The 287,576-nt window shown below is 42.7% G+C and overlaps 14 protein-coding genes, 1 non-coding gene and 1 pseudogene across 44 annotated transcripts in view; 11 read left to right on the top strand and 5 right to left on the bottom strand.

The window, feature by feature from the left end:
- Window positions 1-21,482, top strand: part of LOC115106941 (non-muscle caldesmon-like) — a 54,319-nt gene extending 32,837 nt beyond the window's left edge. For 3 of the 10 annotated variants that reach the window (XM_065008168.1, XM_065008166.1, XM_065008167.1), the window contains 14 exons: window positions 207-341; window positions 4,689-5,082; window positions 5,178-5,207; window positions 5,305-5,505; window positions 6,206-6,279; window positions 6,731-6,998; window positions 7,931-8,071; window positions 11,423-11,466; window positions 11,584-11,659; window positions 12,127-12,261; window positions 12,465-12,557; window positions 14,687-14,755; window positions 18,093-18,129; window positions 19,538-21,482. In XM_065008168.1, the coding sequence (XP_064864240.1) occupies window positions 207-341; window positions 4,689-5,082; window positions 5,178-5,207; window positions 5,305-5,505; window positions 6,206-6,279; window positions 6,731-6,998; window positions 7,931-8,071; window positions 11,423-11,466; window positions 11,584-11,659; window positions 12,127-12,261; window positions 12,465-12,557; window positions 14,687-14,755; window positions 18,093-18,129; window positions 19,538-19,557 (1,717 nt within the window). In that variant the 3' untranslated portion in view covers window positions 19,558-21,482. Of the gene's footprint in view, window positions 1-206; window positions 342-4,688; window positions 5,083-5,177; window positions 5,208-5,304; window positions 5,506-6,205; window positions 6,280-6,730; window positions 6,999-7,930; window positions 8,072-11,422; window positions 11,467-11,583; window positions 11,660-12,126; window positions 12,262-12,464; window positions 12,558-14,686; window positions 14,756-16,275; window positions 16,342-18,092; window positions 18,130-19,537 lie in introns of all 10 variants that reach the window. The other 7 variants (XR_010460722.1, XR_010460723.1, XM_065008169.1 and 4 more) reach the window with 7 other exon arrangements.
- LOC115106942 (troponin T, cardiac muscle-like) overlaps window positions 1-34,180 on the top strand; it is a 309,390-nt gene extending 275,210 nt beyond the window's left edge. The window contains exons 1-11 of one of the 3 annotated variants that reach the window (XM_029630189.2): window positions 27,357-27,389; window positions 28,976-28,993; window positions 29,458-29,476; window positions 29,590-29,653; window positions 29,807-29,923; window positions 30,457-30,534; window positions 30,641-30,754; window positions 30,885-30,997; window positions 31,241-31,331; window positions 32,067-32,107; window positions 33,966-34,180. In XM_029630189.2, coding sequence (XP_029486049.2) covers window positions 29,597-29,653; window positions 29,807-29,923; window positions 30,457-30,534; window positions 30,641-30,754; window positions 30,885-30,997; window positions 31,241-31,331; window positions 32,067-32,107; window positions 33,966-34,005 — 651 coding nt within the window. In that variant the 5' untranslated portion in view covers window positions 27,357-27,389; window positions 28,976-28,993; window positions 29,458-29,476; window positions 29,590-29,596 and the 3' untranslated portion in view covers window positions 34,006-34,180. Of the gene's footprint in view, window positions 1-27,356; window positions 27,390-28,975; window positions 28,994-29,457; window positions 29,477-29,589; window positions 29,654-29,806; window positions 29,924-30,456; window positions 30,535-30,640; window positions 30,755-30,884; window positions 30,998-31,240; window positions 31,332-32,066; window positions 32,108-32,404; window positions 32,443-33,965 lie in introns of those variants that run through there. The other 2 variants (XM_065008175.1, XM_065008174.1) reach the window with 2 other exon arrangements.
- A 5,822-nt stretch (window positions 34,181-40,002) lies between these two features.
- On the bottom strand, window positions 40,003-54,213 carry LOC115106940 (dynamin-1-like protein; annotated as a pseudogene).
- A 98-nt stretch (window positions 54,214-54,311) lies between these two features.
- LOC115106939 (dnaJ homolog subfamily B member 9-like) lies at window positions 54,312-57,354 on the bottom strand. Its single transcript, XM_029630178.2, has 3 exons — window positions 57,247-57,354; window positions 56,550-56,789; window positions 54,312-55,760 (listed from the first exon to the last, which is right to left on the bottom strand). The coding sequence occupies exons 2-3, from the start codon at window positions 56,764-56,766 to the stop codon at window positions 55,318-55,320; spliced, it is 660 nt and encodes a 219-aa protein (XP_029486038.1). The 5' UTR covers window positions 56,767-56,789; window positions 57,247-57,354; the 3' UTR covers window positions 54,312-55,317.
- A 131-nt stretch (window positions 57,355-57,485) lies between these two features.
- Window positions 57,486-72,635, top strand: LOC115106938 (sugar phosphate exchanger 3-like). 5 transcript variants are annotated; one of them, XM_029630176.2, is made up of 15 exons: window positions 57,486-57,594; window positions 57,731-57,862; window positions 58,287-58,401; window positions 59,080-59,194; window positions 59,581-59,673; window positions 59,932-60,015; window positions 60,198-60,343; window positions 63,620-63,716; window positions 64,007-64,091; window positions 68,445-68,656; window positions 69,059-69,200; window positions 69,583-69,684; window positions 69,952-70,151; window positions 70,265-70,330; window positions 70,480-72,635. In XM_029630176.2, exons 3-15 carry the CDS (start codon window positions 58,325-58,327, stop codon window positions 70,570-70,572), a joined length of 1,512 nt encoding a protein of 503 aa, XP_029486036.1. In that variant the 5' UTR covers window positions 57,486-57,594; window positions 57,731-57,862; window positions 58,287-58,324; the 3' UTR covers window positions 70,573-72,635. The 5 variants fall into 5 exon arrangements, with proteins under 5 accessions (XP_029486036.1, XP_029486032.1, XP_029486035.1 ...); XM_029630172.2 differs by having other exon boundaries at window positions 57,731-57,866; XM_029630175.2 differs by having other exon boundaries at window positions 57,731-57,866; window positions 58,221-58,401.
- An 11,853-nt stretch (window positions 72,636-84,488) lies between these two features.
- On the bottom strand, window positions 84,489-96,123 carry LOC115106937 (cyclin-dependent kinase inhibitor 1-like). Of its 3 annotated transcripts, none has more exons than XM_029630170.2 (3): window positions 96,021-96,123; window positions 87,628-88,130; window positions 84,489-86,983 (listed from the first exon to the last, which is right to left on the bottom strand). In XM_029630170.2, coding segments are annotated over exons 1-3 (564 nt in total). In that variant the 5' UTR covers window positions 96,023-96,123; the 3' UTR covers window positions 84,489-86,924. The 3 variants fall into 3 exon arrangements, with proteins under 3 accessions (XP_029486030.1, XP_029486029.1, XP_029486031.1); XM_029630169.2 differs by lacking the exon at window positions 96,021-96,123 and adding an exon at window positions 94,725-94,990; XM_029630171.2 differs by lacking the exon at window positions 96,021-96,123 and adding an exon at window positions 94,029-94,265.
- Window positions 96,124-109,944: 13,821 nt separating this feature from the next.
- Window positions 109,945-112,211, top strand: LOC115106248 (suppressor APC domain-containing protein 1-like). Its single transcript, XM_029628813.2, has 4 exons — window positions 109,945-110,263; window positions 111,160-111,342; window positions 111,577-111,741; window positions 111,926-112,211. The coding sequence occupies exons 1-4, from the start codon at window positions 110,162-110,164 to the stop codon at window positions 112,019-112,021; spliced, it is 546 nt and encodes a 181-aa protein (XP_029484673.1). The 5' UTR covers window positions 109,945-110,161; the 3' UTR covers window positions 112,022-112,211.
- A 4,468-nt stretch (window positions 112,212-116,679) lies between these two features.
- On the top strand, window positions 116,680-144,502 carry LOC115106935 (PR domain zinc finger protein 4-like). The gene is made up of 11 exons (XM_029630162.2): window positions 116,680-116,767; window positions 117,433-117,489; window positions 117,602-117,717; window positions 117,836-118,024; window positions 118,173-118,907; window positions 119,131-119,280; window positions 137,239-137,357; window positions 137,504-137,589; window positions 137,691-138,241; window positions 142,717-142,885; window positions 143,153-144,502. The coding sequence occupies exons 3-11, from the start codon at window positions 117,603-117,605 to the stop codon at window positions 143,490-143,492; spliced, it is 2,454 nt and encodes an 817-aa protein (XP_029486022.1). The 5' UTR covers window positions 116,680-116,767; window positions 117,433-117,489; window position 117,602; the 3' UTR covers window positions 143,493-144,502.
- Window positions 144,503-145,028: 526 nt separating this feature from the next.
- On the top strand, window positions 145,029-150,262 carry LOC115106936 (transmembrane protein 209). Its single transcript, XM_065008164.1, is given in 14 exon segments — window positions 145,029-145,363; window positions 145,482-145,540; window positions 145,682-145,813; window positions 145,969-146,195; window positions 146,413-146,620; window positions 147,061-147,236; window positions 147,357-147,428; window positions 147,533-147,629; window positions 147,722-147,847; window positions 148,053-148,150; window positions 148,246-148,360; window positions 148,447-148,544; window positions 148,671-148,744; window positions 149,156-150,262. Coding segments are annotated over 14 exon segments (1,677 nt in total). The 5' UTR covers window positions 145,029-145,223; the 3' UTR covers window positions 149,211-150,262.
- Window positions 150,263-151,281: 1,019 nt separating this feature from the next.
- Window positions 151,282-197,897, top strand: LOC115106934 (putative adenosylhomocysteinase 3). 7 transcript variants are annotated; one of them, XM_029630156.2, is made up of 17 exons: window positions 151,283-151,670; window positions 181,143-181,254; window positions 183,563-183,706; window positions 184,817-184,917; window positions 185,144-185,246; window positions 185,341-185,435; window positions 185,558-185,664; window positions 185,902-186,018; window positions 186,146-186,209; window positions 187,194-187,282; window positions 187,380-187,450; window positions 189,279-189,373; window positions 190,887-190,985; window positions 193,400-193,468; window positions 193,666-193,744; window positions 194,632-194,752; window positions 195,443-197,897. In XM_029630156.2, exons 1-17 carry the CDS (start codon window positions 151,350-151,352, stop codon window positions 195,447-195,449), a joined length of 1,794 nt encoding a protein of 597 aa, XP_029486016.1. In that variant the 5' UTR covers window positions 151,283-151,349; the 3' UTR covers window positions 195,450-197,897. The 7 variants fall into 7 exon arrangements, with proteins under 7 accessions (XP_029486017.1, XP_029486016.1, XP_029486018.1 ...); XM_065008159.1 differs by having other exon boundaries at window positions 151,284-151,670; window positions 181,146-181,254; XM_065008163.1 differs by lacking the exon at window positions 151,283-151,670 and adding an exon at window positions 165,056-165,321 and having other exon boundaries at window positions 181,146-181,254.
- Window positions 197,898-199,859: 1,962 nt separating this feature from the next.
- Window positions 199,860-239,176, top strand: LOC115106929 (striatin-interacting protein 1 homolog). Of its 3 annotated transcripts, none has more exons than XM_029630147.2 (22): window positions 199,860-199,968; window positions 203,118-203,187; window positions 204,321-204,395; window positions 209,393-209,527; window positions 214,201-214,321; window positions 223,570-223,638; window positions 224,801-224,907; window positions 226,027-226,154; window positions 226,412-226,600; window positions 226,998-227,048; window positions 227,871-228,103; window positions 228,853-228,918; window positions 229,048-229,111; window positions 229,561-229,632; window positions 230,059-230,133; window positions 230,302-230,399; window positions 230,600-230,726; window positions 232,352-232,452; window positions 232,637-232,703; window positions 232,893-232,997; window positions 233,159-233,363; window positions 235,988-239,176. In XM_029630147.2, exons 1-22 carry the CDS (start codon window positions 199,948-199,950, stop codon window positions 236,239-236,241), a joined length of 2,433 nt encoding a protein of 810 aa, XP_029486007.1. In that variant the 5' UTR covers window positions 199,860-199,947; the 3' UTR covers window positions 236,242-239,176. The 3 variants fall into 3 exon arrangements, with proteins under 3 accessions (XP_029486007.1, XP_029486008.1, XP_064864227.1); XM_065008155.1 differs by having other exon boundaries at window positions 199,879-200,064; XM_029630148.2 differs by lacking the exon at window positions 226,998-227,048.
- Window positions 221,747-221,820, top strand: trnaa-ugc (transfer RNA alanine (anticodon UGC)). Its single transcript has one exon. It is a non-coding gene; the product is annotated as a tRNA-Ala (tRNA).
- Window positions 239,177-239,520: 344 nt separating the features above from the next.
- On the top strand, window positions 239,521-241,526 carry LOC115106932 (small lysine-rich protein 1). Of its 4 annotated transcripts, none has more exons than XM_029630151.2 (3): window positions 239,527-239,666; window positions 239,860-239,936; window positions 240,103-241,526. In XM_029630151.2, exons 2-3 carry the CDS (start codon window positions 239,934-239,936, stop codon window positions 240,367-240,369), a joined length of 270 nt encoding a protein of 89 aa, XP_029486011.1. In that variant the 5' UTR covers window positions 239,527-239,666; window positions 239,860-239,933; the 3' UTR covers window positions 240,370-241,526. The 4 variants fall into 4 exon arrangements, with proteins under 4 accessions (XP_064864230.1, XP_064864229.1, XP_029486011.1 ...); XM_029630150.2 differs by having other exon boundaries at window positions 239,527-239,670; XM_065008158.1 differs by having other exon boundaries at window positions 239,521-239,666; window positions 239,860-241,526.
- On the bottom strand, window positions 241,228-244,030 carry LOC115106933 (short transmembrane mitochondrial protein 1-like). Its single transcript, XM_029630152.2, has 3 exons — window positions 243,900-244,030; window positions 243,694-243,747; window positions 241,228-241,817 (listed from the first exon to the last, which is right to left on the bottom strand). Exons 1-3 carry the CDS (start codon window positions 243,912-243,914, stop codon window positions 241,743-241,745), a joined length of 144 nt encoding a protein of 47 aa, XP_029486012.1. The 5' UTR covers window positions 243,915-244,030; the 3' UTR covers window positions 241,228-241,742.
- On the top strand, window positions 243,487-253,566 carry LOC115106930 (aldo-keto reductase family 1 member B1-like). 2 transcript variants are annotated; one of them, XM_065008156.1, is made up of 11 exons: window positions 243,487-243,564; window positions 248,617-248,747; window positions 249,234-249,401; window positions 249,724-249,840; window positions 249,923-250,000; window positions 250,094-250,216; window positions 250,335-250,441; window positions 250,716-250,797; window positions 251,470-251,553; window positions 252,778-252,860; window positions 252,957-253,566. In XM_065008156.1, the coding sequence occupies exons 2-11, from the start codon at window positions 248,676-248,678 to the stop codon at window positions 252,997-252,999; spliced, it is 957 nt and encodes a 318-aa protein (XP_064864228.1). In that variant the 5' UTR covers window positions 243,487-243,564; window positions 248,617-248,675; the 3' UTR covers window positions 253,000-253,566. The 2 variants fall into 2 exon arrangements, with proteins under 2 accessions (XP_064864228.1, XP_029486009.1); XM_029630149.2 differs by lacking the exon at window positions 243,487-243,564 and having other exon boundaries at window positions 248,512-248,747.
- LOC115106100 (aldo-keto reductase family 1 member B10-like) lies at window positions 253,563-258,395 on the bottom strand. Its single transcript, XM_029628667.2, has 6 exons — window positions 258,372-258,395; window positions 255,445-255,551; window positions 255,086-255,167; window positions 254,889-254,972; window positions 254,708-254,790; window positions 253,563-254,456 (listed from the first exon to the last, which is right to left on the bottom strand). The coding sequence occupies exons 1-6, from the start codon at window positions 258,393-258,395 to the stop codon at window positions 254,414-254,416; spliced, it is 423 nt and encodes a 140-aa protein (XP_029484527.2). The 3' UTR covers window positions 253,563-254,413.
- Window positions 258,396-287,576: the final 29,181 nt, after the last annotated feature.

Genomic DNA, 287,576 nt, shown 5'->3' with positions numbered 1-287,576 from the left:
AGTGAAACCTCAGCAGCAGTGGTCTGCGCTCAGTAGCGTAAAGCAGAACAGGGTAGGGTGAGAGTACAGTGAGTCAAGTAGATAAAAGACACCATGAGTCTTTATATTGTACTGTAAATACCCTGATCCCTGTCTAAGGAAAGAAGGGCTTACTCTCAGCATCACTGGGAGAAAAAAATGACTTACTCTCTCTCTCCCTCCATCAGGATGGCCTTCCAGGGTAGTAATGAGGATGAGGAGGAGGCTGCAAGGGAGCGTAGACGCAGGGCACGTCAGGAGAGGATGAGAGGGATGGGAGGCGAGGAGCCCAGTGACAGCGTGGTGATGACCAACAGCCACAGGTAAGACCTGAAGACGTGTGTTAGCTCCCAAACATAATGCCTAGGCTTTAGCTCAGGGGCTAACAGTATTGTGGTGGGCAGGAGATTGTGGTTTGAACCCAGTTTCCCCTTTAATAATGGATGTGTGTGTAACGAGGTTCTTATAGTAAAGTGAAACAAAAACTAGTTATCAAAAAACAATTTAGTGAACTGAAATAAAATAATTAACAAATATGTTTGAAAAACTATACTGAATAACTGAAACGATCATCTTCGACTTCAAAACTAATTAAATAGAATAACCATCACGAATTATGTTCAGTTTTAGTTTTTTGGCAAGATGGCTTTGCCAAGAGCAGCACAGCAGATATTTGGAAGGTTTGAGTGGTAAGGCTAAATCAACCTTACAGCAGACGAAAGGCGAGGAGTGAAGTCGGGGGAGATGCATCTGCGACAGCCGAAAGTCAGACACCAATGTGGTTTTCCAACAGCGAGGCGAAAAGGTTTTCTTTACAATGTCGAAATCAACATGTATCTAACCCCCATGTCACACACCAAACAGAAAATATCCCAATGTAATATTATGTTGTTACACTTTGTACAGTCAATGATGGAGAGAGAACCTCAAATATCACATTTATTTGTATATATCCACTGTACACATAAACCACGGACAATTGGTTCCTGTTTCAGTCATGTTCGCGCGGGTCAAACAAAAACACACTAATGATTGGTTGACAATACAGCCTCCCACAATGCAGACGATGGCTGCAGGATGAAGTCGGTGAGGAGCAACTGCAGAAACGTCATCACTGTTGGATCATTTTGTTGATGTATTTTAATATTTTTTTTGTATTTTATTATCCCCAGTTTTTTTTTTGATCTAGTCTCATCGCTGCAACTCCCCAACGGGCTCGGGAGAGGCGAAGGTGGAGTCATGCATCCACCGAAACATGACCCGCATTCCTTAACACCCACCAGCTTAACCCAGAAGCCAGCCGCACCAATGTGTCTGAGGAAACACCATTCAGGCACCCAGGCGGCCACAATGAGTCTTTAAAGCGCGATGAGCCAAGTGAAGTCCCACCGGCAAAACCCTCACGATGCTGGGCCAATTGTGCGCCGTCCTATGGGACTCCCGGCCAACGCCCGTTGTGGCACAGCCTGGGAAATGAACCTGGGTCTCTAGCACTGCATGGGATGTAGTGCCTTATGCCGCTGCGCCACTTCGGAGGCTCTAAGTTGGACCATTTTTATCCCCAGAATGCAACACGCTTTGACAAAAGTGATCTGCTGGAACGCGTCATTTGAGACGAGCACGATGCAAGACGATGCTCTCACACAGAGTATCTGCGAATGTGCACGGATGCGCTGCACACTGCTACAGCGTGGGAGCTACGGGACCACAACTGGTTCCTGGTTGTTGTTGTGGGAATTGATCCACTACTACTGTTTTCTTTGTGCATCTACAGTTGAAGTCAGAAGTTTTACACACACCTTAGTCAAATACATTTATACTCTGTTTCCAGACATTTAATCCCTGTAAAAATGTCCCTGTCTTAGGTCAGTTAGGATCACCACTTTATTTGAAGAATGTGAAATATAAGAATAATAGTAGGGAGAATGATTTACTTCAGCTTTTATACCTTTCATCACATTCCCAGTGGGTCAGAAGTTTACATACACTCAATTAGTATTTGGTAGCATTACCTTTTAAATTGTTTTACTTGGGTCAAGTGTTTCGGGTAGCCTTCCACAAGCTTCCCACAATAAATTGGGTGAATTTTGGCCCATTCCTCCTGACAGAGCTGGTGTCACTGAGTCAGGTTTGTAGGCCTCGTTTTCAGTTCTGCCCACACATTTTCTATCGGATTGAAGTCAGGGCTTTGTGATGTCCACTCTAATACCATAACTTTGTTGTCCTTAAGCCATTTTGCCAAAACTGGAAGTATGCTTGGGGTCATTGTCCATTTTTGGAAGACCCATTTGCGACCAAGCTTTAACTTCCTGACTGGTGTCTTGAGATGTGGATATATTGAAGCAACATCATTTTCCTACTGATGATGCCATCTATTTTGTGAAGTGTACCAGTCCCTTCTGCAGCTAAGCACCTCCACAACATGATGCTGCCCCCGTGCTTCACGGTTAGGATGGTGTTCTTTGGCTTGCTTTTTCCTTCAAACATAACGATTGTCATTATGGCCAAACAGTTCTATTTTTGTTTCATCAGACCAGAGGACATTTCTCCCAAAATTACGATCTTTGTCCCCATGTGCAGTTGCAAACTGTAGTCTGGCTCTTTTATATTGGGTTTGGAGCAGTGGCTTCTTCCTTTCTGAGCGGCTTTTCAGGTTATGTCGATATAGGACTCGTTTTACTGTGGATGTAGATACTTTTGTACCGGTTTCCTCCAGCATCTTCACAAGGTCCTTTGATGTTGTTCTGGGATTGATTTGCACTTTTCGCACCAAAGTACGTTCATCTCTAGGAGACCGAACGCGTCTCCTTCCTGAGCAGTATGACGGCTGCGTGGTCCCATGATGTTTATACTTGCGTACTATTGTTTGTACAGATGAACGTGGTACCTTCAGGTGTTTGGAAATTGCTCCCAAGGATGAACCAGACTTATGGAAGTCTACGGTTTTTTTCTGAGGTCTTGGCTGATTTCTTTTGATTTTGCCATGATGTCAAGCAAAGAGGCACTGAGTTTGAAGGTAGGCCTTTAAATACATCCTCCAATTGACTCAAAATATGTCAATTCGTCTAGCTTCTAAAGCCATGACATAATTTTCTGGAATTTTCCAAACTGTTTAAAGGCACAGTCAACTTGGTGTATGTAAACTTCTGACCCACTGGAATTGTGATACAGTGAAATAATCTGTCTGTAAACAATGGTTGGAAAAATTACTTGTGTCATGCACAAAGTAGATGTCCTAACCGACTTGCCAAATCTATAGTTTGTTAACAAGAAATTTGTGAAGTGGTTGACAAATCAGTTTTAATGACTCCAACCTAAGTATGTAAACTTCTAACTTCAACTAAGTCATACCTTTAGTCTACCTTTAAACCTAACCCATGACCTGACCCTTCACCTTATGCATAAGTGACATCCCAAAACACACACACTAAACACGTAAATGGCTCCCAGCCTCCCACAAATAGGCTTTCTTCTGTCCCTTAAACTGAAACAGAAAATAAATGATGTAAAAATGTTTTTAGCAAACTTGAACCAGATAAACATCTTAAATCTATTAGAAATAAAAACGAATAGGAAATAACAAAACTATAACAACCTTGGTGTGCAACCCTGATCTCATCCGCTGTTGGAATGCAGCTTCCTCCTCCCTGGAGGAAGTTTCCTGTCCAGGTTTCCTGTCAGCTGTCCTTTCCTATCCTCTTCTGTTTGTGTTTTTGTACAGTATACTCTCTCAATAGAATAGATGCACGGTGGGTTGCTGTCATACTGTCGGCTAGTAGCCTTTCTATAGCGTTGAATACGTCTTACAGTAGAGAAACCCAGACATCGTAGACTTCCATCATTTAGACAGAGGCCCTCTTCTTTTGTCTACCAATCAGTCATAAATAGCTCACCCTACTGTCCGCCCCCATACCATGTCCAGTCGAGGTCCGTGCAGCTGTCGACACTGGAAGTAGTGGGCTGCTCTGACATCCACCAGTACAGATGCACTGTTGTAGTGGAGAATGGTTTCTCTCTGTGAGGTCACAGCCATATCCTGTGGGTATTGAACAAGTCAGGGATTGTCTCGACCTGTGATCAGACGTAACCCGGCCCGTTGTTGGTTGTGTTGGGTTCTGTGCTAACATCTGCCAAACGGTGTTGTCAGCCTGTGTTCAACTCTGTGGGTATGTGTGAGGTGGTTGGAGGGTTGGATGCAGACCAACGTACTGTGTTGTATGGATATCCTGTCAGCTTGCTATGAGGCTCGGCAAAGGAGGTAGCTAGTCGCTAGGAGAAAAAAGCAGCCATGAACTTTCGTGTAGGTCTAAGTTACGCTGTTGGACCTAACATGTGGATAAAAGAACAACCTGCAGCTAGGAAGCCAGAAGACTCAGTGAGGTAAATTGATTAGACGTGTCAACTGGAAATGGAGCTGAAATGCTATTTCCCCTGTTGTTGATGTCCATATGAGCCTCTTAGAAATCCATATTGACTGTGTCGTGGTGCCCTGATCCTGGGGATTGTTCAGCAGAGAGTGGTAGTTTAACTTCAGAAGCAGTGACCACATAGCGAATTCAGTGGTTTACTGTTTTTGTCCCTCAGTGTGATATTGATTGAATGTGTAACTGACTGTGACATTCTCTCTCTCTCTCTTTTTTTTTCGCTCTCTCTTTTTATCGCTCTCTCAGTGTGACCGAGACTGTGTCGGTGTCCTCCTCCTCTGTGACCTCCTCGGGTGGAGGAGACGATGATGAGCAGGCCCTGCTGGAGCGCATGGCCAAACGAGAGGAGCGCAGGCAGAAAAGGATGATGGAAGCTCTGGAGCGAGAGAAGGATCAGAACCCCGGCAATGCCAGTAACCACGGCAGCGGGGAGAATAGTGTGGATGAGAGGTCCGTCGGCCGCAGGGGCCGTTACCAAGACAACGAAGAAGAGGTGGAAGAGCGGAACTGCCGAAAGAAGGAGGAGGAGGAGGAGGGGAAGGCTGCTCCGGAGGAGGAAGAGGCTGAGCAGGGAGAGGAAGAAGAAGAGGAGGAAGAGGTGGTGGAGGAGAAACCAAGACGATCCTATATGAGAGAACAGGTCAGTCTATTCTTATTTTATACTTTTCTGTCCATTTTCACTTCATTTTCCGTCAGCATGTTTTCATTCATAAAATGTACCTTATTTATCCATAGGAATCCATTGACGAGAAAACTAGAAACGAGGTATGACCATGGATATATTGATTGGAATGGTGGCTGGAGTTTGCTGATCGTTTATCTGATTTTGATAAAAACGTGACACTCCCATTCCTTCTCATAGGAAGATACAGGAGAACAAGCGGTGGTTTTAAATGAGGTTAAGGAATCAGTCAACTCAGAGGCAGAGGTTGAAGAAGAGGCTGAATTAAGTGATAAGGTAGAGGAACCAGATCAGTTAGAGGTAGAGGGCACGACAGTGACACCGAACAATGAGACTGAGGAAGACTGTGACATACCAACAATCCAAAACGGCTTGGATGTGGTAAGACCTTAACATAGAGGTGTGAAACAGGAGCATGAAAATCTCTGGATAACTCAAATGTCTCCGAAATAATAGTCTAGCTGATCCGAAATCTGATCAGAAATCATACTGTATCATAACTCTAAAGACAACTCCTCATGCCTTTGTCAATGGAGCAGAGTAGAGGTGTAGCCTAAATGAATGTTTCCCAGACATTGAAGTTCTCTAGACGCTAAATGTGGTCACAGTGTGGTTTTGCATCCACGGTGACAGAGCTGCACCTTATAAGGTGTGGTTGTGGTCACCAGTCGTGTGATTATCTTTAATATAGTTTAATGCCATGCCATCCACTGAGTGGTCACAATACGGTCACTGTGTATTCAGCTGCATGTTTGCCTCTGTGGGGAAGAGGTTGTGTGTGAAACCCGGGTTTTGCATCTGTTGTCATGTCGACTCACTTTCCGCAACCCCCGGTTTTGCTCTCGGGTGTTGTGTCCCAAATGACACCCTATTCCCTACATAGTGCACTACTCTGAAGACTTGGGCCAAAAGTAGTCCAGTGGAGGACAGGGTGTCATTTTGGACAAAGCCAGGGTCACAGAGTGGAGTCACTGGTCCTGGTTGGAATGGTGTGATGTCACATAGAAGCACACAACCACAGACACGAGCATTCCTTCATTCCCAGAGTTCAGTGTGCTCAGGGTGTGTTCTGTGCCTGCAGGTGAATGAAAAGCAGAATGGAGGTCTGCACGAGGAGACTCCTCCAAAACACAAAAAAACAGAAAGGACCCTGAGGTAGGAGCCAGAGACATACGTGCTCTAATGGTTTAATGCTACACGCAACACATGCACGCATGCGTACACACACGTACAAACACACATGCACTCTGTGGTCTTCGCTTTACATTGGTCATGATTCAAAATATGGGGGAGGAGAGAGGTGGGAGAGTCTTGCCCAAGGTGTCTGTAAGGTAATTGAAAGGCATATTTATCCCAGCGCACACAAACACACTGTTGCTTAGCATGGTTTGTTTCTAGAGCAGAGCTGCTGTGTTTGACATGGGTCATGTAATCCTAGCTCCCCAGGGGGAAGCACTGGAGTGAAACCTTAGACACACTGTTACCTTAGACAGCGCCAGGCTGAGTCTTAGTGTGTGTGTACGTGTTCATTTGTGTGCTTGTGCGTGTGGGCTGTCTTTCTACCTGTGTGACGACATTAACCTCTCCTCTTGTGCGTGACCCGCAGCCGCGGCAGCGTGCGCTCCCCGGAGGCGGGGGCGGAGGAGGAGCAGGACGACGCGGCGAACCTGGAGGCGGAGCGTAAGCTGGAGGAGCTGAAACGGCGCCGTGGCGATGCGGAGAGCGAGGAGTTCGAGAGGATGAGACGGAAGCAGCAGGAGGCTGAGCAGGAGCTGGAGGAGCTGAAGAAGAAGAGGGAGGAGAGGAGGAAGATCATAGAAGAGGAGGAGAGACAGAAGAAACAGGAGGAGGCCGAGAAGAAGGACAGAGAGGAGGTGGGGTTTGAAGTGGACAAGGGGAGTGTCTCTTTAGCAGTGATGTCACTCTCTCTCTCTCTCCCTCTCTGCCGCTCTCCTTCACTGTTCTGCTCTCTCTCTGTCTGTCTCCGTCTCTCCCTCCCCTCATCTCAAGACTGTTCCGTTGATGTAGTCATACCACCTGTTGAAGATAACAAGCTATATGTCATATTCCTGCCTGCTTCACCATGACATGATCTTATTATACTGCATCGTTATCGGCGCACCCCTATTTGAATCCCAATAATAATTCATTTATAGGCCATCATTCTTCTTCCCCTGCTATATGACCTCACCCTAACATATCTAAGCTATGATAGTCAGTCCATAATTTGCCTGTTCACACTTGCGCTTGACACTGCACCATTCACTGTCCAATTACCTAGTCTACTGTGCTGTACTGTCTTATCCCGACAGGTTTCTCTGGTTCCATCTCAAATGGCGCCGTATCCCTATAAAGTGGACTAATTTCGATCAGGGCTCTGCGGATACGGCTCTGGTCAAAAGTAGTTCACTTTATAGGGAATAGGATGCCGTTTCAGACACGTTCTTCTGTCATTTCCAGACAGGTCTCAGGTCTGTGCTTGGCTTTGACCAATGGGGTTGTCTCATGTTGTGGTGTATGAGAGACTGTTTGGTGTCAGGGCGGGAGAAGACTGGATATAGTTGGACATCAAATATAAATAGTGTTTGCACTGTACAGTACCAATAAGAAACAGACTGTATTACAGTAACGAACTGTAAAGAGGTATTTTCACTAGAGGAGTGGTGCTTTGATCTATAGACTAGGCCAAAGTTCAATTTAGAGGAAGATACCCGCGCTTAGTTATCGTTTGCGTGCGTACATTCCTGGTTGTGCGTGTGTGACCGTTTGAATAACTGAGCGTTCTGCTGTGTTCCGCATCTCCCAGGAGGAGAAGAGGAGGATGAAGGAGGAGATTGAGAGGAGGAGGGCGGAGGCGGCCGAGAAGAGACAGCAGATGGGGTTGGAGACTGTCGACGGAGAGGCCAAACCCTTCAAATGCTTCAGCCCCAGAGGATCCTCCCTCAAGGTCAGTCAACAACTTCTGACCTTTGACCTCTCAGTCACCTCCCTCTGTGTTGTCTGTCTATGACCATGTTCGAATACTGTCACATAGATTTAACCCTGTCATCAATCTAGCAAGTACACTGCAGGGATCCTTAAAGCTACTCAAGTTGTAACAGTTGGCTCCCATATAATAGCTTGTACTTCTTAGTCTTTTTGGTGGCATAATCTCTACCTTATCTTACTTCACCTCATTCTAGGTAACAGGACAGTTTTACTGGGAACATTACTACGTCATTGTTGTTGACAATAAGTGTCTCTGTTCTGTTGTCTTGCTACTGCGTACAAGGCATGGAAACTGGAAACGCCACCACTTATCACCATAAAGATAATATTTGTCATGGAGTAGTGTGTTTAATCAACTTATGTGAATAAACGCTCCAGTGTTGTGGAAATAAACTCCCATGCAGTGAATGTCCTTGGGGTTTTCACTATTCTGCCAATGGAGAAAATCTAATTACTACAAGTTTAGCAAATACCCATCTCACAGGCTGGACTCACTGAAACCTGCCCTGAAATAGTCTTACTTTGTGTTTTATTGTTTTTAAAAATAATTTTTGAGGTAATAATCTATTTCCATTTGTTGTCGTTTGTGGTCTGGTCTGTTGGTGAATGTTAACATCCTTCCATTCCTCTCCACAGCTTTACTTTGTCATCATGTTCACTGTAGGTACAGCTGATGGTAGAAGTTGCCCATAGGTTACAGATCTAGGATCAGATTACCCTTCCCCATATCTAAACCTGAACCATTAGGAGGGAGGAACGTAAAACCAGACCCTAGATCAGTGTCTATGGGCAACGTTGTTCTATTCATAGCTAATGTGTGTGTGATGCATTGTTGTGAGGTTATACTCATTCCAGTGTCTGTTAACATTATTGTTTTACAGTGGATTGAGTTGTGTACCTTTTTTTGTTTGATTCAGACTTACACACTCGTCATTTTAATAGTAGTTTGATTTATTTTAATTGATTCCTCCAGTGTGCTGTTCCTGTAGTTCAAGTCACCATACCGTAGTTGTGACAACATTTCCTGTAGTTCCAGTGTAACGAAGACACAGGAGGACATACTCCGATCCTCTTGTACTATTCCAGAGTAGTGACGTTAGGATGCAACGTTCCAGACGTATTCCGAAGTAGTGACGTTAGGATGCAACGTTCCAGACGTATTCCGGAGTAGTGATGCTAGGATGCAACGTTCCAGACGTATTCCAGAGTAGTGATGCTAGGATGCAACGTTCCAGAAGTATTCCAGAGTAGTGATGCTAGGATGCAACGTTCCAGACGTATTCCGGAGTAGTGACGTTAGGATGCAACGTTCCAGACGTATTCCGGAGTAGTGACGTTAGGATGTTCCAGACGACGTAGTGACGTTAGGATGCGACGTTCCAGACGTATTCCAGAGTAGTGATGCTAGGATGCAACATTCCAGAAGTATTCCAGAGTAGTGACGTTAGGATGCAACATTCCAGAAGTATTCCAGAGTAGTGACGTTAGAATGCAACGTTCCAGACGTATTCCAGAGTAGTGGCGTTAGGATGCAACGTTCCAGATGTATTCCAGAGTAGTGATGCTAGGATGCAACATTCCAGAAGTATTCCAGAGTAGTGACGTTAGGATGCAACATTCCAGAAGTATTCCAGAGTAGTGGCGTTAGGATGCAACGTTCCAGACGTATTCCAGAGTAGTGACGTTAGGATGCAACGTTCCAGACGTATTCCAGAGTAGTGACGTTAGGATGCAACGTTCCAGACGTATTCCAGAGTAGTGACGTTAGGATGCAACGTTCCAGGCGTATTCCAGAGTAGTGACGTTAGGATGCAACGTTCCAGAAGTATTCCAGAGTAGTGACGTTAGGATGCAACGTTCCAGAAGTATTCCAGAGTAGTGACGTTAGGATGCAACGTTCCAGAAGTATTCCAGAGTAGTGACGTTAGGATGCAACGTTCCAGAAGTATTCCAGAGTAGTGACGTTAGGATGCAACGTTCCAGAAGTATTCCAGAGTAGTGACGTTAGGATGCAACGTTCCAGAAGTATTCCAGAGTAGTGACGTTAGGATGCAACGTTCCAGAAGTACGTTCAGAAGTATTTCAGAGTAGTGACGTTAGGATGCAACGTTCCAGAAGTATTCCAGAGTAGTGACGTTAGGATGCAACGTTCCAGAAGTATTCCAGAGTAGTGACGTTAGGATGCAACGTTCCAGAAGTATTCCAGAGTAGTGACGTTAGGATGCAACGTTCCAGAAGTATTCCAGAGTAGTGACGTTAGGATGCAACGTTCCAGAAGTATTCCAGAGTAGTAATGCTAGGATGCAACGTTCCAGATGTATTCCAGAGTAGTGGCGTTAGGATGCAACGTTCCAGATGTATTCCAGAGTAGTGGCGTTAGAATGCAACGTTCCAGATGTATTCCAGAGTAGTGGCGTTAGGATGCAACGTTCCAGAAGTATTCCAGAGTAGTGGCGTTAGGATGCAACGTTCCAGAAGTATTCCAGAGTAGTGACGTTAGGATGCAACGTTCCAGAAGTATTCCAGAGTAGTGATGCTAGGATGCAACGTTCCAGGCGTATTCCAGAGTAGTGATGCTAGGATGCAAAGTTCCAGATGTATCGTCAACACAGAAGCTGCAAATCGTCAACACAGTTGGCTAGATAAAGAGGGCTGCGCCCTTCAAGAACGTCAGACTCGGAGGATGCAGGAAACCGATTAGTTTAATAGGATTAGTGTACCCGCACTGGAATGGGAGCTCTTTAAAATGTGCTGCTTCAGCCTGAGAATGGGGTATTTCCTGTCGAGAGGAGTATTGTAGCAACACCCACATTCGGTAGCAGAGCTGAGCTAGAGACCAAGCAGGGTCCTTTTTTATTTCATTTTTTAGAGGGAGCAGGGATGGATGGTTGTTTTTTTTTCTTTTCAGGAACGCTCCATCCCCCCCCTCTCAGCCCTGTTGTCGTATATCATAAACAGCAGTCGGAGCGAAGTTCCCACAGCGCAGGGTCTGAAAAAGGCCTATGCTGCTCTGCTCTATGCTTTTCCTGGCTGGGTGACAGTAGCTGTAGCTAGTGCTGTGGAGAACAGAACAGTCAGTCACATTGTGTCTCGCTGGGCTAGGAAAAGCCCAGTCTAAACAGGGATGTAATGGGTCTGGTAAAAAAAAAGAGAAAGGTAGAACAGGAGAAAGGAAGAGAAGGAGGGTGCTGCTGTGTTTGGATGGTGTGTGTGATTACTGTGTGTATTTGGGAGTTGTGTGTGTTTGTGTGTGTGTGTGTGGCTACTGCCTAATAAATGGTTGATGCATAATTCACTGATCTGTCTACAGATTGGTGAAAGGGCAGAGTTTCTGAACAAGTCGGCACAGAAAAGGTGAACAGTCATTTCCATTTATTGTTTGAATCACAACCGGTGCTTTCAGTGTGAAGTCTTACAGTTCAGTAATAAAATGACCCTTTAGCTAATTCTGTTGTTGTATGTTCTGAGCAGCACGGTGAAGACGTCTCACTCTCCTGTCGTCTCTAAGATTGACAACAGACTGGAGCAGTACACCTCTGTTGCGCAGGTCAGAGGTTACGCATCAACACAAATCACCTGACTAGACCTACTGTTACCAATGAGCCCTATGAGAACAATGTGAGAAACATGTTGGAAAGACATCTTGTGTTGACTGGGACTGTATAACTGTTACCATTGCTGATTATCATATCTAGCACATCGAGTCTATGTCAATACTGCTCTGAATCTAAAAGCTACAGTACATGCATTAGATAATGCTAATGATACTATACTACAATAGGCTTTATTTATAAGCCTACTCTGTATGGCTCCTTTCTCCAGCCCATTTTAAACATTTTAAACACGAGTACCAGATATGAAAATGCAAAATGAGACATTTCTCTTCTCTCCTTTGCCGACATGGATCATTCCCCACTCTGAATCCAGCACTAACACAGTTTCCCATTCCCTTTTCTCTCTCTCTCTCTCTCTCTCTCTCTCGCTCTCTCGCTCTGTGTATATGTATACACACAGAACAAGGATATGCGGTCCCCACGCTCCGGTGCCGTGGACCTGCCAATGGTGACAGATGGGATACGTAACATCAAGACCATGTGGGAGAAAGGCAACGTGTTCAACTCGCCCGGGGGCGGCGGGGGCACGTACAAGGTGGGGACCGGATTAACAACGGGGACTCTGGAACTCCGTTTGGGAGCGGTTTGGGAGGAAGTCAGGACCGGGGAGGGGAGGGGGCTGAGAGAGAGGAAGGGGCTCGTTTCACTGCCACTTCCTGTTCATCCCCGATGACGAGCTGCCCAGGGCGTTCTGCTGAAGTTGAACTTTGTCCGTGTCTGTTCCCCCTCTCCACACAGGAAGCAGCTGGGATGAAGATAGGTGTGGCGGGCCGCATCAACGACTGGCTGAATAAAACCCCCGAGAGCAAAACGCCGGGAGGAAGGCCCGCGGTAGGTTGTCTCCACGGCAACCACAGTGCTTTTGTCCTCTTTGCACTTCTTCATCTAATCCTTTATTGAGATGAACTACGTCTTTTTCAAGGGAGACAGCGAACAGACACTCATTATGAAACATACTATATGTGCGGCCCCCAACTCTGTGTTGCTCCTGCACTTCGGCTGTAGTATAAGCGAGTATTCATCAGACCAGACTCAATATTAGGAAGGTGTCCTTAATGTTTTATACAGCATTTACTAATAGTTTTGAGAAGCTCTGTTAGCTACCATGTATTTTTTTGTATATGTTTTAATAATTGCCTGCAAATAATGGTTGTAAGCAGTAGTCAGATGATGTGCCGTGTTGGGAGAAAATAGTCCAGCGTCACCCAGGGAATTTGAAATACAAATCATAGCAAAGTGGATGAGCTGTTGAGTTATAACCATGAAGTCATGAAGGGAAAAAAACACACAGCACTTAACAGCAGTCATTTATTTGTGTTGTAAAAGCACATATCACATATTGTCAGAGTACGTATTAGTTTTAATATGAAATGTGGCACGGTTCCTACCATGGATCACATGCAGGTTATCAGAAGGACTTAGAGATTGCTGGGCTGTGTGGATGCATTCCAACATACCAGTGATTCATCTCAAATGGCACCCTATTCCCTACGTAGTGCACTACTTTTGACCAGGGCCCATATTCAGCATTTATCCCATTATTTTACCCAAAAGACTCAGGCTTTTCAGTTTCTATCTACGCGGGCCCGGCACCCGTGTCTCACTGAGTCATGGCTATGGTGAACCTGCTTTAATTAAAAGCAACAGTCTTGAATGATGCAACGGTCGTTGATTCTGCTCGCCACAAGTCTTTAGGCGGCAGGTAGCCTCATGGTCAAGAGTGTTGGGCCACTCACCAAAATGTCACTGGTCTGAATCCCTGAGCTGACTAGGTGAAAAATCTGTTGATGTTCCCTTGAACAGGGAACTTGACCCTAATTGCTCCTGTAAGTCGCTCTGGATAAGAGTGTCTGCTAAATGACTCAAATGTAGTGTCACACTGATGATAACTCAAGACCTGACATTAACATAAAACACTGGCGCCCCGCTGGTGTGGGGGTAAGTCTCAATGGAAAAGCGCTTGTAGAGTACTCCATAATGCTCTGATCAAAAATAGTGCATGGAATAAGGGTGCCGTTTTGAATGCACTCCAGTCCCTTAATCACTGTGGTCCCACTCCTGGACTATATTTCAACTTCAGACGGTGCTTATTTTAAGACGTTCAGGCACCCAGACCTGTTTTCGAATAGGTGCACAGTGTGAGGGCAGCACTAGATATGAATGCAAACTGCCATAACCACTGTAGGAGTCATAGATCATGGTGACGTAGTGATACGCCATGTGGCCGCTAGAGGGCCGTTGCCATGGTGACGCGGCGTTGAGAAGAAGTAGTGCAGAAGGTCAGGGCGTTGTGAGTGGTGTGGTGTGGCTGGTTATACGGCCGGTAACATGATACCTGCTGCCGACCGCTATGAACCCCTGTAGTTTTGCACAAACGTTAAAAGTAACTGTCTCTTAAATCATTTCCGTAAAAGACTTGATTGATTGAATCGTGATCGCTCTCCGATATAGATTCTGATATGGGTGACTGACTTGCTCTCTGGGAACGTTTGCTCTGGTCTGCCTCTGCCTGCTGACAAATGATGTCTTGAAGTGACTGCAACACCTGTGTCTCCCTCTTGTGGTTAAACAGAGTAGAACACAATTGCATTTCTGAAATAAATATTTTACTGACTGTCGCTCTTTCTTGTCTTCTTTCCTTTAGAAGCTTCTTCCATTCTTCAATCTGACTGTTTCTCATTTCCTCTGCGAGATCAGCACCTCTCTGCCTGGTAGTCCTTCTCTCTGTCTTTTTTTCCTTCTTCTTCTTCCCTTTCTGCCTCCTCTCCTCTCATCCCTTTTCTCAGCACCTCAGGTATTGTAAAGTAATACAACCCAACTGTTGACGCATTTCTGTTTCCTCAACTCAAATACTGCAGCCATTGTTGGAATTGTGTGTCTTGAATATGAGATGACGAGGACTACAGACACTGATGCACTCCCCCTCTTCCTTTTTCCATCCCTCCCGTCTCTCTCTGCAGGATCTGAAGCCAGGAGATGTGACTAATAAGAGAAGTCTGTGGGAAAACAAGGGCTCCTCCCCAGCCAAGGTAACCTGGCCCACCTGAACTCTTCATAGTACACACACTCACACACAAACACTCTTAGAAAAAAAGTACTATCTAGAACCTTGAAGGGTTCTTCAGCTGTCCCAATAGGAGAACCCTTTGAAGAACCCGTTTTAATTTTAGGTAGAACCTATTTGGTTCCAGATAGAACCTTTTGGGGTTTTGGAAAGGTTTTTCCTATGGGGACAGCCGAAGAACCCTTTTGGAACACTTTTCTCTAAGAGTGTACACACACATACATAAACACACATGCATAAACACACATACCTGAGTTTAGACCATGGCTAATGCCATGAAGAAAGGACACTGAACAAAAATATTAACGCAACATTTAAAGTGTTGTTCCCATGTTTCATGAATTGAAATAAAACATCCCAGAAATGTTCCATAGCAACAAAAAGCGTATTTCTCTCAAATGTTATCTCACAAATTTGTTTACATCGCTGCTAGCGAGTGTTTCTAATTTGCCAAGATAATCCATCCACCTGACAGATGTGGCATATCAAGAAGCTGATTTAAACAGCATTATCATTCACACAGGTGCCCCTTGTGCTGGGGACAATAAAAGGCCACTCTAAAATGTGCAATTTTGTCACACAACACATTGCCACAGATGTCTCAAATTTTGAGGGAGCATACATTTGGCATGCTGACTGCAGGAATGCCCACCAGAGCTGTTACCAGAGAATTGAATGTTAATTTCTCTACCATCAGCCACCTTCGTCATTTTAGAGAATTTGGCAGTATGTCCAACTGGCCTCAACCGCAGACCACGTGTATGGCATTGTGTGGGTGAGCGGTTTGCTGATGTCAATGTTGCGAACAGAGTGCCCCATGGGGGTGGTGGGGTTTATGGTATGGGCAGGCTTAAGCTACGGATGACTAACACAATTGCATTTTATCGATGGCAATTTGAATGCACAGAAATACCGTGACGAGATCCTGAGGCCCTTTTAAAGTATCTGTGACTAACAGATGCATATCTGTATTCCCAGTCATGTGAAATCCATAGATTAGGGCATAATGAATTTATTTCAATTGACTGATTTCCTCATATGAAGTGTAACTCAGTGAAATCTTTTAAATTCCTGCTTGTTGCGTTTTATATTTTTGTTCAGTATAGTTACAGATATGCAAAACGTTTGCAAAAATTACTGGAATTTGTACCATCATACTTTCTCACACACCTGTGTCCCAAATGGCACCCAACTCCCTACACAGAGCACTTTTTATTTTATTTTTTTATTTTACTACAGCCCTATGGGTCTTGGTCTAAAGTAGTGCACTACATAGGGTGTAAGGTGCCAATTGGGACACACATACAGTATACTCCCCAGTACATTCACATGATGTCACACAACAACAGTACACCTAAAACTATACCTGGGGAGTGTTTTGAGGCCCTGTAGTATTCATCTGTTAGTTAATAATATCATATGATGTACATTTGCCAGCTAGGGGGATAACAACGGCTTGTTGCTTTGTCTTGTTTCTGTTTGAAGAGCTCTGAAGAAGAGCTCTCTTAGCTAGTTGACTTCACCGTTAACTAGTCTGGAAACCCTGGAGAGGTAAAGATGTTTTAAAGATGTCAACTTCGCTGCACTGATATTATCACTGGAATGACCTCAGTCTACTACGATGTCAGGTCTTCTTCTCTTTTATTGGTAAAAATCACACTCTGGCCTGGTCCCAGATCTGTTTGTAGCAATGACAATCGGAGCTGGCAAGTCAGCACAAACAGATCTGGAACCAGCTGCACTGTTAAGGGCCATGTGTTGTGCTATTGTTATTCTATAGGTAATTAGAGCCTCAAGTGCCTTTCACAAAACGTCTGTTCTATGTTTTTTTTCCAGCCTCTCATTTCTATGCCTCTCTTGACACAGCAGCAGCCATGCTTCCTGTATAGTCCTTTCTACTTTGCTCTATATTTCAATTCATGTTGTTGTAGAAGTACACTTCATTTTACACATAACTCTGGCCTTGCTAGCAGAACCATTACTTGCTACTGTATGTGTGGGTCCTTTTAACCACATTCTGAACAGGCAATTGTAAGGACAGCTATCTCCAACCTCTACTGTGACCCTCGTAATACAGGACCCCATGGCGCTCCAATGACCACAGTGTTGGCCACAACCCCACCATGTGGCCTCCTGTTATTTACGAGGATAAAATTTCACCGATAAAAGACACCAATAATGATATTTATTTATGGAATGGCTCTAAATTTGGCCCCTGGAGCGGAGAGGCTTGTGAAATAGGCCTTGCTCTGCAGTCTCCCGATAGCTGAACACACAGACAGAGTATAGCAACCTGCCAGCAGTGCAGTCCAATGCTGTGGCGAGCCACATAGAGCTGGAGGGCCACTAGACTGCTGGTTAGTGCTGACGTAAACCAGGCGTAGAGCTGGGGAAGGTAGGGGGCTGGCGGTTATGAGCTGTGTTATTAACTAACCACACATTGCGGTGATGTCAGGAGAGCTGTATGAGGGGATAGGGGACGTAGGGGCCTGATGGGCTTGGGATGAGTTCATGGAAGCGGGCGGGGTATCGGTGTTTGTGTCCAGAATGGCCCTGGTCAAAATTAGTGCACACTGTAGGGAATAGGATGATATTTGCGACACAGACAGGACAGTGTTACCACAGGGAACTGTGGGAGATGTCGTCCACGAACCACCATGACCAGGCTTTACTGGATAGACTTAGCGTGGTTGTGTGTTTTTTTGTAGATCTCTGGATAAGAGCGTCTGCTAAATGACTTAAATGTAAATGTAAATGTAGATGCAGGGTTTGGATGTGTTGGGCAGGATGTTCATGTTGTTTCCCAATTCCCCCGATTGGCTGGAATAATCTTCTTGGTTCGGGCAGGTAGCCTAGTGGTTAGGGCGTTGGACTAGTAACTGAAAGGTTGCAAGATCGAATCCCTGAGCTGACGAGGTAAAGACATCTGTTGTTCTGCCCCTGAACAAGTCAGTTAACCCACTGTTCCTAGGCTGTCATTGTAAATAAGAATTTGTCCTTAACTGACTTGCCTACTTAACTAAATAAATATATATATATATTTTTTTAAATGCACTCTGTCTCAAACCTCTGTCTCAAACTGAAGGCCCTAAAAATAATGGAAATCATTCTCAAATTAACATAAAACCTTCCTTATTAATGTAGAAGAGATCATTTTGGTCGAACCACAGCCTGCGATTGAAAGGTTCCAGTGCACACAGTATCTCTCAGGGTATGGCAGCATTGACTAAATGGACTGTTGAAGTGACTGCTACCTCGGATGACTTTCTCTCTGACTTTTCTCTCCATCTATCTTCTCTCAGGTGACTGGTAGAGGGGAGAATAAATCTGTTGCCAATGGTGAGTCCATTCTGTTACCATAACCAACATCGTTTTAAGCCTTATGCGGAGGTCAAAGTTGACTGACTGTGTGTGTATCTGTGCCCATCTTGTTTGGGCCTATGCATGTCTTTGTATCTACAATAGTCATAAGTCTGCTCTACTGACAATACACACCCAGAGTCAGTGAGGTTAAAGGGGACTGCTCCGTCTGAAAAAGGACAGGGAAAGGAGCCTGTTGTAAGTTACGACCATGTGGCCCGGCAGCACCCATAACTCCCTCCCTTCTTTCCCCAGCTCCCATAACTCCTTCCCTCCCTCCCTATTACACCATCGCCCCTGGGTCCTGGTGCCAGCTGTAAATCATCTCTGTTTGCTGTTTGTCTCTCTGGCATCTCTCTTGCTGTTTGTCTCTCTGGTTTCAGATGCCACTTTCGCATTGTGTTCTATTTCCAAAGTGGCCTGTCCACCACGACTCTTTTGTCCCAGTAGAGAGAACTGGCCTTCAGGGATGTCGGACGTGTCTGTGAAATGTGTCGTTTGTCCAAACCCCCCCCTCCCCCCCATCCTCAACCCCCTCCTTACCCCGACATGGATACTATTGTTGGGGTCGGACCTTCCAGGCTGTGAACAAATTAACAGCTGTCGGGTTGACACACTACTAGCTCGTGTGGTGGAAGATTATCACGCCATACACCTAATTTTGTCAGGGGCTAGCAGAGGAGAGGCAAACGTGATGTAACGAGCTCACTTCACCATTCAGGCAAGGTGTGGTTCCATATTTGGTGCATTCTGAAAATCTCGACCCCAGACAATCTGTGTCTCTCTCTACTTTGTAATGGTGAATGTGTAAAAGTAGAGCGAGACGCTTGAAATAGCTACACACGTCCAACGTTTCTCGACACACACACACCTTGTATTCACTCCCCCTCTTTGTTGTCGCTGAGAGAAGGGCAAATGGCAACATGGCAGGAGTCAGTTATATAAATATCAGTAGAGACGGGTAGGCAGGCAGGGACCTCAGAGGCCTCTGACACCACATCGAACAGCATGCAACAACCCCAGTCTCATGCAGAAAGGCCTGCTTGACTGTTTTTCCCCGAGGGCTCTAGTCATACTGCAAAGACTTAACACCAGATCAAGATTACTACCAAGACCGAGGTCTCTTTAGCTGGCTAAATTTGACTGACTGTGTGTGTAAAGGCATAATGGTTTTGTCCTTCGGCTAGACATCCTACACCTCTTTCTAATAGATACGGTAGTTAAATAAAGGTTCAATCATAAATACTTTTTTTTTTTTCATGTAAAAAGTATGTGTGGGTAGGTGGATGGATGTGTGGGTCTAACCCATCTGACATAGGTTAGAGGTTAGAGTATTCAACTCTTCGATTTTGACTGTAGCTCTGATAGACTTGTCTCTGTCCCTCAGCAGGTATGGGACACGAATGATACGAAGAGCTTCTTCTGAAGGCTGATGGGGACCAAGACAATCCAAGACTCTTCCTTTTTCTATGTCTGTTATACCAAAACAATATGACCACCACCCTGAGGGAACCCAAGGAATGGAGAGAAACAGGAGATTTTATTGAATAAGCACTGTACTGAAACGAATTAGCCACCATCTCCGTATCTACAGTGTAGTGCCTTTTGCACAACGAATTTGCTATGATTTTACTTTCTCAACAAACAAAATAATATGCTGTGAAATTTGGATGTTTTATGATATGGTGATTTGTTTTATATGTAATAAGCAGAAACTTGCAGAAGAAAAAAATAATAATTGAGATTTAGATGTATTTCCCATACGCTCTTCAGTACGTGTGTACTTTTGATATGGTAGAGAAATGGTTTTCATGAGGTTTCCAGTTCCACAATCATCCCCGTGTTCCAAAGAGAGAGATCTACCATCGATGCTCTGTCCATGTCGTCCATCTCACTTCTTTTTTTATTTATATTTAAAGCAAAGCTTCACACAATGGCTATTTTATTCATGTTCACCAGTTCAGGAGAGAGATTATAAGCACTCCGTAGATTTGGCTTATTTCACTTTATTTTGTCTTACCAATAGTGCAACAACGGTCTGAGTTAATATGTGTTAGCACAGAAGTACACGTCGGTATGAATATTATACTGTATCTTCTATTACAGCTTTATACTCAAGATTTGTTTCGCTTTTGTACTCTAAAATTAAATGACTACCAATCGACAAGAGGCAATGAAAGGCAGTGCAAGCAACTAAAGGAAAGTTGTATATTAAAGACGGCTATTATAACGTTTATTATCCTCGTTTCAATTTATTTATGTTTTTTTTTTTTTTTTTTTTACGTGTTTTTTGTCATTGGCTGTTTTTTGTGGCTTTTTTTGTACCTGCTGTTTTGAATCTCTAAATTCACTTTGTTAATCTTTCAAACAACCCATAATGCAGCAGGTGTACTTAAGAGTTACATTCTCATTTTAGGGACTCTCTGACCCACAACATTCCCACACCACTAAGCACACCGCCGGGCTTATTCACATGCATGCTCCAATGGCTTCTATCCAGGATGTTAAGGACCTCTGCATTGTCAGTGAGGTTGTCTGAATATAACAGGCCAGATACACATTTATACACGGTGCCTGTACCTTGAGACGGCGTCGGTTTTCAGCCGTATGCCGCCTTGCCATTTAAGCCCAAATCCCATGTACTAATTACTATAGGACTCTGGAAGAAGGGAAAGTGCACATTTAGATGTGGACAATGATCGAGGGTTGAATCAGTCAACAGAAGACACATTTTGACTCCAGACGACAATTGCGCTTGACGCTTGTTTTGAGTTTTCTTAAAGTTGCATTTGCGGTATGTAAGATCGTGTTTCCAGCACAAATCCTTTACATCCAAAATAGTCTCAAGGCCTTGTTGTTGCAGTCACCGAATAAACTGTACCTTCCACTTTGTCAACTCAGTTTGACTTATGCTGTTTCTTTCTTCTTCTTTTACCGTTTCATTATTGAGGTTTATGCGTTTCACGTTTCGCTCATTCATTTTTGCATGACATGCTTTGTTGATCTGGGTATTAAATAAAGGTTATCAGGGGCATTGAAAGATTGTTCTGTGTAAACCTTGACAATCACATTCCATGACTCCTTAGAACTACAAGCAATGGAGTCTGACCAAAATATATGACATTATTTTACATTGCTGTTATTTCATATTTTGGTAATTTAGCTTTTTATTTCAAACACCCTCATTTATTGTGTAGAGTTAACTATGCAAGGCACACTATCTGCAGTTTCAGATCAAACTTTGATGGTAGTGGGTAGTTTCCTACAGAATAAATGTTCTGAAATATTTGTACCGCTGACTCAACAACCGCAATAAAGAGATATAAATTGTTCCAATTTGTCTAGTTTATTTTCCTCTTTCTCTCTTAACACTGAACTCACAATATCATTGGCTGCTTAGACCATTCAACCTCTACCTATCTTGGAACTCGGAACCAAATGATTGTTAAAAGTCTGTGTGAGTATGACATTACATGACTATAGCTATTAGATCAGCCGCTGTCAAGTCGTTGTTCCTCCTTTAATGGTTGAGATATATACTAGGCTTTCTCTAGCTCCAGCAATAGACTTCACTGCCCTAGCCAATCAGAGATAAGAGGTGGTGACATTGGTGGCAGGGCTGTATTATGGGAGCCTTAAGAGTCTCATTGAACTTGTCTGTTTCTGGATCTCAACGAATAAGACCGGCCCAGCACTACTTTACCATCTCTCTTCCCCGTGGGGTTTGGAGGTAAGGCTATTAACTGTGACCCCTGACTTGACTGTGATGGTAACACTTTACAGGGATGCATGCATGCATGAATGCCTGCTCTGAGGCTGGACCTATGCCTCATAACCCTTGTCAATCCGGGCACTGGGGATGTGGAATAAATGTTCTCTGGGCAAGAGGGACCATATATTTATTTTTTTGCATTCACAAATGCTGAACTAATACATTTCAGGCACTGCCAGAGAGAAAAGTTTGGATTCTGTTTTTTTTTCCCCCCATTTGTTTGATTTGCTTCTCATGGCTCAGACTGGACAGAGACAGACTGTCAGTGGGCGCTAAGCTCGTCCTCTGTAGGGGGAACTGGGTGTTAGCATGCTTTGGGCTTTGACTTAATGCTGAAAGCGGCACCCGCAACATTCCTGCCACTGTCAGACCGTGTTATTCCAGCGATCGAGCCAGGATCCAATACTGACCACACACATTAAAGCAAAACACATTTAATTCCACAGAGAAACAAGTCTCGTCGCCTGTGAATTCTCAGTGGATTTCAGTTAATACGTTTTGAGACAGCTCTTTAAACAGATGGTCTATATTCTACTTCACACCTCTCTTAGCTAGAGTTCTCTGTTGTAACCATTTGGGGGTCGGACTGGGACACTTGTCCTCAACTGAATTGAAAGCCTGTGTTAAAGAGCTACACTGTAGGCTAGCTACTTCAGTCCAAATGTATGTTATGCATAGGAGTGTGTCCCAAATACACTTCACATGAACTGGCATGTAAGGTCAGACGGTGGGCACAGGAAGGGACAGAAAAGGGGTTAGGGAAGGAGGGAGGGAGGGATGGGTGAGGGGTAATGGTTTTCTAAACCAGGTCTCTAGGGTTGCTTCAGTTTTACCTTCATGGCAAATATGGTCAATGTTAAGATTGACTCCCATCTCCTCTGATAGTTTCATAATGGGATCATCTTGGGAATGTAGTGCATGTTGCTAAAAGCTGTGGAGTTGATGGCTGTTGTATGTAAAGCTCTAGATGGCTGGCCAACCCCTGTTGTCCAAAATAAGCTGGCCTTGACTGGCATGTTATTCATTGATTTACTGTGTGTGAGTACGAGCACGCAGGCACTCAATAAGCTCAGCCAACTTCATTGTCTGGAAGAGCACCTAACACCTGCTGATGATCTGTGCTTTATCATGGTTAAAAATAACCCCTCTGTATATCAACGGAGTGACACTAGTTTTATGATCTGACGATTGGTCTTTCAAACGGAAAGGTGTCATCTCAAATGATTCATCCACACAATAGCATTCTGACATTTGTTAGTTAAATATAGGACTATATAACCTCAGGAATCTGTTCCTGTCTGTAAAGGTAATGATAACCTTCAGGTTGTCCCTAAAATGCCCCGAATGTGGTATGACAAGGCCATCAGCTTGAAATAATAAGTTGGAGTTGAATTAAAGGGACAGTACATATCTGGTTGTAAAGAATTAAATAAAAAAAAGTTGAATTTACTGTTATCTGTTTGCCTTAAACTGGAAATCTATAAACAAAGTATTGGAAAGTAACAGTGCATTTTAGTGCCTGGTGCAAAAATGCTTAAATGTGGCCCTCAAAGTGTCCATTGCAGTCCCAGTCCCAGTGTAATGGTTAGTGTGTTATCCAGACATCAGGTTATCCTGCCCATAGAGAAGAGAGGAGAGGCCCTCCATGCCAAGAGGAAATGGCTGAGGATTAGTCTTGGAGCTGTTTAGAGCTGAGGGCCTCAGGGCAGCCAGTGCCAGTGGTGAAAGAACACCACATACACTACTGTTCAAAAGTTTGGGGTCACTTAGAAATGTCCTTGTTTTTGAAAGAAAAGCACATTTTTTGTCCATTAAAATAACATCAAATTGATCACAAATACAGTGTTGACATTGTTAATGTTGTAAATGACTATTGTAGCTGGAAACAGCTGATTTTTTATGGAATATCTAAATAGGTGTACAGAGGCCCATTATCAGTAACCATCACTCCTGTGTTCCAATGGCACATTGTGTTAGCTAATCCAAGTTTATCATTTTAAAAGGCTAATTGATCACTAGAAAACCCTTTTGCGATTATGTTAGCACAGCTGAAAACTGTCATTTACAACATGAATCATGTCTACACTGTAATGGACAAAAAATGTGCTTTTCATTCAAAAACAAGAACATTTCTAAGTGACCCCAAACTTTTGAACGGTAGCATACATGTACATAGACTCCACTCAAACACGTCAGATATTACTGTACTATGTATCTCTATTTGCCACGGATGAAAAATGTTACTAGGCCTGAGTGGGTTTAAAATGGTCCCTATTCCTTATCTAGTGCACTAGAGCCCTGGTTAAAAGTAGTGCACTATATCAGGAGTAGGGTGCCATTTTAGACACAGCTTTGTGTGGGGAGGAAAGATTCAAAGGGTTCGTTCTTTATCAAGTATTTCTGCAATCCATCCATGCATCCTGTCAGTTCACCAATCTATTCCTTCCCCCCCCTGCGCTTATTTGTGTGAAACAGAAAACCTCAGTACTCTTGTCTCTCATGTCCAGGTAATCCAATCTAAACATGGCAGATGAAGAAAATGAGTAAGTGTAGCCTATTTATCTTTGTCATCTCAGAAACTATAGAAACGACAGCCAGTGTATCTAGTGATGAAAATGTTATCCAAAACAATGTCTTCCAACAAAATGTCTCATGTTTTTTTGTTTGTTTGCTTTTCAGGGAGGAAGGTACAGTAAGACTTTTTGACTGAACAAAATATGCTTCAAGCCACTGTACACTGAGTGTACAAAACATTAGGAACACCTGCTCTTTCCATGACATAGATTGACCAGGTGAATCCAGGTGAAAACCTATGATCCTTAATTGATGTCCCCTATTAAATCCACTTCAATCAGTGTAGATGAAGGGACAGGTTAAAGAAGGATTTTTAAGCCTTGCGACAATTGTGTGTGCAATTCACAGGGTGAATGGGCCAGACAAGATATTTTGAAACTGGGTATGGTAATAGGGGCCAGGCGCACCGGTTTGAGAATGTCAAGAACTGCAACACTGCTGTTTTTTTTCACACTCAACAGTTTCCCGTGTGTATCAAAAATGGTCCACCACCCAAAGGACATCCAGCCAACAACTGTGGGAAGCATCCCTGTGGAACGCTTTCGACACCTTGTAGAGCCCATGCCCTGGCAAATTGAGGCTGTTCAGAGGGGAAAAGGGGTGGTCAATATTAGGAAGGTGTTCCTAATGTTTTGTACACTCAATTGCACATATAATGCTAAGATTGACTATATTAGCTATATTGCTGAGCTGACTTCACCTATGTCTGCGCAGTCGCAGAAACCCCCGCAGAGGAAGGTAAAAGCTTTGCATGGCTCCATGCGTTACTTGGACATTGTTTGATGGAGCACATGATAGATATACTGTAGCAAGTCTATTGTGCTTCTTGTGTCATTGTCAAAGCCTGTCATAGGCCATTCGTTACTGTTTACACTCAAATTCTCCGTGAATTTCAAAAAAGCATGCTTCGTGTACCTGATCAAAATACACGTTAGGTGAGATCTTTTTCACGTGAAATTTAAAATGCTATGTCTACGTTTTGTCTGTCAAGATAAACATGTGGAATTTGCATATAATTTGTATACTGATTTCCTACCCTTCTGTCTCTGTGGTGTATGCTTACATCGACATCCAATTCATGAGTATGAGACTTATACCCTTTTCATGCGTCCATCTCCATATTCCATCCAATAGCTAGACAGTGTTGTTCACTCCAGAATGATTCTCAATGTTCTGACAAAGGTTGCATGACATGTTTGTATGTACTGTATGGAAATCACGCTGATACTGAATCAGATTTAAACATTTGGATCCAATCTGATCCTTATGTATGAAAATGAGTTTCATACCAGTTTGATGGTGTAATAAACTGTTTGCCTTGATCTTATCGTAGAAGTGGCCCCGACGACAGATCTAGGATAAGATCACCCAACCCCAATTCTAAACCACAATCATTATTATCCTTAAACAATAGCTGACCCTAGGTCAGTGGTTAGGGCCAACTTCTGCCAACTCATTGCTTTATATAGAACCAATAATCAATCTTCTGTCCACTCATCAGTCGAGGTTGAAGTCCCAGCAGAGGAAGGTAAAGCTTCCCATGTGCTGTGAACTGCATGGAAACATATCTATATATTATCAAGATACACATATTGTACAGCTAGAGATTCCGTTTTCTTCAGGGTTGAAATCATCTATATTCCTAGGTCATACATACCAGTTTCATAAAATGCATTGTAAACATTTTGGCTCTAGTCACTGGTACCTTCATTTCAGATGGCATACAGTATTCCTATAGTTAGCGCTGCATTCATGATTTTGGCCTTATTAATAATGAACAAAACAATGCGCTTTATTCATATTTCTGCTGTCCTTACAATAGAGGCTGCTCCTGCAGAGGAAGGTCATGATCTTCAATGCTTCATATGTAGAGATTCTGCATGCTAATACACATGTAATATACCCCACATACAAGTTATATACTGTACCCAAATATGTTACATTTAGAAACATTTAGAAAAATATTTTGGTATGTGCACAGTGGTTTTGTAGTCAATCAAGTTGAAAGCAGTTGTCTAGCAGATATATATATAACATCTCTCCTCGTGGAGGAGCAAAATAATATTGGCTTCCTAATCAGAGCAAAGACTGTATTTCTCTCTGCCTTATTGTCTCTGCCTTAGCATAACAGTGGCTGACACTAAACAAACGTATGCTTTTAGCTATAACAGAACCTGCCCGAGAACCTGTAGAAGGTAAAGCTTTTCTTGGCTATTATTATTATTGGCTTACTACCAAAAAAGTTATCATCTTTATCAAAGGGATAGTTAAGTGATTTATCTGCAGTGACCCCAAACTTTTGAACGGTAGCATACATGTACATAGACTCCACTCAAACACGTCAGATATTACTGTACTATGTATCTCTATTTGCCACGGATGAAAAATGTTACTAGGCCTGAGTGGGTTTAAAATGGTCCCTATTCCTTATCTAGTGCACTAGAGCCCTGGTTAAAATATGTACAATTGCTGAACTATCCCGTTTTCAAGTCATTTGCTTCACTAATCAACGACATGACTTTTACCACAGAACCTGCCTCTGCAGTTGTAGGTAAACCGTGTCATGGCTTGATATGCTTCTTGTTTTTGCACATTATTATTATGATTGAATAATAATAATAATTGATCCCCTTGCTAATCCTTCCCAACCGTTACCATAGAGACCACACTAGACGTAGAACCAGGTGACGCTTTCTTGCTTTTCACATTAAATATCACTGCTGCACGTTAGGATGCGCCCTAGCTACGGCATCATGATTATACTTTTCATTTCCGTCTTGCCAGAGAGAAGTGTTTAGAGTAAGTCTGACTTGTTTGCTTCAAGCTTTATTCACATACTAATATTGTATCTTCACTATAGAACCAGAGCCAGAACCAGAGCCAGAAGTAGAAGGTAAAGGCCATTTTTGCTTTACCATGGTCTTTAGTTTCTAGTATATATGTATATTTGTGCTAATAGTACACATTCACTAATGCCAGTGAAGTAATCGAAGACACATGAGCAATCGGCATTATATTAATGTAGCATATAGTACATACGTATTTTCACAACACTGACTGAGTTATTTTTATTTGTATATATATTATAATATATATTATTGTTCTCGACCTCATATTTTTTACACTCAACTGATCCACTCCTCGTTCTCTTAACCTTACAAAAGAGCCCACTGCAGTAGAAGGTAATTTTGATATTTTACCTCGACATTACGAAGTTTTCCCCTGCATAGATTATACCTTCTATCTGCAGTAGGAACATAATATATTAACTAGGCACGACATCAGCATGCAGCTAATCTGTCCCACGGGTGCTGTCAAAGCCGCAACAAAATATTTTTGCACATTCATTTTCGTAATTATTTGCTTCATGCTTTATTGATTCATTCATGTGTCCTTGCGACAGTGCCCCTGTTGTAGTAGGTAAAGCTTCTTGGCTTCATCTTACAAATATGTACAGTACATCGTCTCATATTCTATTATTCGCTTCACGCCTTCCTATCATTGCTAATCAGTCTGATGATGCTTTTATCACAGAGCCCCCCCCGCAGTAGTAGAAGATAAACGCGTTTCTTGGCTTCAAATTCACTTAGTTTGAGCTGCATTTGATATCCCAGATGTATGCATGTTATAAACTGTATTATAAACTGAGCCCTGAACCCTGAATGCTCATTGGCTAACAGCCGTGGTATATCAGACCGTATACCACGGGTATGACTAAACGTGTATTTTTACTGCTCTAATTATGTTGGTAACCAGTTTATAATAGCAATAAGGCCCTTCGGGGGGTTGTGGTATATTGCCAATATACCACGGCTAAGGGCTGTGTCCAGGCACAGAACAGCCCTTAGCCGTGGTGTATTGGCCATATGCCACACCCCCTCTGGCCTTATTGCTTAAATAGCACACCTTTCACTGGTACCATTTGGGCCCTTTTAGCATACCCAGCGAACAAACGTATCATATGGATAACCCCCATTACTGATTCATATGTACTGATTCAATATCAATAGACCTTTACAGCATCTGTTTTTACAACGTCATATTCTCACACGTCACTGATCCACATTTCAGTCTTATCGACTACTAAACCAATCCTTCTCATGTCCCTCACATAGAAACGCCTGCAGGAGAAGGTGCCTGTTAATACGTTGTTGTCTTGTACAGAATGCATGAAGTGTAGACCTATAACTATAGACTGTGACGGTCTGCTGTGAATGTTCTTTTGTATTCCTTAGTATCTAATACTCTGTGTTTGATACCATTCCGCTGCCTGTCAGAACATTGAGCCATCACTATGTGATAATGCATTGGTTTTGGTTGCGTAATACACACTTTCATACAGTAGGTTTCACTAGATAAGGCCTATCACTGAAATACCCTGCCGTAATAATCCAATTTGTTACCATAAATGTGTGAATATTCTGTTGAAAGCTCTGTGTGTATTCATCCCTTTGTTTTCTGTATGTTTTTCACCAACAGTCGGTGGAGAGACTCAAGGTGAGCGCTGTCTAGTTCTTTGTAACTATAGTTCTAGATCGAGTCTTGTTCTATGTAACTAGTCCTAGGTCTAGTCTTGTTCTATGTAACTAGTCCTAGGTCTAGTCTGGTTCTATGTAACTAGTTCTAGGTGTAGTTGTCAAGTTCACTGTATGTGTTTTGTAGAGAATTTCAGAAAATCATGTGTCTCAGTCTAATAATATTGGATTGTTTTTGCTATAAAACAAGACCGTACATAAGTCACATGTAGATTTAATTTGAGAAGTTTTGAAAAACGTCTGTTGAAACATTTTCAAAGGTATTTATGTTTTAAAATACTTTTCAAACCTTTTTCTAAATTTGGTTAAGAGGCATTTCAAAACATTTCGATTTTACAAATCAGAGTTATATTGATTTTGATCACTTCTTATTTCTACTTTGAATCAAATATAATATAATATATCATATATCATTGTGACTTACAGATTCCAAAGCCAAACCAAAGTAAGTGTTTGATTCTATTTCGGCCAATAACTTTCTCTTGTGGTTTGCCGTGTCACTGAATCAAAGTAATTGAATGGAGAGTATTTGATGGAATCATCTCTAATGTTTTTCAGAAGTTTTATGCCAAATGTTGCCCCTCCAAAGCTACCAGAGGGAGATGGTAAAGTCGATTTTGATGTGAGTAATGTAATCCTACCAGCAAGATCATCTGAATATAGCAATAAGAGTGCCCAACTCACTAATCACACTGTGTGTGTGTGTGCGTGCGTGTGTGTGTGTGTGTGCGTGTGTGTGTGTGTGTGTGTGTGTGTGTGTGTGTGCGGTTTACAGGACCTGCATAGGAAGCGTCAAGAGAAGGACATGGCTGAGCTGACCTCTCTGATTGAGTCTCACTTTGTCCAGAGGAAGAAAGATGAAGATGAGCTCATCAGTCTCGTCAACAGGATCGTAAGTCCTCTTCTATGGCACAGCTGGAGCTCACACACACACACTGCTCACACACAGCTGGAGCTCACACACACACACTGCTGGAGCTCAGACACACACACTGCTCACACACAGCTGGAGCTCACACACACACACTGCTGGAGCTCACACACACACACTGCTGGAGCTCACACACACACACTGCTCTCACACAGCTGGAGCTCACACACACACACTGCTCACACACAGCTGGAGCTTACACACACACACTGCTCACACACTGCTGGAACACTACATGGGCGTGTTGGTGAACTGCACACGTAATGAGTGACTGACGTTCTGGCTGGCTTCCATAGCTTAAGCCCAGGCTCAGTGTGCCAACATAGTCTTGAGGTACACAGACGAATCAAGTTGGATACCTTATCTGTGTGTGTGTGTGTGTGTGTGTGTGTGTGTGTGTGTGTGTGTGTGTGTGTGTGTGTGTGTGTGTGTGTGTGTGTGTGTGTGTGTGTGTGTGTGTGTGTGTGTGTGTGTGTGTGTGTGTGTGTGTGCAGGAGAAGCGTCGTACCGAGAGGGCAGAGCAGCAGAGGATTCGTGCTGAGCAAGAGAAAGAGAGACAGGCCCGTCTAGCCGTGAGTCTCTCATTGTGTAATGTTTCCATTGTGATATCAAGGCCAACTGCGTCCCAAGTTGTTTTCTTCTCTTCTTTAACCTTCTGTTTTTCACTCCCCGACGCAGGAAGAGAAAGAGAGGAGAGAGCAAGATGAACAGCGTAGGAAGCACGATGATGACGCTAAGAAGAAGAAGGCCCTCACTACCATGACTCACACCTACGGTGGCATCCAACAGAAGGTCAGCGCTAGCTCCACACTCACTCGGTCTCTCTCATGATTACAACATTCGCATCAGATTTGCTGCCCCCTCGTGGTTATCTTGACACTTGCGTGCCCTCTCGCTGTGCTGCGGTGATGTCCATCCACAGCAAGAGGGCAAGAAGGGAGCCAAGAAGCAGACGGAGAGAGAAAAGAAGAAGAAGATTCTGGCTGACAGAAGGAAGGCTCTGATCATCGACCATCTCAACGAGGACAAACTCAAGTATGATGTATTTAATTACACCGAAATACTCACGGGTCTTTGGCTCCCAAATGGCACCCGGGCTCTGGTCAAAAGTTATGCACTTTTCAGGGACACACGTTGAAATCTCTATTTCATTGTTGAAATGATCTACTGTACATAAATACATATGGTTGCTTAGAAAGTCTCCTGTGAAAGAGAGACCAAAAGTAGAACCACATGCGCTGACTGAACGCTGGCTTCCCATTGGTTGTCGTCCTGCAGGGAGAAGGCCAATGAGCTGTGGCAGTGGATGATGGAGTTGGAGGCGGAGAAGTTTGACCTCGGCGAGAAACTGAAGAAGCAGAAATACGACGTAAGGGTTCTCACTCAGGTCCAAGCTATGGTGATAATACCCGTGGCTGTACTGTGCATTGTGATCCACAGGGTAAGAACAAGATCACTGGTCGTGCCCAATGACATGACAGCATAGTACGGTGATGATTGCAAGATTGTGATATTTGACCTCAAATGGGTCTGGGTCTTTTTCTTGTGTCCTGACCTCCATATAATCTCCTCTGAACTCCTTATCATCTTCTCTGTCATCCAATGACTGCATACCACAGGAGGCTGGTGAGGGGAGGACTGTTCATAATAAATAATGGGAGTGAAATGAGAATAAATGTACTTACTACAACAGTGATAGGGTTGTCTCACCTACCTTAAAATGAATGCACTGACTGTGTACGTCTCTCTGGATAAGAGGGTCTGCTAAATGACTCAAGTGTTACTGTGAAATGAATGGTATCAAACACATGGAAACCACGTGTTTGATACCATTCCATTTATTCCATTCCAGCCATTCCTATGTGCCGGTCCTCCCCAATGAAGGTGCCACCAGCCGCCTGTCCTCTATACCAAAGCATTACATGTGTCCCTTAACATTCTGTAAATGGAGTCCATTTCACTGAGAGTAACTTACACTCATGAAATACAAAGCAGTTGAAATATATACATGCGTAACAAGCCACATCCCCTATTCTGAAACTGGTGGTGTTAATCCTACTGCCTAAGAGGGGCGCAGCTGTCTAAAACTCTGACTTGCTTCCAGATGAATGTTCTCCAGACCCGAATCAATGAGCAGCAGAAGTTGTGAGTAATGGGCTGTGGGGGCGTCAACCTCACTGTTGTGTAGTCCGCTGTCAGTCGTTGTTGTCAGAGTGAGCGTTTTTTATTTTACACTCGGGGCTCAGGGAAGCTCAACCGGGCGACCGGGTCAGGTCAGGTGGTGGACCACAGGTGAACCACTGGTGAACCACACGCTCCTCAGACAGGTGGTGGTGCAGCCAGGCCGTGGCTCCAAACTGCAGGATCCCAGGTTTCCCTACAGGTGTCAGTCAGTGTGTTGTCTCAGTGCTTAGGCAGCCTCCACTGTGTGTCCCTTCACAGATCAATCAGCTTCTGGCCCGTGTCCAGGACCACCAGAGGTAAGTACCCAGAGCCACACTGGTCAGTTTCTCCTCTATTTAAAAGAGCTTGGGGGGCCTAAACCAACCAAGCAATTATATTGAATGCTACTCATTAAAAAATAAAAAATAAAATAAAAGCCCAGTGTTGGAGTACTATCAAGACATTCAGGGGTGTCTCAAAAGTCTGAAGTGGCTTCCTCTCTTTGTCTCCTCTCCTTAATCTGTATTGATCTGAAGACACAGGGTGTGTGAAAGCAACCTTTCCTGCTTTTATTCTCATCAGTGCAGACGAAGGAAAGGAGACAAGGTGAAGGAGCTACTTTAGACCATTGAGATACACCAATTGTCCCTCACCCATTCACTGTTCACTGTCTTAACCCCAAGGCCTTTTAAAGTCACATGATCCTGCTTGAACAGAACTAGCTGGGCGCATATGATTCAACCTGGGAGAAAACATTAGGATCGTAGTGCTGCATCCTAATTTGACCAGTCTTTTGAGTGGCTCCTTCCATTCCATCCATCCCTCTCCATTCATCTAGAATAGACCCCAGTAGTCTGGGAAGATCGTGATCCTAATCAACAGCCTACTATTGGCCCCAGAACATTGTGTCATCATCAAAACTGACAGTAGATTAGATTCTCTGTAGGCTAAGGAACTTAGTTAAGTTGTATGTATTGCAGTGCATACAATATGTACTGTAATGCCTCCAAAAAATGACCTCTGGAAAAAAATCTGTAAGTTAAAGTACAGAATCCAAGATGTCTGGATTGACTCCTGTCCACTATCTGAAGTCTCACTGTTTTCTGATGGTAAGTTGAATTTTACAGATAGATTGGCTGGCTATAGCTTTTTAACTCATATGTCAGACTTTAGGAATGATAGATCGATAGCCTATGATAAATTATACATTTAAATTGTGCATTATGGGTGAAATTCTAACTTCCAATTCAGTCAAATGTTCACTTAGTCATGCACTGATGTCAATGGGAAACTACAAGAAAATGAAAGCTAGGATTTGGCCCTAAGAGAACATCACGGTAAGACCGCTGAAGATAGGACACGATCGCCATGTCATTTATTAATTCATCCTCGTCCTTCACTAACCCCTGTTTGTGAAAGTTCTGTGTTCCCTTTCATCCTGTGACGCATGCCAACTCTCACAGAACTGTCTCTGTTTCCATTCCCATCTCCCCGCTTTCATGCATCAGTCTATCTACTTCTGACTCATTCTTTCAAAACTCAACTCTCTCTCTGCTCCTGTAATCATTATAGAAAATGTTGAGGATAGATATGCTGAAGATGTTGCGGGTAGAACCTTTGAATGGCCTCCATATACATGTCCTCAATATTTAAAATATTTTGTTGGTCATATGTATTCACCCACATTAGCATAATAATCACTTGTACTATTCTTTTTAGCTCTTAGTATAACTACATGTATTGTTCTTAAGTATATCAATATAATAGCGCCACCTACTGGTCAGATAGAAACAGTGACAGAGGTGTTTGACTGGTCTGTCGACTATGTGTGGTTTCACAGTGCCAAGGGCAGAGGCAAGGCCAAGGCGGTCAGGAGGTAATGAGACCTGGCAGGATGAAGTGTCCAGGACTGGGACGCCAGACGATGACGGAAGATTGTTTTGTTGTTCTTCTTGTTATCAGTGCGCATGCAAATTACTATGGAAATGTGCTGTTGTCACGGTCACTGTTTGCTGTGCATGAGGCTAGAAACAATAAAAAGATGTTTGCTTTTGATTGTGTCTGATTTAATTTCAAAGAAAAATAATGAAAAGTTTGAGGCCGAAACAAAATGTACAAGACTGGTGCTACCCATATGAAAATGCACGGAAGACTCCAGCATGTCGCTTTGGATTAATGTGTCTGCCAATTTGTATATATTATTATTATATAATGTACAATACTGTGGCTCCAGTAGCGCTGACGCTTTCGTCTCAATTCCCTGGGGGTCGTGAATTCAAATCTAGCTTCCTTCTCTCCCTCCACCTCCGGCTGATAACTTAACATAACATAAAGCGTTTCGATCATCTGGGAAAAGCGTTATATAAATCCAATCAATTGGTATTATTAGACTTGGCAACAAGTGATTGAAATACATACATTATCTGTTAACCAGACATATAATACCACAGTACAACATAACACATAATAGTGCCTGCACAGTGCAATCCCTTACAGAAAGAACACGACTTCACGTGTAGAAAATCACGATTTCACATAAGAAATTTCACTTGACAACGTGCTTTAGGGACATTTCACATGATGTTTCACATGTGAAATCGGGTTTTTGGAACACTGCACATGTGAAAACAGAAATAATACACAATGCTTTTATCATAGTGTTTTCTATTGACATATTTGACACACATGATTATATTGTGTGTGTTTATTTCTACAGTTATTAATAATTATTTACCTGGGATTTGAACGGCATTCGGATCGTCCTGTTACCCCCACCATGTCTGTGTCAAAAACTGATTTCACCTGTAATTCCTACACTGGACACTGAAAAATATATATAAAAAAATCTCAGATTTGTTCAAAAATACATTCAAAAGCTGTATTTATCATAGTGATTCAGGAGTCTCACTGAAATAGAATAGTATGCCCCATCAACATTAGATATTGGACTCTGGAGTGAATCCCGCTTCACCGTCTGGCGGTCTGTCGGACGGATCTGGGTTTGGCGGATGCCAGCAGCACGCTACCTGCCCCAAAGCATAGCGCGAACTGTAAAGTTTGACTGAAATACCTCAGTCAAATGACTGAAATACCTCAATTAAATCAATGATGTGAAAATACACAGATTAACTGAAAACTGAAATAGCAGTGCACCTGGCACTCTTTTGCTAAATGCATAGGTAATGAATGAGTAGGGGAATACTACAGACTTTGTGGCACAGCAGAAATATCATCACACCTCAAATCCTAGGTCATATTTTAGCTGAACAGCGAACCACTCACTTTAAAACCACCATACCTTTTCATTACTTTACTTATAAATTGTTTGGGATGGTTTGGGACCATCACGTGATGTCCTGACAACTGGTAAAACACATGCCTTGAGAACATCTCACAAACATCCTAATATGGTCCTCACCCTTTTAAAGGAAAAACCAAATGAATTTCACGAGATCGCATGTGATCATATGTGAAGTTAACGTGATAACATGGCAATATGTAAAGCAAAATGTGAAAACATGAAACGACAAATGACAACATGTAAGCACGTGTGAAAACATGATCTCATGTGATGTTCCAAAAATAAGTTTGCAAATGATTTCAAATGATTTCAAATGTGAAATTTCACTTGCACATGATTTCACATGTGAAGTGTTCCAAAAAACACATTTTCACATATGAAATGTCACACATGCTTTCACGTGATATTTCACCTATGAAATCATTTGGGATTTCCATAAGGGGAACACCAGAAACCTGAATTTCCTGCTACAACACCAGTTCTGTGGCCATGACAGAAATCGGCCACAGATTTATTGTCAAGAATACATTTTTGCACTGCTAAAAGTTGCACAGAATCAAGTCAATAATTGTGCGATTCATGGCCTAGCCAGTCTCCAGATCTCAACCCCATAGAAAATCTTTGGAGGGAGTTGAAAGTCTGTGTTGCCCAGCAACAGCCCCAAAACATCACTGCTCTAGAGGAGATCTGCATGGAGGAATGGGCCAAAATACCAGCAACAGTGTGTGAAAATCTTGTGAAGACTTACAGAAAACGTTTGACCTCTGTCATTGCCAACAAAGGGTATATAACAAAGTATTGAGATAAACTTTTGTTATTGACCAAATACTTATTTTCCACCATAATTTGCAAGTAAATAAATAAAAAATCCTACAATGTGATTTTCTGGATTTTTTTCCCTCATTTTGTCTGTCATAGTTGAAGTGTACCTATGATGAAAATTACAGGCCTCTCTCATCTTTTTAAGTGGGAGAACTTGCACAATTGGTGGCTGACTAAATACTTTATTTTTGCCCCACTGTATATCCACACACTCTCAAAAATAAGAGTACGGTTACGGTACAATGTTGTTCCCTGGTTTACAAAAAGGTCAAATGTACATGATACTGGTCGATACCTTTTAAGGTACATGTGCGGATAATCTAGTAAAATGGTTAAAACAATATTTACTCAGGGCCTCCTGAGTGGCGCAGTGGTCTAAAACACTGCATTGTTGCGCCGCTACAGATTCTGGTTCAAGTCCACGCTCTGTCGCAGCTGGCTGTGACTGGGAGACCCATGGGGCAGTGCACAATTGACCCAGTGTTGTCTGAGTTTGGTCGGCAGGGATGATCTCATCCCATTGAGCACTAGTTACTCCTGTGGTGGGCCAGGCACATGCTGACACAGTTGCCAAGTGTATGGTGTTTCCTCTGACACATTGGTGCGGCTGGCGTCCGGGTTAAGCGCCCAGAGGCTGGATTGTGTTTTGGAGGGCTCTCAACCTTTGCCTCTCCCGAGTCAGTACGGGAGTTGCAGCGATGGGACAATACTGTTGGATACCACAAATAAGGGGTACAAATAAAACACAAATATGATTTTGCCAATATATTCTATCATTACTGCGGTTTGAAATGTAGGTGGGGCAATGTGCTGGCGGGGGCTCATTATCATGTTGAGCAATTTGATGTATTTGTGCCAACCGTCAGTGGAAATGTTGTTCCAGTTTCAGTGATTTATCATTGTGTTGATGGTTGAGCCCCTCTTTTGACACTTTCAATTCTGCAGTCTCTGTAAGAACAGCTGACAGTCAAGAGCTGCACTGTTAAGGAGTTACTGTGCCTTTCCAGTAGCATAATAGCAGCTGGTTCATAGAAAGTTACATTGTCAATAACTTACTGGCAGCTAGCTACAGATGGGTTATTGTAAGATTCACAGTAACTTACTGTCGCTAATCTGTCACACTCACTGACCTGGTGGTCTGGTAGGAAAGTGGGTATTACAATGACATGGTGACTAGCTAAAAATGAAATATTGTATGTCTCTTTGGCATCACATGCACTCATGTTAGCTTTTAATAAGACTGGATAAGCGACAGTGTATAAACTCAGTGTTTATGAACAGAATACAACAGACCACATGAACTGGGACTACATTCCCTCTCATGGGAGACCAAAGAGAACTAGTTGAAAGCCATGTCTGCAATATTCTGCCACTGCTACAGTATGCTGCCAATCAGCAAGTGATTGTCATGTTGTCAACAGGAAGTCAGTGAAGACAGTGGGTTACTAGCATGTATTGCTAGTGAAAGCAAGTTGCCTGTAGGCTACTGACAACGTTTTGTGAATCTTACAATAACTTACTGACAAATGGTTTTCAGATAAGACATGAAAATTCAGAGCAATTTCTGGCAACAACATGCACACTAACCTCTTTGCAGTGCAGGTCATTACACGTTCTCTTACAAAGTTTGCAGGGCAGACAATGTTAGAGGTGCTCAACTTGACGTGGCATAACCATCAAACATTTAAACTTCTACTGATGGTTGCCACAAATACATATATACAGTGCCTTGCGAAAGTATTCGGCCCCCTTGAACTTTGCGACCTTTTGTCACATTTCAGGCTTCAAACATAAAGATATAAAACTGTATTTTTTTGTGAAGAATCAACAACAAGTGGGACACAATCATGAAGTGGAACGACATTTATTGGATATTTCAAACTTTTTTAACAAATCAAAAACTGAAAAATTTGGCGTGCAAAATTATTCAGCCCCCTTTTGCTGCGATTACAGCTGTAAGTCGCTTGGGGTATGTCTCTATCAGTTTTGCACATCGAGAGACTGACATTTTTTCCCATTCCTCCTTGCAAAACAGCTCGAGCTCAGTGAGGTTGGATGGAGAGCATTTGTGAACAGCAGTTTTCAGTTCTTTCCACAGATTCTCGATTGGATTCAGGTCTGGACTTTGACTTGGCCATTCTAACACCTGGATATGTTTATTTTTGAACCATTCCATTGTAGATTTTGCTTTATGTTTTGGATAATTGTCTTGTTGGAAGACAAATCTCCATCCCAGTCTCAGGTCTTTTGCAGACTCCATCAGGTTTTCTTCCAGAATGGTCCTGTATTTGGCTCCATCCATCTTCCCATCAATTTTAACCATCTTCCCAGTCCCTGCTGAAGAAAAGCAGGCCCAAACCATGATGCTGCCACCACCATGTTTGACAGTGGGGATGGTGTGTTCAGGGTGATGAGCTGTGTTGCTTTTACACCAAACATAACGTTTTGCATTGTTGCCAAAAAGTTCAATTTTGGTTTCATCTGACCAGAGCACCTTCTTCCACATGTTTGGTGTGTCTTCCAGGTGGCTTGTGGCAAACTTTAAACAACACTTTTTATGGATATCTTTAAGAAATGGCTTTCTTCTTGCCACTCTTCCATAAAGGCCAGATTTGTGCAATATACGACTGATTGTTGTCCTATGGACAGAGTCTCCCACCTCAGCTGTAGATCTCTGCAGTTCATCCAGAGTGATCATGGGCCTCTTGGCTGCATCTCTGATCAGTCTTCTCCTTGTATGAGCTGAAAGTTTAGAGGGACGGCCAGGTCTTGGTAGATTTGCAGTGGTCTGATACTCCTTCCATTTCAATATTATCGCTTGCACAGTGCTCCTTGAGATGTTTAAAGCTTGGGAAGTCTTTTTGTATCCAAATCCGGCTTTAAACTTCTTCACAACAGTATCTCGGACCTGCTTGGTGTGTTCCTTGTTCTTCATGATGCTCTCTGCGCTTTTAACGGACCTCTGAGACTATCACAGTGCAGGTGCATTTATACGGAGACTTGATTACACACAGGTGGATTGTATTTATCATCATTAGTCATTTAGGTCAACATTGGATCATTCAGAGATCCTCACTGAACTTCTGGAGAGAGTTTGCTGCACTGAAAGTAAAGGGGCTGAATAATTTTGCACGCCCAATTTTTCAGTTTTTGATTTGTTAAAAAAGTTTGAAATATCCAATAAATGTCGTTCCACTTCATGATTGTGTCCCACTTGTTGTTGATTCTTCACAAAAAAATACAGTTTTATATCTTTGTTTGAAGCCTGAAATGTGGCAAAAGGTCGCAAAGTTCAAGGGGGCCGAATACTTTCGCAAGGCACTGTATATATATATATATATTTGACCATGCAACCCAAATATGCAAGTGACCCCTACAATGAAATTCTCCCATCTATCAAAGCACAATGATTGTACCTTATATTCAACATTTTGGGTGGGAAAAATGTCCCATTATACCTGCAAGGTACCAAACTGTACCATGTGAGATCATATGTGTACCTGTGAAGTTCACACCAAATGTCTTTGAGCACTGCACGATTTACATTGATGTTATGTTGGTTGTGATAATTGGACAATTAATGACTTCATTCTGGGCAGAGTTTAGAAAAACTCCAGAAATGTGTTCTTGCCAATAAAATCGGTCACCATGGCTCTTTCAGGCTCATAGACATAGTAGTGAAGCAGGGCATTTCAGGTGTGGTCACGGTACAAAATTACACAATACATTGTTTTTACAGTAATTGAAATCAGAATACAGCAGCATACTGTCATTTTATTAGAAATAACACAAGTTGTTCGACAAATAGGCAAAGTGCAACACATTTTTCGTGCCAATATACACTGAGTTTTCAAAACATTAAGAACACCTGCTCTTTCCATGACATAGACTGACCAGGTGAAAGATATGATCCCTTATTGATGTCTCTTGTTAAATCCACTTCAACCAGTGTAGATGAAGAGAAGACAGGTTAACAAAGGAGACATGAGACATGGCTTGTGTATGAGTGCCCTTCAGAGGGTGAATGGGCAAGAGGAAATAGTTAAGTTCCTTTGAACAAGGTATGGTAGAAGGTGCCAGGCACACCGGTTTGAGTCAAGAACTGCAACCCTGCTGGGTTCCACACCTGTGTGTATCAAGAATGGTTCACCACCCAAAGGACATCCAGCCAACTTGACACAACTGTGGGGAGCATTGGAGTCAACATGGGCCAGCATCACTAAGTCCATGCCCTGACGAATTGAGACTGTTCTGAGGGCAAAGGGAGGGGCTGCAACTCAATATTAGGAAGGTGTTCCGAATGTTTGGTATACTCCCTGTATGCATAGTCAATCTCCCATAGGTCCACAGACCTGGTGGTGCAGCACAAACTTCAGTTAATTATCAACCAAGAAGTTGTGAGTTCAAATCCCAGGTGAGGTTGATTCCAAAGTAATCAGCATACTGCCCTTTAATGTTAACACTTTCACTTAGCAGTAAAAATCTCTGGAGCAAACCGGAGCCAAACTCAAACTCACAGAGAGGGAGAAGGCAGAGAGGACATTGTTAAGAGAGGGCATGAGGACTGGGGAGCAGACTGAGTAGGGCACAGCAGGAAGCACGGAGCATGCCCCACCTTGGCACCCTCCGCGTCCACAGAGGCAGGGGGCTCGGTAGGAATGGGAAGCTGGCCGACTGGACCATTAACTACTGACTAAAAGGAAGAGAAGAGAGGAGGAATGAGAAGGGACTTGTGAAGTCAGGAGAGGTAAAGAAGAAAAGACCAGGGACAATTGGTATTATATTGCGTTTAAAGAGAGCTGAAGAGATTGAGCTTGGGAGCCATTTTGTATGGAGTATTTTAGAAGAGATTCAGAGTATGGTGGTTAGTTAGTTACCTTATCCCTGGGGACTGCAGTGGGCAGCTCTCTCATTCGGTTTCTCCTTGACACAGACAGCACGGAAGAAGAGAGTTGCATCCCTTTTACAACACACAATGTCCTCTGTTGCTCAGTTGATTCCCGGTACCACCCATATGTAAAATGTAAACACGCATGACTAAGTCGCTTTGGCTTAAAGCGTCTGCTAAATGGCATACATCATCATGTTATTTTTACATCCCAACTACTATTCTACAGAATTCATGTCAACAGAAAAGGTTGTCACCTCTATGTTGTTGTTCATGACCCCACAGGCATCAGCAAAGTCATGGTGTTTGTTGTTGACGTAGGCCAGCTCAATGGCCACCAGATTATGCACCTAGAACAGGAGAGTTGTATGTGATGTGATACAATAACCTGATGCAGTTGGCATACAAATAATCCACGTGCAGATTACACCGATTGAACCTGAATTTACCATCTCATTGGTGATAGGCAGCCTTTTCCTGAGCAGAGAGGTGACCACTTCTACTATGGCATCATGGAGCTTTGGAAATCTCAACAACTCCTATGGAAAACACACAGGCATCAGGTGTGTGTGTGTGTGTGTGCACATAGACTTGTTTATCTATACTTGTGGGGACTAGAAGTCCCCACAAGAATAGTAAACAAACAAAATCTAGGGCCATTTTAAATGCTCTTCCTAGGGGGTTTAGGGTTAAGGTTAGAGAATTAGGGTTAGTTTTAGGGTTAGGAGCTAGGGCTAGGTTTAGTTATGGTTAGGTTTTTGGGTTAGTTCAGTGCTTCTCAATTATTTTCTGTTACGCCCCCCCTAGGAAGAAGTAAACATTTTGCGCCCCCCAACTCGCCGCCGCGATTGTAAATAGTATCATTTGTCTATATAATTGTTATAAGTACACCTCTGCATAACATTGTATCCTTATTAACATTAAAGAAAAGAAAAAAAGAAAAAAAGAAAGAAATATAGATCAACTTACAACAAAGAATAACTTTATTAACATTGTTTTTTAGTCTGTAACAGAAAAGACTTAAAGTGCATCAATTTGCCTGAAATTAAAAAAAAAAAATTCAATTCTTAATTTAAACTAATTATTTTTGGACCATTTGGTACTGAAAAATAAAATAAAATATAATCAATAAATAATAATAAATTCAAATTGATCAGCAACATTAACTCAGGAGCACAATATATGAAACACTTTGACCTATAAAACAAAAATGAATAAAACAATTTCTGCTGATTTTTTAAAATCAAAATGAGGAAGTCAGGATTAATGGCTGCAATGAGCACGTTTTCCAGAGCACAGCTTTTCGAAGCGAGGTTCGAAGCATGATACTGCAACTCTCAGCTCCTGCTCAATGTTTAGCTGGGACCTGTACTTGGTCTTCAGTGCAGCAACAGCAGAGAAGCCAGTCTCACAAAGATAAGATGTTGCAAAAGGAAGAAGAATGCCCCTGGTGCATTGAAAGGATCTCTCACCCAGTCATATTGGGAACTGTTTTCAGGGAAGTACTTTTTAAAGAATCCCATCAGTGATGAAATATGCTCCTTAATATATGGAATCACTGAGGTGGCATTATAGTCAGTAGTGTCAACAAATTCATGCAGGTTCTCGAATGAATCAGTATTTCCTTCATCAAGTCGCCTGCCCCACATTGCAAGCTTTCGAGTGAAAGAGCTGATCTTGTCTGTGACCTGAGGGAGGTGTTTATCTTTCCCTTGAAGCTGTAGATTTAGTTCATTTAGCTTTCCAAATATGTCACTCAGGTAGGCCAGTTTTGCCAGGAAGTTCTCATCACAAAAATGTTCTGTGAGGTCACACTTGTGCTCCTGCTCCGAAAACATTCTTATCTGCTCTCTGAGCTCAACAACTCGGGACAAGACTTTTCCTCGTGACAGCCACCTTGCTTCACTGTGAAACAGCACAGCTTGATGTTCAGCTCCCATCTCCTCACAGATAGCAGAGAAGACTCTTGTTTTTAGTGGTCTGGTCTTTATAAAATTGACTACACCTACAATGTCAGTCATAACCTGACTTAATTCAGAGGAGAGGTGCCTTGATGCCAGTGCTTCTCTGTGTATAACACAGTGTGTCCACTCAGCATTAGGTGAGGCCTTCTTGACGAGAGCCCGAAGTCCTTTTCTCATCCCTGCCATGGTCTGTGCACCATCACTGCAAACACCAATGCAGTTCTCCCACTTTAGCCCATTCTCAGTCAGGAAGCAGTCCAGCATTTTGAATAGCTCTTCAGCTGTGGCTCTGTCTCTGACATATTTATACAAAAAAGTAGATCCTCTCACAGGGAGTTTGAGTTTATCTACCAGCTGTTCTTTAAGGTCGTTAGCAATGTCATTTATACGTCTGGCGACAGCGTCATTGCACAGGGGGATAGTTTTTATTTTTGCAGCACTTGCGTCCTCCAGCATGACAGAGACCATGTCTAATGCTGCAGGCAGTATCAGCTCCTCTGCTATAGAGTGTTTTTTTTTTTGCACTGAGCAATTTGGTTCGCCACCTTATATGATGCTAACAGTGCTCGCTGGTTTACTGAAGTAGCATTCACAAAGCGGGACGATTGTTGGCAATATTGGGCACATTTTCGCTGAAAAAACTCAAGCGGCTTATCAGCGTGATTGGGGTGTAAATGTCTTTAAGTGAAGCCTTAATTTATTTGGCTTCATGCTGTCCGCTGCCAACATTTTTAGACACAGTAAACATACCGGTCTTTCCTCGTCTCCCCCCATAGTCACAGTGAAGCCAAGCGCTACATACGCTTCATCATATTTCCTCATCTCCCACCGTAGTCAAAGTGAAGCCAAGCGCTACATACGCTTCCTCATATCTCCCCGTCTCTCACCGTAGTCACAGTGAAGCCAAGCGCTACATACGCTTCCTCATATTTCCTCGTCTCCCACCGTAGTCACAGTGAAGCCAAGCGCTACATACGCTTCCTCATATCTCCCCGTCTCCCACCGTAGTCACAGTGAAGCCAAGCGCTACATACGCTTCATCATATCTCCCCGTCTCCCACCGTAGTCACAGTGAAGCCAAGCGCTACATACGCTTCCTCATATTTCCTCGTCTCCCACCGTAGTCACAGTGAAGCCAAGCGCTACATACGCTTCATCATATTTCCTCATCCCCCACCATAGTCAAAGTGAAGCCAAGCGCTACATACGCTTCCTCATATCTCCCCGTCTCCCACCGTAGTCACAGTGAAGCCAAACGCTACATACGCTTCCTCATATTTCCTCGTCTCCCACTGTAGTCACAGTGAAGCCAAGCGCTACATACGCTTCCTCATATCTCCCCGTCTCCCACCGTAGTCACAGTGAAGCCAAGCGCTACATATGCTTCATCATATCTCCTCGTCTCCCACCGTAGTCACAGTGAAGCCAAGCGCTACATACGTTTCATCATATCTCCTCGTCTCCCACCGTAGTCACAGTGAAGCCAAGCACTACATACGCTTCCTCATATCTCCCCGTCTCCCACCGTAGTCACAGTGATGCCAAGCTCTACATACGCTTCCTCATATCTCCTCGTCTCCCACCTTAGTCACAGTGAAGCCAAGCGCTACATACGCTTCCTCATATCTCCCCGTCTCCCACCGTAGTCACAGTGAAGCCAAGCGCTACATACGCTTCCTCATATCTCCCCGTCTCCCACCGTAGTCACAGTGAAGCCAAGCGCTACATACGCTTCCTCATATCTCCCCGTCTCCCACCGTAGTCACAGTGATGCCAAGCTCTACATACGCTTCATCATATCTCCTCGTCTCCCACCGTAGTCACAGTGAAGCCAAGCGCTACATACGTTTCATCATATCTCCTCGTCTCCCACCGTAGTCACAGTGAAGCCAAGCGCTACATACGCTTCCTCATATCTCCCCGTCTCCCACCGTAGTCACAGTGAAGCCAAGCGCTACATACGCTTCATCATATCTCCCCGTCTCCCACCGTAGTCACAGTGAAGCCAAGCGCTACATACGCTTCCTCATATCTCCCCGTCTCCCACCGTAGTCACAGTGAAGCCAAGCGCTACATACGCTTCATCATATTTCCCCGTCTCCCACCGTAGTCACAGTGAAGCCAAGCGCTACATACGCTTCCTCATATCTCCCCGTCTCCCACCGTAGTCACAGTGAAGCCAAGCGCTACATACGCTTCCTCATATCTCCCCGTCTCCCACCGTAGTCACAGTGAAGCCAAGCGCTACATACGCTTCATCATATCTCCCCGTCTCCCACCGTAGTCACAGTGAAGCCAAGCGCTACATACGCTTCCTCATATCTCCCCGTCTCCCACCGTAGTCACAGTGAAGCCAAGCGCTACATACGCTTCCTCATATCTCCCCGTCTCCCACCGTAGTCACAGTGAAGCCAAGCGCTACATACGCTTCCTCATATCTCCCCGTCTCCCACCGTAGTCACAGTGAAGCCAAGCGCTACATACGCTTCCTCATATCTCCCCGTCTCCCACCGTAGTCACAGTGAAGCCAAGCGCTACATACGCTTCATCATATCTCCCCGTCTCCCACCGTAGTCACAGTGAAGCCAAGCGCTACATACGCTTCCTCATATCTCCCCGTCTCCCACCGTAGTCACAGTGAAGCCAAGCGCTACATACGCTTCATCATATCTCCCCGTCTCCCACCGTAGTCACAGTGAAGCCAAGCGCTACATACGCTTCCTCATATCTCTCCGTCTCCCACCGTAGTCACAGTGAAGCCAAGCGCTACATACGCTTCATCATATCTCCTCTTCTCCCACCGTAGTCACAGTGAAGCCAAGCGCTACATACGCTTCCTCATATCTCCTCGTCTCCCACCGTAGTCACAGTGATGCCAAGCTCTACATACGCTTCCTCATATCTCCTCGTCTCCCACCGTAGTCACAGTGAAGCCAAGCGCTACATACGCTTCATCATATCTCCTCGTCTCCCACCGTAGTCACAGTGATGCCAAGCTCTACATACGCTTCCTCATATTTCCTTGTCTTAGCTTTCGGGAGACTTCCGTTTGTCTCATTATCTCCGTCTCTCTCCGCCTTTCTTTTCATCCCTGTTAAATATTTTTCCATGGTGTCTCTTAAGGGTTTGTTATCTGCACTTCCTATCTCCTGCTCTGTGCTGTGTGCTCTTGTTCGGTGCAAAAAAACCATACTCCCTGCGGCAAAAAAAAGCTTGTTCCCCGGGATCACACGCGCCCCCCCTGGCATCGCTCCGAGCCCCCCCAGGGGGGCGCGCCCCACTATTTGAGAAGAACTGGGTTAGTTATACATGACAGTGTGTTGGTGTGTGTGTCTACCTGTGTGCTGCAGTGTTGGATGATCCTCTGCATCTCCTCATGGACCAGCTCTACACAGCGCAGGCTGGGATCCTCCAGTCTCTTCACCTGCTTCTTCACCAGCAGCTCAAACGACACCTCGGGCACAAACAGAGACGGGCGAGGGCCCTAGAGAGAGACAGAAAGAGGGAGAGAGCGAGAGAGAGACAGAGACAGACATGTACCGTGTGTTGTTCAGACAAAGTAGCATTAAGAGAAAGACAGATGATTATATATCTGTTCCACGGGTTGAAGGTATGCCCACTCTTTAGTAAATACTGTTAGAAGGAGAGAAGAAGAAACTCTCAGTACTTTTACTCACAGTGGCGTTCCTGATGGCAGTCAGGATATCTATGGTGTCGAGTCCTCCTAGGGGATCCACTGACTCTAAAGTTTGCCCAAAAGTCTCGTGAAATATGTAACAGATTCTGGCACCACCGCATCTGCAAAACAAGAGGATAGATGAAGTTGACATGTTGTGACAAACATGATGTACTACTATGAATCAAAGGAATAGCGCCAACATTCAAATCTCAGGTAATACTACATGAAGTGCATCTCTGGGTTTTCACAGGCATTTTGCCCACACATTGGCACCCCCTTGTGGAATAGAGAGTGTACTACTACTCACAGCTCAGCCGTCTCAATGAACTTGGCCGTGCCCTCGATGGTGTGGCAGTACTCCACAGCGAACTTGGTGATGAGCTGCAGCAGGGTGGTATTCTGGTCCTCAACGGGCTGGCCGTAGCTGCTTAACAGAGACTGGTACTGGGCCGCCAGCACATTGATATGAGTCTTCAGCTCCGGTAGACAGTCTCTGATGTGGTGCATCAGTAACCTAGCAGGGACAGGAGAATTAGAATCATAGAACTTACAGAACATTGATTTGAATGGGACTTGAATGGGAATTCCAATCTAGTAGTTATTCTACTAGATTCTATAGTTATTCTATGGGCACAGTATCTGAGACCTTGAAGTTTCATTAGATACAGTAGGTAACTGTAATGGGAATATTTCTAATGAATAAAGTTCATGTTCAGTGAAGTGTGACACTTACCTTTCTGTAATACACATGATTTCCAGTGTTCTGTTCGTGACACTCGGGTTGAAGGTCACTAGACTCGATGCAGTGTGTTATGGATTAAACTATCTGCTGAGTGATTGACGCCAGACTGGAGGTACAAGAACACACAGATTATTGTAGTATGGTCTGTGAACACTGTGATTCTGTAGTAGCTGACAAAGTCACTGGCGTTTTGTTTTGACTTCCTACAAGCCTCTTGGCTGGTGTTTACAGAACAGTTGTCAGCTGATTAGGAGATACAGTGCATTGAGAAAGTATTCAGACCCCTGGACTTTTTCCACATTTTGTTATGTTACATACAGCCTTATTCTAAAATGTATTACATTGTTTTCTTCCACCATCAATCTACACACATTAACCCATAATGACAAAGCAAAAACAGGTTATATTTTTTTGCTAATTATATATTTTTTTTAAATAAAGAAATACCTTATTTACATAAGTATTCAGACCCTTTGCTATGAGACTCGAAATTTAGCTCAGGCTCATCCGGTTTCCATTGATCATCCTTGAGATGTTTCTACAACTTGATGGGAATCCACCTGTGGTAAATTCAATTGATTAGAAATTATTTGTAAAGGCACACACCTGTATATATAAAGGTCCCAAAGTTGACAGTGCATGTCAGAGCAAAAACAAAGAGGTCAAAGGAATTGTCCGTAGAGCTCAAAGACAGGATTGTGTTGAGGCACAGATCTGGGGGAAAGGTACCAAAAATGTCTGCAGCATTGAAGGCCCTCAAGAACACAGTGGCCTCCATCAATCTCCAATGGAAGAAGTTTGAAACCACCAAACTGAGCAATAAGGGGAGAAGTGCCTTGGTCAGGGAGGTGAACAAGAACCCGGTGGTCACTCTGACAAAGCTCCAGAGTTCCTCTGTGGAGATGGTTGTCCTTATGAAAAGGTTATCCCATCTCTGCTGCACTCCACCAATCAGGCCTTTATGGTAGAGTGGCCAGACAGAAGCCACTCCTCAGTAAAAGGCACGACAGCCTGCTTGGATTTTGCCAAAAGGCAACTAAAGACTAAGACCATGAGAAACAAGATTTTCTGGTCTGATGAAACCAAGATTGAACCCTCAAGTCTGGAGGAAGCCTGGCACCATCCCTACGGTGAAGCATGGTGGTGGAAGCATCATGCTGTGGGGATGTCTTTCAGCAGCAGGGACTGGGAGACTAGTCAGGATCGAGGGAAAGATGAACGGAGCAAAGTAGAGAGAGATCATTGATGAAAACCTGCGCCAGAGCACTCAGACTGGGGCAAAGCTTCACCTTCCAACAGGACAACGACCCTAAGCACACAGCCAAGACAACACAAGAGTGGCTTCGGGACATGTCTCTGAAGTATCCTTCACTGGCCCAGCCAGAGCCCGGACTTGAACCCGCTCAAACTCTGGAGAGACCTGAAAAGTTGGGCAGCGACACACCTCATCCAACCTGACAGAGCTTCAGAGGATCTGCAGAGAAAAATGGGAGAAACTTCACAAATACAGGTGTGCCAAGCTTGTAGCGTCTTACCCAAGAAGCCCCGGGGCTGTAATCTCTGCCAAAGGTACTTCAACAATGCAATATGAATATTTATGTAAATGTAATATTTAAAAAATATATAAATTAGCAACAATGTCTAAAACTGTTTTTGCTTTGTCATTATGGGGTATTGCTGTGGTGGGAAAAGTACTCAATTGTCATACTTGAGTAAAGATACCTTAATAGAGAATGATTCAAATAGGAGTGAAAGTCACCCAGTAAAATACTACTTGAGTACAAGTGTATTTGGTTTTAAATTTACGTAAGTATCAAAAGTAAATGGAATTGTTAAAATGTACTTAAGTATCAAAGGTAAAAGCATAAACCATTTCTAATTCCTTATATTAGGCAAAGCAGACAGCACCATTTTATTTTTATTGACAGATAGCCAGGGGCACACTCCAACACTCAGACATAATTTACAAACAAAGCATGTGTGTTTAGTGAGTCCGTCAAATCAGAGGCTGTAGAGATGACCAGGGATGTTCTCTTGATAAGTGCATAAATTGGAGTAAAAACGAGTACTTTTGGGTGTATGGAGTAAAAAGTACATTATTTTCCTTAGGAATGTAGTTAAGTAAAAGTTGGCAAAAATATAAAAATAAAGTACAGATACCACAAAAAAACGACTTAAGTAGTACTTTAAAGTATTTTTACTAAAATACTTTACACCACTTGGGTATTGTGTGTAGATTGATGAGGGGGAAAAAAACAATTTAATAAATTTTCAAATAACGCTGTAACGTAACAAAATGTGGAAAAAGTCAAGGGGTCTGAATATTTTCCAAACGCACCGTAAAGGCCTTCTCAGCAATGACCAGTTAGACATTTTCTGTGCTGGAGGGGTCTTCCTGCTGCAACTTGTGATAAATCAGGTTGAGTTTTGATTGACTTTACCTGTGACTGCCATTCTCTTTTGTTCACCTTGAAATTCCTATTACAGAACTCCATGCTAGTAGTTGCAATTCTATGGGCACAATATCCAAGATCTCAGAGTTTCATTAGATAAAGTAGATTGCACTTTGTGATTCATAGGTTGTTTGGCTGACCAGAGCTAAGAACCTTGACTGGCAAGTGTGGTTACAAGTCACTACTGTAGTTGCCACTACCATTGCTTATGTAATACCCAACTGCCCTATGGAGGGAACAATAACATTCTCACCTGTTCAGAGTCCTGGACAGATATTTGGTTCCATTTCGATTAGCAAGAGAGGGATACTTCTTCTGCAGGAAAGCATGTTCATCTCGGATGGCATCGCTCTCCGACTTCTTATTGTTGATGTCCAACTGACTCCTGTGTGAAACAGAGACGTGTCGGCTTCACAATAACACAAGACAGATTTCAGCTGATGTTCATTGTATGTAAGGTAGAGTATAACGCCACACCTGTTGACCACTCCGATGAGGCCCAGTTTGAACAGGGATGGCCCCGGCCCATTAGGACGTCCATAGCATCAGTACCAGCGTCCATCAAGTCCAGCTTGGTCACCACCGCCAGTGTCCTCCTGCCTGTACACGACAACAGACTACAGAAATGAGTCCAACACAACATACTGTACTGTACACACCATACACTTTTACCAGTCGCAGAGAGAGATAAGTGGCTGCCCAAACACTGTGGATGAAAATGAGCATTATAGCCCTTTTACATTGATGTCAAAACTCAAATGAGGGTCAAAGCAGAAAAACCCTGACATCCAAACTGTCACCATCAACTAAATAAGCGAGAAAAAAAACCTCCAACCCAGTACTGACCCCCCGAGGTCGACCTCGCGGGCCACTTTGAGGGACTCTGAGGTGGCCATGTCTGTGTTGGCAGCGGTCGCAGCCAGGATGATGGAGTTGGGATTGGAGATGTTGATGAAATTATAGTTGAAATGATTAATTATGTATACATTTATTTAAGAACCATTTATTTTAATACTATTATGTTATGGTATGAAATGTATGGGTTCTTGGTTAAGCTGTTACTGAAAATGTAAGTAAAACAAATTAATTGTCTGTACCTTGTGGGAAAGGGAGAAGGAGGGCATATCTTTTCAGACAGATAAGAATGTTTGTTTTATGTTCCATTAGTGGAGAAAAGTTTATCTTTTAGACAGATTGGAATGTTTGTTTTATGAGGGGAGTAGAAGACATCTCCAGACTTGAAGACACTGCGCTATTGTGTGGATCGGAGAGGGTGTGAGAAACTGATGATGTCATTTTATGTTGTCACTTTAAAATGTAAGGTTCTTTGTATTTTGCTTCAGTACTCTCTTGTAATAAACGCTGTTACCTGACTTTTAAGACTGGTCTAGATCTATTTCATGCATAATTAATGAATTTACAACTCATTAATGAAATAGAGAGAGTGCGAATTTGATTTTGGCTATAAAACATATAGGAATTTAGAATTCCTCTAACAGATGTGCTTCAGGATCAGCTCTCTGATCTGTACCTCTATGTCTTTAGGCTGGTCGCCCACTGTTACCTTGGTGATGCCGGGTAGATCCACCAGAGTGAGGTTCACCACATTAGGAGAGAAGATCTTCAGGTGAATAGGCTCATCACTGATCCCCTGTAGGAAATACAATGACAAACAATGACTAGCCTTGTTGAAATTGTTAGGGATGTATGATGTGAAGGAGATCAATTTGTAAAGTCCTAAATAATTACACTGTGATCGTCTTACCTCAGTACCTGAAATTCTTTCCGTTTCATTTTCGATTTCCCGCCTGATTTCACTGACGTCTGTGTAGATCTGAAAAGACCAGCTTTGTTAATGTATATTTTCTTCAATCAACAGCACAGAAAACAAAATATCATTAGTAGCAACACATATCAATGTTTGAGATAAGTCATACCTTGTTTTTGGTGTGTAAGAACTTGCCCCATTCATCTCCTTCCACACCTGTGGAATACAATAACACACGGTTTAGATATACATTTTCACCTGACCAAAATAAGGTAATGGAATATGGGAGATGTATCAATAATATAATGTATCATACATGCCATTTAGCAGAAATTATCCATAGCAACTTGCAGTCATGTGGTATACACATTTAACATATGGGTGGCCCCAGTGTGAATCGAAACCGACAACTCTTGGCTTTGCAAGTACAATGCTCTACCAACTGAGCCACACAGGATTACAGTCATATAATTAGAATATTATATTAATAAGATCACAACCATTTAAGGAATAACCCTAGATAGACTACTTGTTCAGGTGTGGACGGTCTGGTCTACAGGTCCCTAATAACTGTCAAGGGAGGAATGTATAGGAAAACACAAAACACCAACAGACAAGACCTTTACATAGCTGAGTGTTCTGTCCACATTGTGGGGTCGGCAGTCAAAGAGATAGAGAACGTTTCAGCTTCTATTTTCAAAAGTGTGTTCATTTCAAAAACAGCTCTCTCTGGGTTTAACATGACACAGTGGCAAGCGTGTGATCTTCACGACTTGCTGAAATAGGCTGGTACAATTGGTGTGAAGGGGTGCAAAACGCTGAGTCAGAAATAACAACATGAGTGGCAGGTCAGAAACAATGACACAAAGTGGTCTGAAAATACCCAAAGAGCAGAATGAGGAATCACACACACACACACACACACACACACACACACACAGACACACGGTTAGTGGTCAGTGTGGTCACATATTATGGCATTCCATCCCAGGTAGGCCTACATACCATTCTCATCTATCATTTTCCTACCATCTCCAGGATCCACGTGGACTAGCTGTGGCGGATCGGATCACTACACCTGTCCCACGGGGCAGCATGTCCTTGCCAAACAGGCTCTCCAACACAGAGCTCTTCCCACTGATCTGGAGACAGACATCACAGTATGTCACATCATGGAGTTGGGTTAACAGCTTTCAAATAAGGACAGATCTGAGAACAGCAGTGTTACCAAATAATATGACACATAAGGTTGTCCTACAGTTATAGACAGAGAGTTCTTCATAATTGCTGCTGACAAAAAGCAGGCTTTGCCCGGGTCAAATGGAACATGCCAGCTGTCCACCAACACATGCACACCAATAATAGCCACACAACTGGCTCATGCACAAACAGAGACAGAAAGAGGTTTATTTTTAACTGCACCACGCTCACTCAAGTTCAATAGCCCATTTTCAGCAATCCTGATGTTTTGCCGAACATAATGAAAACCTCGAACACAAAATAGCTGGATAGACAACAATGTATGTAGCTAGCTATCTTTCAGTGTCACGTGAAGAGACTAGCAGCATAGCCCTATTTTGACAGCTACGAAGGGGAAGGGTTTTACCTGGGTTCCAACGACTGCTATCTGCCGGCAGCTGTAATATGTCTGCTCCCACCGTATTGAAGACATCTTGAAGCTTGTTTATAACGGGGATTAGGGCCTCCATGTTCAAGCTAAATTGACACCTTTCTAGAGAGATAAACTAATGGAACTCATGTCTGAAGGAGACGACACTGGCGAGGGTTAAAAAAAAAACACGCCATGTTAAGAACTCTTTTTATTTTTTTAACGTGTTTTATATATATTGACTTTCAATGTATATATACATATATATACATGGTCCACCAGCTCTGTTAAAAGTCATTCAACGTCCCATAGAGACCATTGAAATAAGCCTTTCCCACCAGTCTGCGACTGCGCTGTGTTTATTGGGACTTGTAGTCTTCCAGATTCCAAACGCTCTCAAATGCTGCTTGAATTTTCCAAATAGGACTGCATTTCCCAAGATTAGGCCGCTGCTCAAAAACATATTATAATGTAGTTTTTCGATAGATGTGTATGAGTAAGATCACTTTACTGGTCAATTGCACACAAGCTCCAACGGAAATTTGACATCCTCTTTTAACCCGACCCCTCCAAAAGACACACTGGGCAGCCGGGGAGCTTTTGTGGGGGTTTAAGTGCCTTGCTCAAGGGCACAATGGCAGGCAAAAGCCTCTAGGATTTGATACCGTCAACAATCCAGTTATCAGCTCCCGTCAGACCCAGGACTGGCAACCCTCCGGTTGTATGCTCGCCTCTCAAACCGCTAGGCTAAAATAGTAGCCACATTATAGTTGCAGATGATAATATACATAGTGTTTTGTGAACCTATTCTGAGATTTACATTAATTGATTGAATGTCAGAGCATGAATAGAATACACACATTTAGAAGATACTACAGTAATCTAAATCCATGGACCAAGAGAATAGAACATGATAGGATAGAATGATAGGAATTGTAGAAATACATTTTAGTCTGCAGGGACCTTAGAGTAAATCCATTTTTATTTCTAAACAAGTACTAATCCTCATCCTTTCAATATTTTAAAATAGATCATCTTTAGGATTAACAAAGTGCAGACAGCAGTCAATAACTGAACATTGGTTTCACACAAAATGACAATCAGGCAGCAAAGTCGAGGTAAGAGACAACAGAACAGAGAACAAAGGTGCCGACTGCAAATATTGCACATAATAAAATGGCAGAAGAGGCACACTTTGCAGAAAAAAAAACAAGAGGTAACAGTTGATAATGGTGTATAACCATGTTAAATACATGTATATAGCTAGGTTCTCTTCAACTTCACGATGAGATTCAACTCATGTGCTCTATTCCTAACCGGGAAAGGTTTAAGATGGGCCTTGAAGTAAGTGACAGCAACTTAACACACTGGGGAGAATGAAGTAATAAGTCCACAATCAAATGCAACAGCTCTAAAAGTACAAGGCATAAGCAATATAAACGTGCTATAACACTGAATTTGTCATGATATTGGAAGAACTCTTTCTGAAAGAGAGAATTGCTTTGGTTTTGCATAGCAATTTTAATGCTCCAGGAGGAAAATAGAAAGGACAGGAAATAAAATGCTGCTTTTTTCTTCTTCAACTCAACACAATTGCTACTCTCAAACAAAGATGGAAGCCAATAGAGAACCTGAGAAATGGGAGAGCCGGTGCTTAGCACGATGTAAACAAAGTCAATTGAAATCCAAATGGAGGCATCGTAACATGCAATGCTATCCAGAAGTAAGAACCTAATACATAAGTCCAGTTTAATTATATCCAAAATGAGTGAAAGGTATTGCTTGAGAACAGTTTGTTTTATGGCCCATAGGCATCAACACATTTATAGCACACTTTTTTTCTTTCTTTCCAAAACCACCAAAAATCATGTTCCACAAAGTGATAAATGAACAGTAATTCCAAAATACCCACGATAGCTAAACTCATACCCAGTGAGTAGTGGAATATGTTTCTGGTGATAATAAATCAAGAACAGTCTGTATATGTGGTGACCATGTTCCCTCTGCGCTGTGTCACTGTCCTGCAGTGTTGTTTTGCTGAGGCCTGGAACCGGCTGTCCGCCCCGCCTGTGTGTCCATTAAACGAGAACATCTTCTCCATGTCCTCAAACACGTCATCAAAGTGTTCTCCACCAAAGGAACCCTGGAAGTGTCTCTTGTGCCTGTTCTGGGCCTCCTGGTGGGCCTGGAAGTGGCTGTTGAAGGCCCTCTTGTGCTGGGCATGATAGGAGTGCTGGTTATGACCGAACAGGTCAGAGTCTCTGAACAGGTCATCAAAGTTGAAGTTAAAGTTCTGGTGGAAGTGCTGTCCACTCCTCCCACCTCCTGTGCCTGGCTCACCAGGGGAGGGGCCATGTCCAAACTGGTCATACTCCAGTCTCCTCTTATCGTCTGATAACGTCTCGTACGCTGGCAAAGGAAAGGAAACATGAGTCTCTTGGTGTTTACAGACATCAGAAAAACAACAAATGCTTTAACATTTAAAAATGTCATAATTGACTATAATGGGAATATTAATAAGATCAATAAAGTTCATATTCAGTTTAGAGTGATTAACGCAATGTTAAGCATATTTACACGCTTTCCCTTTCTGTATCACACATGATTTCCAGTGTTCTGTTTGTGACACTCGGGTTGCTGGTCAACTAGACTCGATGCTGACTGTTATGGATTAACCTCACATCTGTTGATAGTGATTGACGCCAGACTGGAGGTACAAGGACTGAGGACACACGGATTATTATGGTATTGTCTGTGAACACTGTGGTTCTGTAGTAGCTGACAAAGTCACTGGCCTTTTTGACTCCCTACAAGCTTCTCGGCTGGTGTTAACAGTACATTTCGCGTTGCTGATTAGGCTATTGAGTCTTCTCGGTGAAGACCAGTTAGACAATCTCTGCTCCTGTTCGGGCTATTGTTATCCCTGCAAATTTGTCATTAAACCAGATACATTTTTTAAATTGATATTATCAACGACTGCTCTCCTTGTTCACCTGATAATGTCCATTACACTGACAAAATTAAAGATTGGAAAAACACCCATTACTTGTTGAAATGTTTACAAAAGTATTAATACAACTACAGGATGAATAATTAACACTCCGTCCAATACATTTGATGTGGACTTGACGTAACAAGCCCTAATGGAAAGGACTATGGAGTGCCCATCTACCTAACACAGAAGTTGACAGCACTCACCCTCAGCTATTTCCCTGAACTTTGCCTCTGCGCCAGGACTCTTGTTTCGGTCAGGATGGTACTTCATGGCTAGCTTATGGAAGGCCTTCTTGATCTGGCGCTCGGCGGCATCTTTTGGCACACCTAGGATGTCATAGTAGTCCCTCTGGGCCAGTATGAACTCAGTTATCATGAGAATGCATACTGCTAACATTAAGACTGACTGTGCTGTGGCCATATTGGTGGTTAGTTCTTGCCTCCCTGCCCAGGAAAGAGAGAGGTTTGACAGTTAGTTGACAGTTTGTTACTGACACAAGCAAATGACAATGTAAGGTTGACAAAAGTATAACCATGTAAGCATGTTTTAACCTGTACTGTAGAAAGGAAGCACGGCATGGTACATCTGTAAAACTTGCTGTGTGACATAAGCATTTTTGTTTCTAAAATAAAAAATACCTTTAGCTAGGGACATGATCTACAAATGTATTTATTCTAGTGAACAGATGGTTGAATCAGCCACAGAATGACCCAACCGTTTACATTGCATTTAAAGCAATTGGTAAGGCAGTTTGAGTCAGTGAAAGTGGATGGGGGTGAAAAAGAGTGTCAGAATCACAAGCACGTAGAGACTGTGAAAACTACTTGAAACACAGTTCTGAACTGTATGCTAATTCTAAACTCAAATAAGCGTCGAATTAAAATAAAAGAGAGGATTTACCTTGAGATGCACTAACAACAGCCTCCTGGCTCTCTATCAGACGACACTGGCACAGCTGATCCGTAGGTGACAAACTATAGCGGGTTGCATCCCCCGGAGCTGTTACTCCACGACTCGCAATACTATTGGTTATTTTCTTCACCTACTGACTCGAAACACCACGATTGGCTGAAACTAGGGGCATGTGGCCCTTATTTGCATGCATTCACTTCCGGTACGCTCCAGCCCTGTTGGTGGCAATAGGAAACGTGAAACCACAGATGAAGAAAACCGATTGCTACAGTGTAGCAGACTGGACTGTAGACAGGTGATTTCACACTAGCGTCGGTATTTATGTAAATAAAACAGGTAAGTCCTTATCCGTTTGACCTCGACGTTGATTGCATATTTGTATTTCCATACAGTGTTATCCAATGCCTAATGTATCTTTAGTGAAAGAGAAGTATCGAGCTAGTGTATTTCATATGCTTTTACATATCACCAGAGTGAGTCACTTCAGTGCTGCACTGCTAGCCAGCGACAGAAGCAGACAGAAAGAAGACAGCTCCCAAGGCTATTTATTGCTGTCCATAGCTAAATTCTTCCTATCTAGAACGAGTACACGTTTGCGGAAAAAGTAGGTAAGGAAATCTCAATATTTTTGGGGGGTTTTGCCTTTATTGACAGAATGTGATTCAGAGGGTGTTTACACCAGATACATCTTTCAGGCCAGGTTCCAAGGTTTGTTGGCTGTAGGACTAACAGTAAGGTCCCATGGTGAGAAGTAGGTTAATGATAACAAGCTTATGGTTATATTTATTTGGAAGAGGCTGACCAAGACCTTTGACTTGTTTGTGGCTTTATATCATTGGCCTTTTACCTACATTTGCTATGGTGAAAAATATCCACCTGGTCTCATAGGACTTTAAACCCCAGTTCTCTCTTTTCAGGCAAAGCTGTGTTTTTGACCTAGGCTGTAGTGTTGAATAAACTAGTGTGGTGCTGTTCCCTCTCTGAACCCCCTCCCTCTCCTGCCTGCCTCTCCTGCTGTTCCCTTGAAGACCTCCACCCCCTCCCATCCCTCCTGGTGACCCCTGTGATGTCGTCCCCGTGCTGTGGCTTCCTGGCGCAGTACACCCACCATCACCTGGTCGCCTTCCTCCTCACCTTCTTTAGGTAAACTCAACTCCTGAACTCCCACCAGCCTTGTAGGGATCTGCTATAAGACCCTCTGAATGTTCAGAGTTCTCATTCCAGTTCTCTTTGGCCCAAATGCTCTCTACACAAGCACTTATACCAGAGCATACATGCGCATTTGATACACAGGCTCACTTGTGCTCATATAGGCCGACATCCTCCTTAAGTAAATAGGGGCCCCAACGAGTGGTAATGCCTGGACTGGAGCTACAGTACTCACAGTCTTATAAAGCTCTCCACTGTAATTACACTGCTTCCTTTGCTTCCTGGTCAGACTGGTTGTTATCAGAGTAGGAGAAAGTGAACGTGTCAGACAGTTGAGCAGTAAGAATCAGATTCATGCTGAATCGGTTCTTCTCACATTCCCTATCCTGACCTCTGCACTCTGAGCCCTGACCTTTGACCCCTCTGGGCTGTGCCAAAGAAGTTGTGGTTTTGCTTTCCAGGCCCTGTCATCAGGAAGTGACGTATAGCCTAGAGTTCTTATTTACAGGTTATAGTCTTGAGGAATTTCTAGTAGTTGTAAACGGGCTGAGTACTGCACACCAGCTGCTTTAAACAGCTACACACAGCATTGGAAGACCCTGGGTGTTTCTGGTCCCCTGTTGTGCTAGGAATATAACAGGGCTTTATTAAGTCTCCCCTCCCTCTCTCCAGCTATGTCCTCCTGCATGCCTCGAGGAAGACCTTCAGTAATGTGAAAGTGAGCATCTCAGCCCAGTGGACTCCCTCTGTGCAGAATGCCAGCTCTCCTGCCTTCTCACCCGGGGAGGTACGTACTGGGGAGGATGTGGATTCTCCTCCTTGAATTATCTCTCCTTTTCGCCTCCCCTGAATGATGACCTCTGATATAATGACTTAAGTCCTGGATGTCTGCTGTTTTGCCTCAGTTTGCACCATTGGGTTTGGTCACGTACAATCCTCAATATTTACTTTGTGTGCAGTGGATGGGGAAGTGTTATCAGCTGTGGAGCTACTGACGAGTGCTCTGCACGTTACCATAATGTTGAAACAGACCATGAAGTACAGCTAATACTAATGGTTAAATAAATCCCTTTACTCAGTTACTCTGACAACGTTTTTGTGTTAAATGATCTAAAGTTGATTTATTGTGTTACTGTATGTATCTTTGATTGTCTATTCTGTATCTTCCTCCAGACCTTGGAGGAGAATAACCTGTTTGCAGACTCCGATGGAGCCACTCTGTTCCTGGGTGTCCTCGACACCATCTTCCTGTTTTCCTACGCCGTGGTGAGTGTCGGGGTCAGCTTGGGTCACGGGGGGGGATCCTACTGGTTGGTAGTCTAGCAACAGTGACTCAATGTAACCTAATCAGTCAGATCAGATTTACTTCTCTCTCTCCTGCCACATGCTAATATGCACATTAGACTAATGTATGCTAATTCATTAATGTCATCTTTCATTATCAACATGGAAACAAGCACACTGATGCGTAGTCAAAGCAGGAGGACAGGGTAAACATGCGTGTGTTGTTCAATATTCATGCAGGGCTTATATATGAGTGGAGTGATTGGAGATCGCATGAACCTCCGATATGTCCTCTCCTTTGGTCTGTGTGGTTCAGCCATAGTGGTAAGTGCTTTTATATTTCATATACATCTACACAGTTGTTACAATAGGTACTTAGTGAAAACCTAATTACTACAATAGTCATATACTGCAGATTCTGCATTTTGATCCCATTATATTTCACTGTGTTTATTTAGTGACGTAATCCAATATAACCTTCTGTTTTTCCCTCCTTCACTTCCCAGGAGTTTGTGTTTGGTACCCTGACTGAGTGGCTGCAGTTCTATAACATCTACCTGTACTGTGGCCTTTGGGTGCTGAACGGCCTACTGCAGTCTGCTGTCTGGCCCTGTGTGGTGGCAGTCATGGGGAACTGGTTCGGCAAGTCAGGGTGAGTATCATGTCCCTCTCTCTCCCATGACACTAGTATACTCCAACACTGATCATTAGGGCTGGGAATTTCCAGGGACCTTACGTTATGATAGCGATACAATATTTATTGCGATTCCCACAATTCTATATGTTTTGTGATTCGATATTGTGATTTTATTGCGATTCTGTGTTCCAAACGATATTGCTCACCGTATGTCTGAGAGAGCCATGAGAACTAGTTTTGGTCAGTCATGGAAATAAAAGGGCTGAAAACAAACGGTCACCCTAAAAATAAGATGGCGAACAAGCTACGAAGGGAAAATACTGGAGTTTGGGTGTCGGTACAGCAAACCTAGCGCCAAAATAATATTGCAATATCGTCAAAAAAGAATCTCCTCATCTGTAACTGTGTTTGTTTTCCCCATCACTACTGAGCAATGCAGATCACTCACAGATTGAGTAAAGGTCCTTGAATGTCCACAATCAGAAGTTGTCTTTACAAACAGTAGCCTTGGGTGATTGCTTTAACTGTGGGGTCGTTCCATATGATATCAATCGCTTTCTGACGGCACCCCTTTTGATTTGCCTGAAACCTGTCATACAGGTTTGCCCATGGTGAAATTGGTCAGAAAGTAACTTTTTTTTTTTTGGACCTGAATGCCAAAACATTCAGGAGATACAGTGGGGCAAAATAAAAAGTATTTAGTCAGCCACCAATTGTGCAAGTTCTCCCACTTAAAAAGATGAGAGAGGCCTGTAATTTTCATCATAGGTACACTTCAACTATGACAGACAAAATGAGGGGGGAAAATCCAGAAATTCACATTGTAGGATTTGTAATGAATTTATTGAATTTATTTGCAAATTATGGTGGAAAATAAGTATTTGGTCACCTACAAACAAGCAAGATTTCTGGCTCTCACAGACCTGTAACTTCTTCTTTAAGAGGCTCCTCTGTCCTCCACTCATTACCTGTATTAATGGCACCTGTTTGAACTTGTTATCAGTATAAAAGACACCTGTTCACAACCTCAAACAGTCACACTCCAAACTCCACTATGGCCAAGACCAAAGAGCTGTCAAAGGACACCAAAAACAAAATTGTAGACCTGCCCCAGGCTGGGAAGACTGAATTTGCAATAGGTAAGCAGCTTGGTTTGAAGAAATCAACTGTGGGAGCAATTATTAGGAAATGGAAGACATACAAGACCACTGATAATCTCCATCGATCTGGGGCTCCACGCAAGATCTCACCCCGTGGTGTCAAAATGATCACAAGAACGGTGAGCAGAAATCCCAGAACCACACGGGGAGACCTAGTGAATGACCTGCAGAGAGCTGGGACCAAAGTAACAAAGCCTACCATCAGTAACACACTATGCCGCCAGGGACTCAAATCCTGCAGTGCCAGACGTGTCCCCCTGCTTAAGCCAGTACATGTCCAGGCCCATCTGAAGTTTGCTAGAGAGCATTTGGATGATCCAGAAGAAGATTGGGAGAATGTCATATGGTCAGATGAAACCAAAATATAACTTTTTGGTAAAAACCCAACTCGTCGTGTTTGGAGGACAAAGAATGCTGAGTTTCATCCAAAGAACACCATACCTACTGTGAAGCATGGGGATGGAAACATCATGCTTTGGGGCTGTTTTTCTGCAAAAGGACCAGGACGACTGATCCGTGTAAAGGAAAGACTGAATGGGGCCATGTATCGTGAGATTTTGAGTGAAAACCTCCTTCCATCAGCAAGGGCATTGAAGATGAAATGTGGCTGGGCCTTTCAGCATGACAATGATCCCAAACACACCGCCAGGGCAATGAAGGAGTGGCTTCGTAAGAAGCATTTCAAGGTCCTGGAGAGGCCTAGCCATTCTCCAGATCTCAACCCCATAGAAAATCTTTGGAGGGAGTTGAAAGTCCGTGTTGCCCAGCAACAGCCCCAAAACATCACTGCTCTAGAGGAGATCTGCATGGAGGAATGGGCCAAAATACCAGCAACAGTGTGTGAAAACCTTGTGAAGACTTACAGAAAACGTTTGACCTCTGTCATTGCCAACAAAGGGTATATAACAAAGTATTGAGATACACTTTTGTTATTGACCAAATACTTATTTTCCACCATAATTTGCAAATAAATTCATTAAAAATCCTACAATGCGATTTTCTGGATTTTTTTCTCATTATGTCTGTCATAGTCGAAGTGTGCCTATGATGAAAATTACAGGCCTCTCTCATCTTTTTAAGTGGGAGAACTTGCACAATTGGTGGCTGACTAAATACTTTTTTTGCTCCACTGTAGTTTTTCAAAGTTGACCTATTTTGCATACTGTTACGTTCTCCAACAAGAAAACCAAAAATGTCACGCAAACAGAAGGGGGAACTAAGAGTCAATGACCAACAACCAAAATGAAACGGGTGGTTTTAGGAGAGGTTCTGAAAGACACGGGCGTGTCCACTGAAAGTTGACTAGCAACCACAACTGGAACCTAAAAGACGTCCACCATTGGCCCCCACTAAATTTGCCAAAGAAGCAAACAAAAGAAAAACAGGTTAAAGACAGGAAGCAAACCAAAAAGGTGTAGAAAAACAAAATCAGAAAGGATTTTTTTTGTCTAGAAATCAAAATCGGGTGTGCCAACTGAAGGTGTTAACCCTCTGTGTCTATCAAGACAACTGGAGCACAGGGCCAGCCACTCTTAAATAGCGCCTGGGCCAGGACAGGTTAACGCCTTCCCACTATAGAGATGGCAACCAGCATAGGTGTATCCAATACTGACTAACAAGGTGACACCAATCGGTGCGCCCTACATGCTAACAAGCTATACGTGCTAAAGTCCAACCTTAAAACATAAATTTAAAAAACAAAACTTGTAACAATTCCCCACCCTACCATGAGACATCCATGTCTTTAGCACAGATAAAGATAAACGGTTGAGTTTGATATCATTTAAAAGCTTACAAACAGGGTTTTTAGTCTATTCTATGATTTCATTTTTAAGTTTTTAATTTTAAGAAACTTTTTATGCATAAACGTTATTTATCTAAAAACAAGTGACCTCAGATTTGACTAATTTTCACAAATGTTGTAGTTTAGACCCTATTTTACATAATTTAAGACTTTATTTTACATCAAAAGGGGGTACCGTCAGAAAGTGATTGAAATCATACGGAACGACCCTGTGATGTTCTGTTGTATTCTAGAAGACAATGTTCTAATTGAGTATTGTGTTGAGCATGTCGTGTGTGTTGTGCGTGTTCTGGAGAGTAACCGCTGTATGTCTCCTCCCCCCTCCAGGCGAGGTTTTGTGTTTGGCCTGTGGAGTGCCTGTGCGTCTGTTGGGAACATCCTGGGCGCTTTCCTGGCATCCAGTGTTCTCAAGTACGGTTATGAGGTGAGTGCAGACACACACAAATATACCTATTATAGATCCGCTCTGGGACTCAACTTTTTTTTTTTAAATAAAGTCTAGATGAAAAACGGACATGCTTATGTAGCATAGACAATACCTGGTAGTGTCTAGTTAGTGAGTCTCTAGAAAATGTCACGACATTGTTGTCGAGAGAAAAGTGAAGTTATGTGGTGGTGTCTTTCTCTCAACCTCTTGCTACATAGTTAGCTACATAGCACGAACAGCACAATTCCCAATACAAGTCACCCCAGTGTTATGCTGTGTTTCTGCAGTATGCCTTCCTGGTCACTTCAGTGCTGCAGTTTGCTGGTGGGGTGGTGGTGTTCTTTGGTCTGCTCACCTCCCCTAAAGAAGTGGGTGAGTATTAGGTCCGCATATGTCCAGTTTCCCTCATTGGTCTGGCATTGTCTCCCTATCACTGTGTCATACTGTACATTCTTTCACTTCAAGTCTCAAGTTCTATTAGTCGTGTGTACAGGATACGCATGGTACACACCGTCCAATGAAATGCTTACTTGCTGGTTCTTTCTCGAAAATAATACAAGATAAGAGTACGAGCATAAAGTAAATGGCTCGGTAGAATAGAATAAACATTGAAGCAACTTCCTCCTTTCTGTGCCATCTAATTGTTTGTTTCAGTTCTCTTGACATTAATTGTTATTGTTCCTTGAGGAAGTTAAAAAAGTGTGTGTGTGTGTGTGTGTGTGTGTGTGTGTGTGTGTGTGTGAATATGATATAAAGCACATATAAACCAGAGGTCGACCGATTTATGATTTTTCAACATGATACCCATTATTGGAGGACCCCAAAAAAAGCCGATACCGATTTAAATGGCCAATTTAAATCATTTTTTAAAAGTATTTATTTGTAATAATGACAATTACAACAATACTGAATGAACACTTATTTTAACTTGATATAATACATCAATAAAAATCTATTTAGTCTCAAATAAATAATGAAACATGTTCAATTTGATTTAAATAATGCAAAAACAAAGTGTTGGAGAAGTAAAAGTGCAATATTTGTCATGTAAAAAAGCTAACGTTTGAGTTCCTTGCTCAGAACATGAGAACATATAAAAGCTGGTGGTTCCTTTTAACATGAGACTTCAATATACCAAGGTAAATCAAATCAAATCAAATCAAATTTATTTATATAGCCCTTCGTACATCAGCTGATATCTCAAAGTGCTGTACAGAAACCCAGCCTAAAACCCCAAACAGCAAACAATGCAGGTGTAAAAGCACGGTGGCTAGGAAAAACTCCCTAGAAAGGCCAAAACCTAGGAAGAAACCTAGAGAGGAACCAGGCTATGTGGGGTGGCCAGTCCTCTTCTGGCTGTGCCGGGTAGAGATTATAACAGAACATGACCAAGATGTTCAAATGTTCATAAATGACCAGCATGGTCGAATAATAATAAGGCAGAACAGTTGAAACTGGAGCAGCAGCACAGTCAGGTGGACTGGGGACAGCAAGGAGTCATCATGTCAGGTAGTCCTGGGGCACGGTCCTAGGGCTCAGGTCCTCCGAGAGAGAGAAAGAAAGAGAGAATTAGAGAGAGCATATGTGGGGTGGCCAGTCCTCTTCTGGCTGTGCCGGGTGGAGATTATAACAGAACGTGGCCAAGATGTTCAAATGTTCATAAATGACCAGCATGGTTGAATAATAGTAAGGCAGAACAGTTTAAACTGGAGCAGCAGCATGGCCAGGTGGACTGGGGACAAGGTAAGAGGGTAAGAGGTTTTAGGTTGTAGTTAATATGGTATTTAGTATTTATAGGACTAGTTCTCTCTCTACCATTTGTATTTCATATACCTTTGACTATTGGATGTTCTTATAGGCACTTTAGTATTGCCAGTGTAACAGTATAGCTTCCGTCCCTCTCCTCGTCCCTACCTGGGCTCGAACCAGGAACACATTGACAACAGCCACACTCGAAGCAGCGTTACCCATCGCTCCACAAAAGCCGCGGCCCTTGCAGAGCAAGGGGAATAACTACTCCAAGTCTCAGAGCGAGTGACATTTGAAATGCTATTAGCGCGCAACCCGCTAACTAGCTAGCCATTTCCCATCGGTCACACCAGCCATTAGGCTGATAGGCTTGAAGTCATAAACAGCGCTGTGCTTGCGAAGAGCTGCTGGCAAAACACACAAAAGTGCTGTTTGAATGAATGCTTACGAGCCTGCTGCTGCCTACCATCGCTCAGTCAGACTGCTCTATCAAATATCAAATCATAGACTTAATTATAACATAATAACACACAGAAATACGAGCCTTTGGTCATTAATATGGTCGAATCCGGAAACTATCATTTCGAAAACAAAACGTTTATTTTTTCAGTGAAATACGGAACCGTTCGGTATTTTATCTAACTGGAGGCATCCCTAAGTCTAAATATTCTTGTTACATTGTACAACCTTCAAAGTTATGTCATAATTACGTAGAATTCTGGCAAATTAGTCCACAATGAGCCAGGCTGCCCAAACTGTTGCATATACCCTGACTCTGCATGCAATGAGCTCAAGAGAAGTGACACAATTTCACCTGGTTAATATTGCTTGCTAACCTGGATTTATTTTAGCTAAATATGCAGGTTAAAAAATATAAAAATACTTCTGTGTATTGATTTTAAGAAAGGCATTGGTGTTTATGGTTAGGTACAGTCATGCAACGATTGTGCTTTTTCGCAAATGCGCTTTTGTTAAATCATCCCCCAGCGTTGCATCGATTATATGCAACGCAGGACACGCTAGATAAACTAGTAATATCATTAATCATGTGTAGTTAACTAGTGATTATGATTTATTGATTGATTGTTTTTTATAAGATCAGTTGAATGCTAGCTAGCAACTTACCTTGGCTTACTGCATTCGCATAACAGGGAGGCTCCTCGTGGAGTGCAATGAGAGGCAGGTGGTTAGAGCGTTGGACTAGTTAACCGTAAGGTTGCAAGATTGCATCCCAGAACTGACAGGGTGAAAATCTGTCGTTCTGCCCCTGAACAAGGCAGTTAACCCACCGTTCCTAGGCCGTCATTGAAAATAAGAATGTGTTCTTAACTGACTTGCCTCGTTAAATAAAGAAGAAATCGCCGTCCAAAAATACAGATTTCCGATTGTTATGAAAACTTGAAATCAGCCCTAATTAATCGGCCATTCCGATTAATCGGTCGACCTGTAATATAAACTCAGCAAAAAAAGAAACGTCCCCTTTTCAGGACCCTGTCTTTCAGAGATAATTCGTAAAAATCCAAATAACTTCACAGATCTTCATTGTAAAGGGTTTAAACACTGTTTCCCATGCTTGTTCAATGAACCCTAAACAATTAATGAAAATGCACCTGTGGAACGGTCGTTAAGACACTAACAGCTTACAGACGGTAGGCAATTAAGGTCACAGTTATGAAACCTTGGACACTAAAGAGGCCTTTCTACTGACTGAAAAATACTAAAAGAAAGATGCCCAGGGTCCCTGCTCATCTGCGTGAACACGCCTTAGGCATGCTGCAAGGAGGCATGAGGACTGCAGTTGTAGCCAAGGCAATAAATTGCAATGTCCGTACTGTGAGACGCCTAAAACAGCGCTACAGGGAGACAGGACGGACAGCTGATCGTCCTCGCCGTGGCAGACCACGTGTAACAACACATGCATAGGATCGGTACATCCGAACATCACGCCTGCTGGACAGGTACAGGATGGCAACAACAACTGTCCGAGTTACACCAGGAATGCATAATCCCTCCATCAGTGCTCAGACTGTTCGCAATAGGCTGAGAGAGGCTGGACTGACGGCTTGTAGGCCTGTTGTAAAGGCAGGTCCTCGCCAGACATCACCGGCAACAACGTCGCTTATGGGCACAAACCCACCAACGCTGGACCAGACAGGACTGGCAAAAAGTGCTTTTCACTGACGAGTCGCGGTTTTGTCTCACCAGGGGTGATGGTCGGATTCGTGTTTATCGTCGAAGGAATGAGCGTTACACCGAGGCCTGTATTCTGGAGCGGGATCGATTTGGGGGTGGAGGATCCGTCACGGTCTGGGGCGGTGTGTCACAGCATCATCGGACTGAGCTTGTTGTCATTGCAGGCAATCTCAACGCTGTGCGTTACAGGGAAGACATCCTCCTCCCTCATGTGGTACCCTTCCTGCAGGCTTATCCTGACATGACCCTCCAGCATGACAATGTTACCATCCATACTGCTCGTTCTGTGCGTGATTTCCTGCAAGACAGGAATGTCAGTGTTCTGCTATGGCCAGCGAAGAGCCCGTATCTCAATCCCATTGAGCACGTCTGGGACCTATTGGATCGGAGGGTGAGGGCTAGGGCCATTCCCCCCCAGAAATGTCCCGGAACTTGCAGGTGCCTTGGTGGAGGAGTGGGTTAACATCTCACAGCAAGAACTGGCAAACCTGGTGCAGTCCGTGAGGAGGAGATGCACTGCAGTACATAATGCAGCTGGTGGCCACACCAGATACTGACCCCCGCCCCCCCCCCCCCCCCTGTTCAGGGACACATTATTCAATTTCTGTCCGTCACATGCCTGTGGAACTTGTTCAGTTTATGTCTGTTGCTGAATCTTGTTATGTTCATACAAATATTTACACGTTACGTTTGCTGAAAATAAACGCATTTAGTTTTGCTGAGTTTAGCTACAATGTACTTTTGACTCTTTTGATGAAGAGTGGTGTTTCTCTGTCCCATCAGGTTTGTGTTTGGAGTCAGAAACAGGTCTGAGACCAGTGGAAAGAGACGCAGACAGCCACAGGCCTCTGATGAGTGATGAAGAGGATGAGGAGGGATCGGAGGAGGTGTGTGACGGAGGGTACTACACCATCCGGCAGGGGGATGAGGAGCCGCGGGAAACACCCAAAGCCATCGGATTCTGCCAGGCCTTCTGCCTTCCCGGAGTGCTGCCTGTGAGTGGGATATTACTAGAGCTCTCTTTGTGTCTCTGTCTCTTTCGCATGACCTCGCTAACTCTGGTCGGCGGTCACCCACTCTCTCTTTTGCACTCACCCTCCTATCGCCCTCTTTCATTCACCCCCCCCTGTCTATATCCTTATCTATTTCTATATCTATCATCTTATCATCCTCTCTGCCCCTCCCGGTTTATGAGTTTCCATTTTATCTCAATTCTTTGGCTGACAGTTTTTAGGAGGGGGTGAACACGTCGCTAGTTGCATTAGTATCTTTCTCTGAACAAATGGACCACTAAAGCAAGTATTGTATTATGGAGCATCTGACAATCTGATGATTTTAGTTCTGCCTTTCTGAGATGACTCATCCAGTAACTGGTGACTGTCATCCTCTCTCCCCAGTATTCCCTGGCGTACGCCTGTCTGAAGCTGGTCAACTACTCCTTCTTCTTCTGGTTGCCCTTCTACCTGAGCAGGAACTTTGGCTGGAAGGAGGCCCAGGCCGACAGGCTCTCTGTGTGGTACGACGTGGGAGGCATTATAGGTGAGTGTTCCGGCCCAGGCCTAGTTAACGCTGGCTGTATGGACTGGTTAATATGAATGACATTGGTGTTGTTGACTACGGTTTAGATGTGGTAACATCCTAGCTAGCTATGCGGAGTCATTTATCTATGCCGTCTAAAGGGGTCTACACAGTCTACGCCAACGGAGCCGACGGAGGTTCGTCTGCAACGCTCTCTACGTAGTTCCAGGTACAGTTGTGCGACTGGATTTTTGGAACGCGACGCAAACGGACCTCCGTCGGCTCCGTTTGCATCGACTGTGTAGACCCCTTTAGACGGTACAGGAAACTGTGTATTAATCTTCTGCGCTCCCTCTCTCCCTCTCTCTCTCTCTCTCTCTCTCTCTCTCTCTCTCTCGCCCAGGTGGTACGATCCAGGGCCTGATCTCAGACTTCATGGGGAAGAGAGCTCCAGTGTTAGCCGTCAGTCTGCTGCTGGCTATGGGAGCCCTGGTGGGTTACAGCCGTGAGTACTCCTCCTTCTTTCATCTGCCGTCCTCCTTTTTCTAGCCCAAAACATTTCACTATATTATTCAGGCCAACATTCCATTTTAATGTGATCTAATTTATTTAAGGGGGAAAAAAATGGAAATGGTTCATTATTGTGTTTTATGCCAATTCTAGACCACCAAAGGGGAGGCGGAAAAAGAAAAATAGAACCACATCCCTTGCTGTCTCATACACAATCCACAAAAAAAACGTGTGAATTAACCCCGTGTTGTCCCCCCCTCAGACTCCCCTCCGGACCAGGTGGTGAATGCAGCTCTCCTGGCCACCACAGGTTTCTTCATAGGAGGACCGTCCAACATGATCAGCTCAGCCATCTCTGCAGACCTGGGGCGACAGGAGGCCCTCAGGGGCAGTCAGGAGGCTCTGGCTACCGTCACCGGCATAGTGGACGGGACTGGGAGTATTGGAGCTGCAGCGGGACAGGTAACACACACTAGAGACCGAGAAAGTACACACATACATACACTACATGCATACACACAGAAATATGTGCTTTCCAGTGATTTAATGTTGAGTTTTTTTACCTTGTCTTCCAGTATTTGGTATCCGTGATCGAGAGCAAGCTGGGCTGGATGTTTGTCTTCTACTTCTTCATCGTCATGGTAAGATCATCATGTCTAACCCATAATGTGAGACAATGTTCACGTCTTCCAGAAATGAGTCACTCATTCTCCTCAGGAGCATCTTACATAAGGCACTGTGTTGTCCCTGTTGGTGACATATTTGGTCCTGTTATTTGATCGCCTCACAGACCGGCTGCAGCATAGTCTTCATCTTGCCGCTGATCGTGACTGAGATTCGGGCCATGTGGAGGGAGAGACGGGCACGGACACAAGAGCTGTGAAGCCTTCCTCACGGGGGGCCATGTTGTTTCCTACTCCTTCCCTATGGGGCCTACTGCCTGTCAGTCAGACTATGTCCACTGATCACTACTGTAGACGTATGTACAACATGTCTATGAATGTGTCCAGTCTATGTATATATTTGGTCAGAAACACGTTTTTTTCTTTTTTAAGATATTACTTCAGCACCTTTTACGAGTGGGGGCAGGGCCCTCTCAATGTTTGTGGTCTGAGATAGGAAGTCCCAAGCAGCTAACGATTATTCCAATTCCTTTACCAGTTTACTGGAGTGTATAATGATTACTTGTATAGAATGATTGAATCTGCTCATTTGCTTAGTAGAGATCAGATTTCAAAGACACACAAAACTCTCCATCACTCACTCATAGAATCTCACACACAAGTCCGCTCGGTGGATTTTCAGTGACCACGTTTACATGTGCAAGGTATTGTGGACAGTAGCTCGTATCCCGCAGAAGGTCTTATTCGGGTTAAGCTGTTTACATGCACTTTTGATATCCCTAAATTGATATGGGTTAAATATTAACTGAAATATGGCCTATAACATTTCACATGTAGCGTAATATAATATTAACTCTTGCAGAATTATGGATTTCTTGCAGTGAAATTACGCAACAAATGTTAATTTTGTCTCGGAAACAGGAGTGGAGGAAACAGGAGTGGAGAAATAGGAATTATTTCAGCATCTCTTGAGGAAATGCAAGTGCGTGTGTTCTCGTTGACACTGTTATGCAAGCAGACAGTATTTCAACCACATACAATATGCACCCAAGACAGACTAAAGTCTTATCATAAACCAATTTCATCGTTTTCTCAGCTTTTAATTTCACTAAAACCAGTCAAACTGATGACATTTTGGGCATTTTGCAAAGACCAAATCTTTTCACTGTTCTCCCCGGGTCCCTAAACGAAACAGACAACTTTACCGGTTTTAACTAGATTACTAATGCACTCATTCTGTCAATGTAAGACATTGTTCTGGTGAGCACTACTTTATTTAGTCTTCTGGGGCAACAAGTTATGACAGAAGAGAAGCTGCATGTATCTTAACTATAGTTGACAAACAAATGTCCAAATGTCCTTCCAATTGTAAACAGAAAGTTGTTACGCTACACGGTCCAGGATGGAGTATTGGCAAAATAAATTATTACGGTGGATGGAACTGAGCAGTTTGCCTACTTTTTGAAGTGATTTGTTTAACAATCAGATGAAAACATCACACAACACCCATTATACCTGAAACTGAGCCTACACAGACTGCGAAAAACAACAGTAAACGGGATAAGATGTTTGCATGCCACAGTATCCCATCTAAGATCAGCAAATCCAAGGCATTTTATCCGGGTTTCTCATAACCGGGTTACAAACTTTTTCGGGTTATTGTAAACGAGATATGATGTTTACGTGTGTCAACTCAAGAGAGTACTTGGGTACCCCGAATAATAACGGAATATTGGTGTGCATGTAAACGTGATCAGACTAAACGGTACGTTTGCCCCAAAAAGTTTTTAAGCGGCTTTTTTAAGTCTTAACGGTCAGTTAACAAACATTAACTGCACGCCTCTGAAATATTTTCCTTATCAAAATTATTTAAAGGTATACTGATTTTAGTTACTGTATGTACATAAATTAAAACGGTACAAGTAGTTATTCTGGTTGGATTGGTATCAGTTGCTAAATTACTGTAGTGGTTTTAACCAAGGCCACAAGTGCATTTCAGCTGGTCCAGGGCCTGCTAAACTTGATGACATGGAATGTGTATTTAATTTTATCATTGTAGAAATGTATGTTCTTAATCTGTGGTAAATGTTCATTTTTTTTCCGTATGTGCACTTTAAATTCATGTTTTAATGAGCCTGTTTTTTTTTTTTTCAAGAAAAGCAAATGGTCTTTTTCAAAACTGTTGACTCCTATCTTTTATTCTTCCCAAGGGAATTTACGATATATTTTGGGAAACCACCTCAATGAATTTGAATTTAAATGACCTAAACTGTATTCACACAACTTACTTTTTTGTATAAATCTCATAAAGCAATGAAACCAGCATTTAGAATCCTTGAATTAGCATACTTGGCAGGATGATTTATTTTCACCTATAAAATGGACACAAATGAAGAGGATCCGTTCAGAAGGATTTAGTAAATTACTAATGGGATAGATATCCTGTAGAGGTGTAGTGGATCAATTCTGCTCAATACTGTTGCAGATGTGTTACGTCACTTCAGAACCACCAGGAGGAGCCCTTAAGGCAGAAATAATACCAGGACAATGTGTAGAATTAGTAGGTCTAATATAATTAGTAGACTTAATATGTGTCGAATTAGTAGGTCTAATAATTAGTAGACTCTATATGTGTAAGACTAGTAGGTCTAATATAATTAGTATACTTAATATGTGTAGAATTAGTAGAATTAATGTGTAGAATTAGTAGGCTTAATAGAATTAGTAGAATTAATATGTGTAGAATTAGTAGGTCTAATATAATTAGTAGAATTAATATGTGTAGAATTAGTATGCCTAATATAATTAGTAGAATTAATGTGTAGAATTAGTAGGTCTAATATAATTAGTAGACTTAATATGTGTAGAATTAGTAGGCCTAATAGAATTAGTAGACTTAATATGTGTAGAATTAGTAGGCCTAATATAATTAGACTTAATATGTGTAGAATTAGTAGGCCTAAAAAGAATTAGGTCTAATAGAATTAGTAGACTTAATATGTGTAGAATTAGTAGGTCTAATAGAATTAGTAGACTTTATGTGTAGAATTAGTAGGCCTAATAGAATTAGTAGACTTAATATGTGTAGAATTAGTAGGTCTAATGGAATTAGTAGGCTTAATAGAATTAGTAGACGTAATATGTGTAGAATTAGTAGGTCTAATAGAATTAGTAGACTTAATATGTGTAGAATTAGTAGGTCTAATATGATTAGTAGACGTAATATGTGTAGAATTAGTAGGCCTAATACAATTAGTAGACTTAATATGTGTAGAATTAGTAGGTGTAATATAATTAGTAGACTTAATATGTGTAGAATTAGTAGGTCTAATGGAATTAGTAGACTTAATATGTGTAGAATTAGTAGGCCTAATATAATTAGTAGACTTAATATGTGTAGAATTAGTAGGCCTAATAGAATTAGTAGACTTAATGTGTAGAATTAGTAGGCCTAATATAATTAGACTTAATATGTGTAGAATTAGTAGGCCTAAAAAGAATTAGTAGGTCTAATAGAATTAGTAGACTTAATATGTGTAGAATTAGTAGGTCTAATAGAATTAGTAGACTTTATGTGTAGAATTAGTAGGCCTAATAGAATTAGTAGACTTAATATGTGTAGAATTAGTAGGTCTAATGGAATTAGTAGGCTTAATAGAATTAGTAGACTTAATATGTGTAGAATTAGTAGGTCTAATGGAATTAGTAGGCTTAATAGAATTAGTAGACGTAATATGTGTAGAATTAGTAGGTCTAATAGAATTAGTAGACTTAATATGTGTAGAATTAGTAGGTCTAATATAATTAGTAGACGTAATATGTGTAGAATTAGTAGGCCTAATATAATTAGTAGACTTAATATGTGTAGAATTAGTAGGTGTAATATAATTAGTAGACTTAATATGTGTAGAATTAGTAGGTCTAATGGAATTAGTAGACTTAATATGTGTAGAATTAGTAGGCCTAATATAATTAGTAGACTTAATATGTGTAGAATTAGTAGGCCTAATAGAATTAGTAGACTTAATGTGTAGAATTAGTAGGCCTAATATAATTAGACTTAATATGTGTAGAATTAGTAGGCCTAAAAAGAATTAGTAGGTCTAATAGAATTAGTAGACTTAATATGTGTAGAATTAGTAGGTCTAATAGAATTAGTGGACTTTATGTGTAGAATTAGTAGGTCTAATGGAATTAGTAGGCCTAATAGAATTAGTAGACTTAATATGTGTAGAATTAGTAGGTCTAATAGAATTAGTAGGCATAATATGTGTAGAATTAGTAGGTCTAATAGAATTAGTAGGCATAATATGTGTAGAATTAGTAGGTCTAATAGAATTAGTAGACTTAATATGTGTAGAATTAGTAGGCCTAATAGAATTAGTAGACTTAATATGTGTAGAATTAGTAGGTCTAATGGAATTAGTAGGCTTAATAGAATTAGTAGGCCTAATAGAATTAGTAGACTTAATGTGTAGAATTAGTAGGCCTAATATAATTAGACTTAATATGTGTAGAATTAGTAGGCCTAAAAAGAATTAGTAGGTCTAATAGAATTAGTAGACTTAATATGTGTAGAATTAGTAGGTCTAATGGAATTAGTAGACGTAATATGTGTAGAATTAGTAGGTCTAATAGAATTAGTAGACTTAATATGTGTAGAATTAGTAGGTGTAATATAATTAGTAGACTTAATATGTGTAGAATTAGTAGGTCTAATGGAATTAGTAGGTCTAATAGAATTAGTAGACTTAATATGTGTAGAATTAGTAGGCCTAATAGAATTAGTAGACTTTAATATGTGTAGAATTAGTAGGCCTTATAGAATTAGTAGACTTAATATGTGTAGAATTAGTATGCCTAATATAATTAGTAGAATTAATGTGTAGAATTAGTAGGCCTAATAGAATTAGTAGGCTTAATAGAATTAGTAGACTTAATATGTGTATAATTAGTAGGTCTAATGGAATTAGTAGACTTAATATGTGTAGAATTAGTAGGTCTAATAGAATTAGTAGACTTAATATGTGTAGAATTAGTAGGTCTAATAGAATTAGTAGGTCTAATAGAATTAGTAGACTTAATATGTGTAGAATTAGTAGGCCTAATAGAATTAGTAGACTTAATATGTGTAGAATTAGTAGGCTTAATATAATGAGTAGGTCTAATAGAATTAGTAGACTTAATATGTGTAGAATTAGTAGGTCTAATATAATTAGTAGGCCTAATATGTGTAGAATTAGTAGGTGTAATATAATTAGTAGACTTAATATGTGTAGAATTAGTAGGCCTAATATAATTAGTAGACTTAATATGTGTAGAATTAGTAGGCCTAATATAATTAGTAGACTTAATATGTGTAGAATTAGTAGGTGTAATATAATTAGTACACTTAATATGTGTAGAATTAGTAGGTGTGATATAATTAGTAGACTTAATATGTGTAGAATGAGTAGGTGTAATATAATTAGTAGACTTAATATGTGTAGAATTAGTAGGTCTAATAGAATTAGTAGGTCTAATAGAATTAGTAGACTTAATATGTGTAGAATTAGTAGGCTTAATAGAATTAGTAGGTCTAATATAATTAGTAGACTTATTATATGTAGAATTAGTAGGCCTAATATAATTAGTAGGCTTAATATGTGTAGAATTAGAAGGCCTAATATAATTAGTAGGCCTAATAGAATTAGTTGGCCTAATATGTGTTGAATTAGTAGGCCTATTATAATTAGTAGACTTAATATGTATAGAATTAGTAGGCCTAATAGAATTAGTAGACTTAATATGTGTAGAATTAGTAGGCCTAATATAATTAGTAGACTTATTAAATGTAGAATTAGTAGGCCTAATAGAATTAGTAGGCTTAATATGTGTAGAATTAGTAGGCCTAATAGAATTTGTAGGCCTAATAGAATTAGTTGGTCTAATATGTGTTGAATTAGTAGGCCTAATATAATTAGTAGGCCTAATATGTGTTGAATTAGTAGGCCTAATATGTGTAGAATTAGTAGGCCTAATATAATTAGTCGACTTAATATATGTAGAATTAGTAGACTTAATATGTGTAGAATTAATAGGTCTAATATACACTGCTCAAAAAAATAAAGGGAACACTAAAATAACACATCCTAGATCTGAACGAATGAAATAATCTTATTAAATACCTTTTTCTTTACATAGTTGAATGTGCTGACAACAAAATGACTGAAATTATCAATGGAAATCAAATGTATCAACCCATGGAGGTCTGGATTTGGAGTCACACACAAAATTAAAGTGGAAAACCACACTACAGGCTGATCCAACTTTGATGTAATGTCCTTAAAACAAGTCAAAATGAGGCTCAGTAGTGTTTGTGGCCTCCACGTGCCTGTATGACCTCCCTACAACGCCTGGGCATGCTCCTGATGAGGTGGCGGATGGTCTCCTGAGGGATCTCCTCCCAGACCAGGACTAAAGCATCCGCCAACTCCTGGACAGTCTGTGGTGCAACGTGGCGTTGGTGGATGGAGCGAGACATGATGTCCCAGATGTGCTCAATTGGATTCAGGTCTGGGAACAGGCGGGCCAGTCCATAGCATCAATGCCTTCCTCTTGCAGGAACGGCTGACACACTCCAGCCACATGAGGTCTAGCATTGTCTTGCATTAGGAGGATCCCAGGACTAACCACACCAGCATATGGTCTCACAAGGGGTCTGAGTATCTCATCTCGGTACCTAATGGCAGTCAGGCTGCCTCTGGCGAGCACATGGAGGGCTGTCCGGCCCCCCAAAGAAATGCCACCCCACACCATGACTGACCAACCGCCAAACAGGTCATGCTGGAGGATGTTGCAGGCAGCAGAACGTTCTCCACGGCGTCTCCAGACTGTCACGTCTGTCACATGTGCTCAGTGTGAACCTGCTTTCATCTGTGAAGTGCACGGCGCCAGTGGCGAATTTGCAAATCTTGGTGTTCTCTGGCAAATGCCAAACGTCCTGCACGGTGTTAGGCTGTAAGCACAACCCCCACCTGTGGACATCGGACCCTCATACCACCCTCATGGAGTCTGTTTCTGACCGTTTGAGCAGACACATGCACATTTGTGGCCTGCTGAAGGTCATTTTGCAGGGCTCTGGCAGTGCTCCTCCTTGCACAAAGGCGGAGGTAGCGGTCCTGCTGCTGGGTTCTTGCCCACCTACGGCCTCCTCCACGTCTCCTGATGTACTGGCCTGTCTCTTGGTAGCGCCTCCATGCTCTGGACACTACGCTGACAGACACAGCAAACCTTCTTGCCACATCTCGCATTGATGTGCCATCCTAGATGAGCTGCACTACCTGAGCCACTTGTGTGGGTTGTAGACTCCGTCTCATGCTACCACTAGAGTGAAAGCATTCAAAAGTGACCAAAACATCAGCCAGGAAGCATAGGAACTGAGAAGTGGTCTGTGGTCCCCACCTGCAGAACCACTCCTTTATTGGGGGTGTCTTGCTAAATGCCTATAATTTCCACCTGTTGTCTATTCCATTGGCACAACAGCATGTGAAATTTATTGTCAATCAGTGTTGCTTCCTAAGTGGACAGTTTGATTTCACAGAAGTGTGATTGACTTGGAGTTACATTGTGTTGTTTAAGTGTTCCCTTTATTTTTTTGAGCAGTGTAATTAGTAGACTTTATATGTGTAGAATTAGTAGGTCTAATATAATTAGTAGAATTAATATGTGTAGAATTAGTAAGCCTAATAGAATTAGTAGACTTAATATGTGTAGAATTAGTAGGTCTAATGGAATTAGTAGGCTTAATAGAATTAGTAGGCCTAATAGAATTAGTAGACTTAATGTGTAGAATTAGTAGGCCTAATATAATTAGACTTAATATGTGTAGAATTAGTAGGCCTAAAAAGAATTAGTAGGTCTAATAGAATTAGTAGACTTAATATGTGTAGAATTAGTAGGTCTAATGGAATTAGTAGACGTAATATGTGTAGAATTAGTAGGTCTAATAGAATTAGTAGACTTAATATGTGTAGAATTAGTAGGTGTAATATAATTAGTAGACTTAATATGTGTAGAATTAGTAGGTCTAATGGAATTAGTAGGTCTAATAGAATTAGTAGACTTAATATGTGTAGAATTAGTAGGCCTAATAGAATTAGTAGACTTAATATGTGTAGAATTAGTAGGCCTTATAGAATTAGTAGACTTAATATGTGTAGAATTAGTATGCCTAATATAATTAGTAGAATTAATGTGTAGAATTAGTAGGCCTAATAGAATTAGTAGGCTTAATAGAATTAGTAGACTTAATATGTGTATAATTAGTAGGTCTAATGGAATTAGTAGACTTAATATGTGTAGAATTAGTAGGTCTAATAGAATTAGTAGACTTAATATGTGTAGAATTAGTAGGTCTAATAGAATTAGTAGGTCTAATAGAATTAGTAGACTTAATATGTGTAGAATTAGTAGGCCTAATAGAATTAGTAGACTTAATATGTGTAGAATTAGTAGGCTTAATATAATGAGTAGGTCTAATAGAATTAGTAGACTTAATATGTGTAGAATTAGTAGGTCTAATATAATTAGTAGGCCTAATATGTGTAGAATTAGTAGGTGTAATATAATTAGTAGACTTAATATGTGTAGAATTAGTAGGCCTAATATAATTAGTAGACTTAATATGTGTAGAATTAGTAGGCCTAATATAATTAGTAGACTTAATGTGTAGAATTAGTAGGCCTAATATAATTAGACTTAATATGTGTAGAATTAGTAGGCCTAAAAAGAATTAGTAGGTCTAATAGAATTAGTAGACTTAATATAGAATTAGTAGGTCTAATGGAATTTAGTAGGTAGAATTAGTATATAATTAGTAGACTTAATATGTGTAGAATTAGTAGGTGTAATATAATTAGTAGACTTAATATGTGTAGAATTAGTAGGTCTAATGGAATTAGTAGGTCTAATAGAATTAGTAGACTTAATATGTGTAGAATTAGTAGGCCTAATAGAATTAGTAGACTTAATATGTGTAGAATTAGTAGGCCTTATAATTAGTAGACTTAATATATGTAGAATTAGTAGGCCTAATATAATTAGTAGAATTAATGTGTAGAATTAGTAGGCCTAATAGAATTAGTAGGCTTAATAGAATTAGTAGACTTAATATGTGTATAGGCCTATTATATGTGGAATTAGTAGGTCTAATGGAATTAGTAGACTTAATATGTGTAGAATTAGTAGGTCTAATAGAATTAGTAGACTTAATATGTGTAGAATTAGTAGGTCTAATAGAATTAGTAGGTCTAATAGAATTAGTAGACTTAATATGTGTAGAATTAGTAGGCCTAATAGAATTAGTAGACTTAATATGTGTAGAATTAGTAGGCTTAATATAATGAGTAGGTCTAATAGAATTAGTAGACTTAATATGTGTAGAATTAGTAGGTCTAATATAATTAGTAGGCCTAATATGTGTAGAATTAGTAGGTGTAATATAATTAGTAGACTTAATATGTGTAGAATTAGTAGGCCTAATATAATTAGTAGACTTAATATGTGTAGAATTAGTAGGCCTAATATAATTAGTAGACTTAATATGTGTAGAATTAGTAGGTGTAATATAATTAGTACACTTAATATGTGTAGAATTAGTAGGTGTGATATAATTAGTAGACTTAATATGTGTAGAATGAGTAGGTGTAATATAATTAGTAGACTTAATATGTGTAGAATTAGTAGGTCTAATAGAATTAGTAGGTCTAATAGAATTAGTAGACTTAATATGTGTAGAATTAGTAGGCTTAATAGAATTAGTAGGTCTAATATAATTAGTAGACTTATTATATGTAGAATTAGTAGGCCTAATATAATTAGTAGGCTTAATATGTGTAGAATTAGAAGGCCTAATATAATTAGTAGGCCTAATAGAATTAGTAGGCCTAATATAATTAGTAGACTTAATATGTGTAGAATTAGTAGGCCTAATATAATTAGTAGACTTAATATGTATAGAATTAGTAGGTGTAATATAATTAGTAGACTTAATAGAATTAGTAGACTTAATATGTGTAGAATTAGTAGGCCTAATATAATTAGTAGACTTATTAAATGTAGAATAGTAGTCTAAGTAGGCTTAATAGAATTAGTAGGTCTAATATAATTAGTAGACTTATTATATGTAGAATTAGTAGGCCTAATATATAATTAGTAGGCTTAATATGTGTAGAATTAGTAGGCCTAATAGAATTTGTAGGCCTAATAGAATTAGTTGGTCTAATATGTGTTGAATTAGTAGGCCTAATATAATTAGTAGGCCTAATATGTGTTGAATTAGTAGGCCTAATATGTAGTGAATTAGTAGGCCTAATAGAATTAGTAGGCCTAATATAATTAGTCGACTTAATATATGTAGAATTAGTAGACTTAATATGTGTAGAATTAATAGGTCTAATATACACTGCTCAAAAAAATAAAGGGAACACTAAAATAACACATCCTAGATCTGAACGAATGAAATAATCTTATTAAATACCTTTTTCTTTACATAGTTGAATGTGCTGACAACAAAATGACTGAAATTATCAATGGAAATCAAATGTATCAACCCATGGAGGTCTGGATTTGGAGTCACACACAAAATTAAAGTGGAAAACCACACTACAGGCTGATCCAACTTTGATGTAATGTCCTTAAAACAAGTCAAAATGAGGCTCAGTAGTGTTTGTGGCCTCCACGTGCCTGTATGACCTCCCTACAACGCCTGGGCATGCTCCTGATGAGGTGGCGGATGGTCTCCTGAGGGATCTCCTCCCAGACCAGGACTAAAGCATCCGCCAACTCCTGGACAGTCTGTGGTGCAACGTGGCGTTGGTGGATGGAGCGAGACATGATGTCCCAGATGTGCTCAATTGGATTCAGGTCTGGGGAACAGGCGGGCCAGTCCATAGCATCAATGCCTTCCTCTTGCAGGAACGGCTGACACACTCCAGCCACATGAGGTCTAGCATTGTCTTGCATTAGGAGGATCCCAGGACTAACCACACCAGCATATGGTCTCACAAGGGGTCTGAGTATCTCATCTCGGTACCTAATGGCAGTCAGGCTGCCTCTGGCGAGCACATGGAGGGCTGTCCGGCCCCCCAAAGAAATGCCACCCCACACCATGACTGACCAACCGCCAAACAGGTCATGCTGGAGGATGTTGCAGGCAGCAGAACGTTCTCCACGGCGTCTCCAGACTGTCACGTCTGTCACATGTGCTCAGTGTGAACCTGCTTTCATCTGTGAAGTGCACGGCGCCAGTGGCGAATTTGCAAATCTTGGTGTTCTCTGGCAAATGCCAAACGTCCTGCACGGTGTTAGGCTGTAAGCACAACCCCCACCTGTGGACATCGGACCCTCATACCACCCTCATGGAGTCTGTTTCTGACCGTTTGAGCAGACACATGCACATTTGTGGCCTGCTGAAGGTCATTTTGCAGGGCTCTGGCAGTGCTCCTCCTTGCACAAAGGCGGAGGTAGCGGTCCTGCTGCTGGGTTCTTGCCCACCTACGGCCTCCTCCACGTCTCCTGATGTACTGGCCTGTCTCTTGGTAGCGCCTCCATGCTCTGGACACTACGCTGACAGACACAGCAAACCTTCTTGCCACATCTCGCATTGATGTGCCATCCTAGATGAGCTGCACTACCTGAGCCACTTGTGTGGGTTGTAGACTCCGTCTCATGCTACCACTAGAGTGAAAGCATTCAAAAGTGACCAAAACATCAGCCAGGAAGCATAGGAACTGAGAAGTGGTCTGTGGTCCCCACCTGCAGAACCACTCCTTTATTGGGGGTGTCTTGCTAAATGCCTATAATTTCCACCTGTTGTCTATTCCATTGGCACAACAGCATGTGAAATTTATTGTCAATCAGTGTTGCTTCCTAAGTGGACAGTTTGATTTCACAGAAGTGTGATTGACTTGGAGTTACATTGTGTTGTTTAAGTGTTCCCTTTATTTTTTTGAGCAGTGTAATTAGTAGACTTTATATGTGTAGAATTAGTAGGTCTAATATAATTAGTAGAATTAATATGTGTAGAATTAGTAAGCCTAATAGAATTAGTAGACTTAATATGTGTAGAATTAGTAGGTCTAATGGAATTAGTAGGCTTAATATGAGTTGAATTAGTAGGCCTAATAGAATTAGTAGGCTTAATATGAGTTGAATTAGTAGGCCTGATAGAATTAGTAGGATTAATATGTGTAGAATTAGTAGGCCTAATATAATTAGTAGACCTAATATGTGTAGAATTAGTAGGCTTAATAGAATTAGTAACCTAATATAATTAGTAAACGTAATATGTGTCAAATTAGTAGGCTTAATATAATTAGTAGGCCTAATAGAATTAGTAGGCCTAATATGTGTAGAATTAGTAGGCCTAATAGAATTAGTAGGCTTAATAGAATTAGTAGGCCTAATATAATTAGTAGGCCTAATACACATGTATGTGTTGAATTAGTAGGCCTAATAGAATTAGTAGATTTAATAGAATTAGTAGGCCTAATATGTGTAGAATTAGTAGGCCTAATGGAATTAGTAGTCTTAATAGAATTAGTAGACTTAATAGAATTAGTAGGGCTAATATGTGTAGAATTAGTAGGCCTAATGGAATTAGTAGGCCTAATAGAATTAGTAGACTTAATATGTGTAGAATTAGTAGGCCTAATAGAATTAGTAGGCATAATATGTGTAGAATTAGTAGGCCTAATATGTGTTGAATTAGTAGGCCTGATATGTGTTGAATTAGTAGGCCTGATATGTGTTGAATTAGTAGGCCTGATATGTGTTGAATTAGTAGGCCTGATATGTGTAGAATTAGTAGGCCTGATATGTGTTGAATTAGTAGGCCTGATATGTGTAGAATTAGTAGGCCTGATATGTGTTGAATTAGTAGGCCTGATATGTGTTGAATTAGTAGGCCTGATATGTGTTCAATTAGTAGGCCTGATATGTGTAGAATTAGTAGGCCTGATATGTGTTGAATTAGTAGGCCTGATATGTGTAGAATTAGTAGGCCTGATATGTGTAGAATTAGTAGGCCTGATATGTGTTGAATTAGTAGGCCTGATATGTGTTGAATTAGTAGGCCTGATATGTGTTGAATTAGTAGGCCTGATATGTGTTGAATTAGTAGGCCTGATATGTGTAGAATTAGTAGGCCTGATATGTGTTGAATTAGTAGGCCTGATATGTGTTGAATTAGTAGGCCTGATATGTGTAGAATTAGTAGGCCTGATATGTGTTGAATTAGTAGGCCTGATATGTGTTGAATTAGTAGGCCTGATATGTGTTGAATTAGTAGGTCTACTAGATTTTCCAGCTGTTGACACTGAAGATCATATGAATGTATAAGGACGTAGCAGATTATGAATGAAGACCAGTCTAAGAAAACAATACTTTGTGTATATTTATATCATTTAATAATGATCGGAAACATACTGTAACAAATTAACATCAAAGTCAACAGTGCACCAAAAACCGGTCAATGAATCTTCCACAAATATGTCCACAATTTCAACATTTGTCGTTTTATTTTCAAACTATTACCAAATCAAAGTTAATATTCTGCTCCCATGTAATTACATTGTAGTACACTTTCAATACATTAGCCATTATCTTATCAAAAACATATACGAGGATATTATTCATTCATGCATATAAGGCATGCAATACTATGTTTTGATACACCTGCGATAGACAGGTGAATTCAATTTAGAGCAAAGTTTATTTTGCCACTGTGGGACACACTGGGCAGGGGGTGCAGGATGGAGCAGCCCAGTATCTGTATGCAGATCTATGATCATTAACTTATCACAGTTCGCTTGCAAAGGGAATTCTGGTGAAACCAGTACAGTCAGTAATATTAGGGCTGAGTATTGCCTTGTTTTAACACTGTTGTAATACCAAGAAAGCACCTAATATCTATTTATCATTTTGTGTCCGACCCAAACTATGATGAGCCCATAGTCGGTGTCCCAGTTCAGCAGTGACGGTTTAGTTTTTCTAAACACTTCCTCTTCCATGAGAGTAGCTCTATAAAATCAGAAATATCTTGTCAATGTTTTAGTGCAATACACATAATCCGTTAGTTTTACCAAAAGGGCATTTAGAATTATTTCCCTTCAAAAACAAGATACATCGTTAAAAATAAGTTAACAGACTTTTAAAGTTTTTATTTTGAACACATTGAAAGACAGGCGCATATAAACCAACGTACACACAGACTCAAGTCCGAACACACACACAAAAAACACCATCAAATATGATGAAATAAAAAATGGATAACCGATTCCATTGGTGAGGTGAAGTGTGTAAACAGAGATCACATCATTCTGTTGACATGACTCTCTACGTCGGCAAGTCAAGAGGGCGGTGGTATAAGAACCTCTTTGGATCCAGACCATTTTGATTCAGGGTCTCGGACATCATTCTGTTGCGGTCTATTAATAAAGTACTCTCTTCGTTCGCTGGACTTTATCCTGCTAACTGTTCCAAATGTCCCAACTGAAATTGGTAAAGGGCTTTTAAACTGGAAGAACTTGTCCCGATTGGTGAATTTGGTATAAAATACTTTTAAACTGGAAGAACTTTTGAGGCTGATTCCCTGACCTGTCAATGTTTTTAATTTACTGTTTTATACTCTTGTGAATTCAATGGTTTCTACTAGATTACTTGTAGATTTCACGTCTGTCATTTTTTTTGTAATGACTTGGTGCTGCCTATCTTGGCCAGGGTGCTCTTGGAAAAGGAGATTTGAATCTCAATGAGCCCTTCCTGGTTAAATAAAGGTTAAATCAAATAAATAAATAAAAATAACAAAGCTCAGGACTCCCAGAGGACTTGAGTTTCCTCCGTCCTGCTTTGAGCTGGAATGGGTCCTATCACTCTGACACACTTTTACCTGATGTGTAACTAAAGCCTATGGTCTGAACCCGCTATCCCACTGAACCAGCTATGAACAGCAATAACAAATCATCTCCTGTAGTTTCCAACAAATCATTTGGAATTATTTGACTTAAAAAAAAAAAAAATTGTATATCTTTTTTTCTATTATTTTTGTCAATCACTCAATGAGGTAGGTAATCCAGATTATGTCTATTTGTTCGAACATGACACATTTAGGGAAAGGCACTCCCTGTAGGACTGCTTTTTTCCCCCACTATTATTTACAGTATTGCGATGTGACTCTGGCTATGGAGAATGAACGGCATAACGTTTGGAATGCAATGCCAACGGACAGAATCTGTGATACTGTATATTAATCACAGGTATATCTGAGATGGATTTGGAGATGCTTAAGGCATGTGGATTTCTATGTCCCTTGACTCAAGCCAACGCTTACAGATGACTCACATATAATATGTTTTTTTTTTTGGTCAACTGCCTCAGTTGTCACAACTGTCTTGTATTCTAGCACAGGAATGGAAATGTGTTGCAGCTCAGCTCCTCGTAAAAAAAAAAATCATTTACTGACAGAACCTGGAATGTTCCGTATGCATTAAGGATTCATGTACTTTTGTGAACTGCAACACCATTTCACTTCAATTCCAAACAATGTCAAAGCTACATTCCTTCATACAGGAAAGAGTTCAAAACCTAGAGGCTGCCATTATACAAAGACAAGAGTAGAAAAGGCAACGTTGATAAAAGGATTCAGCCAACAAAGCAAACATACAAGGTATATTCAGTTTTGTTACCAAAAAGTTTCCAAGAATATGTTTTACTACCTTAAAAAGACAAAGGGAGCTAAATAAAATAAAAACGATTTATTTTATTCAGTTGTGCACTGAGATTTTTGCCAAATTGTACAGAGACGGTGGTGCCAACGGTGAAGTGTATGCTAGCCATAATAACAATATTTGAGAATGAACTTAAGCTAATTTAAGCTCGTTTCCTACTGACACCAAATATCACTCTGTAATAATACTCACACCAAAAGGCTTAGGAATAAAACAATTACCGTAATAATAGACATTTACTGAGAAGTACTACTGCTCAATAAGATGTATCATTATCATACCGATCGATGCCTGATAGCCTAAGTGCTGGAACTTCACAGTTGACCTTTGCACCCTAGGCTAATCATGGTCACGTTGCCAATTTGACCTGAGGTGACCCCGGGGCCTCTTACTCGCGTGGCTGATACTTTTTACAGCCGTGGTGAAACTGAAGACGACACGTGGAGTGAGGTCAGGAATAGTTGAACTACTCTTAGAGAGGTAGTTAGAGTGTGGGCCGAAGTGGTTGGGAGTTAAATACTACACCAAGGGTACTGTTGGAAGAAATCTCTTACAACAGAGCCGTTTAGGTTTTTTCCTGATGAGTGCATTTGAATTATTTCACAGTATAATCTAAAGCTTAGACAATAATACAAGCTTAGAAAATATAGATGAAATACAGCTATATAAATATATATACAAACATCCACCACTTCCTTTTCCACTTCCTTTAAGACATATTGTAGCTATGAGCTCTTCGGCCATCAGAGTCGCTACAGAACGCTGCAGAAATGATATATCCATCTTAATGAGGTGATTTCCAAACGGAGCATGCCCACTGAATTGCACTCTTTCCTGGGCTGTGTTTACTGCCGAGAGGACCGTTTGTGATGCATGGTCGTCCTCTTCTTCACGACAAAGAATTCTGTGGATGACCAGCAGAGAGAGAGAGAACAGGTGTTAGTTCCCAGTCCCAGTAATGTTCTATCAGGGAAATAATGTGTGCATCCCAAATGGCACCCTATAGTTCACTACTTTTAACCAGGGCCCAGAGGGTAAAAAGTAGGGCACTTGATATAGGGGATAGGGTGCAATTTGTGACACACACATCAAGGCTTATAACAGGGTTATATAAACTGTTTAGAGACATAGCACAGGTAACACAGTTTTGTTGCATGGCCTGTTCCTAACATAGTTCACATAGTGCTTTTGTCAGCACACGGAGGTATTCACAACTGTCACTCAATGGTTAATAACAGGTTAATAACAGGTTAATAACAGGTTCTTTTGACATTCAAAACAACCTGTAAACTTATATTATCTCTCTTTAAATGAAGACCTCTGGGCTTATGGTTGCTATAATAATAATAATACAAAATATACAACTGTATTTATTACTATTATTTATTTATTATCATCATAATTATAGTCACGTTAACCTCTGGACTCACTATTTGTGTCAGAAAATGTGTATACTACTAACTCTCTATTGCTTTTTTTCGTACGGCTTTTGTATGAAGCCCAATAGAAGGAAAAAGGAGGGAGGAAAGATTGTTCATTGACACGGACCTGTTATGGCGGCTTGTCTCCGTTTGACTGCTCCTACCCTCTGGCTGGCCGTCTTCTTCTCTGGCCTCTGGATCCTATAGCTCTCCCTGGTGGTCACCTCCAGGTACTCCTCACCACAGCTGGACAACGCTGGAGACGACGCCCGGGCCAACCTGACATTCTCTCTCCCCGCCCTCTGCCCGTCGATGCCAATCACCGGCTTCCTCAACACACAGCTGCGGTAGAACGCCGGCACATCCTGGAATTTCATCTCCTCCCACTCCACGCTGGCACCCTTGGCGGCCGGCTGGCCGGTGTTGAAGTCAAAGTCCCAGCGCTTGTTGGCCGACTCCACGCTCATACCAAGGTGCCTCTGGAAATCCTGTTGCAGCTGCTCGTGGTCCACAGGCCCAAACAGGTTCCTCCTCACCGGGCCCTGGGCCCTGCGCTTCAGCTCCTCTACACTCCGACAGACCAGCATGGCCCCGTCAGATGATAATGATGATGACGCCATCTTAATGTCCCTGAGAGAGAAAGGGAGATGGTTAGAGGTGAGGTGTCTGTTTTTTCTATGAGGTGTGACCCAGGTCACTATTGGTGTGGTCTAGGTTTAGGCTACGCACAAACACACACATACTCATACCAGCGTTTGACCTTTTGGGACATCATTGAGTTTAATGTTATCAAACACACATGCCCTACCTCCGTCACATTCAACTCTGGACCTTGAAGACAGTTCCACTGCATTTTTTTCATTGTTCCCCCTAATCAGGGATTGATTTAGACTTTGGACACCAAGTGTGTGCAATTAATCATCAGGTAGAACAGAAAACCAGCAGGCTCCGGACATTGTAGGGTAAGAGTTGAGTACCCCTGCTCTTGGTAATTAACCGTATGGTAAGAGACCCACACACCAAATAAATCTCCAACATCCACAGAATCAGAATAGAAGAACACATGAAGTAGGTAAAAATGAACCTGCTCTGGTCTCTGGCTGCCAGAGGTGAGAGGTCAGGAGGAAAGGTCACATGGTGCGGACCGGGAAACGTATGGAGAATGTTTCACCTCACGTGAGAATGTTTCATGTGCTCTTCTAGTAACCCCATGTAATTGCAGGGATACATTCTGAACTTCAGGAATGTTACACGTTGTTGTAGTTTACTATTCACAACCGTCTAAAATTAGTGTTATAAATTCCCACCTTTTTTTTGTGACATGCAAATATTCTATCCATCAAGGAAACCTGGCCCTGTATCCACAAAGCCTCTCAGAGTAGGAGTGCTGATCTAGGATCAGTTTTGTCTTTTAGATCATAGTGTAAACGATTATATGGACAGATCCTAGATCAGCACTCCTACTCAGACTCATTGTGGACTGATCAGCTTTTTTGTTCAAATGTTCAAAGTCACATAATTCCCCACAGCGATTATATTTCAAAACGTGACAGCAAGTAAAATAATATTCAGCCTACATTACGACTTCCAAAGTCTAGAAAATATTCATTCATATTCAATAGATCACATGTAACAGTCGGACTTCCTGAAATGAATACCTGTTCGGTTGGTCAGAGTTGCCTTGCTGAGTCTATCCTAGGTCCTATAATGACAAAGTCCCTCAAAAGTTCCCTTCACTGAAACATCTTAGATCTTTTTTTTTCATATTATTTTGCCTCCTTGAAATACAGTGTTACCCACCACACTGAAAAAGGTGCAACAGACAGGCAGTGGACCATTCCTGCGCCTTGGCTCATCCAAAAAAATCGTTACACGGCAAACTTTACAGCGTCTGGGATGCAACTATTAAAACGTCTGGCTTAAAATGCCAGCCCCCTCATACAAAGAAAAGGGCTTGAGTAAAAGAAACCATTATTCCACATTGCCACATTGAGAACAGTAGGTTTTATGGATCAGATGGACAGCCTTTTAGGACGTTCATCTATAAAGAAAACTCAAAGAAACAGCCAAATTGAAAATAAAACACACCAAAAAATAAATAATAAATGTTTGAATCAAATTTTGGGGTGTTATACTTTGAGAGATGCATTTTTTTATTTAACCTTTATTTAACTAGGCAAGTCAGTTAAGAACAAATTCTTATTTTCAATGACGGCCTAGGAACAGGGGCAGAACGACAGATTTGTACCTTGTCAGCTCGGGGGTTTGAACTTGCAACCTTCCGGTTACTAGTCCAACGCTCTAACCACTAGGCTACGCTGCCACTATGCTGGGTTGCTTGGATGACTCAACTGCTGGTTTGCAGGCATTCGGTCTATTAGTTGGGTTGTTTTATTTAATAGCTGATGGGTTATTGATGCCGGGTTGTTTTCTTTAATAACTGATGGGTTATTGATGCTGGGTTGTTTTCTTTAATAACTGATGGGTTATTGATGCCGGGTTGTTTTCTTTAATAACTGATGGGTTATTGATGCCGGGTTGTTTTCTTTAATAACTGATGTGTTATTGATGCTGGGTTGTTTTCTTTAATAACTGATGTGTTATTGATGCTGGGTTGTTTTCTTTAATAGCTGATGTGTTATTGATGCTGGGTTGTTTTCTTTAATAACTGATGTGTTATTGATGCTGGGTTGTTTTCTTTAATAACTGATGTGTTATTGATGCTGGGTTGTTTTCTTTAATAGCTGATGGGTTATTGATGCTGGGTTGTTTTCTCCCCCTCCTTTCCTAATGATGAGAGCTTGTGTTCAGTGTTTGGTTTGTTGCGTGTAGAATATCGTAGCCTATTCATTGACGATACGCCCTGCTTTACTGAAGTTGCAGCTCTTGATTGTCGATAGATAGGCCGAGTGCACAGTTCGGAATCTGTCTGCATGGTGGCCGACCTGCCTATATTGTGCCCATCCCTCTACCTCCGTCCTTCACTAGCTCACTATGAAAGACGCAAGTATTTGCATTCTCTGACGGTCTCCTCCATTCCAAAATTACCAAATCTTATGAGTCAAGTCTTGCACTCAGAAATATATTAATTTGGAGTCGACTCTCCACCCCTATGTCATCGTCGTTAAGAGTTGGGAAAATGGCAAGAGAAAGGCAGGCGACAGCAGTGAAGTCCTGTATGGCAACACTTAAATGAGAAGGAAATGCAAACTTTGAAGTGGAATTGAGGTACAGTAATGGAGGTACAGGTATAATCAGTGGTGACCTGTGTTTCAGGGCAGAGCCCCACCTTTTTTGAGACCCTTGTTTTTTGTTTAAAAACCAAATATATATATATATTAATATTTTGGGGGGAACTCTTGCCTGCTTTGCATGTTATTTTGGTATTAATACGTGTCACATATCAGTTTGCAAACAATGTACAAATATATATACAGTATATAATTGAGTTAATAAAGCCGCAGCTCCAAAATGCAGGTGTTTCAGCCTAGCTCAGTGCTTTCTGTGGTGGCGGGGCTGGCCAGCAGAAAATAGGAGCATTGCGCTGTGACTGGCTCAGTGTTCTGTCACTCATGGGAACCTTATGCAATTCCCAAGCTTAAGTCCTTAGAAAAGGTAGACATCAATATTTCAGCCCTTTGGGTCCTTCCATAGAGTTATATTATAAGTGCCCTTCCAAGAAGGCTCAAGGTCATTGGCCACAGAAATGAAATCAAAATCACGTTATATGTACAGTAGCTTTGATTGGACTGATCATGTCAACATCTTACTTTCACAATCTTAGCTAGCGGTCATCATCATGAATCAAGTCGACAATCTACTGGCAAATCCTTTTTAATCCTTGTCATTTGAAGATAAATAATGAAGAGAAACTATAGATAAAACGTACCGGTGCTCATCGACCATTGGATATAAACATTACACAACAATTTGGAGATCGCAAATTCAACAATGAGTGGTTTGTAAGGAATCAGTGACAGTGGCTAACTGCAAGCATTGCAACTGGGAAGTCTGGAATAAACAGTTCAAACTGGGAAAATGCATTTTGCACGGTCATTCAACTCGCAAATTGTAAATTCGTCATCTTTCTCTTTGATGACAAAATTTGCCCACAAAGGAAAGCAAATCACAACAACGAGAGTCCAAAAATGTCTTATGCTGCTTCATAAATGATGTAGGATGCCAGAGAGATATGTGTACTATAGAGAAGAAAGTAATACTAAGTGTATGTTGTGTAGTAAGCTGTTAGTAGCCCATGTGCCTCACCCTAATAATTTGGTCTATTTTCACCAACGCGGTATTGTAAACACATCATTCCTGGCCGGTGTTTGCTTGTTTACTAACTTTTTTTGTACAGCTTTGACAGTGCTACTGATAGTAGTGGTGACGCTTGGCTTGCACGTGCAAATTCAGCACACACAACATTCTACATATTTGTGTTATTTGATGTGTCAATTTAAAAGCTTATTTAATTCGTCATATAAATAGTGTTATATGACGTGTATCTTTTTTGACACACAAAGACCCAAACAGCGTTCAATGTTTACCTTAATAATTGTCTATTTTTTTCTTTCTTAAATCTCTTTTATTTTTTCCTCTTAATTTCGCCTACTTTTCTAACTTGGTGGTGCACATGTAGCCTATAACCTGTTTTTGAGAAATGTAAACATTGAATATTGTAAGAGCTTTTTTTGTCTGTTTATATGCCCCCTTTATTTATCCTACGGTTCTGACTTGTTGTACACTGTAAGAACAGCCCTTGTTCTGAATTCTGTCGCCGTACATTTCAAAAGTGCTGAACAAATAGTTATATTAACTACGTCCGTCTTAGATCGCTCATTAATGTCTTAATCGAAATTACGGATTGCATCTCATCCGCTTGTCGTCCCCTTATGCCATAGTTTGTACATCTCAATTGTCAGTAGAAATCACATTTGTTTAAGCAAGTCAGCCATCCCAAATCTTTTTTTCTGCCACCAAGATTTTCATGCTAAAATCACCACTGGGTGGAATGCTTAACCACCTGAAAAGGCAACCCCGTGAGACCCCAAATAGTTGTTTGCAGCAGCGCATCTGCATTGTGATTTCAAGTAGATTTTTATGAATTTGTCATAGTGTTTCAACGGAAAACTGATTTTAAAAAATGGAGGTTTAAACATTAAGAAAGTTTTACTATTTGTCACATCCCTAATGGTTAACACATTTTAAGGTTGAACACTGACACTTTTATAGCTTTAATGAGGCTTACACAACTGTATGAGTTCCTTAAGAGCCTATTGTTGGGATAGTTAGCACTTTGTTACAATATGGAAATAGTAATAGTAATGTTACTCATTTTATATTAAAATATGTCATGTGCAAAAATATTCTAGGAACATTTTATTTTGCACTGTACAAACTTAACATCATGAACAAGAATGACACTTAGTTACTTTTGGCCACGTCAGAGACGATCTGAAAGCCACATCCCTTATAGGAAACCCCTCCTGAAAAGAACATTGTAAAAAAAAGACCCGAGTTGCTGAAAGTAAATAAAAACATGATTGATGGTTAAATGAACCCATGTTGGGGTAAGCCCAACATGTTGGGTTATTCAAGTAAGAATTCAGCATGTGTTCTGTCCAATATTTACCTTGTGCTGAGTTACCAAATAACACAAATTGTGTTGTTTTTAACCCAGCATTTGTTTGAGTGTAAGAATCTTGAGGAAAACAGGAGCGAGAGCCAGGGAATTGATGGGGTTGAGCATGGCCTGTCAACTGTGTTAAAACAAATGTACATTATATTCGTTGCTCTTTAGCTATAGATATTGAATGACTTACATAAAGCTTAATCATAAAGATTATAGTAGGCTTTGTATGATATACGTTAGTCCTACTATGCCATAGATGCCCATACTCTACACTGCGTTCATGACGCAGTTTGAGAATATTCTTATTAGCCTGTTCAGTGAATAACAAATATTTTCAACGTGGTTTGAAAACAAGTTTTACGTTAAATCCTTTGATTGAAATAAGTATTCTTTCCAATAACATATTTTTTTATGAAAATAACAACATTATCCTAAACGAATAGAAACTCATCCCTTCAACAGCAACAGCTCAACTCTTGCGAGTGAAAGTTGTTCGCGTCGAAAAAGTGGGCGCGGTAACTAGATCATTTACAACTCTCTGGAATCCCCAGACCCACACAAACATTCTCAACCTCCGATAATAATTATGTCCAACTTCTCCAAATAGGCGATAAGATGAGAAAAAGTTTGAAACACATTTTAAGAGTACGGCACCCGAAATCATTGCCAGATGTCAAAATAGATTCAAATGAGCCTTATTGAAGATAGCACAGCAGAAGTATACATCACAGATGACGCAGTTACATTCGCATACTACATGAGATGTTGATCAATGAGATGCAACAGAGAAAATACACACGGACAATAACAACCCGAAACAGCACAGATTTGCCTCTGCAAAGTCTGAATAAGAATGCAAAACTTCTCAAATGCTGCCAATATGTGACTTCTCTTACCAGCAGTGTCCAATGATGCACTCAAATGTGAAATAATGTTGCGATTCCTGATGTTGTTGCTCAAAAATAAAATGAGGCGCCTCACCGAAGTATAGACTGATACTCTTCACTGTCCACGATGAACTAATAGAACTTTAAAAGCTCCCAATTATTGCGCTCCCTTGTCCCCTTATGTGACTTGTTTGTTCCAACAAGGCAATGGGATGTCCTACCGCCACAGAAGACTTAATCACGTGATAATCATCATAACAATCGGGGATTTGGAGCTTGGACCATGCCCAAGGAAAACACCTTGATGTAATCAGTCATTCCTAATGTCTTTAAATAAATGTCATCATATGACACAAAGGGTTGGTAAATGTGTGCACCCTGGCCTTGCATTCTTCAGTGCACTTCGAAAAAAAGTGCTATATCTAGAACCGAAAATGGTTATTCGACTGTCCCCATATGAAAACCCGTTTTGGTTCCAGGTAGAACTCTTTCCACACACAGAGGGTTCTACTTGGAACCCATAATAGTTATACCTGGATCCAAAAAGGGTTATCCTATGGGGACAGCCAAATAACCGTTACGGAACCCTTTTTTTCTAAGAGTGTAGGCTAATGCTAAATCTGGCATACAATAAAAATAACATTGGTATGGACTACTTTCTTGAAATCAAGAAACGTTTTATGAGTTTTTCAATAGATGTCTTACCTCGTTTTCATCAAAAGAAAGTTTTGAAGTTCCGTGAGTGGTAAGATTCGAACTGCGCGCAAAGACTTGCTGCACTGTGCCAGAGTTATACTCTCTAAGTAAAATATCTTGGCACGTAGGACCCATTTTCCCAGCTCTTTTGAATGTGACACATTCTTATGTTGGCATTGCGTCACGTTTTGCAAAGGCTGCGTTCAAAGACCATAAGTCACGTTGAATTTCAACGTGATCTAGTCAACCTTCTACTCCATTTTGTTTTTGTTTTTCTCCCGCAGTTTATATAACCTACGTTTCATTTAGGTACAGTCATCTCCCGCTCGAAAAGTTCTCAATGGGATTTACTAGGCACAAAATGTTTTTTTTTTGTTGCTTTGCGCTGTTTTTTTCAAGTTTGACCTATATTTGAGACAGTCAGATTACTATTTAGAACAGTAGGTTACAGATCAAGCATAAGGCCTATGTTAGTCTATTATGTTCGTCTAGTTAGTCTATTGGGCTATCTATTAGTATTAGTCATAATTAACATTAATTAATTATTCTAACTAACTTGAATTACAATGTTAGTGTAAATAAACTAATATTTAATGAAAATGTATTAAAACATGTACAAAGCTTTAATAATACACTATTATAGTAGGCCCACATATGGACAACAACAAGGCTGCGTTTACACAGGCAGCCAATTCTGATCTTTTTTTCACTAATTGGTCTTTTGACCAATCAAATTAGCTCTGAAAAAGAGCTGATGTGAAAAGACCTGATGTGATTGGTCAAAAGACCAATTAATGGGAAAAAATATCAGATTTTAACTGCCTGTGTAAACTGCAGCTGAAGTGTCATATTATTATTGATGATTTATGTCTTGTTATACATTTTAATTTATGTGTTTAGTATCCTGTTCTTACACTCTCACAGAGGGTTAAATTATGTCAATAAGATTAAACATATATTTAAAAAAAATGTTTGGTTAGGCTATACAAAGTTGTTAACCATTTCCAGTGAATAACTGAGTGGAAGATTAGTGATTAATATGATAATGACATTTGCATCTTTGTTCTAATTAATGCGCTATCTTCAGCCTATAAACATTTCAGAGGTGTTGGGTTAAATGCGGAAGACACATTTCAGTTGAATGCATTTAGTTGTACAACTGACTAGGTATCCCCCTTTCCCTTTCAACACATATCTCCTACATATGATACATAAGCCTACATAAAGTACATTTAATGAACTAACCTGGTTTATAGCCTGCATAATTAATAGATATAGCTAGTTGTCCTTGTATAGGCTACTTACATCTCAGTCCAATCCTTTTCTTTTTTATCCCATAAACGTTATGTTTGTGATTCAAGGCTTATCTGTCAATAAGAGTGACATGTAGTCTAAGCTACACAGTCCAGTTTTAAAGTAATGTATATGGTGTCACTATTAACCTCTTAAGGTAATTTCTCCTTCCTTGTTCCTTTATTACATACCAGTGGATGTCCTTCCTCATAGGTCCTTTCTCCTCTTTCAGTTCTTACATGGTTGTGGGGTGATGTCATAGGGACTGTTTGTTCAGGGGCCAACACCCAACACCACTCCTCAGTCTGTCCCAGGTTTCCAGAACAACGACTATTGCTATTTATACACATCAGCTGATGTAATGTATACGACATACAGTATCACTTTCCCACTGAATTGTATATTGGCATCCCAAACATGCCAACTAGAGGTCACTTTTGAACATTTGACTCGGAAGTTGATTTGATGCTTTGATGCCGACTTCTCTGGTGGTAGTATTATCATAACACAGCTGGCCGACCAGGCCGTCTACCCTCTTCACCTATCTCTCCATCTCTCCCCTCTCTCTCTCTCTCTCCCCCGAGACGAGTTTAAAACACAGGTAGTCATGATCTGTGGAGCTGGCAAGGATGTGTTTGAGATATGGTCTTTGGTTAGAGTGCACTTTGTTAGTTGCACATTATCAGATAAGGGTTAGGCAGGATTCTTCCAGAAGAGAATGACTGGGCGTCTCCATTTGAATCTAACTCAGTCATGGCGACTATTGTCTTATGACAGAGTAATGGGTTGACTCACTCAATGACTGTTCCCGCTCTTGAGAGTGTGCCCATGACAGTGCCCATGACTCTCTGAATTCAGCTGGTACCATTTTAGAACGAATCAGTCTGTGGGTTGGGCTCAATTGGAATTAAAGGCAGTCATTTCAGGAAGCAAACTGAAATTAAAAGGAAATGATTGAAAAAGGGAGCATCTATTTTGAATGGCTTATTAATTAACTGAAAAGGAGAAGTTATTCATGTCAAAAGTTTTAACATTTTAGGAATTCAAATTCAATTGGAATTGAGCCCAACCCTGGTGCATAGTGGTTTGTACACATTGTAATGTTTGGATTATCATCAGCAGACCATGAAGCTCCTCAGTGTTTGTGGGAAATGTGTTGTTTTCCCTCGACCCTGTCCTTATTTACTGAATGTCTATTGTTCTCCAGGCCAGTCTTTAATCCTCCTGCCTGTCTGCAATAGAATTTAACCTCAATGTTTGCTGATTCCTCTGTTCACATCACAGTATTGCTAAGGACAGCACATTAGCACATTGACCCATGATGTCTACAGAGTACAGTCCCTTTAGAAACACACACTTAGCACAACAGCCAATACCCTAACTGGCACAAAGTATATTGTATTATATGACTGAGTGGGCCCTATTATGTGTTGGATGATAACCATATCATCTAAAAATAGCTATCATTGGTTTGACATGGAAGATGTTTCAGAACAATCTCATAAATATGTATTGTTCTTGTAAAAACACAACAGAAATCAGTAATCACTTTTCTGCTATTACTACAAGAATGTCCCACGCTGAATCCTGTTGGTCAAACTCTGAATGTACCACAACTTTCTAAAAGGAAAAAAGGGGAGCAATCTTGTCAATGGGCTTCTGAGTGTGAGGAAGCTCTGAAATTAAATACTTGCCGGCTTATATGCCCCAAGGTAGTAAATGTGCACAGAGCGTAGGAGGCACTGCAGAGGACACAGTTCACAGTTTCATGTCTACAGGAAGTCTAGAGTAAGAGGAAGTGGAGAACCACAGAGAGAAACAGAGAGAAAGACCTCGGTTCACAGGTGTAGGGGGTTTCACATGCCCTTCTGACAGAATGAACCAAGGCTCACAGATACTACAGAAAGTATCAGTTTATACGCTCATGGAGACCATAAAGTATGTCCCACAAGCTAGTATCACAAGCACATGGGGTTTCATTAGTTGGTTGTCAACAATGCAGGGCACCCCATAATACTAAAATGGTTCATCACACTATTTTCAGGAAGTTCTCAAGATTCTCCTAGAAATGAGGACATTCACTGCCTTTGCTAGCTCTTGTGTGGTCCTGATAGTAATACCATATCATCAGACTTTGGCTACAGGGAAAGAAGGGAGGCAGGCTGTCAGATTCCAGTAGTGACATGCCTGCTTCTACCGTCAATTAATTGAAAATATAAGAGTACTAAAAGACTACTACCTCCCATTTCTGTCTCCCTAAGGCTCAATATCATACTCCCTCAAAATTCAGCCACATAGTATACAGTGGGGCAAAAAAGTATTTAGTCAACCACCAATTGTGCAAGTTCTCCCACTTAAAAAGATGAGAGAGGCCTGTAATTTTCATCATAGGTACACTTCAACTATGACAGACAAAATGAGGGAAAAAAATCCAGAAAATCACATTGAAGGATTTTTAATGAATTTATTTGCGAATTATGGTGGAAAATAAGTATTTGGTCAATAACAAAAGTTTATCTCAACACTTTGTTATATACCCTTTGTTGGCAATGACAGAGGTCAAACGTTTTCTGTAAGTCTTCACAAGGTTTTCACACACTGTTGCTGGTATTTTGGCCCATTCCTCCATGCAGATCTCCTCTAGAGCAGTGATGTTTTGGGGCTGTTGCTGGGCAACAATGACTTTCAACTCCCTCCAAAGATTTTCTATGGGGTTGAGATCTGGCGACTGACTAGGCCTCTCCAGGACCTTGAAATGCTTCTTATGAAGTCACTCCTTCATTGCCCTGGCGGTGTGTTTGGGATCATTGTCATGCTGAAAGACCCAGCCACATTTCATCTTCAATGCCCTTGCTGATGGAAGGAGGTTTTCACTCAAAATCTCATGATACATGGCCCCATTCATTCTTTCCTTTACACGGATCAGTCGTCCTGGTCCCTTTGCAGAAAAACAGCCCCAAAGCATGATGTTTCCACCCCCATGCTTCTCAGTAGGTATGGTGTTTTTTGGATGCAACTCAGCATTCTTTGTCCTCCAAACACGACGAGTTGATTTTTTACCAAAAATTTTGACCCCACGGGGTGAGATCTTGCGTGGAGCCCCAGATCGAGGGAGATTATCAGTGGTCTTGTATGTCTTCCATTTCCTAATAATTGCTCCCACAGTTGATTTCTTCAAACCAAGCTGCTTACCTATTGCAGATTCAGTCTTCCCAACCTGGTGCAGGTCTACAATTTTGTTTCTGGTGTCCTTTGACAGCTCTTTGGTCTTGGCCATAGTGGAGTTTGGAGTGTGTCTATTTGAGGTTGTGGACAGGTGTCTTTTATACTGATAACAAGTTCAAACAGGTGCCATTAATACAGGTAACGAGTGGAGGACAGAGGAGCCTCTTAAAGAAGAAGTTAAAGGTCTGTGAGAGCCAGAAATCTTGCTTGTTTGTAGGTGACCAAATACTTATTTTCCACCATAATTTGCAAATAAATTAATTAAAAATCCTACAATGTGATTTTCTGGATTTTTTTTCTCATTTTGTCTGTCATAGTTGAAGTGTACCTATGATGAAAATTACAGGCCTCTCTCATCTTTTTAAGTGGGAGAACTTGCACAATTGGTGGCTGACTAAATACTTTTTTGCCCCACTGTATATTGCAACCCAAGCTGTGCAGAGCAATAATGGTATGGCAATAACAAGCAGCAAACCATGATGGATCCCCCACACCTCCAATTTCCCACATGATTGAGTAAAGGAGGGAAAGGAGGTGTCAGTAGGGGATTAGTAGTCCTCCAGCTGTAGGAGTAGCAGGTGGGTGAGGAGGGGAGAGGGGGACTTGATTCAATTTCATGGGGGATGAGTGGTGAATGCAAAGCGGTGGTGGGGATTGGTGGGGGTGTAGGGGGTAGGTTGGCGAGGGAGAGAGTGCAGCAGCTGGATATTGTCAGGGGTGCACTGGGGGAGTAAACATTTCCGGGTGAACTGGTTTAAGATGAACTGTGCCTGGGGATGCCAGGCCTGGCGCTTGTTTTTGGGGGTTAGCAGGACTGTTTTGGGGGTTAGCAGGACTGTTTTTGGGGGCTAGACTCTTTTTGGGGGGACTAACAGAACTGTTTTGGGGAGCTAGCAGGACTGTTTTTGGGGGGTTAGCAGGACTGTTTTGGGGGTTACCAGGACTGTTTTTTTTTGGGGGCTAGCAGGACTGTTTTTTGGGGAGCTAGCAGGACTGTTTTATGGGGAGCTAGCAGGACTGTTTTTGGGGGGCTAGCAGGACTGTTTTATGGGGGGTTACCAGGACTGTTTTTTTGGGGGGGGGGCTAGCAGGACTGTTTTTTGGGGAGCTAGCAGAACTGTTTTATGGGGAGCTAGCAGGACTGTTTTATGGGGAGCTAGCAGGACTGTTTTTGGGGGGCTAGCAGGACTGTTTTATGGGGAGCTAGCAGGACTGTTTTATGGGGAGCTAGCAGGACTGTTTTATGGGGAGCTAGCAGGACGGGAGCTAGCAGGACTGTTTTATGGGGAGCTAGCAGGACTGTTTTATGGGGAGCTAGCAGGACTGTTTTTGGGGAGCTAGCAGGACTGTTTTTTGGGGAGCTAGCAGGACTGTTTTTGGGGAGCTAGCAGGACTGTTTTTGGGGGGCTAGCATGACTGTTTTATGGGGAGCTAGCAGGACTGTTTTATGGGGAGCTAGCAGGACTGTTTTATGGGGAGCTAGCAGGACTGTTTTTTGGGGAGCTAGCAGGACTGTTTTATGGGGAGCTAGCAGGACTGTTTTATGGGGAGCTAGCAGGACTGTTTTATGGGGAGCTAGCAGGACTGTTTTTTGGGGAGCTAGCAGGACTGTTTTATGGGGAGCTAGCAGAACTGTTTTATGGGGCCTTGGTCAGGGAGGTGACTAAAAACTTGATGGTCATTATAACATGGCTCCAGAGTTCCTCTGTGGAGATGGGAGAATCTTCCAGAAGGACAACCATACCTGCAGCACTCCACTAATCAGGCCTTTATGGTAGTGTCCAGATGGAAGCTACTCCTCAGGAAAAGGCACATGACAGCCTGCTTGGAGTTTGCCAAAAGGCATCTAAAGACTCTCAGACCATGAAAACAAGATTCTCTGGTCTGATGAAACCAAGATTGAACTCTTTGGCCTGAATGCCAAGCTTCACATCTGGAGGAAACCTGGCACCATACCTACAGTGAAGCATGGTGGTGGCAGCATCATGCTGTGGGGAAAACCCTTCCGGCGCCGACAGAGATGGCCGCCTCGCTTCGCGTTCCTAGGAAACTATGCAGTTTTTTGTTTTTTTACGTGTTATTTCTTACATTAGTACCCCAGGTCATCTTAGGTTTCATTACATACAGTCGAGAAGAACTACTGAATATAAGATCAGCGTCAACTCACCATCAGTACGACCAAGAATATGTTTTCCGCGACGCGGATCCTGTGTTCTGCCTTACAAACAGGACAACGGAATGGATCGCATGCAGCGACCCAAGAAAACGACTCCGAAAAAGAGGGAAACGTAGCGGTCTTCTGGTCAGACTCCGGACAAGGGCACATCGCGCACCACTCCCCAGCATTCTTCTTGCCAATGTCCAGTCTCTTGACAACAAGGTTGATGAAATCCGAGCAAGGGTAGCATTCCAGAGGGACATCAGAGACTGCAATGTTCTCTGCTTCACGGAAACATGGCTTACTGGGAAGACGCTATCCGATGCGGTGCAGCCAACGGGTTTCTCCACGCATCGCGCCGACAGAAACAAACATCTTTCTGGTAAGAAGAGCGGCGGGGGCGTATGCCTCATGACTAACAAGACATGGTGTGATGAAGGAAACATACAGGAACTCAAATCCTTCTGTTCACCTGATTTAGAATTCCTCACAATCAAATGTAGACCGCATTATCTTCCAAGAGAATTCTCTTCGATTATAATCACAGCCGTATATATCCCCCCCAAGCAGACACATCGATGGCTCTGAACGAACTTTATTTAACTCTTTGCAAACTGGAAACCATTTATCCGGAGGCTGCATTCATTGTAGCTGGGGATTTTAACAAAGCTAATCTGAAAACAAGACTCCCTAAATTTTATCAGCATATCGATTGCGCAACCAGGGGTGGTAAAACCTTGGATCATTGTTACTCTAACTTCCGCGACGCATATAAGGCCCTGCCCCGCCCCTTTCGGAAAAGCTGACCACGACTCCATTTTGTTGATCCCTGCCTACAGGCAGAAACTTAAACAAGAGGCTCCCACGCTGAGGTCTGTCCAACGCTGGTCAGACCAAGCTGACTCCACACTCCAAGACTGCTTCCATCACGTGGACTGGGACATGTTTCGATTGCGTCAGATGAAAATATTGACGAATACGCTGATTCGGTGTGCGAGTTCATTAGAACGTGCGTCGAAGATGTCGTTCCCATAGCAACGATAAAAACATTCCCAAACCAGAAACCGTGGATTGATGGCAGCATTCGCGTGAAACTGAAAGCGCGAACCACTGCTTTTAATCAGGGCAAGGTGTCTGGTAACATGTCCGAATATAAACAATGCAGCTATTCCCTCCGCAAGGCTATTAAACAAGCTAAGCGTCAGTACAGGGACAAAGTGGAATCTCAATTCAATGGCTCAGACACAAGAGGCATGTGGCAGGGTCTACAGTCAATCACGGACTACAAGAAGAAACCCAGCCCAGTCACGGACCAGGATGTCTTGCTCCCAGGCAGACTAAATAACTTTTTTGCCCGCTTTGAGGACAATACAGTGCCACTGACACGGCCTGCAACGAAAACATGCGGTCTCTCCTTCACTGCAGCCGAGGTGAGTAAGACATTTAAACGTGTTAACCCTCGCAAGGCTGCAGGCCCAGACGGCATCCCCAGCCGCGCCTCAGAGCATGCGCAGACCAGCTGGCCGGTGTGTTTACGGACATATTCAATCAATCCCTATACCAGTCTGCTGTTCCCACATGCTTCAAGAGGGCCACCATTGTTCCTGTTCCCAAGAAAGCTAAGGTAACTGAGCTAAACGACTACCGCCCGTAGCACTCACTTCCGTCATCATGAAGTGCTTTGAGAGACTAGTCAAGGACCATATCACCTCCACCCTACCTGACACCCTAGACCCACTCCAATTTGCTTACCGCCCAAATAGGTCCACAGACGATGCAATCTCAACCACACTGCACACTGCCCTAACCCACCTGGACAAGAGGAATACCTATGTGAGAATGCTGTTCATCGACTACAGCTCGGCATTCAACACCATAGTACCCTCCAAGCTCGTCATCAAGCTCGAGACCCTGGGTCTCGACCCCGCCCTGTGCAACTGGGTACTGGACTTCCTGACGGGCCGCCCCCAGGTGGTGAGGGTAGGCAACAACATCTCCTCCCCGCTGATCCTCAACACGGGGCCCCACAAGGGTGCGTTCTGAGCCCTCTCCTGTACTCCCTGTTCACCCACGACTGCGTGGCCACGCACGCTCCAACTCAATCATCAAGTTTGCGGACGACACAACAGTGGTAGGCTTGATTACCAACAACGACGAGACGGCCTACAGGGAGGAGGTGAGGGCCCTCGGAGTGTGGTGTCAGGAAAATAACCTCACACTCAACGTCAACAAAACTAAGGAGATGATTGTGGACTTCAGGAAACAGCAGAGGGAACACCCCTATCCACATCGATGGAACAGTAGTGGAGAGGGTAGCAAGTTTTAAGTTCCTCGGCATACACATCACAGACAAACTGAATTGGTCCACTCACACTGACAGCGTCGTGAAGAAGGCGCAGCAGCGCCTCTTCAACCTCAGGAGGCTGAAGAAATTCGGCTTGTCACCAAAAGCACTCACGAACTTCTACAGATGCACAATCGAGAGCATCCTGGCGGGCTGTATCACCGCCTGGTACGGCAACTGCTCCGCCTCAACCGTAAGGCTCTCCAGAGGGTAGTGAGGTCTGCACAACGCATCACCGGGGGCAAACTACCTGCCCTCCAGGACACCTACACCACCCGATGTTACAGGAAGGCCATAAAGATCATCAAGGACATCAACCACCCGAACCACTGCCTGTTCACCCCGCTATCATCCAGAAGGCGAGGTCAGTACAGGTGCATCAAAGCTGGGACTGAGAGACTGAAAACAGCTTCTATCTCAAGGCTATCAGACTGTTAAACAGCCACCATTGAGTGGCTGCTGCCAACACACTGTCATTGACACTGACCCAACTCCAGCCACTTTAATAATGGGAATTGATGGGAAATGATGTAAATATATCACTAGCCACTTTAAACAATGCTACCTTATATAATGTTACTTACCCTACATTATTCATCTCATATGCATACGTATATACTGTACTCTACATCATCGACTGCATCCTTATGTAATACATGTATCACTAGCCACTTTAACTATGCCACTTTGTTTACTTTGTCTACATACTCATCTCATATGTATATACTGTACTCGATACCATCTACTGTACGCTGCTCTGTACCATCACTCACTCATATATCCTTATGTACATATTCTTTATCCCCTTACACTGTGTATAAGACAGTAGTTTTAGAATTGTTAGTTAGATTACTTGTTGGTTATCACTGCATTGTCGGAACTAGAAGCACAAGCATTTCGCTACACTCGCATTAACATCTGCTAACCATGTGTATGTGACAAATAAAATTTGATTTGATTTGATTTGGGACGATTTTCAGCGGCAGGGACTGGGAGACTAGTCAGGATAGAGGGAAAGATGAACGGAGTAAAGTACACAGAGATCCTTGATGAAAACCTGCTCTGGTGCGCTCAGGACCTCAGACCTGGGGCGAAGTTTCACCTTCCAACAGGACAATGACCCTAAGCACACAGCCAAGACAATACAGGAGTGGCTTTGGGACAAGTCTCTGAATGTCCCAGCCAGAGCCCGGACATCTCTGGAGAGACCTGAAAATAGCTGTGCAGCGACGCACCCCATCCAACCTGATAGAGCTTGAGAGGATCTGTAGAGAAGAATGGGAAAAACCCAAATACAGGTGTGCCAAGCTTGTAGCGTCATACCCAAGAAGACTCGAGGCTGTAATCGCTGCCAAAGGTGTTTCAACAAAGTACTGAGTAAAGGGTCAGAAAACATATGTAAATGTTATATATACATATATATTTTTCATACATTTGTAAAAATGTATAAAAACTTGTTTTTGCTTTGTCATTATGAGATATTGTGTGTAGATTGATGAGGGGGAAAAATGATTGAATCCATTTTAGAATAAGGCTGTAATGTAACAAAATGTGGAACAAGTCAAGTTGTCTGAATACTTTCCGAATGCACTGTATACAGGTGTGTGTATGTGTACAGGTGTGTGTGTGTATACAGGTGTGTGTGTGTATACAGGTGTGTGTGTGTATACAGGTGTGTGTGTGTATACAGGTGTGTGTGTGTGTATAGAGGTGTGTGTGTGTATATACAGGGGTGTGTGTGTGTATAGAGGTGTGTGTGTGTGTATACAGGTGTGTGTGTATACAGGTGTGTGTGTATACAGGTGTGTGTATGTATACAGGTGTGTGTGTGTATACAGGTGTGTGTGTATGTCTGTATTGAGGGTACAGAGTCGTCTGTTATTTTCAGAGTGTGTCTGTGGTTTAAGGTGATGACATCCCTGCCCTTTGAAAGGTGTCTTTCCATAAAATATATTTGGGTCGTTGGGCCAAGGAGTTAACTGTGTCCTTTGTTTTCGTCCCAACGTATGTGCATGACGGAAAGTGACTCCAGCCCTCTCTCAATGACACCCTAAACCACACCAATAGCCCATGTTCTACTTTACCTATGCAATCCAACATACTGAAGGTAAAGTTTTGAGCTAAATTTGTACATTTCAGACCCATGCTTGTCTTGAATAGCATGTCTGTTCATTGTCTTTTGGAGGTAAGGTGAAATGCTGTTATGATTCCTGTGGTGTGTTTGTATCCTTATCTTCATCTGGTCCCCATCTGGTTTACATCTGGTCACAGTGTATAGGGCCCAGGACTGCGTGTGAATGCGTAAGCGTGTGAGCATACGTGAGTGAGGTTGTGCGTGCAACTAGCAAGGAGCCTCTCACCCTTCACATCGACAGTGTGGTGGAGAAGACAACCTCGGGAGGTTGAAGAAATTTGGCTTGGCCACCTAAAACCCTCCCGAACTATAACAGATGCACAATTGAGAGCATCCTGTCAGGCTGTATCACCCCCTATTACGGAAATGGCACCATCCGCAAGCACAGGGCTCTCCAGTAGGTGGTGCGGTCAGCCAAGCGCATTACCGGGGGCCACACTGCCTGCCCTCCAGGACATCTACAGCACCCGTGTCACAGGAAAGCCAAGAAGATCATCAAGGGCCTCATCCTCCTGAGCCACAGCCTGTTCACCTCGCTAACACCTAGAAGGCGGAGACAGTACGAGTGCATCAACGCTAGGACAGAGAGACTGATGAACAGGTTTTATCTCCAGGCCATCAGACTCTTAAACAGTCACCATTAGCCGGCCTCCGCCCAGTACCCTGCCCTGAACCTTAGTCACTGTTACTAGCCGGCTACCACACCTGGTACTCAATCCTGAACCCTAGAGACTGCTGCCCAATATACATAGTCATTGAACACTGGTCACTTTAATAATGTTTACATACTGTTTTACACACTTCATATGTATATACTGTATTCTAGTCAAGGCTGAACTATTGCTGTACACACCTCTTCTATTAATTTACTGTCCATACTGTCTATACACATCATTGTATATTATATATAAAGTTGCACCTCTGTGTGTGTGTATATATATATATATATGTATATATATATATATATATATATATATATATATATATATATATATATATATATATATATACACACACAGAGGTGCCACTTTGGTTTTAGAAGTGGGTGGGACATTATTATTTAAATTTTTTATTTTTATTATCCAGTCAGATCAACACTCCAAACAGCCTACCCGACTGCTCGGAGGCATCCGCATGGTCCTAAAGCACACCGTTGCCTTATTTTGTATCACATTCCAATGATAAAACTGGGAGGGGAACAAAAATGCAAAGCTGTCATCAAGGCAAAGAAACTAAAACACTTTTTTGGTTACTACATGATTCCATATGTGTTATTTCGTAGTTTTAATGTCTTCACTATTATTCTACAATGTAGAAAATAGTAAAAATAAGAAAAAACCCTTGAATGAGTAGGTGTGTCCAAACGTTTGACTGATACTGTATATGTACTGTATATTCCGGACTCTGACATTGCTCATTCTGATATTTCTTCATTTCTTTCTTTTTAGAGTGTTGGATTGTGTGTGTGTGTGTTGTCTTGTGTTGCTAGGTATTACTACACCGTTGTAGCTTTTCACTACACCTGCGATAACATCTGCAAATCTGTGTACGCTCAACTTTGATTTGATGTCTCTGGGGCAGACCAGAGTTATGTTGTTTATCTTGCTGGAGTCAATGCTTCTCTTTAGCCTGATATTTAAAAGATTTTAGCGCGTGGCCCAATGACGTGTCAGTTTATTCCTTGCTGCTTTGATCTAGACTGACTCTGGTTGATTTTAGTTTGAGGATTGTGTTATGTGAGTTGGAGATTAAAGACCCTGTCCTGGAGACCTCCAGAACAAGTCCTCCTGAGTTGACTTAGATCCTGTCATATAGATTTAGGAATCTCCCATGATGTAGCTGCAATACTTGGTGATTGAAGACAGTTGTGTTTTTTTTATCCTGGAAAATCTTGGCATTGAACCTACTGAACCAGACTGCACTGAATTGTACTCTTATACTGCCCCACGTGGTTGTAAAAGGGCACAACCTTGTTTAGAAAGTTAGAAAATGTCATCTGTGAATCAGCTGCTACCAGCAGTGAACAGGCACTACTGTTACAACAAGTAGCTTTGTCTCTATCTGCTGGATACAATGCTTCACTGCATTTTCCACCGACATCTGATGAGCGAATGGAAGGGAGAGGCCCATTGACTCTGTGTATGGTATAGGGAGAGGCCCATTGACTCTGTGTATGGTATAGGGAGAGGCCCATTGACTCTGTGTATGGTATAGGAAGTGGTCCATTGACTCTGTGTATGGTATAGGGAGAGGCCCATTGACTCTGTGTATGGTATAGGGCGTGGTCCATTGACTCTGTGTATGGTATAGGGAGAGGCCCATTGACTCTGTGTATGGTATAGGGAGAGGCCCATTGACTCTGTGTATGGTATAGGGAGAGGCCCATTGACTCTGTGTATGGTATAGGGAGAGGCCCATTGACTCTGTGTATGGTATAGGGAGAGGCCCATTGACTCTGTGTATGGTATAGGGAGAGGCCCATTGACTCTGTGTATGGTATAGGGAGAGGCCCATTGACTCTGTGTATGGTATAGGGAGAGGCCCATTGACTCTGTGTATGGTATAGGGAGTGTTCCATTGACTCGGCTTCAAAACAGCTTCTACCCCCAAGCCATTAGACTCCTGAACAGCTAATCAAATGGCTACCCTGACTACTTGCATTGCCCCCCTTCTACGCTGCTGCTACTCTCTGTTATTATCTAAGCATAGCCACTTTAATAACTCTACCTACATGTACATAATTACCTCAATTACCTTGACACCGGTGCCCCCGCACATTGACTCTGTACCGGTACCCCCTGTATACAGCCCCGCTATTGTTATTTACTGCTGCTCTTTAATTATTTGTTATTCTTATCTCTTGCTTTTTTAGCGATGTTCTTAAAACTGCATTGTTGGTTAAGGGCTTGTAAGTAAGCATTTCACTGTAAGGTGTTTTATTGTTGAATTCGGCACATGTGACAAATCAAATTTCAATTGAATTGAATTTACAGTAGGCTACATTGTCTTGACCCTTGAAAAAATTCAATGGGGCCAAACTGCTCTCTGTGCTATGTTCACATTTTGACCAGGGTTACATTTAGACAGCGTCACATTTTGACCAGGGTTACATTTTGCCATGGGCATCTGCAGCAAAACCCCAATGTAATCATTGATTTTCTTCTCTATGTCAGTGACAGAGTGTTGCGTGTCAATTTGCCATTTCAACCAGGCTTACCAGACTCTCAAAAACAAATTGACACATTAAAAACATAACCAGTTATACTAGTATAATAGTGTACACTCTTAGAAACAAACTGCTATCTAGAACATAAAAGGGTTCTTTGGCTGTCCGTTTAGGAGAACCCTTTGAAGAACCCTTGTTGGTTCCAGGTAGAACCCTTTAGGCTCCAAGTAGAACCATTTTGGGTTCCATTGGGTTCCATGTAGAACCCTTTCCACAGAGGGTTTCTTCATGAAACCCAAAATGGTTCTACATGGAACCAAAAAAGGTCATCCTATGGGGATAGCCAAAGAGACCTTTTGTCACCCTTTTTCTCTAGGAGCGTAGAGTCATGTAAGCCTGAGGCTTTTTGTCAGTCTCGTTTGACAGCAGGCAATGACCTAAGCGTACTGTACACACCTGTACCCTCCTTTATGGTACTTTGCATTGCGTGATCTCTATGCTCAGTTGAAGTCACATTCCATAACATGTTGGAACAGAACAAACCTGAAACTGTTTGCCTGAAACCAGGGATAACTCCTCCCAACATGGCTACACCCATTCAGTCTGCACTCCTCTGTTTCAATAGGGAATGTTTTTGATGTAGTGTGTAGAACAGGGGAACAGAGGCTGCTGTCTCCATGCCTGTGTCACCCCCCCAGTCAAAAAATACATCAGCCTCACTTTTCCAATTCCTGTTTTCTGTCGCTGCCATCTTCTTTTTCCATTGCCTTGTTCAGTCCCCTCTACTGGATCTGTCAATAAGCCAGTCATGACAATGACACATGGAATTTTTCATTACCTTTCCCCAGGGCACTGTGTAGTTCACTTCCCATGCCTCTTTCCACTCCTGTTCACACCCTCTCTCTCTCTCGGATTCTCTCCCTCTCTATTTGTTCCTGTCCTGTTCAGACGAAGCCTGCTGCGTTCCCTAGCTGGCTGTGCTGCTGTTAAGGGAGGAGTAGAGCTGTGTAGGATTGAGTAGGACAGTGTATGACCGCGTAGAACAGTCTAGGGCTGTGTGTAGGGCTCTGTTAGGGCAGTGTAGGGCACGAGGGCTGTGTTGGGCTGGCAGAGGCAGGGCTCTCCCATGGCCTGCCCGCAGTGCCCGGCGCCTGGGTCCTACACCTCGGTTATCATCCCTCTCCGGAGCAGCCTCTATAGCCTTGACGCCCTACGCTTCTACCTATGGGTGAGACCTGTGTGTGGGTTAGATCTGTGTGTGGGTTAGATCTGTGTGTGGGTTAGATCTGTGTGTGTGTGTGTGTGTGTGTGTGTGTGTGTGTGTGTGTGTGTGTGTGTGTGTGTGTGTGTGTGTGTGTGTGTGCGTGCGTGCGTGCGTGCGTGCGTGCGTGCGTGCGTGCGTGCGTGCGTGCGTGCGTGCGTGCGTGCGTGCGTGCGACAGACGTGCACAACGTGTCTCTGTCTGACTGACTTAGCAATTGTACGGAACAGTACATTCTGCATATTGCCAAAGTGAGTGTATCGAGACAGGAATGACGTTGTGTGCATTTCACATGGCCTTATTTTACATAAGATTATGTAGAGAACTGCAGTTGTGATTATAGATATTCAGTGTCTGTTCAACATGAAACGAGAGAGGGAGTTACAATGAGCTAATCACTTCCAATCGTTGTAAACACAAGCTATTGTATCGAGTTTGTATTGGGTGACAACAGCCATATTAGCCCCCAGCTTCCATCTGAAGCTCCATTTACACACAGAAGCCTACACAATTCCATTTAGCCATTGCTTAAAATTACTCTATTCACTCCTTGTTTCTATGAGGTAGTTCTAGTTTCATGGATACAGGTCCATGTTTTGTCTTCTACGGCAGAGCAGCATGACTCCACAGCAACAGCCACCCCGATGACAAATTCCCACATGTTTAGTCCAGCTCCTCACAGCTTCCTGGCAAAAGCCTAAAATAGTATTACAGTCGCACAGTAGTAGGCTACTCATCTATACTCTATTTCCATGTCCAACAGAACATACTTGTAGCCGCACCAACGTCCCTTTCCAACACAAATCTCCTAAATGGAAAATTGATTTTGAATGCTGCCTAAATTTCACTTCTTGTTGTCTCAGATAAAGAGGCTGAAGGACTTGGAAAGGGAGAAGGACTCCCTGTGGGCCGGGCTGCAGGTTCTGGAACAAGCCCGGCTCTGGTACCGACGCATACTGGAGGACAACAGAGCCAGGCAGGCTAACGTGTGCACCAGGGCTGGGGCTAGGGCAACGGAGTGGGGAGGAGAGGTGTGGGGAGGAGCGGTGAGTTACTACAGCGAGACGGAGACTGTTTTACACAGATAGACATAGATACAGAACTTGGCAAATTGTTCTCCATGTTGGCACCAACAGTAAAAATGAGTAGTCTAACTAGAATTTGATCTAGGAATTGTATGCCTTGGCAAGCTGAGCGATGTCTATGACTTTACAAGCGTGCAAACGTCGTTGACCCATCCTGTTGATCTTAAACATCTCACTTCTCAACACTCTGTACAGGGGGCGTCGTCGTGCCTCCTGAGGTCTCAGATCCAGAGGGTGAATGGATCTCTGGGTAGTCTGATGAGTATGCCCAACGTAATCAGCTGTCCCTCCTCTCCAAAGAGGAACGGGGTGGAGGTATCAGACAGTGAGCTATGGTGGCAGAACACGGTGCTGGTACAGGTGAGAGAGAACCCCTTCAGTATCTTTATCCTTGATCTCCAACCCTGGTCTTGGAGAGCTAACGGGTGTGCTGGCGTGTTTATTTCACAGCCTATAGCACTAAAGCATCCTCCTTCAGTTCTTTTGATTCATGTTGGTTGGTAGGTGGAGGAGGCCATTTTTCATATGTTTTTATTTTTGGCAGGAGGTGAGTGAGAAGAATGTTAAAATCTCCCTGTTGGAGCGGGAGAGAGACAGCCTTTTGCAAGAGCTGAGTCTGCGTCTGGGTGTAGAAGTGTAGTGGGCATCCTGACTGAGTTGTTTGTACACTGCTATCAAGCCCATTTCACTGCTATGGCACATGGACACACGCGTGACTAAGCACTGCCTCATAACTCTTCGACTAAAGTTCTTCAATGTCATATGATTTGTCTCTCACCACTGTAAATATGTTTGAAAAAGAATCATTCAATATACTGTATGTACAAAGACTATGAGTGTGTTATTGTCTCTTTGTCTTGTTCAGTCCTGTGGAATGGTTTGCTGAATAACCAGACTGACATGTAGGCTCATCACCTCAGGCTCGGGTCCTCACCTTCCAAACTGATATGCAAATGCCAAGTGGTCTTCGCCTAATTATGTAGGTCTGTCTATTGGACATGTACCACCTGTGAAACACAGAGCAAAACCAAATATCACCCAGAAGGGGGCAGTAGACCCTCAGCTATGCATATGCTGCAGTTCAAAATCTGCAATCAAAACATAAGCAGAGAGACAAACTATAGTATTTCAATGATTGTCCAGTTATATGATAAAATTAAAAAAAAAATAGATTGAAAAGGCCATCTGTATCTCCAAGAACACTGCAATTTGATACACCAACTGCAATCTGATACACCAGATTGGTCTCTGAGCAGTAGCCAGTAGCCAGTACCCAGCCAGCACCCTGTACCCTCCTCTCTGTCATCGTTCATCACAGTTCACATTTCCACCACAAGCCTGTGAGGTTTCTGTCGATACACGTTACCGCTCCTCCGCTGGTGGTCCCGCACTGATGTTGCCTCAGCTGATAAGACTTATCTAGCCTCTCTATCACTGACACATGTCTGGCTCACACACACACACACACACACACACACACACACACACACACACACACACACACACACACACACACACACACACACACACACACGCGCGCACGCACGCACGCACACTTAGGCAGCCATGCCCTGCAGTCCATCTATTTGCACAAACACTATCAGACTAAATATCATCCCCTTCTGGCTTTTATGGGCTATCATGAACAGGAGCTTTGGGAATGTTGCTTTGGGAATACTAGTGCAGTCTACTATATGGCAGCAGCCTTATTTATCTAACGTTTTAGTACTGGCTACTAGATGTGGACCAATAATCTTGTTGTGGGTGATCTTCATCAAATAGAGAGAATGGCGGTGTCATTGTCCCCCAGGGAGTGTTTATCCTGTACCGATACCGGCCCAGTGTCTCTGCTCATTTGTTTGGCCCAGAGAAGTAATGTTGCAGTTGTTTGTCTGTGTTTGGAATTATACATATCCCACCAAAGATTTATAGTTCTCCCGCGAAGAGAGCGAGAGAAGCATGGTACCGGGATGGACATACCCATGCACTGCACGTTTACCAAGGCACATATCATGTGCTGTCATTGGCCAAAGCTTTCAGATTATGACGACCGCCTGAAACTCCCATTTGAAAAGCACCTATTGGACTGAGAGAGGAGGCTTTGCTCAGTCAGCTTGGACAAGGAAAGTTGAATGCTGCTGAATTGTCACACCAACACATCAAATACAGTATGTTGCACAAAAGGTGTACATTTCTTTGGCCAAACGATACTGATAAAATCTGCTTTGCATTGGATTGTGTTCATAAATACAACCACATCCAAACCTTTTGTAACGACAAGAAAAAAAATGAATTGCACGTCTCTGAGCAACCAAGGAATGTGTTTGACTGTGATTAAAATCTCTGTGGGAAAAAGAAAACATCCGTTACGGAACGTGCTTTCGTATGAGTAGCTCCTGTTCCCTCTCGACAGGCTGCCAGTGAACCAGCAAGGCCCTGGGTACCAGCACTCTGCTAATTATTGGTTCTAATTCACACCGCAGAGCCAAACAACCTTTTATTGAGGATGTCACGCTTCTATGACACTGACAATCATTCTTCCTTGCCAGCATGGTTCATTGACTATCAACTCTGCTGGTCTCCCACTTAATCTACCCTGTACCTGTTGGGATTTGTTTTCTTATTCTGTGGTTTTCCTAGAGATGTATTGATTTTAATCTATGGCTTTCCTCTTAAGAAGAATTAGGATATACGTGCACCTACTTCCCTGCAGGTCTGTAGAGGTGTGAAATGTAAACAGATACATAGCTGGATGGCTTTCTCTCAGGTGCTGAGGGTTTTTAATGCATTCCACAGACTATTAGGATGGAGAACTTCCTACACACCCTCAGATGGCACCCTCAGATGGTCACTAGCTTTGAAGTTCTCAGGAAGTCCAAATATACTTCACAGGGGGTCAAAATTAATTGATATCATCTCCAAGATGTGTTTATCTCCAAGATGTATTACAGTAAAACAGTAGTGTTGTGTTTGCATCAACAAAGTCCTGTGTATTTTCTTTTCTTGGCTGCCTGGCAATATCAGATAATGGATGTGTTTGTTTGTGACAACTGGATAATGGTGTCCATTTTATTAACAAAATGATACTGAAAATACTGTACGTCCTATTGTAATACTTGTTGTAATATGGTGTCCCAAAAGGGCACCATACAAAGAAAACAAGTGTCACCTTTCATCACTGCCAAAGATTATGCTCAAAATTAATGAAAAAGTGTCAATCATCCACACATAATAAAGTGTGATAGATGTTTAACCTATTAGTCAGAGTGTAGAGTGTAAACAGACATGAGACACACACTTCCGATGGATACGTCACTCCAGGCTCTCCTGTCCTCAAGGCATTGATGTTCGGGCCTACTCTCCCCTGGACCGAGTTCAAATGCTGAAAGGATGGATGACTCAAATCCACTTGCTTTCAGTCCATCACATCAGTGTCAAATAGTTCAGGATTAAACTTGACTAATTCTCTCAACCAAAAAAAGTCCGGAGATGTTTCTTCTCTCCAATCATCTTTTCACTGAGACACTGACACAACGGAACGTGTCAAAAGGAATATAGACCCACACAATTGTATCTCTAGTGACCTGTTTTTCACCTGGGAGTGATGAGATGACACTGTATATGTTCAATGCATTGCAAACCACGTACTGTACCTATGCAAAATATATTTGGGTTAAGGTGCCTCACACTGGTTTACAAAGGCAAACAACAATACCCTCATCCCTGGGGCTGGCCTGGGATGCAGAAACAGTGCAACTTTGAACCTGATTTAGCATCTGATAGCAGGCTTTACAGAGTCCACGGTGTTCGTTGTAAAAATGCACTGTCTTGTGGCTTTTTGTCAAAATCAAGTGATCAACATGTTCAATGAAATGAATGATAGAGAGTACACAGCTCATGGATATACCTTTCACGTCATTTTTCTGGAACAAACCTCAACAAGGATGCAATAAAGTGAAAGGAAATACAATTTATTCGTTTTACACAGTTCTAGAAACTCAACTCTCCACTGTCGCTGTTCTTTGACTCGCCGTCGCTGTAGCATTCTGTCATCTTTGACACGGGCGCACGGGTGCGCATCTCTCCAGCTGACATTTCAACTATCCCACCACCACTGGACACGTTGACATCTAACAGACTCTGCAAGTGTTTAATGTAGTATATTGCAGCATGAAGTGTCTCCACTTTGCTGAGTCTTTTGTCCTCGAACTCTTGGGGAAGATGCTCCCGGAGCCGTGCGTAACCCTCGTTTACGCAGCGCACCCGCTGCCGTTCCCTTTCGTTCCTTTTCCGAATGAACGCTGGTTCGAATGAATAGTCATAGACACCGATGTGCCTGTGGAATGGGAAATACGAGAGACACCCTGCGAATCTCTGACCGTACACAGGATCCAGGTAGGTTGTTGTGTCCAGAGGAAAGGGCAGTCCACGCGTGCCCTTGTAATGCGTTATCTGGTGATTCATGGAGAGGCCGAGCGCTATGGGTCTGACATATGGCATGCGCTCAAATAATCCCTTCTTGTGGTCCGACATTTCTCTGCAAAGAAAAAAATAATTTAGGGTTGATTTATGCTGGTTATATAGGCTATTCATTATAACACAAAACTCTCAGGTTAGCCTATCATCATGGAAACTATGAAACTCATCCCACCCATGGTTTAATTAGAAATTATAAGCTATTTCTAACTTTCATGCATCTTCATTTTCCCAACACCCAAAGCCTTCGAAATTACAGTGTTAAATACATGGCACAGACTTGAACATTTCCATTAATTCCACAATTGAATTCATGACCTGAGTTTACCTCGTCACAGAGTCTTCATAATCATCTCTCATCGTGCGTTATCTCCTTTCCCCGTTTATGTTTGTCTATTGAAGTATGCAGGTGAAATTGTAACCTGTTAGAAAACAAGTTGTCACATCCCCATGCCCTCTGTCTGTGACAATCTCTAGTTTTTGTTGGTTATCATGCCAGGTGGGTGTGATCTTAAACTGGGCGGGGAGAAAGAGATATGTAACCCTTTCTCTCAAGACACAACTACAGCGTGCTATGTATATGAGTAGACATGTATTACTGAAAAATAATTGGGGATTTACTTTTGACACAAAAGGATAAGTGGGGCCAATGGGAGATATAACTGTCAAACAAAAGCCAAGTCTAATTTGCATATCGAATAACCATCCAAGTAATGTAATTTAAGTTACATTTACAAAGTTGTGGACCTGTGCAGCCTAAAAACCTTTTTGTTAGGGTCCGTGATAAAATAAAAAAACAGAGAGGCTTTGGCAAATGACCTCAGATCAGATGTTCATCCTGCAGCGCAGCTTCCTGCATGCGCATGCTCAGTGTGTCACGCTGTCATGGACCCGAAGAGGAAGCCTTTTGGTATTTTAGCTTTTGTTTTCATACAATTTTAACTTACTGTATGCTCCATTTTTATATATTGCATGAATATACAACATCGCAGCATTGTCTTTGAATCGTCAACGTGAGCTATACGCTCAAATGGGGATCGTAACTTTTTTTTAGGTCAAATTGTTAGTTGCTCTTGATTCTCGTTAACGCTATTCTTAGCATGCTAGCTAGATAGTCATCTAACTACATTACCAATGGTATTCATGTGTAGCGAAAAGGTGCAATATGCGGGAATCGTTCCGCCTTTACCTAATAGTTGGCCTAATTTAAGTTTGTGACAAAACAAACAATGGATCGTGTAGAGAATAATTTCCCCATGTAAATCGCTGTGAAATATATATGAATTAAACCAGAAATATTGTACTTTCTGCTGTTTGATTCGCTTTCAATGAGTGACAGATCTATAAGTCACATGTCTATGTGAAATTGGTCAGGTCCCCCAAAAAGTTACATATTGCTTACTTTGTTGATAGGGTCTCAGGGCAGTGGCTCTGATTTGGGACTGTAACATGTTCTATGAAAGAGATATCTTGTTATTAGCTAGCTAACTTATGCATTGTCATATTTTGCTACATGTTTTGGTGAATGTGACATGAAGCAAATTGATGATTGGTATCTGTGTCTATCCTCTCCAGCCAGCAGAATGCACACATTTCACACTATCTTGGATGAGCACACACTGCCGAAGTCAGGTATCCAACCACTGTGATAGACTTTCCACACACATTTTAATGTTTTTCTTTTGTCAGCCTCAAATGGGACAGCGTTTTCTAACACCTTAGACTTTTTTTGATTCCTCTCTAGAATGAATGACATGAACCTCAGCCCTGTTGGGATGGACCAGTTAAGTGTGCCTGCTGTGAGTGCCAGTCATCTGGGTCTACCCACCTCCCCAACACACAACCCCATCACTACACCAGGTAAAACACATTCACTTATCTGGTGAAACTACATTATATTAATTTGTTTACATATTTATGGCAATTATAGTTGTTGATACAATGGTCGATACATTAGTTTTGTCCCCCTTTACTTCAGGCATGTCTGTGGCTATACCCAGCCTGGGGCCCTCTCTTGGGTCTCTGCCCTCTGCTCTGTCGCTCATGCTGCCAATGGGTCCTCTTGGTGACCGAGGGGTCATGTGTGGCCTTCCAGAGAGGAACTACTCGTTACCCCCCCCCCCCTACCCACACCTGGAGAGTAGCTACTTCAGACACATACTGCCAGGTAGGGCTGAGCACTTCTCTTCACCACGGTCTGTTATCTCCATTGTATCTCTCATGGATATCTTAAGGATTCATGGCATTACACCATGACATGTTTGCTGGTCTATATGTACATGGATTGGATATGATTTCTCTTTCTCTCTATCAAGGTATTCTGTCTTACCTGGCAGACCGGCCTCCCCCTCAGTACATTCACCCCAGCAGTCTGAACATGGACGGGACTCTCTCTGTGTCCAGCCAGAACCCCTCAGGGCTGGACCCTTACAGTGGCCCTGGAGGCCCTCTGGAACAGGGCCTGGTGTCCCTGGACTCCCGTCAGGTCAGTGGCCAGGGAGACCTCCACCAGGGTGGGGGCCACGAGGTGCAGCTGGACTCCACAGGGCTGAACATGGAGTCCCGGGTCAGCAGCCCCATGTCCCCAGACCGGATGGGAGAGGACCTGGCCAACATGGAGGGGGTGGTGGGGGCTGAGAACCAACAGCAGCTGGGAGGGAGGGGCCAGAACCACGAGGGCCTGGGAAGAGTTGAGTCCTCTGGGGGCGTGATGCCCCTGCACGGGCCTGGCCTGGAGCTTCCTGTGGGGATGGAGCCAGAGCACCTAGGGGGCCGGGTGGGGAACTCAGGGGGAGGCGGTCTGGGGGAGTCTTTACACAGCTCAGGGGAGCTGAACTCTGGGGTGGTGAGTGTGGTGCTCACCCAGTCCCAGCTGGAGCCTGTGTCCCTCCATGGTCATTCGGGCATGGGCCTAGAGCCGGTGAACGTGTCCCCCATCACGGCAGAGGTGTCCATGGGGCCAGAGAACAGCCTGTTGCTGGTCAACTCCACCCTGCAGCTGGAGGACTCCACCTCCAACAAGGAGAATATGGTCACTGCCTTCACCATCTGTGAGTAAGAGGGAAGAATGGCAGACATTTTGGTTTTGTGTTTACTTGCGCTGAGTTATTGCTGGGCATGGTGGCTCATTTTTGGTCTGTAAGGAACATTTGAGCTTGGTAATGTATAAAGCTCTCTCAGCTTACTGTTCTGTTCTTGTCATCCATTGGAATTCTTTGAACTTCTGATCTGTATATCTTTCTTAACTTGTTGTTGTGTTGCGTTTGTGAACAGGGTGTACGCTGTGTGAGCGCTCGTATCCCTCCGACTGCCCAGAGCACGGCCCAGTCACCTTTATCCCTGACACGCCCATCCAGAGCAGAGCCCGACTGTCCCTGCCTCGTCCGCTCTGCCTCCGCATCTCTGTAGCTGATGAGCCTTTTGGTATGGAAACCGCTGTGGAAGATGCAAGTTCGCTTCTAATGTCCTGTTTCTCTCCATCTGTTTTCAGGTGTCCTTTCAATTGTATTGCTTATTCACTGAGTGTACAAGTCATTGAGAACACCTTCCTAATATCGAGTGATTAGAACAACCTCAATTCATCGGGGCATGGACTCTACAAGGTGTCAGGTGTTCCTCAGGGATGCTGGCCCTTGTTGACTCCAACGCTTCCCACAGTTGTTTCAAGTTGGCTTGATGTCCTTTGTGTGGTGGACCATTCTTCATACGTTAAACTGTTGAGCGTGAAAAACCCAGTAGCGTTGCCGTTGTAGACACAAACTGGTGCGCCTGGCACCGACTACCATACCCTGTTCAAAGGCAGACATCTTTTATATTGCCTATTCGCCCTCTGAGTGGCACACATACACAATCCATGTCTCAATTGTCTCAAGGCTTTAAAACTCCTTCGTTAACCTGTCTCACCCTCTTCATCTACACTGGTTGAAGTGGTTTTAACAAGTGGCATCAATACGGGATCATAGCTTTCACCTTGAGTCACCTGGCCAGTTTATGTCATGGAAAGAGCAGGTGTTCTTAATGTTTTGTACACTCAGTGTATATTGATTTGGACATTTCCATGTGAAAGGACCCGTAAGCACCAATGTGAAGTTCATAGAAGCATTTCAAATTGTGTGTCAAATGAAAGCCAAGAGTCAATATATATATTTTACATGAATGCATATATACATTTTTCAACCATGTTCCCTCCTAAAATGGTTGAATAAGCAAAGGCTTTGATTTCTGGTCAAACAGAGGGAAAGTAGGTCTTAGAAAACCTCTACCAGGAAAAAGTCCTAATAGGTATTAGAAATAGATAAAAACACAATAATGATGAAGACCCCTGCCAACTAATGTCAACACTTATATTTGGTTTTGGAGACTTTTCCCTGCCTTCTGTATGTTTAAAAAAACATTTTGTGGCTTGAAATTACGTTTCCAAAAACCTGTCTCTTTTGCGATATGTTCTCATTTCTCTCCCCAATGAGGAGGGATGACCATGAAAGAGGTAGACATATCAATTAGTTAGTGTTTTTACTGATGTTTTGTTTAGGAATGATTCATTGATTAAAACAGTGGTGTACAGTACAGGAATGTATAGTTCAGTAGTGTACAGTACAGGAATGTATAGTTCAGTAGTGTACAGTACAGGAAAGTATAGTTCAGTAGAGTACAGTACAGGAACGTATAGTTCAGTAGTTTACAGTACAGGAATGTATAGTTCAGTAGTTTACAGTACAGGAATGTATAGTTCAGTAGAGTACAGTACAGGAATGTATAGTTCAGTAGTTTACAGTACAGGAATGTATAGTTCAGTAGTTTACAGTACAGGAATGTATAGTTCAGTAGTTTACAGTACAGGAAAGTATAGTTCAGTAGTGTACAGTACAGGAATGTATAGTTCAGTAGAGTACAGTACAGGAATGTATAGTTCAGTAGTTTACAGTACAGGAAAGTATAGTTCAGTAGTGTACAGTACAGGAATGTATAGTTCAGTAGTGTACAGTACAGGAATGTATAGTTCAGTAGAGTACAGTACAGGAATGTATAGTTCAGTAGTGTACAGTACAGGAATGTATAGTTCAGTAGTGTACAGTACAGGAATGTATAGTTCAGTAGTGTACAGTACAGGAATGTATAGTTCAGTAGTGTACAGTACAGGAATGTATAGTTCAGTAGTGTACAGTACAGGAATGTATAGTTCAGTAGTGTACAGTACAGGAATGTATAGTTCAGTAGTGTACAGTACAGGAATGTATAGTTCAGTAGAGTACAGTACAGGAAAGTATAGTTCAGTAGAGTACAGTACAGGAATGTATAGTTCAGTAGTGTACAGTACAGGAAAGTATAGTTCAGTAGTGTACAGTACAGGAATGTATAGTTCAGTAGAGTACAGTACAGGAATGTATAGTTCAGTAGTTTACAGTACAGGAATGTATAGTTCAGTAGTGTACAGTACAGGAAAGTATAGTTCAGTAGAGTACAGTACAGGAATGTATAGTTCAGTAGAGTACAGTACAGGAAAGTATAGTTCAGTAGAGTACAGTACAGGAAAGTATAGTTCAGTAGTGTACAGTACAGGAATGTATAGTTCAGTAGTGTACAGTACAGGAAAGTATAGTTCAGTAGTTTACAGTACAGGAAAGTATAGTTCAGTAGAGTAGAGTACAGGAAAATATAGTTCAGTAGTGTACAGGAATGTATAGTTCAGTAGTGTACAGTACAGGAAAGTATAGTTCAGTAGTGTACAGGAATGTATAGTTCAGTAGTGTACAGTACAGGAATGTATAGTTCAGTAGAGTACAGTACAGGAATGTATAGTTCAGTAGTTTACAGTACAGGAATGTATAGTTCAGTAGTTTACAGTACAGGAATGTATAGTTCAGTAGTTTACAGTACAGGAAAGTATAGTTCAGTAGTGTACAGTACAGGAATGTATAGTTCAGTAGAGTACAGTACAGGAATGTATAGTTCAGTAGTGTACAGTACAGGAAAGTATAGTTCAGTAGTGTACAGTACAGGAATGTATAGTTCAGTAGTGTACAGTACAGGAAAGTATAGTTCAGTAGTGTACAGTACAGGAATGTATAGTTCAGTAGTGTACAGTACAGGAAAGTATAGTTCAGTAGTTTACAGTACAGGAAAGTATAGTTCAGTAGAGTAGAGTACAGGAAAATATAGTTCAGTAGAGTAGAGTACAGGAAAATATAGTTCAGTAGAGTAGAGTACAGGAAAATATAGTTCAGTAGTGTACAGGAATGTATAGTTCAGTAGTGTACAGTACAGGAATGTATAGTTCAGTAGTGTACAGTACAGGAATGTATAGTTCAGTAGAGTACAGTACAGGAAAGTATAGTTCAGTAGTGTACAGTACAGGAAAGTATAGTTCAGTAGTGTACAGTACAGGAATGTATAGTTCAGTAGTTTACAGTACAGGAATGTATAGTTCAGTAGTTTACAGTACAGGAAAGTATAGTTCAGTAGTTTACAGTACAGGAATGTATAGTTCAGTAGTTTACAGTACAGGAAAGTATAGTTCAGTAGTGTACAGTACAGGAATGTATAGTTCAGTAGAGTACAGTACAGGAATGTATAGTTCAGTAGTTTACAGTACAGGAATGTATAGTTCAGTAGTTTACAGTACAGGAATGTATAGTTCAGTAGTTTACAGTACAGGAAAGTATAGTTCAGTAGTGTACAGTACAGGAATGTATAGTTCAGTAGAGTACAGTACAGGAATGTATAGTTCAGTAGTTTACAGTACAGGAAAGTATAGTTCAGTAGTGTACAGTACAGGAATGTATAGTTCAGTAGAGTACAGTACAGGAATGTATAGTTCAGTAGTGTACAGTACAGGAATGTATAGTTCAGTAGTGTACAGTACAGGAATGTATAGTTCAGTAGTGTACAGTACAGGAATGTATAGTTCAGTAGTGTACAGTACAGGAATGTATAGTTCAGTAGTGTACAGTACAGGAATGTATAGTTCAGTAGTGTACAGTACAGGAATGTATAGTTCAGTAGTGTACAGTACAGGAATGTATAGTTCAGTAGAGTACAGTACAGGAAAGTATAGTTCAGTAGAGTACAGTACAGGAAAGTATAGTTCAGTAGTGTACAGGAATGTATAGTTCAGTAGTGTACAGTACAGGAAAGTATAGTTCAGTAGTGTACAGTACAGGAATGTATAGTTCAGTAGAGTACAGTACAGGAATGTATAGTTCAGTAGTTTACAGTACAGGAATGTATAGTTCAGTAGTGTACAGTACAGGAAAGTATAGTTCAGTAGAGTACAGTACAGGAATGTATAGTTCAGTAGAGTACAGTACAGGAAAGTATAGTTCAGTAGAGTACAGTACAAGAAAGTATAGTTCAGTAGTGTACAGTACAGGAATGTATAGTTCAGTAGTGTACAGTACAGGAAAGTATAGTTCAGTAGTTTACAGTACAGGAAAGTATAGTTCAGTAGAGTAGAGTACAGGAAAATATAGTTCAGTAGTGTACAGGAATGTATAGTTCAGTAGTGTACAGTACAGGAAAGTATAGTTCATTAGTGTACAGGAATGTATATTTCAGTAGTGTACAGGAATGTATAGTTCAGTAGTGTACAGGAATGTATAGTTCAGTAGTTTACAGGAAAGTATAGTTCAGTAGAGTACAGTACAGGAATGTATAGTTCAGTAGTGTACAGTACAGGAAAGTATAGTTCAGTAGTGTACAGTACAGGAATGTATAGTTCAGTAGTGTACAGTACAGGAATGTATAGTTCAGTAGTGTACAGTACAGGAATGTATAGTTCAGTAGTTTACAGTACAGGAATGTATAGTTCAGTAGAGTACAGTACAGGAATGTATAGTTCAGTAGTTTACAGTACAGGAATGTATAGTTCAGTAGTTTACAGTACAGGAAAGTATAGTTCAGTAGTTTACAGTACAGGAAAGTATAGTTCAGTAGTGTACAGTACAGGAATGTATAGTTCAGTAGTTTACAGTACAGGAATGTATAGTTCAGTAGTGTACAGTACAGGAAAGTATAGTTCAGTAGTGTACAGTACAGGAATGTATAGTTCAGTAGTGTACAGTACAGGAAAGTATAGTTCAGTAGTGTACAGTACAGGAATGTATAGTTCAGTAGTGTACAGTACAGGAAAGTATAGTTCAGTAGTTTACAGTACAGGAAAGTATAGTTCAGTAGAGTACAGGAAAATATAGTTCAGTAGAGTAGAGTACAGGAAAATATAGTTCAGTAGAGTAGAGTACAGGAAAATATAGTTCAGTAGTGTACAGGAATGTATAGTTCAGTAGTGTACAGTACAGGAAAGTATAGTTCAGTAGTGTACAGGAATGTATAGTTCAGTAGTGTACAGGAATGTATAGTTCAGTAGTGTACAGGAATGTATAGTTCAGTAGTGTACAGGAAAGTATAGTTCAGTAGTGTACAGGAATGTATAGTTCAGTAGTGTACAGTACAGGAATGTATAGTTCAGTAGTGTACAGTACAGGAAAGTATAGTTCAGTAGTTTACAGGAAAGTATAGTTCAGTAGAGTACAGTACAGGAAAGTATAGTTCAGTAGTGTACAGTACAGGAAAGTATAGTTCAGTAGTGTACAGTACAGGAAAGTATAGTTCAGTAGAGTACAGGAAAGTATAGTTCAGTAGTGTACAGTACAGGAATGTATAGTTCAGTAGTGTACAGTACAGGAATGTATAGTTCAGTAGTGTACAGTACAGGAATGTATAGTTCAGTAGAGTACAGTACAGGAAAGTATAGTTCAGTAGTGTACAGTACAGGAAAGTATAGTTCAGTAGAGTACAGGAAAGTATAGTTCAGTAGAGTACAGTACAGGAATGTATAGTTCAGTAGTTTACAGTACAGGAATGTATAGTTCAGTAGTGTACAGTACAGGAATGTATAGTTCAGTAGTGTACAGTACAGGAATGTATAGTTCAGTAGTTTACAGTACAGGAATGTATAGTTCAGTAGTGTACAGTACAGGAATGTATAGTTCAGTAGTGTACAGTACAGGAATGTATAGTTCAGTAGAGTACAGTACAGGAAAGTATAGTTCAGTAGTGTACAGTACAGGAAAGTATAGTTCAGTAGTGTACAGTACAGGAAAGTATAGTTCAGTAGAGTACAGGAAAGTATAGTTCAGTAGTGTACAGTACAGGAATGTATAGTTCAGTAGTTTACAGTACAGGAATGTATAGTTCAGTAGTGTACAGTACAGGAAAGTATAGTTCAGTAGTGTACAGTACAGGAATGTATAGTTCAGTAGTGTACAGTACAGGAAAGTATAGTTCAGTAGTGTACAGTACAGGAATGTATAGTTCAGTAGTGTACAGTACAGGAAAGTATAGTTCAGTAGTTTACAGTACAGGAAAGTATAGTTCAGTAGAGTAGAGTACAGGAAAATATAGTTCAGTAGTGTACAGGAATGTATAGTTCAGTAGTGTACAGTACAGGAAAGTATAGTTCAGTAGTGTACAGGAATGTATAGTTCAGTAGTGTACAGGAATGTATAGTTCAGTAGTGTACAGGAATGTATAGTTCAGTAGTGTACAGGAATGTATAGTTCAGTAGTGTACAGGAATGTATAGTTCAGTAGTGTACAGTACAGGAATGTATAGTTCAGTAGTGTACAGTACAGGAATGTATAGTTCAGTAGTGTACAGTACAGGAAAGTATAGTTCAGTAGTGTACAGTACAGGAAAGTATAGTTCAGTAGTGTACAGTACAGGAAAGTATAGTTCAGTAGAGTACAGTACAGGAATGTATAGTTCAGTAGAGTACAGTACAGGAAAGTATAGTTCAGTAGAGTACAGTACAGGAATGTATAGTTCAGTAGTGTACAGTACAGGAAAGTATAGTTCAGTAGAGTACAGTACAGGAAAGTATAGTTCAGTAGTGTACAGTACAGGAATGTATAGTTCAGTAGTGTACAGGAATGTATAGTTCAGTAGTTTACAGGAAAGTATAGTTCAGTAGTGTACAGTACAGGAATGTATAGTTCAGTAGTGTACAGTACAGGAATGTATAGTTCAGTAGTGTACAGTACAGGAAAGTATAGTTCAGTAGTTTACAGTACAGGAAAGTATAGTTCAGTAGAGTACAGTACAGGAAAGTATAGTTCAGTAGTGTACAGTACAGGAAAGTATAGTTCAGTAGTTTACAGTACAGGAAAGTATAGTTCAGTAGAGTACAGTACAGGAAAGTATAGTTCAGTAGTGTACACTACAGGAAAGTATAGTTCAGTAGAGTACAGTACAGGAAAGTATAGTTCAGTAGAGTACAGTACAGGAATGTATAGTTCAGTAGAGTACAGTACAGGAAAGTATAGTTCAGTAGAGTACAGTACAGGAATGTAGAGTACAGTACAGGAATGTATAGTTCAGTAGTGTACAGTACAGGAAAGTATAGTTCAGTAGAGTACAGTACAGGAAAGTATAGTTCAGTAGTGTACAGTACAGGAATGTATAGTTCAGTAGTGTACAGGAATGTATAGTTCAGTAGTTTACAGGAAAGTATAGTTCAGTAGTGTACAGTACAGGAATGTATAGTTCAGTAGTGTACAGTACAGGAATGTATAGTTCAGTAGTGTACAGTACATGAAAGTATAGTTCAGTAGTTTACAGTACAGGAAAGTATAGTTCAGTAGAGTACAGTACAGGAAAGTATAGTTCAGTAGTGTACAGTACAGGAAAGTATAGTTCAGTAGTTTACAGTACAGGAAAGTATAGTTCAGTAGAGTACAGTACAGGAAAGTATAGTTCAGTAGTGTACAGTACAGGAAAGTATAGTTCAGTAGAGTACAGTACAGGAAAGTATAGTTCAGTAGTGTACAGTACAGGAATGTATAGTTCAGTAGTGTACAGGAATGTATAGTTCAGTAGTTTACAGGAAAGTATAGTTCAGTAGAGTACAGTACAGGAATGTATAGTTCAGTAGTGTACAGGAATGTATAGTTCAGTAGAGTACAGTACAGGAATGTATAGTTCAGTAGTGTACAGTACATGAAAGTATAGTTCAGTAGTTTACAGTACAGGAATGTATAGTTCAGTAGAGTACAGTACAGGAAAGTATAGTTCAGTAGTGTACAGTACAGGAATGTATAGTTCAGTAGAGTACAGTACAGGAATGTATAGTTCAGTAGTGTACAGTACAGGAAAGTATAGTTCAGTAGTGTACAGGAAAGTATAGTTCAGTAGAGTACAGTACAGGAATGTATAGTTCAGTAGTGTACAGGAAAGTATAGTTCAGGAAAGTATAGTTCAGTAGTTTACAGGAAAGTATAGTTCAGTAGTGTACAGGAAAGTATAGTTCAGTAGAGTACAGGAAAGTATAGTTCAGTAGAGTACAGTACAGGAAAGTATAGTTCAGTAGAGTACAGGAAAGTATAGTTCAGTAGTTTACAGGAAAGTATAGTTCAGTAGGAAAGGAAAGTATAGTTCAGTACAGAAAGTATAGTTCAGTAGAGTACAGGAAAGTATAGTTCAGTAGTTTACAGTACAGGAAAGTATAGTTCAGTAGAGTACAGTACAGGAAAGTATAATTCAGTAGTTTACAGGAAAGTATAGTTCAGTAGTGTACAGTACAGGAAAGTATACAGTACAGGAAAGTATAGTTCAGTAGAGTACAGGAAAGTATAGTTCAGTAGTTACAGGAAAGTATAGTTCAGTAGAGTACAGTACAGGAATGTATAGTTCAGTAGTGTACAGGAATGTATAGTTCAGTAGTACAGTACAGGAATGTATAGTTCAGTACATGAAAGTATAGTTCAGTAGTTTACAGTACAGGAATGTATAGTTCAGTAGAGTACAGTACAGGAAAGTATAGTTCAGTAGTGTACAGTACAGGAATGTATAGTTCAGTAGAGTACAGTACAGGAATGTATAGTTCAGTAGTGTACAGTACAGGAAAGTATAGTTCAGTAGTGTACAGGAAAGTATAGTTCAGTAGAGTACAGTACAGGAATGTATAGTTCAGTAGTGTACAGGAAAGTATACAGGAGTATAGTTCATAGTTCAGGAAAGTATAGTTTAGAGTACAGGAAAGTATAGTTCAGTAGAGTACAGTACAGGAAAGTATAGTTCAGTAGAGTACAGGAAAGTATAGTTCAGTAGTTTACAGGAAAGTATAGTTCAGTAGTGTACAGTAAGGAAAGTATAGTACAGTATAGTGTACAGTACAGGAAAGTATAGTTCAGTAGTTTACAGTACAGGAAAGTATAGTTCAGTAGTACAGTACAGGAAAGTATAGTTCAGTAGTTTACAGGAAAGTATAGTTCAGTAGTGTACAGTACAGGAAAGTATAGTTCAGTAGAGTACAGGAAAGTATAGTTCAGTAGAGTACAGGAAAGTATAGTTCAGTAGTTTACAGGAAAGTATAGTTCAGTAGAGTACAGTACAGGAATGTATAGTTCAGTACAGGAAGTAGTTCAGTAGAGTACAGGAAAGTATAGTTCAGTAGTATAGTTCAGTAGTTTACAGGAAAGTATAGTTCAGTAGTACAGTACAGAATGAAAGTATAGTTCAGTAGTACAGTACAGGAAAGTATAGTTCAGTAGAATGTATAGTTCAGGAAAGTATAGTTCAGTACAGGAAAGTATAGTTCAGTAGTTTACAGGAAAGTATAGTTCACAGTACAGTACAGTGTACAGGAATGTATAGTTCAGTAGAGTACAGTACAGGAAAGTATAGTTCAGTAGTGTACAGGAAATAGTTCAGTATAGTACAGTACAGGAATGTATAGTTCAGTAGTGTACAGGAATGTATAGTTAGTAGAGTACAGTACAGGAAAGTATAGTTCAGTAGTTTACAGGAAAGTATAGTTCAGTAGTTTACAGTACAGGAAGTATAGTTCAGTAGAGTACAGTACAGGAATGTATAGTTCAGTAGAGTACAGTACAGGAAAGTATAGTTCAGTAGTGTACAGTACAGGAAAGTATAGTTCAGTAGTGTACAGTACAGGAAGTACAGGAATGTATAGTTCAGTAGAGTACAGTACAGGAATAGTATAGTTCAGTAGAAAGTATAGTTCAGTAGTGTACAGGAATGTATAGTTCAGTAGTACAGGAATGTACAGTACAGGAATGTATAGTTCAGTAGTGTACAGGAAGTTCAGTACAGAAAGTATAGTTCAGTACAGGAATGTATAGTTCAGTACAGAATGTATAGTTCAGTGTACAGGAATGTATAGTTCAGTAAAGTACAGTACAGGAAAGTATAGTTCAGTAGAGTACAGTACAGGAATGTATAGTTCAGTAGTTTACAGTACAGGAATGTATAGTTCAGTAGTGTACAGTACAGGAATGTATAGTTCAGTAGTGTACAGTACAGGAATGTATAGTTCAGTAGAGTACAGTACAGGAAAGTATAGTTCAGTAGTGTTCAGTAAAGGAAAGTATAGTTCAGTAGTGTACAGTACAGGAAAGTATAGTTCAGTAGAGTACAGGAAAGTATAGTTCAGTAGAGTACAGTACAGGAATGTATAGTTCAGTAGTTTACATTATGAAGCATAGTCAGTACAGTACAGGAATGTATAGTTCAGTAGTGTACAGTACAGGAATGTATAGTTCAGTAGTGTACAGTACAGGAATGTATAGTTCAGTAGTACAGTACAGGAATGTATACAGGAAAGTATAGTTCAGTAGTGTACAGTACAGGAATGTATAGTTCAGTAGTGTACAGTACAGGAAAGTATAGTTCAGTAGTGTACAGTACAGGAAAGTATAGTTCAGTAGAGTACAGTACAGGAAAGTATAGTTCAGTAGTTTAGTTCAGTAGAGTACAGGAAAGTATAGTTCAGTAGTTTACAGGAAAGTATAGTTCAGTGAAGTGTATAGTTCGTAGAGTACAGGAAAGTATAGTTCAGTAGAGTACAGGAAAGTATAGTTCAGTAGTTTACAGTACAGGAAAGTATAGTTCAGTAGAGTACAGTACAGGAAAGTATAATTCAGTAGTTTACAGGAAAGTATAGTTCAGTAGTGTACAGTACAGGAAAGTATAGTTCAGTAGAGTACAGGAAAGTATAGTTCAGTAGAGTACAGGAAAGTATAGTTCAGTAGTTTACAGGAAAGTATAGTTCAGTAGAGTACAGTACAGGAATGTATAGTTCAGTAGTGTACAGGAATGTATAGTTCAGTAGAGTACAGGAAAGTATAGTTCAGAGTACAGGAAAGTATAGTTCAGTAGTTTACAGGAAAGTATAGTTCAGTAGAGTACAGTACAGGAATGTATAAGTAGTGTACAGGAATGTATAGTTCAGTAGAGTACAGTACAGGAAAGTATAGTTCAGTAGTGTACAGGAATGTATAGTTCAGTAGTGTACAGGAATGTATAGTTCAGTAGAGTACAGTACAGGAATGTATAGTTCAGTAGTGTACAGGAATGTATAGTTCAGTAGAGTACAGTACAGGAAAGTATAGTTCAGTAGTTTACAGGAAAGTATAGTTCAGTAGTTTACAGTACAGGAATGTATAGTTCAGTAGAGTACAGTACAGGAATGTATAGTTCAGTAGAGTACAGTACAGGAATGTATAGTTCAGTAGTGTACAGTACAGGAAAGTATAGTTCAGTAGTGTACAGTACAGGAAAGTATAGTTCAGTAGTGTACAGTACAGGAATGTATAGTTCAGTAGAGTACAGTACAGGAAAGTATAGTTCAGTAGTGTACAGTACAGGAAAGTATAGTTCAGTAGTGTACAGGAATGTATAGTTCAGTAGAGTACAGTACAGGAATGTACAGTACAGGAATGTATAGTTCAGTAGTGTACAGGAATGTATAGTACAGTAGTGTACAGTACAGGAAAGTATAGTTCAGTAGTGTACAGGAATGTATAGTTCAGTAGTGTACAGGAATGTATAGTTCAGTAGTGTACAGGAATGTATAGTTCAGTAAAGTACAGTACAGGAAAGTATAGTTCAGTAGAGTACAGTACAGGAATGTATAGTTCAGTAGTTTACAGTACAGGAATGTATAGTTCAGTAGTGTACAGTACAGGAATGTATAGTTCAGTAGTGTACAGTACAGGAATGTATAGTTCAGTAGAGTACAGTACAGGAAAGTATAGTTCAGTAGTGTTCAGTAAAGGAAAGTATAGTTCAGTAGTGTACAGTACAGGAAAGTATAGTTCAGTAGAGTACAGGAAAGTATAGTTCAGTAGAGTACAGTACAGGAATGTATAGTTCAGTAGTTTACAGTACAGGAATGTATAGTTCAGTAGTGTACAGTACAGGAATGTATAGTTCAGTAGTGTACAGTACAGGAATGTATAGTTCAGTAGAGTACAGTACAGGAATGTATAGTTCAGTAGTGTACAGTACAGGAAAGTATAGTTCAGTAGTGTACAGTACAGGAATGTATAGTTCAGTAGTGTACAGTACAGGAAAGTATAGTTCAGTAGTGTACAGTACAGGAAAGTATAGTTCAGTAGAGTACAGTACAGGAAAGTATAGTTCAGTAGAGTACAGGAAAGTATAGTTCAGTAGTTTACAGGAAAGTATAGTTCAGTAGTGTACAGTACAGGAAAGTATAGTTCCGTAGAGTACAGGAAAGTATAGTTCAGTAGAGTACAGGAAAGTATAGTTCAGTAGTTTACAGTACAGGAAAGTATAGTTCAGTAGAGTACAGTACAGGAAAGTATAATTCAGTAGTTTACAGGAAAGTATAGTTCAGTAGTGTACAGTACAGGAAAGTATAGTTCAGTAGAGTACAGGAAAGTATAGTTCAGTAGAGTACAGGAAAGTATAGTTCAGTAGTTTACAGGAAAGTATAGTTCAGTAGAGTACAGTACAGGAATGTATAGTTCAGTAGTGTACAGGAATGTATAGTTCAGTAGAGTACAGGAAAGTATAGTTCAGTAGAGTACAGGAAAGTATAGTTCAGTAGTTTACAGGAAAGTATAGTTCAGTAGAGTACAGTACAGGAATGTATAGTTCAGTAGTGTACAGGAATGTATAGTTCAGTAGAGTACAGTACAGGAAAGTATAGTTCAGTAGTGTACAGGAATGTATAGTTCAGTAGTGTACAGGAATGTATAGTTCAGTAGAGTACAGTACAGGAATGTATAGTTCAGTAGTGTACAGGAATGTATAGTTCAGTAGAGTACAGTACAGGAAAGTATAGTTCAGTAGTTTACAGGAAAGTATAGTTCAGTAGTTTACAGTACAGGAATGTATAGTTCAGTAGAGTACAGTACAGGAATGTATAGTTCAGTAGAGTACAGTACAGGAATGTATAGTTCAGTAGTGTACAGTACAGGAAAGTATAGTTCAGTAGTGTACAGTACAGGAAAGTATAGTTCAGTAGTGTACAGTACAGGAATGTATAGTTCAGCAGAGTACAGTACATGAAAGTATAGTTCAGTAGTGTACAGTACAGGAAAGTATAGTTCAGTAGTGTACAGGAATGTATAGTTCAGTAGAGTACAGTACAGGAATGTACAGTACAGGAATGTATAGTTCAGTAGTGTACAGGAATGTATAGTACAGTAGTGTACAGTACAGGAAAGTATAGTTCAGTAGTGTACAGGAATGTATAGTTCAGTAGTGTACAGGAATGTATAGTTCAGTAGTGTACAGGAATGTATAGTTCAGTAGTGTACAGGAATGTATAGTTCAGTAAAGTACAGTACAGGAAAGTATAGTTCAGTAGAGTACAGTACAGGAATGTATAGTTCAGTAGTTTACAGTACAGGAATGTATAGTTCAGTAGTGTACAGTACAGGAATGTATAGTTCAGTAGTGTACAGTACAGGAATGTATAGTTCAGTAGAGTACAGTACAGGAAAGTATAGTTCAGTAGTGTTCAGTAAAGGAAAGTATAGTTCAGTAGTGTACAGTACAGGAAAGTATAGTTCAGTAGAGTACAGGAAAGTATAGTTCAGTAGAGTACAGTACAGGAATGTATAGTTCAGTAGTTTACAGTACAGGAATGTATAGTTCAGTAGTGTACAGTACAGGAATGTATAGTTCAGTAGTGTACAGTACAGGAATGTATAGTTCAGTAGAGTACAGTACAGGAATGTATAGTTCAGTAGTGTACAGTACAGGAAAGTATAGTTCAGTAGTGTACAGTACAGGAATGTATAGTTCAGTAGTGTACAGTACAGGAAAGTATAGTTCAGTAGTGTACAGTACAGGAAAGTATAGTTCAGTAGTGTACAGTACAGGAAAGTATAGTTCAGTAGTTTACAGTACAGGAAAGTATAGTTCAGTAGTTTACAGTACAGGAAAGTATAGTTCAGTAGAGTAGAGTACAGGAAAATATAGTTCAGTAGTGTACAGGAATGTATAGTTCAGTAGTGTACAGTACAGGAAAGTATAGTTCAGTAGAGTACAGTACAGGAAAGTATAGTTCAGTAGAGTACAGTACAGGAAAGTATAGTTCAGTAGTGTACAGTACAGGAAAGTATAGTTCAGTAGTGTACAGTACAGGAAAGTATAGTTCAGTAGTGTACAGTACAGGAAAGTATAGTTCAGTAGAGTACAGTACAGGAAAGTATAGTTCAGTAGAGTACAGTACAGGAATGTATAGTTCAGTAGAGTACAGTACAGGAAAGTATAGTTCAGTAGAGTACAGTACAGGAATGTATAGTTCAGTAGTGTACAGTACAGGAAAGTATAGTTCAGTAGAGTACAGTACAGGAAAGTATAGTTCAGTAGAGTACAGTACAGGAAAGTATAGTTCAGTAGTGTACAGTACAGGAATGTATAGTTCAGTAGTGTACAGGAATGTATAGTTCAGTAGTGTACAGGAATGTATAGTTCAGTAGTTTACAGGAAAGTATAGTTCAGTAGTGTACAGTACAGGAATGTATAGTTCAGTAGTGTACAGTACAGGAATGTATAGTTCAGTAGTGTACAGGAATGTATAGTTCAGTAGAGTACAGTACAGGAATGTATAGTTCAGTAGTGTACAGTACAGGAAAGTATAGTTCAGTAGTTTACAGTACAGGAATGTATAGTTCAGTAGAGTACAGTACAGGAAAGTATAGTTCAGTAGTGTACAGTACAGGAATGTATAGTTCAGTAGAGTACAGTACAGGAATGTATAGTTCAGTAGTGTACAGTACAGGAAAGTATAGTTCAGTAGTTTACAGGAAAGTATAGTTCAGTAGAGTACAGTACAGGAATGTATAGTTCAGTAGTGTACAGGAAAGTATAGTTCAGTAGAGTACAGGAAAGTATAGTTCAGTAGAGTACAGTACAGGAAAGTATAGTTCAGTAGAGTACAGGAAAGTATAGTTCAGTAGAGTACAGGAAAGTATAGTTCAGTAGTTTACAGGAAAGTATAGTTCAGTAGTGTACAGGAAAGTATAGTTCAGTAGAGTACAGGAAAGTATAGTTCAGTAGAGTACAGTACAGGAAAGTATAGTTCAGTAGAGTACAGTACAGGAAAGTATAGTTCAGTAGAGTACAGGAAAGTATAGTTCAGTAGAGTACAGGAAAGTATAGTTCAGTAGAGTACAGGAAAGTATAGTTCAGTAGTTTACAGTACAGGAAAGTAGAGTTCAGTAGAGTACAGTACAGGAAAGTATAGTTCAGTAGTGTACAGTACAGGAAAGTATAGTTCAGTAGAGTACAGGAAAGTATAGTTGAGTAGAGTACAGGAAAGTATAGTTCAGTAGTTTACAGTACAGGAAAGTATAGTTCAGTAGAGTACAGTACAGGAAAGTATAGTTCAGTAGTTTACAGGAAAGTATAGTTCAGTAGTGTACAGTACAGGAAAGTATAGTTCAGTAGAGTACAGGAAAGTATAGTTCAGTAGTTTACAGTAAAGTATAGTTCAGTAGAGTACAGTACAGGAATGTATAGTTCAGTAGTGTACAGGAATGTATAGTTCAGTAGTGTACAGTACAGGAAAGTATAGTTCAGTAGTGTACAGTACAGGAAAGTATAGTTCAGTAGAGTACAGTACAGGAAAGTATAGTTCAGTAGTGTACAGTACAGGAAAGTATAGTTCAGTAGTGTACAGTACAGGAAAGTATAGTTCAGTAGTGTACAGTACAGGAAAGTATAGTTCAGTAGTGTACAGTACAGGAAAGTATAGGAAAGTATAGTTCAGTAGAGTACAGTACAGGAAAGTATAGTTCAGTAGAGTACAGTACAGGAATGTATAGTTCAGTAGAGTACAGTACAGGAAAGTATAGTTCAGTAGAGTACAGTACAGGAAAGTATAGTTCAGTAGTGTACAGGAATGTATAGTTCAGTAGTGTACAGGAATGTATAGTTCAGTAGTTTACAGGAAAGTATAGTTCAGTAGTGTACAGTACAGGAATGTATAGTTCAGTAGTGTACAGTACAGGAATGTATAGTTCAGTAGTGTACAGGAATGTATAGTTCAGTAGAGTACAGTACAGGAATGTATAGTTCAGTAGTGTACAGTACAGGAAAGTATAGTTCAGTAGTTTACAGTACAGGAATGTATAGTTCAGTAGAGTACAGTACAGGAAAGTATAGTTCAGTAGTGTACAGTAGAGGAATGTATAGTTCAGTAGAGTACAGTACAGGAATGTATAGTTCAGTAGTGTACAGTACAGGAAAGTATAGTTCAGTAGTTTACAGGAAAGTATAGTTCAGTAGAGTACAGTACAGGAATGTATAGTTCAGTAGTGTACAGGAAAGTATAGTTCAGTAGAGTACAGGAAAGTATAGTTCAGTAGAGTACAGTACAGGAAAGTATAGTTCAGTAGAGTACAGGAAAGTATAGTTCAGTAGTTTACAGGAAAGTATAGTTCAGTAGTGTACAGGAAAGTATAGTTCAGTAGAGTACAGGAAAGTATAGTTCAGTAGAGTACAGTACAGGAAAGTATAGTTCAGTAGAGTACAGGAAAGTATAGTTCAGTAGAGTACAGGAAAGTATAGTTCAGTAGAGTACAGGAAAGTATAGTTCAGTAGAGTACAGGAAAGTATAGTTCAGTAATTTACAGTACAGGAAAGTATAGTTCAGTAGAGTACAGTACAGGAAAGTATAGTTCAGTAGTTTACAGGAAAGTATAGTTCAGTAGTGTACAGTACAGGAAAGTATAGTTCAGTAGAGTACAGGAAAGTATAGTTCAGTAGTTTACAGTACAGGAAAGTATAGTTCAGTAGAGTACAGTACAGGAAAGTATAGTTCAGTAGTTTACAGGAAAGTATAGTTCAGTAGTGTACAGTACAGGAAAGTATAGTTCAGTAGAGTACAGGAAAGTATAGTTCAGTAGAGTACAGGAAAGTATAGTTCAGTAGTTTACAGTAAAGTATAGTTCAGTAGAGTACAGTACAGGAATGTATAGTTCAGTAGAGTACAGGAAAGTATAGTTCAGTAGAGTACAGGAAAGTATAGTTCAGTAGTTTACAGGAAAGTATAGTTCAGTAGAGTACAGTACAGGAATGTATAGTTCAGTAGTGTACAGGAATGTATAGTTCAGTAGAGTACAGTACAGGAATGTATAGTTCAGTAGTGTACAGGAATGTATAGTTCAGTAGTGTACAGGAATGTATAGTTCAGTAGAGTACAGTACAGGAATGTATAGTTCAGTAGTGTACAGGAATGTATAGTTCAGTAGAGTACAGTACAGGAAAGTATAGTTCAGTAGTTTACAGGAAAGTATAGTTCAGTAGTTTACAGTACACGAATGTATAGTTCAGTAGAGTACAGTACAGGAATGTATAGTTCAGTAGAGTACAGTACAGGAAAGTATAGTTCAGTAGTGTACAGTACAGGAAAGTATAGTTCAGTAGTGTACAGTACAGGAAAGTATAGTTCAGTAGTGTACAGTACAGGAATGTATAGTTCAGTAGAGTACAGTACAGGAAAGTATAGTTCAGTAGTGTACAGTACAGGAAAGTATAGTTCAGTAGTGTACAGGAATGTATAGTTCAGTAGTGTACAGGAATGTATAGTACAGTACAGGAAAGTATAGTTCAGTAGTGTACATGAATGTATAGTTCAGTAGTGTACAGGAATGTATAGTTCAGTAGTGTACAGGAATGTATAGTTCAGTAGAGTACAGTACAGGAAAGTATAGTTCAGTAGAGTACAGTACAGGAATGTATAGTTCAGTAGTGTACAGGAATGTATAGTTCAGTAGTTTACAGTACAGGAAAGTATAGTTCAGTGAACACTAGATTTGAGTACACTAATGTACTGAACTTTACTATACTTTACTGAACTCTGTATTGAACTCTACTGTACTGTGCTCTACTCTACTCTGAGCTCGACTGTACTGTGCTCTACTCTACTCTGAGCTCGACTGTACTGTAATGTACTCTACTGTGTTTGCCACACATTTTAAGTGAAACATCTTGAGTCTCAGCATTACTCTATTCCGTTACTGTGGAATTCCCATCCAAAAACAACTTACAGCTTGTTTGCCCATCATTAATATCTCTATATGGGTGTGTGTGTGTGTCTCTAAGGAGTGTTTGCTCGGGACATCATACCTCCCAGGACCTGCTTTGGACCCATGGTGGGTCAGCACTGTAGCAACGTAGACCTGCAAGACTGGCCAGACAAGGACACCCCTCAGATATGGAAGGTCAGTGGCTTACAACATCCACATCTCCTCATTTAGATTTCAGATGACCTTATCGTAGAATTGCATGTGAGTCAATGAAATGCTATGTCAATTATTTGGATGAAGGGAGGCACCATTCTGACCAGTAGATGGCGGTGTTGTTTCAGATGTTCCACAACAACGTGCTGGAGTTCTGTATCGTGACCACAGATGAGAATGAATGCAACTGGATGATGTTTGTCCGCAAGGCAAGGTAATTATCACTTAGTGAAGCAATATCATGCATTTGGCTCAGTGTTATTGTTTTTGATCCAAAATGGCTGCCACTCAGATATGTGGTGTCTCTGTGAGCAGGACCAGAGAGGAGCAGAACCTGGTGGCCTACCCCGACAATGGGAAGCTGTTCTTCTGCACGTCCACTGAGATCCTCCCAGACCAGGAGCTGCTCTTCTACTACACCAGGGACTACTGCAGGCAGATGGGGGTCCCTCAGGTCCCAGAGGGCCAGGTGTGCCAGTGCGGCAAAGAGTGCCAGTCCTTCGCCGAGCTCAAGTCCCACCTGAGCAGCCACAACAACCACGGCCATTCCCACAGCCCCAGCCAGGACCACCACCAGGAGGGCAAGCTGCCCAGCGGTACCTCCATCTCCTCCTCATCCCCCTGGGCGTGCCACTCCCACAACAGCAGCCTCTCTCATAACACAAACAACTCTGGCTCCAACACACACAGACACTCGCTTGAGAGGAAGTACAAGTGCAGTATGTGCTCGCGGGCGTTCACCACGTCCACTAAGCTCAACGTGCACTTCATGGGACACGTGGGGATGAAGCCGCACAAGTGTGAATACTGCAGCAAGGCCTTCAGTGATCCGAGCAACCTGAGGATGCACCTCAAGATACACACAGGTAGGGGATGGGTGGCGTGGCCTACACTCACACGTGCACACATACACATTGACATGGGATCTCTCAACATAGCAGCGTAGCATTTTCTGTGTCAGTCTCGGGTGTTTTTAGATGAGTTACGATATTATTGAAAGCGTTTTAAAACACAAGATGGTTCTACTGTATACAATACCAGTCAAAAGTTTGGACACCTACTCATTCAAGTGTTTTTCTTTACTTTATCTATTTTCTACATTGTAGAATAATAGTGAAGACATCACAACTATGAAATAACATATATGGAATTATGTAGTAACCAAAGAAGTGTTAAACAAATCAAAATATATTTTCTATTTTCGATTCTTCAAAGTAGCCAGCCTTTGCCTTGATGACAGCTTTGCACACTCTTGGCATTCTCTCAACCAGCTTCACCTGGAATGCATTTCCAACAGTCTTGAAGGAGTTCCCACATATGCTGAGTACTTGTTGGCTGCTTTTCCTTCACTCTGAGATCCAACTCATCCCAAACCATCTGAATTGGGTTGAGGTCGGGTGATTGTGGAGGCTAGGTTATCTGATGCTGCACCATCACTCTCCTTGGTCAAATAGCCCTTACACAGCCTGGAGGTGTGTTGGGTAATTGTCCTGTTGAAAAATGATAGTGATAGTCCCACTAAGCGCAAACCAGATGGGATGGCGTATCGCTACAGAATGCTGTGGTAGCCATGCTGGTTAAGTGTGCCTTGAATTCTAAATAAATCACACAGTGTCACCGGCAAAGCACCCCCACACCATTACACCACCTCCTTCATGCTTCATGGTGGGAACCACACATGCCGAGCTCATCTGTTCACCTACTCTGCGTCTCACAAAGACACGGCGGTTGGAACCAAAAATCTCAAATTTGGACTCATCAGACCAAAGGACAGAATTCCCCCGGTTTAATGTTCATTGCTCTTGTTTCTTGGCCCAAGCAAGTCTTCTTATCAGTGTCCTTTTAATAAACTTTTCAGAAATTCGACCATGAGGCCTGATTCACTCAGTCCCCTCTAAACAGTTGTTGAGATGTGTCTGTTACTTGAACTTTGTGAAGCATTTATTTGAGCTGCAATTTATGAGGCTGGTAACTCTAATGACCTTATCCTCTGCAGGAGAGGTAACCCTGGGTCTTCCTTTCCTGTGGCGGTCCTCGTGAGAGCCAGTTTCAAAATAGCGCTTGATGGTTTTTGCGACTACACTTGAAGAAACTTTTTGAAATTTTCGTCATTGACTGACCTTCGTGTCTTAAAGTAATGGTGGAATGTCGTTTTTCTTTGCTTATTTGAGCTGTTCTTGCCATAATATGGACTTGGCCTTTTACCAAATAGGCCTATCTTCTGTATACCACCCTTACCTTGTCACAACACAACTGATTGACTCAAACGCATTAAGAAGGAAAGAAATTTCACAAATTAATTTTTAACAAGGCACACCTGTTAATCGAAATGCATTCCATACCTCATGAATCTACGGCTGGCCATGCTTTCCACCTGTCTACCCCTACCCAGGTCAACAGCCCTGCATCCCCCACAGCAATTTGCCATACTTCCCCCAATTCTCCTTCACCCAAATCCAGATAGCCGATGTTCTGAAAAGCTGCAAAATCTGGACCCCTACAAATCAGCCGGGCTAGACAATCTGGATTTGAGGGACAAACCTCTCTTTCTAAAATTATCCGCTGCAATTGTTACAACCCCTATTACTAGCCTGTTCAACCTCTTTCGTATCGTCTGAGATCCCCAAAGATTGGAAAGCAGCTGCGGTCATCCCCCTCTTCAAAGGGGGGGGACACTCTTGACCTAAACTACTACAGACCTATATCTATCCTACCCTGCCTTTCTCAGGTCTTCGAAAGCCAAGTCAACAAACAGATTACCGACCATTTTGAATCTCACCATACCTTCTCTGCTATGCAATCTGGTTTCAGAGCTGGTCATGGGTGCACCTCTGCAACGCTCAAGGTCCTAAAACGATATCTTAACCGCCATCGATAAGAAACATTACTGTGCAGCCGTATTCATTGATCTGGCCAAGGCTTTCGACTCTGTCAATCACCACATCCTCATCGACTCTCTTCTCTGTATACATCAATGATGTCGCTCTTGCTGCTGGTGAGTCTCTGATCCACCTCTACGCAGACGACACCATTCTGTATATTTCTGGCCCTTCTTTGGACACTGTGTTAACAACCCTCTAGGCAAGCTTCAATGCCATACAACTCTCCTTCCGTGGCCTCCAATTGCTCTTAAATACAAGTAAAACTAAATTGCATGCTCTTCAACCGATCGCTGCCTGCACCTGCCCGCCTGTCCAACATCACTACTCTGGACGGCTCTGACTTAGAATACGTGGACAACTACAAATACCTAGGTGTCTGGTTAAACTGTAAACTCTCCTTCCAGACCCACATCAAACATCTCCAATCCAAAGTTAAATCTAGAATTGGCTTCCTATTTCGCAACAAAGCATCCTTCACTCATGCTGCCAAACATACCCTTGTAAAACTAACCATCCTACCAATCCTAGACTTCGGCGATGTCATTTACAAAATAGCCTCCAATACCCTACTCAACAAATTGGATGCAGTCTATCACAGTGCAATCCGTTTTGTCACAAAAGCCCCATATACTACCCACCATTGCGACCTGTACGCTCTCGTTGGCTGGCCCTCGCTTCATACTCGTCGCCAAACCCACTAGCTCCATGTCATCTACAAGACCCTGCTAGGTAAAGTTAAAACCCCCTTATCTCAGCTCGCTGGTCACCATAGCATCACCCACCTGTAGCACGCGCTCCAGCAGGTATATCTCTCTGGTCACCCCCAAAACCAATTCTTTCTTTGGCCGCCTCTCCTTCCAGTTCTCTGCTGCCAATGACTGGAACGAACTACAAAAATCTCTGAAACTGGAAACACTTATCTCCCTCACTAGCTTTAAGCACCAATTGTCAGAGCAGCTCACAGATTACTGCACCTGTACATAGCCCACCTATAATTTAGCCCAAACAACTACCTCTTTCCCTACTGTATTTATTTTATTTATTTATTTTGCTCCTTTGCACCCCATTATTTTTATTTCTACTTTGCACATTCTTCCACTGCAAATCTACCATTCCAGTGTTTTACTTGCTATATTGTATTTACTTTGCCACGTTGGCCTTTTTTTGCCTTTACCTCCCTTATCTCACCTCATTTGCACACATCGTATATAAACTTGTTTATACTGTATTATTGACTGTATGTTTGTTTTACTCCATGTGTAACTCTGTGTTGTTGTATGTGTCGAACTGCTTTGCTTTATCTTAGCCAGGTCGCAATTGTAAATGAGAACTTGTACTCAACTTGCCTACCTGGTTAAATAAAGGTGAAATAAAATGTTGTCACCAAAGCCCCATATACTACCCACCACTGTGGCCTGTATGCTCTCGTTGGCTGACCCTCGCTTCATATTCGTCACCAAAGCCACTGGCCATCCAGGTCATCTGTAAGTCTTTGCAAGGTAAAGCCCTGCCTTATCTCAGCTCACTGGTCACCATAGCAGCACCCACCTGTAGCACGCGGTCCAGCGGGTATATTTCACTGGTCACCCCCAAAGCCAATTCCTCCTTTGACCGCCATTCCCTCCAGTTCTCTGCTGCCAATGACTGGAACGAATTGCAAAAATCACTGAAGCTGGAGACTCATTTCTCCCTCTCTAACTTTAAGCACCAGCTGTCAGAGCAGGTCACAGATCACTGCACCTGTACATAGCCCATCTGTAAATAGCCCATCCATCTACCTCATCCCATCCCCATACTGTTATTTATTTTTTGCTCCTTTGCACCCCAGTATCTCTACCTGCATATTAATCTGCTGCACGTCTATCACTCCAGTGTTTAATTGCTAAATTGCAATTATTTCGCCACTATGGCCTATTTATTGCCTTACCTCCCTTATCTTACCTCATTTGCACACACTGTTTATAGACTTTTCTATTGTGTTATTGACTGTATGTTTGTTTATTCTATGTGTGACTCTGTGTTGTTGTTTGTGTCGCACTTCTTTGCTTTATCTTGGCCAGGTCGCAGTTGTAAATGGGAACTTGTACTCAACTGCCTACCTGGTTAAATAAAGGTGAAGTAAAAAATCAAATCTAGTTGAGAGAATGCCAAGAGTGTGCAAAGCTGTCATCAAGGCAAAGCGTGGCTACTTTGTGGCTGCTTTTAAGAATCTCAAATATAAAATACATTTAGATTTGTTTTAACACTTTTTTTTGGTTACTACACGATTCCATATGTGCTATTTCATAGTTTTGATGTCTTCACTATTATTCTACAATGTAGAAAATAGTAAAAACAAAGAAATACCCTTGAATGAGTAGGTGTGTCCCAACTTGACTGGTACTGTATAAGGTGATTATATGGTCTACATATGCTTCTCGTATAGGTTTTACTCACTCTAACCTCAGGTGCTCCCACAGGTCAGAAGAACTACAGGTGCAATGTGTGTGAGAAGTCGTTCACTCAGAAGGCCCACATGGCGTCTCATATGGTGATTCACACGGGGGCCAAGAACTTCAAGTGTGACCTGTGTGACAGGATGTTCATCAGGAAGCAGGACCTCAAGCAGCACATGTTCACACATACACAGTAAGTTTAAACTTAAGCAAGCCATTGACATGAGTGGTATGGGAAAAGTATTGGTTCCAGTCAATAGCCTGTAACCAGGGCCTAAAGTTTCTGCCCGGGTCACATGGCCAGGGAAAACTCCTGGACATAAGACATATTGGTAAACACATTTTATGAAGTGTCTGGATTTCCATCAGTCTATTTTCCTCTGTTTTTATCACCATTTCCCCTTCTCTCCCTCTGTACTCTTTTCTCCACCCCTCTCCCATCATCATTCCCAATGCACAGAGAGCGTCAGATCCACTGCCCCAAGTGTGACAAACATTTCTTGAGGACCAACCACCTGAAGAAGCACATGAACTCCCATGAGGGCCGCCGGGACTACATCTGTGAGAAGTGTGAGAAGGGCTTCCTCACAAAATACCACCTCACCAGACACCTCAAGATCTGCAAAGGCCCCAAGACTGACCGTGGGGCCCAGGAAGAGGAGGGGGAGGAAGAGGATGATGATGAAGAAGATGATGATGAGGAAGGAGAGGAAGTCGAGAGACTGATAGATCCAGATAGCAGAGAAGACTGTGGGTTAGAGGGATATGATTCTGAGAAACCTTTGTCCTCACACAATTGACTGTGACCTCAATGTGCCATTACTAGAAATGCTAATTTATTTACTTATTTTTAACTGTTAGTTTGTTTTGCCAAAATCTCATTTGTTGTGTCAGGTTAAGGTTTATTTTCAAGTATCAGTTTAACATTGGGCACAATCAAACAAGGATCATCCAGATTTTGATGTAGAGGTATTGTATGTGCTTAGGCTTCATGTTTTATTTATTCAGGTACATTTCCCTTGCCTTAACAGCTAATCATCAATTGTTTTCCCGCTGCTCTATCATCGCTCCATACATACATCAGTATGAAACTGCCATCCTAGAAGTCGTTTGTGCCGACGTGACATTGGTCACTGGGGCCAATCAGAATGTGTGTGCATTCTTAAAGAGTCGGGGAGGAAAGCAAATTCAGACTCATCATAGAGAACAAACGTTAGCTGGTGTGCCATTTGGCCGGAGCGATGTGGCTGGGTAGCCAGGCAATAATCATCCTAGAGAAAGTTATGTTTTAACTCAAAAGCCATGGCCTTTTAACACACAATAGTTATGTTTTTTAACAGTGGTCATCTCTTTATGGAATAGATACTGAGTTTGAGTCTCTGGATGCTGACGGCTAGCTAGATGCTGGTTGAATGTTGAAGAGGTATTGTGATGTGTCGGCCACATCTTTTTGTATGTATGTACAAATATATGAATGATGTAAAACGTCTGAATTCCTTATCGATTGTGATAATGTAACGAAAAATGACATTCCACATCTCATCTGTAACAAGGTATTACCCGATCCACATCTCAGTGGCATGTTTTGAAAAGGGGCGGGTGTACAGAACGGAAGTAGTTAGACTGCTCTAGGACATTACACTTCCGGTTGAAATACAAAATTTGTGCAGCGCCGTTGGAGCTAACGGGGTATGAATGAAATGTACTTATATTTAGCTGTATTTACTCTATTCAATTACACTTATTGGTGGTATGAATGACTAAGTAAAAATAAGTTAAACAAGTTGGTAAAAACAAAAGTCATACTTTGCCAGTGATTCAGTGTTTTTATTAGCTAACTAACTGCTGACGTTCGCATGCTATGCTAGCCAGCCAACTGGTTGCCAGAAGATACTGACCATAACGTTATGCTTGTTTACACTGAGCTGCACTGGGGTCGGAAAGCATTCATGGTTACATTAAGACACCTTTGAGCCGGCGTGAGATATTTGTCGGAAAACGTACCTCGATGAAGGGATGGGATATGCCAGTGACACTGTACTCCAAATTGTACTATTACCCACAATGATACATTGAGAAGATTGAACCACTGCTCGTTTTATTGGCTTCATGCCAGCTAGCAGCAGCCGCAGCAATCGATCGAAGCCATTTTGGAATTGTAGTGTCAGGCAATTAGCTCCTTTTGATGTTCAACATGTGCCATTCCATAATGGCTACTGCCAACTAGCCTGAGGACGAAAATAGTATTTAAATCTTCTCGGTGGAGCAGTGTGGATAAAGGTCCAATTTGGTGAACAGTGGCATATCCTATCCCTGCATTAAGGTAAGTTTTCCGACCCATATCTTTTGCCGGCGCCACGGTGTCTTAATGAAACTAACCATGATTGCGTTCCGACCCCATTGCCGCTCAGTGCAAGAAAGTGTAAAGGTGGGGTCGGAATGTCGAGTGTCAGACACACTGGTTTATTTAGAAACTAGTTAACCCTTCTGTCTGAATTAAGCAGCCGACAGTGTGATAACACTATGTGGACATGTCTCCGATGAAACAGGAGAGCATGTCTACTCTCATCGACAGGACGATGAGGATGAGGAGGGAGGAGCAGGCGCGCCAGGTGGTCCTCGCCTGGGCAGTCCTCAATGTGTCGCTAGCTGGCATGATCTACACAGAGATGTAGGTTGTGTTTTCTTGTCAATGGCTGACTCGCATGATTAGTAGCCTGTTGCAGATGCCTAACTAGAAGCAAGTGGTGCCAATGCCTCTCACAGTAATATGTACATTGTCCTCTCAGGTCAGGGAAACTGCTGAGACTGTACTTTAGCATCTCTTACTGGCCTATCTGGTACATAGGTGAGTGCTCTGGTTGCTGTGGAAAGAAGTTAAACATTGTTTTGGGAGGGAATGCCCAGGTGTGGCACTGATGCACACTGGTTACAGATGAGCAATAACTTGTCATTCATATTATCTCTCCTTCCTTTTCCTTTCCCACAGAGCTGGCCTTCGCCTCAGTCTTCAGCCTCAACGCCCTGTTTGACTTCTGGAAGTACTTCAAGTACACCATGGCCCCCTCTACCATCGCTGTTACTCCTGAACAGCACCGCCTTCTTGGCCTCAGAAACTCAGGTGAGTCATTGGCTGCAGAGTGGTTAAGGTGACCGTGTTGTACGTGTTTTGATGTATATTCTATGAACCCCAAATGTAGTCTATCCCTCTTGTACGTTTGTCTTTTTAAACTGCCCAAATCAATGAATACTATGTTTGTCTTCATCTCTACTCAGGTATCCAGGCATCACCCCCGCTGAAGCAAGAAAAGCAGGAGGCTCAAGCCCCGGCTCAGTCGTCACCCCTCCAGGGTCAGAGTGTGCTCAGTTTCAGTCCCTCCAGGCCGGCCAGCACCAGCCCCAAGTTCTCCCCCAGCTGTGTTCCCGGATACAGCCCCCTATTGAGCAGCCCGTCCACCCCGGGCGGCGGGGGACACTTCTCCCCCTCCCTGGCCTTTGGGAAGGTCTGTCAGACTCTCAATGCTCTTTATTATCTAGCTATCAATCTGATGCATTTGTGTTGGGTGTCTGTCAATTAATCTGGTACTGTAACCAAGGCACTATTTAGCTACCATTATCCTTTCACGTTTCCTGTGTTGTGGCTATCACTTTTTGGTTTTCCTTGTCATGTCTGAAATCTACTGGCATGAATTCAGGGAGATGCTTTCCCATTTGTAACAGCTTTCTGTTGATTTCAGTTGAACTTCAGCCCCCTCATCCTACCCCAGCAGCATTGGCCCAGTGGATGGCACCAGCCTGAGGGCACGCTACCGCACCTCTCCCTCCGTGTTCAACTCCCCCGGGGGCAAGGAGGACTACATGGAGTCCCTGAAGACCCTGGACAGGTTCCTCCGCACCGAGGAGGAGAAGAGCCACCGCAGTCAGTTAGGTAAGAGTCTGACGATGTAGCTTAGGCCTGGCCTTATTACCATTTTCACTATGCAGTACTACTAGTGAAACTCTTCTAGATAAAAAAAATATATATATTAACTGACCATAGCTCGCTTGATGAAGAGCTGTCAATCCCAATGTGACTTTCTTGGTTAAATAAAGTTTTTTTTTTTTTTTTTTTTTTTTTTTTTTCACCTTTATTTAACCAGGTAGGCTAGTTGAGAACAAGTTCTCATTTGCAACTGCGACCTGGCCAAGATAAAGCATAGCAGTGTGAACAGACAACACAGAGTTACACATGGAGTAAACAATTAACAAGTCAATAACATAGTAGAAAAAAAAGGATAACAAATTATAATGAACTCCAACTGAGCTTTTGTCTCAACTGTGAAGAGCATTATTGTAATATCCTGTATGCATCCTTTGACTGTTTCTCAGGGAGCCCAGAGTCTGTGTCACCCTCCCACAGCCCGACGTTCTGGAACTATAGCCGCTCGGTGGGGGATTACGCCCAGAGTCTGCGGAAGTTCCAGTACCAGCCGGCCTGCCGTTCCCAGGCCCCCTCAGCCAGCAAGGACGAGACAGACCTGGGCTCCAAACAGGCTGCAGAGGAGGTTCGAGGGATCAATCAATCGATTCATCAATAAAATAACTATTCTTTATTATACCAGAGGGGAATTGGTTTTCCAAGCATGAATACACATTCTCCTGTAACCGTTCTTTTTGATCTGCAGGTTTGGGCCAGAATCACAACCAGTCGTCTCGTGGTGGACAGCATAGACAGCTGGACGGCCAAGCTCAGAAATGTAAGACAATATAACAAGCTTAGAAGTAACATTGAAGCTCTGGTAAAATCTGAAATGTAGTGTGAAAAAGTGGTTGATACGCGTGTAGTTTCTCTTTCTTTCAGTGGATAAATGACACCATTCTAGTGCCACTTGTGAAGGAGATGGACTCAGTAAATGGCCAGCTAAGGAGAATGGGCTGCTCTGAGCTCCAGATTGGAGGTATTTACTGCCCATATGCAATGGGGCAAAATGGGAAATGTAGTTTACGCCGACCCAGTTATACTTACCCAGTCTGTCGCCCTATTCAACAGAAGCCAGTATAGCCAGTCTAAAACAGGCTGCTGTTTTGAAGGCTTCGGTCATCCCCACCATGCCTGCTATTGTGCAGTACCTGGACATCACCCCTAATCAAGAGTATCTAGTGGAGAGGATCAAAGGTAGGCCTATGAGAGGTTACGTTTTGACTCCTTGCTTATTGACTGTGCTATATTCCTGTCATATACTATATGTGTCCACAACTGAGGGTCCAATACATTAGAGCCAAAGCAGCTAAGATTCTAGAGAGATTTGAGTCCAAGGTCAGAAGACTTGATGAAAGCAGATATTGACATATCATTGACACTGTTTGTTTCCCCTTGTCAGAGCTGGCCCATAGTGGCTGCATGAGTTCTTTCCGCTGGAACAGGGGCGGGGATCTCAAAGCCAGGAAGTGGGACACAGACCTTCCTTCAGACTGTGCTGTGAGTCTCATGCATCTCCCCTAGTCTCGACCAAAAAAAAGTAGTCATCTACTACATGGTTGAATTTCAAATACGTGTTGTGTTTTCTCTATTAGATCCTCATGCATGTGCTGTGCACATACCTGGACTCCCGCCTCCCGCCTCACCCCAAGTACCCCGATGGAAAGACCTTCACCTCGCAGCACTTCACCCAGACGCCAGACAAACCTGGTAAGGCCGAGCAGCACAACACACACAGAATGGACATGGTTCTTCTTCTATTCTTTACTGATACCCTGTTCTTGTTTCTTAAGTAGACGTGACGAATGAAAACCTCTTCTGCGTTCACCAAAGTAGTACCAATCCCCCGCACTACCAACTTATCTACCAGGGCCATGTCTACAGCCTGCCCAAGGTAAGAACCAAATCTCTGCCTCTTTTGTCCCGATGGCCTTTTTGGACATGGCTCAGTGAGTGAGATGTATCTGTTAAAAACCACATGTGCTCCATTCATTCGAGTCCCCTCTGATTGTGCTCCCAGGGAAGGAACAACCTGTTCCACACAGTTCTCATGTTCCTCTTCGTCATCAAAACCAAGGAGTCTGGGATGCTGGGGTGAGTACTCCCAATTATTCCACTGTATAACTAACATTGGGTGGCAGGTAGCCTAGTGATGAGTGTTGGACCAGTAACCGAAAAGTTGCTAGATCGAATCCCCGAGCTGACACGGTAGAAATCTGTCGTTCTGCCCCTGAACAAGGCAGTTAACCAACTGTTCCTAGGCCGTAATTGTAAATAATAATTTGTTCTTAACTGACTTGCCAAGTGAAATAAAATAAAAATCTGCATTTAAACTTCCCAGGCCAGGGTGCCATCACTGACTCCAGATGGGCACTGTAATCAGCTCTTTGTGATAATATGCCACTTTAATAAAGTAAAACTTGTCAAGACCACATTGGCAATCAATCTCTATGTAAAACATTTGTGTTTATTGCACATAAGTTGTACTCGTCTGTCTTTTTACAGGAGAGTAAATCTGGGCCTTTCAGGCGTGAACATCCTGTGGATATTTGGGGACTGATGCAATCTCTCCCTTCTTGAGCATTTCACAGCAGTGTCACAGAGGATGTTAGAGGGCAAATACTTCCTCAAATATTTTGTCACCTCAAGGTTTGTTTGTGAAACAATACATCGTAGCTTCTGATAACAACAATATTCTGTAGATGTTAGTTACCATAACTGTCCTCAGATCTAGGTTCATAAGGAAGCACTTATGAGAGTAACATTTTGTTGTACATTTGTTGAGTCATTTTTCTGAGAAACAGCAGACCACATTTTTCACTTGAAAGTAGCTATTGTCATTTGTGACATTTTTAAATCAAATTATTACAAAGACCATGACTTAGTTTGATATTATGTTGCATCAAAAACAACAGTACTGTATTTTAACCCGAGACATCCACAATTTACTTGCTTTATTTGAAATATTCTGTGAATGTATCAGGATAGTGTCCTTGTAAATAGTATACCATTGGGTTGAACCCTCCTGGCTTGAATGTATGTCAGTGAGTTTTTCTTTTTGTATGAATTGTTTGAGAGAGCTTGAATATTGCAGTTAGGATGCTTGAGTTCTTCCTTTTTTGATGAATGACAGGGTTTGGAGTGGTAGAAAGTTACCTGCGTACGAATGCATGGCTTTGTTTACCAGGGCTGCAGTTACTTGCATTGGCATGCATATTATATCTATTCTAACTAGACGTTTGTTCTATGGTTCAAATGCTTGATAGATACAAAGCCATGCACATGGTATGCCTTTTTAGAATGTCAATATTATGGAAGGTTCCAAGTAAATTGCTGTTATTTTTATTACCAAAGACTTTACTTGGAGAATTATGATGTATAGTGGTCAAAGAGGTGTCTTTTTATGATAGGTTGTGAGAATGTCATTTATTTTGATAAAAAAAGAAAAAAAAAGAAGCTAATTCAAAGATGGTAACAGGCTGCATGGACTTGTATGGGCTCATGGGGCAACTCCAATGCACTCCAACCCCCCTCATTCAATCAAATTTGAATTGTTTATACTGATGTGGTTTTCAATTGAGACATGGAAATAAACATAATTGAATGAGTTCATCTGTCTGTGGTTGAAAACATTTATGTTTCCATATATTTTTATTAGTTACTCTTTAGTCCTTACTTTGTTATCAATGTGACTAGATTTAGGTGCAGAGCTCTACATTACCAGAACCCACCCCATGGTGGCAGTATTTATTTGCTCCCAGAACCCATTTTCTCTAGATTGACCTCATGAAATGTCAAATCAAATTGTATATGTCTCATGTGCCGAACACACCAGGTGTTACCGTTGTAACCGTGAAACGCGTGCTTGTAAGCATTAACCAATAATGCAGTTAAGAAAATATTCACAAAATAAACTAAAGTTAAAGAATTATAAGCCACACATTAAATTAGCAATATGGCTATATACAGATGTGCAGAGGGGGTTGTCAAATGAAAGGATGTAAGCAACCATTTCCAAGTGTTCCACTAATGAAATATTAATATTTTTCAGATGGCATTGTACAATGCGATGCAGAACTTGAAAGGCTTCAATTTACAAACATTTGCATTGCGTTCATATCAGAATACAGCATCATTGTAAATAGTTAAAATAAAGGTTAAATACATTAAAATAATATTTTGTCACTGGTGCGTTTACTTTGTATTCTTGCTTAGAGGAATACACGTGAGACATCTTCAAATGTCTTTATGAATGATCATACTGTTTTTTTCCCCAGTCGTCAATGTGGTTTGGATACAAGACTTGAATCAAATGTAAAATGTCATCCCTCACATAAGTAACTGTTTAAGTACTGCACTGTATAGTTCCCGTTAAATACAAACGTAATCTACCATAATGCATTTGAAAATGTAATACTTACTGGGAGATGTAGTTCTGTAGTGTTTTCTGTCAAATTATTTGATAAGGCTCGGGGTTAAAGTCATTTTATGTAGCTAGTCTATTTCTTTTATTTTTTATTTTGATAGTATCATTAATAGTGCTTGTCTGGCATTGATCATTTTAATATTTCCACTAAATGTTTATTGAGAGTCTTGAAAACGACGAAGACCACAATGCCTTGCTTTTAATCAGTACTCCGCCGCTCACAATCCGTCGCCTTGTTATGTGTTGGGAAAAGGACTTCGCGAAATAGCAGCGATGTCAGTCCAGGTTTTGGCAACGAAAATGGCCGAGGTCGAATTAAAAGACGTCCCCTGCAAAGAATTTACACCCGAATCGCCTCTGACACCAAAGGCAGATGACAAAGGGATGGTTGAAAACGAACCAAAAGCTACTTCGGCTACTACCCCAACGATGGAGCCGATGGTAAAAACCGGGGACACGAGTCCTGGTTTTCTCACCCCGAACACTAAGATGCCGCAGGCGTCCGCGATGAAACGGACAGATCCCCAACAAAACGGTGGAGAAGCTTTCGTAAATCGCGACGGTACGGTGGCAGAGGCCCCAAGATTGAAAAAGGTGAGGGCGAACGTAAATGGGATGTTGGTATTTTATTGTGGTATTCTGCTCCAGGCAGATGCGAGGTTTGTGTTTTGTTTGCAATGCTAACTAGCTAGCCAGCAAGCTAGAAACCTGGCATTGTGTGACGATGGCTGTAGCTTTAAGCGAGTAATAAAAAGCACTTTTGCTGTTACCTGACTAGTCTTGTTCGCTAGTCAGACAAGTCGTTTTTTAAAATAAAATCGTATCAGCAAGCAACGGCAACATATTTTAAAGGATATTGTGTTCATGGGCGCAGCCACAGACCCTAGCAAATTGCTGTCTAAACTTACCCACTAACTATAATTTAACGTTAACGATGCGCTGTCGTGGCGCTGTGAGATGCCGATGTTGGAACAACTACGTGTAGCTAAACTAGCAATGAAGCTGTGAACAAAGTAGCTGGTCCAGATTGAACTTTTATGGCATCTGCATTCTACCTGGTGATGGTTTTGTTAACGGGTTTCAAGTCTCACTCACGCCATGTCACAATTTTGTCCTGACGACGTAATAATGTGATGTCCACACATGTTCATCAAAATGTTGGTTTTTGTAACCCTATTGTAGCTCATTGACATTTGACACACATTTACGACCATGACAATACAACTAAAATAGCATCAGTCAAATCGTGGTCATGGTAGTCAAATGCATTCAACCAAGACTGTTGGAAGAAGTGATTTTAAATGCTGTTGTGAGATGATCTGAATTTGCATGGGGTGCTCAGCTGTAGAGCACAGCAGTGGTGTGTGTGATCAGGAAGGAAGCAGCGTTCTGGTGGGTAGCTAGGCTACATCACTTTATCAATGACTTATTTTGCCACCGCTCCAGTTTAACCTCACCACAACAGTAGCAGACTCCTCTGACGGGTCTGTCACACCTTTGTCACCTATTTCTTGTCTCGTTCAGCCTGGCAATAGGATCACATAGACTACTTAAGGGAGTTTCCATCATTCAGGCTTACTCTGCTAGGCTCTCCTGTGGCTATACATCACCAGAAGATTTAGGCCTGTGTGTGTTCTGTATCAACACCTCTCCCTCAGGACGAGGTTGGCAAAGCTCTCAGCTCACTCGTCAATTAATCTTATCTCGTCAGCCTCATGGAAAGTTCTGATCTGAAGAGAATAATGGGGATCAAGGTTCAAGGAAAAGTAGAACTTCTCTGATAAGTAGTTCCTTGAAAAGACTGGTGTCGACTAGGCCTAAGAAGTCTCACCATAAATGGTTGTTTAGGATTTATGGCCTGTGCTCACTGTCATAAAGCTATTAATCAAAGGTGTTCAAATCAATCTTGTGTAAGGCAGTTCATGTGCAGGTGGCAATTAAATGATGTCCTCTCTTCAGGATATAAAGTAGGGTCATAACTGGGTATACAACATTACAGCATATGCATACTTTTGTGTCCATGTTTGTGCAGACCCTCCCTAAAGCATAGATTGGTTTATAGCAATGATGTACAGTCGTATGAAAAAGTTTGGGCACCCCTGACAATTTCCATGATTTCCATTTATAAATAATTGGGTGTTTGGATCAGCAATTTCATTTTGATCTATCAAATAACTGATGGACAATATTTCAGTAGTGAAATGAGGTTTATTGGATTAACAGAAAATGTGCAATATGCATCAAAACAAAATTAGATGGGTGCATAAATTTGGGCACCCCAATAGAAAAATCACATCAATATTTAGTAGAGCCTCCTTTTGCTAAAATAACATCCTCTAGACGCTTCCCATAGCCTCTAATTAGTGTCTGCATTCTGGATGAAGGTATTTTGGACCATTCCTCCTTACAAAACATCTCCAGTTAGGTTTCATGGTTGCCGAGCATCGACAGCCCACTTCAAATCATCCCACAGATTCTCAATGATATTCAGGTCTGGGGACTGGGATGGCCATTCCAGAATCATCCCACAGATTCTCAATGATATTCAGGTCTGGGGACTGAGATGGCCATTCCAGAATCATCCCACAGATTCTCAATGATATTCAGGTCTGGGGACTGGGATGGCCATTCCAGAATCATCCCACAGATTCTCAATGATATTCAGGTCTGGGGACTGGGATGGCCATTCCAGATCATTGTACGTGTTCCTCTGCATAAATGCCCGGGTAGATTTTGAGCAGTGTTTTGGGTCGTTGTCTTGTTGAAATCTCCAGCCCCGGCGTAACTTTGACTGATTCTTCAACATTATTCCCAAGAATCTGCTGATATTGAGTGGAATCCATGCGACCCTAAACTTTAACGAGATTCCCAGTACCGGCACTGGCCACACAGCACGATGGAACCCCCACCAAATTTTACTGTGGGTACAAGTGTTTTTCTTGGAACGCTGTGCTCTTTTGCCGCCATGTATAACGTCCCTTGTTATGACCAAATAACTCAATCTTTGTTTCATCAGTCCACAGCACCTTATTCCAAAATGAAGCTGGCTTGTCCAAATGTGCGTTTGCATACCTCAAGCGACTCTGTTTGTGACGTGTATGCAGAAAAGGCTTCTTCCGCATCACTCTCCCATACAGCTTCTCCTTGTGCAAAGTGCGCTGAATTGTCGAACGATGCACAGTGACACCATCTGCAGCAAGATGATGTTGTAGGTCTTTGGAGGTGGTCTGTGGGCTGTTTTTGACCGTTCTCACCATCCTTCGCCTTTGCCTCTCCGATATTTTACTTGGCCTGCCACTTCTGGCCTTAACAAGAACTGTGCCTGTGGTCTTCCATTTCCTCACTATGCTCCTCACAGTGGGCACTGACAGCTTAAATCTCTGCGATAGCTTTTTGTAGCCTTCCTCTGAACCAGAATGTTGAACAATCTTTGTTTTCAGGTCATTTGAGAGTTGTTTTGAGGCCCCCATGTTGCCACTCTTCAGGGGAGAGTCAAAGAGAACAACAACTTGCAACTGGCCTTAAATACCTTTTCTCATGATTGGATGCACTTTTCTATGAAGTTCAAGGCTTAATGAGCTCACCAAACCAATTGTGTGTTCCAATTCATCAGTGCTAAGTAGTCAAAGGTATTCAAATCAACAGAATGACAAACTTTTTCATACGACTGTAATTCCTTGTCCCCAAATAGGCAACAGATCTGACAAAACACCCTCCCACTATTCTGCCACCAACCCAGTGACTATGAACACAGGACTGGAAAATAGCAGTCACACAGCGAGCGAGAGAGGGAGGGAAAGTGGACTGGCTTATGACAGATGGTCCATCAGCCTTCTGTGTCCGATAAGAACAGCAGGACCAGGAACCCTACGAGCAGCAGGGAGAGGAGGCTGCTGCGGCATGGCATCTGGCTCGTTGTGGTGACCTGTCCTTAAAGGGACCACCGGCAATACCCTTTATGTGAATATTTAGTGCCATCCGCCATGGCACAGATTCCGTATTATGTTTTATACATGAAGTGAGCTACTTAGACTGCATCATGAACATCAAAATCATTTTCGGAAGGGGAAAACATATTTGTACCGGCCAATAAACTTGTTTTGTGTCCTCTCGCTTCACAATCATCTAAGTAGCCATGCATTGGAGCAGGAACGTGCATGCAAAGTTTTAGGCCTATTTATAGGCTGAATGCATGTGTGTGCTTTTATATATGGTTATATAGGCTGCGTCTGTTGAATCCCTCAGTGCAGAAAGGGCAGTGAGATGGAGAGCAGCAGTAGAGCTGATGGTATGTGGCATGGGCGGCTGGTTCTAATCCATGCCTTACCATGTCACCACATGGGGGATTAAGCAGCTTGCCTCCCACTCTAGGTGGGCAGATGTTAGCCTTTGGACCGGCTGAGTGATTCGCGTAACCCCCCCCCCCCCAACGGACTCTGCCAACCTATCATGATGTTCCTGGAAGGAGCAGGGAAATATACGCTGCCCCTGCCAGGAAGAATGGATTAGCAGCGGTAGGTTTCAGCTTTCGGCGCCATGTGTGGCTAAGACTGCTGCTAATGAACGTTCCCGTCCTCGCCGTCATGCACACACACAAGCAGTGCCCAGTTACAGGTGCTGACGACTGCCACGGGTAGGTGCTGACGACTGCCACGGGTAGGTGCTGACGACTGCCACGGATTACATGGTCAATCTCCCTGGTCACCCGCTGCCCTGCTCTCTGACCCAAGGAAAAGGTCCCCCAGCATCATAAGGTATTTTCATTCAAGTGGAGGTCCTAACAGGAGTCACGAGCTTACTGTGGGCTGGGCAAGACCTGTAGGTTAAATGGCTTGCAGACAGATCTGTATTGAAAATGGTTCTGTTCGAGTTCGTAAAGAAAACTCAATGCAAAGCGTCTGGGTTTATGGGCAGTTGGTACCTTGAATTGTGTTGGAACACCGTTAACAAGGCATGTCCAATGTCTTGGAGACATGTTCTGATCATTTTTTGGGGGGCTCAGGAACCTGATTACCTGACGTTCGGTATTGATTTAGGTCAAGCCCTTTGACCCTCTGAACCTGGAACATCCAAAGGGGCATGACCCTTACTCCGGGAGAGTTTGAGTGGAGAGGATTCTCTTTAGCCCTGTGGATTACGACCTGTAGCCTACTGCTTCTTGCTGTTCCAAAGTGTAGGAGAAGGAAACATAATACTGTCTCTACCTAATAAATAAATACACGGGGAAGTGTGTTTTCCCTGCTCTTTTTGCCCATCTATCCTCTGCTGTCAGGAAGATGAGTTTTGGGCATGGCTGCCGTGGCATGGCCCTGACAGTGCTGGTCATTGGCAGCCACCCCGGGGATCCTTCCTCATCTGAGACGGGCTCTATGACACCAGCGTCGCTTCCATCAGATTAACAGCCTGAGTGCTTTGTCCCTCCGAGAAGAGCCCAGCCTGCTCCAATGATGTCGCTAGGGATTCAGGAGGAGTAGCCAGAAGGAGGATTATCACAATGACCTTGAAAGGGCAGCAACCGACAGGGTAAACACTCCTGTGTCATAAAAATGCAGATATCTTGGCAGATGCTTTATTATGCTTACATAAAAGGCTAGCAGGCTCCAGTACTTCAATTGCTTTTTTGACATTGCCCAGTTATTTGACCACTATTCCCAAATGTAGCCTACAATAAAGGAGGACTCTGGGTCTATATACCATTTGTACTGTAGCCTATTTTAGCTGTAATATGGGAATGTCTGGCTCTTGTTTTTCTCCTTGCTCAAGGACTAGGAGATCCATTGATCCCTGTGTTCAATCAGCCACTGTGTTCTACTCTGGGTCCATGAAGACTTCATTCCCTAGCGTGACGCTGCTGAGATTATCACCTGAGAGCTGGGGCCTGTGATGGGGAGAATGTAGCAGCACAGAGTTTCTAAACCCAGAGGCGCAACATCACGAGACTTCTGGGAACGCTCGCGCAGCAAGAAGTCAATGAGAGATGTGTAAAATTCTTCCTTTTAGTAGTTCATTTTCTTAATCTAAAGGCACAACCTAGCCAAGGAGTTGAGCATGTTATTACTCCAACCTCGTTAAAGTGACACTGACATTTACATTTTCGTCAAAAACAACTTCAAATTTGATTTGTCACATGCTTTGTAAACAACCGGTTTAGAATAACAGTGGAATGCTTACTTACAGGCTCTTCCCAACAATGCAGAAAGAAAAATAATAAAACAAGGAATAAATGATCGATAAGTTGGGTGTATACACAGGGTACCAGTGCTGAGTCGCTGTGCAGGGGTACCAGTACTGAGTCGCTGTGCAGGGGTACCAGTACTGAGTCGCTGTGCAGGGGTACCAGTACTGAGTCGCTGTGCAGGGGTACCAGTACTGAGTCGCTGTGCAGGGGTACCAGTACTGAGTCGCTGTGCAGGGGTACCAGTACTGAGTCGCTGTGCAGGGGTACCAGTACTGAGTCGCTGTGCAGGGGTACCAGTACTGAGTCGCTGTGCAGGGGTACCAGTACGGAGTCCCTGTGCAGGGGTACAAGGTATTGGAGGTAAACATGTACAGTTGAAGTCAGAAGTTTACATACTCTTTAGGTTGGAGTCGTTAAAACTTGTATTTCAACCACTCCCCACATATCTTGTTAACAAACTATAGTTTTTGCAAGTCGGTTAGGACATCTACTTTCTGCATGACATAAGTAATTTTTCCAACAATTGTTTACAAAGAGATTATTTAACTTATAATTCACATTTCCAGTGGTTCAGAAGTTTACATACACTAAGTTGACTGTGCCTTTAAACAGCTCGGAAAATTCCAGAAAATGATGTCATGGCTTTAGAAGCTTCTGATAGGCTAATTGACATCATTTGAGTCAATTGGCGGTGTACCTGTGGATGTATTTCAAGGCCTACCTTCAAACTCCGTGCCTATTTGCTTGACATCATGGGAAAATCAAAAGAAATCAGCCAAGACCTCAGAAAATACATTTTAGACCTCCACTTGTCTGGTTCGTCCTTGGGAGCAATTTCCAAACGCCTGAAGGTACCACGTTCATCTGTACAAACAATAGTATGCAAGTATAAACACCATGGGACCACGCAGCCGTCATACCGCTCAGGAAGGAGACGCGCTCTGTCTCCTAGAGATGAATGTACTTTGGTGCGAAAAGTGCAAATCAATCCCAGAACAACTGCAAAGGACCTTTGTGAAGATGCTGGAGTAAACAGGTACAAAAGTATCTATATCCACAGTAAAACAAGTCCTATATCGCCCAGCAAGGAAGAAGCCACTGCTCCAAAAAAGCCAGACTACGGTTTGTAACTGCACATGGGGACAAAGATCGTACTTTTTGCAGAAATGTCCTCTTGTCTGATGAAATAAAAATAGAACTGTTTGGCCATAATGACCATCGTTATGTTTGGAGGAAAAAGGGGGAGGCTTGCAAGCCGAAGAACACCACCCCAACCATGAAGTACGGGGGTGGTAGCATCATGTTGTGGGGGTGCTTTGCTGCAGAAGAGACTGGTGCACTTCACAAAATAGATGGCATTGTGAGGAAGGAAAAGTATGTGGATATATTGAAGCAACATCTCAAGACATCAGTCAGGAAGTTAACTTCTTATGGTATAGGGGACGCTTGTGTCCCACTTGGCCAAAAACCAGGGAAAATGCAGCGCAGCAAATTCAAATAAATTGATATAAAAATCTAACTCATTAAATCACACATGTAAGATACTAAATTAAAGCTACGCTCGTTGTGAATCCAGACATGTCAGATTTTAAAAAGGCTTTTCGGCGAAAGCATAGGAAGCTATTATCTGATGATAGCACAACAGTAAACAGAGGGTAGCATATTTCAACCCTGCAGGCGCTACACAAAACGCAGAAATAAAATATAAAACATGCCTTACCTTTGACGAGCTTCTTTTGTTGGCACTCCAATATGTCCCATAAACATCACAATTGGTCCTTTTGTTCAATTAATTCCGTCCATACATATCCAACATGTCCATTTATTTGCCGCATTTGATCCAGAAAAAAAATGTTTCCAAATTGCGCAACGTCACTACAAAATATTTCAACAGTTGCCTGTAAACTTTGCCAAAACATTTCAAACTACTTTTGTAATACAACTTTAGGTATTTTTAAATGTTAATAGTCGATCAAATTGAAGACTGATCTATCTGTTCAATACAGGAAGACAACAAACCAAGCTACTTTTCAAGTCTTGCGCAACTCTCAACAGTGTTACGCAGTTCCTAAATGGCCGTACTTCTTCATTGCACAAATGAATAACCTCAAGCAAATTCCAAAGACTGGTGAAAACAAGTTCCTAAGAAATATCGTTTCCTAATGAGAACTCAGTGAACAGACAGAGACCTAAAAAAATAAAATAAATCTGAACGGTTAGTCCTCGGGGTTTTGCCTGCTACCTAAGTTCTGTTATACTCACAGACATGATTCAAACAGTTTTAGAAACTTCAGAGTGTTTTCTATCCAAATCTACTAATAACATGCATATCCTATTCTTGGCATGAGTAGCAGGAAGTTGAAGTTGGGCACGCTATTTATCCAAAAGTGAAAATGCTGCCGCCTATACCTTTCGAAGTTAAAGCTTGGTCGCAATTGGGTCTTTCAAATGGACAATGACCCCAAGCATACTTCTAAAGTTGTGACAAAATGGCTTAAGGACAACAAAGTCAAGGTATTGGAGTGGCCATCACAAAGCCCTGACCTCAATCCCTTAGAAAATTTGCCGGGAGAACTGAAAAAGCGTGTGCGAGCAAGGAGGCCTACAAACCTGACTCAGTTACACACATATTCTTATTAATTAATTTACACGTGTGTAAGGTAGTTGTTGTGAAATTGTTAGATTACTTGTTAGGTATTACTGCACGGTCGGAACTAGAAGCACATGCATTTTGCTACACTCACATCAACATTGCCATGACAATACTTACAAGCGTGATTGGGGATTTCTATTGGAGAAGCTGTTTCTGCCCGTCATACTGGACTGTCTTTGGTAGCACGACAGTGTGAAGTTTGAAGCTGACTCGCATGGCATGCCTCATGAGAGACTGCTTCTGTCTTTTTCACCTTTCTGTTAAGATGTTACTTCGCACGAAGGGGCCTTTCCTACTCGGGGGGCCTTTCCTACTCGGGGGCCCTTTCCTACTCGGGGGGGGGGCCTTTCCTACTCGGGGGCCCTTTCCTACTCGGGGGCCCTTTCCTACTCGGGGGGGCCTTTCCTATTTCCTACTCGGGGGGCCTTTCCTACTCGGGGGGCCTTTCCTACTCGGGGGGCCTCTCCTACTCGGGGGCCTCTCCTACTCGGGGGCCTCCATTTGACAGTAAAGTCATAAACTAGGATGGATTGGAGACATAAGTAAGTATCTCTTTGTCTTGCACACTAAATCAGGCCTTGTCCTGGCCATTCCAGTGGAAAAGAGTTTATAGATAAGTCACTTGTGCTTGGTCCTACATTATCCATTAACTGTTGGCTAAAGATTGTGAATAAGTTTGAACATCCAGCAAAGGTCTTTGGCCAGGGCCACCCCCAGAAACCAGAGATCGAGGCCTGTGTCAATAAGAGAGGGCCCAGTTGAGAAAGACACGCACCAGTGGGGCTTCAAGGAAAGCTGTGCATGTGATGCGGTGTTCATTAACATGGAGGATGGTTGGAGGACAAAGCTGTAATGTGGGGGATGGGGACTAGATCTGTTGGTGTAGTGCTCACGTCAGCTCTCTGAGCTGGAAAGATCCTCATGGGTTTTACCTCCTCACTTCAGGCCGGTCTTCGGGAGCTCCTGGAACTTTTAATTTTATTACTGAATTGATTGAATATCCGAAACACACAATTATACTTGCAGTGAAGCCGCTCAACAACTACACCACAACAGACTCCCATTCAGAGCGACACACAGAAGCATCCGGGGTCAATGCGCTGCTCAAGGGCACATTGACAGATCTCCCACCAGGCCAACAAAGTGAACCTGAACCCTCCAAGACCCCCCCACCCCACACACACACACCCCCAGTTCCCCAATAGCTGTCCCTCAACCATTTGACCCCTCCCACAGTCCAAGAAGAAAACCAAGAAGAAAAAATAAACAAATATTCAATTAACCCCCCCCCCCCCCCCCATGCACCAACAACCAAGAAAATTAACTAAAGTGGAAAAATAAACAGACAGAAGACAACAGCAAACAAAGGTCATCAAGGACAACTAAAATCTTAACAGCAATGCCAACTGTATATGTGTTAGTGCATGTCTGGCACGATTACGTGTCTGAGTATGCGTGTATTTGAATGTGTACAAACACCTGCACGACATCAGCCTCCGGCAAACCCGGCATTAGCTGTATAAACGCTGCCCCTCAGTGTCATTCAAACTGACTTTTTACCATGTTTTATTTGGACTTATCTTTGACCACCACTTCTATTTCCCGCACAGCATCTCCTCTCTACACGCGTCTTCATATTCCACATCCCAACCCTCCGCTTCCCTCAGCCCATCCCACCGATCTCTGCCGCCCACCCTCTTTGGATTGCTACGCAACATACACTACCGTTCAAAAGTTTGGGGTCACTTAGAAATGTCCTTGTTTTTGAAAGAAAAGCAAAAAAATGTTGTCCCTTTTTTAAAAAATAAAATCAAATTGATCAGAAATACAGTGTAGACATAGTTAGTGTTGTAAATGACTATTGTAGCTGGAAATGGCAGATTCTTTATGGAATATCTACATAGGCGTACAGAGGCCCATTATCAGCAACCATGACTCCTGTGTTCCAATGGCACGTTGTGTTAGCTTATCCAAGTTCATTTTAAAAGGCTAAATGTTAGCACAGCTTTCAACTATGCTGTGATGTTTAACGTACAATTTTTAATCTATAGAACCCACAGATAAATACTTTTACTAAGAGTATTAGTATTTGATTGACCCGGTCTCTCAATCTCCTAACAGTACTATTTCTAGGGTCAACGTTTTGTTGGTGGCAAGAATGCTATATAATCATTTTAGCTGAAAAGCATGAAATCTTGAATCTTGCATCATTTTATACATCAACTCATACTCCGTACCATTGAATCGGTACATCAAAAATCTCTTCCCAATTATTTTGCATTCTGTATGGCACAGTTGTCAACATCCTGGTCCTCAAATGAAACTGGTATACTTTCCTATTTATGCTATTTTTATTCCTCCTCCAGTTTTGATTCTTTATATTGGGCAGACAGACCAGTTCCCTACCTCCTCTCGCTACCACCCGCCTCCTCCATTTTGGGGTTAATGCTGCAATCAATTGGTTGTGCTCTTGGATTGAGCCGAGCTTCCTGTTCAACTCCATGAAATACATAAATTATATTGTAAATTGTAATGGTAGTGTTAAGAACAAAATACCCCTTTTCAAACATCTTTCCCATAAATACAGGTATTTTATCCACCAGCACATTTGAGTTCAGCCATAATCATTGTTAGAACAAATATGACATATTTTCAGGGGGATGAAATTGAGACATGGCAATCTGCAAAAAGGCCATTTTTAAACAATGTTTTTTTTTTTGTAATCTACTGAAGAACCATTTAGGGTTCAAGTAAAACTTTTTGAGTAAGTGAACCTTTTAGATGTTTAGTGCTTTTATATTTAATAATCTCAACCCACCCAATTCATATTCATTATGTACAGTTGAAGTCGGCTATTTTCCATCCACCTTCGCTAAATACATTTAATCTCGGTTTTTCACAATTCCTGACATTTAATCCTAGTAAAAATTCCCTGTTTTAGGTCTGTTAGGATTACCTCTTTATTTTAAGAATGTAAAATGTCAGAATAATAGTAGAGTGATTTTATTTCAGCATTTCTTTCTTTCCAAGCTTTAACTTCCTGACTGATGTCTTGAGATGTTGCTTCAATATATCCACCTAATTTTCCCCCCTCATGATGCCATCTATTTTGTGAAGTGCACCAGTCCCTCCTGCTGCAAAGCACCCCCACAACATGATGCTACAACCCCCGTGCTTCACGGTTGGGATGGTGTTCTTCAGCTTGCAAGCATCCCCCTTTTTCCTCCAACATAACAATGGTCATTGTGGCCAAACATTTCTATTTTTTATTTCATTAGACCAGAGAACATTTCTCCAAAAAGTACAATCGTTGTCCCCATGTGCAGTTGCAAACCTTTGTCTGTTTTTGTTTATGGCGGTTTTGGAGCAGTGGCTTCTTCCTTGTTGAGTGGCCTTTCAAGTTATGTCGATATAGGACTTGTTTTACTGTGGATATGGATACTTTTGTACCTGTTTCCTCCAGCATGATGTCAAGCAAATAGGCACGGAGTTTGAAGGTAGGCCTTGAAATACATCCACATGTACACCTCCAATTGAGTCAAATGATGTCAATTAGCCTAATAGAAACTTTTAAAGCCATGACATAATTTTCTGGAATTTTCCAAGCTGTTTAACTACACAGTCATTTTAATGTATGTACATTTCTGACCCACATTTTGGATACAGTGAAATAATCTGTTAACAATTGTTGGAACAATTACTTGTCATGCACAAAGTAGATGTCCTTACCGACTTGCCAAAACTAGTTTGTTAACAAGAAATTTGTGGAGTGGTTGAAAAACGAGTTTTAATGACTCCAACCTAAGTGTATGTAAACTTCCAACTTCAGCTGTAGATAGGCACGCCTTATGCTGTCTGGTTTAGCATCCCAGATAAAGCAAAATATATTTTGCTCATATGATTTGAAAAACGAAACATCAGGTGTATGCAGCTCCATAAGTAAGTGAGTAAACTGAGAAATGACTAAGGATTTAATCAGGGTAATTTTCCCATAAATAGACAGGTATTTACCTCCATGGTTGCAGGATCTTGTCTATTTTCACAAGTTTTCTATTGAAATTCATTGTGGAGAGCTTATTTTCTATATTTTGTGATTTGAATACCAAGCATGTCTACTCTACCATCAGCACATTTTATAGATAAACTGCAGGGTAATTTAAAAGTAGTATTTTTTTTAAAGCTCCACTGCGTAATATTGTACACGTATCATAATTAGGTTTTTAGTCCAGAAAAGTTATCTAGATCTTCAATGAGACATAGCAGGGATCTAGCATGCGGACTTAATACAAAACTTGAGTCATCGGCATACATGGACACCTATTTGTTTTGAAGCCTTGGTTCTCATATCCTCTGTTATTGGATCTGATTTTTAATAGCTAGCTCCTGGAACTAGTTTGTTTATGTACATCAGTCAAACCACTAGGAAAGACATCACTCGAGGGCTTTTCTATTTCAGCCATTTGTGACCAACACACTTTATCTTTTGTCCGCCACACGCAGTAGGACAACTCTCATTTGATCACCAGTGCAGATATATTTTCCCAAAATAGATATCGTAACGATATGAATGTCTAGCGTTCGTGTTTCTCAGCCTGCCTTGGACACTCAGTAGGGTTGTGAGTGTGTTTTTGGCACGGTGCCCAATCAGTGCACTCGAGTCTCCGACTGATTATCGCAGTGGTTGTTAATGGCCTTAGAAAGCTGTTTTTCTCACGCACTCGTTCACCTGACGTCACCCCACTCTCTCTCGATGCCTCACTTTTCTGCTGTAGGCAAACAATAGTGTGAACCAAACCAAACCAAGACGTTTCTGCTGACTTACCGCACTTCCCGTGGGTTGATGGTCATTGTGTGCTGGAAAGGTGTTAATTCACTCTCCCCTTACAATGTAATTACGGCACAATACTGGAGTGCTACTGCACCTTCCTTTGCCTTCATCTGTGGTGTTGTGATTTATTACCAGGGAAATTGGCTGTTCGCACCACGGCTAGATAATAATCTCTCTGCTAGACTCCAGACCCTGACTGGACTCGGCTCACGTGTTTTGTCAGTTTTCTCTCACACAAATAAGCTTTGGAAGTGAAAAAAATGTAGGCTAGCTACTCCAAATTAGTCGGAGACACACACACACACACACACAAGGACAGAGGATATTTAGAGCGCATTACAGCTCGATCTGGCCTGGGATATCTCTGTGCTGCAGCCAGGCACACATTCTCACAAAGGTGTCAGGTGCATGTGTGGCCTTGTGTCAGCGTCTGGGGTTCCACCTTCAGACCCTCTCCCTTCCTGTCGTCACTTTGTACTGTAGCCCCGGAGGGTGTGTTCTGTCAGGTGAAACGCTCAGAGCGTCCCAGGTAGAAATGTAACCGATGGAGCTTCTGAAGTCGCCAGAACTGGTTTCCACAGCCCTGGTAAGTGTACTGAGAATATTCTGACAGTTATACGTTAGCTAACCGTTAGCTGAAGAAGGTAAACATTTTGAATGGTGACGTTGAAGAGTAGGACGATGAAGAACCAGTGAAGGGGGGCTAGGTGGCGTCAGAGTGCTGAGTGTTCATCGGAAAGACCCCAGACAGTACATCTCTCTGACAAAGGCCTCCCCACAGGGAAGGAATTCCGTTCAGACTCTGACACCAGGCCCCTGTACAAAGAACCAGCATTGTATTCAAAAAGTGTGGCATCACAAAAGGCCCCCCTCACAAAGGAAAAAGCACTGTTCTGTCTGCCCGGTTTCCTCCCCGCCAGAGCTAAAAAGGCACGAACAGCGGTAGGCTAATCCAGCACTGGGAAAGACCATTCCCGTGGCGAAGGGGTAGAGGACTCCTATGAGCTGGATTAGCCTGACTCTACAATCAGTTCTGTTGCATTGCGTTCAACCTGCAGCCTCTGTTGCACTGGCTTTGACTATCGGCATCTGTTGGGTTGTAATACATGAATCCTGATGCCTCACAGCTGTTGTGGCAGGTAGCCTAGCAGTTAAGAGCATTGGGCCAGTAGCCAAATGGTCGCTGGTTCGAATCCTGAGCCGGCAAGGTGGAAAAATCTGCCAAATCTGCAAGGCAGTTAACCCTCAACAAAAAATGCTCCCTGGGACATGGCCGTCGATTTTTAAGGCAGCCCCCCGGCACCTCTTTGATCCAGAGGGGTTGGGTTAAATGTGGAAGACACCATTCTGGTTGAATGCATTCAGTTGTGCAACAGACTAGATGTCCCTCTTCATAAACAACCGGTGTAGACTAAAGTCCATGTGCAGGTAGATATGTAAGTAGACATGTAAATGTAGCCTAGGTAGGGGTAAAGTGACTAGGCAACAGGATAGATAATACACACGCTAGCAGAGAGAACAGTCAGTGGCTGGATTCTTAGGCAGTTTTTAGGGCCTTCCTCTGACACCGCCTGCTTCCCCTGACACCGCCTGCTTCCACTGACCACCGCCTTCTTTTTTTTCGGCCCAGATTACACAACCACTGACTTTTGCGGGGGAAGCCACATTACGGTCAGGCTGACAAATGCATGAGCAGACATTTTGTAATTTTTTTCAGGGCTCACAGATGGTTGGACTCCTTCCACGGTCGCAGTTAAACCCTGCCGACTCAGAATAGCATGACCCTAAGAATGACTAAACCGCCCCCAGTATGTTTTATGTAATTGTACATTTCCATTGAGACAATGCTATTTTCAGAACACTTCTTACAAACATATAATTCCACAATCCCCAGCTCCCCCTCCCTTGCTTTGTTGTGGGAGGAACTAATCTCTAATTTTCCCCCCATCTGTATATGTTGTTTTCTATCACTCAGGTTTAGGCTAGATACAGGCCTAGCCACCTGTTACCTTTTCTGCAAATGTCACTGACCCCTAGACATTGAGTATTGTTCGTTTTTTGTGTGTTTGTTTAATATATTTTTTTGCTAAAACGCCTAAATCCTTAAAAGCTTTATTCACAAAAAAGCATAAATGCAGTATTAATCCGGCTGCATTTATAGACACTCAGCTAATGAAGGGAGAGGCCGCATCAATGAGTGTGTGGCTGGGATTTGGGGAACGGGGCAATCTAGTATATTGATCGTGTTTCCCTGACCAGGGAAATGATTGAAGAACACCAGATCCCATTATGAATGGTCATTGAGATTGGTTGGTGGTATCGCTGTCAGTGGGCGTTTGGTTAGACTGATTGGATTCTCAAAACCACCCCGAGGGATTGGGACAGTGGCCTTTTTTTCTAAGTGACACAGGACCCTCCAGCAGTTGAGTTGGAACATTGTTCTCATGATGTTTTGTGTTTATCTCATATCAATTGATAGACTTTTAGAGCGTTGGCAATATGCGTGCGGCTATGGGAAAGCCCCCTTTTTGCAGCGATCGAGTCTCACTCAAACGTATATCTGCTCCTGAATGGGCAGGTAGGTAGCAGGCAGCCACATGTAATCCCTGCCTTGGCTTTCCCTGCTTGGTCTTACATAGACTTAGATGCTTATTGTCAGTGTCTCCGAGTCCGTTCTCATGGCGACATGTTGAACTGGGTGAAACGAAGCCAACTGCTGGTGATTAGAGCAGTTGTCTGTGCTTCATGTGCTAAAGGATGCGTTTCTGAATGTGTCTTCATTGTCCTTTTATTTATGGGGACACTTGTCTGTGAGTATGAATCAGCTGGGCACCGCTTTTGTTTTTCTTACATCACACCCCCGAGGGCAGCCATGCGGCGCTGCACTCTCCTCTGACTCGCGTCGCCAGCCTCCTCCGCAGCCATTGGAAGAGCGCACGAGACACTTCTCTGCATCATCACTGTGTGTGTGTGTGTGCATGGTTCAGTGTGCGTAGACTACCCTCTTCTAATCTGTCATTGACGGGGATGATCCTGTTGGATCTCTCGTTTTCCACCATTCATCCAATGGATTATTGCTCAGAGTTTGGTGAATGGATGAAATGTGGCCAGTGATTCCCACGCAGCAGCGCAAGCCAAGTTGACGTTGGCATGGAGGTTTCGAGCAGCTCCGAACTCCAGAAATTAGAGTGAACTTAAATGTACCGGTGCTGCAGTGCCAGACTGTCGGCTTATCCATCTCGTATACTCATCTGCCTAGCCGTGGACAAACCCCCTAGGTTCCATGGTGTGGAGGCCAGAGAAGTCTCCCACCATTTAGGACCCCAAAGATACTGTTAATATAACACTTCTCTGTTCCAATCTTGTGACTGTGTGGTCTTTTTCCATTTGGGGTTGTATGGCATGGTCATTGTGTGGGTTTCTTCTATCGGATCTGCGAGGAGTGGGTGGGGAGAAGGAGAGGGAGGCTCTCTCAGGGTATAGGGCGTGCTGGCTGTTCCTAAACGGTAGCTGAGCTGGGTGAGCCGCTGGCTGTCTGTCCGGATTTCAACGTTAACTTTATTTTTCTCACTGTCCCAGTCAGTGTCTGTCTGTCCTGCTCACAGAAGAAATAGAATGATTAACTGTATGGGTGTCTGATATGCTGATAAGTGCAGAAAACCAGACCCTCCTGACCAGCTGTCCCAAACGCCAAAATTAGCCCCTAGTAGACAGTCTGTTGCATCTTCTCCTGAACCTCCAAAACTCACCCCCCCCAATCCAAAGTCTAAATAGTGTTAGGCCTGCAAAAGTCAATTGTAGTAAGCAATGTATTTGCCTTTTTTTTATTTGAAGTGAGAACCATATTTGAAAGGTAAGATAAAGTGTAAAAGACTATGAAAAGCTGCACTGTTTTCATTTTGTAGCTGCAAGCATATCTTGTTTTTTCTTGTGAGGATTTTCCACTCAAAAACATTTATTTCCAGAGCTAGGCCTGCTATGCTTTTGATATTTCTGTTGTTAACACATCTGTTCACTCAGCCCCACATTTAGTCTCTCTAAATAGCACACCATGTTCTTTTTTTTGTAATTTGTATCTTGTCTCAGTATAATCAGGAGGCACGTTGTCCTGCGTTATCTGGGTCTGTTTTGATCCAGTCGTCCTCTAATGGAGTGCTGCTCCGTGACAGCAGGGCTGGATAAAGTGGGCAGACTGCTGCGTGGCCTGGCCTCTCGCTCGTCTGTCGTGTTAGGCGAGACGTGGCTGGCGGAAGGGAGTGAATGAGGGAAAGGAGTGTGTGAATGAGTGTGTATGAGGCTGTGTTAGTGGGCGAGCTCCAAGAAACAGCCTCTTCGATTGCTCTGAAGGTCCTGTAGCGCAAAGGAGGGCTGCTGCTTTTTAGGTAAGCACCAGGGAATGACGTACGTGGAAACACAAAGCACTTTGGGTAAGCAGTATCCTTGAGCCTCAGCTTATTATTCTGACTAAAATACAAATTTGATATAGGACGTGTTCCTCCTCTCAGCGATCCGTGAATAGTTGCTGCTTACCCCGCAGACTTGTAGAAATTTCCATATTCTATATTCTCTTTCTATTTCTTATTACCTGTTGGAGATCCATATTGTTAGAACAATGTCACATTCTAAGAACTTCCTCTTGTAAAGGGGTAAGCAGTGTTTTCCCCTCCCTGAGAGGAGGGGGAGCAGGCAGTGTGTGGGTGTTCTCTGCCCTGTCACCCTGGCCAGCTGGTCCCAAAGGGGAGCTTTGTTTCTCCCTCAATTACACTCCTAAAAAGGACTCCGGTCTGTGACTAAGTTGTTGACATGGCCCGTGCTCTGCTCTTGTCCTGTTAAGCCTAGACTAGCTTATAGAAAGTAGTCTTTTCAGGATCGCTGAGTAGGCTATTCAATACCAGGTCTCTATGGAGTAGTCTGTGGTGCCCTGTTCCTCCGTTTTCCCCGTTTGCTGACAGACATTAACCTCGCTGTCACAAATGTTGCCAGCCAGTGATTGGTTGTGGTTTGGTGCCTGCCCTGTCCAGCCAGTGATTGGTTTGGTGCCTGCCCTGTCCAGCCAGTGATTGGTTTGGTGCCTGCCCTGTCCAGCCAGTGATTGGTTTGGTGCCTGCCCTGTCCAGCCAGTGATGTGGCGGATGGAAACATGAGATGTTGACACAAAGTGGAGTGTGTCTGTTATAATTGGAGTCGTACCATTTAGAAGTGTCAGACCTCACCGCTGCAGTCGACATGTGAGATGTGCTTTTTTTTCTTCTTCCTGACCACCATTTAATCTTTTCTCCATTTTATATCCCTGACCCCGATCTTTCGCCAGTCCATTTGTTTATGTTAAGCATTTAGAACCGGAATTCATCAAATGGACCTTCAATCTCTGTGCAGTCGAAGGCTGCCACCACCATGTGACAGTGACCTGATAGAAGAAAAAAAAATATATTTTTTTCTTCTATCTCGGCTAACAGCAAAGCTGAAGCCTGTATAATTACATCAACTCTGCTCATCATAGAGGGCATCATTTCAACTCAAGTACCGATGGAGATGTACTCTATGACCCTTCAATGAAAGCTCGAAGCTATATTTTCCTCTGAGCTTGTCCCCGTGTCCTTCCCATCTCCATTTACTTTGAATAATGGGCATCGTTCAGAGAAACAATGTGCAAGATCTCAAGCCGGGGTGAGGCCAGTGTCATGACTGGATCATCAGACTTGTTGGATACCCACATTGTGCCAGCTGCTGAATCCCACGTACAACTTCCAGGAAGAAAACAGAAGGTTCCCTGAATGAGTTGAGACAGCCTAGTTTGATCAGGTTTGTGCTGTGGTTCTCGGGTTTCAAAGGTTCTCTAACCGCAACACCCACCGCCGATAAGAATCTGAAAGAGTCTGCAGCAGTAGGTTGGTGAGATGTTTGTCTTGAAGGAAACTCAGTAACTTGTAGTTAATGGGTATATTCCTGGGGGATGTAGCATCATGGTTAGTTTTGACCAGTATCAGCTAAAATGGGCAGTAAAAGGGGCAGATTTGCTCAATCGTTTTGAAGACTGTTCTGATGAGAACAATGGGACACTCATTCCAGGCTGTCCTCAGCCCACCCTGCCAAGACTCTCCTCAACTGTGCCAGAGAGGCTTATGCTGTCGACAATCTCTTCTCAGTAGTCCTAATTATCTCACCCTTCGTTACCTTCCGCGGTCTTATTTTACACGCACTAATACTAGGTTAACCCATACTAGGTTAACCCATGTCCTAAAGACCAATTTTTTTTTTTTTTTGGGGGGGGGGGATCTCTTAAAACCAAAGCACAGCTCAATCACATACTTCCTCTTATAGCCCAGTTAAGACTGGGTCGGTTTTATTTGTTGTTCCACCACCATCCACATTGTAGCAGTCCAGGCTCCAACCCCTGTCGCTACTGCTGAGTGCACACACACACAGGGCATGCTCTAGATGTCTCTTCACATGCATGGATCACACACACACACACACACACACACACACACACACACACACACACACACACACACACACACACACACACACACACAGGGCCTGCTCTAGATATGTCTCTGTACAGCTCAAGGGTCACAATGGAGTATGCACACTTCACATGCATGGATCACACACACACAGGGATATGCTCCCTCCCCTGGAATCAAAAACGACAAGCCTTCTCTCTGTCTCTCACTCCCCTCTACTGTATCTTCCACGAATGTTCCTCTGCTGTAAAGAACTGACCCGTGAGCTCTCTGAGAGGATAAGTACTCTGTAGGAATGGCCTGTCCTGTCTGCTCCTGTTGGCATGGCCCAAGGCCTGCTTGTCCTGGCTGTGCCATGTCGTCATAGAGACCGATCAGTCTATGTCATCTCTCTCAAGGACGTGTCACCGTCCCTCAGTTCAGTTCGATCCCGCGCTCTGTTCTGGTCATTTTCATTGCCTCAATGTTTGAAAGATCAAACATCTTCACCGGGGGTGGTAACTGGGGTTTTTGTCTTCCCGTGTTTGTTAAGATTGGCAACGTGATATGGAGGGGGATATTGGCAGAGGGATGTTGGGAGATATTTTAAATGTCTCACTCCCTCAATAATAGCTAAATGACAGCGTCTTAGGATCTGGTCCGTTTCAGTGGGCCGAGTCGTTATGCAGTCAATCATTACATTGCAGGCGCCTCTTCTCAAAAGTGTTTTGAGAAGCGACGTGAATGAATCTGTTCTATAATCAAACTCCAGGCCACCAAAACACTCTGCAGACCAGTGTCTAAGCAGTGAGCAGCCAGCCCATCTCATGTCTGCCAAGTAGGCTAGTTCCCAGGCTCCTGTTACTTGCTCCTCCGTGTTCAAACCCCCCCTCGGGCAGCACGTTGTACTGACTCAATCATATTGCATGTCATGCCAGTGTGGGCTCCACATGCAAGCTTATCATTGTCATCCGCCCAAAATGATTGGTGCGTTATTGATATCAATGCTTCCCGGGTGCATTGTTTTGTGGTACCTCTCTCTGAATGCATAGTTAGTTCTGGTTGTGGATGAGTAAAGGAGATTGGAAGTGAACTGGTGTTTGCCCTCTGAATTACAGTCCTTCGTTGTGGAGTGGAGAAGACGCCATGAGGAAAGTCTTGTGGACTGGGAAAGAGGAGAGCGAGAACTGAGGCAGAGCGATTCCACACGCAGGTCTGGGGATTTGGCCAAACATCTCCTTCCGATGTTGAGGAAAAACATTTTCTTTAATGAAAAGGGGATGACGCAATGTGTAGTGAAGACGAGGTTGGCTAACCTAAATTGTAGCTGAAGAATTGTCTATAGATAATACCTAGGTATTGGTGGGAACCAGAAGCAGAATGTGTAGTTTTTTTCTCTCGTTCTTTTTGGACAGGGAGTCATGCTTTCACATCAATATACAGTGGGGCAAAAAATGATTTAGTCAGCCACCAATTGTGCAAGTTCTCCCACTTAAAAAGATGAGAGAGGCCTGTAATTTTCATCATTGGTACACTTCAACTATGACAGACAAAATGAGATAACAAAATCCAGAAAATCACATTGTAGGATTTTTAATGAATTTATTTGCAAATTATGGTGGAAAATAAGTATTTGGTCACCTACAAACAAGCAAGATTTCTGGCTCTCACAGACCTGTAACCTCTTCTTTAAGAGGCTCCTCTGTCCTCCACTCGTTACCTGTATTAATGGCACCTGTTTGAACTTGTTATCAGTATAAAAGAGACCTGTCCATAACCTCACAGTCACACTCCAAACTCCACTATGGCCAAGACCAAAGAGCTGTCAAAGGACACCAGAAACAAAATTGTAGACCTGCACCAGGCTGGGAAGACGGAATCTGCAATAGGTAAACAGCTTGGTTTGAAGAAATCAACTGTGGGAGCAATTATTAGGAAATGGAAGATATACAAGACCACTGATAATCTCCCTCGATCTGGGGCTCCACACAAGATCTCACCCCATGGGGTCAAAATGATCACAAGAACGGTGCGCATTAATCCCAGAACCACACGGGGGGACCTAGTGAATGACCTGCAGAGAGCTGGGACCAAAGTAACAAAGCCTACCATCAGTAACAAACTACGCCGCCAGGGACTCAAATCCTGCAGTGCTAGACGTGTCCCCCTGCTTAAGCCAGTACATGTCCAGGCCCATCTGAAGTTTGCTAGAGAGCATTTGGATGATCCAGAAGATTGGGTCAGATGAAACCAAAATATAACTTTTTGGTAAAAACTCAACTCGTCGTGTTTGGAGGACAAAGAATGCTGAGTTGCATCCAAAGAACACCATACCTACTGTGAAGCATGGGGGTGGAAACATCATGCTTTGGGGCTGTTTTTCTGCAAAGGGACCAGGACGACTGATCCGTGTAAAGGAAAGAATGAATTGGGCCATGTATCGTGAGATTTTGAGTGAAAACCTCCTTCCATCAGCAAGGGCATTGAAGATGAAACGTGGCTGGGTCTTTCAGCATGACAATGATCCCAAACACACCGCCCAGGGCAATGAAGGAGTGGCTTCGTAAGAAGCATTTCAAGGTCCTGGAGAGGCCTAGCCAGTCTCCAGATCTCAACCCCATAGAAAATCTTTGGAGGGAGTAGAAAGTCCGTGTTGCCCAGCAACAGCACCAAAACATCACTGCTCTAGAGGAGATCTGCATGGAGGAATGGGCCAAAATACCAGCAACAGTGTGTGAAAACCTTGTGAAGACTTACAGAAAACGTTTGACCTCTGTCATTGCCAACAAATTGTATATAACAAAGTATTGAGAAACTTTTGTACCCATCAATATACACATCAATATACCTATCAATACACAGTCTTAGAAACCAGTAAAAAGGTACTCAGTCAGTGTTGTTGAATTGCCCCAGAGGCACCAATTCAATAGTGTGAAAAGCAAATCAATGAATGTGTCAATACAAGGCATTTCTTAACATTGTGCAAATATTTCCCCTCAACATGTCCTGGCCTCCCTTTTTTGCTTCAAGGGGTTTGTGTCTCTTTCCTGGTCTGATCCAGCTGATGTGCAGTCATGCCTGAGACTCCTCTTCTCCCCATCCAGCTATGAGCCCTCCAGCCAGAGTCGAGCACAGTCTGTAGCTACTGTTGGCAGCACAAAGAGTGCACAGAGTTCAAACGCCTCTCACACATCCTCCAACTGCATATACAGAGTGTTTCAACAGGCTGGTGTCGTAATACGTATTCTTATAGTACATTTATCTTGGACTCACTCCTTCTCTACCTCCCCCTTATTTCTTTTCATTTTTCACTTTCTCACTCACTCACCTCCTCCGCCCCCCCCTCAAATGGTTCATTCCTCTTCCTGTCTGGCCATTCATTCTTCCTCGTCCTCGTTCTGTCACATGCTCCCTCTCCCTTTTCTCATAGTCCTCCAACCCACCCAATAATCAATCAGTCAAATGTATTTATATAGCCCTTCTTACATCGGCGGATATCTCAATGCTGTACAGAAACCCAGCCTAAAACCCCAAACAGCAAGCAATGCAGGTGTAGAAGCACGGTGGCTAGGAAAAACTCCCTAGAAGGACCAGAACCTAGGAAAAAACCCTAGAGAGGAACCAGGCTATGAGGGGTGGCCAGTCCTCTTCTGGCTGTGCCGGGTGGAGATTATAACAGAACATGGCCAAGATGTTCAAATAGTTCAACAAATGACCTGCATGGTTAAATAATATTAACCACAGTTGTTGTCGAGGGTGCAACAGGTCAGCACCTCAGGAGTAAATGTTAGTTGGCTTTTCATAGCCGATCATTGAGAGTATCTCTACCGCTCCTGCTGTCTTTAGCGAGTTGAAAACAGCAGGTCTGGGACAGGTAGCATGTCCGGTGAACAGGTCAGGGTCCCATAGCCGCAGGCAGAACAGTTGAAACTGGAGCAGCAGCACGGCCAGGTGGACTCAGGACAGCAAGGAGTCATCAGGCCAGGTAGTCCTGAGGCATGGTCCTAGGGCTCAGGTCCTCTGAGAGAAAGAAAGAAAGAAAGAGAGAATTAGAGAGAGCATACTTAAATTCACACAGGACACCAGATAAGACAGGAGAAGTACTCCAGATATAACAGACTGACCCTAGCCCCCCGACACAAACTACAGCAGCATAAATACTAGAGGCTGAGACAGGAGGGGTCAGGAGACACTGTGGCCCCATTCGATGATACCCCCTGACAGGGCCAAACAGGCAGGATATAACTCCACCCACTTCATCATCCTCCCAGGCCTGTACTGGTCCCATGTGTCTCTGGCACTTCCCTCCCTGTCTTGTTTCCATTCTCTCTGTTGAACCATGGACTCTGCCTGGTGTGGATTTCACAGTATCTGATCACATCTGTGCCTGTTTGTTTTCCTTGTGACTGTAGCCTATTGCTTTGTGCTGTTTGAAGCCTCTCTCCTCGCTGTTCTCCTGGAACTCTTTCCAGAGATTGGCCCCATGGTGGCTGGTTGCTCAGTGGGTATCACTCTGCTCTGTGGCTTCGCCCTGGAACAACTTACCCTGCAGCCGACCCTAGTGAGGCTGGACCTGGAGCAAACGCACATGCCGGCCTCAGGATACTACTATAGTAATATGACTACTATACACCCGGTGGCCAATTTATTAGGTACACCATTCACGAAAGTGGTTCGCTCCTACAGACAGTCACGTGGCTGTAGCTTGCTATATAAAACAGGCATCGGGTACTGTTCGATTGAACATTAGACTGGGCAAAACAAGTGACCTACGCTACTTTGAGCGAGGTATGATCGTCGGTAGCAGGCGTGCCGGTTCCAGTATCTCAGAAACCGCCAGCCTCCTGGGCTTTTCACGCACGACAGTGTCTAGGGTTTACCGAGAATGGTGCTACAAACACAACCATCCAGTCAGTAGCAGTCCTGATGGCCAAAACAGCTCGTTGATGAGAGAGGTCGAAGGAGAATGGTAAGTATCGTGCAAATAATGGCGCAGTACAACAGCGGTGTGCAGAACGGCATCTCGGGAAAGGCACAACTCGTCGGTCCTTGTCTTGGATGGGCTATTGCAGCGGACGACCACACCGGGTTCCACTCACATCAGCTAAAAACAAGAAGAAGCTGCTCCAGGGGGAACACCATCACCAACACCGGACAATATGAGGAGTGGAAAAACATTGCCTGTTCTGACGAATCCGTTCCTGTTGCGTCATGGTGATGGCAGAGTCAGGATTTGGCGTAAGCAGCAAGAGTCCATGGACCCATCCTGCCTGGTGTCAATGGTTCAGGCTAGTGGTGGTGTTGTAATGGTGTGGGGAGTGGTTTTTTAGGTCCCTTGATTCCAATTGAGCAACGTTTGAAAGCCACAGCATATCTGAACATTGTTGCTGACCAGGTGCATCCGTTCATTGCTACAGGGGGGTCCGAACCAGTACTAGATGGGTGTATCTGATAAACTGGTGCTGAAAATATATATATACACACACACACACACACACACACAGCCCTGAACCCTTATTGGCTGAAACCCGTGGTATATCAGACCGTATACCATGGGTATGAAAACGGATCTAATTACGTTGGTAACCAGTTTATAATAGCTATAAGGCTTCCTTGGGGGTTTGTCGTATATGGCCAATATACCCTGGCTAAGGGCTGTATCCAGGCACTCCGCGTTGCTTCATGCATAAGAACAGCCCGTAGCCATATAGCACACTTCCTCAGGCCTTATTGCATAATGAGAGCTCACCTTTGGTGGTCTTGGCCAGTCAGACATGTTGCACAACTACCAAAAGCCCCCCATGCCAAGCGAATACACTGCACCCTGGTGACGCGACCTTGCCACTGCAGATACCTCAGTCTGGGCTGAGGGGGCACCTGTCCTCCCCAGACACTGTAAATGTGGCACGGGATGGTCGTTTGGGCCATGTTTGTGCCTGTGATTCTGCCTGGCTGGCTGGCCAACCTCGACCTGGTTCCTCTCTAGGCTACAGTCAACTAGCCATGCCCAGCTCCATTGAGAGGTGACAGTGTGTTGGGTTAGCATCTATTATTTACATCTCATTAGCCTCGCAATCACTGAACATGCATAATGTATGTATTATGTGGCTGTGGTGCTGTGCAGTGCTGCGAGGTTAATGCCTTTAATGCCGACTGCAGTAGGATGCAGGGACAGAGAAGGCTAGTATTCACTACTATGCGGCATTGGTGGTGCGCCACAAGGCTGTGATCTCTGCCCCGTCTCATCCTGGATGCGGGATTGGTCCAGCCCAATCCTACTTCCGTCATTACTGGTGGTATAGAAAAGGATTCATCTGATGTATCTGTTTCATGCACTAATATGGACAGTTAGGCCTGGCTATGAGGCATTGCCTTAGCCGCATTGGAGAGCGATCCACACGGTTGCCCTCTTTGTCAGTGATCAAGATGAATGGTCTTCCTCGCTACAGTCAATAATAGTTTCCTGTCATCTGTTTGAACAGCTCCTCCCTCTGCTCTGTGATCCGTGTGTGTCACTGGTCCACAGGAAATGTAGGCTAACCGGTTTTCTAGAACGGTAGTTCATTCATCACCCTCTGCTGATAATCCAAGCTGTTTCCCCCGCGTTCTCCTGTTCACTACAACGGTGGGCACAGCGTTCAGTCTGGTTTAACCGGGTTAGGTAATCCTAGTGCAGGGCCAGAGTGCTGCTATAGGGCAGGCAGTTTACCCTGTACCCTGCTAGCAGTCTGTGGTCCTCCCCCTCCCTCCCCTGTCTTTCTTGCATAACCTTCATCTCTCACTCACATGTTAGCTAATGCTATGCATGCAGCTGTGAGCACTGTGCACGCAGGCCTGCCTTTTAATGGCTCTGCGTGGTCAAGCATTCGTCTGAAGTGGCAACATTTACTGTGACGCAGCCTCCGCAGACGTCAGGGCTTTCATACTTCTTGTGCATGGCTGAGCAGAGCAGAGCTATTGTGGAGGTAGTTGTCAAGGAAGTGAGTTTGTGTTCACACAGCTATACGAAGCCCTCCGCGCTGTTACAACATTTGAGAGGCGTGCGGCGACGCGGTACGGAGATTGATTTGGCCTCTGCGTGCATCTGGAGGCTCCGCAATCACATCACACCACACCCCCCCCGTACGAAGCCGCCAACCAAATTTTCGGATCAAGCGCAGATAGGCTTTTAGAGCGACATATGGTCATTTGAGGAAACGAGTTGATTTGAGTGGCGTAACATCCATTCACATTCTCCGCAATAACAACAGTCTCCTCAATGTAGAGGTGGATGGATGTCAGCATTCTGAATGGAGCTCATTCATAATCCTGTGGTTGCTCATGCGTTCATTGAATGTACGAACAGTGATCATGCATGTCAGCCTCCCTTTTTGTTCCAGTGCTGACCTCGTCTAACGCCATATTACGAAATGGAAATGATCAATTGCCGCGTTCTTCTTTCTTGGCACTCTTACCTCCTATTGATAACCAACACAGTTAGCTCTCCTGGAATGTGTCATCAGTCAGCCACTGTGTCTGTTTGCCCAGGTCTAAAGCCTCGATTTAAGACTGTTGGATCAATGCCTTGTTTACTGACCCTGGGTCCTCTCCTCCTGCCCTATGAAACCTCTTAGACTCAGATGTCGTGTGTGTGTGTGTGTGTGTGTGTGTGTGTGTGTGTCGGCTGTCGCAGAGAAGTTTGCTCCGGACACTCATAAGGTCAGGAGGCACATGTCCAAGCAGTCCGTTTCCGTCACACACTAGCATGACGATCTGGCATAAGGACCAAGTCGGGTGGCCAAGTTTGAAATCAGTTTCCTGATGCCCCTCGTTGACCTTTTGGTTTGAACTTTGATTAAACCATGTGACAGATAAATCTTTGGTAAGAAATGAAGCCAAACCTTTGATGTTATGTGATCTCTCACTGCTGGGCAAGTGGGCATTGGTTGTTGTACAGGATCTCTATGGTGGCAGTTTACGTCTATATTTCTTCTAGTCTATAATGTTTTCTAGTTCAGCAGTCTTGGTCTCACACAAACAAAATGGGCCTAATCACTTACACAAAGTCTCTATTGTCTGTCCCAGTGGTGGCAGCCCAGGGTCTCTCCTTGGCAGAACCCACTGTCTTGATCCCTCTGATTCTGAAGTAACACCGCCTGCAATCCTCCTTCCTACCATTTCTCCCTGGGTCCACCGGTCTACTGTGGTTGACCTCAATAGTCCCTCAGCCAAGAGCCATTCAGGGTCACAGAGTTGTTGGCCGTGATAAAGAATCCCCAATCCAATCCAGCCTGTGAACAATTAACAATTAAACAAGTAGAGAGAGAGAGAGCGAGGGGAGAGGAGAGGGAAAAACAAAAGTGGGGAACAATTCTGCATTGTTTCTGAGGCACAGCACATGGGTGACTGTCCGGACCAGTTGGGGCTGGATCTGGGGGTAAAGCTGCCTGGTAAAGAGAGGGTATAAATGGACCAGGCCCACAACTGCTAGTTTTCCAGGCCCACCCCCCCTCTAGTCCAAACACAGTTTCTCACCTCACATCAGTCCACTCAGTCATGTTGTCGAAGAAGAAGGATGAAGACACTGGAGGTGAACCCAGTAGGAGAAAGGTAAGATGGGAGGAGGAGGATGGGATTAGGTTGGGACTTGACAGGCTTCGGTAGAAGATGAATGAAATTCAATCTACGTATGTGTACAGGCGTTTTGTGGATCTCATTGTCTTGGTGACTTTTCCCACTTGATTTGCATTTATTTGGTTGGCAGACGCAGACTTGTGTCCGAGCACTGTATTGTGGGTGTGTAAGGGAGAAGGAGATGTTTGAGGACTGTGTATATACATTTGGTCAGTACCCTGCATGGTTGCTTCTGCAACAGCTAATGTGGATCCAATCAGAAAGCATTACCACCAGCCATGCTTCTCCCTCTGAGCGAAGGGGAAGGAGGCCATGATGAGGGAACCAAGTGGATACTCTTGGGGGGGACTCAGAATCAATCTGTCTGGTTGGTGGTGTCACATTCAGATTGCACAACCATGAGTCACTCCCACTCCCGCTCTCTTTCAGTGGTCACGCCGTAGTTCCTGTATGGAGAGGTGAACAGACTCGTCTCGTACTCTGGATGTGCGTCAGACACTCTGGGAGGGGGCTTATTTCAGAGTGACTGTGTCCTGTGTCAGCGTTTTTGCGCGCGCACACACACTCGTTCGACTGTTTACGCTTTGTTTTTGCACTCCGAATGAGAAGCTTGAATGTTTGCGGCGCATTGCAGTGTAGTCCAGGTGGTTGGGAAACCGGATAGGATTAAAGACAAAAGTTTCTGTTAATGTAGTTAAGGTTTTCTATTATTTTGGTGCTGCAAAAAATCCTATTTTTATCTGTTAAATCTCCCGGGCTCATATTTGTGGTGATTTGAACAGATTTTTTAAAATCATGGTCACATCATTTTATTCAACTTTTTTCTCTCCCATTTAAGTTGTGTCCTCGTTGCCTGTTATATGGCACCAGTAAGTAATCCGTCAATATTACCATCAGCGTATTCCATCCTAACCAAAGCTGCCTCCCTGGCTCTGGTCATGTAGGTCTTACATAATGCGATAAATCACGTTTTTTTTTTAAACCAGTGGTTGTTCACTGTGAATAGATACGTGGTGAGCTGACTCGGCTCAATTCAGACCTTAGGGATGAACTGTTGTGCAAAATCAATCACTGACCCATGGACACTTGTTGCCCCCACGCCCCTTTTATAGATCTTACAAGAACCTGATGTGGATAAATGGTGGAAACACTACAAGGCCTTGAGTGCTACGGTTATCTCTCATTGCTTAGGATATACCCATCTGATACTTCCTTCAGGATACACAGGGGGCCAACAAAGGGAAACGTCTTATCGGGGAAGGAGTTTTTTGTTTTGGACTGGGTGTTGGAGGTTGGAGCGTTGGTGCCTGTGTGGGCGTTGTGGTCTCATTCCTCCCATCTCTGCCAGCAGATCCAGTTTGCGGACCAGAAACAAGAGTTCAACAAACGTCCCACCAAAATCGGCCGCCGCTCTCTGTCCCGATCCATCTCCCAGTCCTCCACAGACAGCTACGGCTCAGGTACCGAGAATATACACACACACACACACACACACCTGGCATGCGCACTCACATCTGACACACTCACAAGCCCCCACACCCCCTGTGCCTTACTGGAATCACAGCCCAGGTACAGTATCCAGTCTATTCCCAGACAGGTAGGGAGCAGGACTGTTCTCCGTAACGTATAACTGGATTAAGAGGAGACGATACAGGCCACAGAGAGCTGCTAGTGTTCTCTCTAGTTTCTAACGCTGTGTTCCAGTGAATAATGACTTGCAGACACACACACACACACACACCAATGTCCTTGTGAAGATTTGAGCTCAGTATTTTTTTCCGGGCAGGCAGGCCAGTGTAAGCTGTTAAAAAAATAATAATAATAAGTAAGGTAGGGGGTCCATAAAAGACAGGGGGAGAGAGAAAGTCAAAGGGTGAGAGAAAGCTAGAGGAGAGGCAACGTTCCCACGATACTCGTAGTCATGGTCACCTGGTTGTTCCCAGGGCTCCTGGAGGCCCCTTTTCAAGAGAGAGGGAGAAAAAAAGGAAGAGGGAGGGAGAAAGGGAGAGGAGAGGTGACATTTCCACTGACTCGTTGGGAATGGCTCTGTAGCAGAACCAGGAGGGGCCTGTCAGTCCTGCGTGTCATGAAAAGGGTGTGACCCTTGCTTTACAACCAGAGTTAATCTGGTAGGGAGACATGTTTGTCTCTTCTCAGGAGAGAAGTGTGAAATGCCACGTCCCTGGTGTGACTGTGGCCTCTCATTCTGCCACTTCTGTCACTCTCAGCCTACCTGGCTGTCCCTCGTCTTTTTGAATGTCACGCACAGACACTCACCGGCCGCTTCGACCCAAGTGCCCCCCCCACTCTCACCCCTTTCTCTTTCTCTCTTCCGCTCTCCCTCTCTTTCCTGATCCCCTGTACTGTAATCCTCAACTCTGTGGTTGCTGTAACTATTCCCACAGAAAGAAAGAGTGAACAGAGCGAGAGTCCCGACTGTCCCCACTGACCCTTCTCTCTCTGTCTTTAAAAAAAAAACATTCCTCTCTTTCTCTCTCACGTGCTCTCTGTCCCAGCCTTATTGTCCCAGCCCGGGTGCTTGAACGCACACACACGGTGAGAGAGCTGTAATTCCTGATGCTTCCCATCCGAAACAGTTTGTAAATATATTATGATATTTTGTTTTTGTATTCGTCTTCAGCATTGTTTTTTTGTGTGTTTTTTTTTCCCCCGGTTGTTCGCGCGCACATTTTTTTCTCGAGCCACGCTGGCGTCCGGTAGCTGACGTCTACGGCCCTTCGTTGGTGATTGCTCAACCGTAGGGATTCTTCAATTAAGTGTTTGCGGGTCATTCGACGAGATACGACTCGTTTTCATGCACATTTTTGCACTTGAGAAATACTGCATCTAACCAAAAGTTCATGTCAAATTGCGTGACTAAGATCTCCTCGGCAAAAACCGTCAAAATGAATGACCGATTTCTTGAATCATCTTAGACTAATTCAGACTATTTTGAGGAAGTGTACACTGGCTACGGCGTCTCAAGATGGACAAACGTTACCATTGCCGCTATATTTCTTGTTTTTCAAGACTAGGTCTTTTAAGGGAGCATGCGAGGCACAGATGTTCACTTCACCTAGCCAAGTTCTTTCTGCTAGGATCAAACCGTACCGAGCATGTAGACGGCCATGCTGTGCAGGTGTATTCTGCCCTGGGGCTCAGTCCCCAGATGTAGCTCATAATGTGAGCTGTGCAGTTGTTTTGTACGTCAGAGTAGATTGTGGCCTAGTGTCTGGTCATGTTACGTGTGTTGTTAGTTTAACGTCTATATCCCGAGGACGTGGTGAGTGTGTGGGCGTGCGTGCAGCTCGTGTGCTTCTGTTGACTGTGCGTAGACGTGTTGTCGCGCCCGCACCCTCTCCTCTGACCCCTCTCTTTTAGCTGCGTCGTACACGGACAGCTCTGACGATGACACCTCTCCTCTGACCCCTCTCTCTTTTAGCTGCGTCGTACACGGACAGCTCTGACGACGAGACTTCTCCTCTGACCCCTCTCCTCTGACCCCTCTCTCTTTTAGCTGCGTCGTACACGGACAGCTCTGACGACGAGACTTCTTCTCTGACCCCTCTCCTCTGACCCCTCTCTTTTAGCTGCGTCGTACACGGACAGCTCTGACGACGAGACTTCTCCTCTGACCCCTCCTCTCTGACCCCTCTCCTCTGACCCCTCTCTCTTTTAGCTGCGTCGTACACGGACAGCTCTGACGACAAGACTTCTCCTCTGACCCCTCTCCTCTGACCCCTCCCCTCTGACCCCTCTCTCTTTTAGCTGCGTCGTACACGGACAGCTCTGACGATGAGACTTCTCCTCGGGACAAGCAGCAGAAGAACTCCAAGGGCAACGGAGACTTCTGCATCAAGAACATCAAGCAGGCCGACTTCGGACGCAGGGAGATCGAGATCGCTGAGCAAGGTGGGCTAGGGACGATGTGTGGCAAGGTGGGCTAGGGACGATGTGTGGCAAGGTGGGCTAGGGACGATGTGTGGCAAGGTGGGCTAGGGACGATGTGTGGCAAGGTGGGCTAGGGACGATGTGTGGCAAGGTGGGCTAGGGACGATGTGTGGCAAGGTGGGCTAGGGACGATGTGTGGCAAGGTGGGCTAGGGACGATGTGTGGCAAGGTGGGCTAGGGACGATGTGTGGCAAGGTGGGCTAGGGACGATGTGTGGCAAGGTGGGCTAGGGACGATGTGTGGCAAGGTGGGCTAGGGACGATGTGTGGCAAGGTGGGCTAGGGACGATGTGTGGCAAGGTGGGCTAGGGACGATGTGTGGCAAGGTGGGCTAGGGACGAGGTGTGGCAAGGTGGGCTAGGGACGAGGTGTGGCAAGGTGGGCTAGGGACGAGGTGTGGCAAGGTGGGCTAGGGACGATGTGTGGCAAGGTGGGCTAGGGACGATGTGTGGCAAGGTGGGCTAGGGACGATGTGTGGCAAGGTGGGCTAGGGACGATGTGTGGCAAGGTGGGCTAGGGACGATGTGTGGCAAGGTGGGCTAGGGACGATGTGTGGCAAGGTGGGCTAGGGACGATGTGTGGCAAGGTGGGCTAGGGACGATGTGTGGCAAGGTGGGCTAGGGACGATGTGTGGCAAGGTGGGCTAGGGACGATGTGTCTCAAGGTGGGCTAGGGACGATGTGTGGCAAGGTGGGCTAGGGACGATGTGTGGCAAGGTGGGCTAGGGACGAGGTGTGGCAAGGTGGGCTAGGGACGAGGTGTGGCAAGGTGGGCTAGGGACGAGGTGTGGCAAGGTGGGCTAGGAACGAGATGTGTGCGTGAGAGACTGTGATTTTGTGTTGGATGTGTGTGTGTGCCATGCTGACGGCCCATCTCCTCCAGGGCCGTGTACTCAGTGGCCGTATGTTCCCAGCCTGTGAGATCAACAGCGCGAGGGGGCGAGCTGCATTGCTCTGACTCTGTCTGTACAGCTGACCCCAGACAGCCCTAACGCAGTCTGTACTGCGGGCTACAGCACTTTCATCTTTTATAAGTCGCTATACCCTCCTCACACGTTGTCTCCTCCTCACAGAGATGCCAGCCCTCATGGCCCTGAGGAAAAGAGCCCAGGGAGAGAAGCCTCTGGCTGGAGCCAAAGTAGTGGGCTGCACCCACATCACAGCTCAGACAGCCGTGAGTTACACACACACACACACACACGCGCCACCATCCACCGCTCAGTCCACTTGTGAGTCTGCAGCTTTTGCTCAGAAAAGCACGACTCGCAGGTATACTGAATGTTACTCGTCTTAAACCAGCTGTACACTTTTTTCAGCGGCAGGACTTAGCTTTGAACACGAACGTCTCCGTTGGCTGTGTCCTTAACTGAGCGCGCGGTCTGGTCTGTGTGTGTGTTCAGGTGTTGATGGAGACACTGACTGCCCTGGGGGCTCAGTGCAGGTGGGCTGCCTGTAACATCTACTCCACTCAGAACGAGGTGGCGGCAGCTCTGGCTGAGGGAGGTGAGTGTGAACCCGGGCCGCTTCATTTGAGCGTCTTTCTGTTTCACGACCGCTGGCTCTCTCAGTGCCCATCATATATATCCCTCTCTCTCAGGGTTCTCTGTGTTCGCGTGGAAGGGCGAGTCGGAGGATGACTTCTGGTGGTGCATCGACCGCTGCGTCAACCTGGAGGGCTGGCAGCCCAACATGGTACGTGTCTGTCCCCCCGTCAAACACCGTCTCTCAGTAGCAGACTTTTGTTGCGGTGTGAATGGCGTCGTCGTTTATCCCGATCAGTCAGAAAGACACGCGTTGTGTCCCCCCTGTTCCAGATCCTGGATGACGGCGGAGACCTGACCCACTGGATCTATAAGAAATACCCCAACATGTTCAAGAAGATCAAAGGCATCGTGGAGGAGAGCGTCACTGGAGTACACCGGTGGGTGGATCACTGCTCGCACGCGACTTCATTATACGTTGACTCATTGTCTAGACTGAAGAAGAAAGAAAGTGTTGTTCTTTTGCCCGTAAGCTTCCCCTTCGTCAGGGGTTTTGTTTCGAAGTGGCTGGTCTATCTTCTATGGACATGTCTCCATCTAGTGGCCATACCGGGTAATGTCCGTTTTTTTACTGCTTTTCTAATGATGCTCCCCTCTTGTTGCTGCTCTCTGTGTAGGCTGTACCAGCTGTCCAAGGCGGGGAAGCTGTGTGTCCCGGCCATGAATGTCAACGACTCTGTGACCAAGCAGAAGTTTGACAACCTCTACTGCTGCAGGGAGTCCATCCTGGACGGGTAGGACAACTCCGGCATGCCCGTTCAAAGCAGAGACACGGCGGAAGATTACTTCCTTCTTGTGGGCGACTTAAACGTTTGTCATGCTAAGTGCCGGTGATTTTGTGTTTCTTCGCTCTCCCTCCAGTCTGAAGAGGACCACTGATGTAATGTTTGGGGGAAAGCAGGTGGTGGTGTGTGGATATGGAGAGGTAAGTCTTGTCTTACCTACTGTGAATTAGTGATGGGGGGGGGGGGGGGGGTCTATAGTTGCATATCGCTATATTATTTGTGGACGATATTAAATTGATATGAGTCCCAAGTATCGCTAAAATAATACAATAATGGTTTTGCTACTGTAGGTAGCGTTGGCTGCACCTGCACCAAAACTCTGCTGTTTTTCTCCTTTTTAAATGGAGCCAACGTGTTTTCAGCACTTTTTTTTTATTTCCCTGACTGATCAAAACTAGCTTTCTCACGCTCTCTCGTCTCTCTGCAGCAGACATTTGGTGAGCAATATGTTTGGAACATCAAACCGTACTACGTATAAGAACGGCACCTAAGCACCGCGATAACGCTGTGTCATGACGTGCCTGGAATTTCCCAGCCCTACTGTATATGGTGCACTTCTCATTTTTGAACTCTTATTTTAACAAGTAAGTTGACTGAGAACACGTTCTCATTTACAGCAACCACCTGGGGAAGAGTGACAGGGGAGAGGAGGGGGTGGGATGAATGAGCCAATCGGAAGCTGGGGTTGATTAGGTGGCCGTGATGGTCTGAGGGCCAGATTGAGATTTTTATCCAGGACACCGGGGTTAACACCCCTACTCTTACGATAAATGCCATGGGATGTTTAGTGACCACAGAGAGTCAGGACGCCCGTTTAACGGCTCATCCGGAAGACTGGTCCCTACACAGGGAAATGTCCCCAATGCATCCTACTGGCCTGCCAACTCCACTTCCAGCAGCATCTGGTCTCCCATCCAGCGACCGACCAGGACCAATCCTGCTTAGCTTCAGAGGAAAGCCGGCAGTGGGATGCAGGATGGGATGCAGGATGGGATGCTGCTGGCGATCTGAACTCCTTATTATATCAACATGGACCACCAGAGGAAACTGTTTACCATCCTTGTCTATAGTAGAGCCTCCCTCAGTCCTATACTCATGTGTGTGTTTTATTTGTGTATCCATAGGTGGGGAAGGGCTGCTGTGCTGCTCTCAAGGCCATGGGCTCCATTGTGTACGTCACAGAGATCGACCCCATCTGTGCCTTGCAGGCCTGGTAAGTTCAGCCAATCAGAGCCTGGCACATGAGCTGATCGGCCAATGTCAGCAGGGTGAACGAGGAAGTAACGCGTTTGTTTCCCGTCCCTGTTCAGCATGGATGGCTTCAGACTGGTGAAGCTGAATGAAGTGATCAGACAAGTGGACATTGTCATCACTTGCACAGGTGAACACCTCTCCCTTGTCCCCTCAGTCAGCACTAGATGGCCACGTTGTAAAATCACATTTGTGGTTGAGAACCACTATACCCCCATCCTTTCTAGCATGGGCATAGCAACAACAACCACCTTCTCCCTACTGCTTTAACCGCTTGACTGATTCAGCCTGCACCGTTCTATTCACACACCACACACACACTCTCTCCCCCAGCAGTCTAGAGGGTGACTAGGTAGTAGGGTATTGACCAATGGTCAACAACCGGTCCGTCTCCATCTCCAAGGCATTCCTAGTCACCAAACATTTCTGTAAAAAAAACGATGAGAAATCCTTGCGTTCCTATAAATCATCTCGAGCTGTTGGCGGCAGGTGCACTTGATTCAGCAGACCTAGTGCCGGGAAGGCAAAATTGTTCCCATTTCATGTGTCTGAAAGTAGAACTCTGCCTACCCAGAAGGCCCAGAGAGCAAATCAATAAGCAAGCGGTAAGCCTATAGGTGCAATCAGATGGCTCAGATCACCGTGTCTGCGCAGTTTCCTGGAGCCATAGACTGTAAAAAAGAAAAAAGCCTTTCTAAACTTTTAAACCCATGACTAGAGAGAGACTCAACGAATACAGCAGAGAGCTGTATGTTTTAAGTTGTTATTCAACCCTGTCAACACTTTGCCCATTTTATGGATTCTAAAAGTTTTGAACATTCTCCCTACTTCCACTCACGCTGCAACCAGCACTGCAGCTTTTAATGAATGAGTAGCAAAGTGTTCCGATAAGCTTGCGCTGTTGTTATTAGCGGCGTGTCTTTTTTTAATATCGAGGAATATTTCACTTTCTCTGGTCATAGGAGTAACAACATGAATTGGTGCATGAGGCAGATATAATGCAGCGCGACGTTGAGTTGCGTCCTCAGCTGTCCCCTTTTCTCAGAGGAGGGAAAGAGGAGGGACGGTGAGTTGCGTCCTCCGCTGTCCCCTTTTCTCAGAGGAGGGAAAGAGGAGGGACGGTGAGTTGCGTCCTCAGCTGTCCCCTTTTCTCAGAGGAGGGAAAGAGGAGGGACGGTGAGTTGCGTCCTCAGCTGTCCCCTTTTCTCAGAGGAGGGAAAGAGGAGGGACGGTGAGTTGCGTCCTCAGCTGTCCCCTTTTCTCAGAGGAGGGAAAGAGGAGGGACGGTGAGTTGGGTGAGAGGCAGCCTCACCACTGCTCCCTCCCCCCCCAGACTGACCATCAGATGCAGGCCGTCAGTCCAGTTCTGTTCCTAACAAGTAGTACAACAAATGATCTATTACCAGTGTGGCCATGCACCTACAATTTGTAAATATCATTTCAAAATGGTCTAAATTTTATTTTTTAAAATATGACTTCAAAATGTTTTTGTTTTTTAAAATAATACTGGCTTGCATTTTGACTCAGATGATCAAGTGATCAAGGTTGGTGACCACTTGAGACATTACAGAAGTCACGCACGTGCGCACACACACACACTCAGACTTAGTGATGTGCAATGCAATTTGGACACTAATTCATACAGTAGGTCTATGTGGAGAGTGGATGTGGGGTGCTATTTTGAGTAGATTTTTTTTTTTTTTTTTTTACAATATATTTTTTTAATCTAGTACAGGAGATTTATTCCAAGCATCATTTGTGTAGTGTAGACAGCAACATGATTCCTTTTTTGAAGTGATCTAAACATCATTCAGCATGTATCGACCCAGCAGGAGTTACTGGTAGTGTTCACCTCTCTCCTCTGCCCACTTATGAATTTCTCTGACGTTTCAGTGTACAGTAGTGAACGTGATGAGTGTAAAATTGATGGTATGTTCATGATGTTCCCTCTCCTCCAGGAAATAAGAACGTGGTGGTGAGAGAGTACCTGGACCGTATGAAGAACGGCTGTATCGTCTGTAACATGGGACACTCGAACACCGAGATCGACGTGGTGAGTCAAGTGTGTGCGCGAGCGAGTGTGTGCATATTGGTGTGGGGGTTTGAATGTACGTGGGTGTGTTATTGTGACTGCGACAGCTTAACTGATCGTGTGGGTGGAAGACACTGCTGTCACCAATGCTTGTCACATGATTGTCACTGTGGGGGAAGCTGTGATACAACAACGTCCCTGACCTGACGTTGTCATAGTTACGGGCTGGCTTGCCGTGGCCTATGCCTGTCAGTTAATACTGTTACGGTGACATCCCAGGGTCAGAGTGAAACCATTTTCGTAGAGACTGTTGTCATCAGGGCCTGAAACTAACTTTTTTTAAATTTAAAAATCTACCAGACACTCAGATTTTTTCACCATAATATTTTTTTCAAAACGGATGAGCACGCTTTGTAATGTTTCTAAAACAATACATGTATTACTAGTAAGAAGTGAAATGGTATATTACTCAATGTTATTTCACTTTGAACCAAAATATCTCTGATGAGACAAAAATGTTCAGCTGCCCCTTTTAGGGCGGGAGGTTAGCGTGGCAATGAGGGTACTGCGCCTCTGGAGTCGAGCAGCCGGACTCGTCAGCGACGGTGTGCCTGTGATCTAGAGAATCTGACTAGCAGCCGATGTCTTTGCTAGCAGTTGAAGCAAACTCTCACATTGAAAAACAACCTAGCTTGTGAACAAAACTATGTAAATAGCCAAGAAACACAAGGACAAAGTCTCACTTTATTCTTTCAAGTAAATTAGACCAACTTTGTCTTCCCGACTGGCTCAGCATCATCTGGATTGGGAGAGGGTTTGACCAGCCGGGATTTCCTTGTCCCATCGCGCTCTCGCGACTCCTTGTGGCGGGCCGGGCGCCTGCAAGCTGACCTCGGTCGACCAGCTGGACGGTGTTTCCTCCGACACATTGGTGCGGCTGGCTTTTGGGTTTAGCGAGCAAGTGTCAAGAAGCAGTGCGGCTTGGCAGGGTTGTGTTTTGGAGGATGCACGGCTCTCGACCTTCGCCTCTCCCGAGCCCGTAGGGGAGCTGCAGCAATGAGACAAGACTGTAACTACCAATTTGGATAGCACGAAATTGGGGCAAAAAAAGGGCTAACATTATTATTATTTATTCTTTTTACAATTAGACCACCTTATATACTTGTGTTACACCGGTTCTAAAACGAGTCTTCAGCACCGTGCACACAGCTCCACAGCCAGGCGGTGTTCCTGCACTTGTCGCCAGGTGGGATATTATAGGATTCTTAGTTCTTTGTGTGATTAGCTGCCATCTATGAAACAAAACGACAGAAATACTTTGAAAACAGCCACTGCAACATTTGTTTAGCTATACATGAGCTTATACTAGACTTCGAACTCCAAATGAGCACCCGCCAACGTAGCTGGTGAAATGGACATCTTTACCCACCAATACCAACGTCGACCTGCGGGGGTTCATTTAGGCCCTGGTTGTCATAGTGAAACTGCTCTCGTGGTAACTGTTTCCTGTCTGTTTTGTTGTCCTCTCCTCCAGGCGAGCCTGCGGACCCCGGAGCTGACCTGGGAGAGGGTGAGGTCACAGGTGGACCACGTCATCTGGCCCGACGGCAAGCGGATAGTGTTGCTGGCTGAGGTGATCTATCATCACCCTCGTCACCTTAGTACGAGGCTCTCCTTGATGACTGCCTCAAATCACTGCTCAGTCACACGTGTCAATGATCGGATATATAAATCCTCTCAACTTCCAAATAACTGGGCTTAATTGATCCATAGTCTCTGTCTCTCTCTCGCTCTCTGTCTCTCTCGCTCTCTGTCTCTCTCGCTCTCTGTCTCTCTCGCTCTCTGTCTCTCTCGCTCTCTGTCTCTCTCGCTCTCTGTCTCTCTCGCTCTCTGTCTCTCTCGCTCTCTGTCTCTCTCGCTCTCTCTGGCTCTCTCGCGCTCTCTCTCTGTCTCTCTGGCTCTCTCTGTCTGTCTCGCTCGCTCGCTCTCTCTGTCTCGCTCGCTCGCTCTCTCTGTCTCTCTCGCTCTGTCTCTCTCGCTCGCTGTCTCTCTCTCTCTGTCTCTCTCGCTCGCTGTCTCTCTCGCTCGCTGTCTCTCTCGCTCGCTGTCTCTCTCGCTCGCTGTCTCGCTCGCTCTCTCTCTCGCTCGCTGTCTCTCTCTCTCTCTCTGTCTCTCTCGCTCGCTCTCTCGGTCTCTCTCGCTCGCTCTCTCTGTCTCTCTCGCTCGCTCTCTCTGTCTCTCTCGCTCGCTCTCTCTGTCTCTCTCGCTCGCTCTCTCTGTCTCTCTCGCTCGCTCTCTCTGTCTCGCTCGCTCTCTGTCTCTCTCGCTCGCTCTCTCTCTCTCTCTGTCTCTCTCGCTCGCTCTCTCTGTCTCGCTCGCTCGCTCTCTCTGTCTCTCGCTCGCTCTCTCTGTCTCTCTCGCTCGCTCTCTCTCTCTCTGTCTCGCTCGCTCGCTCTCTCTGTCTCTCTCGCTCGCTCGCTCTCTCTGTCTCTCTCGCTCGCTCTCGCTCTGCTCTCTCTGTCTCGCTCTCTCTGCTCGCTCTCTCTCGTCTCTCTCTCTCTCTCTCTCTCTCTCTCTCTCGCTCTCTCTGTCTCTCGCTCGCTCGCTCTGTCTCTCTCGCTCGCTCTGTCGCTCTCTGTCTCTCACTCTCTGTCTCGCTCTGTCTCGCTCTGCCTCGCTCTGTCTCGCTCTGTCTCTGTCTCTCTCGGTCTCTCTCTCTCTCTCGCTCTTTCTCTGTCTGTCTCTCGCTCTCTCTCTCGCTCGCTCTCTCTCTCTCACTCTCTGTCTCTCTCTCACTCTCTGTCTCTCTCTCACTCTCTGTCTCTCGCTCTCTCTCTGTCTCGCTCTGTCTCGGTCTCTCTCTCGCTCTTTCTCTGTCTGTCTCTGTCTCTCTCTGTCTCTCTCTCGCTCGCTCGCTCTCTCACTCTCTCTCTCCCTCTCTGTCTCGCACTCTCTCTCTCACTCTCTCTCTCTCTCTGTGTCTCGGTCTCTCTCTCTGTCTCTCTGTGTGTGTGTGTGTGTACAGCACTCCCTCTCTCATAGCAAACTAAGGCACTCTGTGGGTCTGTGCAGCAGTCTCTGCCTCTGTCTCTTGTGTGTGTGTGTGTGTACAGCACTCCCTCTCTCATAGCAAACTAAGGCACTCTGTGGGTCTGTGCAGCAGTCTCTGTCTCTCTCTCTCTCTCTGTGGGTCTGTACCGCAGTCTCTGACAGAATGAAGCCACTGAGAGCGAGCCAGGCAGAAAGACAGGCTGGCCAGGTGCTTCAGTGTGTCTGTCTGTTTGATCTCCTCCAGGCTTTAATCAGAGAATAGAATCCTCCGCTGCTGTTTGTTTGCCCTTGTCACTCGTCCCTCTTTTTGACTCTATTCTCTCTATCCTCGCTCCTGGACACTCTCACTTCTCCTCTGCTGTCTCGATCCGAGAGGCTTTTTTTCCAAGAGAAGTGTCTGTTTTGTTAGTTTGGTTCTGCAGAGCTCATCTGCTATCTGTGTTCTGTTCTGCTGACGCGCTCCACTCTCGACAGAACAGGGAAGTGTGGTCTGTCTCAGTTCCACCAGGCAGTGTGTGCACACTGCGTAAAGTAACAGTACGCCCCGTTATACTGTTACTGCTACTCGCAGCAAACGGGGAGTCGAAAACGGAAGCAGCACCACCAAAGCTTCATTTCTGCGTACTGACACGTTGCAGCTCTCTGGGAAACGAGAACATTGTTGCAGGCTTTCGCTGTGACTACTGAGTGTGTGATGGCGGTAGTAAATGCGGATCACTTCCTCCTCCTTTGTGAACGCTGCCTCGTTAGCAGTCTGCGCTCAGGAACACTACCTGTCCCATTTTCTCTCTCTGTTCACATGTCTGTGTGCACCACATCTGTCTGGGATAACAGGCAACTTCTGTTATTCTGACCTTGGACTTTTTCTGATATTTGATGTCAAACCCACACACACACACACACACAGTATCTTATCATTGACACGGAGGTGTAGAATCCCTGATTCTGTGTGCTGTTAACTGGTTGTTAACCCAATGTGTCTCTATCTGTCCTCAGGGTCGTCTGCTGAACCTGAGCTGCTCTACGGTCCCCACCTTCGTCCTGTCCATCACCGCCACCACTCAGGTACCGTGCGTGCCCGTGTGCGCTTGGGATTTGTGAGTGGGGTGGATCAGCGTCGGGGGTGTGTGTGTGTGTGTGCGCGCCACTTCGTACAGTAATCATAGAGATTAGGGTATCGCCCATTGCTCTGCCACTGGCGCCAGGCCCGCGTCCGTCATGAGAGCGACGATTGACGATCCGGGTCTTGTCTCATACCTCAGGCCCTGGCTCTGATAGAGCTGTACAACGCCCCGGAGGGACGCTACAAACAGGATGTCTACCTGCTGCCCAAGAAGATGGGTAAGAGACCGCGCTCTATGTCCACACACACACACCCCTTCATCCCTCCTCTGTCCTCGGTCTCTCTCTCGCACACACACACACACACACACACACACACACACACACACACACACGCTCCCTAATCCTTATTCGCTCAGGCCTCAGCCGGTAGCGACCTGACAGCACCCGTCCGCCTGTCTGAACCTCTGACAAAAGCCTTTTAGGAGAAAACGTTGAGTTGAAAGGGGGATCAGCCAGAATGCACAACAAAGACTCAACTCAGCAAAGAGGAGCACGAGATATCCAGGATGGGGATAAAGATGGTAGGAACTCCTCCCCTGCAGCCATGTCTTGGATTGGGTTATAGATGTTCCATGTCATGATACCAAACAAACACTGGGTGTTTGTGTATCAGGGTGTGTATGTGGTGTTTAGTCATTTGTCCTATTCGTTTACAGCCATGGCGCGGACTAGGAAAATATGTAAATCATGGTAGAATGCCTTCTATTTGGAGAGAAGGGGTGTGTGTCTGGGTGTGCTTCATTCACAGTAGAGTACATCTCATTGAGAGCCTGAGTGTGCATGCGTTGGTGTGTGTGACTGCAGCTGACAGCCTAGCCGGGTCTCTGCCCCCCTAGCGTCTAGAGTAAAAACTAGGCTCAATATAGGTCAGCCTGTCAGAGCCTGCTGCTAAGCTCACTGCACCATCACTGAGAGACGGAGGGAGGGAGAGACCGAGACGGAGCCCCAATGTGCTCATCACAAACAAATGCATTAGTAAATAGCCAACAGCCCTGTGTCCCTGCTAGCTAGAGTAACTTAGCGCTCTCACTCGTTCTCTTTGTCTCTATCTTTCTCTGGCTCTTTTTCTCTCTCTCGACCCCCCCCCTTCTGTATTACTCCAGATGAATATGTGGCCAGTCTTCACCTGCCTACGTTCGATGCCCACCTCACAGAGCTGAGTGACGAGCAGGCCAAGTACCTGGGCTTGAACAAGAACGGGCCCTTCAAGCCAAACTACTACAGGTAAACATTAACGCCTGAATGCTTAGATTGCCTGCTAACATTGTATGTCACATACACTGACTATGCCAAACATTATGAACACCTTGCTAATATTGAGTTGCAGCAAGGTGTTCGAAAGCGTTCCACAGGGATGCTGGCCCATGCTGACTCGATGCTTCCCACAGTTGTGTCAAGTTGGCTGGAAGTCCTTTGGGTGGTGGACCATTCTTGATACACACAGGAAACTGTTGAGCGTGAAAAACCCGTTCAAAGGCACTTAAATCTTTTGTCTTGCCCATTCACCCTCTGAATGGCAGACATGCACAATCCATGTCTCAATTGTCTCAAGGCTTAAAAATCCTTCATCTACACTGGTTGTGGATTTAACAAGAGATTAACCAAGATTCACCTGGTCAGTCTATGTCATGGAAAGAGCAGGTGTTCTGTCTACATGTTTCATGGCCTTATATTACTCCGGTGTGATGCTATAAATACAGTGTATCAGAGTTATAATTAGAAGTCAATTAATCAATCAAATGTATTTATAAAGCCCTTTATAAAAGTGCTTATACAGAAACCCAGCCTAAAACCCCAAACATCAAGCAATGTAGAAGCACTGTGAGACTGCTATGCTGCTAGAGAGATTGTTCCATTCTTCCCATGTTACATAACAGTAACAACATGATTTGACCTTTTTTTTTTCTCCCCAAGGTATTAAACCAACTCTGAAATGAAGAAAATACCAAGGCTCCATAAATCGTACAGAACCCAGAAGAAAGGCGAGAGGAGGAGCTCTGTGCTTATTGGTCAGAGTGGAGGGCGTGGCTTTACCTGCGCTTTGGCAGTGTTTATTTATTTACGCTAGAATAGTGTAACTAACCTTTTTTGAGCTGCTCCTGCCATTTTGCGCTCCTTAGCTAGCGTCTCCTGGAGATTCCACCATTTGGTTTTCTCTTAGCTACTTGTGTGTCAGTCAGTCGTACGTAAAAACTCCCTTGCGAGATCTTTTTATTGTTCGTTTAAAAGCTAAAGATGGAGAAACTATTGATGAAGAAAAACAAAAAAAACTGAAATGTACAACAACAAAAAATCTGAACGATGACCTCTGAAGATTTAGTGATGGACATGTGGTTCATGTCCTGTTGTCTGTCTTTTCCTACTCTTGATTTGTGTTTTGTCTTCAATGATAAATTGAAAGGGATTAGATGAAGAGGTGGGGGGTGGGGGTGGGGGGGGGGGGGGTCATTGGGTCCAATCATATCCTGTCTTTCATTTGATTCAGATTTTTTCGTTGTCTTGTTTTTAGGTATGTTTTAATGCGTTGATTGTCCTTCTCCCTCAATCAAACTGGACCGAGACAGGCGTGGGGCCGGGTTCTTTCCCTGTGATAGGTGGGAGAGGGGGAGGTCTCAACCAATCACTCAAACACAGGGAATCCATCTCAGCTGCCTGTCCAACAGTCACTCAATAATAAACGTTGTTCCTCAGCTCCCACACTGCTCTCACGATGATGCTAGTGTTGAAGTTATATGAAAAGTATTCCGCCAACCAGAGTTTATGACATCCACGATGTCCGGAGCTAGATTCTCCTTTCAAAGCATTATACTGAATTATAAACTGGGTCATTCGAGCCCTGAATGCTGATTGGCTGAAAGCCGTGGTATATTAGACCTTATACCACCACGACAAAACATCTATTTTTACTGTTCTAATTACGTTGGTAGCCAGTTTATAATAGCAATAAGGCACCTCGGGGGTTTGTGCTGTATGACAAATAAACCACGGCGTTGTACATGAGAACAGCCCTTAGCAATGATATATTGGCCATATACCACAAACCCCCTCGTGCTTTATTGCTTAATTAGAGGTATGGGAGATCATTACAAGGGGATATATTTAGATATTTATGTAGAAATGTCGATTTTTCTATCTTTCCTCCACCCATCTATCTTACCTTTTTGAAATTAAACATCTGTCTCATTATAAAGATAAGCAATTAAATGTTATATGATAAATGTGATACATGTTCTGGATGATTTCTTTGAATGCTGTGACAGACTATTTCAGTGAGATGCAGAATGTACAGCCAGGCTGGTACTTGTTTCTTTGGCCGAGTCCTCAATAAGTAAGCAAATCTGTATAGTACTTACAGCTCCAAAACCCAATTGGTACACATAGCCGTTGTCAGGGGTTAGTTGTGTTTAACTGCAGTGAGGCTATAGCTTGATGGCTGGATCATTACATAATGCTTGTAGTTAGTTGGGGACCTACATTTCACATGTTCTAAAAAATAAAAAATGTCACCTCTTCAGGCTTCAGTTTACCTCGTTGTTCTAATTTCTTATCTTTTTATGACAAAAGGGTAATAGTCACCTTTTTATAAATGTACAAGATTTGGTGTCATCGTTAGTTTGCTGAGGTTTTCTGTTGAGGGCCAAACTCCTCTGGTACGATTATTAGTCCGACTTCATTTACTCAACATTTTAGATCAACTTTTCGATTCCCAGCTGTTAAAGTTTTCCCCTGAACCAAAAGCCCATAGTAGAAGCCAGCGGGGAGGATCCAGCTTTTCTTTTCTTTTTTTATATACATGGCATAGAATGAACTAAATCCATGAGAATATACGCCCATATGCTCCCAATCCTACATTCTAAACTATCACTGTGTTCATGTCATACTTGTGAGCTACCATTTGTGCATTTATGCCCCCCCAGCCTCCATAATAACTATCCAAGTCAGAGACCCTGTCTGTGTGACCATCCATACTACTCATATGTCTGTTTGTCTGACTTTTAGAACATTACATGTGTGTGTGTGTGGGGGGGGGGGGGGGGGGTCATTTGTTGTTAGGACATGGTTGCTTCGATGCAGTTGTCTCAGGATCATAGCCTGTGCGTTTCCCGGGGGTGAAAGAGCATTAGTCGGTCCAATAGCTGCATCACATGGGCAGGGTTAACGCCAGCATCTTGTATGGTTAACTCAAAAGTATAGGAATTACAGCATATCAACTCTTGTATTTATTGTTGTAAATCCTCAGTCAGTACAAATGGAAAATTCTTCTCAAATTTTTAAGTTGTCGAAACGATGTTTAAACATTGCAAGTGATAATGATAGATGAGCAATAATACATCTGTAATCTTAAAGAATAAAAATGTAAAATATTGTATCAACCTTTGTCGTCTATGTGCTGTATTTGTATTCATTTTCATGTATTTCCTTGAATATACCTACATTTAGATTGCCACCAATGCCTATTAGGCATCTATGGCTGCGTTTACACAGGCAGCTCAATTCTGATCTTTTACCACTAAATGCTTTTAACCGATCAGGTCTTTTCCCAATTATTGGACAAAAGATCAGTATCGGGCTGCCTGTGTAAACTGATTTCCCATGACCTTGAGTTCAAAGAATGATGGACATCAAACAAGCCATGTGTCCTATAAGACTTATTTATGACTGCAGTTAAATTGTGAAAGAACATGCTTGTAACATTAACACGGGTTATTCAGTGACTCAACAAACGATATATTCTGTGTCCATTTTAATTATGTTCTCAGAACTCTTATAAATTTGGATACTTATTCAGTCATGGGGTTATAATTGGGCTCTGCGCTCAGATTAAATTGATTACTGTGTTGCCAGATGACACAGTGATGGGGGGGGGTGACACTGGGTGTGTCTCGAGCAGTCGAAAGCAGCTGTTGTTGCCACTCAGTCAAGAGTTGTCGTGAGTGACCTAATCAGAGTGCACCCACTCTGCTACAGACACTCTGAGGCACACACACAATCAGATGTTGACTGCCTATTATCCCGTTCATGCTACACACACACACACATCAATTTCATTCAGTTCATGTGAAAGAGTTGTCACACAATGGCAAAAACGCAAGTTAAAGAATTCATTATTAAACTGTTGTTTTGGTCCCTAACAGCCACCAATATTAACCATATGAAATCAAATGTATTTGTCACATGCGCCGAATACAAAAAAAAGGTGTGGACTTTACAGTGAAATGCTTACGTGTGAGTTATTTCCCAACAACGCAGATTAAAAAAATAAAAAATAGTAACACCATTAAGGTGGATTTAACAGAATGACATGAACACAGGTGTTTCACACCATAATCATGTTTGTTTTGACCAGCTTTCCTCATTCATAAATCCCTGCACACAGTATAAACACCCTCGCACCCAACCAGCCACCATGCGTCAAGTTCACGTCCGTGAAAGAGATATGACCTTTGCGCTTTCATTAAACTGTACACTCCAATCAGATCATGTTAAGTGCTTTTCTCAGCCAGGGGTTGTTACGGGGGGCTGAGAGGGGAGCCAGGCGATCTACACCAAGCAGCCTCCTGCTACAGTCACTAATCAATAATTCACTCCGTTCACTGTGGCGGTGGTGGGATGAGAGTGACTGTTGAGTGGTCTCGGTCTCGTCTATCGATCCCTACATTACCAACACTCAATGTGACAGCTTGCCTCAAGGGATGGATGTTTTGGGAGAATATTAAATTCCCTCTAGAGCAGTGTTCTTCAATCATGAAGCCCTGACAGGGTGTGCAGGCTTTTGTTCTGGCCCAGCAGTAACATACCTGATTTGACGAAATAGTCATCAAGCTCTTGATTAGTGTAAGCTGCTTTGTTACTCTCTCGGTATGACATCATTTTATTGACTCCTAAGTTTCTTGTCTCGTCTCAGGTCTTGGATTGATTGAAATACCCGCTCTGACTAAAGTGTGGAGGAAATGACGATGTGACAGATAACATATGCACAATCCAGTCATTCTGACAGATCAAGATGGATCACACAGCTGTGTGAACACGGTGTGGTTACATTCAAGCAATAGATGCAAGTGAATTGCCTATCGGTAGTTTGTTATAAGAGCACATGTTTCATGCAATCCACAGAAACGGACAATGTTTCTAATGCAGGTGCCATTATGGAATGCTCAGCATCAGCACCAATTCATTGACCGCATTAGATCACTCGCATCATCTACCCCACTGATTCACTCGTGGGCAAGACCAACCCGCCAGTCAACCATTTACAGTAGAAGTTAACCCCGCCCTCTCTGGCGTCCAGTCAACCAATCACACGGACGGGGACGGATTTTCTGAACTTGGAATACTGAAATCTGTTACAATTTGACAGGCTTGAGAGCCTTACCGGAATGCACGAGCTGCAGAGAAAGTGAACGAACCGACACAGAAAGATGCAGGCGGACGAAATGGAGGTACCTATCATTAATAACATTAACAATAACTGCAACAAGCAAAGGCCTCTGCCGAATGGGAGAGATGTGTTCAAGAATCTGCTGAAGGATTGGGAGGTAAAGCCAGTTTGTAGCTACTCGTTGAGCCGGTATAGAGGGGTCGGTGTCCGTGTGGTGTGTTGTTGCCGGGGAGCTTTAAATGCCCTTTTGCCACAGAGCCGCTTTTGAAAGCTTGCAGCCCGGGTTGTTATTTTGGTGACAGCGCAAGTGGATGCTATAAATACCGTAAGCTTATGGTTAATTCTGAACGTGGGTAATGCAGGTAGCTAATGTGACTGTCAATGTCCAGGCCGATTTGTGGTCGGGTCTTGTCTTGCACCCGCCGCCTGTGAATTTGTGCATCGTAGACCGGTGTCAGATTGGCAAATATACAGTAGGTTTATATACACCGTATTGATGTTAATTCGGTGTGTCCCATATGCTCGGGCAGCAGCCTATCTATAGATATGTCCGCGTGTGACTCAATATTATTTTTGAATTGCATTTTTTGTCAGTGCAGGAAGAGTGGATTTGAAATGGATAGAATAAGGCATAGGCTATTAGCTAGTTTCCTAATTATTACATATTAAGATGTAATTACTAACTGGATATTTATCAAATACAAAAACACACTAATAGGTTTTCAAAATGCTTCTGTAATTATATTGTACCTAAATGGCCTGTAGTTGCATTCAAGTAAACACGCTTGACATTATGTTCCATACTACTATGATACAGCATATTGTTTTCTAATAACTAATTAATTCAGCCGTTAAAAGCGAAAAACAAATCAATAGCATTTTGGATTCATGTCTTGGCAGTGCAACCCAGATCCAGACTAGCCCTGCTAGTGGGTGAACTGCGGTGGTAGGTAGCCTACATCTTCATTTTTTATGTCACCTTTATTTAACTAGACAAGTCAGTTAAGAACAAATTCTTATTTACGAAGACGGCCTACCCCGGCCAACACCTGGTGTAGTCAATATCTAAGACTAGATTCAGTGCGCAAGCCACACAATGTACGCCTAAATCATCATTGCCGATATGAGATATGATCAAACCACTTAATTATCTTTCATTGTCCAGGCTGTTCCTCATGTGATCTGTGTTCACGTTTATTATTGCATTGGCCCATTGGCTTGGCTGGCTGGCTTTGGTCATAGGTTATTTTTAACAAATGCTCATGTGAGAGGAGGGTTGATGGGGGCTGGTGGGTATTTTGACGTGATGCCCAGTGTTTGCGCACACTGACGGCGGAGCGCAGGGTTCACTGTGCCAGTGTGGAAGGAAGGGCAGTGTTCATAGCAAGCTGGTTGGGGGTGGAGAGAATTGTTGATGCCCATGGGTAGCTGAGTGAGAGACACCAAATTCCCCACTCTCCTTCAGACAAACATGAAAGAGCTCTATTGAGAGCAATAACAATAAAAACATTTCGTTTTTTCCGGTGGGGGGGACTAAGTTGGGGGGGGGGGGGGGGCACAAAGCCAATCAGACACTAGGATTGAGGCCTGTGTTTTATTATACTCCCAATCAAACAATAATGAGCTGAAATATTAATGGGGTTGAGGGTTTAGCTTGGTCTCTGAGAAACATCACAATCTGCACTCAAGGCAATGTGAGTGTCACGGTCAGTACAGTCAGCAACAGTGACATCGGTGTCAGTGGTTAGACTGGCATGACATGGTTTTAACTAGAGTGAAATATGATACCGATTTATTTTTTTCGTTCTCTAGTGGTGATGATACTGTGCCGGGCTGGAACGAAAGCCTTCACCCTGTATATCCCCGGGGCCAGTGGTTTAGTGTGTAATTAACCTAAAGTTTGAACACCTAACTAGAGTACATTTTCGATGTAGCACCTCAAACCGTGACTGGTCCATTTTTTCTCTGAAGACCAAAATATCTTCCCTAGTGATTTCCCCCCAAAGCTTACCTCCATTGTCGCCCTGTCACACTGTGAGACTATCGGCCCCTGAACCCCAGGCTCATCCTCTGGGAATGTGTCATTCTCCCCGTCAGAGGGTACGCCGTCATCTTCTCTCCTTAGCCTGCTGTGACTCCTGCTCTCTCAGCCGTCTGAGATGCACAGTGTGTGTGTGGGTCATTCTGAGTCCAGCCCAGTTTCTGAATGACTTATTTGGACACACGTTCCACTGACTCAGAATGCCTTCGCTCTCAGACTGTGTCTGAAAATCACCTCGTACGACACAACAAGTCTGCATCTGGAGTGGGATCTGTGCCAACTGTATTTGGAGTGAACAAATCATTAGGCCAAACGATTCTTACGTTTTCAATCGCTCCTATTGGATCTCAACCTAATCTGACAGACTGTTTCTGGCTCTGAGGCTTTGGGTTCTTCAGGTTCCAGTGAATTACAGATGTTAGCTTATCCCTGGCTATTGCTGCCCTTCTGTGGTAGGATGCATGGAAGAAACAACTACAGACAGTCCTCACACTTCAGCAAAGGCTCAGGCTCTGACACGTGCCATTTAAGGACCGTGATTAGCTGTCATTTTCTTTGTCACTAAATTGCTGCTGAGACACTCTCGCAAGGCTGACTAACGGCCGGTCTCAACCTATTTCAAAGTCTAGTCTGTCTCTGTCCAAGTGCTACAATCTTTTGTATTGGCTGGCAGTATGAGAATGTTGTTGTTCTGTGGTGCTTTGATAACTGGTGAGATCATGCATACTGTATCAGTCTGTCTCGACCTGGGAAAATAATGCTTTAAGTGGCTATGACGGCAAACAGAGGCGGGCCCTGTCTCTGTCCTTATTCCCACCGTGTGTGTGTGTGTGTGTGTGTACTATGGTGTCCTGCAGTAAAGTGCCCAGAGGGCATGGGGTGAGGCTGATGTCAGAGCGGCATCAAAGATCCTTAACTGGATACGTCCGTTAATCCATTCTGAAATGCAGGGCATGTTGACTCCTGCACACCTCTCATTCAGTTTTTCCACTCTGATTGTTCCCTGTATTTGCATAGCCATGCAATAATTATAAAGGAATTCAGGGGTGTCTGTGTCTGTGTCTGTGTCTGTGTCTGTGCCTGTCTGTGTGTGTGTGTGTGTGTGTGTCATGTGCCTTCATTTCCCTTTGCAATTCTGCCAAGACTTCAATGTTGTTTTCTGTTTTCAGAGCTCCATGGAGTCCCCTAACCTGGAGTTTGAGTATGGGGACACAGACAGCCTGACTGCTGAACTCTCAGGTAAGGTCTTTAAACCCTATCCCGGCGGTCACCAACCCTAGACCTGGGCAGGCTTTTGTTCCAACCACAAAGCACATTATTCAAGCACCTTATTGAACAGTTGCTGGAACAAAATCATGCAAGGTAACCCCTGTAGCTTTGGTGATCACTGTTGTACAGTGCTGCGCTGTCAGCAGCTACATGGGATTGAGTCAATGCAAGGTCATATTTTTCCCTTGTTGAATGCAGCTGCATTGGTTAGGTCGCTAGTCCCGCTGAGACATTAGCTTACACAAACACACACTACCGTTGCTCTCTTGTGACTGTTCGATCAGGCTGGAGTGACAGTTGACATTTAACTACTGTATACTCGCTGAAGAAGGATTAGTCAGTGATGTCATGAATCTAACAAAAACACAACAGAAAGGATAACTGGGAGCCAAATAGATTCTTTATGAAAGGTACTTAGTGAAAGAGTTGGCTTATAATATATGCAATTTAGCAGATACTTTTATCCCAATCGACTTAGTCACATTGCTTCCATGAATTTGACAAATGTGTGGCCCCAGGAATCAAACCCACAATCCTGGCGTTGTAAATCCCATGCTTTACCAACTGAGCCATACAGGGCTTCCACTACAGTATACCCCGTGATGTCTTTCATGGCATTACCTCTGTTGAATCCTTCAGTACAGTACTGTATGTCATCCTGTCTGTCTGATGGTTCCCCTGTCTCTCCTGTTTGTCCACAGAGATATACAGGGCTTCCACTACAGTATACCCCGTGATGTCTTTCATGGCATTACCTCTGTTGAATCCTTCAGTACAGTACTGTATGTCATCCTGTCTGTCTGATGGTTCCCCTGTCTCTCCTGTTTGTCCACAGAGATATACAGGGCTTCCACTACAGTATACCCCGTGATGTCTTTCATGGCATTACCTCTGTTGAATCCTTCAGTACAGTACTGTATGTCATCCTGTCTGTCTGATGGTTCCCCTGTCTCTCCTGTTTGTCCACAGAGATATACAGGGCTTCCACTACAGTATACCCCGTGATGTCTTTCATGGCATTACCTCTGTTGAATCCTTCAGTACAGTACTGTATGTCATCCTGTCTGTCTGATGGTTCCCCTGTCTCTCCTGTTTTCCCACAGAGATATACAGTTACACGGAGGAGCCCGAGTTCGCCCTCAACAGGGACTACTTTGAGGAGGACTTCAGGAGCCATGGTACTGTTACCTTCTTGTCTGTCAGTGGCGGATTTGTCTTTCCAGCTAACTGTGTGTGTGTGTGTGTGTGTGTGTGTGTGTGTGTGTCCTTGCGCATACGCACGCATGTTTTCTTTTCTAAAGCAGCGAGTGTGCCAAAAGGCTTTCTGACTCACCTTGAACACGCTATTTGTTTGCATACCCTCTAATGTGTTTTCCTGTTAATCTAGCATTTACGGAGAGAGAGAGTATGTAGAAGTGGATTCTCGCCCTGGTAATCATCTGGAGAGAGAGAGTCTGATAGAGAGGGGGGGTGAAAGAGAGAGGACGGAGGGAAAGGGAGAGAGGGTCGAGGGAGCTGATTAATTGACTGCTCCCAGGTGTAACATTTCCCTTTTTCTGTAAGTGGTTCAGATGGAGAGAAGGAGGGAGAGTATACAAGTGAACTGTCAGCAGTGTGTGTGTGTGTGTGTCTGATTGCTTGCTCTAACCTGACACTTTCAGCTGGAGGTGTTGGGAGAAGGTCACACATACAGTTGAAGTCAGAAGTTTACATACACTTAGGTTGGAGTCATTAAAATCATTTTTCAACCACTCCACAAATTTCTAGTTAACAAACTATAGTTTTGGCAAGTCAGTTAGGACAGGATACCTACTGTGTGCATGACACAAGTAATTTTTCACACAATTGTTTACAGAAAGATTTGTTTCACTTATAATTCACTGTATCACAATTCCAGTGGGGCAGAAGTTTACATACACTAAGTTGACTGTGCCTTTAAACAGCTTGGAAAATTCCAGAAAAAGCTTTAGAAGCTTCTGATAGGCTAATTGACATAATTTGTGTCAATTGGAGGTGTACCTGTGGATGTATTTCAAGGCCTACCTTCAAACTCAGTGCCTCCTTGCTTGACATCATGGAAAAATCAAAAGAAAACAGCCAAGACCTAAATTGTGGATCTCCACAAGTCTGGTTCATCCTTGGGAGCAATTTCCAAACACCTGAAGGTACCACGTTCATCGGTACAAACAATAGTACGCAAGTATAAACACCATGGGACCACGCAGCCATCATACTGCTCAGGAAGAAGATGTGTTCTGTCTCCTAGAGATGAACAGACTTTGGTGCAAAAAGTGCAAATCAATCCCAGAACAACAGCAAAGGACCTTGTGAAGATGCTGGGGGAAACAAGTACAAAAGTATCTATATCCACAGTAAAACAAGTCCCATATCGACATAACCGTGAAAGGCTGCCCAGCAAGGAAGAAGCCACTGCTCCAAAACCGCCATAAAAAAGACAGACTATGGTTTGCAACTGCACATGGGGACAAAGATCATACTTTGGTCTGATGAAACAAAAATAGAACTGTTTGGCCATAATCGTTATGTTTGGAGAAAAAGGGGGAGGCTTGCAAGCCGTAGAACACCATCTCAACCATGAAGTACGGGGGTGGCAGCATCATATTGTGGGGGTGCTTTGCTGCAGGAGGGACTGGTGCACTTCACAAAATAGATGACATCATGAGGGGGGAAACTATGTGGATATATTGAAGCAACATCTCAAGACATCAGTCAAGAAGTTAAAAGCTTGGTCGCAAATGGGTTTTCCAAATGGACAATGACCCCAAGTATACTTCCAAAGTTGTGTCAAAATGGCTTAAGGACAACAAAGTCAAGGTATTAGAGTGGCCATCACAAAGCCCTGACCTCAATCCTATAGACAATTTGTGGGCAGAACTGAAAAAGCGTGTGCGAGCAAGGAGGCCTACAAACCTGACTCCATTACACTAGCTCTGTCAGGAGGAATGGGCCAAAATTCACCCAACTTATTGTGGGAAGCTTGTGGAAGGCCACCTGAAACGTTTTACCCAAGTTAAACAATATAAAGGCAATGCTACCAAATACTAATTGAGTGTATGTAAACTTCTGACCCACTTTTACACCTGCTTTGTTTGCTGTTTGGGGTTTTAGGCTGGGTTTCTGTACAGCACTTTGAGATATCAGCTGATGTACGAAGGGCTATATAAATACATTTGATTTGATTTGATTTGACTGGGAATGTGATGAAAGAAATAAAAGCTGAAAGAAATAATTCTCCCTACTATTATTCTGACATTTCACATTCTTAAAATAAAGTGGTGGTCCTAACTGACCTACAGGGAATTGTTAAATGTCAGGAATTGTGAAAACTGAGCTTAAATGTAATTGGCTAAGGTGTATGTAAACCTCCGACTTCAACTGTACATACATACATACATACAGGAACACGCACATCTTGCCAAACTCTGCTCTGCAGCCGTTGCCTCTCTTAGCGCCAGGACAAACAGAGCTGCCTTAGCTGTGGTTTTGCCGCGAATTGATAACAGCCATACCTACCGTGACCAACTGTTCCATATCATGAGCACTGTTATTAAACAGCTGGTCGATTTACGTTTTATCTCCTAATGTGAATCCTTTTGGCCGGATGAATTGTACTGTGTCCATTTTGCTGGTCTAATCTCCACATTCATTCTACCCCTCTCACATTCTTTCAAACTCTGCCCAGTTCGTTGCTGTCCTGTAAATGCGGTTGTATTCTTACTCAGCTTACCGAGTTAAAGGAAGGTTCGTAATGAGGAACAATACATGTGTAGCGCCAGGCATTCAATTCCACAGAGCTTTATTGTCCCCAAAGGGCAATTTTGTTGCAGCTGCAGCATATTACATAAATTAAGAGAGCTAGGCTACGTCTTGTTCTTCCCACTCTGTTTCCATAAAGCCAATAGGAATGAATAGCTGGATCCGTGGAAAGCTTGGCTGGCTGGCTGTGCGGCGGAGAGAGATAGGAGATGTGCTGTCTCTCTGTATCTGGGTTTTAAACTATGTCAAACGGTGACGGGGCCCCTCATCAATGTTTTAACACATCTGCCAGACTGCCACTCTCCATCACTGCTAAATCTGTTATGCACCCATGTCCTCTGCGTCGCTACTCTCCACGCACTTTTATCATAATGACCATTATCAGAGCACTTCTCAGAGCCGCGCATTAAAAGTTACATGGGATGAACTTCACACAGGGGAAGTTTTGTCAGAGAGTGAGTGCTTTCAGCAAGTATTCACACCCATTGACTTTTAACACATTTTGTTGTGTTACAGCCCAAATTAAGATTTTGTGTCACGGGCCTACACACAATGCTCCCTATTTTCAAAGTGGAGTTGTGTTTTTAGACATTTTGAATTAAAAATGATAAGCTGAAATGTCTTGAGTCAATAAGTGTTCAACCTCTGTATTATGGCCTAAATACGTTCAGGGGTAAACATGTGCTTAACAAGTCACCGGTTGTATGTATAATAATAGTGTTAGTAATAATAGAGTTTAACATGATTTTCGAATGACTACCTCATCCCTGTGCCAGACATTCAATTATCTTTAAGGTTCCTCAGTCCAACAGTGAACTTCAAACACAGATTCAAGCACAAAGACTAGGGAGGTTTTCCAATGGCTCGCAAAGAAGGACACCAATTGGCAGATGAGTAAAAAAAATAATAATAAAGGCTGACATTGATTATCTCTTTGAGCATGGTGACGTTATTAATTACACTTTGGATGGTGTATCAATACACCCAGTCACTACAAAGATAACTCAGTTGCTAGAGAGGAAGGAAACTGCTCAAGGATTTCACCTTGAGGCCAATGGTTACTTTAAAACAGTTTCAGAGATTAAAGGCTGTGTGAAAACTGAGGATGGATGAACTCATCACTGAGTACCACTCTTTATATTTTCAAGCATGGTTGTGGCTGCATCATGTTACGGGTATGCTTGTCGGCGAGGACTAGGGAGTTTTTTGTTGTTGAGGGGGGCATATAAAGAAATGGAATTGAGCTAAGTACAGGCAACATCCTAGAGGAAAACCTGGTTCAGTCTGCTTTCCAACAGACACTGGGAGACAAATTCACCTTTCAGCAGGACAATAACCTAAAATACAAGGCCAAATATACACTGGAGTTACTCATCAAGACAACATTGAATGTCCCTGAGTGGCCTTGTTACAGTTTTGTCTTAAATCAACTTGAAAATCTATGGCAAGTCTTGAAAATGGCTGTCTAGCAATGATCAACAAACAACTTGACAGAGCTTGATGAATTTAAAAAAGAATAATGTGCAAATATAGTACAATCTAGGTATGCGAAGCTCGTGGAGACTTACTCAGAAAGACTCACAGCTGTAATCACTGTCAAAGGTGATTCTAACATGTATTGACGCAAGGGTGTGTATACTTACGTAAATTAGATATTTCTGTATTTCATTTTCGATGCATTTGCATTATGGCATATTGTGTGTAGATGGGTGAGAAGAAAAACAAATGTACTACCTTTTGGATTCAGGCTGTAGCACAACAAAATGTGGAATAAGTATGAATACTTTTTGAAGGTACTGTATGTCAGAAAATGTCTACTGAAAGAGGGGAACTGACTAGCTATTTGAATTCCATTGATCATGATGTCCTACAAGAATCCCAAGAGTTGAGGTAAAAAAGGACAAACGATCCTAATTGTACAATATACTTCACTTTTAGGAATCAATCGCTCATAGCCTAGAAGTAAAAGGCGTTGCTGCCTTATTGTTGGATCCTGGCATCACAGTGGGTGATCAGTGATCAGTGGGTGTACTGCTATACCTGGCCAGGGCTGAAATAGCCTGCTGTGACCATGCATGTGAGCTGGGTGCCAGGACACTTTGACTCTGAGACCGCTAGCTGCTCCTGGGTCAGTGTGAGTTTAATGACCAGACCTGATCCCTGCTAATCTTTTTCACGTGTGAAAAGAGCAGGGAGGGAGTGGGGGAGAGAGAGAAATGGTGGTGGGGGGGGGATGGACGAAGAAAATAAAAAGTGAGGGAATGGGAGAAAGAAGTGAATAGAGTGAGCGAGAGTAAGAGAGCGACAGACGTTCAAACTCAGAGTCACAAGGTCACACAGTCCTACAAAGTGACATGACTCACCTGGTCTCTTTCACCCTGTCCCTGTCTCTCTGCAGTGCGGGGGAGGAGGTGGATTGAGCTGGGTCAGGAGCAGCAGAGGGCCTATGTGATGAGACTACTAGATGCTCTGGAGGTCACTGACCGGGACAAAAGGCTGAAGGTGGCCCGGGCCATCCTCTACCTGGCACAGGGTAATCATCATCATCATCATACTGTTGCCGCTTGCTATAGACCACCCTCTGCCCCCAGCTGTGCCCTCGCCCCCCCCATCTATCTTCTGAGCTCGTGCTACTAGGTGACCTAAACTGGTACATGCTTAACCCACCCGCCAATCCTACAATCTAAGCTTGATGCCCTCAATCTCACACAAATGATCAATGAACCTACCAGGTACAACCCCAAATCTGTAAACACGGGCACCCTCATAGATATCATCCTAACTAACTCGCCCTCCAAATACACCTCTGCTGTTTTCAATCAAGATCTCAGCGATCACTGCCTTATTGCCTGCATGCGTAATGGGTCTGCGACCAAACGACCACCCCTCATCACTGTCAAATGCTCCCTAAAACACTTCTGCGAGCAGGCTTTTCTAATCAACCTGGCCGGGGTATCCTGGAATGACATTGGCCTCATCCCGTCAGTAGAGGAAAGTTCTGGGACACTGTAAAGTCTGTGGAGAATAAGAGCACCTCCTCCCAGCTACCCACTGCTCTGAGGCTAGGAAACACTGTTACCACCGATAAAACCTCTATAATTGAGAATTTCAATAAGCGTTTCTCTACGGCTGGCCATGCTTTCCACCTGGCTACCCTTACCCCGGTCAACTGCCCAGGACCCTCCACAGCAACCCGCCAAAGCCCTCACCATTTCTCCTTCACCCAAATCCAGATAGCTGATGGTTCTGAAAGAACTGCAAAATCTGGACCCCTACAAATCAGCCGGGCTAGACAATCTGGACCCTCTCTAAAATAATCTGCCGAAATTGTTGCAACCCCTATTACTAGCCTGTTCAACCTCTCTTTTGTATCGTCTGAGATTCCCAAAGATTGTAAATCTGCCATAGTCTTCCCCCTCTTCAAAGGGGTGACACTCTAGACGCAAACTGCTGCAGACCTATATCTATCCTACCCTGTCTTTCTAAGGTCTTCGATTGCCAAGTTAACAAACAGATTACCGACCATTTTGAATCCCACCGTACCTTCTCCGCTATGCAATCTGGTTTCAGAGCTGGTCATGGGTGCACTTCAGCCACGCTCAAGGTCCTAATCGAAATCAAAACCGCCATCAATAAGAGACATTACTGTGCAGCCGTATTCATCGACCTGGCCAAGGCTTTCGACTCTGTCAATCACCACATTCTTATTGGCAGACTTGACAGCCTTGGTTTCTCAAATGATTGCCTCGCCTGGTTTACCAACTACTTCTCTGATAGGTATTTGTAGTATTCTAAGTCAGGGCCGTCCAGAGTAGTGATGCTGGCCGGGCGGGCAGTGATCGATTGAATAACATGCATTTAGTTTTACTTGCATTTAAGAGCAGTTGGAGTCCACGGAAGGAGAGTTGTATGGCATTGAAGCTCGTCTGGAGGTCAGTTAACACAGTGTCCAAAGAGGGGCCAGAAGTATACAGAATGGTGTCGTCTGCGTAGAGGTGGATCAGAGAATCACCAGCAGCAAGAGTGACATCATTGATGTATACAGAGAAGAGTGGGCCCAATAATTGAACCCTGTGGCACCCCCATAGAGACTGCCACAGGTCCGGAAATCTAGAATCGGCTTCCTATATCACAACAAAGCATCCTTCACTCATGCTGCCAAACATACCCTCGTAAAACTGACCATCATACTGATCCTCGACTTCGGGGATGTCATCTATAAAATAGCCTCCAACACTCTACTCAACAAATTGGATGCAGTCTATCACAGTGCCATCCGTTTTGTCAAGAAAGCCCCATACACTACCCACCACTGCGACCTGTACACTCTCGTTGGTTGGCCCTCGCTTCATACTCGTCGCCAAACCCACTGGATACAGGTCATCTACAAGTCTCTGCTAGGTAAAGCCCCACCTTATCTCAGCTCACTGGTCACCATAGCAGCACCCACTCGTAGCACGCGCTCCAGCAGGTATATCTCACTGGTCACCCCCAAAGCCAATTCCTCCTTTGGTCGCCTTTCCTTCCAGTTCTCTGCTGCCAATGATTGGAACGAACTGCAATAATCACTGAAGCTGGAGACCCATATCTCCCTCACTAGCTTTAAGCACCAGCTGTCAGAGCAGCTCACAGATCACTGCACCCGTACATAGCCCATCTGTAAACAGCCCATCTATCTACCTCATCCCCAGACTGTATTTATTTATTTATCTTGCTCCTTTGCACCCCAGTATCTCTACTTGCACATTCATCATCTGCACATCTACCATTCCAGTGTTTAATTGCTATATTGTAATTACTTCGCCACCATGGCCTATTTATTGCCTTAACTCCCTTATCTTACGTCATTTGTACTCACTGTATATAGATTTTTTTGTTTTATTTTTTTCTACTGTATTATTGACTATGATTTGTTTTACTCCATGTGTAACTCTGTGTTGTTTGTGTCGCACTGCTTTGCTTTATCTTGGCCAGGCCACAGTCATAAATGAGAACTTGTTCTCAAGTGGCCTACCTGGTTAAATAAAGGTGAAATAAAATATAAATAAATAATCATCGCCGTCACTGCACACTACAAGATCATTTGCTTTGGTTGTAGCATATTGTTACATGCATCTAGGAGATTAAGTGAATATTTAAATATTTCCCTTCTGATTTCTCTGACTAACATTTTCTTACAAAACAGAGGATATGTACAGTATTTATGCCCGAGTCCTTTAAAAAATATATATATTCCACCGTTACTTAACCAGGTAGGCCAGTTGAGAACAAGTTCTCATTTACAACTGCGACCTGGCCAAGATAAAGCAAAGCAGTGCGACACAAACAACACAGAGTTACACAAACAAATGTACAGTCAATAATACAGTAGAAAATCTGTATACAGTGTGTGCATCTCATATAAGGAGGTAAGGCAATAAATATGCCATAATGGCGAAGTAATTACAATTTAGCAATTAACACTGGAGTGATAGATGTGCAATTAGAAACAATGGTGTGCAAAAGAGCAGAAGAAAGCAAAAAACTAATATGGGGATGAGGTAGGTAGTTTGTTGGATGGATGGACTATTTACAGATTGGCTGTGTACAGCTGCAGCGATCGGTAAGCTGCTCTGACAGCCGACGCATGATGTTAGTGAGGGAGATATAAGTCTCCAGCTTTAGTGATTTTTTTCCCATTCGTTCCAGTCATTGGCAGCAGAGAACTGGAAGGAAAGGCGGCCAAAGTAGGTGTTGGCTTTGGGGATGACCAGTGAAATATACCTGCTGGAGTGTGTGCTACGGGTGGGTGTTGCTATGGTGACCAGTGAGCTGAGATAAGGCGGAGCTTTACCTAGCAAAGACTTATAGATGAGCTGGAGCCAGTGGGTTTGGCAACGAATATGAAGCGAGGGCCAGCCAAAGAGAGCATACAGGTCGCAGTGGTGGCTAGTATATGGGGCTTTGGTGACAAAATGGATGGCACTGTGATAGACTGCATCCAATTTGCTGAGTAGAGTGTTGGAGGCTATTTTGTAAATGACATTGCCAAAGTTAAGGATCGGCAGGATAGTTTTATCAGGGTATGTTTGGCAGCATGAGTGAAGGAGGCTTTGTTGCGGAATTGGAAGTCGATTCTAGATTTCATTTTGGATTGGAGATGCTTAATGTGAGTCTGGAAGGAGAGTTTACAGCCTAACTAGCCAGACACCTAGGTATTTATAGTTGTCCACATATTCTAAGTCAGAGCCGCCCAGAGTATTATTTCTAGGTGGGCGGGACGGGCAGGGATCGGTTGAAGAGCATGCATTTAGTTTTACTAGCGTTTAAGAGCAGTTGGAGGCCATGGAAGGAGTGTTGTGTGGCATTAAAGCTCGTTTGGAGGTTAGTTAACAGTGTCAAAAGAAGGGCCAGATGTATACAGAATGGTGTCGTCTGCGTAGAGGTGGATCAAAGAATCACCCGCAGCAAGAGGGACCTTATTGATGTATACAGAGAAAAGTCAGCCTGAGAATTGAACCCTGTGGCACCCCTAGGGACTGCCAGAGGTCCAGACAACAGTCCCTCCTATTTGACACACTGAACTCTGTCTGAGAAGTAGTTAGTGAACCAGGCGAGACAGTCATTAGAGAAGCCAAGGCTGTTGAGTCTGCCAATAAGAATACAGTGATTGACAGAGTCGAAAGCTTTGGCCAGGTCAATGAATACGGCTGCACAGTACTGTCTTTGTTATCGATTGTGGTTATGATGTCGTTTAGGACCTTGAGCGTGGCTGAGGTGCACCCGTGACCAGCTCGGAAACCGGATTGCATAGCGGAGAAGGTACGGTGGGATTCGAGATGGTCGGTGATCTGTTTGTTAACTTGGCTTTCTAAAGGCAGGGCAGGATGGATATAGGTCTGTATCAGTTTGGGTCTAGAGTGTCTCCCCCTTGAAGAGGGGGATGACCGCGGCCGCTTTCCAATCTTTAGAAATCTCAGACGATACGAACGAGAGGTTGAACAGACTAGTAATAGGGGTTGCAACAATGGCGGCCTTATAATTTTAGAAAGAGAGGGTCCAGATTGTCTAGCCCAGCTAAATTTGTAGGGGTCCAGATTCTGCAGCTCTTTCAGGACATCAGCTGTCTGGATTTGGGTGAAGGAGAAGCGGGGGGAGGGGAGAGTGTTGTGTGGTGAGGGAGCATCTGTTGAACCCTATGTGTGTCTGTTGTGTGGCGTTCCCCAGGGGTGTTTGATGAGTGTGACACGGACACGGACGTGATCCACTGGTCTCGCCACAACGTGTTCCTGCTGTATGACATGGGCGTCTTCACCGCTCTCCTGGAGCTGCTGAGCATGGAGATGGAGTGAGTAGGACAACATTGCTACAACCGCACCACAACATCACTGCAATGTCTCGTAATGACTGTGTTGTTATGTCTCTCAACAAGTGTTCGCACCACTGTGGTTAGAGCTTACTTCCTCCTTTTTAATTTTTAATTTATTTCACCTTTATGTACCAGGTAGGCTAGTTGAGAACAAGTTCTCCTTTACAACTGCGACCTGGCCAAGATAAAGCAAAGTAGTGTGACACAGACAACAACAGAGAGTTACACAGGGAATAACGTGGAGTAAACAATAAACAAGCCAATAACACAATAAACAAGTCAATGACACAGTAGAAAAAAAGAAAGTCTATATACAGTGTGTGCAAAAGGCATGAGGAGGTAGGCAATAAATAAGCCATAGTAGCGAAGAATTACAATTTAGCAGATCAACACTGGAGTGATAAATGAGCAGATGATGATGTGCAAGTAGAGATACTGGTGTGCAAAAGAGCAGAAAAGTGAATAAAAACAATATGGGGATGAGGTAGGTTGGGTGGGCTATTTACAGATGGACTATGTACAGCTGCAGCGATCGGTTAGCTGCTCAGATAGCTGATGTTTAAAGTTGGTGAGCCTTGATTAATGGTCCAAATCATTTACAGGGTAACAATTAAGTACCTTAATGTCACTGTTTTCGATTTAAAATGGGGAAAAATAAACTAAATTAGTTTCTTAGCAAAGTACAATTTCTCAAGCAAGAATTTTGCTAGGACTGTCTGGGAGTGGTGTGAGTGGGGAGGAGAAAACTGAAAACTAGCTGTTGTTGGCAGAGATGCTTGGAACTGTTTCTTATTGGTTTATTAACTCATTTACCGTTTGGTGATGTCACCAGGCAGGCCAAAACTCATCCCACCAAAACGAGCTGAAATTTCAGGTGGCCTTTTCAAACAACTCTTACACTAAAAGGACATCATTATTTTATTTTTTTCACAGTATTATTCCAACCTCATTCATAGGTTGGAAATGTATAGAAAACACAGGGAAATCATGTGTTTGACTGCACTGGGCCTTTAATGCTACAGTGCTGGTACAGAGTTGCATTCACTCTCACTAGTTGTTCGCTGGATGGAGTAGGGGAAGGAGACACAGTGGGGGAAGGAGACACAGTGGGGGAAGGAGACACAGTGGGGGAAAGAGACACAGTGGGGGAAAGAGACACAGTGGGGGAAAGAGACACAGTGGGGAAAGAGACACAGTGGGGAAAGAGACACAGTGGGGAAAGAGACACAGTGGGGGAAAGAGACACAGTGGGGGAAAGGGACACAGTAGGGGAAGGAGACACAGTGGGGGAAGGAGACACAGTGGGGAAGGAGACACAGTGGGGGAAAGGGACACAGTGGGGGAAAGGGACACAGTGGGGGAAAGGGACACAGTGGGGGAAAGGGACACAGTGGGGAAAGGGACACAGTGGGGAAAGGGACACAGTAGGGGTAGGAGACAGTGGGGGAAAGGGACACAGTGGGGGAAAGGGACACAGTGGGGAAAGGGACACAGTGGGGAAAGGGACACAGTGGGGGAAGGAGACACAGTGGGGGAAAGGGACACAGTGGAAAGGGACACAGTGGGGAAAGGGACACAGTGGACACAGTGGGGGAAAGGGACACAGTGGGGGAAAGAGACACAGTGGGGGAAAGGGACACAGTAGGGGTAGGAGACAGTGGGGGAAGGAGACACGGTGGGGGAAGGAGACACGGTGGGGGAAGGAGACACGGTGGGGGAAAGGGACACAGTGGGGAAGGAGACACAGTGGGGAAAGGGACACGGTGGGGGAAAGAGACACAGTGGGGGAAAGGGACACAGTAGGGGTAGGAGACAGTGGGGGAAAGGGACACAGTGGGGGAAAGGGTACCAGTGGGGGAAAGGGACACAGTGGGGAAGGAGACACAGTGGGGAAGGAGACACAGTGGGGGAAAGGGACACAGTGGGGGGGAAAGGGACACAGTGGGGGAAAGGGACACAGTGGGGGAAAGGGACACAGTGGGGGAAAGGGACACAGTGGGGGAAAGGGACACAGTGGGGGAAAGAGACACAGTGGGGGAAAGGGACACAGTAGGGGTAGGAGACACAGTGGGGGAAGGAGAGACACGGGGGGGAATGGGAAGGAGACACGGTGGGGGAAGGAGACACGGTGGGGGAAGGAGACACGGTGGGGAAAGGGACACAGTGGGGGAAAGGGACACAGTGGGGGAAAGGGACACAGTAGTGGGGAAGGAGACACAGTGGGGGAAGGAAAGACACAGTGGGGGGGGAAGGAGACACAGTGGGGAAAGGGACACGGTGGGGGAAAGGGACACGGTGGGGGAAAGGGACACGGTGGGGGAAGGAGACACAGTGGGGGGGAAGGAGACACAGTAGGGGGAAGGAGACACAGTATGGGAAGGAGACACAGTAGGGGAAGGAGACACAGTGGGGGAAGGAGACAGTGGGGGAAAGGGACACAGTGGGGGAAAGGGACACAGTGGGGGAAAGGGACACGGTGGGGGAAAGGGACACAGTAGGGGAAGGAGACACAGTGGGGGAAAGGGACACGGTGGGGGAAAGGGACACGGTAGGGGAAGGAGACACAGTAGGGGAAGGAGACACAGTAGGGGAAGGAGACACAGTAGGGGAAGGAGACACAGTAGGGGAAGGAGACACAGTGGGGGAAGGAGACAGTGGGGGAAAGGGACACAGTGGGGGAAAGGGACACGGTGGGGGAAAGGGACACGGTAGGGGAAGGAGACACAGTAGGGGAAGGAGACACAGTGGGGGAAAGGGACACGGTGGGGGAAAGGGACACGGTGGGGGAAGGAGACACAGTGGGGGAAAGGGACACGGTGGGGGAAAGGGACACGGTGGGGGAAAGGGACAACAGGGGAAATCAGTAAAGTAATGTACTGCTCTGTAGGTTTAGGCTTACATTGACAAGGTTATAAATAATGATTTTTAATTGAAATAATAATTGTGTCCTTCAAATTTTGCTTTCGTCAAAGAATCCTCCATTTGCAGCAATCACAACCTTGCAGACCTTTTGGCATTCTAGTTGTCAATTTGTTGAGTTAATCTGAAGAGATTTCATCCCATGCTTCCTGAAGCATCTCCCACAAGTTGGATTGGCTTGATGGGCACTTCTTACGTACCATAAGGTCAAGCTGCTCCCACGACAGCTCAATAGGGTTGAGATCCGGTGACTGTGCTGGCCACTCCATCATAGACAGAATACCAGCTGATTGCTTCATCCCTAAATAGTTCTTGCATAGTTTGGAGCTGTGTTTTGGGTCATTGTCCTGTTGTAGGAGGAAACTGGCTCCAATTAAGCGCTGTCCACAGGGTATGGCATGGCGTTGCAAAATGGAGTGATAGCCTTCCTTCAAGATCCCTTTTACCCTGTGCAAATCTCCCACTTTACCACCACCAAAGCACCCCCAGACCATCGCATTGCCTCCATCAAATCAAATTAAATGTTATTTGTCACATACACATGGTAAGCAGATGTTAATGCGAGCGTAGCGAAATGCTTGTGCTTCTAGTTCTGACCATGCAGTAATATCTAACAAGTAATCTAACAATTTCACAATAACCACCTTATACACACAAGTGTAAAGGAATGAATAAGAATATGTACATATAAATATATGGATGAGCGATGGCAGAATGACATAGGCAAGATGCAGTAGTTGGTATAGAGTACAGTATATACATATGAGATGAGTAATGTAGGGTATGTAAACATTATATAAAGTGGCATTGTTTAAAGTGGCTAGTGATACATTTATTACATCCAATTTAAAATGTTTAAAGTGGCTAGAGATTTGAGTCAGTATGTTGGCAGCAGCCACTCAATGTTAGTGATGGCTGTTTAACAGGCGGATGGCCTTGAGATAGAAGCTGTTTTTCAGTCTGTCGGTCCTTGCTTTGATGCACCTGTACTGACCTCGCCTTCTGGATGATAGCGGGGTTAACAGGCAGTGGCTCGGGTGGTTGTTGTCCTTGATGATCTTTTTGGCCTTCCTGTGACATCGGGGGGTGTAGGTGTCCTGGAGGGCAGGTAGTTTGCCTCCGGTGATGCATTGTGCACTACCCCCCGGTTGAGCCTTACGGTTGAGGGCGAAGCGATTCCCGTACCAGGCGGTGATACAGCCCGACAGGATGCTCTCATTTGTGCATCTGTAAAAGTGTGTGAGTGTTTTTGGTGACAAGCCGAATTTCTTCAGCCTCCTGAGGTTGAAGAGGCGCTGCTGTGCCTTCTTCACCACGCTGTCTGTGTGGGTGGACCAATTCAGTTTGTCCGTGATGTGTATGCCGAGGAACTTAAAACTTTCCATCTTCTCCACTACTTGACAGATGACATCAAGCACTCCTCCAGCATTAAAACAAATAAATATCCGTCTCACGACTGTTCTTCTTTGTGATCCGAACACCTCAAACTTAGATTTGTCCATAACACTTTTTCTAATCTTCCTCTGTCCCGTGTCTTTGTTCTTTTGTCCATCTTAATGTTTTATTTTTATTGGCCAGTCTGAGATATGGCTTTTTCTTTGCAACTCTGCCTAGAAGGCCAGCATCCCGAAGTTGCCTTTTCACTGTTGACGCTGAGACTGGTGTTTTGCTATTAATAAATGAAGCTGCCGGTTGAGGACTTGTGAGGTGTCTGTTTCTCAAACAAGACACTCTGATGTACTTGTCCTCTTGCTCAGTTGTGCACCGGGGCCTCCCACTCCTCTTTCTATTCTGGTTAGGGCCAGTTTGTTCTGTTCTGTGAAGGGAGTAGTACACAGCGTTGTACGAGATATTCAGTTTCTTGACAATTTCTTGCATGGAAAAGCCTTAATTTCTCAGAACAAGAATAGAATTTCAGAAGAAAGTTATTTTGTTTCTGGCCATTTTGAGCCTTAATCGAACCCACAAATGTTGATGCTCCAGATACTCAACTAGTCGAAAGAAGGCCCGTTTTATTGTTCTTTAATCAGGACAACAGTTTTCAGCTGTTCTAACATAATTGCAAAAGGGTTTTCTAATGATCAATTAGCCTTTTAAAATGATGAACCTGGATTAGCTAACACAATGTGCCATTGGAACACAGGAGTGATGGTTGCAGGAGTGATGGTTGCCGATTTCATATACAAATCCGCCGTTTCCAGCTACGATAGTCATTTACAACATCAATTATCACTGTATTTCTGATCAATTTTGTTATTTTAATTATCTAAAAAACAAGGATATTTCAAAGTGACTCATCAATAAGTCAAATACTATACACTGAGTGTATAAAACATTAAGAACAGTCGTCCTAATATTGAGTTGCAGCGCCCTTTTTGGCCTCAGAACAGCCTCCATTCATCGGGGCATGGACTCTACAAGGTGTCGAAAGCGTTCTACAGGGATGCTGGCACTTGTTGACTCCAATGCTTCCCACAGTTGTGTCAAGTTGGCTGGATGTCATTTTGGGTGGTAGACCATTCTTGATGCACACAGGAAACTGTTCAGCATGAAAAAACCCAGCGACGTTGCAGTTCTTGACACAAATAGGTGCGCCTGGCACTTACTACCATACCCGGTTTGAAGGCACATAAATATTTTTCACTCTCTGAATGGTACACATACACAATCCATGTCTCAATTGTCTCAAGGTTTAAAAATCCTTCTTTAACCTGTCTCCTCCCCTTCGTCTACACTGATTTTAAAGTGGATTTAACAAGTGACATCAATAAGGGATCATAGCCTTCACCTGGATTCACTCAGTCGGTTCTTAATGTTTTGTACACTGTACAATTTCAGGTGGTCTTTTCAAACAGCTCCTACACTTAAAGGGCATCCCATAAGCATACCACTGAATCAATAAGTAGGTATATTAAATGTCCCCACGGAGTCAATTCCTCTGTCACCTGCCTGCCTGAGGTTCCTCCTGTCCCTAAGGGAAGATCTACTGCTGCCTCACTATTTTGGGTCTCTACCAACCTTAGCCATGGACTAATCTACCTAATGGGAGAGGCTGGTAGAGATGGTGCTGATAATAGCTGATTTGTGTGTGTGTGTGTGTGTGTGTGTGTGTGTGTGAGAGAGGGCAGGGAATTGAACAGGATTGAACATCTATTTTTAATTATTCTCCTGGTGGGAGTGACTCTGGGAGGTGGGAGGTGGTACAGGCCGTGGTCTATGTGTGTGTGGAGAGGAGACAGACAGCTCGATCATGACTCAGTGTCCAGGAATGGCTTCCTGTTCTGTTTCTTCTGTTGGGTATTTCTGTCCATCCCCTTGGCTCCTCTTTAACGAGAGAGTCACCGCCAGGCTAATCCCTGCTGAGTGTTGCTGAGGGACCCTGGACAGTGTGGAGTTAAACACACACAGGCACGTACATGCACACGCACGTTCACAGACCGGCAGAGAGATACACACACACACACACACACACACACACACACACACACCAGGAATGTTAATTCATGAATACACCATTCTCTCTTTCTCTTCTCCGTCCTACCTCCCACATCCATCCCTCTTCAGCTAGGATATGAGGCACCTACTGGCTCTTAGTGAGGGGGACAAGAGCAGCGAGAGCAGGTTGAGAGCAGACAGAGAGGGAGACAGAGCACCGGCCTCTGCGATTCCCACTTCACAGCTCACTGGCGAGGCGGCAGAGCCTTCAAGGCGTTGTTTCCTTCCTTTAGTCTATGTGCTCCTCTGTCCTGGTCTCTTATTGACCTCTGATTCTACGGCTTAGCAAGCAAGGAAGCAGCCGCCTCCTATTACTTCGTAGCACCTGTTAAGCTGCGGAGCCAACACACAGGGAATGATCTCTGTCTGTATTTCTCCTCTGCCATTTATCCTGCCTGCACTGGTGTTCATTCTCAGTTGTGATTTACGCTGGGGGGTTTTTCCACTTCAAATCAAATACAAGTTTGTCACATGCTTCGTAAACAACAGGTGTGGACTAACAGTGAAATGCCTACGGGCCCTTCCCAACAATGCAGAGAGAAAGAAAATAGAGATATACCAGAAAAGTCAAACACGTAATGATAGATACACAATGAGTAACGATAACTAGGCTATATACAAGGGGTACCAGTACTGAGTCCATGTGAAGGGGTACGAGGTCATTGAGGTAGATAAGTACCTATAACTAGAAACAAAGTGACACGTTAGTAGCAGCAGCGTATGTGACGAGTCAGAAAAATGAATGCAAAAAGGGTCAATGCTATTTGGTTAACTATTTAACTAAGTCTTAACATGGCCTGGCGGTAGAAGCTGTTCAAGGGCCTGTTGGTTCCAGACTTGGGTGGCTGGAGTCTTTGACAATTTTTAGGGCCTTCCTCTGACACTGGCTGGTATAGAGGTCCTGGATGGCAGGGAGCTTGGCCCCAGTGATGTACTGGGCCATACACACTAACCCACAACCCTCCAGGGTCCTTAGCTCAGTGATGGACGGTCCAGTGTGGCTCAGTTGGTAGAGCATGGTGCTTGCAACGTCAGGGTTGTGGGTTCGATTCCCACGGCGGACCAGTACGAAAATGTATACACTCTGAATAAGAGCATCTGCTAAATGACAAAAAATGGAAATGTAAAAAATGATGAGTTTGGAGGGCACTATGGTGTCAATGAACTGCATTCTCATGTAGGTGTGCTTTTTGTCCAAGTGGGAAAGGGCAGTGTGGAGTGCAATAGAGATTGCGCTATCTGTGGAACTGTTGGGGTGGAATGCGAATTGGAGTGGGTCCAGGGTGTCTGGGATGATGGTGTTGATGTGAACCATGACCAGCCTTTCAAAGCATTTGTCAGCTGCAGATGTGAGTGCTACAAGGCGATAGTCATTTAGACAGGTTACCTTTGGTGTTCTTGAGCACAGGAACTATGGTGGTCTGCTTAAAGCATGTAGGTATTACAGACTGGGTCAGGAAGAAGTTTAAAATGTCAGTGAATTAACTTGCCAGCTGGTCAGCGCATGCTCTGAGTACACGCCCTGGTAATCCATCTGGCCCTGCGGCCTTGTGAATGTTAACCTGTTTATAGATTTTCCTCACATCGGCTACGGAGAGGGTGATAACCCAGCCATCTGGAACAGTTGGTGCTCTCACGCATGGTTCAGTGTTGCCTCAAAGCAAGCATAGAAGGCATTAAGCTTGTCTGGTAGTATCATGTCACTGGGCAGCTCTTGGCTGAGTTTCCCTTTGTAATCCGTGATAGTTTGCAAGCCTTGCCACATCCGACAAGGGTTCGAGCCAGTGTAATAGGATTCGATATTAGTCCTGTATTGACATTTTTCCTGTTTGATGGTTTTTCGAGGGTGTAGCGGGATTTCTTATAACCGTCCGGGTTAGTGTCCCTCTCCTTGAAAGTGGCAGCTTTAGCTCAGTGTGGATGTTGCCTGTAATCCGTGGCTTCTGGTTGGGAAAAGTATGTACGGTCAATGTGGGGACAGCGTTGTCAACGCACTTATTAATGAAGCCGGTGACTGATGTGGTAATCTCTGAAAATGCCATAGGATGATTCCCAGAACAAATTCCAGTCTGTGCTAGCGAAACAGTTCTGTAGCTTAGCATTCGCTTTATCGGACCACTTCCGTCACTGGTACTTCCTGTTTGAGTTTTTGCTTGTAAGCAGGAATCAGGAGGATAGAGTTATGGTCATAATTGCAAAATGGAGGGTGAGGGAGAGCTTTGTATGTGTCTCTGTGTGTGGAGTGAAGGTGATCTAGAGTTGTTTCTCCTCTAGTTGCACAGGTGAATTGCTGGGAGAAATGAGAAGTTGTCCTGCATTAAGATCACCGGCCACTAGGAGCGCTGCCTCTGGATGAGCATTTCCTTGTTGGATAATGGATCTATACAGCTCGTTGAGTGTGGTTTTAGTGCCAGCATTGGTTTGTGGTGGTAAATAGACATCTACGAAAAATATAGATGAAAACTTGGTAAATAGTGTGGTCTACATTTTAGCAGAACCTCAAGACTTCCTTTTAATATTAGAGATTGCGCACTAGCTGTTGTTAAGAAAGCGACACCTGCCACCCCCTTGAGCTTACCTGATACTGCCGTTCTGTCCTGCTGATGCATGGAAAAGCTCATAAAGCGGCCTCTATACATTCCATTGCCATTCTAGTCTTTGTCACTTTAATTATAGGAAATGAGAACTTCCTGACCCCATGACCTGACCAGAGCCTAGACATGAGCGATATCTATTGTCTGTTGTGTTTAGCTGTGGTGTGGTATAATTTGTACTGTATACATGCTGAACTGCTTCTGTGTTTGACTCTGCAGTAACAACCAAGCCTGCAGCAGTGCAGTGAGGAAACCTGCCATCTCTCTGGCGGACAGCACAGAACTCAGGTGACCATCCTTCCACCTCACTGAGTTTTACAGCAGTCGCCCAATCAGCCAAGCCCAAAATCCCAAACAGAAAGCAATGCATATGTAGAAGCATTATGGCTAGGAAAAGCTCCCTAGTAAGGAAGGAACCCTCTTCTGGCTGTGCCAGGTGGGAATTATAAGAGTACCTGGCCATTTAAGGTCAGATTGTTCTTCAAGATGTTCAAATGTTCAAGGATGGGCAGCAGGGTCAAATAATAATCAGTGGTTGTAGAGGATGCAACAGGTCAGTACTTCAGGAGTAAACACCACTAGAGGGATATCAACAGACCACCAACTTACTACTCTTAGGCAAGGCTGAGTATAGCCCACAAAGATCTCCTCCACAGCACGAGCCCAAGGGGGCACAAAACCAGATGGGAAGATCACATCTGTGACTCAACCTACTCAAGTGACAAACCCCTCCTAGGGACGGCTTGGAAGAGCCCTAGTAAAGCCAGTGACTCAGCCCCCCTAATAGGGTCAGAGGCAGAGAATCCCAGTGGAGAGAGGGGAGCCGGCCAGGCAGAGACAGCAAGGGAGGTTCGTCGCTCCAGTTGCCGTTCACCTTTGCATCCCTGGGCCAGACTACACTCAATCATAGGACCTACGGAAGAGATGCGTCTTCAGTAATGACTTAAAGGTTGAGACTGAGTCTGCGTCTCTCACATGGATAGGCAGACCATTCCATAAAAATGGAGCTCTATAGGAGAAAGCCCTGCCTCCAGCTGTTTGCTTACAAATTCTAGGGACAATAAGGTGGGAAACTAAATAACACGTCCTAATAGCTTGTAGAAAATGGAGGCCATTATGGCTTGTTTTCCATCTGAATCAAGGCGTTAATGCACAGGACACTGCCTCGCTAACATTGTATAATTACTGTAGGGTGATTTAGGCTGATGCATTAGCTAGGCAAGTGCATGTGGAAACGTGTACAAGAGCATTAAGTGTGCACACACACACATTTACAGATTCACACATGTACAAACTACACATAGGCAGACATAATGTATGCACAAGCACACACAGTTATGTTTTTTGGAGTGGAGAGCTGTTCTACCTCAGTAGCTTACAGACTATTTGTCTTGATGCATGCATGCACACACCTGTTCATTCTGACCTCTGACTTCTCGTGTTCCACTAGGGTCTTGCTAAGCATCATGTACCTGATGGTGGAGACCATCCGTCTGCAGACAGAGGACGACAGGCCAGAGTGGAGAACTGCCAGAGAGGCCTTCAAGACTGAACTGGGTTTGTGTTTGTGCGTGTGTGTGTGTGTGTGCGCATTGTAAGACGTTTCTGTAATTTCAACAGTAAAACACTGTAGAAGGCAGTAAAATGCCATACATGTGTTTTATAGCACATCAAGACTTTAATTTCAACAGCAAAACACTGTGAAATGCACAGTAAAATACCTTAAATGTGTTTTACAGGGTTAATGATGGTGCATTATGGGTTAATGTTGTGAGCTGGGAAAGAGTCTTGCTCATTAACATGCTGTATGTTAATGTGTGCCTTGTAAGAGGCTGTATTTGTTGCACCCGTGAGTGAGAATGCTGTACCCACCCAGAATACAGTAATATACGGTATTTCAGGAATTCTACAAACCTTTTACTGTAGATTTTCAGGACCTTACTGGCCAATTGCTGGCAGTAATTGACTGTAATTCAGAATACAGTACCAAACTGCATTTTTGGAGTGCCATAAACCTTTTGAGCAGTAGTGGGTGCATGGTATTGTTCTCTTTTAAGAGGCTATATTAGTGAGAATGCTGTACGAATTGAACTGATATGTGATAGTAGTTCCCTAACAATGAAATGTATATAGGGAACAGATCAGAGTTAGCCTGGCTGACGTGACCCACGTGACGACACAGCTCGAGAGCTGGTGTCTGCTAGACTAGATCAGAGTTAGCCTGGCTGACGTGACCCACGTGACGACACAGCTCGAGAGCTGGCCTCTGCCAGACTAGATCAGAGTTAGCCTGGCTGACGTGACCCACGTGACGACACAGCTCGAGAGCTGGCCTCTGCCAGACTAGATCAGAGTTAGCCTGGCTGACGTGACCCACGTGACGACACAGCTCGAGAGCTGGCGTCTGCTAGACTAGATCAGAGTTAGCCTGGCTGACGTGACCCACGTGACGACACAGCTCGAGAGCTGGCCTCTGCCAGACTAGATCAGAGTGGCAGTGAGTCTTACACCTTTAATGGTTGAATATGTAACCATGTTCATTCGATCTGTTTCGCCCTGTAATAACAGACAGTTTGGAAGCCTTTGTTTTAGGCCTCTAGAATAATTATACAGGAAATGTTTTAGTGTGTACGCTGTATGTGTGTGCTGGCTGTTGACCCCCTCCTCTAACCTCAGGTTCTCCTCTGTACAATGGAGAGCCATTTTCCCTGTTGCTCTTCACCATGGTGACCAAGTTCTGCAGTATGAACGCTCCACACTTCCCCATGAAGAAGGTCCTGCTGCTGCTCTGGAAGACCATCCTGGTCAGTAAGCTACAGCACCGACACCATGACCTGTCCGTTTAGTAGGCTAGCCGCTCCGTAACAGAGGTATTTCATCCACCACTAGTGTAGATTCAAAACACTTGCTAGAATGACGTTGGAACCGGAGTGTCAGGCTCGACTGGCTCCCGCAATGGAATCGATGGGTTCGTTTGCCAATAGCTGCACAGAGCTCTGTCCGCGTGTTCATGTACATCTCTGTGGCTTTCTGTGTCCGTCTGTCTCTCTGCGTGTCACAGTTCACCATGGGGGGCTTCGAGGAGCTCCAGGAGATGAAGGTTCGAGGGAGAGAGAGGCTGAGCCTGCCCCCCCTGCCTGAGGACAGCATCAAGGTGATCCGGAGCATGAGAGCAGCCTCTCCTCCAGCCTCGGCAATGGAGCTCATCGAACAGCAACAGCAGGCCAAGAGAGGACGCCGCAGCCGCAGGGTACGTATTATACAGCCATTATATCATGCACATACTGTTCCTGGAGCTTTACACACACACACACACACACACACACACACACACACACACACACACACACACCTGTGCGCTAGACTCACTTGACTGAATACACACCTGATGTGTTCTAACAGCGAGCCTAACTAAACCGGGGCAGTCACAGCCTCACGTGCCACGCCCTCTAACAAGCATGGATTGCTCAGCCTGACTGTAGCAGTAGAGAATGTGACTAGGAGCTATGTGCACACCCTCGGTGTACTGCATTCCCCCTGACACGTTTGTTGTTTTAACTTCTTCCTCTAATCCCAACTGTGCTGTTTTTAGACTGGGGCTCTGACTTCACCAGGCTCTCAACCTCCTCTTCCTTGTGTCCCTGCAGAGTGCCTTTGTTGATAGCTTGGAAGGAGACAGTCCCTTTCCCAAGAAGCAGGTCTTTACCCACTTTCCCTCTGCATTTTCTCTGCCTCGGGCTGGTTCTTGCACCTTCTATTCCTCCACCTCTTTCTTTTCCTCTTCTTTCTCCTCTTCCTCTTATTCCTTGTCCTCCTCCTCCTCTTCCTCCTTCCCCTTTTCTCCTCCTTCACTGCGCTCTGCACTGTATGGGTGGGTACAGAGGCGGGGCTGGCTGTGGTCGAGGTCCCTGCGGACATGACGGGAGCTTTCCTCTCGTCTCCATCTCCACCAGGTTGTTAGGCCGCCAGCGTATCGCTGTAGAACAACAGTTCACTGCAGCTTCTTTCCCACCACGCAGCTGAATGGCTTGTTCTCCATGGGATATGAGTCATGTAGGTCTATGCTGGTCACACTGCTTCCGTTACCTCTGTTGCTCTCCTCGCCAGCACACAGTCTACCTGATGACTACTTACTACCACCACACCGCCATACGTTGCATTGCACTGGCGCTCCGCTGCTACTAAATGCAACCCCCTTTGCCTGATGCTTGTTGCATTGATGATGCCGCAGTCATTCATTAAAACTATGGAAGTGGTTTGAGATTATTGGGGTTTGTGTTTGTATGACTCATTATGGTTGTAAGTGGAATGTTTAACACTTGAATATGGAGTTGGGCCCAAAGGTTCCTCAGGTTTTTTACTGGGAGTTTCTGTAACTTTTTTGTTTTGGAGTGCAGCCTTATGGTAGGTAAGTCTTGAGTATTGCTTGGGGTTGGAGTGGGAAGCCAGGGCCTAACCCTGTGCGTGTGTGTGAGGGGACGGCCTCTTTCATGCCCCCTGCTGGTTGTTCTGGTTTCCAGCCCCTGGTAAAGCAGGACAGCCTAGACACGTACAACGAGCGAGACCCCTTTAAGAACGACGACGCACGCGACGAGGAGGAGGATGGCGAGGAAGCCGACAGTGGCATCGAGGGCGAGGTGGACCCCCTGGACCGTGATGTCATCATCCAGCCGCCACCCCCACCGCCCCCGCTCAGACCCCCCACTGAGAGAGCGTCCCTCCCCAAGGGTCTGCCCTGGGCCCCCAAAGTCAGGTAAGGCTGGAAGGCCCAGTTCCAAACAAACCTCTCGCCCCTCGCCATAACTCTTAACCCTTCTGTGTTTGCAGATCTGAAGGGATTGGATAGGTGTAATATAGCGGAAGCTCCCCAAACACCATCAGAAGGCAGGGTGGATCGATCACTTTATTGCTTACCTCAGGCCTGAAAACTCAAGTGATAGCATACAAAATCAAATGTACACTGAGTTCTAGTTGTGTTATTCTACACACTCGTGCTGCTGATAGTGCCCCCTCTGTTTAGGAGGACTCAAAGTAACCCACCTCAGTCACTCATACAGTAACAGCCAGCTCCCCCTCGCAAGATGGCCTCTGTCTACACATTAGTGACAGTGGCCTATCTCTCGTGTGTGTGTGCGTGGGCGGACTTGGCGACGTGAATAATAATTTAGCACATGAGGTGGAGTTCCAGATCCCAATATCACACAGTGTACAGAGGCAGCATCGAGTGTGACTGATGAGGCTTTAAGCAGCCACCACGGCACCCTAAAGTGTGTGTGTGCAAACACTCTTAAGATGGATGTCTGTGGGAGAGGAGATGCATCATCTGGTTAGCAGCCGAACGTCTTTGATCAGTCTGTTTAGATAGTATCTCGACAAGCCTGGGAAACCAGACTAGGAAACACAGTAGGTCTCGCAGTGTGATCAGTGAGAAGGTGAATCTGGGGGGGGGGGGTTAGTGAGGGGCAGCAGGCCTCTATCGAATCTATCGGTCTGTCTCCACAGGGAGAAAGACATCGAGCACTTCCTGGAGACCAGCAGGAACAAGTTCATCGGCTTCACTCTGGGAAAGTGAGTGTCGCTTTCACTGTGTTGTCTGACAGGCTCGCTCCACGTAGTATACTGCCATGTGTGGTCCTAGTTATTGCAATGCCAGTGACTGTTCTCTCTCGGCTGCAATGTTTTTATTTTATTTTCTAGTGACACAGAGACACTGGTCGGTCTTCCTAGGCCCATACACGAGAGTGTCAAGACCCTCAAACAGGTAAAGGGGAGATAAATCTCTCTTGTCCTTCCTCTTCTATCCTTTCTCCCTCTCCTCTCAATCCCTCCGTCGCTCTCGCTCCACCAGGATCGAGTGTTACACCGGTGACGAAGCATTGACCGTTTATTTGACCTAGCTGGTCAATATCCCTGGACGTTGACTGTGAAACACAGTTACACTGAGGAATGCCCTTCTGTGTGTCAACCTGTGAATACTAATGAACGCTCGTTCAAAGCCGCTTCTGTTTACACACCGCATGCTGCCTGACGAGATAATGTCGGAATACTATGGTATATCGCCATGGTGATGTCTCATTGAAAAGGTGTGAAGTGGAATAGAATGGATTGTGGTTATGAAGTGCTTTGCGCTGGCTCTCCTAGTGCTTTATATTGTATTGTGTATGGTGGCTAACTCACCCAATCCAACACCATGCTCTCTTTTCCCTCCAGCACAAATATGTCTCTATAGCTGAGATGCAGATCAAGAGGGAAGAGGAGCTTCAACAGTGCCCCATGACCCTGGTCAGTGACGCTTCTCACTGTTGACTTTATATGAAATGACAGGAACTCCTCTATTTGAATGTGTTTAATGCTAGGCTAAAACTATACTGGAAAATGAAGTGGGGGGGGGGGGGGGGGGGGCTGTCAATGTTTTGATCCCTAGTTGCACCACACCTCCCAAAAGCATCATGTCTGCTCAATGTCTACATTTTTACATTTTAAAACTGTAGGGCTTTTTTTTGTGTTTTATGTTGTGAATGTGTTTTGTAATAACATTTGAATTCTATCTCTCTTCTAAAATAGATTCTTAATCTCCAATGAGACTAACCTTGTCAAATAGAAATAGGATCTTTCATTTTCTACGTGTTGGAACAGGGCTCTGTGAATGGAAACAAGATGACTAGAGACGGTGTGTAACTCATATCGTGTGGTGTTGTGTTGTGTCAGGGAGAAGAGGATGTGGATGAGACCCCAACAGAGATCCTGTATCTGGGAATGCTTCCTAACCTGTCTCAGTATGTGGTGAGGACATCTACCGTTCTATTCTGCTCTACCAAGACACTTCACATGGCATCATCTCTTACTTTGCATCTCAAAAATCATAGATTGTTACTAAGTATTTGCTGTCTAGACCTGTCATGTTTCCGAGCTGAGAGATTGAAAGCTAAAAACCCATGTTGTATTGATCAGATTGCCCTTCTGAAGCTGCTGCTGGCTGCAGCACCTACCTCCAAGGCCAAGACGGACTCCATCAATATACTGGCTGATGTGCTGCCAGAGGAGATGCCGTGAGTGTAATAGCCTTGTGCCTCTCCTTGTTCCCTCACGGCCATCTTTGCCGTTCATGCTTAAGTTGAGTGATGGCGATAAGGAGGACATGTAATATAATTTGTTCATAGATAAAGTCAATGACTATAGATTTGTCATGTCAAGGGAATTTGCTGCTATGAATCACATAAAAGGTGTGTGTGTGTGTGTGTGATGGCAGAATCACGGTCCTCCAGAGCATGAAGCTGGGTATTGACGTGAACAGACACAAGGAGATCATTGTCAAGGCCATCTCTGCACTTCTGCTGCTGCTGCTCAAGCACCTGAAACTCAATCACATCTACCAAGTAAGCCCACCTACCACCCCTACCGGTCTTTCTTTCTCTCTACCTCTCTCTCTCTTTCTCTGTTCCCCCCCCCCCCTCACAACCCAGGTCAGCCACTATCTCTCGCTCTCCATCCCTTTCTCTCCACCACCCCCTCAGGTCTGCCGCTGCTCTCTCGCTCTCATCTCTTCCAGTGGGGTAGTGGAGGGTAAACGCAGTTTAACCACTTTTGCAGAAAAATGCATTGAAAATATAGGAAGCATTACCTTTTTTTTTTTTACACCACAGCAGGCGAACAGTTTACCCCCCACACACACCTTTCCCACCCTCACACACTAAGTCAGCCTCCATTCTCTCTCATCTCCCTGCGTTCCACATTCACCACCACATTTCTCTCTCTTCCTGTCTTCATCTCCTCTCACATCCCCCACCCATTTGGCTCCTGGCAGCTGACAACACAGATCCTGCACTGGAATGATAGGCACACAGTCAAAGGTTCATACATCCCCCTGCACACAGAGAGGGAGGCAGGATAGAGGGAGGCAGGAGGAGGAGGAGGAGGGTTGGAGAAGTACCATCAGACAAGAAATGGGTACATAGCCGCACCATCCATTTTCCAAAATGCAAAGCTGAGCTCCTTCCAAAATCTGCTCTTGTAAAGGAGGATTATAATTCCTATTTTGGGCCGATTAGCTTCATGTATCGTCGTCCTACTGCTGCTTCTCCCTGAGACAAGAGTGTGTCTCTCTTCAGCACACGAAACCATGTACCTTTTTTAAAAGGGATTGGTTCAAGGTTGACTTTTTGGCACGCAACCACTATTGATAGGTAGTGAATCGTCTTCAGAGAGAAATGGAGCATCTGCTCTTTTGACAATAGTGTGCTTATACCTGGCAGCAGGTCAGGACTGTTCTGTCAAATCCTACATGAAAAAGGAGCTACTTCCCCATTTAATAGGATGAAAGATGAACAAAGCTGGATGTAAAATTATAGTAGCGCCATCTACTGCCCAAAATGATTACCTTCACTCTTATTTCCCACGACCAACTGCCAAATGAAGCTTGTTACAAAGATGCATTATTGCAACGGCAGAACCCAGCTCCGTGAAAGGGTTAAATGAGTCTGCCTATGGCTCCTATCCTGCTGGCTCCGTGCCGCAGAGCTGAGTACTTCCAGGAAGAGCAGATTGGCTAAATCCTCTGATTGGAACCCCCCCGTCATTCCCATCGTGAGAGTGTAAAGGGGTTGTCATTTCAGAGTGTCTTTTACAGACCAAAAGTCGCATGACAGAATGCTCATCATTGTTCCTGCTTTGAATTCATAGGCACACAGCAGTAATAGTAGCTGTGCTAACAAAAAGTGGCCTTGAACGGTCTTTTGATGATCGTAAACGATTGCATAGAATGTAGAAAAGAGGAGAAATCGGTCTATTCCTGAACTCTGCAGGCTGCTCATAAAATATAAAAAGACAGGGGGTTGGAGGATTAATCTTTTATTATTTAATGGATATGAATTTTTATTATTAGGAGTTAAAGGGCTAGTGGGCCTTAGTGCTTTATCTGGTCCTCCATGGTTCCTGTGCACTAAAGACAGTCAGTGACTTTGCAGTGACCTTGTACTTCCTGTCTCTCTCTCTCTCCCTCCAGTTTGAGATTGTCTCCCAACACCTGGTGTTTGCTAACTGCATCCCACTCATCCTCAAGTTCTTCAACCAGAACATCATGTCTTACATCAGTGCCAAAAACAGGTAGGACTCACTGACTACAACTGACTACCACTTAGATTCTGCAGTGCCAGAGGCGCATCTGCACCCACATAAAGGCGGGGGGGGTGTGGTTGACAAATGTGTCTCTCTCACCTCAATGATAGGTGTAACACCACTGTTGACACAAAGATGGGCTGTAATACTCTCGTTTGTGCTCTCATTGTAGTATATGTGTGCTGGACTTCCCTCACTGTGTGGTCCACGAGATGCCTGAGCTCACGGCTGAGAGCTTGGTGAGTTCAGATCGCATACCCATGTGTTTACATCAGACTGTTCGAATGTTAATGGGTTTGGTTAATCTGTTGGCTGTGATTAGACACTGGCTGTGTCCGGCTACCCATCCTAAACACTAGGCCGTTATACATGTATTCTTTGTGGGCGTTTTCAATTCTCCAAACCCTGTTGTTGCCTGTGATTTGTAGGAAGCTGGAGACAGTAATCAGTTCTGCTGGCGTAATCTCTTCTCCTGCATCAACCTGCTGAGGATCCTCAACAAGCTGACTAAGTGGAAACACTCCAGGACCATGGTGAGAGAGACCTGGTCCTGCGTCTCTTTATGATCACATGTCCCTTATTCAGTACCCACTTGCCTAGGGTGTACAGGCTAGAGGACAGTTTAGAATTCAAAGATTTGTGACGGGACATTTTTGAGATCCACTGTGTACTTCTCTTCCACCTCCTCTCTCAGATGCTGGTGGTGTTCAAGTCTGCTCCCATCCTGAAGAGGGCGCTGAAGGTCAAACAGGCCATGATGCAGCTGTATGTCCTCAAGCTGCTCAAGATCCAGACCAAGTACCTGGGCCGCCAGTGGAGGAAGAGCAACATGAAGACCATGTCAGCCATCTACCAGAAAGTACGACACAGGCTCAATGACGACTGGGCCTATGGCAACGGTAAGATGCAGAGGAAATAAACTTTTGAACGCATACCCGAAGTCAACTCTTAATTCACTGGTCTGTAGGAGATGTGAAAGCTATGCAACGAATCAGAATGTGATGATGAATGTGAAATGAAATGCGGTAGGTACACACTATGTGCCTTTGATTATTGATCTCCGTAATGGAAAGTCCAATCAGCCAACTGCTGTAAGATGAAGGCCGGTAACTAAGGATGTGTTGCCATAGCAACCAAACCAGGGACCAGCTTGGGGTGAGAGGCCCTCCGAGAAAAAGAGACGACTGTCTGTCATCACATGTCTCAGGTTCTATTCTCAATGGACCAGATGGACAAAGGGAAAGAGAGGAGAGAGCTCCATTGGTTCTTCGAATCAAATGTTATTGGTCACGTACACCTGGTTAGCAGATGTTAATGCGAGTGTAGCAAAATGCTTGTGCTTTTAGTTCCGACAGTGCAGTAATATCTAACAAGTAATCTAACAATTCCCCAACAACTACCTAATAGACACAAATCTAAAGGGGTGAATGAGAATATGTACATGTAAGTATATGGATGAGCGATGGCCGAGCGGCACAGGCAAGGTGCAATAGATGGTATAAAATACAGTATTTACGGTTGGAGTCATTAAAACTTGTTTTTCAACCACTCCACACATTTCTTGTTAACAAACTATAGTTTGGGCAAGTTGGTTAGGACATCTAGGGCATCTGTATGACACAAGTAATTTTTCCAACAATTGTTTACAGACAGATTATTTCACATATAATTCACTGTATCACAATTCCAGTGGGTCAGAAGTGTACATACACTAAGTTGACTGTGCCTTTAAACAGCTTGAAAAATTCAAAACAATTATGTCATGGCTTTAGAAGCTTCTGATAGGCTAATTGACATAATTTGAGTCAATTGGAGGTGTACCTGTGGATGTATTTCAAGGCCTACCTTCAAACTCAGTGCCTCCTTGCTTGACATTATGGGAAAATCAAAATAAATCAGCCAAGACCTCAGAAAAAAATGTGTAGACCTCCACAAGTCTGGTTCATCCTTGGGAGCAATTTCCAAACGCCTGAAGGTACCACGTTCATCTGTACAAACAATAGTACGCAAGTATAAACACCATGGGACCATGCAGCCGTCATATCGCTCAGGAAGAAGACGCGTTCTGTCTCCTATTGATGAACGTACTTTGGTGCGAAAAGTGCAAATCAATCCCAGAACAACAGCAAAGGACCTTGTGAATATGCTGGAGGAAACAGGTACAAAAGTATCTATATCCACAGTTAAACAAGTCCTATATCGACATAACCTGAAAGGCCACTCAGCAAGGAAGAAGCCACTGCTTCAAAACCACCATAAAAAAGCCAGACTACGGTTTGCAACTGCACATGGGAACAAAGATCATACTTTTTGGAGAAATGTCCTCTGGTCTGATGAAACAAAAATAGAACTGTTTGGACATAATGACTGTCGTTATGTTTGGAGGAAAAAGGGGGAGGCTTGCAAGCCGAAGGACATCATCCCAACCATGAAGTACGGGTGTGGCAGCATCATGTTGTGGGAGTGCTTTTGACCCAAGTTTAACAATTTAAAGGCAATGCTACCAAATACTAATTGAGTGTATGTAAACTTCTGGCCCACTGGGAATGTGATGAAAGAAATAAAAGCTGAAATAAATCATTCTCTCTACTATTTTTCTGACCTAAGACAGGGAATTTTTACTAGGATTAAATGTCAGGAATTGTGAACAACTGAGTTTAAATGTATTTGGCTAAGGTGTATGTAAACTTCCAACTTCAACTGTACATGTGATATGAGTAATGTAAGATATGTAAACATTATTAAAGTGGCATTGTATAAAGTGTCTAGTGATCCATTTAAAGTTGCCAGGGATTGGGTCTCAATGGGGCGGCAGGTAGCCTAGTGGTTAGATCGTTGGACTAGTAACCGAAAGGTTGCAAGATCGAATCCCTGAACTGACAAGGTAAAAATCTGTCGTTCTGTCCCTGAACAAGGCAGTTATCCCACTGTTCCTAGGCCGTCATTGAAAATAAGAATTTGTTCTTAACTGACTTGCCTAGTTAAATCAAAATAAATATAAAATATAGGCAGGAGCTTCTTTAAGTTAGTTATTGCTGTTTAGAGATAGAAGCTGTTTTTCAGTCTCTCGGTCCCAGCTTTCATGCACCTGTACTGACCTCGCCTTCTGGATGGTAGTGGTGTGAACAGGCCGTGGCTCGGGTGGTTGATGTCCTTGATAATCTTTTTGGCCTTCCTGTGACATCGGGCGCTGTAGGTGTCATGGAGGGCAGGTAGTTGGCCCCCGGTGATTCGTTATACAGACTGCACCACCCTCTGGAGAGCCTTGCGGTTGAGGATGGTGCAGTTGGCCTTCCCCGGTGGCGATACAGACCGACAGGATGTCCCTCTGATGTCATTTAAATCCCAGAATTCACAGTTTTCTCTGTATTGATTGATTATTGAGGTCTATTGTCCTTTAACAACCGTATAACGTATTTTCCCGAACAGAAAATCGACAGAGACAGTGGATAGGGTTATGTGGTGCTGTTCATCGAGTTAATAGACCTGAGAATAAAACTCTGTTGTTCTTTTTATCCTCCAGATATCGACGCGCGGCCGTGGGACTTCCAGGCGGAGGAGTGCGCCCTGAGGGAGAGCATCGAGAAGTTCAACAGCCGTCGCTACGACAAGAACCAGAACGGCGAGTTCGCCCCGGTGGACAACTGCCTGCAAAGCGTTCTGGGCCAGCGTGTTGAGCTGCCGGAGGATTTCCACTACAGCTATGAAATGTGGCTGGAGAGAGAGGTGTTTTCACAGCCTATCCAATGGGAGGGTCTACTACAACAGGCCCAATGAGCGGGGAGGACACGCATACCAGGGACACAAGCCTACGACTACTGTGATCTTCATGTAAATATGTGGCAGAAATAGAACATCAGTTTGTAGTCACCTGTAGCCATGCAGAAATTGTACAGTAACGGTATAGACAGTAATAACGATGTCATGGCAACTTGGCAGGAGCAGGCTCTTACAGTACAAGCTATGTGGAATACTGTCACTATTCTGTCAGTCACAACATCCAATCCAACCACTATGTCCAAACCACCAGTTCATTTTTATTCTCTCACTCAATTTGATTCGCTTCTGTGCTTTGTGGAATAATTCATTTTAAAACCATGGCATGTCCTTTCTTTAAATGAATGAAGTACTGACACTGTTCTTAGTTTATGTTGTAATGTTTTGCATGTGTATTTATTCATGATCACAGCCATTATGTTTTAGTTCGTAAATCTCATAGGTGCAGATGATATTGTGGCTGATCTATATATTTCTAGACAAAAGGGCATTTTTGGAAAGATAGTACTGCGTATTAACAGGCTAACAATTGATTGATTGTTTTCAATTAAAATAGTTAAACGTATACAAAAATAGCTTCTTAGCAAAGAGCAATTTCTCAAGCAAGAATTTTGCTTGGACTGTCTGGGAGTGGTCTGAGTAGGGAGGGGAAAAGTAGCTGTTATTGGCAGACAGGTTTTGAACTCTTTTATCGTTCTATTAACTCATTTCCCCCGCCTGCGGATGTCGCTAGGCAGACCAAAACTCCATCCCAAAGAAACAGGAAGAAACAGCACTTACATTTAAAGGGGCATTATCATCATTTTCACAGTATTATTCCAACCTCGTAGTGTGGAAATGTGTATAAACCACAGGATAATCACATTTTTGACTGCACTGAGCTTCAAGGGAGAATTGAACCACATTTCCCCTTTCTAGGTTAATCGTATTTTAATTTATGTAATCACACAGATATTCCTATAAGTCATTGATCATCAACTAGACGCGGGATGTTTTTTTTCTTGAGCGGATGGTCAAGGGGCCGAAACAACATAATTGCAAATCATTTGTATACATAAAATTGACTGCAAAAACCTCAAACACATATAGGATTTGACAAAGATAATAACTTCCAAACTTGCTTACATTTGTATGCGATCCTGTCTCTCTATTATGCGTGGGAATACTTGGGAACAGATTTCCACAATTAAAATCACATGGAGCTGATTTCCTGGTGTTTAAAAATGTTTAACATTTTTTTTTCATGTCCAACAATGAGAAAAAATCAAATCACCCGCGGGCCAAATTCGACCCACGGGCCCGCCTGTAAGTAATACGTGGTAGTTAATTTATGTTTATAAAGGTCTGTGAATCCTTTGGCCAGGTGGCGAGAAAGGAACGGATAAGGACACAGGAAAACCTTTTTGAGGCTGATCTGAAGGGTTTGACCAGGGATTGGGAGGCTTGAGGGGGGTTCATCGGCCCAACGTGGGAAGGCTGTCTCTGGATAAGTCGAGGGCAGTGTCCCTGACTCCCTCTGGGAACCCGGCGAGTCCTGTGGGCTTCACTCTCTGTCCTCCCAAAGGTGTCATGGCTGTCTTGGTTTAGCCCTCAATCCAGCTCCCCACAGCAGCTAACCTTGAATAACAGCTGAAGGGATACACCTGTCCTCGTAAGGCTGATCTCCCTCGCTGAATACACAGTAGTTGTCACACAACGGTGCTGATTTTTTACGAGATCTGTTATCTAGTCAATTTCTTTCATTGTAAAAGCAGAACTACCGTGGGCTGTCAAGGCCATTCAGTATTCTCCGAATGTTCTGTAACTTTCTCTTAAGGTTATGGAACATTCTCTGATGACACAAGCACATAAGACATGATCCTTTTTCATATTATCTAGTGTAGTCTTTAGTGTTTCTCTCCGGGGAATTTGTGTAGGCGGCCGAGATGTACTTGGTTGTATTATATTTGTATTGAACGATGACTGTGTAACTGTGTTGTGCTTCTTTGTGGAATCTAAGTGTGCATGGCTGCAGTTTTATATTTCTGTTTGAATATGTCATATTTAAAACTGTATTCTGGAATTTTATACAATATTTCGAAATGTGACTTTTGTTGAAATTCCGTTTTTAGAACACAAATTCAAAATGTACTCTCACCCATGATTTGGTATACGTAGGGTGTTTTGGTAAATGTCTATCGAGTCAGCACCATGTCTCAAAAGACATGTCATGTTTGTCCCACACAGGTGAAGACAAAGTCATTTGACTTTCTGAGTTTTCTTGAATGCAAAAGCTTTCAAAAATAACTGCTTATCTTGAGGATTCTCAGGTTCAGAATGTACAATAATTGTAAAGATCAACAACTATGGCTTCCTCCTCACTACCTATACAGTATGTAAGTACGAGTGGAACTGGTGGAATAGCAATAACATGATCCAATCACAATCTAAGCATTGAAAAGTAGTCTATACTTTGATTGGCACATGCAGTAACCTAACACAATGTTGATCATTTCTTTAGACTTGTTGCAGTTACTCCTGACTTTGTTTCAGAAACCCTAACCTTGTGCCAAAGTAATGAGTGCCAGTTTTTGATTATAAATGAATGCCTTACTCAGAGCACCTCTCATTCGAAACAATGCAATATCTCTTTTTCTACATAAAATCACTGGAAATACTCTACAGTACATGTATGTATGAGTTCTGGCAGTTGGAGGATGTGTTCCTAGATGTGTTTTACAGTGTTTGGATATTGCTATTTGTGTGTTTTTTTTGTTCATAATTATAGGACAGTGTAAAAATAATAATATTGATTTTGTTCAGGGGTATGTGCAATGACTGTCCTGTACAGCAGCATTATTCCGTTGAAAGACATCAGAGTTGAAACTTGTAAGATAATTCTGTCCTTCGTTATACTGTATTTTCTAAATAAAGAGATCAATGGTTTTAATTAGTATACATTTTTCTATGGATAATGTTTAGGAAGTCGACACTCTTGACTCTTTATCCACTATTCAGGATAGTGTTGTCTGACTTATGTGCATTCCACATAGTTTCCCTGGAGAACCGGTAGTGTGAGAATACATGAGGATTTCTTGTCTGAAAGTGTTTGTTTTTTTAATCCTGAAGTTAAAGGTAAGCAAAATACCCCCCTTTGGTATAGGTCTATTTATTGATTGTGAATAAGGAATGGTGTTTTTGTAATATAATATTCATGATGCCAGGAGATAATCAGCAGATTACCATGGTGATGTAAACAGACATTCTTTGTGGGAGACAAAGGACATGTGAGACAGCAACTAACGCCATGCCCAGCAGCGCAGAGACGGGGGACAACCTTGTTAAAGCCGCTGCCTATTCAAACACCAAGAACAAGCCTAGTCTCTACGACAACGGGATACAAACGCACGGGAAGTCGTCTCTCTGCCAGACGTTTACACGGAAAGGTTGGTAAGCATAACTATTTCGATTACAATTCTAGGTTATTTCAATATTGGTGTGATTTCACTTGACATAAAAAAAAAAACGTTTTCACTTGTTCACAAGGACCTAATATAAAAATGCCACTTGGTAAGTTTTGGGGTGTGCATTCTTTACTTGAAAAGTAACCTATTCGTGTGATGTCCCTGATATTTCCAGGTTTCTTTGGTGACACATTTGCAGAGAATGAACAGATGAGCTCACAGATCAAATAGGAGAGGAATGTCCACACAATGGTACAGTAAATTGGATGTAGTTTTTGAAGCATTGATGCAGTTGTTGCATACATTGATCACTGGTCTAGGGTGCAGTGTAGAGCAAGTAGCCTACATTACTAAACATACTGCTTAACATGAACTTTCCCATGTTATCTATAGTGATTATCAAATGGTTTGTCCGCAGCCTACACAATCAACAAAATCCAGAAAATCAAGGTCAAAAAGGCCTGTCAAAAAGGCAGAGAGGAGGAGGTCATCCAAGAAGAGATCAGTCAGTGCCAAAGCCACCAAGTCAGAAGTGGACATTCTCAGTCCAGCAGCCATGCAGAATGTTTACTACATTTCCCACAATGCAGTTGACTGTCTGGCGTTCCGAGGCTTTGGATGGCCTAAGTCAACTAAAAAGAAAACAGGAGGAATGAAGGGCAAGAAAACAAAAAACAAAAAGTGACTCTACCACAAACCTTGCCAACATTGTCAGTTTAGTACAGCTCTATTCAATCCGCATGGTGGAAATCCAGCGTGATATAAATATTAAGGCGCTGTTCCCGATCAGCGGAGGCTGCTGAGGGGAGGACGGCTCATAATAATGGCCGGAATGGACTAGTTTCACGTTTGATACCATTGCATTAACTCCCTTCCAACAATTACGCTTCATTCCAGCCCTAAGCAAACACCACTATTCCAGATTTATCAGACTGCATTCATGCTAAACGCTGCTTATGTTGGCTAAATCGGAAATGACCTTTACATTTCTATGGCAGAATCTGTAACGCTTCAGCTTTACAGATTGAATAAATCCCTAATTATAATGTATATTTTAGTTGATCTAGTCTGTTCAAATTCAAAATAGAACTCTGGTTACCTCTGATGGATTGGTTGTTATTTACAGAGAACAGTGGAAAGAAAACATGGGAATACATTGACCTCTGCTGGCCTACTGGCGCACCATACCCAGATGCTCCCAGGAAAGATTTCTGTGACGCGTGTAAAGAATGCTTCTCTGGATAATGGATGTTAAGAATAAAACATGGCGAGCTAGAATAACTGCCCTACAAAATAATCTATTTTACTGGATGGTGAGGAAGTATTGAGATCGGTCCCTTGCTAGACAACACTATCTTATGTGATGTAACACCTATTTTCAATTTATGACAGAACCAAATTCAGCAAATGTATTAACATCTGAGTGAGGCCTACAATGTTAAGAGACCAGCATTTAGATTAGAATTGCAAACAATTCCATTTACATGAGCTACTCATTCTCAATACCATAACACCCACAGAAATACAATCCATAGACCAGGCCTCGCAATTCAATTCTATTTATATGATAACATCACTCAAAAGCAGTAACTGCACTCTGTTTAGTTGTCAAAAATGACAAGCGCATGTAGTAAAAATGCCATGTTTAGACATGAACGCTAAGGCCTGCCCTGCCAAGCTTCTTGCAAGGATAAGGCCAAGGTTTCTGAAGTGTAGATGTTGTCCCACAGCAGTTAGTCATCTTTGCATATACACTCATAAATAGCACCATCATGTCAAGATAATGTTAAGTAGCCAATTACTTTAAGAACACAAAACAACAAAAAGAACACTGGTCCAGTCCAGGCACTGTGAAAACCCTGCTTAGAGAATACATTTTTACCATTTATTCCTCTGCCAGTGTAACCTTAGTACACATACTGCTTTTGATAGAAACTATGAAATGAGATTAACATTTGGTATATATCCTCTGCAGTATGCATCTTGTTGTTCCAATAGTCCCCCACCTCTTCAAATCTGCCCGGTTCTTTCTTTCCATGTTGTTGAGCAATCTCTTCTTCACTCTGCTGGAGGTTTCTTCTTTGCCTCCACATCCTTTTTGAAGTCTTCTATCTTTTTGGAAATGTTGGGGACCTTAAACAGAAGTGGAGTAATCAGAGAAGAGTGCCAAAAAGGAAAGAGTTCAATGGCATAGGCCTATTGTGTGTGTTTTTTTTAGGCAAATACACAGGGGAACCATTGACACAGGCTGACATATATAGTGGGTTGTTTCCTAGCGGACTTAACTCCACCGTCCAGGAAATTGGAGCAGAGACCTGGCTATTTGGAATATCTCTGACTACATCGATTCGACCCAATGTCAATACTTCAAAAAAATGTGAATTATGAAATGCCTACCTTGTACCTATGTTTGTCCTGGTTGCATGCTTTTCTTTTTCTGAATACCATACGTTTTCAATCAAAGTTAACCCACTACAACCGACTGTTTGCTCATTGTTGTTGCTCTAACACGGAACCCAAACAGGCTGCTCGCGTGCACCATCGTGCCTACATTTATTTTGTCCCCCCAGACCAAACGCGATCACGACACGCAGGATAAAATATCAAAACAAACTCTGAACCAATTACATTAATTTGGGGACAGGTCAAAAAGTATTAAACATTTATGGCAATTTAGCTAGTACTTGCTAGCTAATTTGTCCTATTTAGCTAGCTTGCTGTTGCTAGCTAATTTGTCCTGGGATATAAACATTGAGTTGCTATTTTACCTGAAATGCACAAGGTCCTCTACTCCGACAATTAATCCACACATAAAACGGTCAACTGAATCGTTTCTAGTCATCTCTCCTCATTCCAGGCATTTTCATCTTTGAACTTATGATGATTGGCATCTAATCTTTCATAGTATTACTACACCGACCCGCAACACAGTTCATCTTTCAATCACCCACGTGGGTATAACCAATGAGGATATTGCACGTGGGTACCTGCTTCTATAAACCAATGAAGAGATAGGAGAGGCAGGACTTGCAGTGCGATCTGCGTCAGAAATAGAAAGGACATCTATTTTAGCCCTTGGCAACGCAGGCGCAATAATTGAATAACAGATTACAAAATGTTATTTGCAACGTGAGTGGTGTGATCAGCCTGTTACACGGAACCCAAATCAGCTGCCATCCTGCATACATTTTGTCCCCCCACACCAAACGCAATCACGACATGCAGGTTAAAATATCATAACAAACTCTGAACCAATTATATTAATTTGGGGACAGGTCGAAAAGCATTAAACATTCATGGCAATTTAGCTAGTTAGCTTGCTAGCTAATTTGTCCTGGGATATAAACATTGAGTTATTATTTTACCTGAAATGCACAAGTTCCTCTACTCTGCTACTCAATTAATCCACACATAAAACCGAATCGTTTCCAGTCATCTCTCTTCCTTCCAGGCCTTTTCTTCTCTTGACTTTATATTGCGATTAGGAACGTTCATAAATTAGGTGCATTACCACCACTGACCTGTTCATCTTTCAGTCACCCACATGGATATAACCAATGAGGAGATGGCACATGGGTACCTGCTTCTATAAACCAATGAGGAGATGGGAGAGGCAGGACTTGCAGTGCGATCTGCGTTAGAAATAGAACTGATTTATATATTTTAGCCCTTGCCAACGCTCGTTGGTGCGCAATAATTGAATAACAGATTTCTAAATTTATTTTGCAACGAGCGGTGTGGTCAGCCTGTAACCTGCGCAAATGCCGCCCATTGAATCTCAACAAGGAAAGACGGTGGTTGTATTTTTTTAACATTCATTGGAAAAGTATGGATTTCAGCAAACAAAATAAAGGCACGCAACTACAGAGGACAAACATTGGTACAGGGTAGATGTTTCATAATATATATTTTAAGTATTGACCTTGTCGATGTAGTTTGACTCCAAAGCCTTACTCTGCTCGGTTGGTAGTGGAGTTTAGTCCGCGGCGATAGTTGTTCCTCTTAGTACCTCGTAGTTTTGAGCGAGGTACATCCCAACAACGTTTCCCAAGGTAAACCCAGCCTGCAAGATTATAAATAAGTATTAATCAAGACGGAACACATGTTATTTTTACTAGCTAGGTCAGCAGCACTGATGGTTATATAGCTAGCATACAACATAATTAGCCCATCAGTAAACAGTAATACATTGTTTTCTTTTCGATATCAACTCACCAAAAACTGTAGCATGGTCGTGTCTAACGAAGGAGAATATGTTTTTAATATATTTTAGCGATCCTGTTTCAAACCTCGGTCGAAACAGCTAGCGAAGTCATCAACAGTGTATAATGCGCATGTCATGTCGCCTTCAAAAAGCATTTTCATTGGCCACGACTCCTGTCTGTAGGTTTCTGTCATCTACGCGAGGCGCTGTGTGATCAAACCCGCTACTTCTTCTTCGGCGGGGTTGATCGGAGGGTGCCATCCAAAGTTATGGTGCATTACCTCCACCTACTGTACTGGAGTGTGGACCAGAGACAGAAATTAAATCCTACCTGCCAGCTCCGTTGCTCTTAAAAAATCTAAAATATGATAGACTATATTTTATGAAGTTCTACTCAATATGCGTTTTAAACTAATTTCCTGTATCCCGACTTTCCTCTGTACTTGAAATACATGCATGCCCTTAGTATCTCTATTCAACTGCTCCTGCCATCTCTGTTCATATCAGGCGTTTTGCCTCTGCCTTGCTCATTGAAACTACAACGTCAAACATGCCCACTACTAAGTGCTTGTTTGGCCAGTACATCAACTGCCTCGTAAATCTTATCTGTATACACATTTGTCTAATCCTGCCATGGGTTTGTAGCAGCTCATAAAGCAGGTCTTGTCTGCTACGTGAGCTTAAGGACTGGAGACTCAACACTGCACATTAATCAGAACAAATAACTACTCCTGGACCCACTGCAAGGCCAACAGTATGGCCATCCGCTCCGCCGTATGTACAGACGGATGATCTGTAATACTTTCCCTGACTGCCACCTCACATTCCTGCACTACAAATGCTGACCCAGTACGTCCTGTCCTTGGCTCTTTTGAACCATTTGTGTAAATGGCCACAAAATCCAGACACACAGTATCCAGACGTCTCTTAAACAAATCAGATGGATCAACACGCTTCATATCTTTCTGTAGTCTCTCCAACACTTCGAGATCAACTACTGGAGGCGGGAGTAGCCATGGTGGTTTTACAGCAATCGCTACCGTTGGACTAAACTCCCTTCTGTTCCACTGGATGTCATAAGGTGAACGCACCAATTTGTAAGTCGTTCTGGATAAGAGCGTCTGCTAAATGACTTAAATGTAAATGTAAATGTAAATGTAATACAATCTACAGTTGTGGTCAAACGTTTTGAGAATGACACAAATATTAATTTCTGCAAAGTTTGCTTTTTCCGTGTCTTTAGATATTTTTGTCAGATGTTACTATGGAATACTGAAGTATAATTACAAGCATTTCATAAGTGTCAATGGCTTTTATTGACAATTACGTGAAGTTGATGCAAATAGTCAATATTTGCAGTGTTGACCCTTCTTTTTCAAGACCTCTGCAATCTGCCCTGGCATGCTATCAATTAACTTCTGGGCCACATCCTGACTGATGGCAGCCCTGATGACGGCACGTGTTTCCTTGCAGGTAACCATGGTTGACAGAGGAATCACAATGATTCCAAGCACCACCCTCCTTTTGAAGCTTCCAGTCTGTTATTTGAACTCAATCAGCATGACGGAGTGATCTCCAGCCTTGTCCTCGTCAACACTCACACCGGTGTTAACGAGATAATCACTGACATGTCAGCCCGTCCTTTTGTGGCAGGGCTGAAATGCAGTGGAAATGTTTTTAGGGGATTCACTTCATTTGCATGGCAAAGAGGGACTTTGCAATTCATCTGATCACTCTTCATAACATTCTGGAGTATATGCAAATTGACATCATACAAACTGAGGCAGCAGACTGTGAAAATTAATATTTGTGTCATTCTCAAAACTTTTGGCCACGACTGTAATATCCTTCGCCTGGGTGATAACAGTTGGGGTAACAACATCCGTGCCAATATATCCTCCAAACACCGGCTTCTCGGGCATTATCACTTAAATAACGAATCATGCACAAAAAAATTGACAGTTGTGAGGAATATGTTAGTTTGTTAGTTAATGTAGAGACAAACTATTATGCTTTTTTTTTTTTTGTCAAAGCTAAGTTACGAAAATGGCTATTTAGCAAGCTAGCTGACTAGCTAACATTATAAGCCATCTAGCAGGTTAGCTTTATGGGCGTTGTGACATGAGTATGACATTGTAAATCTGGTTGTTTAAAAATCTCTTAAGGATCAGACCCTTTTTTCAATTTTCATCTAAAATGACATACCCTATCTAACTGCCTGTAGATCAGGACCTGAAGCAAGGATATGCATATTATTGATACCATTTGAAAGGAAACACTTTGAAGTTTGTTGAAATGTGAAAATAATGTAGGAGAATATAACACATTAGATTTGGTAAAAGATAATACAATGAAAAAAAACATGTTTTTTTGTACAATCATCTTTGAAATGCAAGAGAAAGTCCATAGTGTATTATTCCAGCCCAGGTGCCATTTCAATTTTGGCCAGCAGTGTATGTGCAAAGTTTTAGACTGATCCAATGAACCATTGCATATCTGTTCAATGTTGTATCGACTGCCCAAATGTGCCTAATTGGTTTATTAATTTAAGTTCATAATTGTGCACTCTCCTCAAACAGTAGCATGGTAGTATTTCACTGTAATAGCTACTGTAAATTGGACAGTGCAGTTAGATGAATAAGAATTTAAGCTTCCTGCCCATATCAGATATGTCTATGTCCTGAGATTTATTTTTTGTTTCTTACAACCTCAGGCTAATGTGATTAGCATATGTTAGCTCAACCGTCCCGCGGGTGGGACACCGATCCCGTAGAGGTTCATGTTTTAGGGACTCCTGAAATAACCAGCAAACCAGACTGTCATCTTATGAAACGGTAGATGTAAAGAATCTAGCTAGCCAAAGCATTTCCTGCAAATTTAATGTAAAATTTTGTAAGCTTGCCTTGCTGATATTTTCCGTGCAATGCAGCTGAAGTTACATAGTTAGCTAGCTATTTTTCTTGCTTATTACGCAGAGGATAAAAATGGTCTGTATGGACCATGGACCCTGAATGGACCCTAAAACGTTTGGTATAAATATTAGTTCAGAGCCTAGCTATGAACCTCAGCTCTCATAGCCGATTGTATCAACCTCAAAACAGTCTGAATGACATTAATGAAGCTTATGGATTGAGTAGAATATAATAATTTTGTGCCAAGGATGCAAGTCGTATATACATGCAGTTATTACCATACAATGAGATCCCTACAATGTAGCGAGTACATTGAATATATTCACTGATCATCTACTCTACCTTGGCAAATAAAGGTGTGTGGTGGATATTTTAAATGACCAATAAGGAGGAGAGACCAGGTCAATCAGGATATGAACTTTATTAAAAAATGTATTGATAAGGGGGCTGGTCACAATACACACACAGACGTAGATAGAGTGAAAGCCTAATGATTCTGAGTTGGGACTTGCCTTATATAGCCCAACCTTGTTACATTTTCTTAATCCACCACAACTGTCTCAATGTGTCAAACCAACCCATAGTCTCCTGTGTTCTCGCACTACTTTGTCCTTAGAGTAGAGGATAAGAAGAGACTTGTTCGAAACAGAGAGACCTCATTCCGAACATGCACGTTTCAGACTTACAGGGGGTGAGGTCAAGAGCAGGAGATGTGCACCACCGTGGTTGATTTAGATACAGAGTTAGGTGACAAAAAGCATTTTACACAACCAGAGTAGCAGGATTGTACGTATCTAATCATTTAAAGTAACGCTAATACTTATCCTCCGCCCTCAGCTTTTCATCCTTTGTTTGTACATTTCCACTTTTCTCAAGTTCAGATAAACGTGCATGAAACAATGTGTGGACTGCAGACGCTAGCTAGATAGTTTGTGGCTCCAGAGACATCTAGACAGGCTCTCCAGGCCCGTCGGCAGTTGTCAAAGTCTTACACCCTGCCCGTTTCTACAGTTTCTCTTCTTAAAATTGGACTTTAAACCTAACCTTAACCACACTGCTAACAGTATGCCTAACCTAGATAGCTTGTAGGTTCACATTTAGTAACCTAGCTATGCGTTTGAGGCTTGTGTAGCAGATCTGAAGCAAAATATGGAGTTTGTGGTTCTGGGTCTGTTGGGTTTAATCTATTGTGTTTTTATGCTAGGCCTCCTTCATACATTTTATGCTAGTCACACCTGCGTACAAAACTGTATGCACAGGTTGCTGATTTCAACTTTCAGCTTTGTACCATGAGTCTGACTGCTGAAATCACCATGACATGTCCTTTTTATCACAATCATTGATTGCAAGGTCAAAAATCACTCCAATATTGTATTTAAAAACTTGCTTATTTGTTACCTTGTATAAGGAAGATGATTTGCCTCTAGGCAACCTACAAATACTGATCAACACCAACAAAAAGCTGTATACTTGACCTTGTTATATCATACGTTCTTCAACTCAATCGACATTAGCATGAATTGCCTCCTGCATCACATCCGGAATGATTTAAACAAACGTTTCCCTTGTCATTGTGACAAGCAAACCCTCTTTCGCACGTACACACACGTCTACACACATACACATGCTGATTCATTCAGCTACTCCTTCACTGCCCATTTTCTGTCCCCATTCGCTGCTTTAGATGTAGGGTTGCAGGCGTAACCAAACAAACAGTCGCTCTCCCTCTACATAAACCCTCCTCTCATCTGTGTTTCAGCTCTTTGTGTGCTGCACTGAGAATACTGATTCCTTATTCCTTCCACTCTGAATACAGGGATCCTCTCCTCTCACAAACCAGGATCCTAGGATTGATACTACAGCAGATCTTTAAAGATGACACCCACACCAACTGTAACTCTCAACACCGGGGCCAGCATGCCTATCGTAGGCTTGGGGACATGGAGGGTAAGATAAAGTGTGATTATGTTTCTTCTAGTCCTCTTGCATGGATGGCATTGATCATTGTTGAACTAAACTCATGGAATCAACAGTAGGCAGTTAACTGTTTATTTCCTTTGGCAGCTACTGGTATGTTTATGTTCAAATAAATGACAGTCTTCTCATTTGCCATATATCCTGGGAGTTTTAATGAACTATGATGATGACCAAGATTAGCAGCATATTTTTTGCACTAATGTTTTAATGTCACACTTGGAATTGCGGTTTAGCCTACACTTGAATTTACCAACATAGGTAACTAAATGATGGCCTAACTCTGTGATATTGATGATGATGATTATATTATACAGTGTAATCATACATCTATCATGATTAGTATTTCTACAGTATTCTGTAACCTTTCACGACAGAGGCTCAAATCAAGTGTGAGGTAACCACAATAGAACACAATATCCAGGCCCTAATCTGTAATTCCTCTGAATCCCTGTGCAGGCAGATGCGGGCAAGGTAGCAGAGGCAGTGAAAGCGGCCATCTCTGCAGGCTACAGACAGATAGACGGAGCCTACTGTTACCAGAATGAGGATGAGGTGGGGGATGGCATTCACACCATGATTGGCCAGGGGGTGGTGAAGAGAGAGGAGCTTTTCATCGTCAGTAAGGTGAGGACGATTATCGACTTGGTCACTGTGTCAAAAAGTGGAAAACGTGTCATGAATCACAAGACTCATTAGTCATGTTTGTAGATTTGGTCATATGATTTCCCACTAGACGCCAGGCAGACAAAGAGCTCCATACGGGCTGAAGGCATGTCATGTGCATGCGCTGTATAATCACCAATGTCATGCTAGTACTATCATTTCTTCTGGGCGTACTCTTACTCAACTGCCACACGTCACCGTGACACTTCAAGTTGTCCATAGGATAATATTGTATTTCAACATGCACTTGCAGCAGTCTAATATAACTGTTTCTCCCAAATAGCTGTGGTGTACCCTCCATCAGAAGTCTATGGTGAAGGGAGCCTGTCAGAAGACTCTGTGTGACCTCAGACTAGACTACCTGGACCTCTACCTAATACACTCCCCGATGTGCTTTCAGGTACGGTGTCAATAAAATTACTATCAGCTTTCAAACAGCGAGAAGACCATTGTCCCTGTGACTGATCTGTTTGTCAATGCAGCCTGGAGAGAATCTATTTCCTTTTGGTGAAGACGGACAAGTAATCGCAGGTGACAGCAACTTCCTGGACACTTGGGAGGTAAGGAAGACACAAATGGAAGACACCAGCGAACAACATTATACCGTAAGATATTTGACAGGTTACTGAGCTAGATCTTGACCTATTGTATAGGCTATGGAGGAGCTGGTGGATGCTGGACTGGTCAAGGCTATCGGTGTCTCCAACTTTAACAAAGACCAGATTGAATCCATCCTGAACAAGCCAGGCCTCAAGTATAAACCTGCCAACAACCAGGTACTGTAGTCTGTGGTGATCAAGACAGACAAAACAAGTCAATACAGTTTGTATCAAGGCATTATGGCCCCATCTATCTGTATTAACCAACAGCTCATCTTTGTATTGGTCCCTTCAGGTTGAATGCCACCCCTATCTGACTCAGGAGAAGCTGATCAACTACTGTCACTCTAAAGGCATCTCAGTGACAGGCTACAGCCCCCTGGGCTCCCCAGACAGACCATGGTGAGACAGATCACACTTTTCTAAGATATTTCTGATGTGTATACAGTCACTTTGGGTCAAATAGAAGGTTCTAGAATTAAAATACACTCAACCTGTACTCTGAAATGATCCAAAACATGGATTGTGTTGAATTTGTTATAGACAACGTTTCAATGAGTGCGTTCAGTGTCGGACCCTACTCTTTCCCTAGATTTTTTTTTCAGGCCCCACCCACCACAAACAATGGCGTGTGTTTGACTTCACGTCAACATAAAATAAATTACATTTTCAACAGGGCGAAACCTGGTGAGCCGTCCCTGCTGGAGGACCCAAAGATAAAGGCCATCGCTGTTAAGCACAATAAGACCACAGCACAGGTATGAGAGAGTCAACACTTTCCCTTAATTCTGCCTTTAGTGACATACTGTAGCAAGATTTGATCCTGTATTTTAAGCCGTATCCAGAAATATTGAATTACACCAAAAATGAAAGAAATCGTCTGAGAATGGTGCTGGACCATCTGACGTAATAAGAAAAGAGGACATTTTTGATGAAAAGGTTCAAATCCAGGCATGTCACGTGACTGCACCAAACACATGGTCCTAGATATAGGGAATACAAAGAGCAGAACAAACAAGTGTTCTCAACCATGCTTACTCCTGTGAAGTTCTGAGTTTTCAACAAGAGTCCATTCAAGTTGAGCTTAACGTGGCTTATATACCACTCTTCAAATAACCTTACAGTACAATTATATATGCTGATAGATTTATAAACAATGATTAGCCTATGTATGAAATTGGATATTGGTCCCTTATGTAGATTTGAAAGAAAATGGCTAGGGGTTAGAATGGAGACAATCAATTGTCAAGGTTTTGGCTGCTATTTTCCAAGACACGTCTCTTCTAACGTAAGAATCATTGTTTTGAAACCACGTCGTCGGGGTGTGGGTCCAACACTCGCATGGTAACATTACATTCTTTGGCTGGGTAAAAGGAGTCTTGGTCTAGGGTCAGTCAAGTGACCAATCCCTGTTGTTGTCCTCTCCACAGATCCTTATCCGCTTTCAAATCCAGAGGAATGTGATCGTCATTCCCAAGTCGGCTACGCCCTCCCGGATCAAGGAAAATTTCCAGGTATTTTTTGACAATTACAATTGTGACTGGAAGCGATTCAATAAATAAAATGTTTCACTTCATTGAACTTTGGCAGTGTCTTTTCCATTCAAACATAACTGCCTAGGTAGAGATGTGGAAGCCACTAAGTGCATTCTAAGGGCGTGCTTACACAGAATCCTGAAGGAGTTGGTTGCTCAGAGGTTAAATCCCTGCCTCCCAACCTAGAGGTTCTAGGTTTAAATTTCCTCTCTTCTCTGTTTCAATGTCAAATATACAAAGGGCAGTGTTCTAAGTGTGGAAGAGCTGGTGGCTCTGGTAAGAATCTTACCTCTGATGTACAGAGTTGTCAGTTCGATCCCAGGCTCAGCTCCTGTATGTAGTTGCGTTCACTCTGGGATAGTTGGAAGGCTGTCAGAACTCATGGTGGTAAATACCTGGTGTCCCCTCCTGGAAAAAGTGGGCACTTAGTTTTAAATTAAGACGTGCCTATATTTAAACAAAGTTCCCACCTTTTCCAGGAGTGGTTTAGCCCGTCCCCTTGTCACGCTCTTCCAGCCAATGCCAGTGCCCTCCAGGCATCAAATGTGTGGCAGCCACTTCCTGAAGTGGCCATGACTCACTGACCAGCAGAGTCCTCAGTAGCCAAACATGCTCAAGAGCCAGCACAAGAGTTCAAACTTACAACCTTGGGGGGGGAGGGGGGAGATCCTTACACCAGAGCCACAGACCCCTTCACACGTGTTACCCTTCTCTTTGTATACAGTGTACAAAACATTAGGAACACCTCCCTAATTTGAGTTGCACCCCCCCTCAGAACAGCCTCAATTCGGCGGGGCATGGACTCTACAAGGTGTTCGAAAGCGTTCCACAAGGATGCTGGCCCATGTTGACTACTTAAATATGGGCAAGACAAAATGACATCAATAAGGGATGACCTGGTCAGTCTGTCATGGAAAGAGCAGGTGTTCCTAATGTTTTGTACACTCAGTGTATATGATATTGAAAGTCGTACACAAACAGGCAAGAGTAGTTTTGAAACTACATGCAAGGCAGGGATTTAACCTGGGAGCCACTGACACCGTTACCTTTTCTTTTTGTATATTTCACATTGAGAGTTGCATGCAAAAAGAGAAATTGTGGGATTTGAACCCACAATCTCTTGGTTTCAAGGCAGGGATATAACCCCAGAGCCACTGTTTCCTTCACACTCCTAAATTGTTATTTTGTTGCCTTCGAAAACAGGTGTTGGACTTCAAGTTAAGTCCCGCAGACATGAAAGTCATCCTTGGTTTCAACAGGAACTGGAGAGGATTCGCTATGGAATGGTGAGTCCACAGAGTTCCAGAGTGTCTAGATGCTGACTTCAACTCAATCTCTTTTACCTGTTCTTCCCTGACGTACCCTCCTCCTCCTCACTGCAGGGGCAACAAGCACAAAGACTTCCCTCTGCATGCAGAGTACTGAAACCTCAGCGTGGAACTGGAGCTAAAGACAGAGAACGGACACTGACACCCACATTCCTATACTGTAGTGCCCGTCTTCCTGTCTGTGAAAAACACTGGGGACATACAGTAGTTGTATATAGATTCAACCACTACGTTAACATTGTTCATGAGACCGAACAGTTCAGGAGGCGAACAGAACGTGTCAGTGTAATGTAATAAGTGGCAAATAGTGCCTTTACTTGTTCAAAGTTTAAACATGTTGCATAGTTGTAACTTAACTTGCCATGTTGGAAAGTGCCTTTGAAAGCATGATACACATGCTGTGCGTCTCGTTCAAATATGAAATTATATTCAAATCAGTCCTTAGACAGCTCTTTAGATATATCTCAAACAATATGTTAACATTGACAACATACACAGTCAAATGTGACTCATTCCAGAATGCCTCGAGGTTCTGCACTTAGATATTATGCATTTCGAAATATTTGAAACAAGTTTCTAATCCTGAAATATAAACTGCCGACTACCTTGATCTATGAATATTTCCTCATCTGCAGATATAATAAAGAACACAGTACTATGTCAATGAGTAGAAGTGCTTTATCATCCTGTAAGGCAAAGAGTGTGGATGACTCATTCTAGGCTCCTATGACTAGGCATTGGAGGGAAGGAGTGGTCAACAACACATCTTCATGAACATAGGTCATAGGTCAATGTACTATTAGGATCAGCTATTTCGATACTATTTATATTCTACTTTTTTTAATCTCTGAAACAAAAAGGAAACAGAGGAAACAGCTCACAGTTGATATGTAATACTGTACATCACACACACCAATGTCCATGTGATATTTCTGTAACTTACTTCAGTAAGACCAGGTATGACATACCCAGCTCCTATGGTTGAACTATGAATTCCTATGGTTAACATCAATTCTTTAAAGTCATAAGATTATATATGGCCTGTAAATGTAGATGCTAATTGATGAAAAAGCTTGCGAGTGACCAAAGAGAAACAAACTGGGTCATGTGAGAAGCCACAAACACCATATTGTGCGCGTTAGGAAGCCTGGCGCCTTGGATTTGCCACAGTATCAAACCAGAAACCAAAAGCTTTTTTTATACCTCACTAATATCGATCCGATGTCAAATTATGTTTCCATGATTGTTGAAAAATAATGACCATTGTGCTATGAAAGAAGGCAATTATATAGGCCAGAGTGTATATCTCGTGAGAAATACAATACTGCAACACACAGATACTAAATCACAGAATGTATGGGTATTCGCAAGAAACTAGCTCAAGGATGGCTATTTCTGCACATTGTCTTAAAGGGAGAAATAAGAATGAATCTAAACGAGAACAGAAAGAGGGCAGACATCTCAAGCGAGTCACAGCACCAGAGATGGAACTTTGCGAATCCACCGTTTCCTTAAAATTCAGCATTGAAGGGGTAGTCCTTGTGCTTCATGCTCCTGGGTGACAAAGAAAAACAAAACACCATTCAGAGAGACAGTACAGTTGTACACATGTTCAGGAATCAATTGAACACTAAGTATATTTTAATTCAAAGAAAAGTAACAGCATAACACACATAGCTGTCAGCATCACATTAAAATGATAATTTGACTTCATAATACTTATTTAAACAGTTTGAGCCTCTGCAGAGAGAGTGTATACTGTAAACTACAGCCCATTGGTCAAAATAAACCACATGGGGCCTCACCCTGTCATTGGGCAGACTCTCCAGTTCCTGTTGAAGCCCAGAATGGTCTTCATTTCCTCGTCGCTCAACACAAAGTCAAACACCTGCATGGTTCAAAAAGACAATTACCCCACAGCCACACACGTGAACTAAATCAGATGACACACCTCTTCAAATAATGGAGAATTATGGGAGATAATACCTGGAAATTCTCCTGGATACGTGTGGGGGTGATAGACTTGGGAATCACAATCGTGTTCCGTTGGATATGGAAGCGGATCAGGACCTGAAGTGAGGATGACGGAGAGAGGAAAGCGGACATGTAAATGGGATCCCAGGTTAAAGAAAATATCAGTACGGTTCGGGTTGGCTCGATAGTGTGAAAAGGGAGTACAGTACTCGGGCAGAGATCTTCTTGTGCTTCTCAGCGATGGCCTTGATGTTGGGATCCTCCAGTAGGGAAGGGTCCTCTGGTTTGACCCTGTTATTGACACAGTGTTACAATCTTTTCACAGGGACAACTGTAAATGGCTGTGTATGTTCAGAATTCATGTACAAGGTGAATGTACATGGACTATACCAAACATTAGGAACACATTCCTAACATTGAGCTGAAATATTAGATTTAACAAGTGACATCAATAAGGGATCATAGCTTTCACCTGATCAGTCTGTCATATAAACGGCAGGTGTTCTTAATGTTTTGTATGCTGAGTGTATATCTCTCAGGTATTATTAGTTGAAGTATACGCCCTTACCATGGTCTGTCTGGGGAACCCAGGGGGCTGTAGGCTGTCACAGAGATGCCCTTAGAGTGACAGTAGCTGATCAACTTCTCCTGGTTCAGATAGGGGTGGCATTCAACCTGGCAGTAGAAAGAATGTGAGGTTATTCAACTTCACCTACAGTTCTTATTACAACACACGGGATGTACTGTATTATAAGAGAATTAGTGGTGGTATTTTATCTTGAGAAATAATTAAATTATATGGTGGATTACAAATAAAAAAAACATCTATTTTAATTAAGACCCTTTGTGTATTACGTTCAAATAAGCCCAATAAAGTTTTGTTGTTTATTCGGGAAGCCTGGGAAGTTGTTCAGTGTGGTGACAATAGAAAGCACAAGAGGGTCTGTCCACTTTACTTTACTTTGCTTAATTTCGCTCATCGCACTCTAGCGACTCCTTGAGGCGGGCCAAGCGACTGCAAGCTGACTCTGGTCGTCAGTTTAATAACAGTATTTCCTCTGACACATTGGTGCGGCTGGCTTCTGGGTTAAGTGGGCGTTAAGGTGTTAAGAAGCGCGGTTTGGTGAGTCATGTTTCGGAGGATGCATGACTTGATCTTCACCTCCTGAACTCGTTGGGGAGTTGCAGTGATGAGACATGATTGAAATTAGGGAGAAAAAGGGGGAAAGTACAAAAATAACAACAAATAATGTAAATAAAAACACTACCATAGAGGCACAGAGTAAGTTAGAAGAAAAACAAAAAGAACTGGAGAAGCTTACTCAAGAACGATCAAGTGTAATATAAACTGAGTATACTAAATGTTATGAACTCCTTCCTAATATTGAGTTGCACCTCAGAACAGCCTCAATTCGTCGGGAATTGACTCTATGTGTCGAAAGCGTTCCACAGGGATGCTGGCCCATGTTGACTCGAATGTTTCCCACAGCTGTGTCAAGTTGCCTGAATGTCCTTTGAATGGTGGACGGGAAACTGTTGAGCGTGAAAAACCCAGCAGCATTGTAGTTCTTGACACAAGCCGGTGTGCCTGGCACCTACTACCATACCCTGTTCAAAAGGCACTTAAATCTTTTGTCTTGCCCATTCACCCTCTGAATGGCAGACATACACAATCCATGTCAAGGCTTAAAAATCCTTCTTTAACCTGTCTCCTCCCCTTCATCTGCACTGATTGAAGTGGATTCAACAAGTGACATCAAGAAGGGATGACAGCTTTCAACTGGTCAGAGCAGTTATTCTTAATGTTTTGAAAACTCAGTGTATTACAAAAATAAAGAAAACTGGATGGAAAAATGCAGCAAATTAATTTAGAATTGTCAACATTGAAACATCAGCTGGCACACACCCAGAAAAAAGTAGTTTGTTGGAAGTGCTGACTAGCGGTGAATAAACTATTAACTATCAAAATAAATAGAGTCGCAGACTCCATATATAAACTCCCAGTAATTTATTGGGTATTTACCAATGTTTTGGCATCACGGTGCCTTCTTCAGGGCAATGTCATGAGTACTTGAACCAGGTTATGACAAACAGTGCAATTAGTGCAACTAATGACAATAGTGAGGGGTGTGTCATAATGATGACATTTATTAGAATGAATTAGTGAAACTGTTAAAAAAAACAATAGTTTATGGCATATTAAATATATTAGGCTATTGTTATCATATAGAAACATAGGTGTATGCTAATAAGCTGTAGAAAGAATATATCAATTTATGATACTTGTTCATAAAATAAATAATTGTTTATAAGAAAGGCCTGAGATCAAAGTCAATAGTCAGACCACTAGGGGTCAATATTTGCAGAGTAGGATATCCAGTAAGCCTCCCTTTGTAGTAGTAGGATCTCAATGTTACCTCTTCTCATTGGTAGAGCAACATTCTCAATGCCTGTGTATTTGAGGGAGGAGATTGGATGGTTAGCTTCAACAAAGTGAGCTGCTACAGGATAGTCAACGCTCTTACACCTGATTGAGCTCTGGTGTTCAGCTATGCGTTGTTCTAATTGTCTTTTCCTTTGTCCTACGTAGGCTTTTCCACATGAACAGGTGATGAGATAGATTACTCCCCTGGTCTTGTATGAGATGATACCACTAACAGGGATTTTTCGACCCATATGTGGGTGTCTGAAGAAGGATGTTTTTATAGTGCTATTACACTGTGCGTATGAGCGACATTTGTAGTTCCCATTTGGAATGGGTGTCAAAAGAGTGTCTGAGTGGGCTCAGGGGTAATGTCAGATCTCACCAAGTAACCTCCAATATTACGACCACGCTTATAGACCACGAGTGTGGGTTTCTTGAAGAGGTGTGCGATTTTTGTTGTTGTCTGATTACAGAATATGCCAGTGCTTTTTCAGTATTGCTTTAATTTTCTCTGAACCCTTGGTGTACTTAGTGCAAAAGACAGTTGCGTTGTTTTTCTTCTTTGGTTGAGTTTTTAGTAATTCCTCTCTTGGATGAGATATTTTCATCATTGCAGTGTCAAGAGTTTTGTCCTTGTAGTCTCTCATTTTGAATTTGTCATTGTTTTATCATTGCTGTCAAAATCCGCCTGGTTGCCACAGATTTGTTTAAACCTGCATAACTGGCTATATGGTAGACCATTCTTGAGGGGAAGACGATGCATACTATCCGCACATAGCAGGGTATTGCGGTCTGTGGACTTTGTGTAGATATCTGTGTGTAATGCATCATTCTGAGCATTTTACTAATGCACTCAGCTGTAAGGACATTTCATTTATCATGCTATACTGTTTAAATGTCAGCCCCCAGTGCTGGCTATACAGGGTTATAGCCAGCACTGGTGGCCACCAAAAAACACTGCCCCACTTTCTTTACTGATTTCTCTGAACTATTGTCTATTGTCCTTGAGGACTATGATAAAATCATTGTGTTGGGCGATTTTTAATATTCATGTTGACAATGAGACTTACTCCAAGGCCATTGAATTGATTCATCTTTTCGCTCGTTTCTGCCCCTGAACAAGTCAGTTAACCCACTGTTCCTATGCCGTCATTGTAAGTAAGAATTTGTTCTTGCCTAGTTAAATAACAAAAAAAAACACAAAAAAAACTAGTCTCCATCTCTGTTATCTTAAACTCAGAAAGACCTCTACTATACCGCTGTCGTTTCGTCTAACGTTATGTTACCAGGTGAAGAATAAAACAATTATAGTCAAAATAATCATAACTTCTGTTCACAGGGAGGCTTTAATTACTATTTTAACGACCCTGGGTTTATAAGCGCTGATATCGACTCTGCCGCTGGAGCATATTTTTGTGGCACTGTCGATAGCGCGCTGGACTTCGGGCTAGAAGGATCGAGAGTTCGACACCTGCTCCCCTGCTGTTGTGTTACAATGTTTCGCTGGTTGTACTTTCCCATATGATGTCTTGTGACCCTGCTCTACCAAATAGTTTACTAATGTGGTGATGTTTGGCATACGAGTTTCTTCGTCTTTTTTACACCAATAACAAATTCACTACATCAACACAGAACCCTCGCCCTTTAGCGATTGTTTAAATGCGGCGTGGTGCAAAGTTTGACTATTTGTAAACATCATTCGTGCTCTCACCCATATATACTGTCAATTTTAATATGTTACCTAATATCAACTCTCCTTGATTCTCACAATGATTATTCAACCCCCAAATAGGCCAAGGAGCAGGGTTAAGCACGCAAGCTAACTGGCTAAAGTTGGCTAGCTTGCTAGCTACTTCCAGATATAAACAGGAGAACACATCATAACTCAGACCATTCTACTCACCAAGCAAAACTGGTTAGGCTTTTTTCATGTTATTCAAAACGTTGGTGCTGCTGGCAATAATTTAAATTGTTATTTTCCCTAACGCTTACTGACACCCTTGATCGTTCGTAAACTCATCAGTTATTCTGCGCTCTGGTACAATAAGTCAGAATGAATTTACCAAGCAGCCCATTTTTAACAATGTCCATTGAGAACGGACAACGACAAAAACATTTTTTTTGAAAGGTCTCATCTTTAAAAACAATTTTTTTTTGAAAAGGCCTATCTTAAAAAAAAACATTGAGTTAAAAAAAAATACATCAAAATACAGAACAATGTACATTCTTACATCAAAACAGAACGCAGGTATTAATGAGAAAATATTGGAACAAACAAATAGTATATAAAAAATAAATAAGTAAAAATAAATTCTAGTGCCATTGTAATCACTCTGAAAAAATCTTATTATAATTATGTAGTAAAATGTTATTCTTGTTATTGTTCACGAGGGTGACATATTCATATGTGTAAACATACTGAATTCTAATTGGATGCATTTTACCACCGTATCATACTGTGCTATGATTGGTTAAGACCACCCAGATGGTTAGGTCATGGTCAGTTGATCATGGTTGGAGATAAGTGAACATGCAAGTTGTAGCTAGCTAATAAAGAGCTACGTTGAGAAATATCCTGTAGTACTGCATTTTATTATTTTGTACAAAGCGTGCAAAACAAGACATAGGGCTAATGTTTTAATAAAATAGTTAAATTCAATCAACAAAAGTGTAATTTTGGTATAGATTTTTGGAATTTTTGTTTGTGTATGAAGTATTTGGCAACAACAATAAAAAAAAAATCACAATAATTTCAGTGGTCGTGTCATCATTAGTAACATATATGTTTCATGTCAAAAACATTGGTAGTATTCACAATGGTAAATAAGAATTTGCAAGGTTTTCCCAAAATTCTGAATTTACATTCAAAGAACAAGTGAAACAGATTCTCACCCTTGTCGTGGCAGAATCAGAATTCTTTAGGTAACATTTATAAATACGATGTTGTTTATTACTGCTTATGTGAGATATTTGTCATTAGAATGTCTTTTGGATAATACTGTTTGCAGTTTGCAGTTATCCCTTTCCTGCTAGGGCTAAGTTACATTGGGCCCCAGAGGGGAAAGGTTAGTCTTATCTGTGAATGTGTCTGTTTACTATTCCTAAACCATGTGAAGGGATGGTTTGATAAATGGGGAATCAGATTGGTGGCTTTCTTTGTATAATGTTCTTAAGATCTGTTATTTGTCATGTCGTCTAGGGGGGTGGATCTTTGCTCTCAGTTGCCATTATGTTGACACTCTCAGAGAATTCATTTATAGACACTGAATTGATCTGAGAGTCACAGGGTTGTGATGGAGCTCATATAATTAAAGATGGACTTTATGATAACTCTGACTTGTGTGTGGTTTGCTCTCTCAAGATTTGGTAATACAGGAAATGTCCACTACATTTGGCGATGAGGATGGAATGTGAATCTTCCCTCGGTGACCGTTCCTGACGATCTAGGTAAATAAATCATGCACGAGGAATCCCCCAAACTTGGGATCTTAGGGAAACCACACTTCGGGAACGAAGCAGATGGACCAACCTTTGATCTGAGAGGAAGAGAGCCGAGTGGATACCACATCTCGAACTGAGTTTTTTTTTTAAGAAAAAGGTGAGCGAACCACACACAGATTTGAAGTCAAGTTTTTTTTAAAAATATGCCTGTAACGTATACTCTGAGCGTGAATTCCTGTGTAAGGAAGGCACCTTGGCGGCGTAAGCAGGGGCGAGTCAGAGGAGAGTAATCTGAGAGTTTGTGGACTCAAAAGATACTCTGCCACTGTCTGGTTGCGAGTGACCAAGAACTGTCCTGACACTGAATTGATCACAGTGGGGATTGGTGCGGTCTGTGGGGGTGAGGGGCCAAGGTTGACTGTGTGTTCTGTGTGAAACATGGTACTTGGTGAAGCCCTATTGGAAGAAGGATCTCATTCTGTGTGTCTGTGTGATTGTCTAAGTGACCCTCAGAAGTGGTGAATTCCAATTATTTTAAATGTGCTAGCCAGGTATGCCCTGGGTTACTCTGTGTGAGTATTTTGTTATGGGATCACTAGGTAATATTTGTCGGATCATCAAATCAAATCCAAATCAAATCAAATCAAATCTGTGTGAGCGGGGTAGGTTGACTCTGTGTGGGTAACCTTTTTATGTTCTGATGTTCTGTGTGAACGTCTGACTAGTTCTGTGTGAACATCTGACCAATCCTGTGTTGGTGATCCTTAAAGTTCTGTGTGAGTACCTAAGATTTCTTATGTTTTATATGGATTCTGTGAATTATTTGAAATTATGATAAATTGTATGTGTGTATAATCAATTACTAGAGATTTGATAAAGTAATGCTGGGGATATAATTAGATACAATTTAAACCACCCATTCGTAGACATACCTAGGTTTTGAGTTGGTATCTTAAATGGATAATTTGATAAAGATGAGGTTTTAAGCACTATTAAACTAGTCTACAAAATCTGGGAAATTGAGCTCTAGAAACGGATTAGAGTGTGTTCATTTGACCCTAACGATGTAACTATAAAACGCATATTGGATTATCTCCGTCTGGGTACAACCTTTGAAATAAAACTGCCTTTAAGGTCTGAAAATTTTATATTTTGTCTTCCCAGTATGAGAGAAGTTGCGGGATTTATTGAATAAACTGTTTTCCATAAAGTTAGAGAGAATTCGAGGGAATCTCGACGTAATTTATAATGTCGTACAAAGCCTAAGGTTTTCCATCAAACGAATTATCATTGCGTGATTAATGTGACGTAGTAAAGTAATTGAAATACGTTGCATAAGTAAACATAATCTACTTTTATTAAAAGGCGCAAGATCTGTTTCCTAGTCAATAAATGTCGATTTTATTCTTTGATTGCTGATTTATTCATTTGGCATATGAGAATCATAGCTGGAGTAACGTTTGTACTATTAAACTTGAGCTATTATTTTTCTGGGAATTGCTGATAGTGACGTGTCCTGATTTTACTTGTAAAAGTGAGTTTATTTGCGGAGATTTTTTGTTATTTACATAGCTTTGGTGGTGTAATGGTGAGCATAACTGCTTTCCAAGCTGGAGCTTCGGGTTCCGTTCCCAGCTATTGCGCTAACTGAAATCGGAGTTTTTGATTGTAATTAATCTATTTGTTGTGTAGCCTGGAAAGTTATGGTCGCTAGTGTTTGAATAAGATATAAACTGAACGTTTTAATAGCTTGTTTGGTTCAAATTGTTAGAAGGGATAAATTGAACGTTTTTAATAGATTATTTAGGTTAAATTGATAGACTAATTCAACTTAAAATAATAACGAAGCGATGCAAGACGATGTCTGTTCACTAAATTATCTACTGGAACAATGTATTGAGAATTGAGTCGTATTTAAATTACTGTATCAATAGAGAAGACAGTTACCTAAGTTAAATCAATTCTGAATAATAGAGGAGAGATAATGGCGATAGAAAGTGATTACTGAAATGTTTTTCTTTCTTATAGATTGACTGATACATGTTATAAAAATTTTGGCGATGTGTGTGTTATTTTTAAAGAAATAGGATACATTTCATAAGTGTGAAGAGCAAAGAGAAGAGGAAGTTATAAAGTTTGGTTTTTAATCTTACGAGAGAGGTAAGGAAAAATGTTGAAATGAGAGGAGTTATATATTTTTGCCCACTGGGAAAAAAGGAATAGGATATGTTGAGCTGAAAGTAAGGAAGAGAGTTAGTTGCTGTGTTGCCTACTAATTTTCAGGGTAAGTTGCTAGAGGCAGGTAGATTGTTGTAGAATAACGTAAAACTGCGTCATTACGTTGAATATACAATAACATTACTCAAATTGTTTTGACCGTTGTTCAGGTACACTAATTTCTGTACTTTTGGCAGTACAATTTTGATTGAGAGATGTTGATTGCTGTTGTAAATTCTGTTCAAGATCAAACATTTGTGACCAACTATGTTCATTGGGCTATATTTGGCTGTAAGAAAAAGAGATCTGAATGTTTGAATCGTAAAACATTGTGATAATGGATTCTGATGGTTATTGATTCTTGGTTTGATTGTTTAAGTAACACCAGTTAATTTGAGCAGGAAAGTTAATGTAGTCTAACATTATAATCTGTTTCCATTATGTGGAAGAATGTCAGGGTATTAATGTTGAAAAGCAACCTCAATAGTGAAAAACAATTGCATATGTTTTGGGAAATTAGCTAGGTTGAATTTGGTTATTTGTGCTTTGTCTCAGGGGCATCAGTTGTTGTTGTTTTTTAAAACATGCAGACTGTGTTTTATTTTATTGAGATGTAAACATGAGTCTCTGAGAAATGTTGTCATCTGAACCATTATAGTAGTGAGTTCTTGTGTAGTTTGTTTTTGCTGATTAAAGTGGTTTGTTTATTTGGTTACTGTTTATTGTTTATTTTAGGAGTTGATTTAACTTAATTAAACATTGTATTCTGATGTGTTTGAGTAGGATTCTTTATTCCGGGATGGATGGAAGTTATCTAAATATGTAAATTGAAGGAGCCATGGGAAAACACGTCTACATTTTTATTAAATGCCTGGGATTAAATGACTGATTTCTTACGCTGAGAAATGTACTACATTTGCGACAGAGGAAAAAGTATTTAGATAGTAAGGATAATTGTATCTAAGGGTAACATGTTCAATTAAGCATACATATACATTGATGTTGATTAAAACTTATGATGAATGATTTGAGGTACAGTAGAATTATCATTAGGTTTGGTTTATAGTTCACTTTTGAGTTTCTGAATCGATGTAGTGTAATGAATACTAACAAAGTGTTTTGTGTTTTTTTCTGTTTCATTGTCCCTCTTTGGAATGTTTCCAGGGACTATACTCTTGGGGAGAGTGAGTGAGATTGAGGCCATAAACTACCAAATTGAAAGGGGCCTGGAAGTTTTTGTTTTAGTGCAAAGGTATCTTAAAGGGGCACGCACACACATGGGATTTTAATGAGTTTTTATTTTCTGAGTTTTAATTACACACGTTAATTATTTTGATAAATTAATGTTTTGGGAACCTGGGATACAACATGTAGGAACTATTTGACTATTGTTTGCAATTAGTCTAATATAGTGAAAAACACTTCTTTGAAGGGATTTGTATGACCTATGACCTCTATGATGACTTTCCGTTGCGGCTTGATCACCCGCATTGGGAAGCCATTTGGATAATGAATGTATGGTCATTTGTAATACTGCTTTCAAGATCATTTGTGTAATTGGTAAATATGTTTGAGTTTATAGTTCTTAGCCATATTTGTAATTTAGACCACTGTGAAGAAGGAGAGGGCATTGCTTTTAACTAATTCTATTTTCCTATGACCACATGGGTTAAATTATTTTTCTTATGTGGAGTTTTTTTAGTTTAGTGATTTTAATTTGATTAGGTTAGTTGAAATGTTGTTTTATATTTTTTTTCCAGTTTTGTTTTACATTACTCTCATACGGAGAGATATGTGTAAAAAATTGGGGAGGATTCAGTTTGAGGTTTTGAATTGAAGTTATACACCTTGAGTGATATGTGAAGGAGTGTATTGTATTGTTGAGTGTATTGTATTGTTGTGTTTGTTTTGTTCTATTCCCGAGGGGTATAGGTCTAACTTTTTGATCCTTGGCTCTACGATGGAGTTGACAGTGAGATGGGGAGTTTCAATAGAATGTGTTGATATTCTCTGTGAAATATGTTTAGATATGTGTATTAAGAATAATTGGTCAAAGTAATAATTTATCATGTAGTTAATGAACTGAACTAAACTGTTGTTCTGATCTGTTCTTTCGAGGTTATCATGAAAAGTGACATCAGACGGTATCTTAATGCATGGAAGAGATAATTGGACCGAATAGTGTGTGTACCTCAAAACCCCCTCTAACTGGCTGAAGAGGAGTGACAAAGGCGTTGAATAAGGCCCTTCTGAACCACTTCTACCGAGAGAAAGGAACCAAGCCAGAAATCGGTGTAGTATCCGATCTAAGCTATCAACTGCTTTTCTTTCATGTTTCTCTCAGGAGTGTAAGAGTCCACATGGAGTGATCATGGAGAGAGATCTGTTCTAACCTTTTCTCATGATGCTGGTATATTGGTTGACGAATGGACAAGACATGAGTGGTAAAGATGAGACATTGAAATTGGGACATTATCATGGGCCATCCACTTTGAACTGTAAAGCTATCTGAAGAAGAACGAAAAGGACGCCAGAAGAATCCGTGCCTGAGAGGGGGGGTTAGTCAACTGTGCCAATAAAATTGTTTTATACTTTTGTATAAAAATAAGTATTTGTTCACCTACAAACAAGGAAGATTTCTGGCTCTCACAGACCTGTAACTTCCTCTTTAAGAGGCTCCTCTGTCCTCCACTCGTTACCTGTATTAATGGCACCTGTTTGAACTTGTTATCAGTATAAAAGACACCTGTCCACAACCTCAAACAGTCACACGCCAAACTCCACTATGGCCAAGACCAAAGGACACCAGAAACAAAATTGTAGACCTGCACCAGGCTGGGAAGACTGAATCTGCAATCGGTAAGTAGCTTGGTTTGAAGAAATCAACTGTGGGAGCAATTATTAGGAAATGGAAGACATACAAGACCACTGATAATCTCCCTCGATCTGGGGCTCCACGCAAGATCTCACCCCGTGGAGTCAAAATGATCACAAGAACGGTGAGCAAAATTCTCAGAACCACATGGGAGGACCTAGTGAATGACCTGCAGAGAGCTGGGACCAAAGTAACAAAGCCTACCATCAGTAACACACTACGCCGCCAGGGACTCAAATCCTGCAGTGCCAGACGTATCCCCCTGCTTAAGCCAGTACATGTCTAGGCCCGTCTGAAGTTTGCTAGAGAGCATTTGGATGATCCAGAAGAAGATTGGGAGTATGTCATATGGTCAGATGAAACCAAAATATAACTTTTTGGCAAAAACTTAACTCATCGTGTTTGGAGGACAAAGAATGCTGAGTTGCATCCAAAGAACACCATACCTACTGTGAAGCATGGGGGTGGAAACATCATGATTTGGGGCTGTTTTTCTGCAAAGGGACCAGGACGACTGATCCGTGTAAAGGAAAGAATGAATGGGGCCATGTATCGTGAGATTTTGAGTGAAAACCTCCTTCCATCAGCAAGGGCATTGAAGATGAAACGTGGCTGGGTCTTTCAGCATGACAATGATCCCAAACACACCGCCTGGGCAATGAAGGAGTGGCTTCGTAAGAAGCATTTAAGGTCCTGGAGTGGCCTAGCCAGTCTCCAGATCTCAACCCCATAGAAAATCTTTGGAGGGAGTTGAAAGTCTGTGTTGCCCAGCAACAGCCCCAACACATCATTGCTCTAGAGGAGATCTGCATGGAGGAATGGGCCAAAATACCAGCAACAGTGTGTGAAAACCTTGTGAAGACTTACAGAAAACGTTTGACCTCTGTCATTGCCAACAAAGTGTATATAACAAAGTATTGAGATAACTTTTGTTCTTGACTAAATACTTATTTTCCACCATAATTTGCAAATAAATACATTAAAAATCCTACAATGTGATTTTCTGGATTTTTTTCTTCTCATTTTGTCTGTCATAGTTGAAGTGTACCTATGATGAAAATTACAGGCCTCTCCCATCTTTTTAAGTTGGAGAACTTGCACAATTGGTGGCTGACTAAATACTTTTTTGCCCCACTGTATGTGTTATGCAACATAGCTGACTTGAAACACTGTTAACAGTTTCAGGGCCATGGGCCTTTCTCATGATGGAAAAATACAGAATAACATGAAGACAGGAACTGTGCAATGAGTTGGGGGGGCACATTCAGAACATAGTGTTGTGAGAACAAACAGTCTTTTGTTTGATAACAGGAGCCAGGTGCCTGATAACTGTATATTCTACACAGCTACAGCGACTGACCGCTGAAGCACTTAGGGGGCTGGGACCAGCCTCTGCGCCAACAATCAACGATAGGCTGGGTGAGTCTAAACCACGCCCAGTCTCTACTCTGTGACAGGCCGGCTCGGAAGCAGGTACTACCTATGTCAGAGTATATTTATAATATCTTTGTCAAGAACAAGTCAGCTCTCTGTTTGACCTGCGAGGTGGGACAGAGAGCCCGTATATACGATAATTGCATTTACCACTTATTGCTTAGCTAATAAAAAATACATAGCATACAATGGGGTGACTCATTGTCATATTTATCCTGATACCAGATTCGAATTGACGCAACCCTAACAATATTCACATGATCAAAGGGGATGTATTCACAATCATTGCAGTCAAACAAATTAAATCGACAACTTTTGACGTAAAACCAGATCTAGCGCCTTTTAATACAAGCGGATTGTTTTCTCATGCGACATATTTAAATTACTTTACGACATCACATTAACTCCGCAATGATAATTCGTTTTATGAAAAAAAAACACAAGTTAGGCTTTGTACTACGTTATAAATGACGTCGAGATTCCATCTTAATTCGCTGTAACTGTATGAAAAAACAAACATTTATTCAGCATCTTCTCTCATACTGCATAAAAATAAAAATGTCAGGCCGTATGGGTAGTACCCAGACGGAGAAAATCCCATAAGCATTTAGATGAGGTAAATCAGTTTCCCATGCCAGAAATGGACATACGCCAACTATTGTCTGAGACTATTACCCAGTCATATAATACTGAACCTTAACTTTATCAAATGATCCATAAACAGACCACTCTGAACCTCTCAGAATACTTAGTTCACCCCTTTACCATGCACTGTAAAAAATTACCCACGGGCTTAGTAAATATTGCAAAAGAAAATCAATGATTTTTACTTAAAATAATAGGTTTCTGGTTTTACTTACATTTTTTTAATACAGTACTTAATTTACATGTGTTGAAAAAATACGCATTTGCAAAACATTTGAATGAATATTTCTAAATAACAACCAACAACTTAAAAATATGATTTTCAAATTATCATTATTGTGTTGATTGATTGTGTTAATTGTGCTTGGATCATTGGGCGTTGTCTTGATCTTTCATCTCTGGAATGGCCATGCGGCAGGTAAGGACCAAATTATAACTTGGAAAGTAGTTTGGATCTCTCTACACATATTGTCAACGAAATGTAAACTGAGCAAACTGGATGCAGTCTATCACAGTGCCATCCGTTTTGTTACCAAATCACTTTATACCACCCCCCACTGCCACCTGTATGCTCTAGTTAGCAGGCAATATTAACCAGGTGAAATTGTGTCACTTCTCTTGCGTTCATTGCACGCAGAGTCAGTGTATATGCAACAGTTTGGGCCGCCTAATTTGCCAGAATCTTACGTAATTATGACATAACATTGAAGGTTCTGCAATGTAACAGGAATATTTAGACTTATGGATGCCACCCTCTAGATAAAATACGGAATGGTTCCATATTTCACTGAAAGAATAAATGTCTTGTTTTCGAGATGATAGTTTCCGGATTCGACCATATTAATCTTGATACTACCCATCCCGGATCCGGGAGCGTAATCATCGACTGACACTAATTAGCATAACGCAACGGACATAAATATTACTAGAAAATATTCCTATTCATGAAAGTCACAAGTGAAATATATTGAAACACAGCTTAGCCTTTTGATAATCACCCTGTCATCTCAGATTTTCAAAATATGCTTTACAGCCAAAGAAAGACAAGCATTTGTTTATCGATAGCCTAGCATAGCATTATGTCCAGCTAGCAGCAGGTAACTTGGTCACGAAAATCAGAAAAGCAATTAAATGAAATCGTTTACCTTTGATGAGCTTTGGATGTTTTCACTCACGAGACTCCCAGTTAGATAGCAAATGTTCCTTTTTCCCCAAAATATTATTTTTGTAGGCGAAATAGCTCTGTTTGTTCTTCACGTTTGGCTGAGAAATCGATTGGAAATTGCGGTCACGACAACGCCGGAAAATATTCCAAATTAGCTCCATAATATCGACAGAAACATGGCAAACATTGTTTATAATCAATCCTCAAGGTGTATTTCAAATATCTATTCGATAATATATCCACTGGGACAATTGGTTTTTCAGTAGGACCGAGAGGAAAAATGGCTACCTCTGTATTTTACGCAAGAATCACTCTGAGAGCCATCAGGTGACCACTTACACAATGTAGCCGCTTACGCTTATTCTTCAACATAAAGGCGTGAAACGACGTCACAAGGCTGTAGACACCTTGGAAAATACATAGAAAAAGTAATCTGGTTGATAGCCCATTCACCGCTCAATAGGGACGCATCAGAACGCAGAGCTTTCAAAACATGAGTCACTTCCGGATTGGATTTTTCTCAGGCTTTCGCCTGCAATATCAGTTCTGTTATACTCACAGACAATATTTTTACAGTTTTGGAAACTTTAGTGTTTTCTATCCTAAGCTGTCAATTATATGCATATTCTAGCATCTTGTCCTGACAAAAATATCCTGTTTACTTTGGGAACGTTATTTTTCCAAAAATGAAAATACTGCCCCCTAGTCACAAGAGGTGATTTTAAGAAAGGCATTGATGTTCATGGAGCAACGATAAGCACTGCATCGATTATTTTCAATGCAGGACACGCTAGATAAACTAGTAATATCATCAACCATGTGTAGTTAGCTAGTGATTATGATTGATTGATTGTTGTTTATAAGATAAGTTTAATGCTAGCTAGCAACTTACCTTGGCTTACTGCATTTGCGTAACAGGCAGGCACCTCGTAGAGTGCAATGTAATCAGGTGGTTAGAGGTTGCAAGATTGAATCCCCCGAGCTGACAAGGTAAAAATCTGTTGTTCTGCCCCTGAACAAGGCAGTTAACCCACCGTTCCTTGGCCGTCATTGAAAATAGTGTTCTTAAGTGACTTGCCTAGTTAAATAAAGATTAAATAAAGGTGTAAAAAATATATATATTTTTTAAATCGGCCTAACAACCAGATTGTTATGAAAACTTGAAATCGGCCCTAATTAATCATCCATTCCGATTAATTGGTCGACCTCTAGTCTGAACATTCTCACTCTGCACATGCTTTGGGAGGGGTTTCCCAATAGCATTCTGGCTCTCAGATCATCTTTTGTCCTTATCTGTTCAGAAGATGTTTCCTCCCCCTTCTCTTTCTCTCTCTCAGATTAAGGAAGAGTTCAGAAGAATTACAACTGTCTCTCTTGAGTCCACCTTTATCCAGAAGCTGGACGAATATACACCAACACTATTGGACTTGTTTAAGTCAAAAGAAGGTGCTGTAAAGGTGGGAATGTAGAAAATCTTTGAAATTCTGTACGGGGTATGCACAGTAACACCTTCAAAATAGTATATAGGTTATACTGAATGTATTTAGTTGCCGGTATTATATGTTCAATTCATTCACTCAAGAGTGAGCATGCGCAAGGAGCCTTGTTGTTGATGGACCTAGCCTTGAGTGTAATGGCTACCTCGTATTGTGTTCATACGGTATAGTAAACTTTGTTAAACTGCAACCTTGTCGTTGTGTCATTTCGAGTTAACATTTGTAGCAGAGGATGGCTAATAACTACAATGTGCCATCTCGCTTCGACGAGAAGAGGTCGTACGAAAGTTGGAAAAATGAACTTGGAATCTGGACTCGAAAAAGCAAGCACTTGTGGTGGTATTATCGCTCGAGGGAAGAGCGAGAGATACAGCACTGGAAATATCTGTTGAGGATTTGAACAAGGATGATGGTATGGGAACTTTGATAAGAGCACTGGATTCTGTATTTCTTAAAGAAGAGAAAGACCGTGCCTACGAGGCATATTCAAACTTTGATGACAGTGTTACGAGATATATTTCGGTTGCAATGACGGACTACATCATTGATTTCGAACAGAGGTACAATAGGATGCGCAAGTACGACATGGTTCTCCCGGATACAGTGTTAGCTTTCAAGTTGCTAGATACTGCCTGTCTAGATGGTAGGGAGAAGCAGTTGGCTTTGACTGCTTGTACTGTGCTGACTTTTTCATCAATGGGGTCGGCACTAAAAATAATTTTTGGTGAAAAGACGTCTGTCGCGCCAATAACAGATGGAATGCAAGTGAGCGACGCAGCATAATACACTGAGCAGCAGAGAAAAGGCACCAAATATTATGTATTATGAATAAAATAAATGTATCATAAAATATATATTTTTTAAAGGCGCCAACAAGTCACGTTCTCAAGACAACCAGAAGAGGGCGCCATTTCCCAGCACAAATCCACTGGACAAATATGGAAGGAGATCAAAATGTGCTATTTGTCAAACGGGCCGCCCCCAGGTGGTGAGGGTAGGCAACAACATCTCCACCCCGCTGATCCTCAACACTGGGGCCCCACAAGGGTGTGTTCTGAGCCCTCTCCTGTACTCCCTGTTCACCCACGACTGCGTGGCCACGCACGCCTCCAACTCAATCATCAAGTTTGCGGACGACACAACAGTGGTAGGCTTGATTACCAACAACGACGAGACGGCCTACAGGGAGGAGGTGAGGGCCCTCGGAGTGTGGTGTCAGGAAAATAACCTCACACTCAACGTCAACAAAACTAAGGAGATGATTGTGGACTTCAGGAAACAGCAGAGGGAACACCCCCCTATACACATCGATAGAACAGTAGTGGAGAGGGTAGCAAGTTTTAAGTTCCTCGGCATACACATCACAGACAAACTGAATTGGTCCACTCACACAGACAGCATCGTGAAGAAGGCGCAGCAGCGCCTCTTCAACCTCAGGAGGCTGAAGAAATTTGGCTTGTCACCAAAAGCACTCACAAACTTCTACAGATGCACAATCGAGAGCATCCTGGCGGGCTGTATCACCGCCTGGTACGGCAACTGCTCCGCCCACAACCGTAAGGCTCTCCAGAGGGTAGTGAGGTCTGCACAACGCATCACCGGGGGCAAACTACCTGCCCTCCAGGACACCTACACCACCCGATGTTACAGGAAGGCCATAAAGATCATCAAGGACAACAACCACCCGAGCCACTGCCTGTTCACCCCGCTATCATCCAGAAGGCGAGGTCAGTACAGGTGCATCAAAGCTGGGACTGAGAGACTGAAAAACAGCTTTATCTCAAGGCCATCAGACTGTTAAACAGCCACCACTAACATTGAGTGGCTGCTGCCAACACACTGACACTGACACTGACTCAACTCCAGCCACTCTAATAATGGGAATTGATGGGAAATGATGTAAAATATATCACTAGCCACTTTAAACAATGCTACCTAATATAATGTTACATACCCTACATTATTCATCTCATATGCATACGTATATACTGTACTCTATATCACCTACTGCATCCTTATGTAATACATGTATCACTAGCCACTTTAACTATGCCACTTTGTTTACATACTCATCTCATATGTATATACTGTACTCGATACCATCTACTGTATCTTGCCTATGCTGCTCTGTACCATCACTCATTCATATATCTTTATGTACATATTCTTTATCCCCTTACACTGTGTATAAGACAGTAGTTTTGGAATTGTTAGTTAGATTACTTGTTGGTTATTACTGCATTGTCGGAACTAGAAGCACAAGCATTTCGCTACACTCGCATTAACATCTGCTAACCATGTGTATGTGACAAATAAAATTTGATTTGATTTTAAATGAATCTGCTTCTGATACTGAGATTTTTATAGTTGAATCCTTAGGATCTGCTGTGATAGATACTGCATGTACATGGACAGTGTTTGGTGCAAAATGACTTGATTGCTATGTCAGTGAAATAAGTATGAAAGAAGTACAAAATATGATTGACACACCAAGCAACAGAGCTTTTAAATTTGGAGATGGGAGAATTGTCCATTCTACCAAGAGTTAAGATACCAGCAAAAATTGATCAGACTAAGTGTCCCGTTGACACAGAGGTGGTCCCTACAGATATCCCCTTACTATTAAGCAAAGCTTCCCTCAAGAAGGCAGAGGCTGTACTAGACATTTAAAAAAAATGACAAGGCAGTGATGTTTAAACAACCAGTGACTCTTGAATATACTACCTCACGCCACTATTGTGTAAACATTTTAGACAAAGTCCATGCAAAAAATTAGAATTCTGATTGACACGGAGCACATGGAGATTCTGACAGTCACAGAACATGAGCACAAAAGAAAACACAAAGTATTGTTAAAGCTTCACAAACAGTTTGGACATGCTACAGTTGACAGACTTCAGAAGTTACTCAGCAGTTCAGGGAATAATGATGATGAGAAGTACATAACTGGAATCAAAGTGTGGAAAGGACCGGGAGTAGTCATTGGTCAAGATGGTGTGGTGATATTTGTGAGGCACGGAGGCATCATTGTCAGGGTGCATCACTCAAGATGGCAGAAAGTAAATGATCAACAAGATAGAGGGGCTGTTGCTGAGAATCAGTCTCCTAATGGAAATGACAAAAAGGACACAGTAACAGACACAAACCTACCAGATGTCGCATCCAATGATATGGACACTGAAACAGGAAATGAAGCAGAGACCTTTGTAAAGAATTGCTATTATGCAGGAGACCAATCTACTGCTAAATACGTGGCTATTGCATTGTTATAACTGAGACAACACATAGCAACGTATTTTCACAGTAAAGCCTGTGGGGTCCCCTACAGGATAGCTCCCACATTACACACATAATCTCCCTTTTAAACGAACACTGTGTGCCCGAAGAAGATTCTACGATGACGGACAGACAACTGAGCCAATGGCGGAAGACTACAGACTACAACCAGCTGAACCAATCCGGAGATCCGATCTTCCTAGAGTCAACCTACTTTCTGTGACGTATATAAGGGCTGTGCTGACTGTTTACTCGCTCTCTGCCTGCTGTTCCAACACGAACTAACGGAAGAGCCGTATTTACGTGTACCAGATATTCTCCCTCTGAAATAAACTGTCGCTTGTCGTACAATTTTAACACCTGGTCTGAATCGATCCTTAACCGGCTCACCCTTCTAATATCATTTTATCAACAAAACATGGTAGCAGAGGATGGTTGAATAACGGTCCGGTCGAAGTGAGTTGATTGGGTGTGAGAAGGAGAGTGACGGAAGGACGGTTCCAAAAAGAGACGGGTGAAAGAAATTCGGGGGAGGACAATAATTCTGCTCAACTCGGGAAACTGATCTAAAAGGTGCACCATAAACAAGGTAAGCAAAACCTGTTAAATCAAACTTTGCATATTGTCGTATAGTCTGTCTAAATTCTGATCAGTATTTCCGAGTAAGTATGAATTCTTGTGTAAATTTATAATTTGCTGACGAGTCAAAGAACAGTAGAGTGAACATATGTGGTACAAACCGGCGACGGCCGGGTGATTAAATCATTGATGAGATATCAGTAAGGGGATAGCTGATTACTATTCATTAAATCTGGCGCCGAGGGGATAAATTGTAATTTTGTCCCGTGACCCGGTCAGCGCAGTCTGATAGCTTTCAATGATGAGGGATCACTTTTGAGGCCTGTTGTTCCGATAGGGGTCAAAGATAATTCTGATAGGGATCGAACATGTGTAATTATTAGTTTCGATAGGGGTCAGAGATAATTTTGATAGGGGTCGGACATGTGTATAATTCTGATAGGGATCAGCACGATAGAGATTAGGGATAGATATCAGTAAGGGGATAGCTAATTGCTATTCATTAAACCTGGCGCCGAGGTTGTCCGCGACTCGGTCGAAGTCCAGTCTGATAAGAGGTCCAATGATAAAGATAAGCTGATAGGGGTCAGAGAGATAACGTGTATTTGTAACTGTTCATATTAAAATGTAATGTGGTTGTAATCGTCTCCATTAAGATTGTTGATGGTTTGAGAGACAGAGAGAGAGAGAGAGAGAACTCAAGAAGGGTTATTGAATAAATCCGAAAATTCTGTGTTGTATGTAAACTTCCATGTTGTATGTATCTATAACTTCTGTGTAAAATGTATAATCAGGAACAAAATGACTGATGTATAATTGAAATAAGATCTGAATATAATATTTAATATTGCGACTATATAGTCGAATAGATCCCTTGGTTGCGCGCTCCACGAAAGCTATACCAACCCAATCGTTTTTCTCGAACTGAATATACAAGGAAAAGCTCTGAGATAAGGCAGAGTGTGAGCAATAGTGTCTCCTCGAATACATCGTTGTTATTAACTAACGACGGGCTAAGTATATTCTAATTATATTCAAGTAGTCTGGTAAAATTCCGATTAAAGTTACGATTAATTTCCGATTGAATTAAATTGAATCACGATTAAAAATTCACAATGGCGACCCCCAATACTCCAAAGCTGAAGTTTAATGAGTTCCTAGACAAAAAAATGGAATATAGATCAGGGGGAAAGGGACAGTGGAAGGATATAAAGAAAGTCTGGGAGGGAGTAAAGTTAAGATGGACGCAAGCAGGTTACCTAGGAGGGGGACTGCCAACCGGGGTCCAGTTGAAAACAATGGAATGTGGGTTAAGAGAGAAAGAGAAAGAAAAGAACAAAATTCACGTATTTAAGAAAGAAGGGTCAGATACGAAGGGAGCGAGATTAATGAGAATCCTAATTGAGGGAAAACTTTGGGCGTTTAAATTAGTGCTATTTTCTGTTGTTCAGATGCCGGAGTAACAAATACAGATAACTGTAAATTGGGTCTATTTGCAGAGAATCTCAGTTCCATAGCATTGGTGGTTCAGTGGTGGAGTTCTCGCCTGCCACGTGGGAGGCCGGGGTTCGGTTCCCAGCTGAGGTGTAAAGAGTAGTTATATATGTCTGAGTTTTTGGTTTTAATTAAACTAATTGTTTTGCAGAGAAAGTTATAGTCACTAGTATTGGTATAAGATATAAACTGAACGTTTTAAATAGTTTGTTTGGTTCAAATTGAAAGACTAATTCATTCAACTTAATATAAGAACGGAGATTTTGATGCAAGGCGATGTCTGTTCACTAAATAATTTGTTGGGAATAATACATTTGGAAAAGAGTCGTAATTAAAATGCTAATTCAAAGACGAGACAGTAACTTAAATCAAATTAATTCTGAATAATAACGGGGGAACAATTACGATAGATTTGTGTCCATCGAAATGTTTTTATAAGATTAGCGAATTGAGAGATGTTGATTGATGTTGTAAACTCTAATTCAGGATTCAACAGATGTGATAAATTAGGTTTGGTTTATCGAACCCGAAATACTGTTGTTGCAGACAGCCAACCATTATTTACAATGAGTTGAAAATCGTTGCGAAATGAGTCAAGATTGAGCGCTTGTTGATGACATCACTCGCGAGGTTTCCGTCGCCACGGAAATGATGTCTTGACTGGGGGTGACAGAGAAAATGGTTAGTGTCCTTTAGAGGAGGTGCGGGCATTAATGTTGAGTCACTTTTCAGAAGATGATAAACATTTCGAAATACATTTTTAAAAAAGGAGTATGTAAATCGTCAGGAAAGATGCTAAAAACTAGCAGCTGATTCGCTGGGTGGGTATCATTGATTTGTGGCGTTTATTTGGACTGTAATTGGGCCGTGAGAGAGAGGGATTGGATGTCTGAGACATAAAACATCGCGATGGTGGATTCTGATGGTTGTTGATTCTTGGTTTGATCGTTTGAATAGCACCAGTGAATTTGAGCACTGTTTCCATTATGTGGAACGGTGTCAGGGTATTAATGGTGAAAAGCAACCTCTATGGTAAAACATAATTGTACATGTTTCGGTAAACTAGCGAGGTTGAATTTGGTTATTTGAACATTTCCCTTGATACGTAGACATACGTAACAGGGGCAAGTTGTTTTTCCTTGAGGAACACGCAGATGGTGTTTTGTTTTATTGAGATGTAAATGTGAGTTGAAGGAGCCAAGGGAAAATACGTTATTTTTTATTAAATATCAGGGATTATAATCTTGGGGAGAATGAGGCCATAAACGACCAAATTGGAAAGGCCTGGAAGTTTTGATTAATCATTAAGGTTTGCAAATATATACACATAAAACATTTGTTAGGACTATTTGTTTTGGTGGAAAGGTATTTTAAAGAGACACGCTCAAATATGGAACTTTATGAGTTTTTATTTTATGAGTTTTAAATTACACAAGTGAATTTGGATTTTAAGGATAAAGGGTTCTTTAATATGTCTAGTGTAGTATAGAACTTGACTATAAAAGGGTGGGTTGACTCATGGACCTTATCATGACTGTCTTCTAGGGTCTGATCAGCCTTAGGGGAGAGTCATTAGTATAATGAATGTGGTAATATTGAGTTACTAGTTTTAAGGTAAATTCATTATAAAGGAGTTTAGGTTAGGAGGTTAGGATAGGATATTATATTAATATTATTATATATATTATATTATATAATTATATTATATATATTAAGCCAATAGGGCAGGGAATTACATAGAAAAATAAGTTTCAGTTCTTAGGGGTGATAAATTACTGTAGATAAGGAATTCTGCACTCTGCAACATATATTAAATTCATGTTATTGTCAGATAGAATACTGAGGGTCCTTGAAGGAAGGATTTTGATATGATAAGCATTTGTTTTGAATTTTTTTTTTTTGACCATTAGGGGTTTAAAAAAATAAAAAAAAATAGTATTAAAATTAACAGGTATATAGGACATCTGTGATGATTTAGGATTATTGTTAGGTTGATTAAGGAAATGTAAGGACTTTAGAGATTGACACTCATAGACATGATTTTAGATAAAGTCAAACAGTTAGAAGCTTAGTGGTATTTGAGAAATATGAAAGAAAGGGTTTAAATTGGTAAATATATATTTAAGAAAATATATAAGTAGCACAGATAGTTCTTAAGTAGATAAGAAACTTGACAGGGAATTGGTACTGGATTGACGCCCAAGGGAGAATTGGACATGTGGAAAACTAAAAGGGGCTCCTTCATGATGATGTCAGACATAAGGATAATATACTAATCTTACCTAAGTCATTATTTAGAGTAGGTAAGGTTGATACCTGGGCAGAGTCAGGTATCAAAAGGGGGATGGGTAAATTGTGGTCTAGGATAGGATGGGGCTTATTGGATAAGAAACTAATAAAAAAAAAATATGTAAGCTAACAATTGGGAATAGAAGTTAAAGATAAAATCAGATAAAACATATGAGAAATTGTTTGTTAACCAAGCCTGTATATCCAGGATTTTATGCATTACAGGTGAACTACAGGTGAAGTCACTCAATCCAGTCCCCAGAGGCTTGGGGACCATAGAAGACCCCTGGTGACAGCTAGCTGAAAGAGCTACCCAGATTCATATCGCACGGCAGAAGGGTAAGACACTTTTTTCACTGTCGGACAATAAACAGAGTTCGGGAGAAGAACTGGAATTAACAGAATTCCGGGGGCCAACTCTCGAATGAAGCAACCCTACCTGTCCTATCACCCCTGTTTTTGTTCATAGAAGTGAAGATGTGTCTGGCTCTGGCTAAGCGATGTGTATTTTGTTCCAAAATAAGCATAAGAGATCCCTAGATCTGGGTAGACAAGAAGTTAGAGTAGAGATTACATGATAACCGACTTCGGACAGTTCTAGGATTGGAGAAGAGGGCATCCTTATAGCATGGGGGATCCCACAAGGGTGGATAGGTTTTCCATGATATGGGGAAACCTGGGAGCAATGTTGAACTTTGTAAAGGTGATGAAATCCTACTAACCATCAAAACTATTAAGCTCTCTGATGCAGGAACTCACACCCTCGGACTACAAAGGACGAGGACAGACATGATGGGTGTGTTTTCTATTAAGGTACTGCCAAGACCAGAGGTAACCGGACACACTCCTCTACCACCACTGTGTTAAAAAATACCATTCAGGTAATTAATGTTAGAGACTATTCGGCTATGGATCAATTAGGAACTGAGACTGGTTTTGATAGTAGGGACAAGTTGTGGCTGTCTTATATGAGGTACACAGCTAAAACCCTGAGAAGAAAGGACTGCATTATTTGTAGTTATGCTAGACCTGTTCTGGCTACACACCCATTTGCAGTAGGAGAAGGAGAGGGGTGGTTGTGTATTCTGAGAAGTTTTTACCAGGTTAAGCCCAATTCAACCCTCTGTTCCTCTTTGAGCCTTGTGTTTCCTGCAGTACCTCCTCATCTGGCCTCTTGGGGTGTTGAGGCATATGGGGGCAATTACGAGTGCATCACGGGTACAGGTAATGGCATCGATTATGGGAGATTGCCTGAAGCTGATTGCAGGAGTAACATAACCATTAATTCCACTTGGCCAGTTACAGGCCTAAACCAAACTAGTGGTCTGGCTGATGTATGTTGGATGAGTGGAGCCAAAAGAGTGCTGAGACCCATTCTTAGAGGAGAATGGCAAGGTACGTGTGGTCTGACCAGTTTGATAATTCCACTGACCATTGTTGATGTTGTTGCTGAACAGCTGCTGAGTTCTGTAACCAGGGGACCTGAAAACATTCCATCCCATGGGAGACATAGATGTAGTAGTGCTCCATGGACAGAGGATGTAGTTGACATACACACTAACCTGTTGGGAGTGCCAGTGGGGATTCCTCATGAGTTTCAGGCCTTGGGTAGGAATAATGGACTCTGGCACTTACTACCTACTATGGGTCCAGCCATGGTGGATGCTAGACAGACTGCATGGATTAATTATATCTACTATAATCAACAGCGTTTTGTGAATTACTCCCGTGATGCACTCACTAGTATGTCTGAACAGCTTGAGGCCACATTTGGGGATTCCAGACAGAATAGACTTGCCTTGAATATGCTTCTTGCCAGTCAGGGGGACGTCTGCAAGATGTTCGGTAAACAATGTTGCACGTATATTCCTAATAATACCAGTCCAGATGATAGTTTTTAAACTTCACAATCTAAGGCGGGCTTGATGCACTGTCTGCTAAGATGAGGTCCACGGGGGGGAGGAGTCTGTTCTCTTGGCCTGGTTTGGTAAGTACACTGGTATGATGGTTACTGGATTTCTGACCCTAATTCTTGTATTATTTGTTATTGATGTGATGTGCTGCTTGCATCATACCGTGTTTTGAGAAGTCTGTTACAGATGTGGTGAGGGCTTCAGGCATATGCCTTTGCTTGATGCTCCAGTTGGCGATGCTGATACGGACGCATGCTTTCAGGGGAGGATGGGACTGACTGATGATGACACATGGTTTGGAGTCCCTGGGTGGCAAGGAGCCCACCTGGTACAGGATAGGAGTAGCTGAGAGGACCAGATGGTTTCTAATAATTCTTTACTCTGTTATCCATGACCAAAGTTTTATCCTACATCTTACATGTCAATAACAATAAAGTTTTATCCTGTTTTTGATAAGTGACACCCTTGGAGGGAACAAAAACACACAACAAAGGCATATATAACTTTTTTATTATTTTCATGAAATGCTATGACTGCTGAAATAAAGGATAATTGAGTGACACCCTAGCAGGAGTCAAAAGGGGGACCTAAATTTCACACTATTTTCTTTTGTTCTGTTTTTGAATGAGCTGTTCTCTTTTGACATGAAGGTAGTTTAAACTTTGTAACTGTTATATGATTCATGGCTGAGTTTTTGTTCACACCCTTGGGGTTATTTTACATTATAGCCATTACCATATATATGATTGAATATTATCTGCTGTTGCCTTGTGTGGATGTATGTATGTGTTATGCTACCTAGCTGATTTGAAACATTGTTAAAAGTATCAGGGCCATGGAACTTTCTCATGCTGGAAAAATACAGAAGGAAGGGCACATTCAGAGCGTGGGGTTGCGAGAACAAGCGGTCTTTTTGGTTAGATAACAGGAGCCAGGTGCGAGATAACGGTATGGAGCATGAGACCCATCTCAGTTTTTGCAGCAATTTTAGGAGGGGATCCAGTTGCTTTTATTGATTAAGCTTCTCCATTGTATGTCGTGTCCCATCTGGGATGGGAAGAGGGGGAAATTATTTTTCTTTGTGGGCCATTTCCGGATAGACATACCTAGTTTAGGATATTTTTCCTTTTTGGATTATGTCTTCGTTTTTGCTTGGAGTAATGTATCTGGACTATATCACATCTCTTAGGAGATGTGAAGAGAGGGTATCACAACTTTTTCCTGCTGGAAAAAGTTGGCTAATGTGGACAATAATTTTTACTTTTATTTTGAGCTGTTCTCCGCTCTGTTAAATGAGGGTTGTAAGTTCCTAGGTGGCTGGTAGCCAACTTAGTACATAGTGGGATTGAATGGAGAACATGATGGTAGTACATAAATATCTATTTCTGTTTAATACCGTGCCTTATTTCATAGTCCTTTTGGGAGAAGTTTCTCTTTGTGTCTGGACCTAGTTAGGTTGTGTCACGTCTCTGGTGAGACGTGAAGAGAGGGTTTTGTAAAGAATTGCTATTATGCAGGAGACCAATCTACTGCTAAATACGTGGCTATTGCATTGTTATAACTGAGACAACACATAGCAACGTATTTTCACAGTAAAGCCTGTGGGGTCCCCTACAGGATAGCTCCCACATTACACACATAATCTCCCTTTTAAACGAACACTGTGTGCCCGAAGAAGATTCTACGATGACGGACAGACAACTGAGCCAATGGCGGAAGACTACAGACTACAACCAGCTGAACCAATCCGGAGATCCGATCTTCCTAGAGTCAACCTACTTTCTGTGACGTATATAAGGGCTGTGCTGACTGTTTACTCGCTCTCTGCCTGCTGTTCCAACACGAACTAACGGAAGAGCCGTATTTACGTGTACCAGATATTCTCCCTCTGAAATAAACTGTCGCTTGTCGTACAATTTTAACACCTGGTCTGAATCGATCCTTAACCGGCTCACCCTTCTAATATCCTTTTATCAACACCTTCAACCATGCCAAAGGTAATACTGTTGAGCGTTCAAATGAGGAAAACATTCAACAACAGCTACATGTGTTAAGAGAACATGGTTGTTCCAATCTGAAAACGGGACAAACTGTTAAATACATGGATAGAGAAAGTGGTATTCCACATACAGCAACCGTCATTGGACGAGCAAGAAAAGCCAAAGAAAAACACCAGAACTGGTACAACTTGCACTACTCTGAACCAGCTACACTTTCTGGTACAACAGGGTCAGTTGACCTGTCACTTGTAGATTATATCAAAATTGAACCAATGGAAAATCGAGAAAAACAGAATGACATTCAAAATGATATACTTCAAACAAAGGACGTGTCATTTGACTCCGCTAAGCTAGATGAGCTCAGTAATAGGAGGGGAAATGGAGTGTTTGAGGAAGTCAAAGACATTGGCCAAAAATGCGTCTCAACTAGATGGGTGTGTACCCTTAAAGAATCCTTAACTGGAATAGTGCCTAAAGCACGTCTAGTGGCTTGAGGTTTTGAGGAGCTGGCTGCTAAACAAATAAATAAATTCAGAAAATTAATGTTACAATATTAGTTCTGTAACTGATTACATTAAGTATATCAAACTTAACATTAGTTCTGGGACTTGAAGGACTTAAGCAGGTCAAGCTAAAAAAAGAACTGTTCTGAACCTGATAAAATTAAGTTGAATGAAAGGAATCTTTGAGATCCTGTTAGTTGTTTGCACTTAATATATTTGAGTTTGTAATGCACTAAAAGCAAAGTATATTATACTTAAATGATCCTCCTTGTTGGATTTACTTAAAAGGCTGATGCAAATAGTTACCAAAATGTTTTTAAGTAAAAGGGGCACAATATTTTTTAGTGTGTCTGCGTATGGGTGCGCAAATTGGCATATTATTATTCCCATTATTACTTTATTAAAATCTCTAGTAATCGATTGTACACACATACAATTCATAATATTTGTATATCTTTACAGGATCCATATAGAATCCATATATTTCAACGACTCTCCATCGCCACAAAGCAGCTTTTCAAACATACTCCCAGCGGAACACCCCCCCCCCCCCTTCCCCCCCAAAAAATAGTTTCTGGACGCTGCCCGTCGGGTCATAGGAATAATGTTCCTAACGTATCTTCAACGGTTCTCTAGACTTCCAGAAATTATAGATTTGCCGCTACTGTCTAAAATAACATCCTGCTCTCAATACCTCAATACCTCAAGCCAAGTGGTTAGAGCGTTGGGACTAGTAACCGGAAGGTTGCAAGTTCAAACCCCCGAGCTGACAAGGTCTGTCGTTCTGCCCCTGAACAAGGCTGTTAACCCACTGTTCCTAGGCCGTCATTGAAAATAAGAATTTGTTCTTAACTGACTTGCCTAGTTAAATAAAGGTTAAAAAATAAATAAATAAATACAATTCCGTAATATTCTATGGTGGGCAGTGATGGACAGAACCCTAAAAATAACGTTATAGCAATTCCTATTGCTTATTATCCAAATTTCAATCATCTTATTATACATATTTCTATATGTTATTATCCAAACTCCAGATTAAAATTTATTTCCACATTCACCCAGCTCTCATATCACATTCACACGTTATTCCCAAACACACTTAATCAATATTTGTATAACCTGCAGGAATATTTTTCCTGCAGGTTATACCTAGATTTGGAATGAACATTTTACTATAACCAATTTTACCAAAATCATAAATCTCTTAAGGTTTCCAAATTTGGGAAACCTGCAGGGATCTGGCCCACCAAGATACAATGGCCGAAATACAATGTCTAGACGTCATACAAACACATCAGTACCCGCGACCTGTTCTTCAAACAGGATTTCTCAAATTTCAATTGAAGATCGCTTACATTCCTAGGGTTTATAATCAGATACCTATTTATCGTTTCCAAACCTACGTGGAGTAGGAATAATTTAAAGACAATGAATACCCTTTTTGCCTAACTGCCTAACTCTTACCTAGGTAAATAAGCGACTATACTTCTCGTTTCCACACCTACCCCTCAACCTAGGATAAGGGTAGCATGTCTTTCAAGAAAAAAATATATCATTAGCTACGTGACATTTCTTCTTGCCCACTCAACACTTTTGCCTAACTGTCCACTCAACATTAACAATTTCAATGTATGTTTAATTAGTAATATTAATTCTGTGCACATTCAAGTTCAGTTATTGAAAGAAATCAGTCTCACCCCAGTCTCACCCACTGCACCTTTACATAGCCCATCTGTAAATAGCCCATCCAACTTCCTCATCCCCATACTGTATTTATTTATTTATCTTGCTTCTTTGCACCCCAGTATCTCTACTTGCACATTCATCTTCTGCACATCTACCATTCCAGTGTTTAATTGCTATATTGTAATTACTTCGACACCATGGCCTATTTCTTGCTTTACCCTACCTCATTTGCACACACTGTATATAGACTTTTCTACTGTATTATTGACTGTGTTTGTTTATTCCATGTGTAACTCTGTGTTGTTGTATGTGTCGAACTGCTTTGCTTTATCTTGGCCAGGTCGCAGTTATAAATTAGAACTTGTTCTCAACTAGCTTACCTGGTAAAATAAAGGTGAAATGAAAAATAAAAAAACCCTTAATCTAATTCTGTTTGAAATGATGTATCCTTTCAGATGATGCTCCCAGCCAGAGCAGAACTTTAGCAACAACCACCACAGTCTCACATTCAATTCATGCATATATGTACATAATGCATTTCAGCATATTTCGTGTGTTTTTGTGCGATCCTTCTGAAAACATGACAAACAGCAAATGTGTGGAATGGGTCAAAAGGTTAGGATTTGTATGAAATAAATAAATAATTCACAGCAGACAGTATCTGTTGTGAAGACTGTTCTCATTGTAAGTAAACCAGAGTTTGGCCCTAAAACGAGCAGTCTCCCTCACATGAATGGAATGGAATAGGTTTATCACCTAAAGCATTGTAAATCTACTGTCAGCCTTAACACAGGCACATGAAAGTTCTAAGAACCTTATTTTGTTGCTTCTAAGAAAATCAGTGAATGTAGTAACATAGGGATACATTCTAATATGAAAGTAATGTGATTAACATAATGTTGTAATTCTACGACAGTAACTACGTGGGAGGTGGGAATTTACCAGTTGTGAAGTCGTAAATACCAGTTGGATGCATTCATGTACTTTGAACTCGTTTAGAAGCTCCAATTGGCGAATGGCCATCAAGCTCTGTAACCCATCAACTAAAAGAACAGTTATCATGCTTGTAAACAATTGATAGTGTTCAAAAACGATATTAATATATTGCTTTTAATAAATAATGTGTTGCTGCATTTAGCTGCTGAAAATGCTGTTATGGAGGTCATTTCCTTAGTAGGTGACGTCAAAGATAAGTATGTGGGAGAAGTGGGAGCTCAGGATGATAGGCGAGATTCCCACTACTAATTACCAGTTGGAGGGCCTTTCAGGTGATTTTACACCTTGGTTATGAACGAAGCATAATTCCTATTGGAATTCAGCCAGAGTTAGGACAAAGAGAGAAGAGTATGATTGATAGGCAGAATGCTTCTCCAATAAAAATCTAAAGAACTCAAATCAAATGTACCCCTTTGATATTGTGTTTTTTGATGGAATTGAACACTTTTAATTGGATTTAATTTGTTTGACTGCTATGATTGTGAATAAGTCCCCTTTGCGCGTGTGAATATCTTTGCAAAGAAACACTTGAATGAACTTTAAGGCTATTTTCTGGTAATTATGTCATTACTGTGCCAAGATGATAGGACTACATACTATTGTAATTGGGCTATTTGTGGGATTTACTTATCATTTCAATAGCATTGGGTCTATGTTACTGACTGAAATCTGAGTTTCTGATTGTAATTCACCTCAACTATTGCCATGCTTTACTTAGATAGTTATAGCAGCCAGTGTTTGTTTAAGATATAAACTGAACGTTTTTGCAGCTTGCTTGGGTTCAAATTGAAAGACTCATTTCACAAGGTTGGAGTAATAACATGTTCAACTACTTAAGACATTGGCTTGAATCTAGGTTGTGCCTTTAGATTTCTAGAAGATTAACAACCAAGGAAGAATTTTTTTCTCATTGACTTCTCAAACCCAGGCCTGGTCTGCTTCGCAAGTGTTCCCGGAAGTCTTGATGTTGCGTCTCTGGGTTTAGAAACTCTGTGGTTAGGATATCCAACAGTTGACATTTTCATTCACCTGCAACCTGCATTCAGAATGACTGTAAGGGACATAAGGAGGAGACCTAAACCATTTAATCTGGAACAACCATTTCAGTAACGGGTTCAAATTAGTTTAGAAAAATGTACGTTATTCATCTCTGAGTAGCATAAGATCAACCAATCAATGCAATGCAAAAACACAGATATGAAAATAAATTACAATAAATAAACCTGCAGTAGAGCATGCTGGGACATATTATAAAAAGTATTTCTAAGAGTGTATGGTACCAATAATAATACTGTAGTGTTTTTATAGTACCAAATGCTCTTACTGTAATATGTATTACCACTGTTTTACAGTAACTAACAGGTAATTGGCTAAAAGTACATTTCAGTAATTAAAACAGTTTTAATGCCGTTACTGTAGTAAGTGGTTGGGGAGGGGAATGGGAGAGCTTTTGAATTCAGGCTAAGTGATGTATCAATTCAACTAATTTCCACAAGGGGCCTGCATTTTACATGTACACTCTAAAATAAATCATATTAGAATGTCATTGCATGCTGAGTCTTTGTATGCTGTAGTACTAAATTTCAAGAAATTTAGAACCAGGAACAGATATAGCCCTTGGTTCTCTCCAGACCTGACTGCCCTTAACCAACACAAAAACATCCTATTGCGTTCTGCATTAGCATCGGACAGCCCCCGTGATACGCAACTTTTCAGAGAAGCTAGAAACCAATATACACAGGCAGTTAGAAAAGCCAAGGCTAGCTTTTTCAAGCAGAAATTTGCTTCATGCAACAAACTCAAAAAAGTTCTGGACCACTGTAAAGTCCATGGAGAATAAGAACACCTCCTCCCAGCTGCCCACTGCACCGAGGATAGGAAACACTGTCACCACCGATAAATCCACTATAATTGAGAATTTCAATAAGCATTTTTCTACGGCCATGCTTTCCACCTGGCTACCCCTACCCCGGTCAACAGCACTGCACCCCCCACAGCAACTCGCCCAAGCCTTCCCCATTTCTCCTTCTCCCAAATCCAGTCAGCTGATGTTTTGAAAGAGCTGCAAAATCTGGAACCCTACAAATCAGCCGGGCTAGACAATCTGGACCCTTTCTTTCTAAAATTATCTTCCGAAATGGTTCTAACCCCTATTACTCGCCTGTTCAACCTCTCTTTCATGTCGTCTGAGATTCCCAAAGATTGGAAAGCAGCTGCGGTCATCCCCCTCTTCAAAGGGGGGGACACTCTTGACCCAAACTGCTAC

The sequence above is a fragment of the Oncorhynchus nerka genome, linkage group LG23, assembly GCF_034236695.1.
Source record: "Oncorhynchus nerka isolate Pitt River linkage group LG23, Oner_Uvic_2.0, whole genome shotgun sequence".
NCBI lineage: Eukaryota > Metazoa > Chordata > Actinopteri > Salmoniformes > Salmonidae > Oncorhynchus > Oncorhynchus nerka.
The sequence above is the reverse complement of the archived record's forward strand: the minus strand, read 5'-3'. Positions and strand labels throughout refer to the sequence as shown.

Bases quoted from the DNA above. Each gene is read 5' to 3' on its own strand.
- LOC115106939 (XM_029630178.2), bottom strand. From the start codon at position 56,766: ATGGCCACAGCACAGTCAGTCTTAATGTTAGCAGTATGCATTCTCATG. The intron at 55,761-56,549 runs GTGAGTGCTGTC...TTCCTTTGCCAG, and splicing joins GTTCAGGGAAATAGCTGAGG to CGTACGAGACGTTATCAGAC.
- LOC115106938 (XM_029630177.2), top strand. From the start codon at position 58,325: ATGTCGTCCCCGTGCTGTGGCTTCCTGGCGCAGTACACCCACCATCAC. The intron at 63,717-64,006 runs GTGAGTGCAGAC...GTGTTTCTGCAG, and splicing joins TTCTCAAGTACGGTTATGAG to TATGCCTTCCTGGTCACTTC. The intron at 68,657-69,058 runs GTGAGTGGGATA...CTCTCTCCCCAG, and splicing joins GCCTTCCCGGAGTGCTGCCT to TATTCCCTGGCGTACGCCTG.
- LOC115106937 (XM_029630169.2), bottom strand. The intron at 86,984-87,627 runs GTCCGTGTCAAT...GGTCATCCACAG, and splicing joins GAGACAAGCCGCCATAACAG to AATTCTTTGTCGTGAAGAAG.
- LOC115106248 (XM_029628813.2), top strand. From the start codon at position 110,162: ATGGCCTGCCCGCAGTGCCCGGCGCCTGGGTCCTACACCTCGGTTATC. The intron at 110,264-111,159 runs GTGAGACCTGTG...TTGTTGTCTCAG, and splicing joins CCCTACGCTTCTACCTATGG to ATAAAGAGGCTGAAGGACTT. The intron at 111,343-111,576 runs GTGAGTTACTAC...CACTCTGTACAG, and splicing joins GAGAGGTGTGGGGAGGAGCG to GGGGCGTCGTCGTGCCTCCT.
- LOC115106935 (XM_029630162.2), top strand. From the start codon at position 117,603: ATGAATGACATGAACCTCAGCCCTGTTGGGATGGACCAGTTAAGTGTG. The intron at 119,281-137,238 runs GTATGGAAACCG...TGTGTCTCTAAG, and splicing joins TGTAGCTGATGAGCCTTTTG to GAGTGTTTGCTCGGGACATC. The intron at 138,242-142,716 runs GTAGGGGATGGG...GTGCTCCCACAG, and splicing joins GCACCTCAAGATACACACAG to GTCAGAAGAACTACAGGTGC.
- LOC115106934 (XM_029630156.2), top strand. From the start codon at position 151,350: ATGTCAGTCCAGGTTTTGGCAACGAAAATGGCCGAGGTCGAATTAAAA. The intron at 185,247-185,340 runs GTGAGTGTGAAC...CCTCTCTCTCAG, and splicing joins GGCAGCTCTGGCTGAGGGAG to GGTTCTCTGTGTTCGCGTGG. The intron at 189,374-190,886 runs GTGAGTCAAGTG...CCTCTCCTCCAG, and splicing joins CGAACACCGAGATCGACGTG to GCGAGCCTGCGGACCCCGGA.
- LOC115106929 (XM_065008155.1), top strand. From the start codon at position 199,948: ATGCAGGCGGACGAAATGGAGGTACCTATCATTAATAACATTAACAAT. The intron at 230,727-232,351 runs GTAAGCCCACCT...CTCTCCCTCCAG, and splicing joins AACTCAATCACATCTACCAA to TTTGAGATTGTCTCCCAACA. The intron at 232,998-233,158 runs GTGAGAGAGACC...CTCCTCTCTCAG, and splicing joins GGAAACACTCCAGGACCATG to ATGCTGGTGGTGTTCAAGTC.
- LOC115106932 (XM_065008158.1), top strand. From the start codon at position 240,088: ATGGTTTGTCCGCAGCCTACACAATCAACAAAATCCAGAAAATCAAGG.
- LOC115106933 (XM_029630152.2), bottom strand. The intron at 241,818-243,693 runs GTACTAAGAGGA...CTTCTGTTTAAG, and splicing joins ACCTCGCTCAAAACTACGAG to GTCCCCAACATTTCCAAAAA.
- LOC115106930 (XM_065008156.1), top strand. From the start codon at position 248,676: ATGACACCCACACCAACTGTAACTCTCAACACCGGGGCCAGCATGCCT. The intron at 249,402-249,723 runs GTGAGGACGATT...TCTCCCAAATAG, and splicing joins AGCTTTTCATCGTCAGTAAG to CTGTGGTGTACCCTCCATCA. The intron at 252,861-252,956 runs GTGAGTCCACAG...TCCTCACTGCAG, and splicing joins AGAGGATTCGCTATGGAATG to GGGCAACAAGCACAAAGACT.
- LOC115106100 (XM_029628667.2), bottom strand. From the start codon at position 258,395: ATGAATCAATTCAATGGCCTTGGA. The intron at 255,552-258,371 runs GTAAGTCTCATT...TTCTACTGCCAG, and splicing joins ATCAATTCAATGGCCTTGGA to GTTGAATGCCACCCCTATCT. The intron at 254,791-254,888 runs GTATTATCTCCC...TGAACCATGCAG, and splicing joins GTATCCAGGAGAATTTCCAG to GTGTTTGACTTTGTGTTGAG.